This window comes from Electrona antarctica (genome assembly GCF_951216825.1).
Source record: "Electrona antarctica genome assembly, chromosome: 12".
In the NCBI taxonomy this organism is placed as follows: Eukaryota; Metazoa; Chordata; class Actinopteri; order Myctophiformes; family Myctophidae; genus Electrona; species Electrona antarctica.
In genome coordinates this window covers 38,220,619-38,508,976 of record NC_136793.1, presented here as the reverse complement: position 1 = coordinate 38,508,976, position 288,358 = coordinate 38,220,619, and the positions used below count along the sequence as shown (strand labels likewise).

The 288,358-nt window shown below is 42.0% G+C and overlaps 5 protein-coding genes across 15 annotated transcripts in view; 3 read left to right on the top strand and 2 right to left on the bottom strand.

Moving 5' to 3' along the window:
• LOC306934497 (uncharacterized protein) overlaps window positions 1–18,897 on the bottom strand; it is a 35,133-nt gene extending 16,236 nt beyond the window's left edge. The window contains exons 1-4 of one of the 2 annotated variants that reach the window (XM_079517078.1): window positions 18,697–18,897; window positions 8,719–9,713; window positions 6,044–6,095; window positions 4,610–4,742 (exon numbers count right to left, since the gene is read on the bottom strand). In XM_079517078.1, coding sequence (XP_079373204.1) covers window positions 4,610–4,742; window positions 6,044–6,095; window positions 8,719–9,713; window positions 18,697–18,861 — 1,345 coding nt within the window. In that variant the 5' untranslated portion in view covers window positions 18,862–18,897. The remainder of the gene's footprint in view (window positions 1–4,609; window positions 4,743–6,043; window positions 6,096–8,718; window positions 9,714–18,696) is intronic. The other variant, XM_079517077.1, reaches the window with a different exon arrangement.
• A 967-nt stretch (window positions 18,898–19,864) lies between these two features.
• Window positions 19,865–43,869, top strand: golga3 (golgin A3). 4 transcript variants are annotated; one of them, XM_079515568.1, is made up of 24 exons: window positions 19,865–20,014; window positions 20,800–21,054; window positions 23,154–23,318; window positions 26,007–26,113; window positions 26,644–27,374; window positions 27,927–28,035; window positions 28,571–28,877; window positions 31,145–31,347; window positions 31,978–32,115; window positions 33,451–33,612; window positions 33,972–34,340; window positions 34,533–34,610; window positions 34,778–35,041; window positions 35,908–36,002; window positions 36,331–36,547; window positions 36,796–36,939; window positions 37,220–37,417; window positions 37,762–37,878; window positions 38,091–38,230; window positions 38,455–38,587; window positions 39,362–39,484; window positions 40,074–40,238; window positions 40,710–40,864; window positions 41,342–43,869. In XM_079515568.1, exons 2-24 carry the CDS (start codon window positions 20,904–20,906, stop codon window positions 41,544–41,546), a joined length of 4,476 nt encoding a protein of 1,491 aa, XP_079371694.1. In that variant the 5' UTR covers window positions 19,865–20,014; window positions 20,800–20,903; the 3' UTR covers window positions 41,547–43,869. The 4 variants fall into 4 exon arrangements, with proteins under 4 accessions (XP_079371694.1, XP_079371693.1, XP_079371691.1 ...); XM_079515567.1 differs by having other exon boundaries at window positions 23,154–23,444; window positions 40,713–40,864; XM_079515565.1 differs by having other exon boundaries at window positions 23,154–23,444.
• Window positions 43,870–46,183: 2,314 nt separating this feature from the next.
• On the top strand, window positions 46,184–66,060 carry ankle2 (ankyrin repeat and LEM domain containing 2). 3 transcript variants are annotated; one of them, XM_079517320.1, is made up of 13 exons: window positions 46,184–46,331; window positions 47,606–48,109; window positions 49,983–50,174; window positions 52,552–52,736; window positions 56,843–57,031; window positions 58,025–58,147; window positions 58,295–58,358; window positions 59,041–59,289; window positions 60,214–60,316; window positions 61,718–61,908; window positions 62,380–63,343; window positions 63,489–63,620; window positions 65,740–66,060. In XM_079517320.1, the coding sequence occupies exons 2-13, from the start codon at window positions 47,617–47,619 to the stop codon at window positions 65,963–65,965; spliced, it is 3,111 nt and encodes a 1,036-aa protein (XP_079373446.1). In that variant the 5' UTR covers window positions 46,184–46,331; window positions 47,606–47,616; the 3' UTR covers window positions 65,966–66,060. The 3 variants fall into 3 exon arrangements, with proteins under 3 accessions (XP_079373446.1, XP_079373448.1, XP_079373447.1); XM_079517322.1 differs by having other exon boundaries at window positions 46,186–46,331; window positions 47,610–48,109; XM_079517321.1 differs by lacking the exon at window positions 46,184–46,331 and adding an exon at window positions 46,760–46,915.
• Window positions 66,061–68,667: 2,607 nt separating this feature from the next.
• Window positions 68,668–76,266, bottom strand: pgam5 (PGAM family member 5, serine/threonine protein phosphatase, mitochondrial). Of its 5 annotated transcripts, none has more exons than XM_079517080.1 (7): window positions 76,251–76,266; window positions 74,340–74,558; window positions 73,860–74,035; window positions 72,190–72,315; window positions 71,233–71,321; window positions 70,397–70,530; window positions 68,668–69,290 (listed from the first exon to the last, which is right to left on the bottom strand). In XM_079517080.1, the coding sequence occupies exons 2-7, from the start codon at window positions 74,555–74,557 to the stop codon at window positions 69,140–69,142; spliced, it is 894 nt and encodes a 297-aa protein (XP_079373206.1). In that variant the 5' UTR covers window position 74,558; window positions 76,251–76,266; the 3' UTR covers window positions 68,668–69,139. The 5 variants fall into 5 exon arrangements, with proteins under 5 accessions (XP_079373206.1, XP_079373207.1, XP_079373205.1 ...); XM_079517081.1 differs by having other exon boundaries at window positions 70,397–70,527; XM_079517079.1 differs by having other exon boundaries at window positions 70,397–70,527; window positions 71,233–71,328; window positions 72,191–72,315.
• On the top strand, window positions 75,294–167,374 carry zdhhc8b (zDHHC palmitoyltransferase 8b). The gene is made up of 11 exons (XM_079517076.1): window positions 75,294–75,621; window positions 137,348–137,469; window positions 151,392–151,549; window positions 154,236–154,408; window positions 155,850–155,952; window positions 156,199–156,290; window positions 156,892–157,024; window positions 158,478–158,583; window positions 160,917–161,023; window positions 161,375–162,459; window positions 163,091–167,374. Exons 1-11 carry the CDS (start codon window positions 75,518–75,520, stop codon window positions 163,221–163,223), a joined length of 2,316 nt encoding a protein of 771 aa, XP_079373202.1. The 5' UTR covers window positions 75,294–75,517; the 3' UTR covers window positions 163,224–167,374.
• Window positions 167,375–288,358: the final 120,984 nt, after the last annotated feature.

The window sequence follows — 288,358 nt, the reverse complement described above, 5'->3', positions numbered from 1 at the left end:
ATCACAGTGAGTGACAGGTGGGGATATTTCACTTTCAACATATTTTGGGTCATTTTAATGTCTACTCAGGCTTTTGTGAGCACCACAGACAGTTTAAGTTGCTTGATTCAGTATTTAGATATTTGATATTTTATCAGACACACCCCCTTCCAATACTAGCAAGACGCCCGAGGTCGCTTGCACGCATCCGCCTGGGTGACAGCAGACTGCTGGGCGTGCGCTGGCGCTTTGGCATGGGGGTAAGATCTTCATTTCCGGGCCTGTTGAGAACTCTAGTTTACGCCGGCTGCTGGAGCGTGGCTGCACTAATAACTTTAAGGCAGGCCCATCTAGAGTTTAAATGGACAGGTATCAGTCAAAAGGGAGACATCGAAGAGGAAGGATGGATGGGGAAGGATCAACATATGGAATGTCGGCTCCATATATGGAGATCTAAGGGTTTGAGGTCAGATGTAGAGTTGCTGGCCAATATTGATGACATCACGGATTTCCATATATGGGCTTAATATTGATGACATCAGGGATCTCCACCCCTGATGATGTCACGTAATGTCACGTGCTATTGTAAGCTATTGTAACCATTTTAAGCATGTCAGATTAATTGAAAACACTCGTCCTTGGTTCTGGTGACTGATATTGGCCTTGTAATGCGTGAGGGGGCCGTGTTCTTTCAATTACTTTTTTGAGTGGTGTAAACCACTCCTACAACTGGCTTTGTTAGTCTGTGCAGAAAAAATTAGCATGGTTGCTATGTTCACCCGGGTGTGATTTCAAGTCAGACATGATTTCATTACGTCAGACAGGCTATATAAGACCTTACACCACTCAGTTCACATGGGTGTGATTTTTAAATGTATTTTTAGTGGTGCCCACCACTCTACATTTGACTGTGTGTATTTGTCTGTTCCTGTGTATGTATGTTGTATGTAAACACGGTTAATTGGAATGGCATACCTGTGCCAATGCAGGTGCTCTCCAAGTTGGAGGTTTTATTTTGCATGAATTAATATTCAGAAAGTAAGCAATGACGGTGTGCTTCATGTACTAGGTGAAAAATGTTATCCCCTCATGGAAGACCTGGCAACCCCACTGTCAAACCCTGCAACAGAGCAGGAGCGCAGTTTCATGATGGTGAGCTGCAACGGGCTGCTTGGATCTGCAGGGGAAACTCTGTTGTACGCACCAGAAGACATGTGACATTATTCTCGAATGTGGGTTTCTGCAGAACATTGCACAGGATAGCGTCCAGGGAGCCGTTGGATGTTCCGATCCAGCCAGAGAGCTGTGGCCAGCACAGCCCCGTCTGGGGCTCTGAGAGCTGTGGCCAGCACAGCCCCTGGGGCTCTGAGAGCTGTGGCCAGCACAGCCCCGTCTGGGGCTCTGAGAGCTGTGGCCAGCACAGCCCCGTCTGGGGCTCTGAGAGCTGTGGCCAGCACAGCCCCGTCTGGGGCTCTGAGAGCTGTGGCCAGCACAGCCCTGCCTGGGGCTCTGAGAGCTGTGGCCAGCACAGCCCCGTCTGGGGCTCTGAGAGCTGTGGCCAGCACAGCCCTGCCTGGGGCTCTGGGAGCTGTGGCCAGCACAGCCCCGTCTGGGGCTCTGAGAGCTGTGGCCAGCACAGCCCCGCCTGGGGCTCTACGAAGAAGACAGGCTCTCATTCATCGCTTCAAAGATTTGGCAAGTAGGCTACTCAATACTGAAATGTCAGATATTTTTATGTGATGCAAGTTTCAGGTTTTCTTTTATCACTTTTTAAAGTGTTGATGGCAAGAAGTGAGCATTTCTTTTTTGCTTTACTGTATCTACACACCACTGTTGACCGCATCAGTGATTTGTTATCCAAGACCACATTCTTCTGCATTCCTTCCTTCCATTTGTATTAGTTGGTGTGATTGGATTTATTTGCAATGTTAAAATATCTATCCCCACTTTGGAGACATTTCTCTTATTGTTTGTATTCCGCTTCTCCATGTCATAAACTCAAGGGGCGAGGTCTCCTAACCAAAAATATTTTTGGCTGTGATATTTAAATAACGATAATTTCCAGCCACCACATTTATCAATGCCAAACCATTCTTACACTGATTGACGAGATATAACCATTTCATAAATCATGTATGAACACTTGTAGTGAGATGATATCTGTGGTTGGATTTGTGCTGGTTTATGATTAGATTGATAAATGACGGCCAATCCTTGTGTTTGCAGTCTCCTCATTTACCTTTGTTCTAAAATAGGCTAATAATTAATGATTGTTAATGCCAGTAATGTGCATAGAGGAAGTTACAGTAAAGCACTTATGATTTCACACAAACAATGACACTTTGTATGCAACACCAAATGGTTTGGTATGTATAGGCATGTGGAAATGAATCGATACGGATCGGTAAATCGATATAAACATGCGCGATGCAAGTGCATCGGATTATTAAGTGTGCATCGGATACAATTGACGGGTGAGATCACGATGTATCGTTCGGAGTGTCTGCAACGGTAAAATCTATGGTTACATCGATTTTTTTCATGTTGTATTTCACCCTATTCTGTGTTTCCGAGGTGCGTTGAATGCACCATCAATCAATAAAGGGGAAAGAAAGTATCTCTCTGACATTCATCATCTCTGCAGCGCTGCGCAGTCAGGGAACAGAAGATACCGTACATGCAGACAACAGAGTAGTGAGCACCCGCGACTATAACAGAAATGAGCCCCACGGGTTAAACAAGAGAACCACCACCTTTAGCTTTATACAATCCCTGTCCGAGCTTTGTCCGTTATCAGTTGTTGACTTGTGTCACTGTAGCACGCTGAGCAGTAATGTTCCACAGCTGTTGTTCTTGCTGATTCTCCGACAAAATGAATTGCTATAATTTTGTAATTAAAGAAAGCTTCTGCACACATACAGTATAAACAACAACAACACCGCCACAGCTAGGTGTACTACTTGCGTTTAAAACAAAGTCGTTTTCAACTGTTTCACAACTTTTCACTGTCCAATTTATACTCCGCAGCACGATGGTGTCACACTAAAATCACACTAAAATAACAGACCCACAAGTTCATAGCGTGTCATGGATGCAACGTGTTGTGAGCTTGTAGATCTGCTATGTTTTGAAAACATTTGGGCTTTTGGCTAATTGCATAATGCTGGATTATATTCATGTATAATAAATACAGGCCAGGGTCGTCAATGTTTTTCAGGTCAAGGACCCCTTAACTGAGAAAGAGATCAAGCACTACATAGGCTATTATATTATAAAACGGTTATAGATTAATCTAGACATAGACTTGTTTGACAGCACTATCGGTGTGTGACCTGCAAATTAATGTTTTGTTTGTTTCTTTTCTATTTATATGTTAGTAACATTAATCCATGAACGATATTTAATCTCTTAAACCCTCTATACTCAAAACCTCAAATTGACCTTTGGAAAATAAAATAAAAGGTTCTTATCACACAATAGTTGGCGTCCTCAGAATGTTGAAGACCCATGTAATAATATATAATAATTATATACTATATGATTAGTACAATAGAACTACAATAACCAGCAGAGAGCAGACCCTTTGTTTTCTTCCAGAATAGTATAAATTGGGCTGTTAGAGATGCAGAGCCTAGTACTTACAGTACCTACAGTAAAACAATAAATTGCTTTGAATTTAAATGTAATGCATTGTTACATGTTTTGGGAAATTAAACAGGGCTTTAATATAAATCATTTCTATTGTGTTTGAATCGCCATCAAATCACTTCGCATCGGATCGCATTGTCCAGCATTGAATCGCATCATATCGCCAGGGGATTGCACGTATCGCTGGCAGTGCATCGAGATGCATATCATCGATTCAAGATGCATATCATCGATTCGAGATGCATATCATCGATTCAAGATGCATATCATCGATTCAAGATGCATATCATCGATTCGAGATGCATATCATCGATTCAAGATGCATATCATCGATTAAAGATGCATATCATCGATTCGAGATGCATATCATCGATTCAAGATGCATATCATCGATTCAAGATGCATATCGAATTGGCCTCAGTGATGAGATTCACACATGCACTAGTATGTATGTATGTATGTTTGTGAACCCATTAACGTGTTCAGGTGCATGTGTACATACTGAATAGGTGTCTGTGTGAACATGTTATATTCAGTAGATGATAGATGGAGCCTGCACACCATATACTGTAGGTACAAAATACTTTATTGGATTCATCAGGATGACCTGATGAAGATCAAATAGATCGAAACGTTGTCAGAAAGTTCAATAAAGAAAGTCTTTTGTACCTATATGGTGTGCGGACTCCTTCCATCATCTACTGAAGTCTCTTTAGCCCAGAACCCTATGCGTATTCTATGTCTGCAACATGTTATATTCACCCATGCCATGCCTGTGTGTGTACAGTATGTCTGTTTGCATGTGACTTTCCCACCATGTGTGCACTCACTGTAAAATCATTTGTAACTCATTGTTAAAATGTGTGTGTAGGGCTGCCACTCTAGGTTTACTTAGCGATTATTCTATTGATTACTTTTTTGAATAATCAAATAATATTTTTTGCCACAAAACGGTTGAAAATAGCCATGGTTTTCTCCCCACCTGTGTATGCAAGCCTGTGGCGATGGGAGTTGCTGCCGTGTTCTGGGGTCCCCTCCACACCTTGGGCTGGGTTAGCAGCCACTAGCTGCAGCTCACTGGCCTCAGTCCCCCTGGTCTCCACTCTGTCTGCTGGCTGAAACACAGTGATGGAAGAGGCTTTACTTGAGTCAAAGGTTTCAATACCATAATGGAAAAACACTGTTACAAGTAAAAGTTCCGTATTAAAAATGCACTTGAGCAAAAGGTATAAAAGTATTGGCTGTTAGCATACACCCCAGCTCCCAGTGCCACCATACGCGTTCACTTTAAAAGATGGATTTTGCCCGCCCCCCGCCAAGATCCACCAAGGACAGCGATCCTGGAGTCCGACTTATGGAGGTTTGAAAATCCTCCTTTCAATTGCTTTGCACTGTGATTATATTTGCAATCCCATAGTTGGAACCGTGGGGCGTTGCCATAGGAACCGGACCAATGTTAAACTCAACCATTATATAGACAGAGTATACGTTGGGGTACGTATATATACGGACCTGGGATATGACGCCACCTAGCATCGACGTCCGTATATATACATACCTGGGGAAAAAAGAGTTAAGTGCAGTACTTGAGTACATGTACATAGTTATTTTCCACAACTGTGTGTTTGTGTGTGTGTGTGTGTGTGTGTGTGTGTGTGTCATTGGTTGCTGCAGATAGCTTCCCCGTGGTCTGGCAGTAGGTATCAGCAGTGGAGGGTATTGGGTACACAGGCAGAGGATATTGAATAAAATGTCCTGTGATCCCAGGTAGAGCTTTGCCTTGGGAGAATGTCTGGGACACCACAAACAGAGAGCGACTTATCTCTTCATAAAGTACCTCATGTACCACCTCGGTACCCAGGCTTTTATCGCATTCGGCTCACCCCTGAATTAGACCCCTTTTCCTGTTCAATTCCTGTTTCTCCTTAGTTGTTGCCTCCTATTTATTGTCCTGGCATTAGCATTACAGTAGATCAAATTTTTTGCATCTGTACAGCTTCTCTTGTTAATGTCGGCTAGATAACTACAAAGTCACATAGAAAGAACTATACATAGACAGACACACATATATAGATAGACATACATAAACACACAGGCATAGATAGACATATAGACACACACACGCATGTACACACGCACGCATGTATGTATACACACACACACGCACGCACGCACGCACACACGTCAGTAGCAAGATTACATTTTGTGACGTTGCTCTTAATCGTACCAGCATCATGTCAATTAATTTTGGATAGAAACAACCACAGACAGAAAGATGGCTGGATAGTTTACATTATGTTTCCATCAGTTTGGAAAGAGAAAGAGAAGGGAAAACAGAGCATTTTGCATGTACCTCAGAGTTTGTGGAGGAAGAGGAAAGAGAAAGAGAAGGGGAAACAGAGCATTTTGCATGTACCTCAGAGTTTGTGGAGGAAGAGGAGTTGGCTCTTTTCGGACATAGTTTGGGTCTGGAAAACAAAGAAGCACTGCATGTTAAGAATCACTGACATGTCTCAAAACCAACTTTAATCAATGTCCTGGAACGGCATGCGCTCTTTCATTTTAGACAGGGTTTTCTTAAAAGCAGCGGTTTTTCAGTCAAAAGTATGGTGGCCCCCTTCTCCTGTTTGGAAGTGGACCAATCATGTAAAAGTGGACACTGTCCTAGTTACATGTGTACACTTTGAGTTACCGTAAATTAACACTGAAGATAGAAAGTGTAGCTTGGGGTCCCAGAGATAAAGATGGTCTCAAATGAGGGTCCGTGGCCTAACGCGTATCAAACTGGGGTCCTTGAAATGAAACGGGTTGAGAAATCCAGGGCGTTCAGATCTTTGCTGTTGTCAACTTTTCCATTTTGTTAAACTTTAACAGTAAAGATTTGCAGTACTTTGTGGCACGTGATAGGTCGAAACTAATCTTTTACAGTAGCTTACAGTATACGTTCTTAAGGCACAGTGACAGGTCATTTAACTTATTTCCAAAGATTAAAAAATAAAGTTATAGTTTTACACAAAAGATAAATCTAGAATTAGAGTGGTGTTTTTCCACTTTTGTTATTTCTTTTCAGTGTAAATCGCAAACAAAATCAGCAGTTGAAAATGTTAGTTGCACATCTTGTGAGATATCTCTTGGCCCTCAAGGCTAGCTGTTCTATGAACTCATTACTGTAATGGCTAGTAATTTGAAGAGGGGATCTTAACAGCTACTAAAGGACTTTGACATTTTTGGTGCTACATTCCCTGGCTTACAAATGACTTGTGTTGTTGTTCTTGCTAATTGCACTTTAAATTTTATTGAACATGTGTTTCCAATTTCCCCGTCATTAAAAGTGAGAAGCGGAGGAGTTATTGTGCTCGACAGGAGTTTGAGACATTGAATATCAGTTGACTGTGGCGACTGCAGTAGACTGAGATGTTTTAAAATCATATTATGATACATAGAATGAATTATGTAATATGTAATACTAGTCCATACCCGTTTGGGGATATGACATACCCAATCCCTCCCTCTCTCGGCTCCCCTCTCCCGCTTCTGTCTCTCTCCCCCTCTATGTGCCACTCGTAGATAACAAGGGTGTGCCACAGGGGAACACCCGTTGTGTGATGCTCAGTCAATCACAGCGCAGAATGACACACCTTCCAGCCAATCACAGCGTGCAATATCTGCGGACACATTCCATCCTCACATTTTGTGGACGTAACAGCTAAAATTATTAGTTATTATATTAGATGAACAAGTACAAAATATAACCGTGATTTCAAACAAATATAGATCATATACAGTACATGCCACACACACACACACACACACACACACACACACACACACACACACACACACACACACACACACACACACACACACACACACACACACACACACACACACACACACACACACACACACACACACACACACACACACACACACACACACACACCCCCCTTGAACTTAAAATGTGTCAGGAACTGTAAAGTAAAATAGTAATATTGTCAGAACAGATCGTATTACAATTACAACCCCTCTGACTGACTGTGTTAGTTGTCCCCGGGGGGGGACATGGGGAACACCTTTTGATGTGGTGAACTCAATGGTCTAAAACCGAACCGATTAGTATCTTTATAGAGCTCAGAGGACACATTCAGTTTTCCCTTCTCTTTGTCCCCTCCTCATTCATTCTCCTCCCGTTCACTTTTCATGGGGCTTCTCTCTGTTCTTTTGGGCTGGAATTGATGCCAGGTGCTGTACCTCCTACGCCCCGCTGTCCTCACTGAGAGTTCTCCACATCAAGGAAGCCGCGCGGTCGCAGTCAAACCCAATTAACCATCAAGGGACACCACATCAGGACAGAGGCTTCCAGCTGAGTCAACATGACACACTGCTCTGTGTGTGTGTGTGTGTGTGTGTGTGTGTGTGTGTGTGTGTGTGTGTGTGTGTGTGTGTGTGTGTGTTCGTTTGCGCTGCTGGTTGAGTTCATGTGTGTGAGTGACAGAAAGAGAGTGGTAGTAATTGAGTGGTACAAAGCTCTAATTTGTATGTACTGTAGTCGTGGGCGGATGTGTGTGTGTGTGTGTGTGTGTGTGTGTGTGTGTGTGTATATAAGCATATGTCGGAATGTTTTGTATATGTGTATTTTCAAAGAGCATCAGAGTGACTGATTGTGCAGTGTGTGTAGTGTTAAGTGACAGACTTACTGTAAAACTTTCTCATTCATGGGAGTCTCTTGTCATTTCTCTGGGGAAGCTGTTTGTAATGACTCCACTATAAAGGGAGCATTGGATTTCACAAACAGTACAGAGAATCTAGATCTAATCTAGATAATCTTTGAGGAAACCCCATCAAATACTTTAATTAGTGATGTATCACTTTCAATCTTTGTGTGAAACACTAATAGCTGTTGCCTTTTAACCCTATATCCCAATAGCTTTTACCTGGTTTTGCACTGAAGCTTGAATTTCGCATTGAACATGAAGATACAATATGTATCCCAATGCAATAAATAGTTAGTTACTGTACTTGGGCCAAGGGAGAGTGTCATAATATTGGTGAGAATTGTTTTATCAAAAGCGCAGCCCTTCCTGCTCTTACCTGAAGATTATGCAGAGGGCACTGGTGAGTATCATAGCAAAGAAGGCAGCTCCGCTCACAGCAGCGAGGAGAGAATCCACCTTGCTGACCGCGATGACATGGGTACGCCTTTCTTCCCCAGCTGGCTCTGTGCGGTTATGGTAGTGGAAAAGCAGAGCAAAGCCACGGCCCCAATGGGTAGTTGTAATAAGCTCCATGATTACCTCCACCATCTCCTGGCTGGAACCAAACACCAGCTGGCTACTGGGGGGGCGGTTGGAGCCACAGAACCTGGAGGAGAAGGTGATGAGGTCTGAGATGTAGAGGACATCATGAGGGCAGGCATCCAGCACTGACTGCTGGGTTTCAGGGCTTGGGGTCATGACTGGAGTATCTGTGGGTAGTCGCAGAACTGGAGTGGTCTCATCCACAGTTGCACCAGGGTGCTGGTTGGGGTTAGGTTTTGGGTCAGGGTCTGCCCTGGGGGCAGAGGAGGAGACGGAGTTGGAAGCCTTGTCTCCGGGAGGTTGGGCTCTGGGGAGGAGGAGCAGAGGAGGTGGAGGAGCAGAGTTCAGGTCAGAGGAAGCGTCCACAGATCTTTTAGCAGAGTTGGAAACTTTGGCTATCTCCATCTTTGTGGATTGTTCTTGGACCACCACTTGCTTGACTTCGCCACTTTGGGAGGACTGCGGGATCTTTGGAACATCCCCCGCACTCAGAGAGTCTTTAGCCACAGATGAGTTTTCATTCACCGATAAATCACCAGCTGTGAAAGTCCCCTCCTCATCTGCCATGTCTTCTTCAAAGTCTGAGAAGGCAACATATTGAGCAGCAGAAGGGTCGTGGCTCTCAAAAACATCAAAGTCAAAAATCTCCAAGTTGAGCTGGTGATCGACAGGCACAAAGAACTGCCACACACAGTGAGTCCCAGAAGAGTAGTTGTAAGGGAAGCCAGGGGACAGGATAAGACCTTGGCCATCCACTACGTCTACCTTCGCACCACAGTCAAAATAGACCTGCAATAGAAGGTCAGAAATGTATGTGAAAAGTTAGTTGATAAAAAGAAAAACAAAATGTACGGCGTCCTTGAAATTTAAATGTTTGAGAACCACTGATCTAGGAATAAATAAAAAGTACAGCTATACGTTAGTAAAAATAATCCGTGCAATAAGCATTGTTTTGACCAGAAATGTCGCCTGGAAGGGGCATTTGGAGACTAAAGCGACTGAAAACGTGTCATGCCCAATCAAAGATGGTGCAGTCCACTGTCTAAGCCAACAACAGATAGCCATCCGAAGCTAATGTGAGTAGCCTTTCCACTAGATTGAATCAACACATTTATACAACTGAATAAATGTAGGCTACGCATTTTGGCAGCGTCGCTTCCCGACAAATAACAGAGGCTACGTTTTTTGGCGTGGAAACGGTTAAATAGAATTTCTGACAACTTGCATTATATCCTCGGGTGCATATAAGACCCTGAAGCCTTCCTTTTTGAGCAGTACTTAATCCATACAAACGCTGTAATGAAAACATTGTTACTACCCAGAGGTGTTGCCAAGAAGACTACCAAAATGAAAGTTACACAGTATGACTGTAACTTAAAATGATCATAACATATCTGAAAAGATTGCATTTGAAAGCTTTTTTCAAAGTAATTTATTCATAAATTGAGGTGATCTGGCAATAGCCACATGGCCTAACTATGCAGTCCAGAGTCAACTACTACATTATTTTGCCCTTGTTATTTGTATGGCATTTATAGAGCTTGCCTGAAGGGGCAGCTCTAGTGTAGCGCCCAAAAAAGGAAACTCTGTGGTGACTTTCTCTCTCAGTGATGGGATGTTACGCTGCATTTCCAAGCACTGCAGGAGATTTCAGGGGGACTGACTTTGCCAGTGATGGGATGTTTTAATACACTTGAATACAACACACACGTACAGAGTATCGATACGATATAAAGTCAAGCGATACGATAATGTTGCTGTTTGCATATCGATACAGTTTAATCATTGAAATCGTTTTTGGCAGCTCCCATTTCGTTCAAAGGTTCTATTTCTACGCTATGTTCGGTATCACTTTTCCAAAGCAGCTTTCAATCAACCTACAATTTGCTTCAATTCTGACATGAATCATATTATTTGATAATGAACGGCTGTACCCAAACAAGCAAACACCCGAGTTGCATTCCGATTACCTCGACACAAACCAGCTTGGAGCTGAACTATTCAACCTTGCAACCTTGCCAGTATATCAAAGCTAGCGCTTGCCCTGTTGTTCGGCCTGCTTGGGTAACCCTGGGAGGATATTTCTTCAACCATGCTGTCTGTAATTCTTCCCAGGTGTGTGGGGATGCAGAGGGGGACCTGGGGTGCCTAAGCAGAGGCAGATGTGTGGAATCGTGGAAAGGGCCGGCCAACTTGGGACCAGACCTTTGTAGGGGGCCTGTGTTTATGAGCTTTCCTGTTGGCTCCTGGTTCTGGACTGTGGGAATGACCCAGACTGGCAGACTGCACCACCAGACAGGTAACAAACCAACATCCTAAGGCAACAGTAGGACTCTTGGGGCAGACTGGGAACAGGCCATGAAAAAGGCAGTCAGGGTTGGGGAGGGGAGGGGGGAGAGAGAGAGAGAGAGGGCAATGGGGGCACGGCATGGGGGGAAGTCAGGGTCCACAGAGCCAGACAGGCTCTTTGATTGCTCTATACTCTATAGGCCATCTCTCCCCATGTGCATGCATTTATCAAAGGCATTCCTTAGACCAGTTTATTTTAAGTAGCAGAATCGAGATGTACTTTTGAATTGTGACTGGGAGAGGCGACTGCTTGCGTGGGCCCCAAGTCCTCGGAGTCAAACCAATATCCCCCCCCATAGTTGATACAGCTGATGGCCTCACAGCATTGTTATATGGACACATGGAAGGTGAATGAGGTGAATGAGGGCAAAGAGGGCAAAGAGGGCAGTGTGACCTACATACACTATGTGCATTAGTGTGTATGTGCGTGTGTGTATGTTGTATCTTCAATAAGAACTGTGCATACTGCTCTTCCCCTGAATCAGATCTGCACTGCCACAACTCCATCATCTACCTCTTCTTTTCTTTCTTCTTTTGTAGCTCTGAACAGTAATATTGCCCGGTCAGCGCTCGCTAGTATAGGTTCATTGTGTTATTGGTAATAAAGGAAGTGAAGTTTATTCCATGGTTGCAGCTGATTTAAGTTGCTCTAATAGGCCTAAAGGACTGTCAGTTAAATTGACTAACATTAATTAATACAATCTAAAAACTTAGACTCTCTCTATATATAGACATTTAATTATGAGCGCAGACAGTTTTGAAACCTTTAAACTGAATTAGCACATTTGGCAGAAAAAAGCTGGAGTAAAACAGTTTTCTTGATAATTGTGATTGACAATTGTAATCACAATATCGAGCGACATATAATCAGGATTATCATTTCAGACGTAATCCTACAGCCCTGGTGGGAAACCTTTAGTTGGCCTTGTTTTCTTCTGACCGCCATTTGACCTTCAGTTTTAGTTGCATTAGTGTTTAAATTACATCAGCGCTTTTTCCGAAAACAGAAATACGGTTCTACATTTGACACGCTTTCCAAGAAAACAAGTGTTACTGTTAAGCCAATGTATGTTGAGTAACAACTGCTATTGTGCAGTCAGCAACAACACTAATCCGCTTACTAGTACAACGCGGGTGTTTAAATTACACAGAGCAACAGACTTTAAAGCTGATGTTAATGACATAACTTAGAAACATAACTTATATGTAGGGTGCACTAAACTGAGAGTGCTCATTTTTTCTTTCTACTATAGCGTATACCGTATATATATACACCCTACCCTCTAGAACACACATTCGCCATGCGGCATGCGCCAACACTGGACTTTTTTTAAAGTGCGTTAAAGAGACACTTGTTCACACAGGCTATAGTTGTTTTGTTTTTTGTTGATGTAAAGCATCTTTGGGTCTCTTGAAAGGCGCTATATGAATTCAAGTTATTATATACATACATACATACATACATACATACATACATACATACATACATACATACATACATACATACATACATACATACATACATACATACATACATACATACATACATACATACATACATACATACATAATTTTCACTACCTTCATTGTGATTATTCTGAATAAATTGCGCTACTAAAGCAGTCCTTTTTAGAAGTCAAATCAGACTTTAATTAATTCAGGAGACCTTTAACACACTGTGCTTTAGTTTAATGTACCCCCACTATAATTCACTTTAGGATACCTCCCCCCTTGTGTGGCATTTAGTAACAATAACCTTAGCAGGAGAAATCCATGTGTTCCAAAGAATTACACAGATGACATTTGAACTGGGCAAATGCCATTCCTCTTCCCCTAAGCCGATTTTGGGTTTTGCTCTGCGAGTAATTCAGTGGGGTTACGCAACCTGCTAGAAGGGGGAACCACTTCCCAATATGGTGGCATTATAGGGGGGGGGCGGGTGTCTCAGAGAGAGAGACAAGATTTTTTTTCACATTGGAGCTAGGAATAACTCACTTTCTCGGTCCTAAAATAGTGGGTTTAAATTTCAGCGGCTACCATGTTAATACTTTTAATTTGACAATTTAAAAATAAGTTTGGAAGATAAATTAGTTGACTGTGCAGGATAGTTAAGATGATGATTAAGGAATACATACACTCTTGATATGCATCATGTATCGAATCCAAATCTTATGAAAAGACAACTGTGTCATGACAAGGACTTTCATCTTCCGCGCAGCAATAGGATGAAACCTTTCGGCACCCTGTGATGTTGTGCATGCTAGACTACACATGAAAGGGCCTCCAAAGTGCCACAGTGTCGAATGGAAATGGGACATTCTTATAATGCCAAACATCCCAGTTCCGTTACATCACAGCCAGGCCTGCTCCCACTAGACTGTCAGGCTCGCTAATTATTCAAGGATGCTTTTTCTCATGACCAAAACAACGAGGACCATGGTGTCATCTGGTGGTAGACCACTCACTCTGCGCTCTTTTAAGGTCTGATATTTTAATGTAGCGGGTGATGCTAATAAGTTCAAGGCTGAAGCTGTGGGTTTACATGACAGCATGCTGTTCATTACACCCCAGTTGTGACCACCCCATGGGGGTGACGATGGCAGCGTCCTACCCTTGCCCTGTACAGAAGACAGAAGTAGATCAACAAACACACAATTGTCTGGAATGACCACCTGCAGTCATTACTCAGAGGCGCCCCATGACAAATGGTATTGTTCTATCATTTTCACTTTGCGTCACTACCTCTACAGAAAAGCGGCATCCGGTCACATTCCTTAAGGCGGTTTGTATGCCTAATTAACATGGGGTTATGTTTTGTTACCCTCAAATAGCAATGTTCTGGGGAAATGTTGTGATCTGATATATCTATTGGTGCGTCCTGTGTATAAAGGTTCTTTGAAGTATCTTGTCAAAGTTTTCAGGATAGATATGTTATAGCCCAATGTTTTGGTGAAATGGGAACATGGATTAAATGTCCTAAATTACTGTGCTAGAGTTTTGATCTATGAAAACAAAGATTTTGGGTTTTGCTCTGCGAGTAATTCAGTGGGGTTACGCAACCTGCTAGAAGGGGGAACCACTTCCCAATATGGTGGCATTATAGGGGGGGCGGGTGTCTCAGAGAGAGAGACAAGCCCAATGTTTTGGTCAAATGGAACATGGATTAAATGTCCTAAATTACTGTGCTAGAGTTTTGATCTATGAAAACAAATTTCACTATCCAAAGGTTTTGTACTCTTGACAGTTTCAAAACAATTGAGCTGCAAATTAATTTCAACAGCTCTATCCACAAAGGTCATGTCCCTGAGCACCACCCTCTTCCCTGAACCAGTGCTTTTTTTGTTTTTAACCACAGACTGACGACACCATGGCGAAAACTGAGGCAGGCTTTTCCCAAAGTCCTGTTAACACTCTTTTCACACACACACACACACACACACACACACACACACACACACACACACACACACACACACACACACACACACACACACACACACACACACACACACACACACACACACACACACACACACACACACACACACACACACACACACACACACACACACACACAGTCTCTCTCTGTTTCTCTCCCTCACACTCTCTCGCCCTCTCCCTCTCTCCCCTCACATGCACAAACAGCCCCTGACTGGCTCATAAACAGGCAGGCGGGCCCCTCAAAAGGGGGCAGGGATCCTCGCTGGCCCTGTTTACTGAAGAAGAAAAGTGACACTGCTTCACAGCCTAACGCTTCGCTTTCACAACACCAGCCCGCTGATGATGCAGTACAAATTACTCTCGTTCTCCATGGGTCATGTTGGCTCAAGTTCTCCTGGGTCAGTATGAGGACATTGCAGGTTGATAGACCTTGTTGTGTCACTTGTATTGATTTGAACAGCACTATACTGATTTGAGAGACAGAGAGAGGGGAGAGTGGCAAAGAGAAGATCCTTAATGTCTTTCTCCACAGCTGTGAAAGGCACAGATACAGGAGCTTGCGACTTATCACATATCTCCGCTGTGATGTCAGCCCCTGTCACTGTGCCGGGTTTATGTCAGTGCCCACACATTTCACCCTGGATGAGTTTACAAACAACTGGCGCACCAGGACGATTAAGCCCAGGGCATTTCTACAGTCGACCTCATTGGCCATCACTGCTACGCTGACTCGGCACATCCCTGTGCATCATGGCCCCAACTGTTGAAAAGCTCATTGAACCCATGCATGTTCAATCAACATGCTAGTAGTTAACTGCACCTCAAGCACTGGGACAGGACATTCTCTGCAGGCCCAGTTGTGGATAAGCAAAATGTTTAGGATTATTGCGGCAGTCTCCTCCACACTCACAGATATGTGACTGGGTGGGCAAGTGGACGGCTGCAGGGATGGCGTGCTCTCTTTCTCTCTCACTCACTCCCTCTCCCTCTATTCCATGTTTGTGGTACAAACCAATTAACATATTTCCTCGGGAAGAAGGAAAGCTGCTTCTGTGGCCATTAAAGAGCAGGCCTGTGGAGCCCCTGTGGGTGAAATACAGGCTTATCTCCACTGGTGGTTCCAAAGCAGTTTGGAAAAATCATTTCCAGATTGTGGAATGTGATCCAGTGAACGCATCCATGGTAATTATGTCTCTCAGCAACAGCTGAACACCCCCCACCCCCACCTGTGTGGCTGCAATGGATTGACAGAATCATTTTTAATTATTAAGAATTAAGATGAGCATGCAGCTTTCTTTAGCAGGCTGAGCGTAAACACTGTCAAAAATGTTTTTGGAAGGTAAAAGTAGAGTGTTAACTTTTACTCAGACCTGTAAGGGTCCATTTTTATACTCTGCATTAAATGAACACTCCGGATTTTACTGTGCATGTATTGGAATGTGATGTTCTCTAATGAGTAAGTTGATTTGCATGCCAGGGATTTCTTTCTCCAGAATCTGTTTGGTTCCATCTCTTAACTTCCACTTCCACTTCTCTTAACAAACATTGCAGTAGGAAATGTAGCAATTGTACATTTTGGGCAGACCCATTTGTAGGATGACAACAACCCCTTTCTCCCTCACTCTTTCCGTTTGACCATTCATCTCACCCCTTTTAAAGTCACAGTACTGCTTATTGTTGCATGTTTATTTGTTTTATAAGTTCTGTTTAAAGAATACAGAATTATTCAGGGGAGGAATAAGTTAATTCACTGTTCATTGGGGCTCTGCAGCTCTTCAATTAGACATGAATATCCCTCCATACAAAGCAAATAAAAACCATCCATCCTTGGTTTGTAGTTTCACACAGTGTGAAATAACAAACCAAAGGTCAAATTGACAAATTCACTTGTCACTCTCTACACTTCTGATTTGAGGACTGTCAAAAGTAGTAGAGCAGTGTAACAAATTCCAAGCTTGTTTACGCTGTTCCAAAAATCAACTTAATACAAAAGCGGACCAGAGGACAAAGCCATCATTTACCGTGCCCCCTCAGGCAGATAATTGCAAAGATAGTGAGCACCCTATGCACACACAAACTAAAGCTGGGGACGCTGACATTTCAATATACCAAGGGCTTTTGTTGTGTAGTTCTAAGAACTGCGCTGCTGAATCCACCATTCTCCGCTGGTGGACAGAGACGACTTTTGACAGTTGGAAGCCTCCGAGCTTCTCTTGGTTAAAGTTCTGTTCTTGACACCCTGAGGGGAGGTCTGTGACAAGGGTATCCCTTTGATGTTAAGACACAGGGTACTCACACACACAGGGGTAAGATAAGTGAGTAGATCATGGATGTTGTGTAGAAGGCACACTATGATATGATATCCCTGCCCAAATACAATATGTTGAAATATAACAGAGACACTACTCGATTATTAACTTGCATATTTCATTATGGTGGTTATGGTGGTGGCCCAATAAACATTTGTATGGAAAACGCACTAAGTCTAGACCAGCACACTAAAGACTTGCAAAGTCAACATAGAGCCAGTAAAACCTGGTGTTCTTATAATTCGTATTTCTCTAGTTTCTTTATTTGGTAGAAAGCTGTTGGAGCCTGGAGGAGTGACATACTGAACAGGATAGACTAATATAGTCATATTATTTCCTCCATATCTGGAAGGCTGCGGTAGAATGCTAAGGGCTTTCCCTGATACAGCTATAGATCAACATTGCCAAATCACACAACTACTTATGAACTGTGAAACCAAGTTATAGACAAGACATACACAGGAAATGCAGATCGAATCCCATTTCAAGAAGAGCATTATTTCTTAACCATAGTTTTAAATGAAACATGTCTGGTATAATTGATCACAAACAGGGCACTTGGGTACCGGCTGCTATGAATATCATACAAAGTTGATAAGCAATATCATAAGCAATGCATTAAGTAAAAATCGCATCTGTTATATTGTTCATTAGGATATAAACACATGCTTATCAAACTGAATAACAGTGAATTATATATATATATATATATATATATATATATATATATATATATATATATAATTATTTTTTTTAACAAAAAAAACTTGTCAGATTGGTCATTTTATAGTGATGTTCAATTAATTCAATGTGACCCACCCAGGAAGTGTACAAAATGTACACTCTCAGTTACAAATGCATAAATTAACAGTGAGGATTATACTCTGCACAACAGAGCAACATACTAAAATTCTTCATTTGTGCAAATATTGCCATTTTTATGCAGATTCTACACCACGTGAGAGAAAAAAAGTCATCATAATGAATGAAGCATCCTCCAGACATGTGGATTAGGTAGTCTGGGTCACATCAGGAGCAGAACATGGGTGAGCATGTTCGCAATATGGTTTTCATTTCACTAGTTTTGACTGCATACCATTCCCAACTCTGAGAATACATTAACATCAAAACATACGGAAGCATCCGGGGAAATGTTTTATCATTTGTTTTTCCTTTTTTAACGCTGAATGAAAGACTGGTCAACTTCAAGCCAAGTACAATGATGTAATAAATATGAACATAATGTAAGATAATACACGGTGTGAATTACTGTACATTGATACGTGTTTTCCTCAAGTGAATTGCGACACTAGCAGAAATTCGCCCTTTCAAGATGCAAATCGCCTTTCAAAAATAATTGAGTTAATTTACAGTAGTTGACCAAGGGGCGCACAAGTACAAAAACAAGCTTCTGTAATGTTAGAGTATTATTCTACACGAATGTTGTATGGGCATGTTTGCACTTTGCAATGCTTGAAAATCACAGGCACGAGTTACCAAGTTGCAATTTTATTTATTTGTTCCTCAATCATTACTTTCGCCTCCCCAGAAGTTTCGCAATTTCATAAGCTGCTAAAGAAACTGAGCTGACGGCGAAAAGCTTCCAATGCGCGTTTTCAGGAGGTCGTCTGTGAATGATTTAGCCGTGAACAAAGATCAGTCACATTACTTACTTTCTGCGCGACACATCCCGTCCCGACGAGCAGACACACTGTCAACAAAACATGGGCCCCGAGCGATGTAATGCAACGCATTTTGTTTATTTGTTCCTTTTCTGCAACGCTCGCACACTGAACCGTAAACCCGCTCCTCTTCTCTCTCTCTCTCTCTCTCTCCATTCACCTGAAGTCTCGGGAGCGCGCTTCCATCGTTCATGGGCAGAACGGCAGATCCGCGTGCACGAGCAGTCCACTGGAGTTTCAAAGTGTTAACACATCATTTGACAGCCCTTGTTTACAAGTTATTTTACTGATGAAAAAAACACATGTAGCCAGTCTATATAATTTAAAATGCGTCAACAGAAGAGAATAAATAATCCAATCAATAAAAGGTTTATTTGCCACAATCATGCAGTAGGCTACAAGCAGCGAAATGTTGGTGCTGGTGGGACCTGTTCTGCAAAGAATCAGAATGTGCTAACAATGTAATGTTAAAAAGGTCAGAAAATAATAATAATAGAAATGTTGTATTTGCCTACAAGTGTGTTGAAAACCAGGGTTATGTCAATACATCATTCGACTGTCAGCTCTCTCTCACGCACACGCGCGCACACGCACACACGCACACACACACACACACACACACACACACACACACACACACACACACACACACACACACACACACACACACGCACACCAGTTTAAACTAGATGAAGTAGGCCTAATTGAAATTGAATGTTGGTGGGAGGACAGTATGAACAAATTAAATATGCAATTAAGCAAACAAGACACATATGCTCATGCATGTCTCTGTGAACACGATTTATTTTTTATTTTGTAACAATTTCAGCAAAAGTAAATCTAATCTATTATTTAAGAAGATGTAATGTGAGATACAAGTATTCTTAGTTAAACTAAACGTGTCGAATGATAATCCCATTCCCACATAATCAAGTAGATTGCTGCAGGAATAATCATTTTTTTCTCCAGAAAAGTAGGGCGCAGCTTTACAATATATCCACAAGAGTGCAGCACTGGGCCATGTTGATGCTTTGCTATCACAGGTCCACAACACCATTTAAATTACTATTCCATTTCATTTCAGCATCATGTTCAGTTGTTGCATATAGATTTGAAAGAACGAATTGTGTCATGAAATGAACGTGTGTTGCACCACGACTGTCTGGAAAATATACAGTACCAAATAACGTATCCATCTATTCTGGCGGAACTGTCATTATTGGCAGCGCCCGTTCTGTTTCTGGCCGGAGAAGTACACGGACGGACTCAAAATAGCCACGTAGAGAGAAGAAGCCGAAGCGTTTGTAAGGTTAGCGTTTAAAGCTCAATTTACCACTTTAAACAAATTGTCATTTCGTGATTTGCACGTAAGATTTGTAACGTACACACATGCCATGTAACCAAATGTGTTGATTTCGTTAGGATGCTTGCAAAAGGCCACACAAACCTGAGATCACGACTTCACGAGATCAGTGGCGAGTCTTCGAATCATCTATTCTAGCTAGCCTGAGAGCTTAGCTTGGCAGGACGTATAGGTGGTGAACACAGCTCGATAACAACACAGCTAGCTAGCTGTTATGATCTACCAACCAGTCCGTTTTGAAAAGACCACGCTCGGACACAGTGGCAACACGACGACCGTCTTCCACCAGAGCTAACGTCAGGGGAGGGAAGCAAGCTAGTGTTAGCTAGCGCAGCGAATGTTTTATACGAGCTAGCATAACGTACAGCTAATGCTAATAATAAGCTACTTTGCAACTGCAGAGCTGACAACTTGCTAGTTAGCTACTACCCTATAATTGGCTAAACACCGCAATCCACTTATGATTGACTGTTTACTTTGTTGCGTAACGTAAAATACAGGTTAAACACGTTGTTCTTGTGGTTCGGTTGTGTACTGATTTGCCAGGCCTGGGAAGTTGAATTCCCAATGGTTAGTATTAATTCTGCTTAAACTGACACTTGTCTTGTGACTTGTACCCTGTTCACACTTCACACACGTCATGCCTACGTCTGTCATTAATTTGAATCCTGCTGCAAAACGAGCCTTATACTGTAACTGAACTACCATCTTAATGTTTTCTACCTCTTTAGTTAATCCATCTGGTGAGTGGTGACACCACTTGAAGAAGATGCTCTGATACGTTCTTTCCAAACGGACACCGGCTCTACAGCGAGTGTTCATTTTCCCAATTGAAATGGATAACCACACAGGAGCAATTGAAATGCAGCCTCAACAACAAGACATGGTTATAAAATCCAAAGAGGTTGAAGCGGGTATTGTGGACAGTGGAACACCGTTGAAACCCGTGGAGGAATTTACATCTACAGCAGGGGACGTTCATAATGGTTAGTGTTGATTCTGTTTGTTTGACTGGGTTGCTTTGTTTATAATTTAACCCTAACACAGCTGCACAGCTAGAAGATGTATGAGACATATTATAATGGGTGATAAATAATGGTGAGGGTCATAAACATTGCTGTAGAGTTTCTCTGAACAAGTGTAGCTAAGTGTCTCCATAATTAGCACTAACAGAGGTAGATTTCTTTCGCCTTTAACCTTTGTGTTGTGGTAGACTTCTTAGTGAGTCTGAAAATTAAAAACCGACTCAAGTGAGTTGAAGCCAGAGCTCAGTCATCAGTCACATATGATATTGAGACACGTCACCTGACCAACCAAAACCCCCAAAACAAGTCTGTTATTGCCAGAAAAGGCTGCCCAATTTAAGTAGGCGGTGGCTCAATTCACATGGCACAATGGAATGGGGCTGGGAGAGTCACAGAATAGTTGGTGATGCCGTTGCATCATGCTTGTCATCACGTGTTACATTAATCAACTTATCATGCCAGACACCGCTTCTTCTAGAATCTAGCATGTGAGATTATTCGTGATGGAGCATCTGCACAAACTGCAGGCTGCGTGCACACTAGACATTCCCTGCTCAGTTATGTTGATGCCAAGTAGTTAATCAAACTTGCTGTTATTATGCTCTTTCTTTCACAGTTTCAGTAGCACAACCAATGGTGCCCATTTGGTCATTCTATTTCCATTTATGCGTAGATTCACTGACTGGCTTTTGAAATAGAACCCCACAACTTACATTATTAACAGAAAAATGGCAAAGACTGCATACTGTATGTGGCTTGCACTGTACAGGGCTTTTTTGGGTCCTTAAGTGGCTTCTCATGCTTATGGACATATCACATATTGATGTTGGACCTTGTTTGTTTGTCAACTTAAAAAAATCATTCAGTGCTTGCAATTGCATTCATTTTCTTTTTCCCAACCAATTAGCATAAATTGTCGGCCTGATACTGTCCTTAACCTACTGGCTTTTTCGTGCCATTTTATTGGGCTCGATTTTAAACTATAAATTCAACTTCATCTGCCCCACTATTCCAAGGTGTAAAAATAATCATGCAGGATATGCATGATTATTTTAATTATTAATAGTTAACCTTTTGTTTTTGTTAATTTTTAGGATTAGGCTAGGATTATGTCCTGTTAAAGTGGTGGCACTACGCTGTGATCTGTTACATAGTTTTTGCTACATGGCCCTTTGCATTTGAAATTGTCGGAAGTTAGCTCTGGTAATTCAGCACCGTGGTATTGTGAATAGGAGCAACTATAGGGACACGTGGCTACTGAATTGTCGCCAACCACCCTTTCCTGCTTACACAGAATAGCCATTGTAGCTTGACAAAGTTGTTGGACCAGTTTACCAAGAACATCACAAGAGCTTTGCAACCATGCTAACAGGATCCTGAATGTTTTACCTTAATGTTAGGCATATCACTATCCTTTTTTATTGTGCAGTGAAATGTAAACCCAAACAATACTGTTAAACCTCCTAAGAAGCCACAGTCCTTCGTACGTCACAATTTTTTCAATGGTTTAGTTTTTTGAGTGGAAATGTCTTAAAATTCACGTCTTTTTTGTCTCACCTCTGCAAATTATTTAAAAACAATAGAACCAGGTGCTCACATGAGAAACAAGTACTGTAGGTTAAAAGTAGTGAAAAATATCAGAGGTGCTCCTGGATCAAACAGGATAACGGAGGATCCGGGCAGGCAGGCACTCGGTAAAAGGAAGAAGGAACCAGGCAAAAGCCATTAGGGCACGATATATACATATCCAGGTCATATTTGCCCATATGAAGTCCTGTGGTCGAAACATGTTGGTGTTTGCCTTGTTTTAATAAAGGCTGTTTTCCTCCTTTTACAATGAGTACCAGGATCCTCAGATATTTCATGTACAAATGTAATATGTATTTAAGAAGTAAATACTATTTACTTCTTGTCTTTGTGTGTTCTTATAATTTGATCACTGGAATTCTGTCATGTTGCTTCTATATTTTGTCATTGTCCCGAGTATATTATAGAAAAACTTGAATAAAGTGAACAAATTAAATCTCAGAGAACAGAAACTCAAATTCCTCTCCCTTCAGGTCCTGTTCATGGAGATTTGGTGCCAAATGGAGACGGTGCAATGGATTGCCCAGGCGGTGCAGGGGACGGTCACCTGAATGGCCCCTTGCCTCCGTCTCTCCCTCCCCAGAGCACCAGCACCCCTGTCCCTGTCCAGTCTCTGAGCCAAGATCGCTCCCTCCCAGGTGTGGCTGCTTTCCCTCCCATGATGCTAGAGAAGTCTGACGAAGCTAGTGCTGAGGGCACGGTTCACAAGGGTGACGCGTTGCTATCGCTCAGAATAAGTATGCCTATGCAGGAGACTGAATTGTGTAAGCATAAAAAAACAGATTTTTATAATGAGACCCCTTTATTTAACCCTCCTTTTGCTGTTGGATGTCTAATGGCTGATGTGTACAGTATTTTCTTTAAACACCATCGCCTGTGCATTCTCTGACCAGATGGATTTGGCTTTACTTACTTACTGTCCAACTCCCTGAGGTGTTTCATTGCTTGATTAATTAGGCATCGGTGTGGGTGCTTTTTTTGGAATAGTAGCTGGACTAATGGCTGTGTTTTTGTTTTTAGAACTAATCCCTGTGTTATGTTGTGTTCTGGTGGTGTTTGAATATCGTGAATGTAACGTGATGTTTTCAAGCCTGTTCCCGAGAACTGTGGGTGTGGTTTGGTCAATTTGAGTTGTTGTGATAGACTTAATACTATGCTAAGACCACTATTGGCTTAATGGTGTATGCTAATTATTATTACACAAACATTCAGACGGATCCACTTTATGTTTAATGTGTTGCTGTTGTCAAGAAGTTATGATTGTAACTTCTTGTACTGACTGGCACCTGGTTGAGGCCAAGATTGCCAACGACACAAATGTCACAGAATGTAATGGTGGATTCTACTGGTTATAAGGGACATGCCACCATGTTGAAAGAATGACAACATAATGGAAAGAGTAGACTCTAACATAATTTGTAAACAAAAGAAAAGGCTAAGGTTTCATCCACTACAAATCAGATTAGGAAGGAGGAGTCTGTAATGTTTTCTTTTATCGTTACTGTTTCTATGTTGGCGTGTCCTTGCAATCACTCCACTACAAACATTCAGTGACAGGTGTCTTTTGTGTGCAAAATAACCAGATTAGCTGATGCTCCCTATTGAATCTTAACTGGTTAAGGGACCAGGGCTAGAAATTAACACCATGTTGATTTGTACCATAGATTAGGTATTTTACCGACCAGCCTGTTTGGCAGATAATAACCATCATTTGGAGTTTTGTTTCTCTCTATAAACTGAAATTCTTGTCTGGCTGGTAAAATAGTGAAAGTGCAAAATCAAATGTATGGCTTCTTGGCCACTGGCTTAAAATAATAATAATTAAAAAAAAAGTTTCCTGCCCTGGCTCTAACCCACAGAACTTAAAAAGGTGAATGACAAAAAAAAGACTGTTTGAGGGCTGGGTTGCATCATTGCATGCAGCTTCACTCTTGTTGTAAAAACATACATTATACGTTATACATGCGTCCACATTATGGCTTATGGTTGTGCCTGATCTAGGCCTATTCGTAGCAAGATCGTAGGATTTTTCCCTAACCGATTAACCTGTGCCTGGAATGTTTTGGGGGCTGCACAATAATTGGCATATTTCTTTGGATATCAATTTTAGTTGCCACAATGTATTATCATAGAATTCAGACATATGTCATTTAAAATGATTTGAAATGTGTATTTAGATGCAAAAACTACAAAGGTGTTTTGGTCATCAAATTGTAAAGACACTCGTGGCCATTTTATTAGGTACACAATACATACCTCACCTACTGATTACCAGCTGGGTAGGGCCCTGATCTGTCCGTCCGTCCCCCCCGTCCTTTTCAAGGTTTGATGAGTCAGAGATTTCTCGGACTCTTCTGCACCGCACTCTTGTACTGCGTTGCACTCTTGTACTGCGTAGTCCTCTTGAGCTGGTGTCTGCTTACTCGACTAGTCCGCACCTTGACGTCACATCACGGCCCTCCTGTTAGCTTCGAGATTGATGGTTCTCCTCTAACCTCTCATTAATTGAGTGAGTCGATGTTGGTTTATGTATTTAAATCTGTGGAACCCATCTACACTCCACAGTGTTAATTTAACTCTTGAGTGTACAGGTCTGTTTGGTTCCAATTGTACACTCAAGGAGCAAACAGACCCATAAGAGTTAATTTGGATCATAACTATCAATTATTTAGTTGAGGACGCCCTCAAGGGCCCCTGGGGGTTCTCGGACCCCACGTTGAGAACCGGTGCTGTACAGGAGGGTAGTTCTTTCCCAGATGCTGGCCTGGAACCATCCCATCTGATGTCCAATCATAACACTTTCAAAGTCATTGTGACTTTCTCATTCTAGTGGAACTGCAATCCTAGAACCCAACAGCCAATTTTGCCTCTGGGAGCACCGCCCGCTTCCACTTGTAGAGACCCGATATCAGCCGGTCACTCTCTTTTAGCGCTCCACTTCCGGTTGCACGTGTCTTTGTTTACATTGCTAACATTCCTACACGTTGTAACGGGAGTTGCCGACAGAATTAGCTGCGGAGCTCTGAATCTGTCTTGAGAGATTAGTGGAACAGTAATTGAACCTCTTTGCCTTTCTGCATCAAACGTTCTATACTGAGTTGCAGCCACATCACTATTTGGAGGAGTAGGTTGTTTATATTAGTTAAACAATAGGTGTACATAAGTAAAGTAAGTGGCCACTGAGTGTAATTGGATTCACATTAGCATAGCATTTGGCATCATGACCGACTGTCAGCCATCATTGTGCAGCCCTATATCTACGGTCCAAGATGGCAGTGGAGGAAGATTCCTCTGTTTTGTTCTAAAAAAAAATCTTTCCCCTGTAGCCAACAAACCACCTTCGTTGGAAATGGAGAATGAGGAAAAGATTCGCCGGGACGCTCGTCGGCGCCTAGAGGAGCAACTCAAACAGTACAGGGTGCAGAGGCATAAGGTGAGTGGATGCAGTTATTTAACCAGGCACCTTCATCTGGTCATTGCAGCAGCCAAGAAAGTATAGCATGCTTTGGGCCACATGATCACAGGTGCTTGGGTTCACAGCTTCTACATTGTGAAAGATATAAATAGAACTGCTGTCTGGTTGAGTAGAATCCCCAGGATAAAGCATCGTATTACTTGGGTAAAGCAGCTTGGTTTCATTCAGTTCACCAAAAGTAAACCCCCCTGGCTTAATGTTTCAGTCAGTAATGCTAATTGTATTACCAATATGTATAATAAGGACATTATTGTTTGTTAGTGCATTTGAGAGTAAGGATCTCTTCTAATGGAGAGCCGGACAGGACATCAGTACAACATTATATACAGTATAAATTGAAAAGAGCATTGAAAGTCTCCTTTAGTACTAACAATCTCAGAAAAAGTGAGAAAATCCAAATGTCGAAAGGGGAGAAACAAAGGTACAGTATATTGTAATGTATGGTCTTCCTTCACCTGTCATCCGTCTCCATTGTCTCCATTGTCCAGTCTCATCGCACCGTCCCAAGGAGCAGGAAGTTCACCACTCTGGACCCAGAGTTGATGCTGCACCCAGAAGCTCTGCCACGGGCCAGCACCGAGGCCATGACCACAGAGTACTCCTTTATGAGGACCACTGTTCCCCGGGGGCCCAAACTGGGCAGCCTGGGCATCCCCCCTCCCAGGGAGCAGAAAACCCGCTCGCCCCGCTCGAGTAGGATCCACTCCCTAGCTGACTACAAGTCTCCAGAGAACGGTGGAGGAGGTGGAGGCGGGGAAGATGGGAGGATGATAATGGCGTCGGATGGTAGTCGCACCTCTTTCCAGTCCACCATGAGCTCTGTGTCTACCCTGTCCGAGGTCAGCGTGACTTCCGACGTCGGCTCATCTGAGGTCGAGGGTCAGCTTGCTGTCACCCCCCTCCAGATTTCTGGCGATAACACGTCAGAGATTGATGGCAGCGAGTCGGGGGCCAGGCTAGGAAATGATGGCACCGACAGTGACAGCTCGTCATACAGCAGCGTGTCCACGCGTGGGACGTACGGCACTGTTGTGGGCAGGCAGAGGGGGGCGCACTACACGGTGGAGGGCAGAGATATCGCCCCTGAGGCCATGGGCCAGTTCCCCTCCCTACGGCAGGTCCTCCAGGCAGCCAGCGATGAGCAGCACCTCCTGGAGCTGGAACAGGCAAGGGAAGGAACCTCTGAGCCGCGCAGCCGAAGGGACAGCTTCTCTAGCAGGTTTGGATCAACATAGATTAGATAGATATTATTGCATGCTCTTTGTCCCACTGTATTCATGTCTATTCATTCAATCTTTTTAACTATTCAGAATTCATTTAGATCATTGACTTGTCTAATGTTATTTGTGATCGTAAGTGTAACCAATAGTTTATTACACCCTAAAGTAATATTCAGTATGTATTTGATTGCAGTAGGGCTTGATGATATTGGGAAAAGTTTGACTGCAATTTTTATACCTGTAATTTCACCAGATATATATAAAGCGCTTTTACCTGCTGTTGCTCTAGTTGGATAGACTATCGGGCTCTAGCAATAATTAGGATGATTGTAGTGGGGGAAGTACAGCAGTTCTTCAATACTCTGAATCAACATGACATGTACTTTAGCTTCGGTTGATTGCAGAGTAACTGAATATAATGATAAACACAAAAATAGTAATTAGATTGAGTCCTAGGCATTATTATTTATAATGTCTTTGTTGTTCCTAGGAGATGCAATATTGCTAATATAATATTGATGATGTTTGTGACATTGACATTCTGATTCCAGTATTTCTGTGGAGAGTTCAGTGATGGGCCATGATGAAACGCTGCAGGTGTTGAAGGAGAAGATGAGACTGGAGGGCCAGCTGGAGTCACTGTCATCTGAGGCCAATCAGGTTAAAGAGCATGTTGTTTTTAAACAGGCTTTAATAATGAAAAGCCTTGTAATAGTGTACAGAAAAGTACTGTTTAGCCTAATTCAGACTGCGCCACTACGAACTGTCCCATTTTATTATGTTGCAAACCACCGTTTGGGGATTCTGTTGCAACTTGTTATAAGTGGCAACTTGGCTTGTCACACATCTCTAGTCTGCAACTAGACTATACATAAAGAATAAATAATAAAACAGACCGCTTCCATCACTGGTTCTCTCTGTATTTGGAGTTGATTTTCTGTGTTAAGATACGTGACAATTATTATAAATATTGCCAATGACCCAGTGAAGACATACTTGATGTTAACCAAATTAGTTCAGTCCTTGGTTTACAGTTAGCATGTCTCCCTTTTATAAGTACTGGTACTTTTCTACAGACACAGGCCACAATATTTTTCAAAGCTGGGACATGAAGCAGTACTTTCTGCTATTAAAAAATGGACTGTGTGACATTTCCCCTTTTTTAAGTGGTGTTTCTGACCTGCTTTGCGTCCAGGCACTCAAGGAGAAGACAGAGCTGCAGGCTCAGCTGGCCACTGTGAACGCACAGCTGCGGGCTCAGGAGGAGCAGGCCAGGGCCGGCCAGGAGAAGCAGAGCGCCCTCACCACAGAGGTGGGCTCCCTGAGGCAGAACTGCAGCCAGCTGGAGAAGGCCATGGTGGACCTGCAAGGCAGCCTGGAGAGCAAGAACGCCAGCCTGGCCTCCCTCGGCAATGACCTGCAGGTGGCCGAGGAGCAGTACAGTCGGCTGATGGGGAAGGTGGAGGAAATGCAGCAGGCTATGTCCTCCAGGGAGAGCGCTGGTGAGTGATGGAGACGCCACTTAATTCTGACACATGTGGAGGAGTTATGATGTAACATTTAAAGAAACTAACAGGTGGCAGTCTAGCATTAACAACTATTGTTAATAATTGAATACTTCGCAAACACAAAGAAGGTAGCTAGCTTGTCCCAGAGGAATAGGCAATGGCATAACAATAACATTAACGTGTTAATGGTACAATCGGTTCAACATGGTGAGGTACGCCTTCATTACCATTGCTAACTGCTGTCCATTTGCTGAATGCACCCATTGTCTGGATCTGAATCAGTTAGAGTGGCTGACTGGCCGTTAAGAAATCTGTCTTGTGATTGTCATTGATCCATCAACGCATTTGCTAAAATAAGTAAGGTCCAGGCTACTTGATGAACTTATGACATGAGACATTGTGGCATGACTTGAATATTTCAAGGCTATGGGATGTTCTTCAGTATGATGCTAAGTAGAGTGTCATCAACCATGCATAATATACCATTGTGGCAGCGGTGGCCGAACGGATAGCGGCGCGGTCTAGATACCGGAAGGTTCCCAGTTCGAATCAGCCGTCCGACACGTTAAAATTACCACCGCTGAAATGCCCTTGAACAAGGCATCAACCACTACGATGAAATGTGTTCTATGAGCAGGGCCTGGCTGGAAACAAGTTCTTGAGCTTAGCCCAGATACCCTGGGTAAATATAGATTTCATTTCATTTCATTCACTAACTTGATGTCTTGCTAACAGAATCCTAATCTAGACTTAAATATTTGCCTCGGTTCGTCCGTTTGTGCTGCGCCAGGTCACGCCGCACCCGTTCGTGTCGCTCGTTCGTCTTTGCATAGACTTTGTATGTAATCGTGCCGCTCTAACCATCCAAGTCTGGACGCACCTTTACACTATGCACAGATTGTAAAACAATAATACAACAGTATTTATCCTTGAATATATCTGACAACAACGGCATACAGTTGCCCGATTTGCCTATGGCAAGTGAAAACAAATTTCGGTATGGTTATGTGGAATTAGCTTTTTGGTTGCCCGAATGGGCAAGTAGTTTTTGAACTTTCTGGAATGTTTTTTTAGAGACTGGAATCAACCTTTCTTTGTTCACTATACATGCACACCGCATGATTTCTAATATCATTTGGGCAAGTGAGCATGAACTTTCAGCAAGTAGAATATGACCTGTATGTACAGTACATTATCTGTGACTGTAGAATGAGTCCTCAGCCAATCTGCATCAGAAAACACCTTTTATAATGGCACATATAGACAAGAACAACAGTGTAATCTGTGGTCCAACTAGGGATTGGAATTATCGGTAATTGATATGTTTTGATAACCTTATCAATCGATTAACCGGTTAGCTGATGTATATATATTTTTTTATCGTCATTTCCCTCAATGTCTAACACAAAAATCTACATTTTGCTGATATACAGAAAGAATACCAAAGGCATATTACATTCCTTTATCAAATGGCATGGCAATGGCATCTTTGTAAGAGTGTCACATCACATGCAAAAGCAGAGACGTTTCTGTGGTTACCAAGGTGGAGAGAGAGAGCCAGTGCATTTTCCGGCAGCTGCCGCAGAACACCCGCGGTAGTCTGTAGTGTTTCTCGGCGGCAACAGTCCGACACAATACCCCAAACCCTAAACCTAACCATAACCGCAAGCACGACGCAACGCATGGCATCAGCCGCGGAACAGCCGCGGCAGGCGCCAGTATTTCTCGCCGGCATCAGTCCGACACTCTACCCCAAGCCCTTACCGCAAGCACGACGCAACGCATGTTGGACCAAAAGCACTGCCATGGAAGCGAGCAGCAGTCGAGTGTCATAATCCCCCCAGTTTCCCCGGCAGCTGCCGCCCCTTCTCCCGGCTGTTACCGGTAGTTAACGGACAGTTGGCGTGAAGCGGCGGCCACGAGATGGAGCGGCAGTGGAGTGACATAATCCCCCGGCACATGCCGGTTCTGCCCCCGGCAGTGCCACGTCTCATGCCGTTGGATTATGCACTCGCTGCTTCTGACGCCCAATGATGGAACTGCAGAATTGTTTATTAATTGTTAACTGTTATGTTTCAATTGAACAATTTCTTAATGGTGTCATTATTAACATCCCTTCCAACTTTTTGAAAGCCCAACTGATGCCAATCTACTGTAGTAGTATGGTAGTTGTCGTCGTCATTCTAGTAGTAGTTGTGTTCCTTGGTTTTGGACTGTGTGTTTGACCCATGTCTTGTGTTTGTGATCTTCCGCTCTTCCAGTCCAGGAGCTGCGTCAGCAGATGGGTGGGCTCCAGGGCCAACTCCAGCAGGTCCAGTTGGAGCGCAGTACCCTGCAGAGCCGACTGAAGACGGCCCAGGCTGAGATTGACTCACTACAGCAGGTCCGACAGTGGTACCAGCAGCAGTTGGCGCTGGCACAGGAGGCGCGTGTTCGGCTGCAGAGCGAAATGGCTAACATGCAGGTAAGGTTACTGTTGTGAAAGTTAGTTATTTTCAGAATAGTTTTTCATGTCGTCTTGTGTCTTTTTTTTGTTGCTTTTCTTCACTTCTAGATTTTGCATTATAAACTAAATACGTTATTAGTGAGCATTTTGTCTCATTGGGTATTAGGGATGTGTAAATGTGTCCAAAATGGAAATCGATTTGTATAATTCAATATTAACGATTCATCGATTAATCGTTTGGCGGGGGCTAAACGTCCAAACCTGTATCTTGATTGGAATCAATCTCCACTCACACTCAGTCACTCACACTCCTCTCAGTCATGCAGCTACACAGACACATCCCAGGCACACTTTGGTAGGCCTATAGCCCTGTCCTGTTTGGATGACAATATTGCCTTTCCAACAGATTCTCATTTAAAAAAAACTATTATCAGTGAACTGCAGACAGATGGCAGTGCTAAAGACGACACCATTTAGTTACTCAAAAGACAAGCCAAGTGGTTAGAGCAGAGAAGTGGATAACTGGAAGGTTACCAGTTTTAGTCCTACTCACCAGCTGGGAAAATTCATACTCTAGAGATGTAAACAATGACTTCTAATGGTATTTCAATAAAGTTGACATGCATTTTCTATGTTGTTTTTTTGCAGGCTGGACAGATGAACCAGATAGGTACTCTGGAACACCTGAAGTTGGAGAATGTTACTCTTTCCCATCAGCTGAATGACACACAACACCGCTCCATTAAGGAAAAGGAACGCATCGCTGTCCAGCTGCAGAGCATTGAGGTATAAAGTCCTCTTAAAGTGACATTTCACCACTGGAAGAAACTGCAATCACTCAATGTTAATAGTATTGTAGTAGATAACAGTAGCACAATTTGAAATTTGCACCCTATGGCCAGAAAAATAATGAAGTCTGTGTGTTTGACTGGATTGCTGAATTCCTACAATGCCCATAATGCTTTAGAGCACTTCCCCTCCTTGTGGAGAGGGGGAAACTGGTGTGACTTTGTAGTACAGGAAGGAAGTGAGACCACATTTTCATGACAGCTTTTTGGTCATGAACATGGCGTCATGACTAAAAAATATATATATATTATAAAATACTACTCAACCTAGTGCTGGTTCTCGGGGTTAGGACCCGCCGCAGTGGTGTCCGGTGAGAACTTAACCAGGATGCCGAAACTTCTAACACAATGATGTCTGGGTTGTAAGGCCAGGTATCACTGAGCATATCTGGATTGTAAAGCCAAATATCCTGTCTCGTACGGAGAGCGATGAAGTCTCTCACGAGGAGCGTAGCAAATGCTGCTTGCTTCTCACTAAATCTCTTCTTTATAGAGCGTCGCAGTCCCGCCCCCTTTCAGAACGACGAGTGGCCCAGGAAAGAATTCCCCATTCATTTTCCCCATAGGCTTTTCAAAAAGTATAAAAGACGTTTATACCGTTTATACTTTGAGGAGGTTTCACCTGAACAGCAGGAGAGTCTGGTCCAGGAGGAACCAGAGCCTCCACACATTAAAGAGGAACAAGAGGAGCTAATTCAAAGACCAGAGGAGGCTGATAATTACTAGCAGTGAAAATTGAAGCCAACTCGGATCGTGACAAATCATGACAATAAACACAATGTTTGGGGCCGATCAAAAACAACCCGGAAACAATCCGGGAAAAAAACGGATAAATATTTTGCTAGTTTACCTTGGTCTCGATTTTATTATATCGCTAGAAGTTCCAAAAAGCATTCATATTTTGAGGGAGAGGCGGATGAGGAGCAGAAATAAAGCACTAGTATATCCATCAGATCAAAACCACGGAGAGCGCCTGGATTAGGAGAGACAAGGCATTCTTTCTGCCGCGCTAACAGCTAAGTCAACGGTAAACTAATATGACCCTAGAGCGCGAAGGACGGTGGCCGAGAGTCGGACTGAAAAAGGAAAAAAAACAGAATATTCTTCTCTCGCCTGGTATCATTGAGGATGCGCTAGGACGTGTACACACGTCCAATGCATCCCTCGATTGGAATCCCTAGGACGTTTCCAGACGTCCTACGGATGGAATGTGTTAATGGCTTAATGATGCAAGTGTTTGTTCACTCTCTGAATTTCCCTGTCGATGTTGTAGGCTGACATGCTGACCCAGGAGGCAGCTTACCAGCAGATTCAGGATGCAAAGACTATGGTGGAGGACGACCTGCAACATAAACTGGACGAGTTTGAGGAAGAGCGTGATCGTTTACTGAAACTGGCCAACACAGCCAGCTCCCTAGAGAGGGAACTAGAGCAGGTAATCAATCATGCTCATTTCCTTCACCTCTGCCAAAGGTGAAGGACATCTATGTATGTCTGTGTCCCCTCAAAGGAGACCAGGCACAGAAGACGTGTATGATATCATGAAACAGACCCACCTCCAGGCATAAACAAACGTAGCATAAACAGGGTGGAGACTAAGGGACATGCTGGGAGCATCTACTATAAGACATGATGGAAGTGGTTATGTTTAGGCTTGGGTTTTGGTGTGGTTAACGTTCAGTGGTGTTGTCACATTATAGGCAACACCACTACTGGATTTATGTCATACAATACTTCACCATACAATTCCTCGCTTCTACTCTAAATTACACTTCATTGGTCTGCTTCTCCCAGATGAAGTTGACCCTCTCTCAGAAGGACGTGCAGCTGGGGTCCCTGCAGAGGGAACACCTGGAGCTGATGCGCCAGTTGACAAGCACCCAGGAGAGCCTTCAAACCAAAGAGCAGTCCATCAACCAGCTAGAGGCCCGCTACCTGGAGCTGGAAACCCAGCTCAGTGAACTGCAGACAGATGGCAGTGCTAAAGACGACACCATTCAGTTCCTCCAGAATGAGAAGATCGTCCTAGAGGTGGCACTGCAAGCCGCCCGTGCCGATAAAAGTCAGCTGGACGAGGGGGCAGAGCGGCTGAGCGAGGGCGTGCTGCTGGCAGCGGACGTCCTTGACCAACTAAAGCAGGAAGTCCAAGTCAAAGCATCGCAGGTCAGAAACGAGTCGAGTTGCCAAGAGGGTCAATAATTAATCATAATTGTATTATAACAAGGATTCATATTGTTCCTATTGACTTTGTTGTCAATATTGCTGTGTGGACCCAGTATTTATAATTTATTAAGTCAATTACAGGTTGGAATGTTGACAGTAGAAAATGACCACTGGTTTTTGCTTTGTTTTTAGATCGAAACTCTACAAAAGGAAAACAATTCCCTAAAGAGACAAGCTCAGAAATTAAAAGAGCAGTTCCAACAGCAAAAGGTAAGATTGCATGTCTATCAGGAAGATGGTGTTCACATCCCATTCCGTGACAAAAACCCATCTTTGACAATTGTTTGATTTTTTTTTTGATGGAAAATGTTTGTTTTGATCTGTTTCTGTCGCCACAAAGACTGATGTGCCTAATCTAAAATGTTGGTCCACCAAAGGTAATGGTTGAAGCCTACCGGCGAGATGCCAGCTCCAAGGAGCAGTTGATCAGCGAGCTGAAGTGCTCCAAGAAACGTCTGCTGGCAGAGGTGAAAGAACTGAAAGAGGAGGTGCTGAACATCCAGGGAGAGAAGGAGAAAGCTGAGCTAGAGCAAGCACGTCTGCAGAAGGAGGTGGTGAAGGTCCAGGAGCAGATGAACAGCCTGGAGGCTCACCTGCAGGGTGTGCAGAAGGAGAGAGACCAACTGGAGACCCATTTACAGGTATAGAATGTTTTCAATGTTAGGAAATCCTTGCCCTGTCCGCCACTGACATTACCAATAGGAAATGTGATTGATTGATTACTTTATTGAAAAATACATTTCAAAAGGATAGTCACAAGAAAGCCGTTAGGCTTGGTCCTCTTGGGGAAAGGGGAAGGGGAGCAACAATTTTTTCCCCCTTTTTTTCATTTGTGCTATTTATCTATTCTACACCTATCGTATGTTTATTTATCCGTATAAGGCCGTTTCTTCTTTACTGCCCATATCCTTAGTTACAAACAGGAATTTTCCAAATTTAGAATTCCAGGACAGCAGTGTTATTGTTTACAGCCTGTAACCCACATCTATACAGTAAAAGTTATGTGACTGCTGCTCTAATGAGTAGGTGTAGATAACATACAGTGGCAGAAAATACAGCATAAGACAAATTAAATTCAGATAAAAATCACACAAAAAAAAGATTTTGTGTGATTGAAATGTTATCGGTATCCAACCTAAATTCTTGCCCAAATCTCAACACCTGTGTGTATTTAAGCACTGCATTTAGTTTGCAAAGCTTTATTTTTCATCCATTTTGGAAGGTTATTGTTTAATATTTGAAATATTGAGTGTAGCTATGTGTGTTGTTGTTTTCCTCATTGGTGTAGACAAACTCATAATAACATTATGTACTGACAACAGGACCTTTCTGTTACTATAGTAGTACTGTACAGGACATGAACAGACACACCTATCACTGTGCATATATACACTGCAGCCTCTCACTGTGCATATACTGGTATGCACTTTTGCATTGTGTTTAGTTTTCTATCTGCCATTTTGTATGGAGTGTGATGTGGTTTGTTGGATTTGTTTCCCCTCCCTAGACTGTACAGTTTGACCAGAGCCAGCTAGCAGCCGTGACGGAAGAGAACGAGGGATTGAGGAAACAGGTGGCGCAAATGCAAGCTGATGCCAAAAAGTGAGTCACAGGCACCATGGACTTTTTTTTTGGCAACTAGAATTGTTCCCAAACCCAGCCTGACATTTCTGGAGTTTGGTTTGTTTTCATCCCAATAGTGGGATAAAAGCCTAACATAATATCTACTCTTCAGCAATAATATTTGTCATGAAAATATAGCACATCAATGAGCACTATTAACTTTGCATTATGAGACTCTTACTTAATAAGTGGTTATACTTGTAAGAAGATGACTACCAGACCAAGTAACACATGGGGAAAAGAACCACGCAAGATAAGATGACAACATACAGTAAGCACTAATCAGTGCTCTTCTGCTTTGAAACAGGGCCATCTCAGAGCAGAAGGTACGCATGAAGCGTCTGGGGACCGATTTGACCAGCGCGCAGAAGGACGTGAAGGCCAAGCACAAGGCCTATGAGAATGCGGTGGGCATCCTGAGCAGGAGGCTCCAGGAGGCCCTGACAGACAAGGAGACCACAGAGGCAGAGCTTGTCAAACTCAAGGCCCAGGTCTCGGATGGAGGGAACAACAAGGCTCTACAGGTAACGGAGAGGGCACTCCCAGTTTACACATTTCCTGAAAGGCACATTGAGTTTCTCTGTATATAAAATGTGCTGTAACGTATATAGCTTGAAAATAACCTCAAAATTACTATTCACTGACTATAGGATAGTAATATACTATAATACTGAAACGGAAATACTGGAGTAACTCCACTGTACATTGAGGCTGTCTGGAATGTGTTTGAATTAGGCCTTTGAAACCCTGTATGTGTTTGTCTGTGGTCCAGGATAAGATCGAGGCCTTGCAGGCTGAGCTCCAGGCTGTGAGCCGCAATAAGGCCATGCTGGAGAAGGAGCTTCAGGAGGTGATCACCCTCACCTCCACAGAGCTGGAAGAGTTCCAGGAGAAGGTCATGGAGCTGGAGGATGAGGTGTGGAATGAAAAATAATGAGGATTAAGACGTCTGATTGCTTTTCCATTCATTTCTGTCGCTCCGTCCTTATCTTTGACTATCTGGTTGTCTCTTTGTATTTTCTATCTCTTTAGATCTGTCTCTTGTTTGTTTTTTGTGTGTGTTTGTCTACATTTAATTTCTGTTTTATTCCCACTGCTATGTATTACTGATCACAACAATGCAGCAGACTTATTATTTTATCCATTCACATAACATACCTTTTTACAGAATTAACCATTACCAAATTCTTTCACAGCTTCAGGAATCCCGGTGCTTCAAGAGGCGGATTCAGAAGTTAGAGCATGCCAACAAAAAGCTTGTCCTAGAACTGGAGCATGAAAAGGGGAAACTGGCCGGACTGGGGCAATCCCACAATACACTGCGGGAGCACACAAACATTCTGGAGACAGCCTTAGCTAAGCGAGAGGCAGATCTTGTTCAACTCAACTTGCAGGTACATTTTATACGTTGAAAAGTTACAGTTTTGCAAATTGTGATATGACATAAAGTATAAGATAAAACCCTGGTTAAAGATGATATGGAAGTTGAATATTTTGGGTCTAATTTCTAGATTTTGGCCATGGAAACTGGAAACAGCCCTTTTAGGACATTTTCAACCAATTAGTGTACATACTTAAAGCTCTGCATCTGAATCTGGTTTAGGTTTAATCTATTTTTGGAAGGCTTCTGTTTCATCTCTTGTCACAGTACCACCAAATGCATGGAATTGTGATTAGTATGTTGATACATTTTGTAGTACTGAACTCCCTCTGTTACCTTTCTAACCTTTCTCTTCAGGTTCAAGCTGTGTTGAAACGCAAAGAGGAAGAGGATAACCAGATGAAACAGGTGGTTCAGTCTCTGCAGCTTGCCTTGGAAAAGGAGAAAGCCAAAGTTAAGGACCTCAAAGAGCAGGTAAGGGCTCACTGCATCACACAGGATACCCTTTAATTCAATTCAATGTAATGCTAAATGAGTTTTTAGTTACATAATTTTATTATTTATTATGTAGTAAATAATTATTAATACAAATAATTATTTGTTGGGTCCTCTGGGCTCTTATTACAAGATTCCACCAGTGCTCCTTTGAACTCTTGAATGGTATAATGGCGTTTTGTGTCCTCTAGGTGGCAGCAGCAAAGGCTGAAGCCGCCCACAACAGAAGACACTACAGGGCAGCAATGCTGGAACTATGTGAGATCAAGAAAGACCTGCAGACCAAAGAAGAGCTGGTGAAAGCCCTGCGCAATGAAGCAAAACAACTACAGTATGTTCACATTTACAGTTTTCTTACAGGCATGTGGAATGTCAACATGCACAAGCCCTTTTCGTCTGAGAAAGTTTTGCAATATATTGCCGCCAGAGGGGCAAAATGTCAAATTCCTGGGTTATGTTTACGATTATGATGAAGTTTAAGAGAATTTGTCATTGTCATTGAGAATTTGTGATTATAATTTATAATTGCATCTACTGCTGTGTGTCTCCCTGCAGGACTCAGGATGAGCAGCATTCTCAGGAGGTGTCTAGGTTCCAGCAAGAACTGTCTGAGGCTCACTTCCAGCTCCAAGCCCTGCAGAAACAACTTGATGAGGAGCTGTCCAAACAGCCCCTCACCAACCAAGAGGTAGGGACAGTACTTCTGGTAGGGTTTGGTTTTAACTTTTGAGAATCTAAGTCTGGATCCAAATCCATGTATCAAATCTGAATCTGTTTGAGTGACTTATCAAATCTTATGGGTAAAAGCTTGATCTATATGTCTTAGTTGCATGCTGGTGTCGCACACTGAAAATGGCAGCTCTACGCATTGTGAGCTTAAGATCTGCTAATTTCTTTATGTTTAAAATAAATAAGGAATATATATTTGGAAGATTTTATTTTCTCTGTTTAATCCCCCCAAGTATTCAGTAACAGAAACTAAAAAAAGAAAATGGAAGATCCAACATCACACAACAAAGCCTACCCCTACACTTTCTTTTCTTTTTTTTCTTTCTTTTTCTTTGTATGTTTCCCTCATAAAGGACATGTATAGGTCTACAGATAAACGAATTAAATTCATTTATTGTATCCCTTTTTTGTATAGGTGAAGGGTTTTTTATTTAAATACTAGTATGCACTGACTACTTAACTGTCACTGCAAAATTAGAGGCTCAAAGATGCCATGCTTTTTAAATGGATACATGTTCCAGATGAGTATGTGTCATTTTTCCATGCTCTCACAAATGTGTGGCTATTGAATAAGATGTCAATTTCCTGGCCAATTTTTGTTGTTGTTGTTTTTTGTTGTTTTTTAGACCATGCACTTTAAATGTGCTTGACATAGTCTTGAATGTAATCTGAAATGAGTTTCTTGAAATCCTTGCCTGATGTCTACCTCTGTGACCAACAATCTGTCCGGCAGGTGGAAGACTTGAAGTGGGAGGTAGAGCAGAGGCAGAGGGAGATCGAGACCCAGAAACAGCAGCTGGAGATGATGGAGCAGTGTCACCACAGAGAGCTGGACAACACACACACAGCTCTGCAGGTATAATGTGTTATGTATTTCTTTACATATTTTATTATTTTTGTATTCATGGTATATAAATAACCCCCAGCAACATCTAATGGCTGAATGTTGTCTATTGCCCCTTTAATGTTTATGCAGAGTATTAACTATACGCACAGTGCAGTGCATGATTTAAAAGTAGCACGTACACATTAACACAATATATATTCTTCTTCATTGATCAAATATGATTGTTTTAATTGAGATGTTGTTATATCTAATCAATAAAGGTGTGTCCATTTGGCCCTGTGTGCGGGTTGTACTGTGGTATACTGTGTATTTTTACTTCTTACTTGTGTATTTTCCCCTTTTTTAATTAATCTTATCTTTATTGTATTTCATCTTTGGGTCCTTGGTGAGAAGCCAATGAACACACATGGAACTTAACTCACTTAGGTTTACTATTTTGCTGTAACATATATAAAAAATGTTTTTAATTTGAAAAAGATGTAATTGATGTGCCCCCAGTGTAGTGTAGTGGTTAAGGCCCACTAGACTGCCCTAAACAAATATACCATGTAAATTAGTGCAACCTGGGTTCTATATCAGAGATGTGTGTCTGTCTCAGATTATTAAGGTAGAGCTGGAGTCTGTCCAGGAGGAGTTGAACGGCACCAGGAAGGACAAGTTCATGCTGCAGGCCAAGGTGGGCGAGCTGAGGAACAGCATGAAGACAGTACTGCTGCAGAACCAGCAACTGAAACAGGACCTCAAACAGAATCGGCTGAGGAAGGTAAGTCAGCATTTATTTATTATTTGATGATTCAAGTTTCTTTATTAGGAAAACCTTGAGATGTACCATCTCGTTTTCGAGGGGGTCCCAAGTTGTGTATTGTTGTTATGTTATTATTATAACTCAAGACAACAAAGTGTCGGCCGGAACATCTGTCAGATTTATTTCCCCCGGATACGATATTCTTTCGACCAATCACAACACTTGTTTCATACACGGAGAATGTAAACTGATTTGTAAAGCGTCTACGTCATTTCCTTGAGCGGTACTTCTGCCGAAATTCCGCAACTACAGCGTAGGTCTTGCCCAGCAGGTGATAGTGGTTGAGGGATAAGAGAGCTTTTTCATTGACTTTTGGTCCTGACAAAATCAGCAGCCTGGCCTCAGGGACACCTTTTCAGTGCATGCATTTCCACAACTTGAATTGTTCATTATAAGTATAAGTAATGTACTGAATCTATTGTGTTGCAGCAGCGAATGGAGGGGAACCCATCCAACCCTGTGACGCCAGTAAAGATCCCTGACTGCCCTGTGCCTGCGTCCTTGCTGGATGAGCTGCTGAAACCTTCAGCCTCTGTCAACAAGGAGCCCCTCAATAACCTGCACAACTGTCTACGGCAGCTCAAGTAAGACGGCTCCCTGTTAACGAGTCATGCATTTACATTATCTTTTCATTTTCTATACCTGCTTGATCCAAGTCGGGGTCACAGCATGCTGGGTCTTATCCTGGTATAATGAATTGGGCAGAAAACGGACTGGTAGGGCTGGGCAATGTGGGGGGAAAAAAATAAACATCAAGATAACCATAAGACCCATAAGCCTAGCGGTCCAGGCGCATGCCACAAATAAGCTCTGGCCTGACAGCATGTCATGTGTTCGAATCCGGACCTTTGCTGCATGTCGCTCCCTGTCTCTCTTTCCTGTCCTTCACTTGAAAAACTTTCTATAAAGGCAGAAAAGCCTAAAGCAATTCTTAAAAAAGAAAAGAAAAAAAAAACATAACCATAAGACTTTCGATATCCCAATATCACAGTATGGAATAACACAGAAAAATTGTTAATCACAATGGACTGTATTGAATATATTATCGTTTTGTTCTTTAGGGAGGAGATGGACAGCCTTCAAAAGCAGATGGAAGAACATACTGTCACGGTACATGAGTCCATGAGTTCACTGACCAGCGTAGAGGAGGAGCTAGTGCGACTGGGCGAGAGCGATGACGTCCCCAAATCAACACTTCTAAACAACAACGTGGTGGAGAATAACAACTCTGCAGGCACAGAGGAGGAGGAGGCACAGCCATCGTAATGCAAGAAAACATATCTCAGGCCAACGGACAGAGAGTGGAGTTTTATCCACAAGGGAACTTTAAAAAAGAAAATAGAAAGCCACCTTAGCCCTTTATTATTATCATCATTATTTCCTTTATCTTTTCTTAATAATTGCTGCCAACATTTGGCATTCTCTGGTTAGCACAAGAGTGCTCACGCAAAGTAATACTTTATATACCATAGCTTTATTCTTTGTTTTGTTTTTTGTTTTTGTGACGCTGCTCGTTATGTTATAATAATATTTATTTACACTTCAGTTCAGCAATGGAAAATTGTCACTTTTTCATTAAGAAAAAGAAAGGCTAGGACAGCAAATGGTGGCCATTAAGTCCATTTGGAGTGCTAGTCTTTCTTTTTCATCATTATTTATTACTTTAAGGATCCAGCACCCAATTTTCATTGTATGAATTGGTCTACCATTGTTGAGGGAACAATAAAAGCCTACATTGTAAACTCATCGTTGAGCTTTGATCACCAAATTGCACCATACTATGTCGGATATTGACAGATATCCGATAATAGTGACATTTGTCTGATGGATACTGGGATCTAATATAGTATGAAGTTCTATGGCCTTATATTCTAATTTGCGTATTTTCATTGTAAACGGCCTTATTCAAAATTTGTAATTGCTTTGTGGCTCAACTAACAAGGAAGTTGTCCAAATTTTCATCTGTCATATGGCGTTTAAGTTGTACTATTAGAAATTGAAAATAGATGAGAAAAATGTGGGGTGATGACATTTTTATATTTTTGTCACTCAAACATGGTCGCATGTCCCATGGTAACCTAAACCATTGGTAAGTAATCCAAGCAATTAATTGAGGGAACTATGTTAAAACCTCTAATATTAGGTGCCCCAATGCTGATTAAGGCCTGGTTGTGTAAAAAAAAAACATTTACATTGCAGAAATTGGACTGCACTGCAGTTGGATAATGATGTTTTGCTTACTACAAATTCCTAATTGATCTTGCAGATAATATTACATTAATTGCTTCCAGGCTCGTAGAGAATGTCTGGCTTTATTACAAGCAGTATTCCCTCCCCACTGTTCAATTTATTCACTATGTAGGACATATGTCATTAATTCTGTGATTTACCGAAGTGGTCAATTATTCCTCTGCTTCTTTCAAGCAATTTGTAATGAAACATGATTTGTTTATATGCATTTCAATATTGTCATGCTCAGTGGTCTGCTTTTTATTGCCTCTTGTTGAAATGCAGTGTTTGTTTTCTTATGCTTGCTATTAACCATACCATTGTGGGTTGTTTAAACTCTATGGAAACGTTTTCTCAAGTTTGTCTGGCTTGGACTGTAATGTGTGTACATGAATAAGCCTTAAGGAATCTTTGATATGGTGTAAAGGGACAGTTTGAACAATATTTCTACTGACAGAGCGTGTGCAAGATGTAATATATGTCTATTGTAATAATGGTTATGGTTACAAGCTCATATGGAATGGTTTATTGTAATTTATATATATATATATATATTTGGGCTGCATCAACTGACATAAAAGATGCAAAAAGAGTTTGCAGAACTGGGACAGAGTTATAAGAAGCAAAACTGTTACTATAGTTTTGTCATTTGTTTGCTATCAGATGTAATCAAACCTTTAATCTTTTTTTGTTATTACCATTACTTCGTACTTGCAGATTCTTTTTTTCTTTTGCAGTTTTGTCAAAGGGGAAAATTGTACGTTTTGCAGAGCTTAATATATGAACATAATTGTTTTTGCCTTTCTTTCTATGACTGTAAATGCATTGATTGATAGTTTAACTGTATAAAGAAGATAAATTACAACACTGTCAAACCTGTACATGAAAGTAAACTAACTGCTACATAACTGCACTTGCAAATGTAGTTGGTTCAACTGACAACAGCTTGTAGCACATGCAATTGTTCTGCAAGTGCTGTTGTGTACATTTGAATACCTTGCTTGTCTTGACTATTTTTAACACTGTATGCTCGTGTAATTCCAGAGGGACAGCATACACGATAAGGGAGAGGAGTGTGCTCACTGTCGGACTGAATCACACATACCAATATACTGTGTTCAATCTGAACTGTGTTTTGGGGACTTCATTTTGATAAGAAAGATGTATCTTCCAAATTACTTTCACTGTAAACTACCAGTACTTGATGAGTGTGTCGGGGAGCATGAGCTCTATGCATAAACCTTGCTGTATTTGCTGTTCAATCTTTTAATCTGCTATGATTGGAAGTTATTCATTCCAATGTTTAACGTTTATAATGGGAGATGGCGTATGTATCTCATAAAATTGCACTATTCATCAACCAGTGTGTTTTATTATGATAATATTTACACATGCATTTTTGTATGGATTGTGCAGTCCAGGTAAGGTAGGGAATGAGGCATTAGCATTACCCCAGGTGAAGGAGTTTAAGTATATAGGGGTCTTGTTCACAAGTGAGGGGAGGATGGAGAAGGAGATCAGCCGGAGAATCGGAGCGGCAGGGGCGGTATTGTAGTCGTACCGCACTGTTGTGACGAAAAGAGAGTTGAGCCAGAAGGCAAAGCTCTCTGTCTACCGAGCAATCTTCGTTCCTACTCTCACCTATGGTCATGAAGTGTGGGTCATGACCGAAAGAATAAGGTCGCGAATACAAGCGGCCAAAATGAGTTTTCTCCGACGGGCATCTCCCTTAGAGAGGGTGAAAAAAAAAAGAGATAGGGTGAGAAGTTCAGTCACGGGAGTAGCCTACACGGGAGAGACTCGGAGTAGAGCCACTGCTCCTTCGCCTGGAAAGGAGCCAGCTTAGGTGGTTCGGGCATCTGCTTAGGATGCCTCTCGGGTGTCTCCCTAGGGAGGTCCTCGATGCACGTTCCACTGGGAGGAGACCCCGGGGCAGACCAAGGCGCAGATGGAGGGATTGCATCGACTCATTGGCCTTTGAACGTCTCGGGAACGTCTCGGGATCCCCTCTCCAGAGCAACTAATGTTGCTCTGGAGAGGGAAGTCTGGAGCTCTCTGGTGGAGCTGTTGCCCCCGCGACCCGACTACAGATAAGCGGTTGAAGATGGATGGATGGATGGATTTTTTAACCTAATTTGCTGCAATTTTGAACTATTCAAATATAAACAAAGCAAGCAAAACTGACAAAGTGTAACTGTTTTTGAGGGTCAGACGATGTAAGTAAAGTAAGTATTTGTAATGTAAGTAGTGGTAAGCTTACTCCTAAATATGCAAATTAAGGCCACCATTACAGAAAATGGTTTAGTACTCAAAGGGGTCGATACGCATCCCCCTTATTTTCTTTTCTATATTTTTGGCATCTAAAATACACATTTAGAAATCCTGGGCAAAGTAGGCCTGTACTGTACATTTTGCCTATTTATTGGAGTCAATGGAGTGATATTCTATAGTACTATAAGTACATTATGGGGATTTCTGCCTTGTATAATTCACCCCTAGATTGAGTTACAGCCACAGAGCTGGTACTGATAACAACCGGCCTGAGACTTTAAATCAGAACGTTAGTGTATTCAGTTATCCAAACTAATTCAGAGAAACATCCACTGTTAAAAACTACGTGTTATCTGTTGTTGCGACTGCAGGTCGCATTTACTATGAAATCGTGCATTTCCCGCCAGTCAGTTGTTTATTGGTCCCCCGATCGTGACATCACCTGACATCATTGGGGATGGAGATCCCTGAAGTTATCAATATTAAGCCCATAGGCTATATGGAGATCCCTGGTGTCATCAATATTGGCCAGCAACTCTACATCTCACCTCAAACCTCAAACCCTTAAAAGATCTCCATAGCCTATATGGAGCTGACCTGTTCTGACATTCCATATGTTGATCCTTCCCCATCCATCCTTCCTCCTCGATGTCTCCCTTTTGACTGATTGATACCTGTCCATTTAAACTCTAGACGGGCCTGCCCCAAAGTTATTAGTGCAGCCGCGCCTGGCAGCCTGCGAAAACTAGAGTTCTCAACAGGCCTGAAAATTAAGGCCCGGCCCTACCTGGGCCCTCATCAAACCCTGTACACTCAAGACACTGCCCCCACTGCCACCCTTAAGATCTCCATATATGGAGCAGACCTGTTCTGACATTCCATTTGTTGATCTGACCTCATCAAACCCTGTACAATCAAGACACGCTCCATATATGGCCAGTACAGAATTCATTCCGTATGTTGATCTGACCCCCCATGCCAAAGCGCAAGCGCTCGCCCAGCAGTCTACTGTCACCCAGGCGGATGCGTGCACGGGGCGAGGTCGCTCTCGCCCTCAGGCGTCTTACTGGTATGTACAACTATCGTTATCATAGCCAAAGTATTTACTGTTTTTTTTTTTTTACTAGGTTACTAGTTGCTTTTGATTATTATTACACTATGAACATATATCCTACATTAACCACTTCAGCTCAGCCATCTGAAAATGGCAGATCTACACAATGATTCTGGACAATGAGTACTTTCTACATTTGTATTACTTTAAGTACATTTTTATACAAACACTCTTGTACTTTTACTCAAGTACATTTTTAATTCCGGACTTGTACTTAAGTTGTAGCAGAGTATCTCTACTTAAGTAAAAAGTGTAGTTTTTCCCAGGCCCAGCACTGAGTGACAATTTCATTCAGGCATTGTGTTTGGTGTCTTTTGGGTCCCGCTCTGTACATTTTGAAACCGTCGCGGCGAGCAGCGCAAAGCGCAGCCAGGGCCAGGGCAGAGAGCACTGAGCAGAGGCAGCTAGTATCTGCGGTAGCCAGAGGAGTGGATGAGGTGGGCATTATGTGAAATTCACTCAAGCTGGTAATGTAATAAACAAAGCCAGTACGGCTTCACTGCAGTAGACAATGTATATATGACCCGGCCTCCAGTGACGCATTAATGTGTGCTAACGCTAACGGTTAGCTTAGCTTGAGTGACTCACTAGCTTGCCAATTAGCCTAGATGCTAACGCTAGCATGTTCGATAAAGCCCATATTTTATAGTTGGTTGGCGCCGGTGTCGCGCATCGAAAATAGCCGATCTACAAGCTCACTGTGTGAGCGACACCCGCACGCAACTAAGCATGTAAACTAAACACAACTGATGAGATTTGGCACCGGAACAGGGCAAGAAAAAACTAATCCCAATTTCATCGGCATTTTGAGTAAAAAATATTACGAATGTTATGTAGAGAAGATTTGTCCTCGCTCGCACGAGCCCTCCCTTGAAAGTGAGCATGCGCACAGCGTGTTGTAAACAATGAGACTATTCCAGACCGTCTTGAGCATTGTGTCTCACCCAACAGTTTATCTGCTGGCAAAATAAGACGACTTTACACCGCGTTTGGTTATCATAAGACATAAAAATGGTGCTTGGTAAGTAGTGAGACGCATTTGTCAGCCGATGTCATGATCTGTAGTTCGATTAGATCAGCATCATGTCATTGTTGTTATAGCGTGAAAATAGACCATCACTTGGGCGTGACAGCGTGCGATTATATTGTGTGACATGGTTGTTACATTGTTTATTTTCCTATTCCCTGCTACGGTGTTATTATTTAGATATAAATGCTTGCCATTTGGACTGTTAGTTTTCGCTTAGAATACACTACAGTCACATTGTAGATTTTCAACCGCCTGCCACCTATGAGAGCTTCTCACTCCCATCCCGGCTGGCGGTACTACCGTACTTGTTGGTTAGCTACCGTGGCTAGCTCACCAAGATAATCCTCTAGTCTACATTCTAGGCGGCGTGTTTTTAAACGTAAAATGACACGTCGGCTATAGTTTACGGAACAAATCTCTAATGAAACCCAACAGTATGTAATTGGGCGTTGAATAGCAGCTAATAATCAATTCATGTAGCAATGCATGCTAGTTTTGGGAAACCTACTTGGACATGCTTAATGACATGGCTTTACTGGTCTCTAAAACCATTCCATATTGGGCAACGTTGGTTAAGACTTTCCCTGAATGGATAGCATTTATTGGCAAGGTGTGCACAACTGGCACTATTATTAGTCTATTTGTCGTGGTTGTTGAAATGTGATTTGGTTTGTACTGTAGGCAGCTGAAGTATGGAGGCGGTTCTGACCAGGTTGAGGGGGCTGAGTGCTGACGAGCTGCGAGAGGAGTTTGCCAGGGCGGACCTGAAGTGTGGCCCCATCACAGCCACCACCCGTGCCATCTTTGAGAGAAAGCTGGCCAGAGTCCTTGCAAAGTCAGAGGACAGCTGCAGCACAGAAACGGACAGCAGCTCAACTCCAAACGACTCGGGTAGTGCAGCCTCTTCCAGCACTAACCAGAACTCGGCACCATGTGCCACATCAGCAAGTGCACTAACTGTCAACAACACCAGCAGTACCAGCCTTCCCCAGGCTGCCAGTGAAGATGTGGACTTTGGTTATGGCATGGGACTCAACCCTCCTGAGGAAGAGGAAATATCTGTCAAGTCAAGGACCACCTCAAACTTTTCTGCAGAGGGCAGTTGTCCTGACACTCCCTCAAAGCAAGTGTCTCAAACCTTCTTTGGAGTATGTCCGGTGTGGGAGGATGTATTTGCTCGAAATGGTAAGAGACACAGGTTGTTACTTGTCTTGTTGTGCTAGTAATACATTTGTGGGAAAACATTTTAAAGCTGTTCCTCACCCATCAAATGTGTCCCTTTTCTATCTATTACTAGAATTCTTGGAGATTGTTTTGGTCACATTCTTGAAAGAATACAATTCTTAAGTCAATAATTTGATGACCAGCAGTGGTTCTTTATCGAGACACAAAGGGATAGATATATATAGGGGGGAGTCTATCCCTGGCTTTAACAACATCAAGACTATATTAAAAAAAACTCCATAACAACTCTCACATTGTAATCCAGGTGTTGAAGGTTATAAACAGTTTTTTTGTTTCAATATAGGTTTGCTGCTGTTAAACTTGGGCTAGCTCTGGTCAATAGCCTTACTGCTCTTGCTGCCGTCCGTTGCATTAAGCGAAAATACAAATAATGTTATGCCTACTCACAAATACAAAGACGGGTTGTGTAATTAGAAAGCCTACTTTCCTTAGTGGACGCACTTTGAGCCCCCCACCACACGTATAAATGCACTTTTTGGCCAGAAAGGGATTTTGTTTTCACCGGAAAAATACATAATTTTAGTTATTCCACTGCGCCCTCTACCGATATTGCCAAGAGAAAACCCTCATAGAGAATATTTTTCCATCGGGTGAAAAAAAAGTGTCCACTAATTACACAATCCGTCTTTGTATTGGTGAGTAGGTAAAACATTATTTTTATTTTCACTACAGAGGAGAGGCTGGTCTGCATTTATGCGAGCCCAGGAAGTCTACAGTAACACAGCTCTAAATGCGACGCCATTAGAGCTAAGCTTGGGCCCATATTCTTCAATTCATTAAACATTCTCTCATATTAAAGTATTAAAGTATTAAAGTATTCTATTACATACAAAGAAGTAGTCACATGTTTTTGGTGTGAGGAGTTACAAGGGTGGCCATATTGCTTAAAGGACAACTTTAGTTTTTTTCAACCAAGGTTCATGTTTTAGGTTGTTATTAGAGAAAGTAAAAGATGAGCGTTAATTTTTCTTCATTTACTGCTTTCTTTCAATTTAGGGATTTTAGCGGTTTTTGACAGGGGGGCGGGGGCATTCGAGCATGGGGCTAAATATGTATTTCTTTATAAAATATTATGGCGATTTCTTTTTTTATTATTTACTATAGTCCTAATATACCCCAGGAAATTACATCTGGCCACGGAAGACCACAGGATCTACTGAATGTGAAGGTTCAAGGTAGCCTACTGGGGGGAAGCCACACTGTGTGTCATAGGCTCAATATGTCAGTTTGACACATTCAGTAGATCTCGTGATATTTTGTGGCCAGATGTAATTTCTTGGGGTTTAGTAGGACTAGAGTAAATAATACAAAAATAAATCGCTATAACATTTTGTAAAAAAATACATATTTAGCCCCATGCTCGAATGCCCCCGCCCCCTGTCAAAAACCGCTAAAATCCCTAAAACGAAAGAAAGCAGCAAATGAAAAAAAAAAAACACTCAACTTTTACTTTCTCTAATAACAACCTAAAACATGAACCTTGGTTGAAAAAAACTAAAGTTGTCCTTTAACCTCTGAAATAGCACAGACGATGATGGGCATGATGAAGTTTTGAGCTGGAGACATCCCCAAGACTCCGATTGAAAATGTCAACATCGATTCAAATACAATAAGTCTTAATCTAAGGCTATATCAGACCACATGTTTTGCTAGCAAGTAGCAACTGCAATAACAGAAGGTCTCCTAATTACTTTTTTCTACCTAATAAGACAGTTTAAAATGAATGTCAAACATTCACTTTAGCATTCAGTGTCTTTTTGACAGCCACAAACATCAACACAATGAATAATGATATGTTCTTTGTTTTGTGCAGAGAGGGCACATGTATATACAGATAAGAAAGAGGCCCTCCAGGTGGTAAAGATGATGAAGGGAGCCCGCTTCAAAGCCTTCTCTAACCGGGAGGATGCTGAGAAATTTGCAAAGGGAATATGCGACTATTACCCATCTCCCCACAAGTCCATGTCCTGCGTTTCCCCAGTCAAACTAGGACTAGTCTGTAAGGGTAAGTATGGTGAGATGGGTGAGACAATTGTTTTGCAAAGATGGTGGTATAGCAAAGCTAGTTTTGTAATGTATTTAATCCGCATGTAGGTCCTTGAGGAAGAGCAACAAAGAGAAAACATACAGTGTATACTGTATATAGGTTCTGATGCAGCCTGATGGCGATTCCAGGGTTGGTTTATCGTCTGTTTTTTTCATTGGTTTGGTTTTGATTGCTTGAGCTCTTCATTGAAAATGAAATAACTAGATAAAGTGCCCCTCAGGGCACAGGTCTCCACCAGGGCAGGTCAGGTTGTGGCCTCCGGGTGACGCTATAATAGGCCAATGTGAAAAGGGTGCCATTTCTTCTTACGCCTTGGATGGCAATTCGATGATTTGAGGCATTTTGTTCCAAAAATGTGCTTTGCCAAAATCCACCTGTTGGTGGCGCTATAACAGGCCATGTGAAAAGGGTGGGATATATTCCTCAGCCTAGTAGGAAAGTCTGTGAAAGATTTCACGTAAATTGCACGCTGTGTTCATGATTTGAGGCTTTTTGTTCGAAAAGGGGCCAATCCTGCAAACTTTGAAAACCAATGTTAGCAAATTAGGATGGAATATGAAATATCGGACAGATCAGTCTTGAACACATGACTATAGAGATAGTGTGTAACGATTTGCGGGATTTTTGGACAGAATCTGGAGGAGTAATATTAAAAAAATAGTTTTTCAAAAGTCTGCCTCCTGGTGGCGCTATAACAGGCCGTTGTGGAAAATTTGGGGCAGAGGTTCATTGTTGGCATCCAGGGAGTGTGCGTGCAAAATTTGGCACCGACCAGGTTAACCCATTCCCCGCTTTTTACATAGATCTACGTCATTTCAAATAGTCTGGCTGCCCGCCATTGGCGTAGATCTACGCCAAATGGTCTTATAGTGGTGAATATGATCGATCAGGTCGTAATGCTACTTACATTAGCACTGGGTTGCTAGTTGATAGTGTAAACAGCAATGTCACGGGCCATCTTGATCGGCGCACGCATCCGCACCCACTGTATCTGTTTCTTTTGATCGCCTTTATCTACAATTCCTTGTCCCAGGCCCAGTTAAATACAGATTAGCAATAGACTTGTCCAGGATTGTTCAGTCTAAAATACCAATGTGTGATACCAGTTTAAAAGAATGATGGAAACAATGTTTATTCCCTGTTTTTTTTCGTGATGCTCCATTCTATCTCTATAGTGCTGTTTTGTTTTACTAGTGATGGGATTTGTTACTGTACAGCACTAGATGAAACTGCTGTGTGAAAAGTAGGACCTACCTAGCCTGAGCTAATGTGTTAGGTTTCTGGTCTAGAGGGGCGGGTCGCGGCATAGATTTGCACACGCCCTGATTGGATCTCACCGATCTGTCAGTCACCCCCGGCAGCTCCTCTCCCCCCCAGTGCAGCGCTACGGCACATCATTTGGAGCGACGCCCACCCGGAAGGGTTGACTCCCACTTCTAGCCCAGAACGGCCAATGCGTTTCTCCAGGCTTTCATTTTTTGCACCGACGAAAATGAAAGCCTGGTACCGAGGCTAGGACCTACCTGACCAGTGCTAGAGTTTTGGGTCCATTCTATTACTACTAGGCATGTAACGATATATCGATATATATCAATATTAATCCCGACGATATGAATGATTATCCTGTAGTGTGTGGTGCTATCAGATTTCATATTGAAAAAAATCAGCTAGTGTAAGGCCACCTTTAGTCATATTCCATCATATTCAAGTGCTTTTGGAGAGAAATGATAGTCACTTTCAGTAGTAGAGCACTGTAGAGGGGAGCTGTCTGTGTCTGTGCCCAAGTGATGATGGTCGTTGATGCTCATCAAGGAAGGCAATTATGTTTCTGCACTGTCAAAAGTAATGCTACTTCTTTTGCAATGTAGTTAAATAAAAAATCTCAGGGGGAAGATAAATTATATAAAATTAAAACGGTAATTTCTCATTCAAATATGTATATATATCGTGAAAAATCGTATCGTGAACCTCATATCGTGATACGAATCGTATCGTGAGTTGAGTGAATCGTTACATGCCTAATTACTACCATTCTACTATTTTGGATAGTTCTAGACCACCTACACCTACTGTATTAGCGACGTTGCCATTGGCTATTTTTGAGAATTTTAAGACTTTTGAAACCTTTACCTATAATGACATGCCCAAAATTGGGATACCAGGGGCCTGTTTCACGAAACTTGGATTAGGGATTAAGCCAGGTTTAACCTAATCCTGATGTCTTTAGTGTTTATTAAGCAGTCAAAATCGTCCAAACTGATATATCGGTCAGGCTGTAGTTACTTGAAGTTCAACACTCACACCTGTATTGTCATCATGTTCCTTTTGATTACAGACAACATGGAAGTGGACACTATCAATCGAGAGCGAGCCAACAGTTTCAAAAGCCCCCGAACCCAAGACCTGACTGCCAAGCTGAGGAAGGCTGTAGAGAAAGGAGACGAGGCAGCCTTCAGTGAGCTAGTCTGGAGCAACCCTCGCTATCTCATTGGATCTGGAGACAACCCTACAATTGTACAGGTGGGCAGATATGTGGATTATGTACACATCTGATTAATGTTAATCAGAGACACCTAAATGTCTCTACAACACAATGAGATTGGAACCATATAATGGTAACTGCTTATAACTGCATTATTTGTGGAATGGCCTATCACACAGATGTCTAAATTATGCAGAAGGTTGATAATACAAGACGTTCAGAGAAATATTAGATGTTAGCTTTTTAATTTGCAAGTGCAGTAATCTCCTACCACTGATGAGATGGAAGCCTAATAGATGTGTTGGATAATATACAACTAACCCCCACAAAAGTTATTGGTTATCAGTTAACCTTTTAAACCTTGAGGTCATGATGTTGACACAAAGGGAATTATTGTTTGTTATGGAAAATGACAGATTCCAAACTGGAGTATAAAGGTATTAAACACATTTTGACCATTTTAAATAAAACGGTCTTTAGATTTAAAAAAAGCTTTTTAAAATGATGTCTTCCTAGCCTATATAGTGACCAGATATGTCATCTTATTTCTCTGTCATGCAACAAATTGTAAAGTGTGGTGAGTATACAGTCTTTAATGCTATGAAAATACTTGGTGTGTTGTCTGAATGGAGTCAGTGTGGCACTTATCAACTTCTTTCCAGTATCATTCCTGAACTTAATGGCCCTCATTTATCAACTCGGCGTACGCCAAAATATGGGTGCACGCCGAAATTACCGGCATTTACCATTTCCGCAAAACCTTGAACTTGTCCTCACCTGTTTTTCTGTCGTAGAACAGCGGAGCAGCATTGTTTGACCAGCTGAGAGGCTGTCACAGGCATCGAAACATATGTATTCACTCCTAAAATGTTAATATAAAACTATGTATATGGGCTACATGTAAAAAAATAAAAATAAAAGGAATAGGCCTACATCTTTGTGTCATATGAAATTGGTAGGAGATTACCAACTTTACAAGCAATTAAAATCATGCAATTAAAACAATGTTGCAAGTGTAGATGCTTGCCCCCCCCCCCCCACAACAGAAAAGGCGGGCAGCAAGGGGGAAACGTTTTTATTGACTTTTTTCGTCATGTAACTATGGTTTCCAAGGTCGTACTGCAGTTCATGTCGCAAAAACGAGGGCGAGGCTTGATTTCATAGGGCGTGCCAGATAGATTTCAGCCGTCACATTTATTAACGTCGGAACGAAATTAAGGAAGGATCAGCTGTTTGCGATCACTTTATAAATGCTGTGGCGATGTGGGTGTACTACGAAACCTACACTCGAATTTGGGGTAGATTTTACACTCAATTGATAAATGAGGGCCAATGTCTCTATAAAGCCTGCCAGTAAATTTGAACAATCATGTCACGTGACGTCTTCTGTAGACTTGTCTTTGGTTTCCTTATCCTATCCTTCCTTATTGCCAGTGGATTCAAATGTTATTCTTTCTTGTATGCATTTAAATATCACTCTTATCCAGATTGAATTCCAGTAGAAAAATATAAAATTTCTACAAGACTACTACACAGTGAAGTCTCTAACTCTTGAGTGTACAAATCGCTATGGCTACTCTGAAATATTAGGCTACTAAACTACTCATTAGGCTTTTACAGTGTAATCTATTACAATCAGCCAGTAGGGAGGAGTACATGGATAATCCTCATATAAAGGCCAGTTCAGCTCAAACATTCGCAAACAATACAAAAACCCTTTTTAGAACGACTCAGTCGTGTGAACCACCTTGTTGAAAGCCTTTGGCTGACGACTCTTGGCATCTGGAAAGGCAGAACTTGTCAAGTGAGAGGTCAAGAGTTTTAGAATGTAACATGCACTTCCCCATAACACCCATGGTGGGCTCAAAGTTATAATAATAATTTGGTTACATGCTTGAGAACTGGGATATATAACTAATGGGAGTAGTGAGCGATATCAACGGCACTATGGGAGCAGTTTGGGGCCAAGTCTTGTTCAGGGACCCGACCCCAGGATCGGGACGCGAACTGGAGACCTTCCGTTTCCCAGGCGGCCTCTCTACCCATGCTCTACCCACTCAGCTACAGCCGCCCCAAGTTGTTTAAATCTTTGACAAGCCAGCAAACCTTCATCTTTGACAAGCCAGCAAACCACTTGTCACTGCTATCACCCATTTTCCTTCAAAAAAAAAAAAAAAAAAATGTTATACAGTGTGTAACCTTTTTTTTGTTTCTGCTTTCTGCACATCAGAGTGTCTGTCCAGTTAACCCATTTAGGCCTGACCTCAAAATTTAAAAAAAATCTTCTAAATCCTCCAGTTTTCTGAAATAAATATTTTCACGATTTTTTCAAAAATAGCAGACCTACAAGCTCGTAGCGTGCCACTCGGTTGCGCGCTATGAGCTTGTAGATCTGCTATTTTTCAATAGCTAAATTATAACATAATGTTTAAAACACCAAAAGGGGTTCCCGCCCAAAATGGGTTAATACTATTGATAATAATTAATGTCATGATTGAACAGTATTCTTCTTTCTACTGGCATCAAACAGTGTATCCCAAACATGTCATGTACTATACACACAAGCTTAATACAAAAATAACATATGTAGGTTGCGCCATGTCTTTGTAGGAAAGAAATGGCTGCCAGTTAAGTTGTTTTACTGCTAATGTGTTATCCGTTTTAAACCATTTTAAGCTGCAGTGTAAACACACCAACTAAGTAGAAGGAAGGAAGAAAGAAAGGAAAAAAAAGTAGAAGGCACATTTACACTACATGTAAAGTGTCTTGAGACAACTTGTTGTGATTTGATACTTTAATCAAATTTAACTGAAAGAGGTGTAGCATAAAGGTCTTGCTTATGATTAGAGATGCTCCGATACAATTTTTTCAGTACTTTTGAGTATTCGCAGATACAGAGTACCGATACGAGTACTTTTGATTTTTGTTGAGCAACCACTTATTTTACCCCCCTTTTCTCCAATTTAATTTAATTGTTATGCCTTCTTGTACTTACGTAATGATACTGTAATGTTCAATTACACGGTTCAAAATGTACTATTTAAAAAAAGAAACGCACCACAGCAATTAATTGAATGTTTTGGTATCAGGACCTATACCGAGTACATGGGTGGAGTATCTGATCTGGCCCGATACCGATACCAGTATAGGTACAATTCCACTTATGATATTGTTTTGTTGTGACTTGGCCAGTTTTAAAAAGTTTTTTTGCATTATTTTGTATGTTTCGCATTTGATTCTAAATCTTTGATCAGAACTGGCCTTAAGAGAATACTAATACATGAAATGGGAATATGGGTGGGGGTGTAGCCACAATTTGCAACTCTAGATTTTTTTTTATTATGGGATGAATCTAGAGTTGCAATACCCTCCATTGACTCCCTACTCATCCAAATTGCGTTTGTGATCAAGCTTGAATTATCCTCTTTCAATCTGCCGAGCTTGTTTTTCATAAAAATCCACCGTAGACATGAGCTATTTTCTGTCAAGAAATTCTGTGCATGTGATTCTTTTTCTAAGTGTTGCAGTTTGGAAGCACTCGTTTTCTTTAACGGGTCGCGCTGCTGCCTCCTGCATTATGTGCAGATTCGAAACAGGTGGTACGCAGGGCCGTTCAGTGACTTACGATGAGTGCTTCCAAACTCCAGCACTTAGAAAAAGAATCACCTGCACAGAATTTCTTGACAGAAAGTAGCTCATAGCATGTCTACGGTGGATTTTTATGAAAAACAAGCTTGGCAGATTGAAAGAGGATGAAGCTTGGCCTACAGCTGCAATGTTGGTGAGTTTAACGTTGTTTAATACAAGCAGATCGCAAACGCAATTTGGATGAGTAGGGAGTCAATGGAGGGTATTGCAACTCTAGATTCATCCCATTATAAAAAAATCTAGAGTTGCAAATTGCGACTAGGTGGGGGTGGTGACATTTCAGCCCTTTTTATCTGTCTTCCAATATTTAATAACGGTGCATTTTGATACACTCCTTTTGATCACTATATATTTTGATGTTTCACGGATTTGATTATAGATGCAAAAATGATATATTGAACAGACATTTCCTAGACATCTGAAGATTATACTCCTCCTAAGGTCATTAAAAAAAGTAATGACATTAAACGACCGTTTGCTGTTATGCTCTGCTTAGGAGGGTTGCCGCTACAATGTGATGCACGTTGCTGCCAAGGAGAACCAGGCGGGAATTGTCCAGCTGCTACTGGACACTCTGGAGAACCCTGAGTTCATGCGTCTCATGTATCCAGACGACAAGGATGTCATGCTTCAAAAGCGCATCCACTACATTGTCGACTTATACCTCAACACTCCGGATAAGGCTGTGAGTTTACACTTCAATTCACACCACTGATGCCCACACATCAGTATCCATAACCTGTCCCCTGCATTGCAGACCTACAGCAGGGGTGGGCAACTTTGACGATGGAGAGGGCCACTATATTTCCACACTCACTCCCTAGGGCCATATATTACTGTCGTCGCAAAAATAGCCGATCTACAAGCTCAAAACGCGTCGCAGCGCGACTCGTTTTGAGCTTGTAGATAGGCTATTTTTGCTATATTCGAATTGAAATGTTGAATTATTTTTTACTATTTTTGAATTGGAATCCTGAAAATTAACATTTTTATGTAATTTCAAATGCCTTTTAATTATACTTGTGTTGAGCAATGAGCTACTAATTTAGACTGAAGTAATTAAAGCGGGTCATGTTTGCATGTTGTGGAATTGTAAACAACTGAAACCAATATTATATCAGTATCCTGACATTAACCTGAGGGCCACATTAAGTGAAGGTGGGGGCCGCATGTGGCCCCCGGGCCGCCAGTTGCCCACCTCTGACCTACAGTATACCACAACACTCTTGATGAGTGAATTGTTTAGTAAAACTTAACATAATGCATCCACCGAATCACTAACTAAAACTTACCCATATCCCTGTAAACAGTCATTTCATTTTCTGTACTGTATGAATTATGGCTGTCAGTTCTCTCATCATTTAAATCCAAAGATAATAAAGGTAAAGGCATCACTCTTCTCAGATGTCTTTGCAAGTTACAATGTGACAGTCCAGTGATTGGACTAGTTTGGTGAGGCCCATATGAACACAATGTGGAGGTCCTGGAGGATAATAAAACTAACGCTTGCATTTGAGAACCACTGTGCTAATTCCTCCAGCTTTGTATCCTCAGCAGTTGAACACCAACAGTGCCTCGCCCCTTTGCCTTCCCTTCACTGTCATAAATACAGGCTCCAAAAGAAGGATTCAAGAAAATGAATAGCTGTGTTCATATTTTCTGTTCTGCTCTGTCTCAGGGCTTTGAAACGGCTCTCCATTTTGCCTGCAAGTTTGGCTGTCCAGAGGTGGTTAATATTCTCTGCTCACACCCTGACATCGACAAGAACTGCAAGAACAAGTATGACCAAAAGCCCTGTGATGTAAGCTATTTTTTATATATATATATATATATATATATTCTCATCAACACCTCAGTCCTAAATGGGTTAACATTCTCTTATAACAATCTCTAGCTAAACAGACCTATATGCCTTAAAACATTATACATTTTGCCCTCTCCTCCTCAGGTCATTTGTGACAGAAGAAATAAAACTCAAGAAGCGAGGCAGAAGATATGTGAATATTTGGAAGGTAAGCACATTGCTTGAGTTTTTTCATGTAGCACAAATATGTTCCAAATTGGGGGTGGGGGGTGATATCAAACATCCCACGATTCTGGTCAAGAAGTTGAAGGCCGTTTTTAAATAACCGCTACAGTTAATGAGAAATGACTACTGGAGGTTTATTATCATGTTCCAACAATACTAATGTAAATGAAGGGGATCATTTTGCCGTGTCTGGTACGTGAGTATTGTTTCCGTAGGACGTGAGATGGGGCTTGTGATTGGCTGAAGCGGGGGGCCCACTGAAAACAAGCGCTCCCTTACGTCTTGCCTCCTACGGAAACAATAATATCGTCTGGTACTGTACTACTGACTCCCTCCTTTAACTACGACACCATCACCATGGTGCAACCAAATTAACCAAACCAACCAACCAAACCATTCAAAACGGTTGAGGGTTCATAAGCAGGTGTAATGGGGTTAGTGCACAGACTATGTATGTATTACTATTTATATATACTTTGTCTTTGTCTGTGGTGTGGTGCCCCAACGACCCTCCGCGGTTATGGGATTGCGTGAGTGTGTGTTACAAATGAGTGTAGTTCAGTGCCCTTTAGTTTTCAATGTTTGTGATTTTGTGTGTGACTAAAGTTTTAGTTTAATTTACACAATGCATAGTTATTTTAAAAACAATGACTCATGTGTCTCAGACCGCTGCTATATACCATTACTGAGGGCCACAGACAACTCTGCTCAGCCTGTCATTGGTGCACCCTGGTCTCCTGCTCAGCCTGTGATTGGTGCACCCTGGTCTCCTGCTCAGCCTGTAATTGGTGCAAACTGGTCTCCTGATCCATTGGACAGGACTCGTTCATACTCCCCACAAAGTACAAGAAGTCCCAAGGATCCAGTCATGGCAGTCAAAGCCTTTGCTGGCCCGCTGAGCCCTTCTAAGGCAAGTTCCATCTCTCTCTTAATGTGTCAACGTGTAGGATCATAAAATGTGATCTATTAAAGGTCTGTCTTTGGTCAAGAGTCTTCTCAAAGAGTAACACAATTTCAACAAAATTCTAATTATTTGGTGTGTGTTTTTTTAGTTTTGCTGAGATGTTTTGCATTGTTTACTCATTATACATAGCTAAAGCTAACAGCTTCCTAAACAAGAGATTACAATGTTATGGTGGTCCTAGTACAAACAAAATATTCAGCATTATACAAACTGAATACAATTAAGCATTGTCATTGTGCTGAACCATCACAATCACATCATTCAGAAAAATGATTATTGCTTAAAGGTGGCTAATTTTACTTTATATGTTTATTCCATATGTAGTTTTAAAGCCCTATTCAAGTTTTATTTATTTTTGCTGTTAAACGTTTCCCTTTGCCAACCTGTAGTGCTAAACATGGATTCCAGTGGCACTATAGAAATTGTTTTTTACAAGTGGCTTGAAAAGCCAGCTGTCAACAAACACCCAGAGGAATAGTGGCGATTGAGAGGCAAAAGGGTCCGATCTGTGTGTTCAGACTGGCAGATCTAGCCTGAATCAGATCTGTGCCACATCCAGATTGGAATCTGATTTGTTTAAGTCTATACGCAAACAAGTCACATACTGTACAAGTCACATGGAATCTGATTTAGATCAGGTTATTGTTGCATTCAGACTGAGACGGATCTCTTCAAATCATATTTGAATTAGATTTGGAACCACCTCTGAACCTCTGGAGCTTAGCAAAAGGTCTATTATCCTGTTTGCTATGATTTCAAACCACAACAACATATGCAGTTTTCAGAAAAGCAGACGGGTTAAACGCAAGAGAAATTAGCTGGAGGTCTGAAGTCCAACTTGTACTGAAATGGTGACATAATTTCCTCCAGGCAGATGAGTTCCGCCGGGCATGGAAGACGCCGCCCAGAGACAGAGCACGGCATTTCCACCACATCCTCAAGTCAGACCCTGACCGTGGGGCAGAGAGAGTGGGCAGGTAGGGCCATTCACAACCATGTCTTACCAACCATACCAACCATCCAGCTAGGGCCATAATTCATCACAGGCTTTTCTCTTATGTCTGGTTGCTTGGGGCAGTGGTTTCTAAATGATGTGATGAAACGATGCTTTGAAGTCCAGGATTACCATGGGATTTTCTAATTAATTACAATCTGCTCAGTCAATAGAGCACTCGCCTTTCGACTGCAAGGTGTTGCGCTCCACCTCAGCAATCCATCTCCCAGGGGTCTAGCGCATTGAAACGGGGATAGACTTCCACACCCTGGCTGATACCGACAATAAGCCTCTTTGTAATGACCTCACAGATGTACAACTCTAGAAAATGTTATGTAATTGACTTGTATCTAGACCAGTGCCCATTGGGCACTAGCCTAGCCACTAATCCCAGTTGGGAATGCATGCCCCACTCTGTAATGCATTACCCGCTGGCAAGAGTACCCGTCTGTCCTTTTTATGCCCATATACTGTATGGAGGTCCCTGATGTCATCCGTGTATGCCCATTGCCCAATTGCCCATATATGGGCGTATTGATTGGAACTGCGGTTCTGCACAACCGTATACCCGGGCGACTCGATGCTGGGCACCTACATATGAAGACAATATACGTGTGCCTTGATAATGAGATTTTGAATTGACAATAATTGTCCCCAAAACTAATCCCAAAAGTTTGAAATACCTGGCTGGCCATGGGTAATGTGACGTCTCACCAGTCAATTCCTCTACGACTAGGTCACCTTACTGCCCTGTTATCTTTGGAGTACACAAGCTGTCTTGACCAAGGAAAAGCAGTAAAGTACTTCTCTTTGTCCTACATAATAGACAAATTATTATAACACACTTGCCCAAACCAAAATGTTTTTACAATATAGATGCAGTTGTGACAACAAACTTGCTGAACCTGAAACATCAATAACATCAATATAGATGCATACTGCTAAAAACTGCCAGATTACCACAGCTGTCTGTCTCATGTAAATAGGCATCTGCTACTCCAACATTCTGTGCCATGTGTTTTGTTACAACACCCAAACTGTCATCTAACTCTGTAGCCAATGAATAGTCTAAAAACAGTTTCATTAAGACTGCGATGTTAATTAGACGCACAACCATCTGACTGACGAACTAATATGTTTGTTACTATATGTGGGGTGAATCTGATTGACATACTGTAAATCAAAATCACAATTTATCCCCAATCTTTCGCCTCGTTAACAAGAATAGGCACAGCAAGTGCAAGTAGAAGCCTAAATACATTGTTGGATTGTTTAACTAAGGATATTTAGAATAAATGGCACAGTATTAAGACGTATAGGGTCTAACCTTTTGTGTGAAGGAATAAAAAAAAAAAAAACATTTTCTGACCCTGTCTTACCCTAGAGATCTGGCTCGTGAGTTGGGGCACCCTTGGGCAGAGTATTGGGACTTCCTTCAAAGTTTTGTAGACCTTTCATCAGCCGAAGGCCTGCGTAAGCTTGAGGACTACCTCAACAATAAAGACTTCAGCCAGCGTGGTCATGAGGAGGCTGGGGAGAATGAGACCATCAACCGGTTCAGAACCCCCTCTCCAGGTAGGCGAGGTCTTTCTGTACACAGGAGTTTGAAATCCTATGACAATATCTACATTTAGGAATACTTTTTTAAAACATATTTTTTAGATCATTTGGACCACAGGCGAAGGGTGGGTGTAAAAAGTATTGTAATTGGTTTGTTTTTCCTTACATGAAAACTGCAAATGATGGTATCTTGTACAAATAAGGAATTCACCCATTTTTGTTTGACACGTGTAAACCTAACAAAAGTCCTAACAAAAAGGGCCCAGGTTTATTTATTTTTCAACATTTTTTTACATTACATTACATTTGTATACATTACTTGATTTAGTAATTGTGTGAAGCATTTTGTAAATGTTTCTAGGTGAATGCTATGCAAATATTACTACTGTTATTATTGTAGTTATTACTGTACTGTATAGTGAATGTGCTCCTAAACATCAGTACTTCAGTACTTAATACATCCATCAATCTCCCCTGCGGTTACAGGTAAGCCTAAGAAATTCTGCAACTCCATTTCTGTGGGCGCCTTCTTGGACGAAGGGGATGACATCACGCTGGAGGAGATGAAGAACCGGCAGAATGCAGCGCTATCCAGAACCATCACCTCCTCAGCACGCTCCAAGGACAGTGGCTCATTGAAGGGTGCCATGGGCGGCCACGAATTTCACATTTTGCCCATGGCTGCGGGGTTACACCACCACCGTGCCGACCTCATTGAGGCTGCGGCCGAGCAGGATCCGCTGTGCTGCTGCCAAGATGATGACCTCTTGTCTCCCACTGCGGCCTGTAAGAACGGATTATGCCCTTCCACATCCCCCCCATTTTCCTCCTCTTCCCGAGACAGGACTCGCAACGGAGACAAAGTGTCCCCCCGTTCCTCCACCTCATCCTCCTCTGCTTCCTGCCTCCTTTCTCCCATCTCCAACCTCATGGTGGAGTTTGAGCGCATGTCGCTACAGGACTCACTCGATGGCCCTCCCGTCATCCGGGAGAGAAGGAGCAGTGGTGGCAGCAGGCACAGGGAAGCACGGGACGCCTCTCCCTCCCACTACAGCTCCGCTGGCATAGAGTTGAGCTCAGGGCTGGGTCGGCTGTCATTGGCTCACACTTGTCAGGATAGCGTGTTTGTCACAGGCAGCGAGGAGGCCAGTGAGGAGACTGGGTGGAGAACTGAAGGAGGAGGAAGTGAAGGGGAGGATGGGGATGTGAGTAGCATTGGAAGCTCGGAGGAGTACTTTGACACAGAAGACAGTCTGGATGGGCTGGGGGGCCAGAGGACTAGGGGGGCAGTGTCTGGCCGTACTCTCTGTGCCAGGTCCAAGTCGTGGGACCATGGAGGGCGGGATCTAAGCAGCTCTGGATCCTCTGGGTCGTCCTACAAGTCATTGGACAACTCAGAGTTCTTACCCAGGACACCGCCGCGCATTAGGAAAGGGCTTTTCCTAGATGGGTAAGTGACTCCACTTACTATACCCTATTTGAGATTATGAGTTCTGAGTAAGGCTACTCGTCATTAATTCGAGAAAAACGTAGAGATAAGGGCTTTTAAAACAGACTTTCGTGTATGTGTTCATTTGCTTTTCCTGTTTTCACAGAGAGTCGCCTACAAAGTTGGACAGGGATGTCTTGGTTGCAATCGAAGCCATCGACATTGACCTTCAAAAACACCCCTGCATTCATAAGTGGAAGAGCACAATAAAAAAATACTCCACATCAGACATGCAAAGGTTGGTAGCCCTTTTTGTGTTATGTGACGCATTTAGTCTTCATGCAAGTTTTATTAATTAAAATAAGCTTTGAATGGCTCACTATGGGAGAGAGCGCCCTCGGGCGTGATCATAGAAGCATTACATCATGTGCTCAAAGGCAAGGATTGTCTGGGCATATCACGTGGACGGGGCCGGATTTACCCTCCCAAGGGCCCCCGGGCTAGACAACATCCCAGGGCCCCCCTGGGCTGCGCAGTGCGTTAAAAGATTGGGGTATTTTGTTTAAATTTCACTGTAATTTTGGGCTACCCAGCCGGCCAGCCCCCCAAAAGAGAGAGGCAGGCGCACTGCGCAGACAGACAGACTAGTCGCTGAATGAATGCAGCCACTAGTAGCCAGTAGTGCACTAATGCAGTTTTACAGCAAAATATTTCACAATATGCTCTATAAAATCACAGTAAGAGAGATGAGCAATAAAGAAAGAGTAAAGCCACTAATAGTGCACTAATGCAGTTGCCAGTTTTACAGAAAAATATTGGGGGTATTTTGTTTTAATTTTTGTGTGATTTTTGGGGTACCCAGCCCCCCAAAAGAGAGATACAGACAGACCGACAGACAGGTAGGTAGGTAGGTCGCTGTGCATGGCAGGCTTTAGGGCTTTTCACAGCTACCCACAACACAGCATCACAGACAGCAGAGCAGACAGCAGAGCAGACAGCAGAGCAGAAGCTCTCAATGTTTGGCAGTCGGGGGCCCCCGGGCTGCAGCCCACCCTAGCCCAACGGTATGCCTAGGGGCCCCCGGGCTGCAACCCACCCTAGCCCAATGGTATGCCTAGGGGCCCCCGGGCTGCAGCCCACCCTAGCCCAACGGTATGCCTAGGGGCCCCCGGGCTGCAGCCCACCCTAGCCCAACGGTATGCCCGGGCTGCAGCCCACCCTAGCCCAACGGTATGCCTAATCCCCCCCCCCCCCCCCCCCCCCCTCCAAGTGAGGTGATATAAGCGGCAGAACTCAGTGATTGTGCCGGTATTTCAATGCCTTAACTTCTGACAGTCACTTTGAAAAACGTGAATGGATTATAACACTTGTCTTCTACAGTCTTGCATGAGTAAAATTATTTTAATTTATATAATTTAAATTAGTTAATGAATAAAAGAAGAAACGAACCGTTTTGTATTTACTAAATAAACAGTTTAAGGGATATTTTACTTAAAAAATTAGGTAATTTCATCGTCTACTCAGGCTTTTGTGAACACCCCAGACGAAGTTGCTTGATTCAGTATTTAGATATTTGATATTCATTTTAGCTGCCCCTCCCCCTTATACAAACCCATTGTAACTTCAAACTCCATTTTAAACATGTTAAGTTTCATCAAACACCCGTCCTTGGTTCTGGTGACTCATACTGCCCTCCTAATATTAAAAAGAAACCACACCCGTGTGAAGTGAGGGGCGCTCTTATCATTATACATCATCTCATGAACAACTGAATTTATGTGATTGGTTAGCCGATTTGCTCGTCTACATATGGCGTAAATTTTCCCTTCATTGTCAATGGCATTTAATGTTTATGTCATATTTGAGGAACATTATGACGGCTAATTTCTCGCAAACTAAACTGCATTTACTTTCACTACACAAGGAAAAGGGACATAACATTGCAAATGCTGAAAGCCATTTTACAGGATTGTCCAACACTGTCCATACTCATTTTTGAGGGGCGCTAGCACGGGTGTGATCTTTGAGGGGTGCTAGCACCTCCTATATCCAGCTTTTGGTGTGTGTAGACTGTGCACAAACCTTGTCGGCTTGTCCTACACAAACATAACCAGAAATGCACTCTGTCGAGGTGCCAACTTGCGCCTTGCACACAAGTAGGCCATACATGGCAAGTAATAACATTAAAATGCCATTGACAATGAATGGACAATTGTGAGTGTTTGTGTAAACACAAACATTGCGTAACACAAACATTGATGACGAAGTTGAGGACGCAAATTGTGATTGGCCGGAATGAGATGATGTATGATGACGTACGATAAGAACGCCCCTCACTTCACACAGGTGTGATTTTTATATTATATTTCTACTACTGTTACTACTACTCAGTAATATAATCCATACGTTTCCTCCAGCTGGCCCAGCCCTGCAGTGGTGAAGCCTCCCCTCCACAGCCACACCCCTGGGTCTCCCGCGGGCAGCAGCCTGGCATCCCCAGTCAGCCGCTTCAGCCCTGTCCGCCATGCGGCTGCCTCTCCACAATTCAGCCCTAGCCGCTACAGCCCCGCCCATGCCAGCTTCAACCAGTCATGTGTCAACAGTTATGTGTCCCGTTACATGTCCCGCGACCCTTTTAATTAAGTGGTTGCTTCTTTATTTTATACTTTATTTTGGTGCTATTTCTATATGTTGTGTGTATATAGATTCCTTTTGGAAAATAAAGTTGTCAGATTTGGGATTTTGTTTGTTAAATCTTTTCAGGTACATTGTCAACATGCATTAATATAACCATAATTAAGATTAAACACTGCAATTTGTCATTGACTACAACTTTTATTGGGGACCCATACAAAAGACCACCTGTGGGACCCGGGACTCATTACACCGATGCTCCCCTGCAGCCATCTGGCGTCTGTCGCGTCATCGTCAACGCAGGGAATGTTCCCTTTTTAATCAATGAAGTGTGCTCCATTGCCGATGGTTGCGTTTGGACGGCGTCCAAACGGTTCATTCTTTTGACACCGTCCAAATGCAACGCAACGAACTCTGTGGAGCCCCGGCCTTACATTGAGCATCTAGCAACGTTGCGGCGCCTCAAGCACTTCAGTGAGCCATCCCAAATGCTCCTTACCACACCTCTTATGCCAGTAAAGCCCTGTTGAGGCTGGTACGCCCGTCGCCAGAGCCCAGAACCACATACCTAACAGAAATATGCACAGTGTCTGGAAATACTTGTATCAAATGATGTATGGTACTACTCATTCACTATATATTGCATACAGGAGGTCCTCATCACTTCTCAGTTGTGATATACACAATGGTGAGGGGGGGGGGGACAGTTTCCTTGACAATGTACTGTATGGCTGTGAGCCATGTTGATTCAATGGTAATGGTGTTATTTGTGGCAATTGTGAAAGCACCTACCTGTATCATATCTTGATTCTAAACTTTTTGAATATCTGTCAGTCCCCCCCCCCCCCCCCTAAAAAGCTAGTTCTTGACTAAAAGTGTCTTTGTCAAATCCTCTTCAGGATTCAGGCACTGATAATAGCTGTTTTTAAAATGAGCGTTAAAAATATAAATGTCAATATTTTAATGAATTATTTTTTTGTATGTCAGGTCAGTAGCACAAATAATTCAATGTTTCTATTAAAACCGACTGCCAGTTCCTGTTTTCCTCAGTTTGGGAATTGCCTTAATTTCTCTGAAATGATAGACCAGGCTTCATTCAGAGTTTGCCACATGCTCTCCAACCCGTTTGAAACAGAAGAATCCCTAAACTCTCAACTTCTGTTTGTTTCTGTGTTGGTCACTGGTGACAACTGCAAACTTGGGAAAGCAATGGTACACTGAGATCTTCCATATTTCTTTAATTTAGTTTTATTTAATATATGAATTTTACAGATACTTTTGTTCATTTCATTGAAATGTTGTTCATTTCCTTAAGTATATTTTGTACATTAAGGATGTCTTTCATTCTGCTTTTAGGTGGCCTCAGACTGCATGTATTTTCTAAAAGCACATGTGATTTTTATTTGTGTGACACTCAAAGTACTCGGACATGAATGACTAATGGGTGAGTAGTAGTATACGGTAAAGTCCTCCAGTGCACATCTTGCTAAAGGAAAACCATCCAGTCTGAGATCTCAAAGCTAGATATGTTTTGTCCAAATTGGCTGATAGAACTAAATCTGTACATAACGGGTTATTGCAGTGCTTACAAAAGGCAAATTTGGTAACATGTAAACGGTCAAATGTGATGTGCAAAAACATGCTGTAGCCAAACTTGCAGAAGAAATAACATCTTTAGAGGTTAATTCACTGCTGTATAAGAGGTCGTCAACTAATCTGATGTTGGAACCCTAGCATCCCTGTTCTGGGGCCAACATTCAGTGTAATCTGATGTTGGAACCCTAGCATCCTTGTTCTGGGGCCAACATTCAGTGTAATCTGATGTTGGAACCCTAGCATCCCTGTTCTGGGGCCAACATTCAGTGTAATCTGATGTTGGAACCCTAGCATCCCTGTTCTGGGGCCAACATTCAGTGAACACAGCCAATGTTCACACTTGCAGATCGGCTATTCGGCTATTTTCGGCGGAATATTTGGTGTAGAGCGAAAACCAGGTGGTCTAGTATAGAGCCCTTGGGAATCCAGTCAACAAGTCTATACATATTGACCGTATTACCATGGGCCCTATACTTATTTGACTGTATTACCATGGGCTACACTAAATATCTTGTGTGAAAATGGCTAATCTACAAGCTCGCAACACGTAATGCATTGTGTGCTTGTAGATGATGGTGGGGGAGAGGTATTGTCACTGAATGTTTGCTCCATATTAGAGACGGTAGGGTTCCAGTGGTTTGACTTTGCCACAGATTATCAGTGAGGAAACAAGTTGTGAATGTAAAATCCCCTGAGCTATACCTTTACTGGAGAGCACAACCCAACTTCCTGGAGAGGATTGTATTGTACGTGTGCTCTCAGGTGTCAACAGCAGATCTCATTCTGGTCTTCTGAATGTTTATGAATGTGGAACTTTGCAAAAATGCACCTAAATACTTAAAGTCATGCTTATTGTGCTTTGGGCATTCTGTGCTTTTATTAAAAAAAGTGAATTATCTCCTTGCTCTGGATGTCTACTCATTTTTTTCAACTAATCAATAAAAATGTCACTCCTTACTTGGCTGCTGAGGTGTCAATTAGATTTTCCTTACTAATAATTCATGCATTTATAATTGTTCGAACTACACAGTAATTTTGGCAAAATTCATAAGGAACTGAGATGCAAAGAGCAATTAAAAATGGGGGATAAGTAATCAGACCAAGACTAATATGGATGATTTTGATTTTTTTAATTAAATCATTTTCACATGTATTGTGTATTACACAACGGATTTGAAATCCTCATTTACAGGGCACCTCAAACGTTACATAGAAATATTCTTGGTTTAAAAACCATTTAGTCACTTAAGTGTAAAAGTCCTCAGGTTACATTCAGGAGGAATCTCCAAAGTGGTTGTCTGCTGTTGGACAGGACAAGAGTTGGCAGTCAGATCCTTTAGTGAGACACCTGGCCTCTGTGCAGTATTCTCCCTTTGTACTGTAGGTGGTAAACTATGGCACTGGAGTGATCACAAAAATATGCCAAACAGACTTAACTACTTACCATGGCATTATAGTAAGTGGTTAAAGTATACACTATTTTACTATTAACAATTTACTGTCAAGAAGACACTTGAGGAAAACTGAGCCAGCGAAACAAATGACAACCATCTCGAGTACATCCCTTGTGCCGAGTACGTTAGTGAATCAGGTCCGTGTCAGTTTATCTGGGGGCATAAAGCCAGAGTCTCCCAGAGCCCTAAGGGCCACCCTGCCACTGGGGCGGATGGTGAGCCAGGTGATGCTACCATTGTTCAAACCCATGCGTAGCCAACCCTCTGGTGGAAACTGGAGAGCCCTGAGAAACACACAAAACAAATGAAATGACAATGGCGCTGCCACAAATTCTTGGCAAACAAATTATAAGTGTGGTTGACACTTGACACAATCTCTTATCACCAATATAATAAATTATAAGTGTGATATGAACCCCTGTGATTACAGTTAAGTCTGCTAGATTAGAAGATCAATCATTAATTGTACTAGACCGGTGACCGGCTGTAGTGCGCCAAGTCAGTAACAATGGAAGTTGGAGATCCATGCCAGAGTAGCCGTTCCACCCATCTGTCTGCGTCCATTTTATGTATATGAAATGTTCTGTATCTGTCTCTCCATGTCCTTTATTCCTATATATATATATATATATATATATATATATATATATATATCTCCATTCCTATATATGGAGTTGTGTCAGGCATGCCCAAATATGGAGTGTTGTGATGTCAGAACAGGCCAGATCCATATATGGAGCCTGGGGCCCTGGGCAAGGGGCCCTTTACTTTGCAGAGGCCTTTTGTGGCGACACCGGGCACTGCACTCCCTGTGGGGGTGTGGAATGCGTGTGTCGAATATGAAGTCGGTGGGGCGAACGGTTCTCCAGTTGCGTGCATTACAGACATACAGAGACGTGGTGCATTTATATAGATAGATAGGTGTGGCCTATAAAATGAGCCTTTAACATACATGGCAGTAACTCCACTGCAAACAAGTATTTTTAACGGTTTACAAAGCAGGTAAGAACGTTTACATTAAGCATTTAATGTTGACAAAGCACATATGGTGATGGAAGCTAGCACAGATTAAGTCAGAAAACCTTACAACAAACAGCTATGCGAAAGTTCTACTACTGTATTCAAAACAATTAGCAGCAATAAGGTAACATAAAATTCAACATACAAAGGTCAGACAAATTCTCCACCTGAAGCCTTATTTCTAGTATACTTTGTTGTATGACCACCAAAAGCAAATTATGTTCAACTTAAACACGATTCATTGCATTTTTCAGTTGAAAATCTGTTATTTTTGCCATGCAACACTATCATACAACAAAGTATAAATTAGCCATGAGTCAGGGAGAATATTGACCCCACCGGAAACGGAAATTGCCATGACAAAACACACCTGCAGACAAAATAGCGGATGACATTGGCATGACAGACGATGATCTCATAGCTGTCCTCCTTCTGCTTAGGGTCAGCACGATGGATGTAGCGGCGGAAGGCAGCTTCTATCCGAGCCCCGTCTTCATGGTACTGCTGGAGGTTGGTACAGAGGGTTGGACAGCCGTCGTGTCAGGTGAAAATTTGTGACTTAAAAGAATAATACTTCTTTACTAGGCTCCTCATATGAAGAGCCTATAGAGGGTATGTGCCGCATGACATTATCATCATAGCCGGAAGTTATAAACGATGTATCCTGTGGATTTGATTTTGATGTTTTGGGAAATTGTCACTAGTAAATTCACAACTCACAAGTATACTTGTGACACTACTAGTGTCATGGACTAAATATGCCAGACTACCACTATGGCCCTTTAACCCACATCACCTGATGGCTGAGCCTACTATATTTAAATATGTTGTTTATTGTAAGCCTGCATCTGCATGTGTTATGAAGATGCAAGTCTTCTTGAACTTCAACAAAACTAGTTTTCAAACGATAAATGCAAACATTTACAGAGGCTGTATCCTCTGTTATTTGACGGCATTGAATGAGGCAAGTGTGACTTTTTTTGTTCAAAATGGACGTAAACTATCTGTGTTTGTGGGTAGCAAACACAGATAGAGTAACACACACTCTACACTGTACAAGACATTTGCATGTACACAGCTGGAATTTATCTTAGAAACGGCAAAGGAACATGGGAAATCACACCATCTGTCAACATTTAGGGTGCGCTCGGATACACGCTATATCCGAATGCACCCTTAGTCTAGAGTGGGCGTGGTTTCTCTCACCACAGCATCAGGTTTCCAATGAGTGACAGGTGGCACAGGCTCAATAGGTGCTCCCTCTCTCAGCAAATCACAGCTCAGCAGCTCAATTCCTTGACCAGTTAACGAGATGAGATAGGATCAAATGTATTGATTTGAAGGACATTTTCAATTCAGCAACAAATATGTATTTATAGACTATAGAGGAATCAGCATTGAGATAACCTGACTACACCAGATGGTGGCAGTAGTGAGTTCCTCCTGCTTCCATCTGGTCTCTCGGGCAGAGACGATGTACTCCGAACCTGTGCTAATCGGAGTGATATGCTCTAGAGATCAATGCGACTGATGACATATTGAAGCTGTGCCACAGCGCACATGTAAACACAACCTAACAAGACTACAACTCGAAATTATGGAGATATCAGATTTTTGTCCCGCTGCTTCGGGTTCATCGTTTCTGCTTGAGAGACCAGATGCAGGCAGGAGGGAACGTGTGAACTCAATACTGCCGCTATCTGGCGGAGTCAGGTTATCATTGAGTAACATGTGTATTCGAATTCAAATATTTATTTTCCACCTTTTTCCTGTGTCAGTCTAAACTCTTCTAAAGGAATATGTCACCAAATTAACTTTGTTATCACACATTGTTAAAATGTGTATTCAAATGTGTATTCAATGGGTTTTTTTCTCACTTTTCTTAAATTACAATGAATGAAGAATCCAAAAACAAAGAAAGTATTTGATGAATTGAAGAAAAAGGATTATTTAAAAAAATCTATCTAGTTTATTCTTTATTCGCCATATGACAAAAACGTCTTCACAGGGTGAGTGAAATGTCATTTTGGGAGTGAAACATTTATCATGGCCTGTAAATTATTCAGTTATCACTATACTTGATGACATTCCAGACCTGAAGGAGCACTTGATGTTGGTGACAATGAAGATCTACATATTTCTCTGTAGTGGGTGTTGACTGACCTGGGAGGTACTTGCTGATAATGTGTGCAGTCTCAGTGGCCCTGCTCATAGTGGAGTGGATGAGTACATCATACTTTAGTCCTAGGGCTGCCAGTCTCTCGCCGGTCAGCTCAGCCTGCTCCCGACCTAGATGAAAAGGAACACTTTAGCTCTGACATAATACATAGACAGTAAGGTACATTTAGGACAATGTTATGCAATGTCCAATATGTGCTCTCTTGTGTCTCTTTCAAAGTGTGACAGAACTTCATGCTGAAACCACGTAGTTATTAACTAATTTATAGGTAAAAGTACCTCATAACTTAGGGTACACCACATACGTTATTTAAACAAAATTAAGATGTTTTGCACTTGGCAGGTGCTAAATGTCAATCCCTACAATTGTGCTCTCAGGCTGCAGCTGTAAAATAAATAACACTTTGTTCTCTTAGTCCCCAAGCTAGATGGAATATAAAGATCACACACGTGTGAAGTGCGGGGCGCTCTCATCATGCACTGACGTACATCATCAATTCATCATCTCATTCCGGGCAATCACAATTTGCGTCCTCACCTTCGTCAATGTTTTTGTTACGCAATGTTTGCGTTTACACAAACACTCAAAATTGTCTAGTCATTCTCAATGGCATGTAATGTTTGTGTTAGGACACAATTTGGGTTATACACACCAAAAGCTGGACATAGCCCCTCAAAAATATATATACAGTAGTACATACACTTTAAATTATATAATAATACTTATAACATACTGATATGCTGAATAATTATGTTACAATTAGCCCTTCACTAAACCCCACCCCAAAAGCGATTGTCCAGTGCCAGTCCAAATAGTTTAGCAACCGTTGCTAAACTAGAACAAGATGTCAAACTTTCATCACCTCATCGCTGTCAGTGCTATTTTGCATGGCTGTGTTGTTGAACACATACACAGCTTAACTGAGCCACCCTGGTGATGGCAATAATACTAATCACCATAGTCTTACCATGCATTACATGAAAACTCCTATCGGACGGAAGTTGATGGAGTTGGATACCGTTTCTCCCTCTAACATTTCCTCGTATTTCTAGTTTATTGGAATAATGTCATGCATATTTGTCCAGTGCATAGCCTACTGCAGGCCTGGTTGACTAGATTTAGAAGACATTTTGAAGCTCTTGCTACTGGAGAAATCCTGTCATTTAACATGCATCTCAATGGGTGAGAAGGAAAGCTTGCCATCTCTCCTCTCTTAGCAACTGTTGCTAATGTGCTTATTGGACAAGGACGGGTTTGAGAGGGACTTAGCAGAGGGCGACTTCCCATTGCTAATTTGCTCTGTATGATTTAAATAAAGACAGTGTGTATCACAGGCAATGTGCAGGCGGAATTGCAGGCAGGAGATTCTGCCGTGGTGACAGTGAGACCCTTGCTTCTCAACATGCTGCCAATGCATTCAACCTAACAATACAATAGAAAATACCTCATTTATGTTTATGAAAGTATTTGGCCTGCGTGCGGACATACAGTAATGTCATCAATACTACACATCCCCAGTTGGCTTCCAGCTGGAGATGGTGGCATGTCATCCCCCTCTCTTCCTTTTCTGAAATTCCTGTATCTCTACAAACAATGGTCTGTCTGAATAAAAGCAACAACAAAAAAGGAACAATTAGTCAGATGATTATTTAACCTAATGGTGTGAGGACCCTCTCCTTGTCTCCATTTCCACTTAGGTTGTACTGGGAGTGTCTGATGAGGAGAATATTGCGTGTAGCTTTAGGTTTGCCATTGTCCTGCTCTGAACTGGGGTCTTCGGTTGATGTTTCTTTCTTCTTGGTGCCATTTGACAGGGTCGCCTGGTCCCTCCTACATAGAGTGACAAAGAGTTGATGAGATTAGTGGCTTTGCCACAAGATTAAGTGAAAACATGACCTACATGACCTACTGGGTGGGTTCCAGGGTTTACCTTGTATGTTATAAAGTGTTGATATTTAGGATGACAGACGTCAGACGACGAGAGTACACAGCATAGACGGGGGAATATACAGAGATAGTAAAATCACGAGGGTTAATCTGAGAGTGTACAATGGCTGGACCTGTAAAGGTCACAGTTAAAATTAACTGCGTGTATCATATAGCCTATGTGCAGCACACCACACAATACACATACTTATCCCAGTTGAAGTCCCACGCATGTCCAGTGGGTGAAGGAGTGTGGTTGTTGGCCGCTGTCCACGCAGGCAGTGCAGCTTGGACAGTCAGTCTGCTCCACACACCTGCTGGTTCTCCAAAACACCCCCGAGAATCAGCAGCGGCGGCCGCAAAAACCAACACCGCAGATCCTCCGGCGAACCCGCATAAGAGTTTGACAGTTTTCCTGAATGACATGCTGGAGAGATGGATATCTAACTACGTTAATACCTGGATGATGGATCACTAGCCCCTGTCTCCTCTCCTAAATTAATGTAGACTCTTTCTTCTTCCAGCTAGCAAATGATGACGCACAAACACGCCGCTGGGCTTATTAACAATGTACAATCCAAAACAGCGGGTCGTTAGTCAGTGCAATGCGCTTTCTGGGAACATAATGTAAAGGCTACGTGAACTTAAATGACACTGACCATCAGACCGTTAGTGCTGCTGGGGAGGGGACAACTTTAGCTCGCTATGTTCCTGTCTACAGAATGGCCATATGACTGTGTGTCCTACGGTGTCCCATGTCGGTCAAAACAGAGCCTATGATTTTCATACGCCACACAGACTGCCGCTAGAGGGAGCCCGTTACTTATGATGAGATGAGCCGCTGAGTGTGTAATCTATCTAATCCATATTATCCATATTATTACCCCCATGGTCAAATGATTATTATCCCATTCCTACCAAAACCTCAAAAGTCACTACTAGTACTACTAAATGTAATAACTATGAAAGTAAAACTAACTAATTAACACAAATATTTGAAACCAACCCGCAGGGCCCAGTTATAAAAATAAATACATAATAATAAAACAGCATTTGACTGTTACTTTTACGTTGAAGATTTGTATTTATTCATTTAAACTATGCCGAGCCTGTGATTACCCTCTTGTAGGGGTTTGTTAGAGAGGCTCCACCTTTTGAGCGATTGAGTGACCTCACCACCAGTGGGCTGGATTGGATTGTAAGGGTGGGATTTCCAGGCTCGGGGAGCAGCGCTGTGCTTCTGCCCGTCTATCTTTGGATCTATGCGGGTTAACGGTAGCGAACACGGACTGGATGAATCGCTAAATAACCGCTAATATTGCTCACTGGATGTTTACATGCGCTCTCCAATCGGAATAAATAATTGAGGAATGTGGACATTACAGAATGCCCAACAGCGCTGGAAAGAGATTTAAACCCACCAAATACATCCCGGTGTCCACAGCTGCCACACTTCTTGTGGGATCGACCACTTTATTCTTCGTTTTCACGTAAGTTTGTGTTGCTGTTTTTGTTCTGCTCGAGCATATATATTTTTTACCGTTTCCATCAGCCTCGTGTGCGTTACAGAGGCTGGAGTCAAATGCAGTTTGAAGTTTGCATGTGACGGTTTGAGTCCCGTTTAATATAAATGTGTGTTTTGTGATATTAATAGAATTATTCTCCCCCGGCCGGCCTAACATAGCAATAGAACCCGGGCATCTCTGAAGTCTGAACCGTTTGAAGTCATTTTACAAGTCCAAGTCAGATGTCGCCTGGATCGCATTTCTTAATGTAATATCTCATATCTGCAGGCAAACTTCATGCCGTGCAAGTTAAGCGGCGGCACTAACGACCGTGTGTGTACTGTGTAGGACTCGGAGGCGACAGTTTAGGCCGCGGCTATTCACTTTCCATTGAAGAAATGCCTGCAGGCAGTTGCTACAATTAAAATGGTACTACATTGTCCCGACAGTCAGAGTAAGTCTGGGCTCTGTTGTCACGGGTTCAGGATGGTTACAGTAACACAATTATCAGTTATCACACAGACAGTGTCAGTGCAAATAAATCTACTCCTATCTGCTCTTTCATTTAATCATTTTGAGAAGAAATGAATTGATATCTTTCTCTTCCATCTCACCTGTCGCTGGTTCTCAGTAGACTAGACATTGTAGAGTACATAAAGCAGTGTGTCATGGCATAGACATTTAAGTGATGATCATGATAGACCTCCCCTTATTGATCTCATTACCTAGATCGATAGGATAGCTTTATTGCCAAAGCAATGCAATCAATTGGGAAGTTATCACTGATCCATAACCACTAACCAGTGTTGTTCCTGCTTCATGACAGTTCAAGATTCTAGATTATAATGTTAACTTTGTCCTGCGGATACATACAGGTGCTGATTAGTAGTGGAAAGATTCCTGTGGCCCTTTATTGGGACCAAGAACTATTGCTGCTGTTTGAGGCCTTGCATAAACAAATGGTCTGATTTACAAAGGCTGGTATATTCTCCAAAGTGGAGTAAACGTATACATGAATTGATCTAGTGAATGTGATTCAATAGGCCTATTAAGACTTCTTCTGGAAGGTTTTGTCAGAGAGTCAACACTACACTACATAACTTAGTATTGCAAGATATAGTGTTTTGTAAGACATTGTTGCATGATGTATCATAACATCATACATACATTGCTGTGCATGCTGAAAGGTCCAGAAATCCAACAGGGATATGTTGGGGTTTATCCCCGAGCAGATGGGTTGGGGGTGAAGATTAGGACTTTACGCTGCTGCTCTTTGTTTCCCCCAGTAAAAGGCCCAAAGGATTTGAGGCTGATCTATTTGGGACCCCCTAGGGAAATACAGGTCCAGTCTGGGACATCATACTCTAGTAGTCTATTCTGATTCAGCAGATCCACTATTACATTTGCTACTGGGGAATCCACACATGTTCAGTCTTTGACTGTTAGCCTTTGAGCTTTACAACTATTTAAATAAGTTAATTACATTTGACATGATATTTTAGTTTGATGACTTCCAGTGTAACAGTGTAGGAGGCTTATATTCTTATTTCAACAACATTGTATGTGTGCAAAGATGTTGCAGAGATGTGGAGATAAACCAACACTTGGACCTTTACTGGATGCCATGGTGCCAGAGCTCCATGGCAGCAGTTGTTATATGGAATTGAGTCCATTGGGCACCTGGAGGAAGGTATAGTTTCGGCCAACGTGTGCTCACTGTACACTGATTTTACGGTGTCAGTGCCTTGCTTACTGATGCCTGAGAGTATGTGTTCCCCTCTGAGATAGAACACATTAGTGGAGAATTATTTATATCTACACAGCATGACCACAACTCGGCAGTAATAAACAGATGATAAACTCAGCCTTTGGCCGTGGCAACATCTATCTATAATAATATTACCCCACCATATTCTATGTATGCAATGAGATCCTGCCATATCTAGCTTAGATGCCCCACTGTATCTAGCTTTGATGTACTATTTCTAGCATAGAAATCCTACTGTTTATAGCCAGCTCTATGATGACTTGTTACACAGTATAAGTTGAATTTAACTGTCTAAACAAACTAACCAGGGTGGCCAACTGCCACATTTGTTCTCAAGCCCAATAGCCCAATATTTCAAGAGTAGGTATGGATACATGTGTGTAGTGTGGAAACTATCAATCGATCATGCAGAAACGTCTGTTCACCATGTTTTGTTGTATGGCAGTAAATTCACTAAGAGGCGGTAGTGGCATTTAAATTCTGAAAGGAGACCTGGGAACTGGTCCTGACAGGAACCTAATCTTCAACTTCCACATCTGTTTCCTCCTTTTCACTATGGATCCATTGAATTGGACTTAATTCACATATTGGCAGAATCTATTGTTTCATGTTTTTCAAAAATGATGGAGCTTGCGCAAAAATGAATTTCACCCATTACAGCTATTTGTTTTTTCCCGAATTAAAAACAAAATTCAGTGATTTTGTTTTTAGTAATTTAATGCAAAACAAAAGCAAGACTTTTGCACACCTACAGGCGACAGGTGCATAGGAGATGGATAGCCAGGTGCCCGACGTACGGAAAAAGGAAAAGACTCCCGCATAGAAAGATAGCCGAAATGTTGCTGTTCCCTTAAACTTTTCTATTGCATTTGAAGACACTAAAACAGTGTGCAGGAGTTTTCTTTCAGTAATTTCATGCAGAGATTTAAAAAAAAAAAATCTAACAAATTCCATAAATTAGAAATCAAATGTTTTAAGAAGTAGTGAAAATAGCCGATCTATATTCCTGGTGAAACCCCTCTCTGTCAGGTGACTCCAATTGTGTATCACATAGTTGTCTTATACCCTCCTCAGACCAAACAGAGTGATTGGCAATTTGGCAGAGACTGGAACTATTATGCCCATGCAAATTTGCATAACTACTACACTGGGGAGATAAATTAAGGGGACAAAAAGGGATCAACAATATTTTATCAAATGTTTTTCATTTAAGTGTGTGAAATGTGTTTTCCTCCCTGGTTTAACAGTGAGATATTGGTGCTTTCACATGTGGTTATTATCCCTGAGATTATAGCCGTTAAGTGCTGCTCAGCGCCATGCCCTCTTGACTGTGGTGTTTCAAAACATTGTGGTAATCTGCTCATATTAATGGGGTGTTTAAAAGCATAATTTAATGTCTGTTTTCATTCAACCTAATCTGCATCCAGAGAGCGGAGCTTTTGTTCTGGGGATTTCACTAACCACTCAAGCTCCTGTTTGTTAATGATTTCAGTTCAGTGTGAACTGTATAATATTAGAGTCCATTACTCCCTGTACACTCTATTAGGCTAATAGTTGGTAGTTGGTTTAGTGTCTTGCTTGTAGTACTTGGTGTGTTTGGGCTGTCTTAGTTGCCTTATTTTAATATACTATGGGACCTATTTTTGCCAGTGCCTTACCCCTTATCCCTAAACTTCTTTTCTTACTAGCCGATCTACATCGACACGTTGTGAGCTTGTTGATTGGCTATTTGAACAATTCAGAAATGCTTTTCAAAATACATTAAAAGGTAAATGAGTTTAGGTATAAGAGGTAAGGGAACATGAGCAATTTTCTACTTAAACTAAAACACAGTCCCAAAACAAAGCTGTGAATTCATGCTGATGATGTAGCCTACAATGTGAGATAGAGACAGGAAAGATAGGAGGGAGAGGGGAGATGACATGCAGCAAAGAGCCTTGAGTTAAAATCAAAGCCAGGCCATCTGTGGAAAGGGCTAGGCTATAATATTATGTTCTTATGCATTCTTTCTTGCTCATGACTATAGGATATGGGAGAAAATGTTTTGCTCCTCGAGATCCCATTGCTGACCATGAGTTAAATGTAGGGACCATTCCAGCCAGCCTTCCGCAACATGAAGCAATCCAGAACCTCAGAAGAAGATTACACCCGGAAATAACGTCATCACAACATTTCCAAGCCTGTTGAGTGTAATATTAAGGATCTATAAAAATATTTATGTTGCTTGACAGCGTATTTGGGGAAAACAAGCTACATTCAACTGCCAATAACAATGGAACGGAGCATCGCGATGGCACGCTTTGTGTGTATATCGTCGTGGTGCGAAATATTCTGTGGGTCTTGAAAGGTTAGTAAAACGCTTGCAAGGGCTGCAATGGGCGATGTTTGAACTCTGGCAGTTAAATGAGTTAAGGTCCTCAGCTGAGGTGCAGGATAAGGATGGAGCCGTCTTGTGTTCATGTCACATAAGCATAAACAATGATAATCTGACTGAAAACATCTAAGGCCAGAGGTGGTCACTGGTCAGGAATACTTGCTTCAGTGAGAACAGTGAGAAGAGAACAGGACAAGCCATTCACAACATCAAACATGTCTGCTGGCTTGTGTAGATAAATGGAGCATTTTTCCACTGAGGATTAGGCCTGCAGTAGATATGTGGAGACTGTGGAGCTACTTTTGGCAGATTAAATAGTGATATAATTTACTCTATATTTTGATAGCTTTGAGCACCTGGAGGGGACATATACATTGTTCATCGCTTTTTTCCCCTTTTGCTCTTAAAAAGTATGTTACAGAACATATGCCTCAAAACGACAAAGAAATAGATAAAGTTCTCCTCGGGGCACAGGGGAAATGAGGAAACGGCTAGAGGCACAGTGTATTGTTCAAGGATACTTACAGCTGGCCTGGCGATAGAATAGCTGTTCAGAGATGAAACCTGTTACCTTATGGTTATGAGATGGTTTCTCCAGTGACAAGGCCTCCCTGCTACCATGCAGTATCCCCATTTGTACATAATAATGCTCTCATAAACCTTTTCGCTTTTCCTCCTGATTGTGCGCCTATCTTCTTCCTGTTGTGCTCTCAAGGGGTGAAGAAATATGTTAACATTTTATTAAAAGCAATTGGTGCTAGTTTTGGTTCACACAGCAAGCATTGGTAATGAGAAACGTATGCTTGTCTTCCACTTCAATGTTGTCATTGTCTGTTTTTAATCCAGCAGCATTGTCTATTATCCACACCCCACACAAATTTCAATACAATACAAAATGTTAATGCAGCATTGTCCGTAATCCACACTCCACTTTTCAAATTTCAATACGATACGATACAATTAATAGCCTACTATCGAGCAACTGACGGTGAAGGATAATTTATATAAATTCTGTGAATTTCCACTGAAGTGTGAGAATAATAATGATCAAGAAAATGGCACTATTTTGATGATTCTTTTATGTAACTGTATTTAAAACAAAAGAGACCATATATGTCACGCACGTCACGGTTGTTGTTATATGGATTTTGTCAGTTATATGTTTCTAGCCGATGACATTAGCAGTAATGAGCTTCGACATATGGTTCAGACTAGACTGTATCTGTTAAAAAGAGTGTTCTAGGGACTTCAAACCGTGACTGATGGGTTGAGTCAGGGCAAACTAATAGCATGAAGCTAACGTGTGTCACACTTCATTCACTGACCCACATGGTCTTAAGGAATACCAAAACACACTCACACGGCAAAATCTTGAGTGTTAATGTAACTCGGTATGAACCGTAAGGGTCCATTTATATACTCGGCGACCAGGATATTTCAATGTAGGTCTACCATCTAACACTGTTCTTGCTCCTCCCACCCCTAAAACACTCGTACTCGATAGCTAGACCTAGCCAATGCAGCATGGTGGCGAGTTGTCATATATCAACCTTGTCTCCTGCCAAACCAAGGTATTTCCAGCTGTTCCATCTCTTCAGAGTAGTACTCTTGCATTGCAGTGCCACAGCCCCTTTCCTTTCCTCACCTCTCCTTCCCCCGTCACAGCCAAATGTTCTTTTCAAGCTCCAGGACACCCACAGCTCCCATAAAGGGCCAGAATCACATCACTTCCCAAGCACTTTTTTTTTTGGTGACATCAGAACAGAGATATGTTGACAGCTTACACAGGTTCATACCATCACTGACACAGGCTACAAGGACAACTAGACCTCAGAAAAAGAAAGAAAATAAGAAAAAAAACAATCTGAAACACTTTCAGCAGTGCACTTAGTGCATGTTATTCTTATTGCACTTGCAATAAGAATAACATTGAATTCCTCGTGAAAGCTTGTTTATTTGTCTTGGTGAGACTGGTGCAGAGACTTACAACATGTGAGCACTGACTGACAATTAAAGACAGAATAAAACTGACTACAATTAGGCTTTGTGCACAGTAACATTGAGTGTTAATGTTTCCATTTATAGAAAAGAATACCAGCACTCATTTTATATCCAATGGGATTCTCTTGTGTATTAAGGTTTCCCCCAGCAGCAAACAAACAGACGTTTTGGCTCGGAGTCGTAGGCCTTCCTCAGCGTAAAACCCTGTGGTTTTACGCTGAGGAAGGCCTCAATAAACCTTAATAAACAAGAGAATCCTATTGGATATAAACTGAGTGCTGGTATTCTTTTCTATGGATTGTCTCTACCTGAACCGTGCACCCGATATATTGTTTTACGCTGAACTACTCAACTGAGTGCTTGCTTCCTTTCCTTGTTTTTCAATTTATCCATTTGCCCAGGGTGTGTACTGTATTACAAATGTAACAAAAGGACCCTTAGTAACTAACTACCAGTGTAGTTAGTGTTATGGTAGGTACATCTTTTAATTTGTTATGACATTTGTTGGACACACACAAGTCTAGACTTTTAGTGCTGTTATCTCCTCTTCCCACCCGTTACCTCTCCTCCTGCTGTCTGACACAACCTGGTCCAACCAACAGTTTGTTGACATACAGATCTCTCCAGTACAGACAGATGAGCGAACACGGCTCCCAGAATAATGGACCAGGTCATCTACGTAATCTTATTCAGTTCCAGTCCTCCTGTCATTGCCTGACAACTGGGTTAAGGTAATGCTGACAGATCCACTTACCTGGCTCTATCACGCATTCTGAAGCCTTCTGTCCACATAGGACACACGCAAATGTATACACAATAAAAGGAGCTGTTATATCTGCGAGTGCATTGTATTGTGCATTCACAGTCGGATGACAAATTTAATATCCTTCAAAAAACAGGGAGGAATTGTCTTTAATGTGTCAAATCCTGCCATCTGTGTTTTGATTTATTTTAGAATTGGACAAACATTTTATATTTCAGTTTGTACCCCACTGTGGCATTTGGCATAATCTTTTTTTTCTTTTTAAAGAATGACTTTTCTTTTGAAGAACTTTGCTGCCTGCCAAAAATAAAATTGTTCCTTTGTGATGGCAATGGCTAAAATGGATCCATGTGTTCCGTTTCACGCCAGCCATGAGCTACAGTGCACACACAGCAGTGTGTGTGGGGTGCGAAAAGTGCGGGAAAAGTATTGAGTAAGCCCTTCCACAGACACACAGTTTTGCGTTATACTTGTGAGGACACACGATTTTTTACAATTCGCAGCCAAACTGTAGCCTTCAAGACTGACCTTAACCGTAATCTCTGAAAAGCAAAGAAATACAAATATCGAATTTTCCACTTTCTGTCCATGTGAGGACACAGCTAAACAATTGCGCGCACACAGGTTGTTTGAGATGAGGAAAACCCTCCTTGGTAGAACATGTGGGATTGATTTAGACCCTCCAGCCTCTCCCTCTCTCCCTGGGTGTCTCCACTCTGTTTTAACCTCCTGTTGTTTTGTCAGAGGGAGACCGTGACCGGGAATAAGTAGAAACAGAGCTCTGCCGCCTCTCCCTATGTGCATGCACACATACAGAATACCCGCTAGAGGGGTTTTTCGGAGAGGTGTGTGTGTGTGTGTGTGTGTGTGTGTGTGTGTGTGTGTGTGTGTGTGTGTGTGTGTGTGTGTGTGTGTGTGTGTGTGTGTGTGTGTGTGTGTGTGTGTGTGTGTGTGTGTGTGTGTGTGTGTGTGTGTGTGTGTGTGTGTGTGTGTGTGTGTGTGTGTGTGTGTGTGTGTGTGTGTGTGTGTGTGTGTGTGTGTGGAGACTGGACTGACTGAGCGATTATAAGAACATACTAGTCATACCATATCTATGCCCACTTCTCAGAAATTAGCACTTCAGGCAGAAAAGCATCTCTGGACATGACTGTGGCACATCAAATGGAGGTGCCATTCATTCATCTGTACCATAGTAGGCTGAACTTTGAGAGTAGGCAAATCGACCTCCAGTGGATTTTACTGTGCAGGGAGGACCTGACCTCTACACAACCTCTATATAGTTACATCAGTAGCCCGTAAAGATGCCTCACATTTTACTGCAATGCTGCCCTAGGAATTGTTTGGGGGGGACAACAAAGCAGCTTACAACATATTGATTTGGTTGAAGAAGGACATAAATGGCCACCATTACTATACCCCTACACTGTCCACAACAATACCACCATTGTAGTGTACCACTGAGGATCCTTAACCACTTAAACCCTACATAATTGTACTTCATTGACTTCATTGGTCTAGTTGGTCCCCTTCTTTTTTATTTTATCATTATGACATGCCCAGAAACCGGTTCATGTGGGTATTCCTGTGATGTCACCTTTTTTGACAGTTAATAAAGAATATTGTTAGGTGGAAACTGTATGTAAATTGTGTGTGTGTGTGTGTGTGTTGTTTTATGTTAAATTGGTTAAATATTTACAAAACCCACAGACACAACCACTTTCAACCTGGGTGTCCCTATTTTGAGCATGCGATTATAGGTCAACATTTTCAAAGATTCCATACATAAAAGAAAAATCACACCCGTGTGAACTGAGTGGTGCAACCCCCCCCCCCCCCCCCCCCCCTCTTTCTCTCTGTCTCTCATTAGCAGGCAACAGTGCAGCACTATCTCTCTCTCTCCGTTTCTGGCACAACAGCGCCACTTTTGCCCCTACTGGTACTCATAGTCACATAGGTGAACGAACACATAGGTTAACACGGACATTGCTGTTCCTTGGAGTGGTTGCACCACTCAACAAAAATAAAGCATAGCAGATCTACAAGCTCACATGTGGCATCGTAGATCTGTTGAGTGGTTATAGTGGATAGTGGATGTTGAGTGGATCTGACATCCATTTATGAAATATACTTTTCAGTGAGCATGTTATTTTTGGTTCATAGTTCATACACACATGTACATTATGTACACAGACACTTATCTTGACACAAAGTCAGGCATCCCTCCATCCAGAAGCTGTTCAGCATTGATGGATAGTTGCGTTTGCAACGAAACTGCGCACTGGCTGCATTTAATGTCGGTTTCCATGCTCTGTCTTGAAAAGGGACAAAAGTTGTACAGGCATAGACGATGCAAATTGGCTGATTTGACTGTGCAACCTGATTTGGATGTGCAATCCAATGCAGAATATAATTTGGTTTACTTTCCATCTGATTGTGGATGATGGCCAATACCTACATCTGATACAAGCGCTGTGAAAGATGAGTGGGAGGTGTTGTTATTTACAACAAAGACTTGTTTAATAGGATTTGTTTACACACTCACATCTGCTTCTCTTGGCTGTTGCTGTATTTGCCAGCAAAATTAAATCTGCAATTATTATGATATTTTTAGACAATTCAGTGTTTAAAATAGGCCAATATACTCTTAGTTAATTTCTTGTGATGTTAGGGGAATGAAACATGAAAGTTTACAACCCACAACATCTGAGAGCGCACATGAACGTGACGTGGATGTGCTTATTGTGGACTTTTCTTAAAGTCCACATTTACTACTCTGCTGTAGTATTGTGCAGCTATGGTAATGTGCTTGATATTGATGTATAACAATAGCTTGATCCTATTCAGGCTAAGCGCAGCGAGGACTTCTTCAACTCTCCATATTCCATATGTAGATTATGTGGTCACATGGTGCAGTTTGAGTCAAGCTGGGAGCAATGTGATGAATGCGCCGTGCTCTGCGTGCTGGCTAGTGACCAAGTGGCCATTGGCTACACTGGCAGTGGCAGTGCAGCCTGCAGTCTATGCTGTGGGTGTGGGTCTCTTGTGGGGTGTTTTCTATATTTGGGAAACTCACTGGAGTATTCTTAAATGCTGATACAGGGCACATTAATACACTTCAATATGAAGACTTCTGTAGATGTACTGTACATATAACTGTAAATATAATGTAGTTAGTTACTATGTTAATCGTTAATCGATTAATCGCGTTAAGAAATTAGTCGGTTAAACTTAACAACTAATCGTAATTAATAGGACACGAAAATGATTTCGTGTCCTATGGTTCTATCATTGGGTGGTTTTCTGTGAATGTAATAATGTAGTAAATAATGTATGCGAGTGCGCACGCGAGTGGCCAAGGAACGCACATACAAAGATGCCATTGCCTGGCCCTGTATCGTCAATGGTCAAATAAATATTTGATTAACGATTGTAATATGCCTTTTGTATTATTTCTGTATATCAGAAAAGTGTAGATTTGTATGTTAGATGCGTGCGTGCGTGCGTGCGTGCGTGCGTGCATGCGTTAGCCGTGGGCAAGGGGAGACTGGCCTGACTGAGCGATTATAAGAACATACTAGTCATACCCTATGCCCACAGAAATCAGCACTTCAGGCAGAAAAGCATCTCTGGACATGACTGTGGCACATCAAATGGAGGTGCCATTCATTCATCTGTACCATAGTAGGCTGAACTTTGAGAGTAGGCTAATCGACCTCCAGTGGATTTTACTGTGCAGGGAGGACCTGACCTCTACACAACCTCTATATAGCTGTGTGTGTGTGTGTGTGTGTGTGTGTGTGTGTGTGTGTGTGTGTGTGTGTGTGTGTGTGTGTGTGTGTGTGTGTGTGTGTGTGTGTGTGTGTGTGTGTGTGTGTGTGTGTGTGTGTGTGTGTGTGTGTGTGTGTGTGTGTGTGTGTGTGTGTGTGTGTGTGTGCGCGCGCGCGCACGCCCACGTAATTTCTATCCACAAGGCCGTTTTTCATGCACACATTGTCATGATTTAATTCTGGTTATGAGTAGTTTGTTTATAGCATCACAATCCACTCAATCAGAGGTGAAACAAGCTAGTGACCGTTTTTATTGCTCACAAAGTCTGTCCCAAACTTGGCTGTCCTTCTGGCTCCTAACAATGTGAATTATCACTAAATGACTGATTATACTGATCCCATTATTTGGCCTGCCACAGCCATCCCCTCAATAGTGGACTTACGGTCCTATTTTGCGCCACCCCATTATCCATAAACTTATTTGCAATTTCTTACTATTTTGAAAAACATTTTAAAATCAACATGTTGTGAGCTTGTAGATCGACTATTTGAACTATTTTAAAAGGTTTTTCAAAATAGTAAAACAACATGGCAAATAAGTTTAGGGATAAGCGGTAAGGGGTGGCTCTTACTCTCCACCTGGAACCTGCAGATGATGAACTTCCTTTACCGAGTCTGGACTGATCTTGACTGTATAGTCAGGGAAATGACCCTTTAACCACTGAAAGGGATATTTCACTTTGAAACATGTTAACATTTGAACATCCACTCCATTCTGTGAGCACCCCAGACAGTTTTTAAGTTGATTGATTCAGTATTTAGATTTTTTTTTCTTGATGTGACACAGTGATGTGACACAGTGATGTGACACAGTGATGTGACACAGTGATGTGACACAGTGATGTGACGCAGTGATGTGACGCAGTGGTGTGACGCAGTGGTGTGACGCAGTGGTGTGACGCAGTGGTGTGACGCAGTGGTGTGACGCAGTGGTGTGACGCAGTGGTGTGACGCAGTGGTGTGACGCAGTGGTGTGACACAGTGAGTGATGTGACACAGTGAGTGATGTGACACAGTGAGTGATGTGACACAGTGAGTGATGTGACACAGTGGTGTGACGCAGTGGTGTGACACAGTGATGTGACACAGTGAACAGAGTGACAGAGTGACAACGTCAAATCTGATCCATTGATAGACTGGCACAAACTCAACCATCATTGTAGATGACAGCATTTCTTGATTTTTTGGAATATTAAAGCATTTTGATATTTCTACTGAGCAACATTCTTTTTTTTAATCTGAATTCTATCTTTATCTACTAACTGCATGCCAGTTGCAAAACAAATCTTCATTGCAGCTTTCTCCTAAACAGATGAAGTCATTGGTGTCCAGTTCTTGGTATTCCAACGGGGCAAAGAATGACAGCTTGTGCAACATAATCCAAGTTTCTGCAGCCAAATGATGAGTGCAAATATTGAATACAGGCCTCAGCGAGCTCTCTCCGGTTGTGTGACGTAGACCAATGTGTAAGAGTGTAAACATAACATATGGAGAAGATTTTGTTTCTTAAGCATAGCAGAGCATACATGCCGTGCACAATCATTTGGTTTCAGCAGACCTTAACTTATATCAGTACAGCAGACAGCTGCTTCAAATCCAATGACATCTGACCAAAAACATTAACCAAGTAGGCAAGCTATCAAAGGATAACAACTTGGTTAAATTCAGTGACATTGATGCCAGGTTTACATGGATGTGTAGTGATGTCATCTTGCTCCAGACTGTACCACTCAGTATTCTGAGTACCACCCTTTTAACATGAGAGCCACATCTTGCGTGATGTATCACTGCCATTGCTTAATGTGCCTCAAGAGCAAAGCTTACCAGAGCACATGTCTAATATTTACACATCCCTCGATCTGAACATCTTACTTTCTCTTTTTCCTCTCTTTCTATTTCTCTCTCTCTCTCTCTGTCTATACATCTCTTTGTTTCTATCCCCCTCTTAAGGCCGATGGTAACTTCCGAGTGGAACTTATATTCCTACACTGTTCTTATTTGGATAATGTTCCTTTGCACTTCGGCACTTATCCTCACTGAATAATCAGTCAAAATGTTTGTGCATATCATCATCAGTTAGTGTGTTTTACTGAAGTGAACAGTATGCAAGACCATGACAACGCAGCTCTGTGCTTGCTGCCCCGGTACATTTATTTGACGCTTTCCAAACTTATACTCTTGACACTTACAGTATACTACCAGTTACTGTCGGCTCACATTTCTCTCACCACCTACTCCGCTGATGGCTCTGGAATGTAGTTGTTATCTGTCTGAGATCCCAGCCAGTGGTTAAAGGCTAGTGGTTAGAATAAAATGATGCTGTATTCACTTCAGCTTGGAATTGTATTGTTTGAACGCCAAGAGTAAGACCTGAGGTTGATTCTAAAAATGCCTTGTAAATCAGTAGTTCTCACACTTTCAAGATTTTTCTAAATGTTCAACAAATAGCAGATGTACAAGCTTGCAGTCCGGCATGAAGTGACGCTCTGTGTTGGCTATTGTCTAATACACAACACAAAAGGGTTTTAGGGTTAATATTGCCATATGAGTTATTGCACAGGATGACGTGCAACCTGCAAGATTTTATTTTTAAAATTAATTGAATGCCTCATTTTATTTTAAGCAAAGCAGTTGCTGTTCTAGATCCTCAACATGTGAGCCCATAGCATAGTTCCTTTAATTGCACTGACAGAACTGTGTGTGTCTCTTTGTGAAACAAACTTCTGTAGAAAGTTCCATTTACGAAAATTGCTCTTTCTTTGTTCGACAATTCTCTCTGAATGTGGAGTTCATCTTTATCCTGAGCCATATTAAATCCCCTCAGAAACTGTATGTGCCTGTGGGTCTGCCTTATACATGTTTTATTTCCTCTGTGTTAATGAAATTGTTCAGGGTTTGGATGTTTATCTTTGACAAGCTCACAACATTTCCCATCCCTAAGCATATTTCAGCCTGCATTAAAGGACCACTTCACCACTTTTCAACCTATCTTCATATAATAGGTCCTCTCTAATAATCATGATAAAATGGCACGATTCTTTCTGTGTCTCATAAGAGGGCTGTGGGCAGTTTAGAAACCGTCTTCCAGTGACATCATCATTAGGCAGATTTTTACAAAAATGTTTAGATTTTCATTATCGTGAGAACGATGGCTTCCATTTTCGCATTGCAACTTTTCAGGATTAGAAAGCCTGCAGTTTCTATTAGCTTGTATTCCCCATCGATGATGTCACTGGAAGACGGTTTCTGAACTGCCCACAGCCCTCCTATGAGACACAGACAGAGTAGAAAAAAATCGTGCCATTTTTTCATGATTATTAGTGAGGACCTAGTATATGAAGATAGATTGAAAAGTGGTGAAGTGGTCCTTTAACACCCCAGGTATTGCACGTTCAGATTTCACCACTGTCATTGTGTGTAGAATGACTTTAGTAAGGTGTAGCTTATCATAAATTACATTGTGTTGTATAAGCATTTGTAACACAAGTTGATTGTGTAATTTTGTCTTCATTTTTGGTTTGAAGATCTTCTGTTCTGAACATTTGTGGTTTATGGGTGCATTGACGTTTTTTTTTCATGGGTGTCTGTCATAACTTCATTGAAGTAGTCAGTATATTAAAGTATGTAACACTTTCTTCTTTTGCAAATTCATTGCAAATTTTTCGAACAATGGCAACAAATATATTTAGTGGAAAAGAACTTTGAATAAATGTATTATTAATCATTATTTATTGAATCTCTGGCTTTGTATGGCATATCTTAATACTGGTGAGTAAGAAACCTTTAAATATTTGTAGGCTGGTCTTCATTAGTGCTCAATATGTAGGCTTTTCAAAATCCTGAATGTTCCCATTCAGGTTCTGTGATAGGAAGTAACAGTTCAGTTAAGCTTAACTTGGCTATAATTATGTTGCTAGGGTGAGAGCTCGGTGGGGGAGTGCAGGCACTGACCAGTAATGGAACTGCATCTCCCTGCAACAACCTCCTGATGTATTGGATTTTAAATCTAAATCAACCTTTGCCACAAGCTGAGAGGGAGCTGCGCCAGAAATTGCAGAGCAAGCAGAAAGCACACCGGAATCTAAACGTTGAACAAATTGTTGAGAGTGGTACAGTGATCTGGGTTTCTATCAAGTAAATGGTGGTACAGCTGTACCACCATTAGTACAGCTGTCAAATAATTTTGTCACAGAGCAGGTTTAATAATGCAACATCATTTCATCACTCCCGACTTGGTACTTTTGTCAATTATTCTCCAAACATTTTGTGAAATCATGTTTGTATTATTGACAGTTATTGTATAGTTACAGTTATATGTCAACATTTTGTGCTGTGGTCCCAGGAGAGCCCTGATGGCTGTCCATTTGGTAAGGAATTGGGGAAGCCTTTGACCAACACTGTCAGAGATTTATTTTAATTAGTGTATCTCACTTCCCCAAATAGCCACTGCAATTCAGTGTTTAATGCCTTACTTCTCCATAAATGCACAAATTCAAGAAATATAGTGCTATACCGTATAAAGCCAGCATTACCTGACTGTATGGGTCCTTTGTGTACCGTTTATAAGTCTGCATAAAGAGTAAAGTGTTTTAATCTCACCTGAGCTGGAAGTTCTGTATTCCTCAATGGGTATAGTGGTGCTGTTGAAATCCGGTATTACACATGATGGAAACAAGGAAATACATGACATGCAGGCACAGATCACAGAATATTATGTAACACAAACGTTCAGGTAGCATAATAAAAATCACACCCGTGTGAAGTGAGTGGTGCAACTCCGTGTGGAAGTCCCCGGGGTGTTCCCGGAAGTTCCAGGCCCACAGGAACGCGGCCAGGGTGCCGGCCCGGTTCCGGCGAGCCACCCTGCGTCTGAAACGGTGGAGAAGTTACCGTGTGGGGTCCCTGGGGGGTCCCCGGAACATCCAGTCCTAACCCCAGTTCCTAAACTTAAAGTTTACAAATACATTAATTGCATAAACAGTACAGCATTTCATAAAAAGGATGTGCAATAGAGGTGAGTTTTTAGAAGAGATTTAAAAGAGGACACTGAGTTTTCCTGCCTGAGGTCCCCAGGCAGTGAGTTCCACAGCTAAGGGGCCCATACGGCAAAAGCTGTCGTGTCTTTAGTGTTGACATTCTATTCTGTGTAAAAGGTGAGGGAGTTTTACATGCCCATTTTGAAGTGTGTGTGTGTGTGTGTGTGTGTGTGTGTGTGTGTGTGTGTGTGTGTGTGTGTGTGTGTGTGTGTGTGTGTGTGTGTGTGTGTGTGTGTGTGTGTGTGTGTGTGTGTGTGTGTGTGTGTGTGTGTGTGTGTGTGTGTGTGGCGCGTGACTGTGTGTGTGGGGCGCGTGACTGTGTGTGTGTGTGTGTGTGGGGCGCGTGACTGTGTGTGTGTGTGTGTGTCGTCCAAAACAAGGATGCCTGTTTGAAAGAGATTGATTGCTTTTTCTGTCAGTAATCCAGTGTATAGCTCGCCACTCTGGTGTAAGCAGAGCAGACCGTGGTGTCCTGTAATTCCTCTCACTCCTTGAGTCAGCAGCACAAAGACGTGAAGTGTGTGAAAACGTGATGCTACCCAGCAGTTTGGCACGATGGCCAAATGGTTTGAGTGATTGTATTGTAACGGAAATGGCCCACATTCAACTCCCACCGATGTGTCCGGTGGATGTGTGTGTTCTTGAGGAAGACACTAAACCCCTCCCTGCTGCTGACACATTTTTCAAAGTCCTTGTCCAGACGATTGCCTCATAAGCACAGAATGAGCAGTCAGACATTCAGAATAAATGAGGAGACTGATCTTATGGCTTATGCATGAGGCTTGGACTAATTACTTTTTGATTACAGGACGTATAGAATGGGAACAGATCATGAATGCAAAATTATTATTATTTATTTTTTACGTAAGCAATACAATAATTTGGAAGTAATACTGTGTGGTTGTATATTGCCCTGCGAGCAAAGTGTTGAGCTTGTACTATTTGTGTGTGTTACTTACTTGAATTGGCTATGACAATGTGTGTAGTCAGGCAGGCAACCCGGTCAACCCCATCTGTGCTCAGAGGAGCACACTTTTCTAGTTTGTGGTTTGTTCTCCACATTGGCAGGTTAAGTGGTGACTGAGTGAGGCCTATTTTTACACTCCTCTGTAACTGGAGCACAGTGCTCTCTTATTGAAACAGGGAACATGGCTAAGAGGTAGACGGGCATCAATCAGACCTTTCTGTTTCTTCTTTTTTTCTGAATAAATCACAATACAGTAAACAGTATGTGGAGTGTGGACAGGGCATTTCAGAAGAACCATGATTTTTTTTGTGTGTGTGATGAGAGCTGGGAGGCTGGTATGGCCTTGGTTGGCCTCGCCAGACTGTGGGACTCAGGAATCCCAGCAGTGTCTGTGGACATTGCTGTTTTGGCTCCTTGCCAGCGCTTATCTTCAAACCCCATTCAGAGGACATTTTTTATCATCCTGCAGTGTGTATAAACTTAAGAGCCTGAGAAGGCCTGGTCGGCTGAACTGTGTAAACGGCTCAGACAAACTTTATTATCTGTACCTCCACTTCAAGTCTTCCTCCCTCACACACAATGTCAAGTTCAGGAAAAGGGGGGGGGTAAGCCATTCGCAAACATGCATAAATCTCAAGATCTGCAAACAATATAATAAGGCACTTATTTGAAAGTTCACTTCCAACATAGCCTGTATAAAATCTGAGCACCTTCCGATCGTCAGTCGGCTCATCATGCCTGGCTGCTCCCACGGCCCGCGGCCATTGGGAATGAATGGAACAGATGGGCCGGGGCTTAAGTGGGGAAGTGACTCTGCTGGTGACACCTGTGCATCACAGGAGGTCTTCTTGTTCTTGGGGACGTGCACTGTGAGCATACACATACACACCCACACTCCCAAGCGCGTGGACGAAAACGGGCACAAGCACAGAACGCATGCACCTGACACAGAGATCCAAATACAGGTGCCCCTGCCACCACGCACGCACGCACGCACGCACGCACCCACACACAGTCTGGCAGGCTGAGGAGGGATATGGGTCCCAACCAGATGGGCATAATCAGTTGATACAACACTATGAGAATGCAAGTTTTAAACGGAAATCACAGAATATTAGTGGGATGCATTTGATCTGTCTTGGGTTATAACTATACCAAGTAGCTTGTATGAACCACAAACCTCAAATAATGGTTCATTATTTATAATGTGTTTGTGTGCCTGATTTTAATACCAGTGGACTAATGTATTACCTATTGGTAGAAGTTCCGTTGACAGTTTGACAAATTGGGCAATTTGTGCTGAGGAGCTTTGACACAGCATGGTTGGAATCAAGCGGATACTCTTCCACTTCCTCATTAGACGTATAATGGACTCTCGCTCTATAGATCTCTGTTCTCCGGTTTCTCCCGCTTAGTATGAGAGGAAGTGGAATGTCCAAGCTTTATCTTTGTTTTTCTTTTTACAGATGCAAGCGAGAATTTTAATTTCACAAACATGGATAATGGCACACAGCCACACACTTGTACTTACACCAGCCCACACACCGAGATTAATGGACCCACATATTACACACAAACACCATATGCACATACTATGGCATTGGCACTTTTATTTCTCATGTTATGGTACTCCCTGTAACGACCTTTCCCATGATGCATTTTGCAGGCAATCAACGGCCTGACACACCCCAGCATACTGTGGCCTGCTATTACATTAGCCTGAACCTGATTAATATTTTCTGAAGTTAATATCACTATTTTGTCATAAACAAAACACACAAGGACAGTGTCACAGCCACACTACCAAGTATAGCAGCAAAGAACAGTAAGTAAGCAAAGTCTTGTTGTTGTCAGTGACACTTGTCACTAATATGGGAGGTACCCCAGTGATACCTCCCTGGAATCAAATTTCAGAGACACAGAGAAGACTGCTCAGTGTTATGGTTGCTAATTGAACATTTAGACCTACAAAATATAGTATTGAAAATCCTGATGGTGTACGTCTTTTAGCCTTCTTGATATTTTTCTCAAGTCTTCAAGTCAAATTTAATCATATAGTTTTCTGAACGCAGAGTTCTGCGGCTTCTGCCTCTGCCGCTACTGTGATGCTACCACCATCTTCTGTGCCAAAGCCTAACGGATATGTTTTATAGTTTATACCACAGCTGGCACTGACTGAGTACCCAACACTGGAGAGAAGCACTGAGTCAGGAAGTCAGGATGAGCTAATAGGTCTGTCTGAGGTCTGTCTGTCTGTCTGTCTGTCTGTCTGTTGCCTCTGTGGAAAGGTTAATGTGTTTTTATGTTCATGCCTAGACCCATGCAGACAGGCACACCTGTCCCCTGCTCACACATACACATACCCTGTATGTAGGCTACCTAGAGCAGGGGTTCTCAACGTTTTTGGCCGGGGACCCCCGGAAATGCTTTGGCAATGTCTCGGGACCCCCGCCCCACCCCCTCCCGACCCCCAATATAAATTGACTGCTACAATAACCTTAAACCATTTTGGGCGGGAACCCCTTTTGGTGTTTTAAGCATTGTTATAATTTAGCTATTGAAAAATAGCAGATCTACAAGCTCATAGCGCGCCACCGAGTGGCGCACTACGAGCTTGTAGGTCTGCTATTTTTGAAAAATCGTGAAAATAAAATGTATTTATTTTTTTCTTGAAAATAATTTGGGGACCCCCTAAAATAATTTGGCGACCCCCCGAGGGGTCGCGACCCACGGGTTGAGAACCCCTGACCTAGAGTACATTACTACATACACACATTTGCTACAATTATACACACTACACAGACATTAGACAATAAGACATTGTACACAAAGTTACTCAACTTTGCACACATGCACACTCTGTCCATAGTGGTAGACAGGCACACAACTATTCCAGGTCTAACATTACTTACACACACACATACACTCGCACAGATTTATTTTGATGTTTTTAACAAGATTGCAGTGAAATTTATGTGCATTGATAGTGTTCCAATCCTTTTCCGTAGGTCTAGTCTGCCTCTGTTTGTGTCAGCGTCCGTGTGTGTATGGATATACAGTATGTGTGTCAGCACTTTTGAAATACACAGTGGTGCCCAGTAGAACTATACCACTATTTGCTTGCTTGCGTTGGACAGCTGCCTAATGGCATTTTTCCATTATGTCAAAAAAAGGCATTATTATGTATCAACAACAGGCTACAAATACCCAGCCTATCCTTGAATAGTGAGTGGTTAAGAAGGGTGAGGTGGGGTCACATATGCTGCATTTGTTGTAGACCCCCAATAGGGCACAGATGAGCTTTGAGACTGAAAGGAATGCTGAGTCAGCACTATGAAGATACCCCATTTGTCCATTCAGCTGTGCGTCCCCTCCAAATATAGCCATTTCAAACACAAAGATAATGTTGACTTTCCTCTTACTGTGACTCTGAATACGATGTGAATAATACAAGCAGACCAAACAAGCACAGAGTTTACAAAATCAGGCGCCCACACACACAATGTGAGGTCAAGTTGAGGGCAAGGTGCAAAGCGAATGCTATAGCTGAGGGCAAGGTGCTAAGCGAATGCTATAGCTTGCTGTTTAGGCGTGCATACACTGCTGCATGCGTGCGTGTGTGAAAGACGGGGAGCTCTAAAAGAGAATAATGTCATGGCAAAGTAGCTGTGAACTAAAGACCTACTTTACCTGTTTAGTTCTTCTATGATCCTGAAATCTCAGAGAATGAGCCTCTCCATAATCGCAGCAAACTGATTCTATTCTTGTATCACTCTCTGTTGTAGCATGCAGTAGATGTTTGGGACAATGGAACAATGTCCCAACAATGAAATGAGTGCATATGTTTTGAGTAAGGATTTTTGCACTTCAAATATTATTGGTACCTTCTTTCATATGGTTTGGGAATGTCCAAATTGTTTCCTCATTTTGCAATATGGTCGCCACTATACTTTCATTACTATTGCAAGTTAATATTACGCTTTCTCCATCTTTATTTATTTTAAATGCCATCCATCTCCATCTTTATTTATTTTAAACAGCACACGCAAGCGTGTCTTCTTCACTGGTTTAACAGTGGCTAAGAAGATGGTTCCTATGTGGGGGATACCTCCTCATACTTTTAACGTTTTGCCAATGGACTCTAACCTTTTTAGATATAGTACCGGTATATCTAGAAATGTCAACGGCAAGAAAATGTTAACGTATGGTCTAGCATAGCAGATAAACTTAAGGATATGATTTAGGCTGTTACACAGTGGTAAGAACCTTGCACAGGTACAGTATGCCCTCCTTTTCGTGACATCGTTGGTCCTGGGAGGGGTGTGTGTGGGATTGTTTTTTCTTATTTCTTTCTTGATCCTTTGTTGTGTTAGTTTTACGTGGTGATGCAGTGTGCACATGTATCTTGTTTTGGGTTCATTATTTTATTTTGTATTCATTGCAATTAGTGCATTGATGGGCCAACAGGTGGAACACTGGTGTAATTGATACATCCCTTAGCCTGTGTAGGCATGGGCCCTGTTGTGGTCCAGTAAAAAAAGAACCATTGGTGTTGAATTTGGGTAACAACAAGGCCAGTGAAGAGGGCATGCATTCCCTACACAGAGTCATAATGTGGGTTGTAGTCCTAAATGTCCCCATAGTAGTTTGACTGACATAGAAACATGAAATGGAACATGATGTGGAATGCTGCAGAATCCCAAGAGCTTCAGCCCATAGGTCAGCTCTAAATATTTAACAACCGTCGGTGTACTGCTCAATTTGTCTCCCTTGTGCACAGTTGACCTTTTGGGGTGGGGTTTTCCACCCACCTAGTATGACATAAGAGCAAAATGTCTGCATGCGAATATGGTCAAGTAGAAGATGATACGACTCATTACGATGTGATGTGATGGAGGAGTCTTACCAACTGGGCCTGTGTGCCGATAGTATGTATTGGCACACATTCAAGGCTATGATATTTATTTGCAGCACTGTGTATGTATTACATAAACAGTGCTACAAATAAATATCATAGCCTTTTGGCTTGAATCCCAGACACTGTCCTTTTGATCGTGACAATAAGGGACAGAAAAGGTTTCCACAGTCCACACCATGGAACATTAGATTGAAATGTCACTTAAAGGGCCACTTCACCCCTTTTGCAACCAGATCTTATTGTAATGATGTTTGGGAGACAAGAAACACTTTCCTGGGTTTTTTACATGGGTAATATGTGTTTTTAGATATTTTAGTATTTCAAAGTGGCCATGGGCTCCGTGATGTCATGGACACTGGGCTCACTTCCTTCCTGGACTACAATTCCCATAATGCTTTGCTCCACTGCTCCTCCTTGTGGATAGGGGGAGGGCTGTCTTACTGAGACAACATGTAGTCCAGGAAATAAGTGAGCCCAGTGTCCATGACATCATGAAGCCCATGGACACTTTGAAATACTGAAATATCTAAAAACACATATTACCCACACAAAAACCCCCAGGAAAGTGTTTCTTGTCTCCCAAACATCATTAAAATAAGATCTGGTTGCAAAAGGGGTGAAGTGGCCCTTTAAGGGAGTGTACACATACCTTGTTTCATATTTTGATTGCTTGTTTGTGGTTGTCATCTTCACATAGATTTTTTTGTAACTATGGTATGGCATTGGATAAATAAAAGTAAAGAAACTTTGATCATGTCATTCTGAGTGTGACTCTTTGCCCTTCATCATCTGTTATGTTTTGATAGCTGTTCAATATTTGGATGTGTGAGATGAGTGACTATTGTGCGTTGATAGCACTATGCTACGTATGTGATTGGATATTGTGATTGTACAGTAAGTAAGCGTATTCTACAGTTCTACGTCACTTTCTTTAAGAGCAGTGACTCAGGGGTAGAGTAGAACCGCAAAGTTGCCAGTTCGAACCCGGGCTCTCCCAGAGTTAGTGTCGAAGTGTCCTTGAGCAGGACTCTGAACCCCTAATTGCTCCCGGTGAGCAGGTTGGTGCCTTGCATGGTTTCCTCTGCCATTGGTGTGTGAATGTGAATGGGTGAATGTAATGCACAATCTATGTAAATTGTAAAGCGCCTTGGATAATGGCGCTATATAAATGCACCATTTATCATCAATGCAATGTAAAGAGGGTAAGTGTATGTTTTCCTTTGAGTTGTCAACAATCCCAGTGTTTCCCTCCTCTAGTCCTTGTCCTTGAACAGGACTCTCCTCCCGATGTGCAGGTTGTTGCCTGGTTGCCAGGTTGTGTGAATGGGTGTGCACAATCTATGTAAAGTGCTTTGAATAAAAGCGCTATGTAAATGCACCATTTACCATTTAGATGTTATTGCTATGCATTACCTGCAGCTCCTGTCTTCAGCATTAAATCAAATTGATTCTCTAGTTTGTAACGCTGAATTCATCAGCCTAATATGTTTGAGGTGTCTGTTCACCCTGGCCTGGGTATAATTTATTTTATCTACAGTAGAACTTTCTACCATACACAGTCATTCAAAGGAAATAACAGTATTTCCATTATATTGGTAATGTGTAAGGTTATCCACTATTATGGTAATGTGGCTGACCTTACACACCTTGCTGTTGTTGGTTTAATCAATGGCATGGGGATTGAGGCTTATTCTGCATAATCATTTGACTATTCTTCTGTCGCTTTGGTTATAAATCAATTGTGGTGGAAGTGACAGCTAAATGCCTTATGTGAATTAGAAGTTTAATTTAAGATTATTGCTAAATATCTCAATTCTAAATGTGAAATAGAGTGACCCAAACGGCATTTATTAAATGAAATGCCTTTGAGTGGTGCAGCCACTCCCTTACGGAGCTGTGTGTGTGTGTGGGTGTCTGGGTGTCTGGGTGTCAGGGTATGAGCACGAAAACAGCATGGTTGTTTTTCACCACCTGTGCGCAACCTAATGCACACACAAACACACACACACACACACACACACACACACACATATTAACTGTATATATGATGCTTTCGGGTGTGCCAGTACAGTACAGTGACAGTACAGTACAGTACAGTAGAGGGTACAGTAGAGGGACCGCCACACGGTAACTTTGTCATTTCTCAACCGTTTCGGACGCGGGGCGGCACGCTTGAACCGGCCCGGCCCCCTGGGCGCGTTCCTGGGGGTCTGGAACTCCCCCCCCCCACCCCCACCCACCCCTGGGGACCCCCACATGGTAACTCTGTCATTTCTCTACCGTTTCGGACACGGGGCGGCTCGCCAGAACCGGGCCGGCACCCTGGGTGCGTTCCTTTGGGTCTGGAACCCCCCCCGGGAACCCCCACACGGAGTTGCACCACTCACACGGGTGTGATTTTTTTAAATCAAGGACCCCATGTAACTCCTAGTGCCTTGATAGTGATGCCTTTTATGGTGTAACCTCTAACTCAATAATACATGGCTGTGTTTAAAATGGGGGTAAATGGTGCATTTATATAGTGTCTTTATCCAAGGCGCTTTACAGAGATTGTGCATTACATTCACCCATTCACACGCACATTCATACACCGATGGCAGCGGAAACCATGCAAGGCACCAGCACATCGGGAGCAATTAGGGGTTCAGAGTCTTGCTCAAGGACACTTCGACAGTAACTCTGGGGGAGCCCGGGTTCGAACTGTCAACCTTGCGGTTACCATCCAGCCACTCTACCCCTGAGCCACCGCCCCGGGTAAATGGTGGTGTTGCATGCCTCCTACCAGTGTGCTCTCGCAGCAGCCATGTGTCTCCTACCTGCAGGAGGAGTCATATTTTCCACCGTGGGCCACAGCAAAGCCAAGCCAGTCTCAATAGTGCCTCCATTCATTCAGTAGAACCAATGAGCGCAGGGAGGCATGGGCGGACCCTAGTCGACGGCTGCCTCTCTCTTCTCCCAGTGAATAGGTGTGACTGACTCATAAACCGTTCATTTTATTCATTGGTCAGGAGAGATTTAGTTGGGGCTCCGAGCTGGTTTATAATCCAGGCTCTGGGGACTGAATGTGGATTGGATGAAAAGGAGTGTCATTGTTGGGCACGGAGAGAGAGAGACAGGCCTAGGTCTGTCTGTGTGGATGTCTTTTTTTTAAGAGCCTCCTTTGACGTACTGACTGTATGACTGACTGACCTCTCCTTTGACGTACTGACTGTATGACTGACTGATCTCTCCTTTGAAGCCATTGCTGCATGGATGGCAACTTTGTAATTTCTAGCTGTATATACAGTATGTACAAGATATATCAAGATCTAATGGACGGCTTGACAAGTAAATGATATCAAGGGTGTCGTCCAGCATTAACTCTGGGGGGTGCTAGTGGGGCTAGATGTTAGTCTTCTCGTTCTGCCATGAACTGATGAGCATGTTAATGCTCTCCTAAACATTTCCCCACCTTATTTTAAGAATATCCCTTCTTAGTTCATTCACATGTACTTTAGTTTGAAGGTAATCTGGGGGTTTGTTTTACATTTAGTTACAGTATGTGAAGGAGATTGTCTATGATACAGTATAAAGATCACACACCATCACAATCCAGTACTAATACCATCAGAATGGAGTTTTGCCACTGCTATCTTAGTGCAAAATAGATTTTTATCCCTGCACACTTCTGTGTTCTACTGTTATGATTTATGGTTTATATATATATGGTCTTTAGGTGGATGACAGCAGAGCAACATGGAGACTACTCTCCTGCTATAAGCCCCTTGCACACAGAATTAGACACTGTGTGACAAATAAAGAAACCATTAAACACAATAACATGACCAGCTTCAATAAACAGGAAATGTGAATTGTCTCTTCTTTTCCCCTCTCTCCCTTTTTCCTTTTTTCCCTTTTTTCTGTCTGTGGAGAAAAGTGGGACAGTAATCTTATTTAGCCCAAGTTTATTTTTAGTCCAGCATGACCAGGTAGCGGAAACAAGAAAACGAGACAATTTCCATTTCAAAGAGACCGTCAATCTGGACATACACTACAGTAACTCTTGTGGCCACCTCCTTTTCATTCTATTTCTCTCATTTTCGCTTTCCTTTTCCCTCTGTGTATGTATCCCCCCCCCCCCCATCTTTACATTCTGTGCTTCATTTGGCTTTCTGCCACCATAATTGAGAATTAGAAGAATGTCCATGTCATTTGTCAACCCGTGAATAGCTGTGTTACTATACTGTTGCAGATGCAATATATAGATTTATAGATTCTGCAATTCTGAAAAAAGGCTGTTTTCATACCACCTGTGGTTTTCCAAATCTTTCCACAGTGCAAATGTCTCCCACAGGGAAATAATAGTTTACTTCTAGTTGTCTAGTTTCTGAGAGAATAGTCTTAAAATTCTACCAGAACAGAGAGAGTTTTCTTTTCATACTTCTTTTCATGGTGGGTCAGAGACTGAGTATGTGATTATACATGGCAATTACTTTGTTACCACTCATCTAGAGGAACTTAAAATGACTGTGTTGAATACAGTAAGTTTATACAGAAGTACAAGCCTTCATAATGTAAAGGTCGGACTCGGAACACATCAAGCTCGGAACACATCGGTGTTAAAAGTTGTTAGAAGTTGCTCCTGCACACACTGCGCAGACTACAGCTGACAATCAATGAATGGTTCTGTTCTGCACATGCGTGAGAGGAATTAAATCTCCCATATGGGCGAATACATTCATTAATGTTAATACCGTTAATGTTTGATATACCCTTCTCAAAAAGGTAATATGTAATGAATGCAGCTCTTTGGGTTCAACACACTCAAGTTTTACTATAACATTTTGTTTGATCTGCAACATTGACATTGATATAGAGTGTGACATTCTTTTAATAGAAGTTCAATCAATAATCACCACTCGTCACAAATAACCTCACCTCCTAGACTTAGAAGAACACGTGTCTGGCATGAGAAGATGATTAAATGTGATATGCGACCATAAGCATTACGATTATGTGCTCGCTCACTCTCTCTCTCACACACTAGCTCTCTGCCCTACTCTTGTGAGTAAAATGCTCTCCCTTCCCAACACGCCGAATCGGTGGCTGATTCACATACTCATCAGGTGACCGACCCACTCAGATGTCTGATATTACCGTTGATGAATCGGTGGCTGATTCACATACTCATCAGGTGACCGACCCACTCAGATGTCTGATATTACCGTTGATGCTGTCGTACATACAGAACATTAACAACGATTCAATCTGACGTTGGGCTTGGTTTGTTGTTCAGGGCCTTAGGGTTCATTTGAATGCCACTCGGAATAATCCTAAAATAAACAAACCTTGTTCAAAAATATAGATTGTTACTATATTATGCATGCATGCACCAAATGGTAACAAACAGTGGAACACATGTGACTTTGTGTGTTGAGGAAAGGTTTTATAGTATTTGTTGGTGTCTCCTCTAGGTCTGGCTAGACTTGACATTATCCTAGCCTCGTTTGGAACCTCACCCTCCGCTATTAACTCCAAGAAGAGGTTCTGTGTCAGGATATCCCTGCATAGGTCGAAATGGGTCGAGCCCTCCAAGAGCAGTGGAGAAAACCCTTTTTGCAGTATCATATCCAAAAAGTAAAGATATTTCCTGAGTGGAAAGTATTATCTAAGTCCATATGAGTGAGTGGACATTTTGAGCAACTGACTTATTTCTTTGGGAGTGAGATCATAATCTGCCCTGTGTGTCTTGTTTTCTGCATCATTCAGGAACAGGGCCCAGTATGTCTCATCTCAAATAAATTCACAGAGCATGAGGTTCCAGATTGATTGCTCATGTTGATTCTTCACAGCCTGAGCTTGTCTTTATCATGCTGAGGGTTTGAGCAAATGTTATCACTGGTAGTTTCTCAGAAGCAGGATTTGGGAAACTCAAGTGTGAGAACGTCAAACCATCAACACCACGATAATCATTTGTGGTCAGAGAACATTCCTTTGTTCTGTTATAGAGCCATAAATGACCTCCTAGACCTAGCCAGTAAATCTCCTAGATGTGAAACGTTAAAACGCAGCCACCACTGGTGTAGTGTCATGGGATGTACAAACGGTGTCAGGCGATGAAATAGATGTTTTTCTCCTATAATGATTGTGCTGGTCTCTGGACTTGGATGGCAGACAGCTCCATTTGGATCACTGACAGCTTCAGAGTTGGAGGGCTCATGTTTCACATTAGAGAGTAAAACGGTGATTGATTTTTAGAAGCGTTGTCTATGCTGACGGTAATGTTACAGTGGTCAACTGAGCGTTAACTGTTGATATGTAACTCATTTTTAGAAGCGTTGTCTATGCTGACGGTAATGTTACAGTGGTCAACTGAGCGTTAACTGTTGATATGCAACTCACTCAAAAAAAACCTCACTCGACTAGTTTAAAATCTACTCTGTATTGTTGGCTTACTCTGCTGTCACGAGATATGGAGAATTCATATCAACCTGATGGCACTAATACGTAGGGACTTGTAGTTTTTCTAACCAGTTGGCTGATTCCCGCAAGAACTCTGATTGGAGCAAGAGAAGAAAAGGAAAGTTTAGTATAGAGACCTGTACACATTACGAAAATAAAAAGTTGGTAGGCCTACATAATCTTAGAGACACAGATAACACAGAATTAGGTTCAAGAAAATAATGAATACATTGAAATTGGAAGAAAGATGTTACAGTGCTTGAAAAATCTACTGTTATTTATTCTGACAATGATGGCCAGTGTTTATCTCTGTGATGCAGTCCAACACTTGACTGATTCATTATCCCTGGGTCCCTGGATGGAGTGGCTGAGATGTCAGCACCTATCTGAAGTGATGGGCTCTTCTGTCCCCTGGCTCTCGCCCCGCCTGCCACATCACGTCATCCATGTCACTCATCTCTCTGTTTCCCTGTATCTTCTCTGTTTAAGGTCTCTGACTCTATCCTGTCCCTGTGTTTACACTGTCAATTGCTGGGGCTGTGTATTGACGTGATTCAGCACCAGACAGAGAGGTCACAAAGCTCTCAGTGTTTTCCTGCCAAGTCATGAAGGGTGCAGCGCCACACACACTGGCGATGATGAGATGCTGGCTGTGGGTGCGTCGGAGGGCTTATTGTTGGATACTCTAGCAGTGTTTGTAGGCGAGTCAAATGAATCAACCGGGGATTCTTGTTCAAATGTTTTTGGTGTTCATAAAGCTTGACTTCATCCTCTGCAAATGCTCTACAGTTTAGGTCATAGTGACTCAAAGTACTGCATTTAACATTGGTGGACAAAGTGGCTGCCCTCAGAGCAGCAAATTAACATGGTTGTATGTATAGCATTTAAGCTCCCCTGAGAGCAGCATTCAAAAGCTGTCCTCAGAGCAGCAATTTAACATTGGTGTATGTATAGCATTTAAGGTGCCCTGAGAGCAGAATTCAACTCTGCCATCAGAGCAACAAATTAACATGTATGTATGTGTATGTATAGCATTTAAGCTGCCCTGAGAGCAGCATTCAAAAGCTGCCCTCAGAGCAGCAATTTAACACTGGTGTAACCAATATGCATCTGCATGTATAGCATATCTATATAGCCAACAGTAATAATGCAAGTCATGGAATGCAAGTCATGAATGGTGCAGGGAATATGGAACTCCTGAGCCTTGCAGTGTTCGCATCATTTGTTCCACAGTTCAATGGAATTTCACAGTTCAATGGAATTCCTGCCATTTTTGGCTAATTTGTAGCATCTCTGTGTGAACATCATGTGAGAGTAATGTATGTCAGGCGAGGGAAAGAAAAGGACGGCTCTTTTAACCCATTTGGACCTGACGTCGAAATTAAAAAAAAAAAAAGTCTTCTGAAAGAATATATATTCAAAGATTTGTGCCACATTTTCACGATTTTTCAAAAATAGCAGATCTACAAGCTCGTAGCGCGCCACTCGGTGGCGCGCTATGAGCTTGTAGATCTGCTATTTTTCAATAGCTAAAGCTTAACACCAAAAGGGGTTTTACTGCCCAAAATGGGTTAAAAGCCTCAGAACATTGTCCTTTGCCCAGATACTACTGGCCTCTTCTTCCTTTGTGCGAGTTACTGAGCTCATGTGTAATCTCATTGTGCTCTGACAAAAGCCCAAGGTCGTATAAAATTCATATTTGGAAAGGTCATCATTCTAGCAGAGTGAATAGCCAGACTACCCCGACTTGGCCCCAGGGGCCTGTTAAACGTATTCCCCCTTTTAATAACATAACACATTTAGACCACAGCAATACAATTTATGACTATGTATTCCCTGGCCTCGCCTCCTGCGTACAGTAAACAGCAAGCAGAGCAGAGATTACAGTCTTTGCATTTTCTGTACTGCATCGTCAAGACCCATTCATTCTTAGAATAAACTATTTTTTTCAGTAAAGGTTCTCTTTTTTGAGGGGAGCATTCAGCTATTTGTGTAGATTTTCGTCTTACACAAACATTAAATTCCCATTGAAAATGAATGGAGAATTTAGTCATGTGTGTCTGAGCAAATTGATATTTTTGTTCTACACAAAAATCAAATTCCTATTGACAATGAAAGGAGAAACAGAATTACATCATTATGTGTCTGAGCAAATCGGTATTTTTGTCCTACATAAAGATTAAATTCCCATTGACAATGAAAGGAGAATTGACGTCATAGTGTCTGAGCATATTGTCTATTTTATGTCATGATGATGTACAATGATAAGAGCCACTCACTTCACACGGGTGTGATTTTTATTATGTACATATTTTGGAGCCATATACTGATATTCAGCATATGAGAAATGAGAAAGTAATATCCTGAGTGTTAATTATATCCAAGTGTAAACTGGAAGGCTACGGTCCATTTTTACAATATCTCAGGATTTTACTGTGTGGGTGTTAAAAATGGCAGTAGCCGGGGGTGGTTGGTCCTTGTAATTAGTGCAAACTGAGATTCTCAGCTTGGTAGGGCTCCAGGCCTTTTCTTAATCTTCTCCTTAACTGTGCTATTGCCTTGATATTATGGCCCACCACTTGAGTGGGCATGTGTGGCACCAGTTTAAACCAGACTCTACATCATAATGTCCTGTCATTCACTGTTTAACTGTGACAGTGCAGCCATGGCATCTTCTCAGCTGTTCCAAGAGAGTGAAAAAAACGAAACAAAGGAGTACCAAAAGTAAAATTTGTCTCCCCTGCACCTATCCCTCTCTCCCCCTTCCTACGGCCCTTTGTCTCCCCTGCACCTATCCCTCTCTCCCCCTTCCTACGGCCCTTTGTCTCCCCTGCACCTATCCCTCTCTCCCCCTTCCTACGGCCCTGCACCTATCCCTCTCTCCCCCTTCCTACGGCCCTTTGTCTCCCCTGCACCTATCCCTCTCTCCCCCTTCCTACGGCCCCTTGTCTCCCCTGCACCTATCCCTCTCTCCCCCTTCCTACGGCCCCCCTGCACCTATCCCTCTCTCCCCCTTCCTACGGCCCCCCTGCACCTATCCCTCTCTCCCCCTTCCTACGGCCCTTTGTCTCCCCTGCACCTATCCCTCTCTCCCCCTTCCTACGGCTCTGCACCTATCCCTCTCTCCCCCTTCCTACGGCCCTCCCCTGCACCTATCCCTCTCTCCCCCTTCCTACGGCCCTCCCCTGCACCTATCCCTCTCTCCCCCTTCCTACGGCCCTTTGTCTCCCCTGCACCTATCCCTCTCTCCCCCTTCCTACGGCCCTTTGTCTCCCCTGCACCTATCCCTCTCTCCCCCTTCCTACGGCCCTTTGTCTCCCCTGCACCTATCCCTCTCTCCCCCTTCCTAAGGCCCTTTGTCTCCCCTGCACCTATCCCTCTCTCCCCCTTCCTACGGCCCTTTCTGTCGGCGCTCCTTATGAACCTGTCCAGAACATTTCGTCAACCATTGTGCAAGAAGAAATGGAAATCTCCACATTGCCCTGACTTTTTTATTTTAATGACTTGGCACAAACTTGTGCGCGCAATAAAGCGTGTGTGCGGGTGCCTTGTTGGTGGGTTCAAATTGTTAGTAGGACTGGAATCGCAGGCAGACTACAGTTGATACATGTCTCAACTTCTTTAGAAAATGCAGTTTGTGCTCAAGAGCTGTAAACAGAACAAATTGTGTTAATGTTGATCATTAACAAGGTGCATTTCAGATGAAGAGCATAGACCTCTCGATGACAATATAACCGTCACATTTGAACTTTGCCTTTTCACGCATATAGCACCCAACAGGAGCTTGTCCGTGGCAGACGCGTGCACAGGGGTTTAGGCAAGGGGTGCCACCCAGGTAGAGCGTGCTCATGTTGTGGTTCTCCCGACTTAACGATGCGAGGGAGAGGTAGCCTTGCGTTGCGATACTAATACCAATCTGGCTGGGGCAATTTGCATTGCAGTTTGCAAAGGCAGATGAAGACTGGCTGCGCCAGGTTAAGGGAGAGGTGCAAGGGTGAGAAATGATCTCTTAATTTCCTTCCACAGAACATAGTCTCTCAAGTCGACAACCGTTGGCTCACATTGTTTTGAAATGCTTCTGCCACTTCGGAAGCTCTGCAGAAAACGAATAGTAAATAAAGTGGATGTCATGTAATTTCCCCTCTTCCGTTTATCCCCCGTGCAGTCGCGTAAATAATAATCCTAAGGAATCAAAGTTTAGTTTAGTTTAGTTGGCTGCTTAGCAGAAATGTATAAGTATAAAAGGATAGTTATTTTTCATGAGATTGGTCGAATAGTACATGAGTCTGTCTGAACTTACCCTTCCAGTCTGAACTTCCTGTTCTCCTGTTTTACCAGGCAGAATTACAGACTCTAGCTTGAAGATTGTGGAAGAGATAGTCTGGCTAAAGAGACACAGAACATGACTGTCTCCCATAGATCCACCCATGCATAACAAATTGCTAAAGGTTGTAGGTAAGGCCAATTTATTTGTATAGCACATTTCAAAAACAAGGCAATTCAATGTGATTTACACAGAACATCAAGCAAAGGAAGCACAATCATAAAATTACATTAGTATTAGGGGTGCACTATTATGAAATTATGACTATGACGATTATTTGCAGTCATATCTGCCCTTCTGACCGATTCCGATATTATATAGAGGCCCACAATGGAAACAAGCCTAGGCCCTAGTAGGGGCTTGGCCCAAAGCCTGTTAATAAAGTATTCAATCAATCAATAAATAGCCTATACTACAAAGTGTCTGTTTTCACAACTGGATGACTACTGAATGAGATCAGTACACAAATTAAATGTAGAAAAATGTAAAGTTTATTTTTACTTAGATTTTGATTTGGCCTTTCTTCTAGACTAGAGGTACTAGACACTTTTGATTTATATTTTTATTTAAGTTTTTACATTTTTCATTTAATTATTTTTTTTTGCTGGTAAAAACCAATTAAATAATCTGGATTATTTTTAGACCGTTCCGATACAGATATGGCCGATATGGCCATATCGGTTATGCTACCTCTACCGATTATATCGTGCATCACTAATTAGGATGCATAAATCGAATGAAGTAAAAATAACATAACATATGTTGTGCATGAAACAAAATGCTGTAAATAAAGATGGTCAATAAGACCATTGTTGAAATCATAGGTAATTCACATGCTCAGATATTTATGGGGGAGCATTTAATGTACAGTAATGTTTGAATACAGAGGGTGGGAGTAGTAATGTTATATTCATCAAAATAAAGACACGTTTGGCGTTGAAATACACAAAATACACTCCATGATATGGAGTGTATTGCCAGGAAGATCTTTGAGAAACAGTATGTTGGCAAAAGGGGATAAGCTTGGTTTCGCAGGAAAAAAAGTGTTTTCTCTTTAAAGCGATGCCAGCATCCACTTGGGGGGAGGGTGAGAGAGAGAGGGAGGGTAAGACGTGACCATACGGGCGATTTTTGTGTCTAGAGGTGGACATTCCCTACCACTGTCTGTGCCACTACAGGCATACCACTGGTTAATTGTGAAGCATTGTACAGTAGCTGTACTGTGCTTTCATGTCTCAACCATTCCTGCCTTTGCATATCCAATTTTGGTTGGCCACTCTTTAAGCCAGTTCAGGTGTGTTTGCACAGGCAAGAGATCAACAGAAGCTGGACTCAGGCTAATCATCATTGCTGATTGCACTTGATCATGGCACGATCAGTCAAAGGCTTCAGCCCTCTTCACAGACGTGGGATCCTACTGTGAGTGATTTTTCCTGATGTGAAATACCCCAATAACATGAATCAAGGCAGAGAGAGAGAGAGACAGAGAGAACTAGAAAGACAAAGTCAGGAAGGTTCGGGATTCCCAGAGTGGATTGGAGAGGATTTGATCCTTTAGATAGAAGCACCTGTTCATCTGGGATTACAAGGAAGCTGCACTCTATTTTGGTCTGCTGGGGATGCTCACTATATCATACGCTGGTGCCTGTGGCTTTCGTGGGTGTCAAAACAGAGCCTCTCTTCTGACTGGTGGTCACGGTGTGGGAAAGTTCCCTTTTTGGTAGACGACACACACACACACACACACACACACACACAGACACACACACACACACACAGACACACACACACACACACACACACACACACACACACACACACACACACACACAGTCTCACACACACACAAGTAAGTGGTGATCTGATGTCTTTTGGGTATGTTCATTCCTTGTGGCTTTTTGTGCTGCGATTTGCAGTCATTATGTGAGGAGAGCTCATCATTTGGGCAGAAGTACTGCCAAGTGCTGGAACCGTGTGAGAAGTGGGAATATGGCTTCAAAGCTTAGTGTGAATCAGGATTTTAGTAGCAAGGTTCACTACGAGTGATATTTGCTCAAAATAAATCTAATCCCCAGACATGACCCGTGAAGTCCTGTTTAAAACTTTGATTTGCCTTAATTTTAAGAGTAGCTTAAATGTGAATGAAATAAGCCTGTGAGTGGAACATCACGTTTAATCCCTTTCCAGCAGTGAAAATTGGATAACCTCTGTCTTTTCATATACACTGTACTTTTGAGTTGGAACTAGTTATAGTGTGTACTAGTGGCTCTGTTTAGTGACCAATAATTGATCTATTGACCAGCTTCCAATTAGAAATGTTTTATGGATGGACATAAAAGAGGGTTGTGTTTAAATAAAGCTTACCTGTACCTGTTCAGATTCAGAATAATTCTCTATCTCCCCACTGGAAAATAAATTGGTCCGACATTGGTCCTGCCATCACCAAAAATGATCCACCGAAAATTTGGTAGCAATCATAAATTTAAAATTCTGGAAAATCAGACATTAGAGTGAGTTAAGATGGATGTCTGTCCAACTTTAATGGGAATTTGCAAAACAGCAGCAGAAGAATAAAAATAATAAATACGGTAGGGTTTCATCCCTCCGGGCTTGATCCCCTAATAATAGAATTTCACCAGGGATAGGTAGGCAATGGCATAGATATAAGTGAAAGTCTTCACCAACTAAACTTTATACAGTTAAACTCGTTATGAATTGTTTCTTTAAATAACCTTAAAAAGAGAGAGAAAAGAAAGCGAAAAAGTCCCCAGCGTCCCACCTTCATTGTTTTCAGAGTCTTGCCTGCATGGCCACACCCAGTCAGCCCACTCGGGAGGATTTTTGGCTGGCTTAAAAACAATCTAAATCACAGATGACTCTACTCCACCTATAATTAGGTCAGTGTGTGTATTTATAGCCAAACTCTGGCTCTCCTAACACGTTAAACACAGAGCTGAGTTAGCCCGGCCTGGATGGTCCTCCTCCTACTAAACGGCAACATTTGTTTACTCTCATTAAACATCCTTTTTAAAATGTTCAGTTTGTCCAAAATAAAATGCAGAACTGTGGGAGTTCTCATCTTAGGCTAAAACGGCAGCACAATGTTTAAATGGTAAATGGTGCATTTATATAGTGCCTTTATCCAAGGCGCTTTACTGTACATAGATTGTGCATTACATTCACCCATTCACGCACACATTCATACACCGATGGCGGCGGAAACCATGCAAGGCACCAACCTGCTCATCGGGAGCAATTAGGGGTTCAGTGTCGTGCTCAAGGACACTTCGACACTAACTGGGTGAGCCCGGGTTCGAACTGGCAACCTTGCGGTTACCATCCAGACACTCTACCCCTGAGCCACCGCCGCCCCGGTTTAGTACAGTAGTTTACAATCCAATCCAATTTTATTTATAGAGCACATTTAAAACAACAAAGTTGACCAAAGTGCTGTACAATTAGGCAAAGCAGTAATAAAACATAATACAATACAGTAATAAAAACATATACAATAAAATCAAACACTCAGGAGTACACGTTATTCACGGTTTAAAAGCCAGGGAATAGAAATGAAATGAGTTACTCATTAGTACTCGTTAGTACTACCGTGCTAACCTACTGCAGTGAGAGACCTTTATATCCATGTTAGAGTAGATCCACATTTGCATGAACTTAGTTAGTTACCTGATTAATCCTTTTATGACTTTTAGAATCGGTATAGTTTGCCGGTTTTTCCCACTCCCCATAGCTGATATGGGCAGTGGGCTGCTATAGCATAGCATGATGCCCAACTGTCCATTGGCAAGATACCGAAACCAGACTTCTCCCCACGAGCTGGTTGGTGCCTTGCATGGCAAAAAAGCCTTACATGAATAGAAACATAGAAAATCCAGACCACTTTTTCTTGGTATAGGGAGTCACTGGAAGAAAAGTGCTGCTTTAATTTACCAAGCAAGCAAGCTTGTCTGCCTATAGACTTGGCAGGGGGAGGGTGGTTGCTGTGTACACCGATCCTCTGATATGTTGTATTGTGGTGCAGTGTGTGGTATATTTGTTACATGTTTTAGTTTTATGTTTCCTGTTTTTATATTTGCTGCAGTACAAATTGCTCAGCTTGGGACAAATAACCTTGAAAACCTGAAACGCACGCACGCACGCACACACACACACACACTTTTCAATTTCCTATGAATTGAATATGAAGGACCCCAATGGTAACCAGCTATAGGCTTAACCAGCTAGGCTTTTTTGGATTTCAAATCTTAGCAGACCTTGAACTGTGCTTTTTGTGCTGTTAATAAAGTATTCAATCAAAATAAGCATACAGTGCATTCAGAACCATGGATAGTGTTCTTCTGACACATGATAACATACAACAGACGGTCAATCAAATCAACAAGTCAACTGATACAACAAACTATAACTGGAATATTATCTACAATAGGAACTTGTTTTTAATATACATAACTAGCCTAACTAAATATGTGTGTGCGTGCGTGCGTGTCGAGTGAGCGAAGATTGAGATTAGAGAGAGTGATTGAGAGAGTTTGAGAATTTTTAATGATGATCGCCAAAGTAATACATTTTCTAAACCATTTCCTGTGGGGTTTCTTTTGCATTATTCCACACTCCAAGGATAAATAATGACACCGTATTAGAGCTCTTCACGGGGGTCCCCGATTCTGAAAATACCCGAGACCCGCACGGGTCGGAGGCGTGTTTATTCAGAATCACTCTGGCAGGGTTGGAATCAGCTATATCCCCTGCGGTCTTTTTTGGCTGTCATGGTCTGTCATGTGTAATACCCGAGTGGATCCGAGAAAACGGTGCGTTTTCTTCGTGGCATGATGTGTTTTTTGGGGGGTGATGGCAGAGTGTTCCAGTCCACTTGTTGTTGGCGGTGGCAAGCATGAGTCGTTGTTGTTTGTTTCTTGTTGGTGGAGTGGGCGAGTCAGTATAGTGCAATGACTGCAGTCAGAGAGTAGTTCACAGGTCACACACAGGAGCAGTGAAAGGGGGAGGGGCCTTCGGATGGCTGGGTTCTGTGCTGGTGGAGACCTTAGTGGAGACTTTGTGACGATTATGACGTCACAGCAAGCTGGCCCGTGGGATCGTGTGTTGATGTAAAACAATATTTGTACAGTAAATATGACAGTTGCGTGGATGCAATGTAGTGCATTAGTTTTCTGGGAGCGTGCTGATTTTCTTTGGCATGGAGAGATGTGTGCTAACAGTGTGGTTTGGTAGGAGAAGGAGCACGGATAAACGGCCATGTTCTTGTGTACCCTATTAGGGTAGAAGAATAGGGCGGAGACAAGAACAGAACGGAGACAGCGCTTCTTTCACCTGACAAATATTACTATGTAATCATTTCTTGGAGAAAAAAAATCGCATTGAACTGAAGTGCTGTTTAACTTGTGTGATAGTTTAGGCTGACCTAGGATCAGGTTAGTGTAGCAACGACATGAATGGCTGTGTTTAATACCAATGTGTGATGATTATGCTGGTTTAGGATCAGCAGTGCAAGAGCTACGCAATGCGTACCATGCAAGGCAAGCCAGGATGGGCTGATTTGAAAACACCGGCGTGCAATTCTACATTATTATATCATGGATGATAGATCCTGACAACAGTGTTGACCTCAATGACGTGAAAGAGAACTTAGAGAACCTCAAAGCAAATTGATATAAGGTTAAATGCATGCACATTGAGGAGACGAGAAGAGACAAGTCTCCCCCATTTCTCATAGCCCTCCCTCTCACCCTCCACTGCAGAGGTTCCAAATGGGGTGTCTCTCTCTCTCTCTCTCTCTCTCTCACGCTTTAATCATAAAATTGTAATTGGTCAATACGTCCGCTATATTATTTCATAAAGTCCACATTTATGTCTGCCTGGGTCGGGTCTCGGAATGTCGGAAATAATCCAATCTCGGTCGGGCTCGGTGCCGCGGAAGAACGGCTCGAAATTGGACGAAATTGCCACGGATCCATTCGGTTTAGGTTGTCTTATTTGAAAATGGTTTCGGAACGAGTCGGAATCGGAAAAACAAATTCACAGATTAATGTTGGGGGTCGGAACCATTTTTTTGGACCCATGAAGAGCTCTACACCGTATGGTCAGAGGCAATAGCTTTTATCTAGCTTCCTCTTAAATGTCTTTATTGGCTTAAAAGGTTTAGTTATCAGACATATTGGACATGCTGGACCCATTCTCCACCCAGAGACCTCCAACACATTGTTGGAGGTCTCTGTAGACCTCCCCGCACCACAGGCCCAGTTCAACTACACTGCTTTGCACTGTCTATATTTATATCCTGGCAAGCACTGAGTGTGAATTCTCCAGTGGCTGCATTTGCAGTTAAACCATGTCATCTTCTCTGGGACTGCACTCTAGTAGTAATATAGGTTAATATTGTAGGAGTTTATCTTGTTCAAAAAGCATCAGTCTTCATTTCCACACACCGCCAAGTCCGCTTGCTGCTGCTGTCAATGAAGTTCATTCTCACCAGCTGTGCCCAGAAATCATTTAACAATTCCATAATGAAATCCCAGAACCCTCAATGCATGCTTATTGTTAAAGCTTGACATAGCAGTCTAGAGTTTGTGCTTTATTGAATTTGCAGTGAACTGACATCAAGCAGGCACCGTTCTCTAAGTCAATCTGGCCTTTACATTTTGCTCCGCAATTTCATTAGGAATCACAGTTCTCAGGACCCTGTCAGTGGTATAAACTCCCCCCACACATCTTAGAGTAAATGGGGTGATGTGAGTGTCAGGCAAGACTTGCAGGGCTGCCCATTGGGGAAGCAATTGCACTCCATACTTTTACATGGATTAATTATATTTTTAGCATTGCTCTAATGTTGGAATTGTTGGTCTGTTCGTCTTTCCAACACTTTGGTACCAAAATCTCAATGGCTTGATTCCCGCAGAATTTCCCATGCACTTTCAAAACTCTGCTGATTTTGATGAACCCATGGCTCCTCTAGCGCCACCCATAGGTGGTGGTAGTAGAAGTCGTAGTAGTACACTACAATTTTACAATAATTTAGGCATTTAGCAGACGCTCTTAATCCAGAGCGATTTACACTAAGCAAGAACAAAAAGCATGGCAATACATCACATACCTGTATATAAAAAGTATTTATCATGAAACATGCGTAAGCTAAGAACGTAACAGTGGAATATCTATATAATGAAACTATACAAACTATACATATATACTATACTATGATATACATATGTGCTATGAAGTGATATCTATTTGTAGTGCTTCTAGTTTCTACATAACATGCTATAAGTCTGTATCAAATGCTATCTAAGTCTACAAAAAGTGCTATCTAAGGGGGTAGGGTAAGTGCTACGGGCCATGATGGAGTCTGAAAAGGTGGGTTTTCAGACTACGGCGGAAGATTGGGAGTGATGCTGCAGTTCTGACTGCACCGGGAAGTGCATTCCACAGTTTTGGAGCCAGAAGGGAGAAGAGTTTGGGACGTGTGGAGCGTTGTCCCGGCGTTTTTAGTGAGGGTACTTCCAGCTTCCCTGCGTTGGCTGATCTGAGTGCGCGGGAGGGTTTGTAGGGTTCAATCATACTTGCAAGATATGGGGGAGCCATACCTTTGGTTGCTTTGAATGCCAGCATCAGAGTTTTGTATTCTGTGCGGGCAGCGACCGGGAGCCAGTGGAGGGAGCGGAGAAGGGGGATTGAATTTTGATGAGAATTTTGGCTGGTTGAAGACCAAGCAAGCGGCTGCATTTTGGATCAGTTGGAGAGGCTTAAGTGCACATGTCGGTAGGCCAGTAAGGAGGGAGTTACTATAGTCAAGTTTTGACAAGACTGTTGTCTGGATTAGGAGCTGGGCTGACTCCTGGGTGAGGAACGGTCTAATTCGTCGTATGTTATAGAGTGTGAACCTACAGGATCGAGTGACAGCTGTGATGTGTTTTGAACGAGAGCTGACTGTCCAGGACAACACCAAGGTTCCTGGCTGTTGGGACAGACGTTACCAGGACGTTGTCTACACTTTGTCTACACGTTGTCTACACTAGTACTAGTAGTAGTAGTCAAATCTGCCCCCTACACAGATTTGTGTATTTTCAGCTACCATTCTGAGGCCAAAGTCCACTCCGACCTAGATCTACAAGCTCATGAGCTTGTAGATCTGCTATTTTTCAATAGCTAAAGTATAACCTAATGCTTAAAACACCAAAAGGGATTCTTTATTACACCTAAAATTAAGTCAAGACAATTGAAAACAGATCAGCCATGCTGGAGACAGTGTGGCCACATGGGAGCGGGCCACGCTCATATATTCTGGACTTGTCCTAAAATTCAGAAATACTGGCAGGATATCCACTCCACCTTGGAGACCATTCTGTGTTTTGAGATACCTCTGACTTGTTCCTTCTTACTACTGGGAAATATCCCTGAAGAGTTTCTAATGATAAATATTTAATCAAGATCCTCTTAGCGACAAGTAAGAAAGCGATCACACGACGCTGGTACCAACAGGACCCACCAACGAAAGAACATTGGATGGACATTACTGAGGAATTGTATGTTATGGAAAAGCTAACATTCATACTTAGACTTCAAAAGGATAAGTTCTATAAAATGTGGGAAAAGTGGGATCTCTTCTCTCAGCCTAGTGATAATGCAATAGGATTTCAATGAATGTATCTTGTAATATGAAAAATGCAGCCTTGTCTTTTTTTTTCTTTTTTTTGTCTTCCTCTTTTTTTTCTTTTTTTTCCTGTCTTGTCTTTTGGTTTTTTGGTTCTTTGTCTGTTTTGTCTTCAATAAAAATTAAGTGAAAAAAAAAAAAACACCAAAAGGGATTCCCGTCCAGAATGGCTTAAATGTGTTCTACAAACAGTGGATTGGATTGTAATTGAGTCTGTATACAGGTGATAACGACAGTAGTCTTCTATGAATAGTTGTGGAATTGAAAATGTTTTCTTACATTTTCTGGCAGTAGGAAATATTAATTTGGAGCACTCTTCTGTGTTTGTCTCTCCTCATCTGTCATAGTGGTTTTCCTCTGCCGCCCGGCAGAGGAAAACCAATATTGAATACATACAGTACATCGTTAAAGCATTCCGTAACATTCCTATTCTACCCCGGATTTGAACCCGAGTGCTGCATTTCTTTACCATTGTGCTAATAGAGCCGGCCTGCTTGCTCGGGGGATAAATTGAAGTCGTACAAGCTCACAACGTGGTGATTATGTATTAACTGTGACAGGCCTAAGTCCTTGCTGGTTACCGGTAAGTATAATTTGACTGTACTATTGCCTGCCACCTCTCTGTCACCATCACCACTGCCATCCACACAGATTTAGCCGCAGCTCGTCTCTTTCTCTGTGCAATCTATCCCTCTTATGTTTCAGCCAGTAGACACAGCAGGTTCAGCATTGCAACCTTGGAGAAGATAGACGCTCCATGAACACATTAGGACATGCTTTTTTTGGAGAAGGTAGAGGTTGTGGTTGGTTGAGGGGAGGGGGGGGGGGTGGGGGGTTGGCTGGCTATTCCCATAAGGGATTAACATGATAGTGCCCTATATTTATTTACATCCATCCAATAGCAGGCGGTTTCTCAACGAAGCAGGTGTTGGTGGTGCGAGAGGGCACCGTCAATACAACTGGTTTGTAGGCTAGTCTTGATTTGAAAGTGTAGAGAAACATCATCAATGAACATTTCAGCAATCAATGTGTGTGTGTGTGTGTGTGTGTTTCACACACATAATTTAAATAGTTGAAATTTAGATAACTTCAGAATAGATGGTCAGATTCTCATGAAACTCAGTACACTTGGGTCAAAAATTAACCAACATAATCTGTTATATTTCAAGAACGGGTAGTGTAAGGTGTTGAGCGATGTTGGTGTGGACCGGGGTTGCACCCCCACGTGGTAATTGAGGTTGTCATTTTATAGTATAGCAAATATCAGACGATTTGTTCTTTATCACAAAAACAGAAGGCTAAAGCAGCAAGTGTTTCAGTCCTGATTTAGAGCACATACAGTGCAACAGAGCCATATGAATGTTTTTGAGCATTTTAAAGCAATCAATCCATTCAGAGAATTACATATGATGGCAGGCGGCTTATTTTAATCCATCAGACTGCTGGCTGTGTGCAGAGGCACAACGATAATATTTGACCAACTATTATAGCCTACACCCTACAGCACCAGGATGCTGTGGCTGACCATGAAATTAAATTAATTTATTTGACCATGCCCCAAAAAAGGCTAAATAACAACGCAACAAGGCTTTTGTTTCAAAATCAAACACAGCTATTGATCAGACCACTTGAATGTATGATTTAATGACTTTTCGAATCAGCTGCATGCACATATTAACATCCCGAACGCCCGGGGTTATTTAATCCATTAAATCATAGCGCCCAGCGATTTATAGCAGCGGAGCACTTTTACCGACGGACCAGATGTTATCCCGGATGTGGCTGAAGTAGCTTGATGTAGCCAAAACACTCTAGAGGCGATCGACAACAACGGGAGGTATGATTAAATCTACCACGACTAGCAACGGGACCGCGGTGGGCCGTCTAACACATGATCTTTGCTTAGAATTGGACGTTATGATTTAGATCAAGAGTTATTAACGTTTTAAGATTTTCGGTCTCATCGGCTAAACAGTGGGGGAACATTTTCGATGACGTCCCACTGTTGCACAACATCGAGTGTTGAGCAACAGGCGCTCCCAGGCTGTGGAGTGATGTGATCGGTTTTGATATCAATAACCTCCGTTTATTTTATATATTTTATGGAGGGACAGACAGTAGGCTGACAGGAAATGGGGAGAGAGATGGGGGGAAGACATACAGTAAAGGCCGTCGGGATCGGGAGTCGAACCCGTGGCACACTGCCAGACTGGATTACCAGCCAAGGTGCCTGGACCACTGAGCCATGGCCCAGGCCAACCTCCGTCTTTTTGATCAATCTTTGTCCTGGGCGCTGGGCGTTACTAATTGAAAGGATGGTGAACTTCGTCCTGAGCGATCGGGGTGTTAAGAAGCTGCCCGTCTGTGATTGAACGCTTATACACTTTTCACTGTGTGCAGATGTCTTTGCTCTTCACCGTGACATTATTCTTTCTTTTCAAAATCTTTTTATTCAGGTTTTTGTAACCGTAGCGCAGGGGCAAGTATTAAACGGACATATAAAATATAAAAATAAAACTCAATCCCCTATCCCCCCACCCACAATCCCAAGGATAGTCGGAAAAACAGTCTGGAGGAAATAAAATAAATAAATGTATCTATATATACACAAAAATACATGCATACATAATTACAAAAAATACAAAAATAGAAAAAAATGATAATAAAAAGCAGATTTTTCATAGCAGAGCAGATTTTGTTTCTGTTGTGGTTTGGCGTTGGCCGAGGCATAGGCACGGCACACTATGCAGTTTGTGTGTTGTGGTAGAATGTAATAAACGGCCCCAGGTCTTGTAAAACTTTTTCTCAGAGCCGGCAATTGAAAACCTTAACATCTCCAACTCGAGACAGGACATTATATCACGAAGCCACTGACGGAGCACGGGTGGGGCAGCATCCTTCCATTTGAGCAGAATGGCACGCCTAGCGAGCAACAAGGCAAAGTCGACCATACGACACTCTATGCGTGTTAGAGGAAGGTCATCCCTTCCAGCAGTGCCAAGGAGAGCCACTAAGGGATCTGGGTCTAGATTTTGATGTAGAATGTTGGATAGAGTATTGAACACATTCCCCCAAAATGGTTGTAATTTAGGACACATCCAATCACCGTGACATTATTAATCTTTAATCTATCATTCATCCATGTGAGTCTTTTTTTCAGAAGTTTTTTTTTTCTTTTCCTCAAACGTCACAACCCCCCCCCCCCCCCCCCCCCTCCCCCCTTTTTTATAGATGGACAAATCCATGGAGCAGTGCCCTGTAGGCCAGGTGTAGGCAATCAATACTGAGGTGTCGAGCTGCGCTTAATGGTACACCTCAGCTATGGGTCTAGACAACCCTCCGTGGATTGGTCTATAGCAGGTCAACCCAGTTTATTAACCTGCCTACCCTCTTATCGCTCCCGTTCTTTGTACTTCCAATTCCCAGAGTACACTGGCAGGAGCCCTTCCCCAGCGCTTCCATGCTTAATTGCTAAATGCGGTCATTGTCTTGTCAGAGCCTGCTAAATCAAAGGAAATCTTTGTTCCCTCTTTCCCCATCCCTCAATTCAACCTGGGACGTCACAGAATGGGATTTAAGTTCACATGTCATAGTGGTGTTTTCTGTGGAAGCGTACAGTCAGCAGATCATACTGTATCTGTCATGGCTTCTGTGAGGCTGGTGGAGAAGCTCTGTGAGGCTGGTGGAGAAGCTCTGTGAGGCTGGTGGAGGAGCTCTGTGAGGCTGGTGGAGAAGCTCTGTGAGGCTGGTAGAGAAGCTCTGTGAGGCTGGTAGAGAAGCTCTGTGAGGCTGGTGGAGGAGCTCTGTGAGGCTGGTGGAGGAGCTCTGTGAGGCTGGTGGAGGAGCTCTGTGAGGCTGGTGGAGGAGCTCTGTGAGGCTGGTGGAGAAGCTCTGTGAGGCTGGTGGAGGAGCTCTGTGAGGCTGGTGGAGGAGCTCTGTGAGGCTGGTGGAGAAGCTCTGTGAGGCTGGTGGAGAAGCTCTGTGAGGCTGGTGGAGAAGCTCTGTGAGGCTGGTGGAGAAGCTCTGTGAGGCTGGTGGAGAAGCTCTGTGAGGCTGGTGGAGGAGCTCTGTGAGGCTGGTGGAGGAGCTATGTGAGGCTGCTGGAGAAGCTCTGTGAGGCTGCTGGAGAAGCTCTGTGAGGCTGGTGGAGAAGCTCTGTGAGGCTGGTGGAGAAGCTCTGTGAGGCTGGTGGAGAAGCTCTGTGAGGCTGGTGGAGAAGCTCTGTGAGGCTGGTGGAGAAGCTCTGTGAGGCTGGTGGAGAAGCTCTGTGAGGCTGGTAGAGAAGCTCTGTGAGGCTGGTGGAGAAGCTCTGTGAGGCTGGTGGAGAAGCTCTGTGAGGCTGGTGGAGAAGCTCTGTGAGGCTGGTGGAGAAGCCGTAGAGACTCAGAACCAGCAAGCTGTCACTTTTCATTCTTAACTCTACGAAAAACTAAAGAGAGCCGTCAGTCGTGGGGGGGGTGGGGGGGGGCTTACGCAGGGAGCATAATGAGGGTGGATGAATAAGAGAGATGGTGAAGTGAAAGCGTGTGTGCGTACATGCTTCCATGCATGTGTTTGTGTTACTGTGTTCAGTATGTATAAAATACTGTATGCAGATGAACCTTATGAGCGTGTGTGCGTGCGTGCGTGCGTGCGCGTGCGAGCGAGACAGAGTATACATTCATGTCACGCATCCTATACTATGCAGATCTCAACATCACACACAAGCACACACATGCGCCCACTTGGCTGGATAAGAACCCTGTCCCTGTCTGACAATATACAATTAAGATTCCTGCAGATCTGAAAGGGCCACTGATGAGTTTCCTGGAAGAGGGAGAGAGAGGGGGAGAGAGATGGAAAGAGGAATGGTGTACGTGGGGATGTATACTGAATGCACCTGCCTCGGCTACATGCCTCATGATGGATGGAGAGGTGAAACTGAGAAAAAGAGGGAGGGGAGAGGGAGGAGGAGGAGGCGGGTGGGTGGGGGGGTGGGCACACTAGTTAGGTTTTGAGCTTGAGGTGAAGGACATTGTGTCCTTTTATTCATGCTTTGCTTGAATATTGTTCTGTACATTTCAGCGTCCCACATGAAATTAGTCGGGATGGATGAACCAGAATTTATTCCAAATTTATTTATTTATTATTGTCATTATTAAGCGAAATGTTTAATCTACTCGGGAAGATGAATTTTGTATTATGAAATGAAAATACAGAAATATTATAAGTTTTCTATAAAAAAGAGCACTTGTATCACAATTCGTCTTCTCTCTCAATAATCACGCCTACCAGAGCCACTGAGGATATTGTCCCGCGGTGTGTGCGAGCAGCAGAGACATGGTGTGTGCGAGCAGCAGAGACATGGTGATGTGCAGTCAATCGCCTGCACATAGATTCAATCACTGGGCCACATACTGTATGTATGGCCTATCACCTGGGATTATGGTTTTCATATTGCAGGTCTGGCTGTGAATATCTCATAATACTGTCCTCGGAGAATATCCAGTGATGACTTTGACCACAATGTCAAATCCATCAGAGATGAATGAACAGCTGAATCTCTCCAAATGAAATGTCCCAGAGGTGTTAGGCTCGACAACGGGGTTTAGCTGATCGTATAGTAAAGCTCAAAGAGAGGAATTCTAGTCTGATTTGACAGTGTTGCATGTGTTTGTGGTTTGGGGAGGGGTTGGGTGTTTGTGGTTTGGGGAGGGGTTGGGTGTTTGTGGTTTGGGGAGGGGTTGGGTGTTTCTAAGCTGCTGTGAAAAAACATCAGCTACTATATAAGGACATGTAAATTAATGAGATTTTCATTTTGGCCATATCAATCTACCCTGCATTTGATATAAAGGCACGTACACATTGGACGACTTTACAAGTCATTGGTTAGTCATAATCGCTTTGCAGTTCACACTACACAGCTGTCATTATTGAAATCGGCTGTCCTAAACGTTGTGCAAGATTTCATTACGATGCAAAATACGTGAGACGCGATATACTTTTTTATCTGTCTTTTATCTGTCTTTTTAATCATATATTTCTTGTATTCAATGTTTGTTTAACTTGATGAGTGCGACTGTAATTTTCCCCAGGGCTCAATAAAGTAGAAATATTTATTTTATTCTATTCTTTCTGAATCTCCAGTGTCTGTCTGATCCTGAAAACACGCAAGATCTGAAATTATGTGATACCATGCGCACAACGGAACCCATTTTTTCCTTGTAAATAATTCTCTCTCTCACTCTGGCACGCACGCACGCACACACACACACACACACACAGACACAGACACACACACACACACACACACAGAGCATACTGGACATTACTGTATAGATTTCAACCAGTAATCAATAACCAGTAATAAAGGTGAAATATATGAAATGACTTCATAAACTGTATAAACTTACATCATGCACATCACACTGTGAACCTGGAGCATAAACAATATGCTTGGACATTTCCCTTCTGTTATATTACATTCTGTGTGTGCGTGTGTGCGTGCGTGCGTGCGTGCGTGTGTGCGTGCGTGCGCATAAACTGATTGATGATCAGTTCATTAGGCCGATGGGGTCCACATGGACAGGCCTTCCTCTGTAAGACATATGGTGGACTTGACATACGGCAAGAATCTGCCATGCCGTGCTCTTACCTGGTTTTCAGTGCCAGCAATTTAAAATGACTCTGAGGGATGTATGGCAATGAGTTATTAATGTGTCATTAATAGCGGTCGACCAGCAGCTTCGTCTGGTCCCAGGCTGACGCACATCCACATGTCGTTGGCTTTTTCATCTGGTGCTGAATCAGAATAGATAACACTGTAGAGAAGGAGCAGGTCCGCACACCATCTTAATGCTCCCAAAGATATGTATTAATTGAGCTGCAAATTCATAACGTTAACTTTCGGCCTCTTAACTTTAGGCCTCTGAGGCCTCTGAGGCTGATGAGTTAATAATATGCCCATGTTACAGATGACTATGCAGCTGCAGTGCCTAGAATTAAATCACACCATCCTCCCCCAAAAAGTAGTTAACTGCCTACAGTATAATTTTAAAAAGCTCAGCTGGTAGAGCTCTCACCTTTGGACCACAAGGTCATGGGTTCAATCCCAGGCACCGCCAACTCAGTGTAGGAGTAGCACAGCTTGAGTGCAGTAAGTACTGGGAGCGTGTAGCACTCCACCTCAGCAATCCATCTCCTGCGTTCTCTGCTGATAACGACAATAAGCCTCTCCGACCTACTTACTTACTTGTGGGAAGTGATTGCATAGTATCTAACTGTTTAGAGTGCTCGAATTGCACATCAGTATTGCACGATTATGGCTAAAATGACAATTCTATTCGTTTAGCCTGATATTGTAATCTCAGGGCTATATCTTGCACCACCCCTTATCCCAAAATGTATTTGCCATTTTTATGTCAACGTGTCGATGTAGATCGGCTAGTTGACCTATTTTAAAATGTTTTTCAAAATAGTAAAAAATGGCAAATATGTTTAGGGGTATGGGGTAAGGGCCGGGGTGGTGCAAGATAGGGCCATCAATGTTTTGTATAATCTTTGTAATGTCTTTATTGTTTATCCGTACCACATGTTAGGTCAAATTGTATCTACTGTATGTTTGTACTGTGCCTCTGTGAGCTTGACATTGTACAGTGTTCTGCTTAGTAGTATTAATAAATAAATAATAATACTAAGTATTAAATAATATACTACTGAATAAAGTATTAAAATGAATTTCCAAGTTTCAAGTTTCATGATTACATATTGTGAAACACAAAATCAGGATTTCCAACATTTTTTGATTGTGCTGTCATATCGATGTATAATGTACAATCTAGATTTTGAGTTGATTTCATTCGCATATTACCAACATTACAAGCATTATTATTATGGTTAATTCGTTTTCCAACTCTGTCTGGTACAAAGATACAGCTACATACTCGAGTAGAAAGTGTCCATTAGATGCAAGGATACAGTTACTGTACAGAACACATACTAGTGTACACTTTGTAGTTGTCTTCCTGGGTTTGTATTATGTCAAAGTTGGACCGTGGCTTTGTGGCAGGAGATGCTTCAGTGGTGAGAACTGCACCATAGAGCTGTTTAATCTGTGTTTTTGGAAAGCAGGGTATTTGCACTGTAAATATCACCAGAACCAGGCGGCATGGCAAAGATCTGAGCCATCAGCAGCACCTACTGTTGGCTGTTGCTGCCAGCACAGGAACATGTGATTGTACATAGTATTTGTCTGTATATGGATGGCTGAGCATGTACACTATTTTGAGGTATTTTTCAATGCCCTACTTCACATTCACTTCATATAGTCAGTCACGCATGTACATGTGGGCAGTGTCAAACTATGCACCATTGTACCACTGAGCACTTATTTTGGAGCAGCTGGGAGTTAACCACATGAAACCTGGCGTCCCTATTCTGGGGGCGAACATTCAGCCAAAATGGCTGTTCTGCAAGCTCACAACGTGTCACAAGAAGACCCGTTGTGAGCTAGGAGATTAGCTATTTTCGACGAAGATATATAGGGGTTGAGGGGAAGAAGGAGAGGTCCTAATATAGACCCCTAGGGGACTGTATGGGCTACGGTATATACTGTAGGTACTAGGTAGGGTTTAAGTGTACGCACACCTCCTCAACAGTTCAGTACTGTAGATGCTGAGGAACTTCAGCCATGCGCTCCCCCTCCTTCCATCTGTTTAAATCCAGTGTGTTATTTTTGTTTCCCAGTGGACACAGACTAACATCTGGTGTCTGTTTCAGACAGAGGACTGGTCTTGTCACTGGGGAATGGTCAGCGTGCATGTGTGTGTATACAGTATGAGTCTGTGCATCCATTACCTCTGTTCTTGTGACAGAATCACATGCCCTCACAAAGATGAAAAGATATTTTGTGCAGACATATTTCTGGTGTTTAGGGCCAGTGTATAGGTTAAGTTTTGAAGAAAGCGTTTAGCAAGTGGTTTTGAGGTTTTGTAGTTGAATGACTGCAGTCGGTAAGAATTCGATGGAAGGTCCTCACATCAGTAGTATTATTAGTATTATTTGTGTGTGTGTACGTCTGCAATCTGCATGCATTTGCAGGTCCATAGTATACATACATAAATAACATTCATGTATGCTTGCATGCTGGTTGCCCAGTCCAAGTTAAACCCTGCAGGAAGTGAGCATAGAGTTGGACTGACCTCGCTGATGACGCTTGGAGATAAAACAGTCATGAATGTGTCTGGGAGGGAGGGCATGCATCTGGGTCCATAGGGGCTGAATGGAGAGTAGGGGTGGTTGGGACACAGTGGGCCAAGGGGCCCTGAGACACAAGCCATGGGAGTCCAGGACGCAGCGATTCTGCAAGTGATGGACATCTGTCTCACTCCTGTTAAAGTTAAACACTCCTGTGTGTTGTTTGGCTCTACCTCTGAGGACTTTTTCCTATGCTGAGCGTATGTGGGTGTTTTCCCTGAGATTGAACCTACACGGTTTGGCTTTTCACATTTTCCATTTTCTGTTGCAGGTCAGTCTCCCTAATTCGTTTAACCACTTAGTACTTCATTGTACAATCAGTAGTAAAATTAGCCAATATACTGTACTATACAAAAATGTGCCCGGGACACCAAGGTTAATGTAGTTATTTCATCCTGCCTGGTCCTAGATAAGGTGATTGTGCCCACACATGCAGCCTCACAACAACTGCACTCAGGATTTAGAATAAGAGAGACTAGGAATGTAACACAGACAGACTAAGCCAACTTCTGCCACTAAGATATGCATTGCTCAGACTCGCCACATTTCAGCCTAGCAACTGGAAGAGGCCCAAGTGTTTGTCTGGAACAAGGTGACGGCCAAATTAGCCGAGACCCCCTCACCCCTCCCCCCTCCCACCTATTCCACTATAAGCCTGGCCCATATAGGGTTTCATGCAGACACAGATATTTCGGATTGGACAATGCGTTGTTTAGCATGTGCATACGTGTGCATGTACATAGCCTACCATGATTGCAGACACACATTCAGTAATCATGCACGCACAGTCACATTGGACGGACGCATCTCTATTTCTCTCTCACTCAGACACATCCCCACACACACACACACACACACATACACACACACACACACACACACACACACACACACACACACACACACACACACACACACACACACACACACACACACACACACACACACACACAGTGTTGACATTTGTATTTGCAGACTGTGATTGACCTTGCTACGGTGGTCTAAATACTCACAGATACTAGTGTGGTTAAGCCCCAATGTCATTGGCCCCTAAACCCTAACTTATTCTAGTTGACCTGTAGAACTGTAGTGGGTTTCCATTTCCGACGGTTAGCCTGATCACTGACTGGAGGATCAGTCCACAGTATTCTAAGCTCCCAATTCACTTCAAGTCTATTCAAGTCTATTCAAATCTACAAGTCAAAACGAGCTAGTCCACCAGATAACTAATCTATCAGAATGATGGAGTAAATTTGAGTTCTCTGAGTGGCGGACTAGAGGAATTATTCTAATTTAGATTACCAGGTGCAATCTAAATGTAAATGTAATTAAACATGTTAAACATCTAATGCAAAAACCTAGCCAGAGAGACACTGTGTGGGTGTGGTACTGTGGTTCCATTCATAGACGCATGTTAATCTGAGTGGGGGTAGGGGCTCCGTGAGCTGGTATTGCCACGTTGTGGTTTATTGTGGGTTAATTGGAGTGTTTGACAGATTGGCAGATACTTTATTAATGATGAGTAGAGATTATAAAGGTGTGTCTAGTCTGCACTCTCTGCAGATTATCCCTGAGGACAAGAAACGTCACTCAGTTCAGGTAAAAAAATAAAAGTCCCCCAAAAAATAAGCTTTAAAATTGTGTTCCCCTGCATCAGTGGTAACGGAGAATAACACATTTGCATATTTCCCCTAATTTCTTGCGTTTCCAGGACAGTAGTAAGCCAGTTAGGTCCACATCGCTAAAACATGCTGAATCTGTCAAATTTAAATGATCTATGGCAATGCCTAGGCCAGCGTTCCTCCTTTCCTGTCTCTCACGATCTGATGAAAATGGAAAGGGAGTTATGAATATGTAAATGTTGAGTTAAAAGGGCATATCAGAGGGCGAAGGATTTCATTCCGTTTCCAAACGGCCCTCTTATGCATTCATGTAAAAGTGAAACTGAGTTCATCCCTCCGTTGAAATTCACATGCATGAGGTGTAGCATCAGCCAGCTGTGGTTGGATGTTACACCATGAGGTGTAGCATCAGCCAGCTGTGGTTGGATGTTACACCATGAGGTGTAGCATCAGCCAGCTGTGGTTGGATGTTACCCCATGAGGTGTAGCATCAGGCAGCTGTGGTTGGATGTTACACCATTGCCGTCTAGTTACCCTACCAGCTGTAAGTAGAATTCTAGCCTTCGTTCAGACTGCAGTCAAAGCCAATTTGTTTTTCAAATCTGATCTTTAGGATTGACTGCCCACACTGTTATCTGTAAGTGATCAGATCGCTTGCCGAAAAGACGTGATCTACAAGGCGATTTCAATCTGGATAGGCGAAACAACGGATGCCAGTCTGATCAAAAAAATCACAAACGCAATGTCCATCAATTTTAATCACATGTCGAGGGTGGTTGAATCAACAGAGACACAAAAGCATTCCATTTTCATCCATAGGGGGCGCCGCAAATGCAAAAAATGTAAACGTTTGTTGAAAAAACATGATTTTTGGGGAATAAATCCCCTCCTAATTACTTACACATGATCACAGGGGTGACTTGACGTTGTAATTGGCTAGCTAAATCAGTGGGAGGGGCCTATATTTACGTCTGTGTCTTCGAGCCAACCACACTTTGCAATTTCCCCAGAATTTAACCTTTCCGGTTCTACTAGTGCCTCTGAGACCAAATAGATTACACCTCAAAATACATACATCAATAATAATATATCTATTAAATCGCAGGACTAGTTAATAAACCAATTAGATTAACTTGAGCCTCATCATTCTTTTCAAAAGATTTTTTTTATTTTCGTTTTATAACAGTATGGGTGTCAAGTCACAGGTTCATAGAAAAAAATAAAATATCAAATTCTAGTATCAGTGACTGAGGTAAACAAACGTAGCCTACTGTATGAATCACAGAGATCGTGGGCAGACATAATGAAAAGACCCCTTCAATCCTGAACCTATTTTAATGAATACATTTATATTTTAACCAGTCTGTGTGGTAAAGTATAACTATAATAACTAGTACCTCTGCAGTGGTTGGAGGTGGTCTGACTGGTCTCCCTATAATAAGACTGTGTGTGTGTGTGTGTGTGTGTGTGTGTGTGTGTGTGTGTGTGTGTGTGTGTGTGTGTGTGTGTGTGTGTGTGTGTGTGTGTGTGTGTGTGTGTGTGTGTGTGTGTGTGTGTGTGTGTGTGTGTGTGTGTGTGTGTGTGTGTGTGTGTGTGGCGGCCCTGCCTATACTGCAGCATGGAATAGAATCTCTGTACTTGTGCATCATACCCTGGTTCTCAGGGCATTTTGGGATCAGCAGGCATCAGCGGGCAGCCTGGATGAACATATGTTTCCCATCTGTGTCACCATGGGAGGTCACAGCTTTGAATGAATTAACCAATATCAGGACACTCCCAACTCAGACTGATACCATGTTGTTAATGTTGCCAAATGAAAGAGCAAAAACGCCTGCTGTGTTCACAGGTGTCATTCAAGGTAGAAAATAATTCCTCCTTGTAACATTCACAGGCCGGAGTTCGAATCGAATCGAAACTGACTATGAAATTAGATTTTCTTCACTAAAATCGCATTAAGCTTGTCTGACGACCACCTCAGTTAAACTAGTTCAATAGACTTTCAAAGCCAACACTTTACTCAGTGACTTGTGTTTGCGGAATAGAATAGAAGCAAGCATGGAAATGTGTGGGTTTCAGCAGTTTCTATTTGAGAAGCCAATAAGGTCATCCACACAGGGAATGAAAGACATGACATGTAGTATTTGTATTTTGTAATTCTAGGATAGTCTAAAGGACAACTTTAGTTTGACAGGGGGGCGGGGGCAATGTATTTTTGTATTATTTACTATAGTCCTACTATAGACCCCAGGAAATGACATCTGGCCACAAAATATCACAGGATCTACTGAATGTGAAGGGGGTACTGTGCTGTATGGCTCAACAGGTCAGTTTGTCACCCCCTTCACATTCAGTGATCTTTTGTGGCTAGATGTAATTTCTTGGGGTCTAGTAGGACTATAGTAAATAATAAAATAATAAATGGCTATAAAATGTTGTAAAAAAATACATATTTAGCCCCATGCTCGAATGCCCCCGCCCCCTGTCAAAAACAGCTAAAATCCCTAAAATGAAAAAGCAGCAAATGAAAAAAAACACTCATCTTTTTCTTTCTCTAATAACAACCTAAAACATGAACCTTGGTTGAAAAAAACTAAAGTTGTCCTTATTTGAGGAAAGATCCTGAAACAATATAGGCCTACATTATTTTGCTCTCCATTAGTAACAAGACAATCTGGGTACTAGAGACGTCGGCCCTCCTCTTCCAGTGGTGCGTCTTTGTTTTCATTCCTAGACGCGCGCACACACACACACACACACACACACACACACACACACACACACACACACACACACACACACACACACACACACACACACACACACACACACACACACACACACACTTGAAGAGTATCGTCCCATCGGAAAAAAGCATGCTAGACAATGAGCCTTTCCTGAAATTCTTCATTCTTCAGCGTAGGATATAAAGCCTCAAAACACTGCAAGATGTTGTGGAAAAAGGCAACAAATCGAACCTGGTCTGGAAACAATGGCTGTGGGTAAACGTGATTGACACAATGTGAGGTTGCACCAAGTTTTCAAATTTCAGACTTGGTGGACAAGCTCCTTTGGGTGGTAATTTCTTGCAGCGTGAGAGAACACGTGAGAGCATGCAGTTGCCAGTTTCAAAGTCAGGGATGACTTTCTGCCCTGATCCAAAAGCAGGCAAATGAAGGACTGGCAGATTTGAGTAGTAAAATGGCTCCAGGACATTGTGCGTGCGTTCGTGCGTGTTTAGATCCTTTTGATATCATAGCCCCATTTCACCCTGCACTGCAAGCGTAGCATCAAACCATCTCTATACATATAGAGTAACAAGGCCTTTCTCCACCAAAGTCCACAATGCCTTTTTCTTTGCTTTGTATTCTTTCCACAACCACAATATTTGGAATATTCGATTGTTTTTTTTAATATAGTTTCAAAAAGGTTCCCTTCTCATATTTAGTCGAATCAACACATGCCATTAATCTATTATGCCTGAGAATCTGTCTTAGTTGACTGATGCTCAGTGGCGGACCAGGATTTTTGCCTGGCCTTTATAGTCATGCAGATGGCTTCTTGTCACTAGTCAACCAGGGGATGTTTCTCTAATTCACAATACAGTATGCATGTGTGTACAATGCATATTATGCATATGTACTACACGTAATATGTGTACTGTATGTCTTCATTATGTTTGAAGCAGCGTCATGCATAACTCTACTTACCAACTCACCTTGTAGGTGCTTGTTGCTTTGCTGAATAAAGCACTTCTAAATCTAAACAGCATTGTGGTCTCATCGTACTGAAAAATGTAATGGAGTCCAGTAGGGAAACTAAAGAGCCGTGGAGACTTTGATGTGCCGGTTGTAATGCAGGATGTGACTCACACTGCAGTGATCAATAGAAAACTTCTAGCCATAGTGTTCCATAGAACCGTTCGCCCCACTGACTTCAAATTCGACACACGGACTCTGGACTGGGCCCCTTCCCATGGTCCATATATGGATATGCCTGTTCTGACATCACAACATGGGCACCGCTCTAGTTGGAATGAATGAACCATCTTTGACTGAGGAAATTAAATTCCCTTTGAGGCAGCGAAGAAACCGAGTCAGAAGCCAGCCCCAGTCTTGTGACTCTGATATGAGATACTGATACTGCAAGTACAAAGCTGCTGTGTAGAGATCCTGAATGTTGCCTGCAGCCTCACACACTGATCACTGTGTGTGTGTGTGTGTGTGTGTGTGTGTGTGTGTGTGTGTGTGTGTGTGTGTGTGTGCGTGCGCGCAGCTTTCTGTCTATGTGGGGAGCCGTGTGTGTATGTCTGTGTATCTGTTCTGTGTAAATGTTTTGTACGATATGTGTGGTTACACAAGTGCCCACTCTGCCAGCCCTGAGGAGCTCTAGCTGAGTTCTGTTTTGCTTCTATTAATCTATTATAGCGCAACATTCTCTTCTAACTCATCTGGGGGAGAATATAGAACAGCTTAAAATATTTGTGTCATTGTTCTTTTGTTGTAAGATCAAACATGCACACTCTTCAAAGAAGGTGAAAAGTGAAAACTTCACAAATACTGGCTCGTGGGCCTGAAGGATTTCTACAGTACCTAAACTGTAGCTACATACACACACACACACACACACACACGCCTCTTTTTGGCAGTTTTAATTACTACAGAGTTTCCAGGCCTTTTGGTGGCCAGCTTTGGGGCAAGAATCCAACAAAGAACCAAATTCATTACATTACTGCTAGTTTGGCAGCAATAAGAGGCCCTTTGGCTCACTCACTAAGAGTTGTCCAAACTTTTTTTCTTTCTTTTTTTTGTCGAGTTATATGCTTCCCCTCCCTGCCATGGTATCATGGTTACATAAGCTGTAAAAGTGACTTGTAAAACAGCCATGATAAGTGGCCACTGGTTATTTGTTTGTATCCACACAATTAGGTAATATCAACCTAGTCTCCCACGTTTTCCCTCCCATGTTGTCTGGTCCCACGCAGTAAAATCCTGTGTTAATTGAAGTGTGAAAACGGACCCAAATGGACCCTTATAGATCTTGCAAATAGCTGCTGTCACTGCATTTTCTTCTCTCTTTGGCTCAAAGCATAATTTTGCCACTGACTGATGTTAAAATTGCTCTTTTGTTAGATTCGTCCTCTGTTGTTGTATTTCGGAGGGATTTATCTAAAAGAAAATGTATCCAAAATGAATAAATATGAATATGAAATTATGAATAAACTTCTTCAAGCACGTACCAGTCAGTGTGGATGTAGGCCTATCACTCTGATGTAGTGGGAATAAACACAAAACTCATCATTTTTATAGGAGGAACTTTCAAATGGATATGAAACTAGAGGACAATATCTGACTCCATGTCTTAGGAATTAATTATTGGGTGAGTACACACTACGCAGTGCTAAAAGTTTAAATACCAACGAAGTCAGTCTGCTGGATAGGACTGATCTATGGCTGTGTAATACCAACGAGGTCGGTCTGCTGGATAGGACTGATCTATGGCTGTGTAATACCAACGAGGTCGGTCTGCTGGATAGGACTGATCTATGGCTGTGTAATACCAACAAGGTCGGTCTGCTGGATAGGACTGATCTATGGCTGTGTAATACCAACAAGGTCGGTCTGCTGGATAGGACTGATCTATGGCTGTGTAATACCAACGAGGTCGGTCTGCTGGATAGGACTGATCTATGGCTGTGTAATACCAACAAGGTCGGTCTGCTGGATAGGACTGATCTATGGCTGTGTAATACCAACGAGGTCGGTCTGCTGGATAGGACTGATCTATGGCTGTGTATTTATGGATAGGACTGATCTATGGCTGTGTATCAGTCTGCTGGATAGGACTGATATATGGCTGTGTTTCAGTCTGCTGGATAGGACTGATCTATGGCTGTGTATCAGTCTGCTGGATAGGACTGATATATGGCTGTGTATCAGTCTGCTGGATAGGACTGATATATGGCTGTGTATCAGTCTGCTGGATAGGACTGATATATGGCTGTGTATCAGTCTGCTGGATAGGACTGATCTATGGCTGTGTAATACCAACGAGGTCGGTCTGCTGGATAGGACTGATCTATGGCTGTGTAATACCAACGAGGTCGGTCTGCTGGATAGGACTGATCTATGGCTGTGTATCAGTCTGCTGGATAGGACTGATCTATGGCTGTGTATCAGTCTGCTGGATAGGACTGATATATGGCTGTGTATCAGTCTGCTGGATAGGACTGATCTATGGCTGTGTTTCAGTCTGCTGGATAGGACTGATCTATGGCTGTATTTGGAATTCATGAAATGTATGTAAGATCACAGACATTCTAGGGCTATTAACTTGTACACTGAATTGTATGTATTCACCAAAACCAACTTGGAGTCAGTTGATTTAAAATGTATTTGTGTGTGCTCTTGCTCCGGACAAGTGACTGTTGTGCCCAGACAAGTGAATGGGAAATGTACTTTAAAAGTTAATGTCAAGCCCTGTAAGGTTCTATAAAGTAACAATGTAATTCAGGGGTGCCTTGGATGAAAATGTAATTTACAGGGGTGACCTGAGACGACAACAAACAAAGAGAATCACTAGTGTAGCCTGTACTCTGCTGTAGTAGCTGTACCCAGTAGCCTGGTTCAAACGGTACTCTGCTGTAGTAGCTGTACCCAGTAGCCTGGTTCAAACGGTAGAACACTGGTTGGACTGTCTGGGGATCTCCCAGATGTGAGCATGAAGCAGCGTACTGCTGTAGAAGAGCATCAGTCTGGTCAGTTGAGCATGAATCAAATGTGTTGCGGGTAAAACACTCTCCCGCCTCCGCAGAGACCTGGCTTCAACTCCTGGCAGCGGTGCTGCTGGCGTCTTGGCCAGGCAGGCTATACAACAAAGTGACATTAGTGGATGGGAAGCCGGTGAGGGATCTTGTCCTTGTCACTGCAATAGAGACCCCTGCTGGTCGGTTGGCACACGGAGGGGATTAATCGGAGACCCCTAGGGGGTGTCTATACTTAGTTCCCTCAGTTTAACCCCCCCTACACTAAAGCCTATCTACAAGCTCACAATGTGATTCTACTGTAGATCTGCTATTTTCATAGAATGTTTGCCTATTTTTACAAAATCCTGTTGTGACATGATTGTCCAGTATTAGGATGCTAGGGTTCATGTGGTTAACCTCTCCTCTCCTTAATAATGTCTCTCTGGTGCCTTGCTCTACTCACAAACAATGATCCAGATTGTCTCTCTCTCTGCCTCTTTGGCTGTCGGCTACAGTTTGTATCACTTCACCCAGACCAGCATTGCCATTGGCCACCACACGTTTTTCCTCTCACCTGGCTCGGAGATGGGTGAGTTAGGTGACCGCTAAATCATAGTTCAGAGGTTGAGGTATAGTTCAGGATTGTAATCTGTAGAGAGGATTATGGCGTTACAGACAGTCTAGGGATTGCAGTGGAGAGTACATGCTAAAGGATCAAGACTGTTCCTTACCTAAGAGGCACTTAATTACTGTAGTGTCTTGGTATCATGGTTACTACTTGTACACTGTGTGACATTTCAAGGAGTACAAAGTCAGAACCATAGTGCTCAGGTAATATCTTTAAGTTTAATTCTGAGATTTGGAATTTGGAGATTAGAAAAGAGCTAATTTCAGCTAAAATTGCTTCAGTAGATCATTCCACTTCAGTATCATAAGTCATGTTTATTTCCTTATTAGCTTCTGAGAGAATTTAAAATATCTGCACACTGGGTTAAAGCTCCCAAACAAATGTATTTAAAGTGCATTTTGACCATGTCAGCCTTCATCAGGCAAAATCTCAGGGTCAGTGAGATGGTTTGGTGTGATTAAGGCTGAGCTTTGTGCCCAAGTTCAATATCTTAAGGCCTAAACAAGCTCTTTAACGGTAGACCTGTAAGTACAGCAGCCAAATTCTACAGCCACTGCTCTGAATTATTTAACAAAGCACCCATGGCAGAATGGAATGGGGCGACAAAGATTGAAGATCATTTCAGGTTACTGGTACCAGGAAATCGACTGACGTCAGACCGTGTGTGTGTGTGTGTGTGTGTGTGTGTGTGTGTGTGTGTGTGTGTGTGTGTGTGTGTGTGTGTGTGTGTGTGTGTGTGTGTGTGTGTGTGTGTGTGTGTGTGTGTGTGTGTGTGTGTGTGTGTGTGTGTGTGTGTGTGTGTGTGTGTGTGTGTGTGTGTGTGTGTGTGTGTGACTGTGACTGTGACTGTGACTGTGTGTGTGACTGTGTGTGTGACTGTGTGCACACAAATGGTTATTTTAGATTTGGGGGAGTTAGGAAAAGATTAGTGATTTAGATGTTAACTTTAGGGGTTAGAGTAGACAAAACGGTTTCCGAGGCTAGGGTTAGAGTCTGATTTATTAGTTGTCGTTAACAATATGTTGATGTCCGTGTGTGCAGTTTGTGCACACATTCGCTTTTGTGTGAAAAATGTATCCGTCATTATTCCAGGCAGAGTGAGACTCTTTATTAATTCATAAACTCTGTCAGGCTCTCCCCTGGACATCTGCATTGTCTCCAGTTTTAGTCATTAACACAGCTTCATTATATCTTCCTTCTATATTATTATATCTAGAGGGACTGCACGCACGCAAGAATAGTCACTACCCTGGTGTATTTTACACACACACACACACACACACACACACACACACACACACACACACACACACACACACACACACACAACATCCACAGAAAATCCAATTTCCTTCCGTTTCTCCTTGTTTAAAACCACTTTATCCCTCTACACTTTGTTGTATACGACAAATTGCGGAAATAGTCCATTATTGATAATGACATGGCCAAAATGGGAACGCCCGGTTGAAACTGGTTAACAGTACAAGGATGAGTTGGGTCTCATGCTGTGTATTGGTACTTGCAACAAGGGCGTTTGTGTACTGTAGGAAAGGTTGACCCTAGCTCCCTTACACTAAGGGCATGTTCGGAAATACCGCACCAGAGCGCACTCGCCTATTAGTTTGCATTGCGCAGTGCGCTCAGTTTTCCGAACACGCCCTTAGCTACATCAGGCATAGTGCATTCAGTTTCTTTGGTACAATGATTTTTTTTTAAATGTGCTTTTTAAATAAACGTGATTTGATTTGAAACCAAATTGGCAATAAAATACATAAAAACTCACTCTAGAGAGAGAGAGGAAACGGGGCATACATCTATATGTTAATGTTCATTTATCCATTTGTGTTCGACTGAACACTGAGGATTTTACTAATGTATAGCGTCAGAAAAGAGACAGGAGACAGGAGTCTTCCTGAAAGCCTCCAGCTTATTCCAGGAATTGCTTTGGCTAGCATACATTGTAATATGTGTGTGCGCGCAAGGAGGTGTAAAAAGTGGGTACGTGTATTTGTTGTACGCGCTCCAGCAGACAGTTCCCTAGTTGATTGCACAGTATGTGCATTATTACTGTGCTGTACTAGCTCACATGCATTGCACATACTGATGTGTACATGTGGTTATGGCTATAGGCAAGAGAGTGTGTCCAGGACTGTAGAACAAAAGAATAATCACTACAGAATCTTAAATAGATTGTCTCACCTGGGCAAAATAATGTTTTTTTAGGGTAATAGAAATGCTTTAATGTTTCTCTCTCTGTGTCTCTCTCCAGGTGTCCCTGGTTGACCAAGGCCATCTTTAATGTTTCTCTCTCTGTGTGTCTCTCTCCAGGTGTCCCTGGTTGACCAAGGCTTTAATGTTTCTCTCTCTCTGTGTCTCTCTCCAGGTGTCCCTGGTTGACCAAGGCCATCTCCGCTGCAGTGCCTCTCTATAATGGCGTCGTCTTCCTCTTTGTTCTGGCAAACTTCAGCATGGCGACCTTCATGGACCCTGGCGTATTCCCCCGAGGTTTGTGTTGAAATGGCTGTTGGAATGTGTGTGTGTGTGTGTGTGTGTGTGTGTGTGTGTGTGTGTGTGTGTGTGTGTGTGTGTGTGTGGTAGTACTCGAGTCCTTGACTCGTCTCGAGTCCACATTTTCATTGACTCGGTCTCGCCCTTCATTTGACTTGGACTTGACTCGGTCTCGGACCAATTGACTCGGGGGACTTCCCCCTCCGAGTCCACTTGAGCCAGAGTCAGTACTGTGTGTGCGCGCGCACAATACTCCAGGGTCCATGAAGGTAGCCATGCTGAAGTTTGCCAGAACAAAGGAATTGCAGGTCCAGCTCTATTTCCAGTTGTCTCCTAGCAACCTAGTATCATTCATACATTGGCAAAGAGCACCCAATAGCATAATCACTGAAAACACGCAGTTGACGTCCAGGGACGTCCATGGCAGGCAATGTGTTTTAACTTAAGTATTCTCGTTGTCATATGGTTCAAATGTATTATCATTTGCCAACCTGAAAATATGCTCTTATCAGGCTGAAAGGTTGAGAGGGGGACATTTGGTCCCTGTCCGATTGTGTGCGCGCGCGTCTTTCTGTATTTCTGTGTGACTGGGTGCAAATAATCTCAGAAACTGCTGGACCAACGAGCATCTGCTTGCACACTCCCAGTAAAGGAAGACACTCCACCCCATATGGATTCATTTAGTTCCTTTTATACACTCTCAGAATTACTGGATTCTGTGGCCTATTGCATACCACAATGGGGTCTTTGAAATTGAAAGGTTTGAGTGCCACCAATCTGAGAACCCATCGTCCAAAAACGGCGCCCTCTTCTGTCTCGAGAGACTAGAGAGCCACTGCTGTTCATCTACAGTTGCTATTTGGCTTACCTGAGGTGAAATATAGACGTCAGTAAGCAAAACCAGGAGGTTTGACCTTTAACAGTTGGTAACATTCAATGATGGGACGTGAATGTAAGCTACATCTTCCACAGGTTTCTCTTTTAATAGCAGTCCTGTGCAACGGTAAGAAGTCCAATCCATTACAAACTGAAGTCTCTCTGGATTATATGGAAGTTTATTTCAGTTTATAACAGTCATAGAAATTATATCACCTAAATCGTGACATTTCATTAGGGATTCTATTTCATGAATGAATGATTGATTGACAGACACAAATGAAATGTGCACCTTCCGTTCTACAAATCTATGCTTTACACGAAGCACAACCAACAATTATTTTATGGAAATAAATGTGTACTGCTGCTTAATAGAACCTTAATGAGCTTGTGGAGGGGGAAAGTTGTCTGTGAGTGGATTCTCTGTGACAATTACACGGACGTGTGTGTGTGTGTGTGTGTGTGTGTGTGTGTGTGTGTGTGTGTGTGTGTGTGTGTGTGTGTGTGTGTGTGTGTGTGTGTGTGTGTGTGTGTGTGTGTGTGTGTGTGTGTGTGTGTGTGTGTGTGTGTGTGTGTGTGTGTGTGTGTGTGTGCGCGCACAAATGGTTATTTTAGATTTGGGGAGATTTGGGGGAGTTAGGAAAAGATTAAGATTAGTGATTTAGATGTTAACTTTAGGGGTTAGAGTAGACAAAACGCCTGTGGTTTCCGAGGCTAGGGTTAGAGCTATGTCTGCTTTATTAGTTGTCGTTAACAATATGTTGATGTCCGTGTGTGCAGTTTGTGCACACATTCGCTTTTGTGTGAAAAATGTATCCGTCATTATTCCAGGCAGAGTGAGACTCTTTATTAATTCATAAACTCTGTCAGGCTCTCCCCTGGACATCTGCATTGTCTCCAGTTTTAGTCATTAACACAGCTTCATTATATCTTCCTTCTTTATTATTATATCTAGAGGGACTGCACGCATGCAAGAATAGTCGCTACCCTGTTGTATTTGTGTGTGTGTGTGTGTGTGTGTGTGTGCGCGCATGTGCGTGTGCGCGTGCGTGTGTGTGCGCGCACGTGTGTGTGTGTGTGTGTGTGTGTGTGTGTGTGCGCGCACTGTGCAATGCATGTACACATGTGACTATGATTAATGGTTTCTTCTGTGTCTTGTGCACATAGTAGGTTCACTATTCCTACACCACACGCCAAAGCCGTTTCTCAACATCCCATTATCTCCCCTCGTCAGCTTGTTCGAATCCATACCTCCATACATGTAGGCTGGGATTTACCCCCAGGTCTTCCATGGAGCCCTGTTGGAATTAAGCTTTACTGTTTCTGGGCATGTATTCAGGATCGGAACTGTTTGTGCCTCTAAAACGTTATACATTCTGCCATACCACTCTCTTGCAGTGGCTCTCAACAGAGTCTTGCAGTGTTGTTTCAAGGTCCACCATTAATTTGATTTTGGGCATGTCAGGCATGGTAGGTGAACATTTTGAAAAGTTTTCCAAAATAGCTTTTCCTAATTTTTGTTATACCACGATTTTTGCAAGCCATTTGTTCACCCAGTGTGAATAATCGAATGTAGTCCTGGGCGCTACACTCCCTCTGCCAACCTGTTGAGTGCAACGGACTGACCTCATGCTTTATTTTTCTTCTATGCATGAGGAGTCCAAGCCGCTTCTTTTCACCTGACAGATAGGAGTTTCCCTGGTTGGACGTAGCGCCTGGAAGGAACACGTTATTCCAACCAGTTCCTTTCCCCTCTATCAAGCGAGGCTGGCCAGGGGGAGGTACAGGGAGTACATGCAAACTCCACACAGAAAGGCCCTTTTGCCAACCCCACCCAGGGTATGGGCACTGATGACGCGGAGGAGAGAACACACCCCCAACGCCCACAGCGTCCCCAGCGGGAATCGAACCCAGGACCTTCTAGCTGTGAAGCGACATCGCTTCACAGCTAGAATCCATTAATAGTAATCCATTCTACCAGAGTCATAGCTCCATTTCTGGTGATGAAGAATTGAAGATCCAGACAACTGATTTTCTTTTATATCAGGACCCATTTCATTCTAGCCCGGAAAAATGGTAGTCAGGGTCACTCCAGGACCACAAGGGTGATTGTTAAATAACAATCATTGAACCCATTTCCAGGTTAGTGTTTGTATGTATGGTTGTAAATGATAAGCGCCTGTGTTTAGGAAGTGCCTTCCGGCCCTCATAAAGGAGTAATTATCTTTACAGTGCATATGGCCTAGCCAATTACCCTCCATTGAGAGATAATGAAGACCTTCCCGCTGTGGGTTTTATGGAGAAACGAGGGAATTCATAAAGTAGGGAGGGACAGCAGAGCATGAGTTCGCAATACTGGTTACTGTACTGTGACAGTATATAAGCCTTTGGTATTAGTACTTATTGCAAACTGTACAGCAAAATCTGTAAGTGTGAAGAGTTTGATGTTTTTCAACAGTTTTGCTTATTCAAGATTTCAGGGTATACAGCAAATCAAATAATAACTAGAAAAAGTGCCCTTCCGGGCACAGGTCTCCACCAGGAGGATAGGAGTGTGTGTGATGTTTGGCAAAATGTTTAGGAGGATGTTTTTTTTTATTTGTTTTTGCAACAATTTTCTTCATTTTGTTGAGGAAATGCAGAGCCAGATCACTCATAGCATCTCTAAGGATAGAATTCTGGATGAGCAGGACATGTGCAGCATTTTGTACAAAACGGGCCACTCCTGAAAACTTTGGAAGGCAATCTTAGCCAATCAGTGTACAATCTGAGAAATCCAACAGACTCGTCTTGATCACATGACTACAGAGATCATGTGTACCGTTTGCCATTTCTTCATACGCCTTTGATGGCAATTGGATGATTTGAGGCATTTTGTTCCAAAAATGTGTTTTGCAAAAATCAACCTGTTGGTGGCGCTATAACAGGCCAATGTGAAAAGGGTGGGATATATTCCTCAGCCTAGTAAGAAAATGTGTGAAAGATTTCACGTAAATTGCATGCTGCGTTCATGATTTGAGGCTTTTGTTCAAAACGGGGCAATCTTGCAAACTGTGAAAGCCAATTATAACCAATTAGGATGGAATATGAAATATGGGACAGATCCAACTTGAGCACATGACCATAGAGATACTGTGTAACGATTTGTGAGATTTTTGAACAGAATCTGGAGGAGTAATATCAAAAAATGTGTTTTACAAAAGTCGGCCTCCTGGTGGCGCTATAAAAGGCAGATGCGGAAAATGCAGGTCAAAGGTTTGTCCTCGGCCTCTGGGGAGTGTGCATGCAACATTTCACGCAGATGGGTGCAGTTTTAGGTAAAAATGTGAAAAGCTGCCTCATGGTGGCGCTATAACAGGCCGTTCTGGAAAATGTGGGGCAGAGGTTCATCGTTGGCATCCAGGGAGTGTGTGTGCAAAGTTTGGCATCGACCGGGTTAACGGTGCCGGAGATTAGCTGTTCACAGACGGACGGAAGGACGGAAGGACGGAAGGAAGGACGGACACACACACGGACGGAGTGCAAAACATACTCTCTCCCCATGCCTTCGGCCTGGTGGAGACAATTATGTACTTACAATATATGTGACACACCCATACAGGACATATCAAAAGAAAATAATATGCCTACATATACAGTAAATGTTATATAATCACTATAATACAAAAGAATAGGTACGCACTGACAGTTACAAACCACATATCCTGAATCATTTCAGAAACCCGTCGACCAGTGACTTCATCGATGGGGAATCCAAGCTAATAGAAACCGCAGGCTTTCTATTTCTATAACGATATCTTGTTTAAAAAAATATTTCTTAACTAGAAAAAGTGCCCTTCTGGGCACAGGTCTCCACCAGGAGGATAGGACTGTGTGAGATGTTTGGCAAAATGTTTAGGAGTAATATAAACATGTTTGCCTTTGATGGCAATTGGATGATTTGAGGCATTTTGTTCCAAAAATGTGTTTTGCAAAAATCAACCTGTTGGTGGTGCTATAACAGGCCAATGTGAAAAGGGTGCGATATATTCCTCAGCCTAGTAAGAAAATGTGTGAAAGATTTCACGTTTTTCACATTTTTCGACAGAATATGGAGGAGCAATATCAAAAAATGTGTTTTACAAAAGTCGGCCTCCTGGTGGCGCTATAAAAGGCAGATGCGGGAAATGCAGGTCAAAGGTTTGTCCTTGGCCTCTAGGGAGTGTGCAATGTGCATGCAACGTTTCACGCAGATCGGTGCAGTTTTAGGTAAAAAATGTGAAAAGCTGCCTCATGGTGGCGCTATAACAGGCCGTTCTGGAAAATGCGGGGCAGAGGTTCATCGTTGGCATCCAGGGAGTGTGTGTGCGAAGTTTGGCATCGACCGGGTTAACATGAACATTAGTGAGGACCAATTATATGAAGATATAGGTTGAAAAGAGGTGATAACATTTCATCACAGACAGTGAAAGGTGTTTCCAGTGGTAAAACAAGGTATTTGGTGCTGTGCAGAAGCTCTGGCCTTCATTCTGTGTAGCAGGAATGAAATCTGTTAGTACGGTATATATAATCTGTGTGAGCCCTAAGCACATTTACACACACAAGACACAACACACACACACTCTTTTTTCCTGTGTGTGTGTGTGTGTGTGTGTGTGTGTGTGTGTGTGTGTGTGTGTGTGTGTGTGTGTGTGTGTGTGTGTGTGTGTGTGTGTGTGTGTGTGTGTGTGTGTGTGTGTGTGTGTGTGTGTGTGTGTGTGTGTGTGTGTGTGTGTGTGTGTGTGTGCATAACACACATACATAACACGCGCGCGCGTGCGGTAGTACAGTGTGTGGAGGGGCATTTGATGTAGAAAAGAGTTTAGCACGTTATTACAAATCACTTAATATTTCGGAAAACAATCTGTTTATCAGTTTTGTGCTGTGCTTTCTTAATCTTTAAACCCACTTTAAAGCAGGCACACGCTATACGTGTGTGTGTGTGTGTGTGTGCGCGCTGTAGTCTAGTTTATTTCAAACAGTATACCATATTTATTCCCTGCACGACATGTGCACGTATAGGCTATACGCTCACACACGTGGTCAATGGATGACATGATTAGCAGACGCTATACGTTTTTTGTCCCCCCAAAGTGTTGGCACAGCATACTACATATATAGCGTAGATTGTGTGTGTGTGTGTGTGTGTGTGTGTGTGTGTTTTGCGTGCGTGCACACTCATGTATACAGTAAGTACAGTACACACATGCACCACTCACACAATTGGGGCGTGCACACAGTCACACTGATGTATGGGGCTTTGGGAATGAATGCAGTCTAATCCCTCCTTCTAGTAGATATGCCCTCTGGGGGCTCGCTAGATCCGTCTCCGTCAATGCAGTCGTATACTCGTGATCTGCCAGTGAACATGCTGCACATCCAGATTCAGACACGATGAAGGAAGAGATTCATGTCAGAGTTTCGGAGAAAGAGACAGATTTAGGGACTATAGGTCCTTTCAGACTGGAAGTGCCGAATCAACCCCCTGGAGCTACACCAAATCAAAAGGCCCCATGTATGGGATTTGTGTGCGCGTAACACAATCAAGAGCGACACCTTTTGCGTTTGCGTGACCAGTGAATGAACGTGTGTGCCACCACTATCGCCGCGGCTCCCATAGAGTTATGAGGCTGCGCCCCGACGCTGGATCTGCTATTTTCGAGTCCCCTCCCACCGAGTGGTTAAGAAACGACCAAAAACACTAGCTGGGGTTCCTGTGCACGCAGCACAGGAACCCCAGCTAGTGTATTTGGTACATTGAAATCGGAGACTATGAATTCGGTTTTGACGGAAGCAACAGTACTGTACCTATTTGAAATAGTCTCTCGCACAGGGCCCTGCAAGCTGCGGGCCCTGGACCTTAAGCTTCACTAAATTCCATTGCTAATCCGGGCCTGCACTGGGTGTGTTTTGGGGAAAAACAGCAGAAAAACTGCGGAAAATGTACCAGTCTGCAAAATAAATATTTGTCATGGGACAAAATGTCTGGTACATCACACATAATTACCTTAAAGATTTTAATTAAATTACACCTTGGATGTTCATCCGAGAGTCTTATCTGAGAGTGCCATAGTCTTCAGTGCAGGATAAAGTTGCGTCCTGTGGACGCAGTGGTTGTTTAATGCATCCATTATCAATAATATGCGTTTTGGGACGCAAAACGCACCCTATTTTCATCTCTGTGTAATTAAGAATGCGCTTAGGCACTGGTTTGGGTTGTGAATTGCCACTCAAATGTCAGATGTTTTTAAAAAAAATCACACCCGTGTGAACTGAGTGGTGTAAGGTCTTATATAGACTGATCAGCTGTGGTCTGACGTAATGTCTGACGTAATGAAATCACACCTGTGTGAACTGGGTGACCATAGCAACCATGCTCATTTTTTGGTACGAACAGACAGACAGACAAACTAACAAAGCCTGTTGTAGGAGTGGTTTACACCACTCAAAAAGATAGCATACAGAATATTCAGAATAATGACAGAAGAATAAGATTCTATTGATAATAGTAGGAAGTTGTCGTGGAGATGTGATTGACTGTGCTAAGTTTCAATACCCCAGTGGTCTGAGGAGCGTCTCTGTGATGTCACAGAGGATGATCTTATAGCTACTTTTGCTACTCTATGGTATGTGTTCTTATATCGCTGTTATCTGTAGTTCCATCTGTATGCCGGGTTCGGTATGTATAAATAACGATGTAACGTCATGCTATGATGTCACGCTGGCGTTACAGGATAAGAAGGTGATCTCATGCTAGATGGTGTATTCTCTGTAACACAAGGGGATTATATCTTTTGAAATAGTGTTCCTTTACCAGTGAGTCAGGTACTAAAATTGAGCCATGGACTGTAGGAAATATGTCTACATTACCAAGAAATGGTAATTAACACAGCATCCCTATTCTGGGGAGAATATTTGCCACGCGGAACATTTGCAGGCTCTCAAAATACATTTTTGAAACACGAAGATGTATGTATATAATACATTTGTGCACAGTGATCAGCATGTCTATACAGAGTACAGACCTATGCTACATTAACACTTTGATTGCTGGAAGATCTCAACAGGCCTATTTGGATGTTGCTGCCATTTAACATTGCACAAAGGCCTTGTTCGGGGGCCCACAGTAAAATGTTCTCTTATAGCGAGAATCACACGCCTACATCAAAAGAAAGCTGAACTTGTCCACTTCAATTAAAAAAATACATTTTGATTTTACCATGTTCCATTCTGGAGATATTGACCTTTTTGCAACACCTGCATTTGCCTGGAAGTGGTTATCTTGAACAGCGAGCAGAGTTATGGATGGTTTAAAGTCAGAGACATTGACAGGCAGATATAAAATTGAACCCAATAAATATCCTATACATCCTATACACCGAATGAAAGCCCTGAATGTGTACTTTTACGAGGAAAACAGTAAACATTGATCCCATCTACAGTTAGACAGTAATTGGTTATTGAATGCAGCTTGTGCCCACCAGATAACTTCAGAGAAGACATGGACGTGAACTCCTCAATATTCACAAAATAAGGCCTATAGCGACATATAAATACTATATACCGTATGAAACAGAAGACTCTCTGCTTTCATAAGGAAAAAAATTGTACTGTAATAATAAAAAAATCACACCCCTGTGAAGTGAGCAGTGTAACTCTACTTCTCTACTTATTCACTACAGCTCGCTATATACGGACTGAGGCAGAAAGTCATGTAAACCTTTTATTTACAGTTTGGTCTGTAAACTTCTACTGTAATAATAAAAATCACACCCCTGTGAAGTGAGCGTTGCAACTGTTCTGTACTTATTCACTACAGCTCGCTATATACGGACTGAGACAGAAAGTCATGTAAACCTTTTATTTACAGTTTGGTCTGTAAACTTCTACTGTAATAATAAAAATCACACCCCTGTGAAGTGAGCGGTGCAACTGTTCTTTATAGTTGCGCGGTGCAACTGTAGAGAACAGTTGCACCGCTCACTTCACAGGGGTGTGATTTTTATTATTACAGTAGAAGTTTACAGACCAAACTGTAAATAAAAGGTTTACATGACTTTGTCTCAGTCCGTATATAGCGAGCTGTAGTGAATAAGTACAGAACAGTTGCAACGCTCACTTCACAGGGGTGTGATTTTTATTATTACAGTAGAAGTTTACAGACCAAACTGTAAATAAAAGGTTTACATGACTTTCTGCCTCAGTCCGTATATAGCGAGCTGTAGTGAATAAGTAGAGAAGTAGAGTTGCACTGCTCACTTCACAGGGGTGTGATTTTTTTATTATTACAGTACAATTTTTTTCCTTATGAAAGCAGAGAGTCTTCTGTTTCATACGGTATATAGTATTTATATGTCGCTATAGGCCTTATTTTGTGAATATTGAGTTCGGGTCCATGTCTTCTCTGCAGTTATATCTGGTGGGCGCAATGTGCATCCACCCAGTATCCAATTTATGACAAACTGTACATGGGATCAATGTTTACTATTTTCCTCGTAAAAGTACACATTCAGGGCTTTCATTCGATGTATAGGATGTATAGCATATTTATTGTGTTTATTGCTATATCTGCCTGTCAATGTCTGACTATAAACCTTCATAACTATGCTTTCTTTTTGATGATGATTGCCGCCTCGCCTAATCTATCTCACTGCTTTCATTGTTTTGATCGCAGTAACATTGGGGGGGGGGTCATGGGCACATTGGGCAGCAAAAGTCTTGATCCGTACGGCTATAAAAAGTCCCATTCCACCGTTCGGTTCAGAACTATAGTATAACGGCGAGACGCGTTGTCATCAGCTGATTTTGTTTTTCAAGCTAGTGTAGGGGAACATGCCTGGGCATGCTAGCCTGGCACGGCCAGACTCATAGCGAGGGTTCACTGATGTTTCCTCCGGGGAAGAATCTTCAGTGAATCCCCGCTATGAGGCTGGCCAAGCCAGGCTATGGGCATGCAGCTTGGGGGCGATGGAGGGGGAAAAAAGCGTCACCCGGCTGTGATGTCGACGAGAAGGAAAAAATGACTTCCACAGATGACAACACCACGGTTTAGGTCGCGGAAAAGTTCGTTATACATTACACCCGGGTCGATTACGTCCCCGACGCGTTCATTGCGGTCTTATCACTACAATTATAATGAATAAAAAAGCGTTACAATCACACGTCTGAGCGATCTCCGATTATGACGGCTCTGCATGGCGATACGTGATCCACCAACGGAACACTGTCTTGTCGTGGCAGCCCCTCGATACTGTGGTTAGTTCGTAGTATTGTAGGCTCGGGGATCGTTTGGTCGCTACAGTATGAAGAAGGAAACATGCATCTGTCCATGTGTGTTGCAGATGTTATGCATTGCAATGCCGATCTGGTGCATATGTGTTTAGGCAATAGGCAGCGTTCCGTTCAGCGTTCAACTGGCTTCTACACGTAAAGCGGCCAGCCCTCCTGTTTTCAGGAGGGGAGGGGGGTTTTTGTTTTTTGTTTTTTTTTCTGATCACGTGAGCGGGAGTAAGCAGCAATGATAGGGCGATGGTTCTTCATTGTCCGGGTGGGTAAAAAGATGAATGAAAGTATTCTATAAAAAAGTGATTGAAACGTATTGATACGTGATCCGCACCCGACGTTTGATTAATTGATAACGTATTGATACGCGATCCGCGTTGGGAGTGTTAAATCGCACACACCATCCATTAGCCCTCAAAACATAAATACCCCTGGTGTTGAGGGTTTAAGTGTTATAGTAAGTGGTTATAGTGGTATAATAATATCAGTACTCAATAGGTGCTTGGAACACAGACAAGCTAGTGCTATATAATTATTCTAATACAAATTAAATGATGAGGATTGAATCATATAAATGATATCTACTTTAATGCACTGTGTAACAGATGCTCCCTCTCCCTTATCCAGTATGTTGTTGGCCCAGTATCTCAGTTACGTACTATGATCAGTTATAATAACAAAAGGGGATTTATTATTATTAAATTAGTTTTGCCTGTGTATTTGCCCTTAAATAGGGGTCTTGTGGGGCTTAAATTGAATCACAGCTGATCCTTCTCTCCTATGCCTATCATATGCAATCTCCCACTCAGCGTTCCCTCTGCCAATCTCAATAAAAATAATATACTGTAGCAGGGTTCAGTGGACTGCCATCTCTCATTTAGGGAAGAAAAGATTATAGACCCGGAGCTGTCAAACGAGTGCATATGTTTTTTGGCATATTTCAGCTAGTGTACCTTTGAAATCTATTTCTAGAGGTGCCATAATGACAGAGTAATCTCTCAGACTATGGAACTCTGTATTCCTGTGGTCTCTCTTTCTGTTCTCTGCTACTGTCTATATCTCTATTATATTTCTGCCTCTCCTTCATTTTTCTTTCTGCTTTTTCTCTCCACTCATTCGTTCCATTTCTGTCCGATTTTCTGTCCTATTCGCCGCCTTAAATCTCTCTTTCTCTCAAGCTCGTTCTCTCTCTTGATGTGTTTTTTCCCTCTCTCCATCTGCCTCCCTGTGTGTGTGTGTCTCTCCTTGTCTTTCCGTATCTCTCTCTTTCTCCACCTGTGCTTTAGCTGCCTCCGTTTCCCTCCAGGTATTTTACTGTGGGAGTGTGAAATCATTTTTCAAGATGGTACCCTTCACTGATCCTTTCTCAGTTTGAATGAGCTCTTTGATCAGCTGAAAGAAGGTTTTGTCCTTGGTCTCAACAGAACAACACGGCCCTCACTGTGTTGTGGTGCTGCGTGCAAACATCCACAAGAAACTAGTGTAGCGACATGGAAAGGCGTGGGAAAGGCATTATTCTCATCAGTCATACATGAGGATACTTTGCTACGGCAAGATTCTCCACTTATTTATTCTCGTTTAACTTTTAGCCTATGGTAGTGCCTCCTCCGATACACATGGAGTTGTCAGTACCAGTCCTATGGTAGTGCCTCCTCCGATACACATGGAGTTGTCAGTACCAGTCCTATGGTAGTGCCTCCTCCGATACACATGGAGTTGCCAGTACCAGTCCGTCATTTCACAGGGAGAACATTTAGTTTTTACACACTATTTTGTCCAAATTACTGAACGTCAGTCTCCAGATGTTCTTCAGAATATGTATGACACTGATGTATTATGACACTAGTATGGAACATTAGGAGCCCACTAGGACAGCGGTTCTAATAATTTCTTTTTTTAGGGGTGCTGCTAGCCCCTCCTATGCCCAGCTTTGTGTGTTTGTGTGTACCCCATAGCGATGATTTGATTGGCCCCATAGCGATGATTTGATTGGCCCCATAGAGCGTCGCAGTCCCGCCTCCTACCCTGGACCAGGAAATGAAACCCAATGCATTATTCTCATAGACATTTCTTAAAGTATTTATTTAAAGACGGTTACGCCGCGGACAAAGCCAACTCGAGTCGTGACAACTCATGACAACACAAACAATATTTTGGACCAAACAAATAATTACAAAGAAGAAAAACAACAAAAAAAGTGTTGTAACCTGCCGTTTTTTTCTTCTTCGAGTTGGCTTTGTCCGCGGCGTAACCGTCTTTAAATAAATACTTTAAGAAATGTCTATGAGAATAATGCATTGGGTTTCATTTCCTGGTCCAGGGTAGGAGGCGGGACTGCGACGCTCTATAGCGATGATTTGATTGGCTGAGCACCCCATAGCGATGATTTGATTGGCTGAGCAATGTACGTATTGAGGATAAAAAGTGAAGACAGAAAATTGAGGACGCCACAAGTGATTAGCCCGATTGGACTTGAGAATAAAAATCACACCTGTGTGAAGTGAGGGGCGCTCTTATCAGTTCCACTATGTTCATGTGTTTTATTGATGCGTCCAGAGCCTTTGACCCTATTAATCATGAGAAGCTATTCATAAAATTGTCCAAAAGTGGGGTCCCCAGTTATCTGGTTAGAATATTGGTGTATTGGTATGCACATCAGAAAATGAGGGTGAAGTGGGGAAATGTAACCTCTACTCCCTTCCATGTATCTAACTCTGTCCATCAGGGAGGAATACTATCCCCAATTTAATTTAATTTATTTATGAACGATTTATCTTTGTGTTTAAAATAAATGCTTCTGGTACGGGATATAAGGTGGGTGATCTGACCGTCAATCACCTTATGTACACAGATGATTTGGTCATCTTCAACCCATACAGTGCTGGTCTCCAACAGCTCCTGAGAATATGTACGCAGTATGGTGCTGATTTTGATATTATATATAATTCTAAAAAGAGTAAGATTATCATTATCAGAACCAGAGAAGACCTTCCCAGACTTCTATCTTGCTGGTAATATTCTCAGTGTGTGTAATGAGTATGTGTACCGATTATTTCAGATGACCTCTCTGATGACAGGGACATTTTTAGACAATGTAGAAAGCTGTATTCTCAAGCAAATACACTGTGTCGCAAGTTCAGCATGTGTTCTGTACCTAAAACTTCTCCCTGTGAAAAAACGGACTGGTACTGGCAACTCCATGTGTATCGGAGGAGGCACTACCATAGGCTAAAAGTTAAACGAGAATGAATATGAACTAAAAAGTGGAGAATCTTGCCGTAGCAAAATATTCTCATAACCCTGAGGGGTCCATTTGGTTCCAGGGGCCTATGCTGTGGTGGGAGAGTTTCTTGTGACTCAATTGGTTCACCTTCACCATGTCAATAATAGTTTGTATCACACGTTTTTGGATTAAGATATTCACCTTGCTTAATAGTAAGCCCCTGTCAGCCCCATAGTTAAAATTAGACTAGATGATGTATACAATTTCCATTTAACTGAGTGTTGCTCTTTGCACAAACGGCTAACAGTAGGGGCTAGCTTAATATAATGCGGTTCCCCGTTGTTCCTCTCTCATATAGTTATAAATCACAACTCTGTGTGTGTTTGAGTAAGAGATGGAGTGAAAGTGCATGTGCCTCAGCTCACTCACTTGGTTTGCTCATATTCGGGTCTAGTCTTGGTCTAGTCTATCTGTAGGCGTCCACACCTCAACGTTGTCTTTCTGTGTGTCCCCTCTACAGCGGACGAGGACGAGGACAAGGACGATGATTTCCGGGCGCCTCTTTACAAGAACGTGGATATCAAAGGCATCCAGGTCCGGATGAAGTGGTGCGCCACCTGTCACTTCTACAGGCCACCTCGATGCTCACACTGCAGTGTCTGTGACAACTGTGTGGAGGTGAGAATAGGACATTCACACTGTGCCCAATCTGGGAACCCATCGGCGGAAAAAAAGCTAAAACAGCGCCCTCTGCTGTGTGTTTCCTTTGAATTTGGGGGCGGGCCCAAAAAGAGATTCTATATAAAGAGAGGACACTCCCATTAAGTCCTATAGTAACCACCCAGTGCCTCTGCCATATTGGAGTGATGACGCAACTTCCGGTTGCTTTAAAAAACATAAGAAAGTCATGCTGTACAAACGAAAACGTGTTTTCATCCTATTCTACTCTCAAATATTGATTTACTAATTTATTCATCATATTTATGAATGGATCAAAGCAGAAATTAGTAACATATTCATTCAGAATGTCAGGGTGTATGTGTGCGCATGCATGTATGCACGTACGCGCGCGACCATGCATGTTTATGTGTGTGTTTGAGGTGTTACATAGAACAATAATCATAACACATTATAAAGCATTTTATACTTACTTATAAAACAATTGACTTTGTTAGGTTTGGCTTACCCCAATTCATCAGATTTTGGAACGCAGATAATGGTGTTTACCATTTCAATAACCAGTGTATTACCTTACAAGATTGGTGTTTTAACTGTAAACACTCGCAGAGGGATAGTGTTACTAAGGAGTAGTGACTAATTGGTCCTCTGGAGACGGCCATACACCCAATGGCCATATACAAAATACCAGACGCCATGTGGATTTCACTTACAGATGCATGTCTTTAAGACATTATTATTCATCATCACATCACACGTGATCCTTGTTATTGTTACCATGACCACTGATGGTATCTAATTAACACTGCACCAGGTGATTTCATTAATTAACACATCTTAAACCACAGCGGTGGAAACTAATTAATGGGTGTACTGTTTGGCTGGAATGGAAACAAGTGCATACAGTATGCTCCGTGGTCCTCTGTGACACATGGCTGCACACCCCTGAGACTCGATATTAGTTTCCCCTATTTGGTTTGAAGCTGTTCTTTCCAGCTGGGCTGCTGTCCTTGAAGCTGCCTAAGAGCTTTCATGTACAGTGCACAACATCCCAGTATATGAAAGGGGTCATACACTAGTATGGCTTTGAACTAACCATCAGGTAGTGTAGCGGCACTCCGATCTATAGTAAGTTACGTAGAGGTGCAATAACGTCTGCTTATGGTAGGTAGTAGGTAGGTACGGTAAAAAGTAATTAAAGGGAAATTTTGTTTGCCAATATGTATACATAAATGTAACAGCAGAAAGTATACATGTCTCAACAAAAAATAGAAAAGACTAATATTTCAGCCATTATAATTCTACACCCCATCGCTGCACCTCATTATGTCTCCCTCTTCTTCTGTCCTTTTCTACCGCTGTCTTCCCTGTCTTCTTCCAAATGTCACTTCTTCCTTGTCTACCTCTTCTGTCTCCCTGTCCAGCTTGCTCTCTAAGGGCTCCATTTTCGTCACTGCTAAACCCCTTATCCCTAAACTTCTTTGCCTTTTTTTTACTATTTTGCTAAACAGTTTTGAATAGTTAAAATGGCCAGTCTACAAGCTCACAACATGTCAATGTAGATTGGCTAGTTGAACTATTCAAAAATGTTTTTCAAAATAGTAAAAAACGGCAAAGAAGTTTAGGGATAAGGGGTTTAGCGGTGACGAAAATGGAGCCTCCTTCCCTCCCTCCTCTTCCATCCTGCATCATCCCTACCACCTCTTTGCCCTCCGTCCCACCCTAACCTCCTTGTCTGCTTTCCTCCCTCCATTTTTGTTAGTTTAAGTTAACCCATTTTGACCTGAGGACGCATCTGTGTCACCTTGTAGCTTTTAACCACTTTAACCATTATTTTAAACTTTATCTGTTGAAAAATAGCAGATCTACAATATACTGTAGCACTGAATGCCGCGCTACAAGCGTCTAGATCTGCTATTTTGAAAAAGTCGTGAAAACAGGTGCTAATCTTTGAATATATATTATTTTACAGCAAACGTTTTTAACTCAAATCTTTGCTTCTGGGGGGTCCCTGAAACAACATATTTTCAGATGGGGGTCGACCGTCGACGTGATTTACATATAATTTGATTTTGATTGATTGATTGAAATATTTATTAACAGTTTGCAGAATTACAGTACATTTCAAGCACAAACTCAATACAAAGGCTGTTAACTGTGAGTGGACGACCCAATTAAGCATTACACTTGTTTCCAATAGGGTCCACCATGTTCAATTCATCAAAAACATTTAGAGACGTACAAATAGACACTTCTATATAGACAAAGGACAGAACAGGAATTCATCATAAAGGAGGTAAAAAGGGAAAAGAAACATATACAGTGAGGGAAAAGGGGGGGGGGGGGGGGGATTCAGATTTGACGGGGGCCAGTTTCGAATTGCAGCCGTCCGTAGGTGCCCTTTGAGAGCGGTTTTGAAGGAGTCAAGGGATTCGCATGTCTTAATGACTGTTGGTAGGGCATTCCACATTTTGGTGGCATAGGAGTGAAAAGAATTTAGTTCCTTGTTTGTGCCGAATCTGGGTTGTACATGGTTAGTTGCACTCCCTCTGGAAATAGCTTGAGAACCACTGACATAGAAACATACATTTTTCAGAAAGCTGTTGTGTTTTTGTAGAATCTGGTCCTCTCAGGTCTTAATGGGTTGAGTATAATGACCTTGATCTGTCCGTCTGTCCCCGTGCAGGACTTCGACCACCACTGTCCCTGGGTGAACAACTGCATCGGCAGGAGGAACTATCGCTACTTCTTCCTCTTCCTGCTGTCCCTGAGCATCCACATGGTGGGTGTGTTCTCCTTTGGCCTCCTCTTCGTCCTCCACCACCGGGAGCGGCTGGCCGCCTTGCACACCACCGTCACGTATCCTTCCAGCCACTGTTGATTTCGTTGACAAATGTGAAAAATGTTCGTCGACTACCTTTTTTCACTGACGACAACTAAATAAAAACTAAGCCACGATGACTAAAACTATGACTAAAATATACTGACAATTTTGTCAACAAATAAAATCTAGACAACAATGTTAGGGAGGGACTAGTGGAGGCTAATTTAAGCATGCAACCAAGTGTAAAATCAGGCATTACAACGCCATCAAGGCATGGACAAAATACATTTTAGTCGACAAAATCAACTGTAGATTTAGTTGAATAAAATGTTATGATATTAAGTCGACTTGACTAAATACTAAACTAAACTAAACTAAACACTAAAACATATCAGATATCATATCAAATATGACTAAAAATGTGTGGTCAAAATTAACAATACTTCCACCACCCGCAGATCTAGCTGATGCTCGTGATACCTTCTGTTTAAATTGTGTTTCTTGATTCATTTAGGTTGAAGTTAGTCTCTCGAGACAGACTGTGACTAAGGAAAAGATGGCGCTGTTTTTCCTTTGTTTTGCCATGCAATGGGTACCCAGATTGGGTTGAAGTAAACAAGTCGAACTAGACACTTTGCTAGAGGTGGTTGTGTCAGCGTTATATTAATATTAATCAAACTCGATACAATTTTAAGCGTTAACGTGACCTATCACCCAGTAAAGGTGCCTGCTGAGTCTGACTGTATGATATTGGCCGCGTCTACAGCTGTTGCTAACACTCAAAATCACTTAACACCAGGAGGGCAGTGGCAGTCAAGGTTATGTCCTCAAGTACACTTTAACATGTGCAACAATGCATGTCAATTATTTATGGAGGCAAAATAGCAGGAAAGGGGGAGCAATTAAATATTTGACTGACACCATTAGTCAGTAAATCTAAATTGGGCCAAATGAGCGCATTCCAGAGCCCTGTCTCTGCCAAACATATATGCTAATGAGAAACCATGTAGAAGATTACCAAAGTCTGAATAGCAGAGTGCTTCAGCTCTATACAACATGGATATTAACTATTTATTTGCCTAGTCAGACACATGTTCATGTATAGTGTCCGGGTAGCTCAGGCGGTAGAGCTCTCGCCTTTGGACCACAACTTCATGGGTTCGATCCCAGGCATCGCCAACTCAGCGAATGAGTAGCACGGCTTGGTGCAGCAAGTCGTGCGGGAAGTACTGGGAGCTGATGGTAGGTGTGGCACTCCAACTCAGCAATCCAACTCCCAGGGGTCTAAAGCGCATTGTAACGGGGATAGACTTCTGTGTGTTACCGGCTGATACCGACAATAAGCCACTCCCGACCTACTTCATGCTTGATTGAGAAGTGTTTGGTAAATGAACCAGGTTGACTCTGTGATGGGGAGTAAACCAAAGATGTACAATACATGTTGTTCTAGTTTTCCTTAACCCTGCGTGTGTCCAGTCTGGTTGTGATGTGTATAGCAGGGCTGTTTATTATCCCAGTCATGGGCCTGACAGGCTTTCATATGGTGCTGGTGACCAGAGGTCGCACCACAAACGAACAGGTGAGACGTTTGGAAGCTTGGACAGCTGTTAAATCCTGTACTGCTTCAGACGAAGTGCACTGGTTATATTAAGCAACACGCATGGATGCACACAAATGCGGTTGTCTCTATGCACACACACACACACACACACACACACACACACACACACACACACACACACACACACACTATGTTCTGTGTGTGTATGCGATGTCCTTGCGTATCTTTTCCCTACAATGCTAAAGGAGTGTCTGTATTTCTCAGGTGACAGGCAAGTTCCGTGGAGGAGTGAATCCCTTCACCAGGGGTTGCTGTGGCAATGTGGAGTATGTCTTATGTAGTCCGCTGGCTCCCAGGTAAGACATCTCTTTGGAAAGGAGTAGGACGATGTCATTTTTCTATTTCTTCTTCTTTGTAATATGTCAGGTTTTTGCGGAATCCAACTCCAATTGACCATAATTCACACAGTGTTGAGTTCAAGTTGCATGTCTGAAGTGGGTGCATATATGACGCTGGTAGTGACGCTACTACAGGGGGGTTGTCCACATTTTTGTGTGATAGGATAATTTTTTTACTCAACCACTTGAACCCTAGCATCTCTATTCTGAGGAGAAAATATGAGATTTACAAACCCTCTGCAAAGAGGTTTTGTGTAGAGGGGAAAATAGCAGCACGTAGGTCATGGTCAAGTTTACACACATTAACATGAATGAACAAACAAGTCTATGAAGCTGTCTATGAAATCTATGAAAATGTTTCATCTGCAACACCATTTTATACAATATGTAGTGGAAGCCCCTGCTTCATCTCTCCCTCAGCTAGGGGGTTCTTGGGCTGAAAAACATTTAAGAAAGGTGTATATATAGGGTCTTGAAACACAAAGTATAAAGTTGGATTCCCAAGTAAAAATAAACGTAAAGAAATGGACATTGAAGGAAATGAACTCCTCCTGTGCAGGTACACACTGGACCCCAGGAAGAAACCCATAGTGAAAATCCAGCCTCCTTTTATCAGACCTGACCTCTCTGACAGACAGATCACCATCAAAGTCAGTGACAATGGGATCCATGGCACCATCATTCGTTCTATGGTGAGTAGCTCACATGTGGAGGTTTTTACTGTAAGAACACTGTTTCCCAAAGTGGGGTGTGTGGACCCCAAGGGTCAGTGAGGGAATTAGGGCCATCGGTTAATAATAGCATCAAAATAATTGTTATCACTTTAGCCTATTTTAACTTGGGCTAATTGAAAAATAGCTGATCTACAAGCTCACAATCTGCACTGTGAGCTAGCTGCTATTTTTTAATCTTTTGATCTTTTGAGAGTTAAAGTGTGTACACAAGCCCAATAAAATATAACAGGAAGATTTGGAGGAATTAAAATAAAGACCAATGAGGTTTATTGCAAAAAAAACAAAAAAAACAGTTATCATTACATGGATGTAATTTACTATATCTATCCACTCCTGTACACTATTTTTTAAAAGCAGAGAATATATCCACTTTTATCTTATGGGGAAAATGGGGGCATCCCAGTAGTGCCACATACTGTACCATATGTCTTTACTGCAGCTAATACTGGTTTGAATCCAACCAAAGGCAATTTACTGCATACCCCACCCCTCTATCCCACCTTTCCTGTTTCTCTAATTACTGTGTAGCCATCTGGAATAAAGCAATACATAAATGAATAAATATTGGAAAATTGTGAGGGAAGATCAGTGTTCAATATGCTTTTTAGTGCTCTTTTGAAACTCTGCCCGGAATGTATTTTTCACGAGACACTCCCAACATACAGTATATGCCAGTGATTGGCTTTTCAAAATCCACGCTGTATCTAGGATTTGGCGTCCCCTCCAGCAAAATGTGTTTTAATATAGATTTTAGCTTGAAGCACGGTCCCCGTTCCATCTATTCTCTGCCTCGTCCAATCTTATCATTTGCTCTTCCACTTGAGCCCTATTTTATTTTCATGTTGCACAGCAAAAATAATCAGTCTACAAGCGCACAACAATGTGTCACAACGTTTGAAGGTTATTTAATAAGATTTAAAAATGATGCCTATAATGATGCCCAAACTAGGGACTCGGGGGTTAATGTGGTCAAGTTCTTGTTTAATGACAGAGTTGCAACCTGTCTCTTCTGACCTCCTGATATCTTAGAGAAAACGAGGGCAGCAGTCGCTGTAGCCCCTGAGAGGTAGACTCTCTGGGGGTACGGTAAGGGAGGGGGGGGGGGGGCGGGGGGGTGGTGGTGTGTGTGTGTGTGTGTGTGTGTGTGTGTGTGTGTGTGTGTGTGTGTGTGTGTGTGTGTGTGTGTGTGTGTGTGTGTGTGTGTGTGTGTGTGTGTGTGTGTGTGTGTGTGTGTGTGTGTGTGTGTGTGTGTGTGTGTGTGTGAGACAGTCAGTCAGTCATATATGACTGACAGGTGATTACAGCTGAGGCTGGTGTGGGGAGTATGACCTCTGTGCCCTGCATGGACTAACGCAATGCCTAATTTGTAACCTCCCACTGCAACCTCTTCCCATGTCTCTTCCTCTTGCAGTCAAAGAGCAGTTTGGAAGGCCTGGACGATAAAGACACCCAGCCACCGCTGCCTCCCAAGGCTGACAGGTATAACCAGCTGAAAAGCCAGCTGACATCCAGTGAAGGTAAGGAGCAGAAACGGGAATAAGCTAACTAGCCCTCTGCCATCGTGCGTGCAGCCTTCACAGTCCTCCATCCTTCACAGTCCTCCATCCTTCACAGTCCTCCATCCCCCACTCATTCACTCTCACTGTCACCCCCCCCCCCCCCCTTGTACACATGCACGCACACACGGACACACCGTACAAACAGATAAACAGTCTACATACCATCTCCCAGTCTACATTACACACTTCTTTACACACACACGTCACATGCACATTTGCACTCACCCGCATACACAAGGTCCCTCTCATTTCTCCATCTGTCTTTCATCCCTTCTCATCCTATCTTCATCTTTGTCTCTCTCAAACACAGTGGACACATGACCATACGCACGCACGCACACACGCACGCGCGCACACACACACACACACACACACACACACACACACACACACACACACACACACACACACACACACACACACACACACACACACACACGTGCGCGCAACACTCCGTCCCCTACCTCTTTCACCTAACAGGTCTGCACCAAACCGTCTGTCTGTCTCCAAATTCTCTTCTCCATCACTGTGTGTGCCAGTATGCGTGACGGAGCGTTAAATCTGTTGGATTTCCATCCTCCTGTCAGGGGCGATTTTGGCCATAGACCTCAACAATGTGGGCTCTGTACATCGAATCAGCGACAGAGGTTGTGGAGCAACGGAGGAAATTAATTCCAATTGTCATGAATTAATGACTATTGCACTCCGATGTGGACCTTTGGCGCTTTGCCAAATAGGGAGAGGAGAGGCATATGAACTAGGAATGGGTGTTAAATGCAGAATGAATGACTGGCAGGGCTATTGGATATCCCAGGGTTTCACTTGGTTGCTAGTGTGTTGAGTTTGACCACTAGTTCTCAGTTGTGTTTTCTTAGGACCCAATTCATACTTTATTATAATTATTTATCCATGAAATGTCAAGAAAAGACCCACTGGGCCCGGACGGTTAACTCAACCGTCTGGGCACCTGGGCTGCCAAGCCAGCCGGACGGCGTGCCATGGGTTCGACTCCCGAGCCAGACGGCCTTTGTCACTCACAGCCTTTGTGTCACTCCCCATCTCTCTCCCCCTTTCCTGTCTAATTACTGTATCCTATCAATAAAGGCAAAAAACAGCAACAAATATCTTTAAGAAGAAAAGACCCACTGGTTGAGAACGGCTGCAATCGACTGTTGCATTCGGTAGTGTGAAATGTGGATTGTGGATAACATGTCCTATAGAAGTATAGAACCTATGATAGACAGGTCCATCCATAGTCTACTGGCATGGTGCATTATGTCAGGGAGGGAATGCAGTCTTTTCTTCTATGAAATACTACTGCTCTCTGGTGGCAGTGTACAGTACTGCAGTTGTTGAAATGCTAGCTGGGATACTTCACTGCCCAACAAACACCGTTTGCATTTTGTAATACTCTCTCCATATTAGCCACTATGAAACTTTGATTCAGGATTAGTTTATTGCCTTATTAAAACACTATGCACATCAAGTACCTAACATTGATTCATCATGGTGTCCTACATCATCTGGGCTGTGTTATGTGTACAGACATTTTTCCTAAACATTTTTGTGAGCTGGCCTTGGGTAGAAAATGTTTGAGCAGTGTGTTTTGTTCCCTGTCCCAAGATGAGTCTAATCTGCTGCTTGCCTTAGAATTAAATAGTCTACTGGAAATGTCACTTTGTGCACCCAATTGTGCTGACCTCATCGCATTTGTCATGACGGCTATGTCTGTTTTTAGCCCAAGGAGTGTTTTTTGTGCAAAACTAATGCTTGGAATGGATTCAGAATCATGAAAACCCTCTAGTTTGACACATCACATGATACTGAAAGAATGGTGAAATTTAGATTAATTTTTTGTTTTATACAGGATGTTAATGGTATGGTCACTTATTATGCTAATTTCTCAAATTGCTCAACATGCAACTTTTAGCAACCAAGCTTAATCTCATCTGCTAAACCTATAGATGAGATTTGAATCATAAAAGTTTATACTAACCAACATTTCTGGGTCTAACATGGGACCTATAGGGGCTTTGTACTACACAGTCTTATGATTCTTCCCACTTACTGGTCATTTAGCAAGAACAAAAACAAAAATACTTCTATACAATACCTAGAATACCTGTACCAATACCTGAAAACAGCATTTCAAATACAACCAATGATATTCTAGACCTGGAATAAGACTGGAATGGTTACTAATTTCATCCTGTGACTGATCATTAATTATTTGCCTCTCTCTTTCCTCTGTCCCTTCCTTCCTTTGTCCCTCTTTTCTTTGTGTGTTCTAGAGAGTTCTCTATCAGGTAAAACCCACCCGTCCACCCCGGCCATGTACAAGTTCAGACCATCGTTCGGTACCATGCCGAAAGTCCATTACCACGTAACTGGAGAGAAGGTATACACCGTAGAAGAGCATTAGGCTTTTAGTACATCACATCCATCCCCCTCCCCGAGTTTTCTGTCTTAAATGTCTGTAAATCAGTGTAATAATATGTAATAATACGTATACTCAGCTATGTCAGCTTGTCACATCACAGAATAATGGATTAACCAACCAGCCAAATTTGAATGATAAAATAAATTGCAGTGTTGTCAAGCTTGAATCAAAGCTAGTGGATACATGCAGTCTTCTTTCTCTACTTGCTCTAATGTGCCATGGTCTTCAGAAGACATTGTTCTGTACAACACACAGCCATTTGAACGAAACATGTGTGTACAATGTCCTGTTGTGTTGTTTTCCTCTCAGATCGTGATGCCAGATGAGCGGAAGACATCAGCCATTTTGGAAGAGGGCGTCCGTGGTCACGACTATCGCTCAGAACCGAATCTGGACCTTCCTGACTACAGCAACGTTCCACTCCACCGCACCTTCCAGTCCTCGCCTTTCCAGCTTGACTCTTACCCGATCAACTCCCGCTCACTCAGCCTGAAGCAGAGCCACTGCCGGCTAGAGAAGGGTCATCTGTCAGCCTTACAGCCTGAGACAGTCACATCCACCCCCTACAAGAGTGTGTTTGCCCCCAACACACTTTCCAACCGTAACGGTAGCCTGTCCTATGACAGTCTACTGAACCCCACCATCTCTCCAGCCACTGCCGCCGAGTGTATGGCCCACCCCAGCATGCCCTCCATGGGCTTCCACTCACCCTATCTTCCCACCAAAATGTGCCACAGACGGGGGCCCGAACTGCAGAGGCAGCAGCCGGTGCCACCGACCTATAGCCCAGTAATGTCAGCCAGGGCGATGGGCAGGCAGTCGCCCCACCATAGGGACAGGGACCCTTCCCCAGTACGCTACGACAACCTCTCCCAGACCATCATGGCTTCCATCCAGGAGAGGAAGGAGATGGAGGAGAGGGAGAAGATGCAGATGTTGCATGGCCGTTCACATGGTTACACCGGCCAGGACTCAGGTGTAGTGTTTGACAGCCCTGGGAGCTACGGCCTACCCCCCGGTGTCTGTTATGCCGACGGGACCCGTGTTGGAGGTCCCCCCTTCTCCAGGGGCCCCACACCTCCAGCTTATGGAGGATCGAGGGACAATCTGATGGGGACTGGGCTGGTAGGGTATGGCCAACGAACCCCTGTGCTGCGCCATGCGGGCTCCGCTCTGGGCCGAGCCCCCAGGACTTCCTCAAGCTCACTGCACACAGAGCACAGTAGCTCGAACAGCAGCCAGGGCAGGGCCATTCAGGGCCATGAGCCCTCCTACCGCTCCCCAGGCCACCAGCCTCACCACTCCCCCGCCATACCCCGATCCCCATCCTACACCCACCAGAAACTCTCCTACATCCTCGACAGGACAGACGCGCCCCGCCCGGGGGGTCCCAGGTATGAATTGTAACATACCCCTCTATCGGACTGCATGATAAGTATTGGGAAGAAGAGCGACTTGGGGGCATGAAATTCCAGCTCGAAACTCTGTTCCCGGTGGAGTGGAGCCGGGGATTTGTGGGCAACTAGTCTACTTTGGTTTAGTCCACATGTAGCATAGCCGTGTCCACCGTATACTGTAACCTACTTATGTGTACAGTATTTGTCAGACCATCATAACCATTCATTGTTAAGTTCTGTCTGGTATGATTTGTGAACTACTTTGTGTATTATAATTTAAACGTTTGCCTTCATAGAAAAATATTAAAACATTTGTACTGTTTTCTAAATCTGCTGTCAGAAAAATAAAGTTGCTTGACTACACTATTATTTTCCCTTGCATGCTTTTTCAACACACTCATCCAATGCACACCTCCAGACTTCATTAACAAATCAAAGGCTTTTGGCATGTTTGTCTCATTTCATGAGACTTATGTAGCTGTTCTTAACTTACACCTGAATATGCATGTGACACTAACCAACCCACTAATACTTTCTATAGTTTGACAAAATAGATCCTGTGCATGCAATATTATCTACACTTCTGGCTCTTTGTATTAATTCATTTTGTCTTTTCTTTCCCATTCAGAGAGACCATTAAAGTTAATGGGCAAATGGACTGTCACCCCAGTGCCCATGGCACCCCACTCAGCCCTGGTCGCCACAGTAATGTCAAGAAGGTCACTGGGGTAGGAGGCACCACCTACGAAATATCTGTGTGAGCAAGGAGGGGGGTTGGGCAGGAAACGGACACAGCAAAACCATCTTCAATGGCAAAAACAACCACAACCTCTACTGCAAAGAGAGACGAGATTCTCCTCTGTTATGTTTTTGTAAAGACTAGACATCTGCTAATCTGGGGGTACACGGCACTTCCTGCTTCTGAGTTATTCCATTCAGTCGGACCTCTCTGCTTCTTGTGGGTCTGTCTAGCCAGTAGCCTGTGTGTATGTTTGTATTGCATTTGCAGGGGATGGGATATCAATCAGAAGTGCTGAAGGTTGTATTTGTGTGTGGTGTGAGTGCTATTGTTTATACATTTGTGTGTCTTGTCATTTTTCTTCATGGTGGACCATCCGACAGCGCATAAATGTTATTCCTATAGCCTCTTGGTTTCAGTCATCAAACTATCAGAGTTATTATCCCAAGTGTTTATCTGTCTCTCCCACGTGTATGTACACACACACACACACACACACACACACACACACACACACACACACACACACACACACACACACACACACACACACACACACACACACACACACACACCCTTCAGGGGTACAAGTAACAGCGTCTTCGCCATATTTGGAAGAGATTGCACAAAATTGTGCAGGCCGTTTAGCTGTTTTTTTGGCATCCCAAGTTGTTGGAAGCCTTTTACAACCAACCATGCTCATGTCCTAGGCTGCCAAAGATGAACACGAGTAGATTGCACCTATAGCCTAGCTCTGTGACGGTCTGGAGGAGTGACTGGTATTTAATGACTTTGGTCATAAAGGCTTCTTCTAAGCTAGAATTAAAGGTGCAGGACACTTCAAGAATGGAAACTGATCTGTTCCTTTCATTGACAACAACAACATCTGGTGTATTAGCAGAGAGATGTGCAAAAATGTCAGGATTTTCAGTTGAAACATGGGAGGTTTGACAGAAGAATGTTTGTACATTCTCACAGACAGTGTAAAATGTTTAGATCAACTATTCAGTTGTAGTGTGCTATGTAAAGCCCTTTATAGGCATAGCAGCCATTCAGAATGTGTGACATGGTTTCTGTAACATGCCCTGTGGTGTGATGCAAACAATGAGATACATGGGTGGAGGGAAACCAGAGGGAAAGGTTGAGTCTGGTGGGGAGGATCTGTAAAAGGTCATAATGTCCTCATTGAGAGCAGTGTTCCTTAGAAATGAATGGGAAACAGAGTGGTCAGCATGGGGAAGACAAGCAAGTTTCCCTTGGAGTTTAAGTCCAGTGACAGTCCAGTGTGGTTGTTGCCGATGTTGGAACATATCGTTGCTGTCCGGAGGAAACCTCATAACTCAATTTTTTTAGGTTTTTGATTTTTTTTTTCCATACATGTTGTTTAGAAAATATTGAACCAATGGAAAGTAGTAAAAAACACATTGGACAAAACCTCTTAACTCCATTGGACCCTCAAACTGTCTGCTAAAACAGCTAACTCCACCACCTCTCTCCTTCTCATGCAAGCAATTGACAATATCTAATGTCACAACACCAACTTTGATGAGGCAGTATTGCATCGTTTAAAAAATATATGGTTTTATTCATTTCCTTAAAAATGTATATTTTTCATTTCCTGAAAAATTAACATTTTGGAGTTATGAGGTTTCCTCCGGACAGAAGAGATATCCAACCGGGTCCGCCGGTTGGATATCTCTCTCACACACACACACACACACACACACACACACACACACACACACACACACACACACACACACACACACACACACACACACACACACACACACACACACACACACTACAGAAAGCACTGAGGGCTTAACAAGAGACTACAGATGAATGCATTGATCTCCATCAGTGTTGTACGATATCCACAGACTGATGTTCTTTCCACATGTTGACCTTGAGAAGTCGAGGTTCTTCACATGATATTGTGCCCTTCGCTTTTCTGGGCAGTTGTATTGCACAGCTTGCAAGATTTCCAGCTGCATCAGAGACGGTCACCACCAGACTGAACATGCAACAGCAGAATGAAAAGAAGAAATACTAGTTGTTGCTGTAGTGTACATTAAAGGAAACTCCAGGATGTCAACCTTGTGGTTCAGTTCACAATTGACTGAGAAATGCTTGGAGAATTTAACATAACAGAGTATTCTAATAAAACAGGGCTACAATTTTAACAAAACTATGAGTACAGACATTATTTAGTAAGTTTACATTATTTTACTCACATGAACCTTATTAGAAGTTGTAGTTTACAGTATAACTAATCAAAAGGACAATACTGGTTCATATCCATATGGTTAATGACAAGAATGTACTGAGAGTTGTTGGTAAATCAACAATAGAGACACCAGAGTATAGAGTGGATGTCACATGTTATGAGTGAGATGCCTGCATAATGAAAAGATCTAAAAGAATCTCTACATACAAGATAATAGGGGGATGAAATTACGGTATAAAATGTTTAACGCAAACATTAAGGAGGAAAAAGTGATAACTTGACATTGTTTACTAACATGATGGCATGTGCATCAGGGCTGTTGGAAACCACTAGACTCAACAAGGATTTTGAGTCTAGGAGGGTGCTTTTCTAAGAATATTTGTCGTCCCATTGTCTCCCTACGGAAGTTGCAGTGTAATTCAGTTTAATTTAGGTCAGTTCAGTGTTACCCAGACAAGTTATACTCTGAATATGTTATATATTCTGATTAAATATAATCTGAATACCTCATTAAAATGTTTGTCTCCAGAAACACAGAACTGATCCAGCGTTACATACCAAAATATATACACTGTTATGAGATGTGTTGACTTTATGTTCATATCAGAAATGAAAGGATATAGAAAAATAAGTCACTGTCTGTTGTATCATGAAGTAAAATTGCCCATTTGTTCTTTTGTATTTTTTCCTTTTTTATACCCAAACCATGTTTGATACATCTTTTTTTTATATAGATACTCAAGCTTGGAATGGATGTTTTTTTTGTTTTTTGTTTTTCAGTTTGCTTTTGTTAATTTATATCTTTAATGAATAAATGAGTTTAATGGGTAATAGATAAATGCAATCATTTAAAGCTTGTATATTCTCGTGTATAAATGAATAAATGTATACATGTATTATTAAGAATATTGGAAGCAGTATTGGGGTAAAAAGAAAAGAAGCTAAACTTATGCTGCCTTGAGATTTCAGTGCCAAAAAGTGGCTTCTGAAAATCAATCTCTTTCACATAATCCCGGTCTCCTGGCAGAGAGGGACTCTGGAGTGGCCCTTGCTGGGGTCATAATAGGCATTGTGACACCATCACAATGTCATCTAGCATCTCTATTCTGGGGGAGATGATATCCAATCTACAAGTTCAATTGCAATGTATTGTGAACTCGTAGATTAGCTATTTTCGCAGATGATATTTGGTGTAATGGAAAAAGGAGTAGAGCCCATTGGGGACCCTAACGAAGTACCTTTATTCTTTATATGGGTTAGTGGTTATCATTGAAAATTGAATTGGAAACAGGAAACAGCTGTCTGGCACAGCAAATGGATCATATTACACACCACACAGATGGTAGGAGATGGGGCTTTCTTAGGTGTTTACTGAAGAAGTTATAGTTTCATAAGTACATTATATTTGTTCATTAAAAGTCGCTGATTAAATCTAGCTATCTAATGAAAGTTGTTAACGTGTTTTGCCTCTTCCTTTTTTGTTATCGCAGCCAGGCTAGGAAGGCCGGGAGCAGGTATTGTTTTCCACCCTGTCTGTGTTTTTTTGTGAGCAGCTAATTTCCAACACCAATGGACCAATCGGTGTGAAACTTTGCACACTCCAAGTAGGCCAAGGAAGAACCTCTAACCCAAATCATTCAAATCAGCCTCATAATGTGTCCTAGAACTCTTGAACTGTAGGTCGTACAAGCAAAACTTACTTGGATCATTACACTACTCAGTATTCAGTACTCACACGTATGCCTTTACAGTAAATATGAATATTTCTTCTCCATGATTTGACTTTTTTTTATCGTCAATGTTTTTCATGGGTTTCATTATTTCATTTCATCACTAATTTTTTCATTTCACATTGAATACTTCTATCTGCTCATTTCAAAAGGCCTATTCATACTCCAGCTTTAGCTCATAGTGTGCTTCGCTATGAGCATGTAGATCTATTTTTGAGAATTGTGAAAGTGTGCAAATCTTGAATATATTAATGTTTTAAAGCAAACACAACTTTGGTTCAACACTGTTGTGGTAAATGTTCTCTATAAATAAAGTTAATTGGATGAGAAATGTCCCAGTGAGTTTGGGAGACATTTCTACTAGCCTACTAATGATTATCTTGTAGATCAAATTAGGTTGACTGTACTATTTTCTCCTCAATTCTCTGTTGAAGCCATTTATTTGTCAAAATCACAAGGGACTGTCAGAGCCAGGACTTGAACCTCTGACATTGTGCTTACAAGGCAGTCACTCTACCCATTTGCCCTGCAACAATGTCAAAATTGAGATGAATATGGGCCCCGATAATAAAGGTTTGTATTTCAAAAGAAGTATAACCCTAATGTGTCAACATGTTGGCAACATAAAATTATTGTCAGGCTGGGGAATCTGTCATGGATAATGACCGAAAAGCCAGAGGCTTGTTTCCATTGTGGTTCAAATTCAAACATCTAGATAAACAACAGCACAACAAACAGAAATCTCCTGTTATTTTTTAATTATTTGTATCAATGTTGTTACTCAAAGGAAAAGGAACACTGTGTTGTGGCAGGTAGCAAGTAACTCAATGAGTTATAGGGAGCTGGCTACATGATTGGGAGAGCAGTGTGAATTGGCCGGTACGGTACCAGTGGCACAGCGGGCTAGTAGTCATAGGGGACTAGTGGCGCAAAATACCTTGACGGTCGTTGCAACAGTCATCAACCGCTTGGTTCAAATCCTGTGTTGGGTACTGAAAATGAAGCCATTGATGCGTGAGCAGTGGGTTTCCAGACAATATAGTAAGGGGGGTTATAGTAAAACATAGATGGCCAGCTGAAGTCTTAGAGCAAGAGGAAAAGGTGAAAGAGGAAAGGAAGTAGGAACATAAAGATGTCTGTATTACAATGATAGATACAATATTTCTATATATTACAATATTTGATCTAGATTACAATGATATCCAATTTCATTTACAATATTATTAGATTACAATGATATTTATTACTAGATTACAATTTACAACATGTATTACTAGATTACAATTTACAACATGTATTACTAGATTACAATTTACAACATTTATTACTACATTACTATTTACAATGGCATACTGTACTATAGATAACTGTTACTAGATGTATATTTATTACTAGATAGCTATCATTGCAATGTCTATCATTGTAATCTAGTAATAGAAATCTATTTACAATAGTTTGTGCTATTGCCATTGAGAATGCATTGGGCGTTTAAGTTAAATAACTCAGAAACTACAAAACATTTAAAAGTAAAAAGTTCCAGCATGTGTGCCCACAGTAAGCTGAATTATAAAAAGTGTGAATGGAGTTTCTAGGTGAAAGTGCTTTTGCCAATATCTGCCATTGAGCCCCATTATACATTTCTCAAATTTGAAAGCACTATATTTCTAAAACTATGAAACATTTCAAAGATTCCTTTTCAGGCAAACATGGCCACCGTAAGATGAACCTAAATAGGTTTGAATGGGGTTTCTAGGTGAAAGTATGTAGGACTAGTAGCATGCCAAAGTTTGTGCTATTGCTATTGAGAATGCATTGGGCGTTTAAGTTAAATAACTCCGAAACTACAAAACATTTCAAAGTAAAAAGTTCCAGCATGTGTGCCCACAGTAAGCTGAATTATAAAAAGTGTGAATGGAGTTTCTAGGTGAAAGTGCTTTTTTGACATGCCAATATCTGCCATTGAGCCCCATTATACATTTCTCAAATTTGAAAGCACTATATTTCTAAAACTATGAAACATTTCAAAGATTCCTTTTCAGGCAAACATGGCCACCGTTAGATGAACCTAAATAGGTTTGAATGGGGTTTCTAGGTGTAAGTATGTAAGACTACTAGTAGCGTGACGACGAGTATAATAAACTGGAAGAAAAGTAACAAGTGTGTGTTCTAGTCCTGTTGATTGAGCTGAACAGGAGCAGGTTTATAGGTCCTGCTCAGCTCAATCAACAGGACCAGAACACACCTGGGCTGGCTGCCAGGTATCCACCAATGGGGAGGTCAGCTGAATGGATGTATGCAGTGGTGGAAAGTAACTAAGTACTTTTACTTAAGCAATGTACTGAAGTACAATTTTGAGGTATTTGTACTTTACTTGAGTATTTCCAATTTCCATAAAAAAGTGTGAATGGAGTTTCTAGGTGAAAGTGACTTTGACATATCTGAGATTTGAAAAAAGACGAAAATCAATGGGCTATAGCCCATGGTCTCGGAGTGATTTTTGTCTTTTTTTCAAATCCTCAAAAATGATGGAAAACGGCATGCTATAGTATGCCGTTCGAGACCATGGGCTATAGCCCATCGTCTCGGAGTGATTTTCGTCTTTTTTTCAAATCCTCAAAAATGATGAAAAACAGCAAGCTAGCTGCCGTCCGATATGGGCTATAGCCCATGGTCAAAAATGATGAAAACATGTCCACCGTAAGATGAACCTAAATAGGTTTGAATGGGGTTTCTAGGTGTAAGTATGTAGGACTAGTAGCATGCCAAAGTTTGTGCTATTGCCATTGAGAATGCATTGGGCGTTTAAGTTAAATAACTCAGAAACTAAAAAACATTTCAAAGTAAAAAGTTCCAGCATGTGTCTCCACAGTAAGCTGAATTTTAAAAAGTGTGAATGGAGTTTCTAGGTGAAAGTGCTTTTTTGACGTGCCAATATCTGCCATTGAGCCCCATTGTAGATTTCTCAAATTTAAAGCACTATATTTCTAAAACTATGAAACATTTCAAAGCATGTCGTTTTTCGTGATTTTGGACTATTTGAAAAAAATATGAAAATCATGAAAAAACAACATACTATAGTCCATGGTTTGGGACGGCATAATATATTTTGTCATATTTTCATGATTTTGGGACAGTATGTCAGAGCCAGGACTTGAACCTGCAGTCTCCTGATTCCAAGGCAGGCTCTGTACCCAGTGAGCCACTGTGCATGCTGTTCTTAAAAGGCCGAATAGATAATGACAGAAGAGCCAGAGACTTGTTTCCATTGTGGTTCATAAACATTCGAATGTCTAGAGATAAACAACAGCAAAGGAAACAATAGACAAATCTCCTGTTATTTTATTTTTTGTATTTTATTTTTGTATCAATGTTGTACTCAAAGGGAACAGCAGACTGTGTTGTGGCAGGTAGCAAGTAGATCAGTGAATATAAACCTTGAAGGTTTATAGGTCCTTCTCAGCTCAATCAACAGGACCAGAACACACCTGGGTTGGCTGCCAGGATCACATCCACCAATGGGGAGGCTGTCTGTGTCCTGTCATGGTTTCTCCTCTGTATTATCTGATTAACATCCACATAACACTTAAAAGCACTAAAGACACCTTTGATGCACAGCACCATTCAAATGCTCTGTACATGATCCCAAGGCCCCATTTGAAAAGTGACACCAAGAAGAACAACTTACAACCTAATAATCACTGAGAGCTCAGTGGCACCCTTGTTAAGATGACATCCATGTGAGCCAGAGGTTGTGAGTTCAAATCCAGCTGAGTTCCTCCTACTTTCACTCTGCAGCATGTTTTGGAGAATAACATCCAGAAGAGAACTGGAAAGAGATGAAAAGCTGAGGAGATTCTCAGAGAGCATGGTGGCACTCTGTGATAAACTGCTGTCTTTTTTTTTGAAAAAAAGACAAAAATCACTCCGAGACCATGGGCTATAGCCCATCGTCTCGGAGTGATTTTCTATAGTATGCCGTCCAATATGGGCTATAGCCCATGGTCATAAATGATGAAAAACGAGGATTTGAAAAAAAGACGAAAATGACTCCGAGACGATGGGCTATAGCCCATGGTCTCGGAGTGATTTTCGTCTTTTTTTCAAATCCTCAAAAATGATGGAAAACGGCATGCTATATATAGTATGCCGTTCGAGACCATGGGCTATAGCCCATCGTCTCGGAGTGATTTTCGTCTTTTTTTCAAATCATCAAAAATGATGAAAAAGGGCATGCTATAGTATGCCGTCCGATATGGGCTATAGCCCATGGTCATAAATGATGAAAAACGAGGTTTTGAAAAAAGACGAAAATGACTCCGAGACGATGGGCTATAGCCCATGGTCTCGGAGTGATTTTCGTCTTTTTTTCAAATCCTCAAAAATGATGGAAAACGGCATGCTATAGTATTCCGTTCGAGACCATGGGCTATAGCCCATCGTCTCGGAGTGATTTTCGTCTTTTTTTCAAATCCTCAAAAATGATGAAAAACGGCATGCTATAGTATGCCGTCCGATATGGGCTATAGCCCATGGTCATAAATGATGAAAAAAAAGGTTTTGAAAAAAGACGAAAATGACTCCGAGACGATGGGCTATAGCCCATGGTCTCGGAGTGATTTTCGTCTTTTTTTCAAATCCTCAAAAATGATGGAAAACGGCATGCTATAGTATGCCGTTCGAGACCATGGGCTATAGCCCATCGTCTCGGAGTGATTTTCGTCTTTTTTTCAAATCCTCAAAAATGATGAAAAACGGCATGCTATAGTATGCCGTTCGAGACCATGGGCTATAGCCCATCGTCTCGGAGTGATTTTCGTCTTTTTTTCAAATCCTCAAAAATGATGAAGAACGGCATGCTATAGTATGCCGTCCGATATGGGCTATAGCCCATGGTCATAAAAGATGAAAAACGAGGATTTGAAAAAAAGACGAAAATGACTCCGAGACGATGGGCTATAGCCCATGGTCTCAGGGGGAATTTTCGTCTTTTTTTCAAATCCTCAAAAATGATGGAAAACGGCATGCTATAGTATGCCGTTCGAGACCATGGGCTATAGCCCATCGTCTCGGAGTGATTTTCGTCTTTTTTTCAAATCCTCAAAAATGATGAAAAGCGGCATGCTATAGTATGCCGTTCGAGACCATGGGCTATAAACCATCGTCTCGGAGTGATTTTCGTCTTTTTTTCAAATCCTCAAAAATGATGAAGAACGGCATGCTATAGTATGCCGTCCGATATGGGCTATAGCCCATGGTCATAAATGATGAAAAACGAGGATTTGAAAAAAAGACGAAAATGACTCCGAGACGATGGGCTATAGCCCATGGTCTCGGAGTGATTTTCGTCTTTTTTTTAAATCCTCAAAAATGATGCAAATCGGCATGCTAAATATAGTATGCCGTTCGAGACCATGGGCTATAGCCCATCGTCTCGGAGTGATTTTCGTCTTTTTTTTAAATCCTCAAAAATGATGCAAATCGGCATCCTATATATAGTATGCCGTTTGAGACCATGGGCTATAGCCCATCGTCTCGGAGTGATTTTCGTCTTTTTTTCAAATCCTCAAAAATGATGAAAAAGGGCATGCTATAGTATGCCGTCCGATATGGGCTATAGCCCATGGTCATAAATGATGAAAAACGAGGTTTTGAAAAAAGACGAAAATGACTCCGAGACGATGGGCTATAGCCCATGGTCTCGGAGTGATTTTCGTCTTTTTTTCAAATCCTCAAAAATGATGGAAAACGGCATGCTATAGTATTCCGTTCGAGACCATGGGCTATAGCCCATCGTCTCAAAGTGATTTTCGTCTTTTTTTCAAATCCTCAAAAATGATGAAAAACGGCATGCTATAGTATGCCGTCCGATATGGGCTATAGCCCATGGTCATAAATGATGAAAAAAAAGGTTTTGAAAAAAGACGAAAATGACTCCGAGACGATGGGCTATAGCCCATGGTCTCGGAGTGATTTTCGTCTTTTTTTCAAATCCTCAAAAATGATGGAAAACGGCATGCTATAGTATGCCGTTCGAGACCATGGGCTATAGCCCATCGTCTCGGAGTGATTTTCGTCTTTTTTTCAAATCCTCAAAAATGATGAAAAGCGGCATGCTATAGTATGCCGTTCGAGACCATGGGCTATAAACCATCGTCTCGGAGTGATTTTCGTCTTTTTTTCAAATCCTCAAAAATGATGAAGAACGGCATGCTATAGTATGCCGTCCGATATGGGCTATAGCCCATGGTCATAAATGATGAAAAACGAGGATTTGAAAAAAAGACGAAAATGACTCCGAGACGATGGGCTATAGCCCATGGTCTCGGAGTGATTTTCGTCTTTTTTTTAAATCCTCAAAAATGATGCAAATCGGCATGCTAAATATAGTATGCCGTTCGAGACCATGGGCTATAGCCCATCGTCTCGGAGTGATTTTCGTCTTTTTTTTAAATCCTCAAAAATGATGCAAATCGGCATCCTATATATAGTATGCCGTTTGAGACCATGGGCTATAGCCCATCGTCTCGGAGTGATTTTCGTCTTTTTTTCAAATCCTCAAAAATGATGAAAAAGGGCATGCTATAGTATGCCGTCCGATATGGGCTATAGCCCATGGTCATAAATGATGAAAAACGAGGTTTTGAAAAAAGACGAAAATGACTCCGAGACGATGGGCTATAGCCCATGGTCTCGGAGTGATTTTCGTCTTTTTTTCAAATCCTCAAAAATGATGGAAAACGGCATGCTATAGTATTCCGTTCGAGACCATGGGCTATAGCCCATCGTCTCAAAGTGATTTTCGTCTTTTTTTCAAATCCTCAAAAATGATGAAAAACGGCATGCTATAGTATGCCGTCCGATATGGGCTATAGCCCATGGTCATAAATGATGAAAAAAAAGGTTTTGAAAAAAGACGAAAATGACTCCGAGACGATGGGCTATAGCCCATGGTCTCGGAGTGATTTTCGTCTTTTTTTCAAATCCTCAAAAATGATGGAAAACGGCATGCTATAGTATGCCGTTCGAGACCATGGGCTATAGCCCATCGTCTCGGAGTGATTTTCGTCTTTTTTTCAAATCCTCAAAAATGATGAAAAGCGGCATGCTATAGTATGCCGTTCGAGACCATGGGCTATAAACCATCGTCTCGGAGTGATTTTCGTCTTTTTTTCAAATCCTCAAAAATGATGAAGAACGGCATGCTATAGTATGCCGTCCGATATGGGCTATAGCCCATGGTCATAAATGATGAAAAACGAGGATTTGAAAAAAAGACGAAAATGACTCCGAGACGATGGGCTATAGCCCATGGTCTCGGAGTGATTTTCGTCTTTTTTTTAAATCCTCAAAAATGATGCAAATCGGCATGCTATATATAGTATGCCGTTCGAGACCATGGGCTATAGCCCATCGTCTCGGAGTGATTTTCGTCTTTTTTTCAAATCCTCAAAAATGATGAAAAAGGGCATGCTATAGTATGCCGTCCGATATGGGCTATAGCCCATGGTCATAAATGATGAAAAACTAGGTTTTGAAAAAAGACGAAAATGACTCCGAGACGATGGGCTATAGCCCATGGTCTCGGAGTGATTTTCGTCTTTTTTTCAAATCCTCAAAAATGATGGAAAACGGCATGCTATAGTATTCCGTTCGAGACCATGGGCTATAGCCCATCGTCTCGGAGTGATTTTCGTCTTTTTTTCAAATCCTCAAAAATGATGAAAAACGGCATGCTATAGTATGCCGTCCGATATGGGCTATAGCCCATGGTCATAAATGATGAAAAAAAAGGTTTTGAAAAAAGACGAAAATGACTCCGAGACGATGGGCTATAGCCCATGGTCTCGGAGTGATTTTCGTCTTTTTTTCAAATCCTCAAAAATGATGGAAAACGGCATGCTATAGTATGCCGTTCGAGACCATGGGCTATAGCCCATCGTCTCGGAGTGATTTTCGTCTTTTTTTCAAATCCTCAAAAATGATGAAAAACGGCATGCTATATGTATGCCGTCCGATATGGGCTATAGCCCATGGTCATAAATGATGAAAAACAAGGTTTTGAAAAAAGACGAAAATGACTCCGAGACGATGGGCTATAGCCCATGGTCTCGGAGTGATTTTCGTCTTTTTTTCAAATCCTCAAAAATGATGAAGAACGGCATGCTATAGTATGCCGTCCGATATGGGCTATAGCCCATGGTCATAAAAGATGAAAAACGAGGATTTGAAAAAAAGACGAAAATGACTCCGAGACGATGGGCTATAGCCCATGGTCTCAGGGGGATTTTCGTCTTTTTTTCAAATCCTCAAAAATGATGGAAAACGGCATGCTATAGTATGCCGTTCGAGACCATGGGCTATAGCCCATCGTCTCGGAGTGATTTTCGTCTTTTTTTCAAATCCTCAAAAATGATGAAAAACGGCATGCTATAGTATGCCGTTCGAGACCATGGGCTATAGACCATCGTCTCGGAGTGATTTTCGTCTTTTTTTCAAATCCTCAAAAATGATGAAGAACGGCATGCTATAGTATGCCGTCCGATATGGGCTATAGCCCATGGTCATAAATGATGAAAAACGAGGATTTGAAAAAAGACGAAAATGACTCCGAGACGATGGGCTATAGCCCATGGTCTCGGAGTGATTTTCGTCTTTTTTTCAAATCCTCAAAAATGATGGAAAACGGCATGCTATAGTATTCCGTTCGAGACCATGGGCTATAGCCCATCGTCTCGGAGTGATTTTCGTCTTTTTTTCAAATCCTCAAAAATGATGAAAAACGGCATGCTATAGTATGCCGTCCGATATGGGCTATAGCCCATGGTCATAAATGATGAAAAAAAAGGTTTTGAAAAAAGACGAAAATGACTCCGAGACGATGGGCTGTAGCCCATGGTCTCGGAGTGATTTTCGTCTTTTTTTCAAATCCTCAAAAATGATGGAAAACGGCATGCTATAGACTATAGCATGCCGTTTTCCATCATTTTTGAGGATTTGAAAAAAAGACGAAAATCACTCCGAGACCATGGGCTATAGCCCATCGTCTCGGAGTCATTTTCGTCTTTTTTTCAAATCCTCAAAAATGATGAAAAAGGGCATGCTATAGTATGCCGTCCGATATGGGCTATAGCCCATGGTCATAAATGATGAAAAACGAGGTTTTGAAAAAAGACGAAAATGACTCCGAGACGATGGGCTATAGCCCATGGTCTCGGAGTGATTTTCGTCTTTTTTTCAAATCCTCAAAAATGATGAAGAACGGCATGCTATAGTATGCCGTCCGATATGGGCTATAGCCCATGGTCATAAATGATGAAAAACGAGGATTTGAAAAAAAGACGAAAATGACTCCGAGACGATGGGCTATAGCCCATGGTCTCGGAGTGATTTTCGTCTTTTTTTCAAATCCTCAAAAATGATGCAAAACGGCATGCTATATATAGTATGCCGTTCGAGACCATGGGCTATAGCCCATCGTCTCGGAGTGATTTTCGTCTTTTTTTCAAATCCTCAAAAATGATGAAAAAGGGCATGCTATAGTATGCCGTCCGATATGGGCTATAGCCCATGGTCATAAATGATGAAAAACGAGGTTTTGAAAAAAGACGAAAATGACAGAGGGAGTGCAACGAACCATGTACAACCCAGATTCGGCACAAACAAGGGACTAAATTCTTTTCGCTCCTATGCCACCAAAATGTGGAACGCCCTACCAACTGTCATTAAGACATGCGAATCCCTTGACTCCTTCAAAACCGCTCTCAAAGGGCACCTACGGATGGCTGCAATTCGAAACTGGCCCCCGTAAAATCTGAATCCCCCCCCCCCCCGCCCCCCCCTTTTTTCCCCTCACTGTATATATTTCTTTTCCCTTTTTACCTCCTTTTTGATGAATTCTTTTTTGATGAATTCCTGTTCTGTCTATAGAAGTGTCTATTTGTACGTCTCTAAATGTTTTGATGATTTGAACATGGTGGACCCTGTTGGAAACAAGTGTAATGCTTAATTGGGTCGTCCACTCACAGTTAACAGCCTTTGTATTGAGTTTGTGCTTGAAATGTACTGTAATTCTGCAAACTGTTAATAAATTCTTCAATCAATCAATCAAAAAACTCCGAGACGATGGGCTATAGCCCATGGTCTCGGAGTGATTTTCGTCTTTTTTTCAAATCCTCAAAAATGATGAAGAACGGCATGCTATAGTATGCCGTCCGATATGGGCTATAGCCCATGGTCATAAAAGATGAAAAACGAGGATTTGAAAAAAAGACGAAAATGACTCCGAGACGATGGGCTATAGCCCATGGTCTCAGGGGGATTTTCGTCTTTTTTTCAAATCCTCAAAAATGATGGAAAACGGCATGCTATAGTATGCCGTTCGAGACCATGGGCTATAGCCCATCGTCTCGGAGTGATTTTCGTCTTTTTTTCAAATCCTCAAAAATGATGAAAAACGGCATGCTATAGTATGCCGTTCGAGACCATGGGCTATAGACCATCGTCTCGGAGTGATTTTCGTCTTTTTTTCAAATCCTCAAAAATGATGAAGAACGGCATGCTATAGTATGCCGTCCGATATGGGCTATAGCCCATGGTCATAAATGATGAAAAACGAGGATTTGAAAAAAAGACGAAAATGACTCCGAGACGATGGGCTATAGCCCATGGTCTCGGAGTGATTTTCGTCTTTTTTTTAAATCCTCAAAAATGATGCAAATCGGCATGCTATATATAGTATGCCGTTTGAGACCATGGGCTATAGCCCATCGTCTCGGAGTGATTTTCGTCTTTTTTTCAAATCCTCAAAAATGATGAAAAAGGGCATGCTATAGTATGCCGTCCGATATGGGCTATAGCCCATGGTCATAAAAGATGAAAAACGAGGATTTGAAAAAAAGACGAAAATGACTCCGAGACGATGGGCTATAGCCCATGGTCTCAGGGGGAATTTTCGTCTTTTTTTCAAATCCTCAAAAATGATGGAAAACGGCATGCTATAGTATGCCGTTCGAGACCATGGGCTATAGCCCATCGTCTCGGAGTGATTTTCGTCTTTTTTTCAAATCCTCAAAAATGATGAAAAGCGGCATGCTATAGTATGCCGTTCGAGACCATGGGCTATAAACCATCGTCTCGGAGTGATTTTCGTCTTTTTTTCAAATCCTCAAAAATGATGAAGAACGGCATGCTATAGTATGCCGTCCGATATGGGCTATAGCCCATGGTCATAAATGATGAAAAACGAGGATTTGAAAAAAAGACGAAAATGACTCCGAGACGATGGGCTATAGCCCATGGTCTCGGAGTGATTTTCGTCTTTTTTTTAAATCCTCAAAAATGATGCAAATCGGCATGCTAAATATAGTATGCCGTTCGAGACCATGGGCTATAGCCCATCGTCTCGGAGTGATTTTTGTCTTTTTTTCAAATCCTCAAAAATGATGAAAAAGGGCATGCTATAGTATGCCGTCCGATATGGGCTATAGCCCATGGTCATAAATGATGAAAAACGAGGATTTGAAAAAAAGACGAAAATGACTCCGAGACGATGGGCTATAGCCCATGGTCTCGGAGTGATTTTCGTCTTTTTTTTAAATCCTCAAAAATGATGCAAATCGGCATGCTATATATAGTATGCCGTTCGAGACCATGGGCTATAGCCCATCGTCTCGGAGTGATTTTCGTCTTTTTTTCAAATCCTCAAAAATGATGGAAAACGGCATGCTATAGTATTCCGTTCGAGACCATGGGCTATAGCCCATCGTCTCGGAGTGATTTTCGTCTTTTTTTCAAATCCTCAAAAATGATGAAAAACGGCATGCTATAGTATGCCGTCCGATATGGGCTATAGCCCATGGTCATAAAAGATGAAAAACGAGGATTTGAAAAAAAGACGAAAATGACTCCGAGACGATGGGCTATAGCCCATGGTCTCGGAGTGATTTTCGTCTTTTTTTCAAATCCTCAAAAATGATGGAAAACGGCATGCTATAGTATGCCGTTCGAGACCATGGGCTATAGCCCATCGTCTCGGAGTGATTTTCGTCTTTTTTTCAAATCCTCAAAAATGATGAAAAACGGCATGCTATATGTATGCCGTTCGAGACCATGGGCTATAGCCCATCGTCTCGGAGTGATTTTCGTCTTTTTTTCAAATCCTCAAAAATGATGAAGAACGGCATGCTATAGTATGCCGTCCGATATGGGCTATAGCCCATGGTCATAAAAGATGAAAAACGAGGATTTGAAAAAAAGACGAAAATGACTCCGAGACGATGGGCTATAGCCCATGGTCTCAGGGGGATTTTCGTCTTTTTTTCAAATCCTCAAAAATGATGAAAAACGGCATGCTATAGTATGCCGTTCGAGACCATGGGCTATAGACCATCGTCTCGGAGTGATTTTCGTCTTTTTTTCAAATCCTCAAAAATGATGAAGAACGGCATGCTATAGTATGCCGTCCGATATGGGCTATAGCCCATGGTCATAAATGATGAAAAACGAGGATTTGAAAAAAAGACGAAAATGACTCCGAGACGATGGGCTATAGCCCATGGTCTCGGAGTGATTTTCGTCTTTTTTTCAAATCCTCAAAAATGATGGAAAACGGCATGCTATAGTATTCCGTTCGAGACCATGGGCTATAGCCCATCGTCTCAAAGTGATTTTCGTCTTTTTTTCAAATCCTCAAAAATGATGAAAAACGGCATGCTATAGTATGCCGTCCGATATGGGCTATAGCCCATGGTCATAAATGATGAAAAAAAAGGTTTTGAAAAAAGACGAAAATGACTCCGAGACGATGGGCTATAGCCCATGGTCTCGGAGTGATTTTCGTCTTTTTTTCAAATCCTCAAAAATGATGGAAAACGGCATGCTATAGTATGCCGTTCGAGACGATGGGCTATAGCCCATGGTCTCGGAGTGATTTTCGTCTTTTTTTCAAATCCTCAAAAATGATGAAAAACGGCATGCTATAGTATGCCGTTCGAGACCATGGGCTATAGCCCATTGTCTCGGAGTGATTTTCGTCTTTTTTTCAAATCCTCAAAAATAATGAAGAACGGCATGCTATAGTATGCCGTCCGATATGGGCTATAGCCCATGGTCATAAAAGATGAAAAACGAGGATTTGAAAAAAAGACGAAAATGACTCCGAGACGATGGGCTATAGCCCATGGTCTCAGGGGGAATTTTCGTCTTTTTTTCAAATCCTCAAAAATGATGGAAAACGGCATGCTATAGTATGCCGTTCGAGACCATGGGCTATAGCCCATCGTCTCGGAGTGATTTTCGTCTTTTTTTCAAATCCTCAAAAATGATGAAAAGCGGCATGCTATAGTATGCCGTTCGAGACCATGGGCTATAGCCCATGGTCTCGGAGTGATTTTCGTCTTTTTTTTAAATCCTCAAAAATGATGCAAATCGGCATCCTATATATAGTATGCCGTTTGAGACCATGGGCTATAGCCCATCGTCTCGGAGTGATTTTCGTCTTTTTTTCAAATCCTCAAAAATGATGAAAAAGGGCATGCTATAGTATGCCGTCCGATATGGGCTATAGCTCATGGTCATAAATGATGAAAAACGAGGTTTTGAAAAAAGACGAAAATGACTCCGAGACGATGGGCTATAGCCCATGGTCTCGGAGTGATTTTCGTCTTTTTTTCAAATCCTCAAAAATGATGGAAAACGGTATGCTATAGTATTCCGTTCGAGACCATGGGCTATAGCCCATCGTCTCAAAGTGATTTTCGTCTTTTTTTCAAATCCTCAAAAATGATGAAAAACGGCATGCTATAGTATGCCGTCCGATATGGGCTATAGCCCATGGTCATAAATGATGAAAAAAAAGGTTTTGAAAAAAGACGAAAATGACTCCGAGACGATGGGCTATAGCCCATGGTCTCGGAGTGATTTTCGTCTTTTTTTCAAATCCTCAAAAATGATGGAAAACGGCATGCTATAGTATGCCGTTCGAGACGATGGGCTATAGCCCATGGTCTCGGAGTGATTTTCGTCTTTTTTTCAAATCCTCAAAAATGATGAAAAACGGCATGCTATAGTATGCCGTTCGAGACCATGGGCTATAGCCCATTGTCTCGGAGTGATTTTCGTCTTTTTTTCAAATCCTCAAAAATAATGAAGAACGGCATGCTATAGTATGCCGTCCGATATGGGCTATAGCCCATGGTCATAAAAGATGAAAAACGAGGATTTGAAAAAAAGACGAAAATGACTCCGAGACGATGGGCTATAGCCCATGGTCTCAGGGGGAATTTTCGTCTTTTTTTCAAATCCTCAAAAATTATGGAAAACGGCATGCTATAGTATGCCGTTCGAGACCATGGGCTATAGCCCATCGTCTCGGAGTGATTTTCGTCTTTTTTTCAAATCCTCAAAAATGATGAAAAGCGGCATGCTATAGTATGCCGTTCGAGACCATGGGCTATAAACCATCGTCTCGGAGTGATTTTCGTCTTTTTTTCAAATCCTCAAAAATGATGAAGAACGGCATGCTATAGTATGCCGTCCGATATGGGCTATAGCCCATGGTCATAAATGATGAAAAACGAGGATTTGAAAAAAAGACGAAAATGACTCCGAGACGATGGGCTATAGCCCATGGTCTCGGAGTGATTTTCGTCTTTTTTTTAAATCCTCAAAAATGATGCAAATCGGCATGCTATATATAGTATGCCGTTCGAGACCATGGGCTATAGCCCATCGTCTCGGAGTGATTTTCGTCTTTTTTTCAAATCCTCAAAAATGATGAAAAAGGGCATGCTATAGTATGCCGTCCGATATGGGCTATAGCCCATGGTCATAAATGATGAAAAACTAGGTTTTGAAAAAAGACGAAAATGACTCCGAGACGATGGGCTATAGCCCATGGTCTCGGAGTGATTTTCGTCTTTTTTTCAAATCCTCAAAAATGATGGAAAACGGCATGCTATAGTATTCCGTTCGAGACCATGGGCTATAGCCCATCGTCTCGGAGTGATTTTCGTCTTTTTTTCAAATCCTCAAAAATGATGAAAAACGGCATGCTATAGTATGCCGTCCGATATGGGCTATAGCCCATGGTCATAAATGATGAAAAAAAAGGTTTTGAAAAAAGACGAAAATGACTCCGAGACGATGGGCTATAGCCCATGGTCTCGGAGTGATTTTCGTCTTTTTTTCAAATCCTCAAAAATGATGGAAAACGGCATGCTATAGTATGCCGTTCGAGACCATGGGCTATAGCCCATCGTCTCGGAGTGATTTTCGTCTTTTTTCAAATCCTCAAAAATGATGAAAAACGGCATGCTATATGTATGCCGTCCGATATGGGCTATAGCCCATGGTCATAAATGATGAAAAACAAGGTTTTGAAAAAAGACGAAAATGACTCCGAGACGATGGGCTATAGCCCATGGTCTCGGAGTGATTTTCGTCTTTTTTTCAAATCCTCAAAAATGATGAAGAACGGCATGCTATAGTATGCCGTCCGATATGGGCTATAGCCCATGGTCATAAAAGATGAAAAACGAGGATTTGAAAAAAAGACGAAAATGACTCCGAGACGATGGGCTATAGCCCATGGTCTCAGGGGGATTTTCGTCTTTTTTTCAAATCCTCAAAAATGATGGAAAACGGCATGCTATAGTATGCCGTTCGAGACCATGGGCTATAGCCCATCGTCTCGGAGTGATTTTCGTCTTTTTTTCAAATCCTCAAAAATGATGAAAAACGGCATGCTATAGTATGCCGTTCGAGACCATGGGCTATAGACCATCGTCTCGGAGTGATTTTCGTCTTTTTTTCAAATCCTCAAAAATGATGAAGAACGGCATGCTATAGTATGCCGTCCGATATGGGCTATAGCCCATGGTCATAAATGATGAAAAACGAGGATTTGAAAAAAGACGAAAATGACTCCGAGACGATGGGCTATAGCCCATGGTCTCGGAGTGATTTTCGTCTTTTTTTCAAATCCTCAAAAATGATGGAAAACGGCATGCTATAGTATTCCGTTCGAGACCATGGGCTATAGCCCATCGTCTCGGAGTGATTTTCGTCTTTTTTTCAAATCCTCAAAAATGATGAAAAACGGCATGCTATAGTATGCCGTCCGATATGGGCTATAGCCCATGGTCATAAATGATGAAAAAAAAGGTTTTGAAAAAAGACGAAAATGACTCCGAGACGATGGGCTGTAGCCCATGGTCTCGGAGTGATTTTCGTCTTTTTTTCAAATCCTCAAAAATTATGGAAAACGGCATGCTATAGTCTATAGCATGCCGTTTTCCATCATTTTTGAGGATTTGAAAAAAAGACGAAAATCACTCCGAGACCATGGGCTATAGCCCATCGTCTCGGAGTCATTTTCGTCTTTTTTTCAAATCCTCAAAAATGATGAAAAAGGGCATGCTATAGTATGCCGTCCGATATGGGCTATAGCCCATGGTCATAAATGATGAAAAACGAGGTTTTGAAAAAAGACGAAAATTACTCCGAGACGATGGGCTATAGCCCATGGTCTCGGAGTGATTTTCGTCTTTTTTTCAAATCCTCAAAAATGATGAAGAACGGCATGCTATAGTATGCCGTCCGATATGGGCTATAGCCCATGGTCATAAATGATGAAAAACGAGGATTTGAAAAAAAGACGAAAATGACTCCGAGACGATGGGCTATAGCCCATGGTCTCGGAGTGATTTTCGTCTTTTTTTCAAATCCTCAAAAATGATGCAAAACGGCATGCTATATATAGTATGCCGTTCGAGACCATGGGCTATAGCCCATCGTCTCGGAGTGATTTTCGTCTTTTTTTCAAATCCTCAAAAATGATGAAAAAGGGCATGCTATAGTATGCCGTCCGATATGGGCTATAGCCCATGGTCATAAATGATGAAAAACGAGGTTTTGAAAAAAGACGAAAATGACTCCGAGACGATGGGCTATAGCCCATGGTCTCGGAGTGATTTTCGTCTTTTTTTCAAATCCTCAAAAATGATGAAGAACGGCATGCTATAGTATGCCGTCCGATATGGGCTATAGCCCATGGTCATAAAAGATGAAAAACGAGGATTTGAAAAAAAGACGAAAATGACTCCGAGACGATGGGCTATAGCCCATGGTCTCAGGGGGATTTTCGTCTTTTTTTCAAATCCTCAAAAATGATGGAAAACGGCATGCTATAGTATGCCGTTCGAGACCATGGGCTATAGCCCATCGTCTCGGAGTGATTTTCGTCTTTTTTTCAAATCCTCAAAAATGATGAAAAACGGCATGCTATAGTATGCCGTTCGAGACCATGGGCTATAGACCATCGTCTCGGAGTGATTTTCGTCTTTTTTTCAAATCCTCAAAAATGATGAAGAACGGCATGCTATAGTATGCCGTCCGATATGGGCTATAGCCCATGGTCATAAATGATGAAAAACGAGGATTTGAAAAAAAGACGAAAATGACTCCGAGACGATGGGCTATAGCCCATGGTCTCGGAGTGATTTTCGTCTTTTTTTTAAATCCTCAAAAATGATGAAAATCGGCATGCTATATATAGTATGCCGTTTGAGACCATGGGCTATAGCCCATCGTCTCGGAGTGATTTTCGTCTTTTTTTCAAATCCTCAAAAATGATGAAAAAGGGCATGCTATAGTATGCCGTCCGATATGGGCTATAGCCCATGGTCATAAAAGATGAAAAACGAGGATTTGAAAAAAAGACGAAAATGACTCCGAGACGATGGGCTATAGCCCATGGTCTCAGGGGGAATTTTCGTCTTTTTTTCAAATCCTCAAAAATGATGGAAAACGGCATGCTATAGTATGCCGTTCGAGACCATGGGCTATAGCCCATCGTCTCGGAGTGATTTTCGTCTTTTTTTCAAATCCTCAAAAATGATGAAAAGCGGCATGCTATAGTATGCCGTTCGAGACCATGGGCTATAAACCATCGTCTCGGAGTGATTTTCGTCTTTTTTTCAAATCCTCAAAAATGATGAAGAACGGCATGCTATAGTATGCCGTCCGATATGGGCTATAGCCCATGGTCATAAATGATGAAAAACGAGGATTTGAAAAAAAGACGAAAATGACTCCGAGACGATGGGCTATAGCCCATGGTCTCGGAGTGATTTTCGTCTTTTTTTTAAATCCTCAAAAATGATGCAAATCGGCATGCTAAATATAGTATGCCGTTCGAGACCATGGGCTATAGCCCATCGTCTCGGAGTGATTTTTGTCTTTTTTTCAAATCCTCAAAAATGATGAAAAAGGGCATGCTATAGTATGCCGTCCGATATGGGCTATAGCCCATGGTCATAAATGATGAAAAACGAGGATTTGAAAAAAAGACGAAAATGACTCCGAGACGATGGGCTATAGCCCATGGTCTCGGAGTGATTTTCGTCTTTTTTTTAAATCCTCAAAAATGATGCAAATCGGCATGCTATATATAGTATGCCGTTCGAGACCATGGGCTATAGCCCATCGTCTCGGAGTGATTTTCGTCTTTTTTTCAAATCCTCAAAAATGATGGAAAACGGCATGCTATAGTATTCCGTTCGAGACCATGGGCTATAGCCCATCGTCTCGGAGTGATTTTCGTCTTTTTTTCAAATCCTCAAAAATGATGAAAAACGGCATGCTATAGTATGCCGTCCGATATGGGCTATAGCCCATGGTCATAAAAGATGAAAAACGAGGATTTGAAAAAAAGACGAAAATGACTCCGAGACGATGGGCTATAGCCCATGGTCTCGGAGTGATTTTCGTCTTTTTTTCAAATCCTCAAAAATGATGGAAAACGGCATGCTATAGTATGCCGTTCGAGACCATGGGCTATAGCCCATCGTCTCGGAGTGATTTTCGTCTTTTTTTCAAATCCTCAAAAATGATGAAAAACGGCATGCTATATGTATGCCGTTCGAGACCATGGGCTATAGCCCATCGTCTCGGAGTGATTTTCGTCTTTTTTTCAAATCCTCAAAAATGATGAAGAACGGCATGCTATAGTATGCCGTCCGATATGGGCTATAGCCCATGGTCATAAAAGATGAAAAACGAGGATTTGAAAAAAAGACGAAAATGACTCCGAGACGATGGGCTATAGCCCATGGTCTCAGGGGGATTTTCGTCTTTTTTTCAAATCCTCAAAAATGATGAAAAACGGCATGCTATAGTATGCCGTTCGAGACCATGGGCTATAGACCATCGTCTCGGAGTGATTTTCGTCTTTTTTTCAAATCCTCAAAAATGATGAAGAACGGCATGCTATAGTATGCCGTCCGATATGGGCTATAGCCCATGGTCATAAATGATGAAAAACGAGGATTTGAAAAAAAGACGAAAATGACTCCGAGACGATGGGCTATAGCCCATGGTCTCGGAGTGATTTTCGTCTTTTTTTCAAATCCTCAAAAATGATGGAAAACGGCATGCTATAGTATTCCGTTCGAGACCATGGGCTATAGCCCATCGTCTCAAAGTGATTTTCGTCTTTTTTTCAAATCCTCAAAAATGATGAAAAACGGCATGCTATAGTATGCCGTCCGATATGGGCTATAGCCCATGGTCATAAATGATGAAAAAAAAGGTTTTGAAAAAAGACGAAAATGACTCCGAGACGATGGGCTATAGCCCATGGTCTCGGAGTGATTTTCGTCTTTTTTTCAAATCCTCAAAAATGATGGAAAACGGCATGCTATAGTATGCCGTTCGAGACGATGGGCTATAGCCCATGGTCTCGGAGTGATTTTCGTCTTTTTTTCAAATCCTCAAAAATGATGAAAAACGGCATGCTATAGTATGCCGTTCGAGACCATGGGCTATAGCCCATTGTCTCGGAGTGATTTTCGTCTTTTTTTCAAATCCTCAAAAATAATGAAGAACGGCATGCTATAGTATGCCGTCCGATAAGGGCTATAGCCCATGGTCATAAAAGATGAAAAACGAGGATTTGAAAAAAAGACGAAAATGACTCCGAGACGATGGGCTATAGCCCATGGTCTCAGGGGGAATTTTCGTCTTTTTTTCAAATCCTCAAAAATGATGGAAAACGGCATGCTATAGTATGCCGTTCGAGACCATGGGCTATAGCCCATCGTCTCGGAGTGATTTTCGTCTTTTTTTCAAATCCTCAAAAATGATGAAAAAGGGCATGCTATAGTATGCCGTCCGATATGGGCTATAGCCCATGGTCATAAATGATGAAAAACTAGGTTTTGAAAAAAGACGAAAATGACTCCGAGACGATGGGCTATAGCCCATGGTCTCGGAGTGATTTTCGTCTTTTTTTCAAATCCTCAAAAATGATGGAAAACGGCATGCTATAGTATTCCGTTCGAGACCATGGGCTATAGCCCATCGTCTCGGAGTGATTTTCGTCTTTTTTTCAAATCCTCAAAAATGATGAAAAACGGCATGCTATAGTATGCCGTCCGATATGGGCTATAGCCCATGGTCATAAATGATGAAAAAAAAGGTTTTGAAAAAAGACGAAAATGACTCCGAGACGATGGGCTATAGCCCATGGTCTCGGAGTGATTTTCGTCTTTTTTTCAAATCCTCAAAAATGATGGAAAACGGCATGCTATAGTATGCCGTTCGAGACCATGGGCTATAGCCCATCGTCTCGGAGTGATTTTCGTCTTTTTTTCAAATCCTCAAAAATGATGAAAAACGGCATGCTATATGTATGCCGTCCGATATGGGCTATAGCCCATGGTCATAAATGATGAAAAACAAGGTTTTGAAAAAAGACGAAAATCACTCCGAGACGATGGGCTATAGCCCATGGTCTCGGAGTGATTTTCGTCTTTTTTTCAAATCCTCAAAAATGATGAAGAACGGCATGCTATAGTATGCCGTCCGATATGGGCTATAGCCCATGGTCATAAAAGATGAAAAACGAGGATTTGAAAAAAAGACGAAAATGACTCCGAGACGATGGGCTATAGCCCATGGTCTCAGGGGGATTTTCGTCTTTTTTTCAAATCCTCAAAAATGATGGAAAACGGCATGCTATAGTATGCCGTTCGAGACCATGGGCTATAGCCCATCGTCTCGGAGTGATTTTCGTCTTTTTTTCAAATCCTCAAAAATGATGAAAAACGGCATGCTATAGTATGCCGTTCGAGACCATGGGCTATAGACCATCGTCTCGGAGTGATTTTCGTCTTTTTTTCAAATCCTCAAAAATGATGAAGAACGGCATGCTATAGTATGCCGTCCGATATGGGCTATAGCCCATGGTCATAAATGATGAAAAACGAGGATTTGAAAAAAGACGAAAATGACTCCGAGACCATGGGCTATAGCCCATGGTCTCGGAGTGATTTTCGTCTTTTTTTCAAATCCTCAAAAATGATGGAAAACGGCATGCTATAGTATTCCGTTCGAGACCATGGGCTATAGCCCATCGTCTCGGAGTGATTTTCGTCTTTTTTTCAAATCCTCAAAAATGATGAAAAACGGCATGCTATAGTATGCCGTCCGATATGGGCTATAGCCCATGGTCATAAATGATGAAAAAAAAGGTTTTGAAAAAAGACGAAAATGACTCCGAGACGATGGGCTGTAGCCCATGGTCTCGGAGTGATTTTCGTCTTTTTTTCAAATCCTCAAAAATGATGGAAAACGGCATGCTATAGACTATAGCATGCCGTTTTCCATCATTTTTGAGGATTTGAAAAAAAGACGAAAATCACTCCGAGACCATGGGCTATAGCCCATCGTCTCGGAGTCATTTTCGTCTTTTTTTCAAATCCTCAAAAATGATGAAAAAGGGCATGCTATAGTATGCCGTCCGATATGGGCTATAGCCCATGGTCATAAATGATGAAAAACGAGGTTTTGAAAAAAGACGAAAATTACTCCGAGACGATGGGCTATAGCCCATGGTCTCGGGGTGATTTTCGTCTTTTTTTCAAATCCTCAAAAATGATGAAGAACGGCATGCTATAGTATGCCGTCCGATATGGGCTATAGCCCATGGTCATAAATGATGAAAAACGAGGATTTGAAAAAAAGACGAAAATGACTCCGAGACGATGGGCTATAGCCCATGGTCTCGGAGTGATTTTCGTCTTTTTTTCAAATCCTCAAAAATGATGCAAAACGGCATGCTATATATAGTATGCCGTTCGAGACCATGGGCTATAGCCCATCGTCTCGGAGTGATTTTCGTCTTTTTTTCAAATCCTCAAAAATGATGAAAAAGGGCATGCTATAGTATGCCGTCCGATATGGGCTATAGCCCATGGTCATAAATGATGAAAAACGAGGTTTTGAAAAAAGACGAAAATGACTCCGAGACGATGGGCTATAGCCCATGGTCTCGGAGTGATTTTCGTCTTTTTTTCAAATCCTCAAAAATGATGAAGAACGGCATGCTATAGTATGCCGTCCGATATGGGCTATAGCCCATGGTCATAAAAGATGAAAAACGAGGATTTGAAAAAAAGACGAAAATGACTCCGAGACGATGGGCTATAGCCCATGGTCTCAGGGGGATTTTCGTCTTTTTTTCAAATCCTCAAAAATGATGGAAAACGGCATGCTATAGTATGCCGTTCGAGACCATGGGCTATAGCCCATCGTCTCGGAGTGATTTTCGTCTTTTTTTCAAATCCTCAAAAATGATGAAAAACGGCATGCTATAGTATGCCGTTCGAGACCATGGGCTATAGACCATCGTCTCGGAGTGATTTTCGTCTTTTTTTCAAATCCTCAAAAATGATGAAGAACGGCATGCTATAGTATGCCGTCCGATATGGGCTATAGCCCATGGTCATAAATGATGAAAAACGAGGATTTGAAAAAAAGACGAAAATGACTCCGAGACGATGGGCTATAGCCCATGGTCTCGGAGTGATTTTCGTCTTTTTTTTAAATCCTCAAAAATGATGCAAATCGGCATGCTATATATAGTATGCCGTTTGAGACCATGGGCTATAGCCCATCGTCTCGGAGTGATTTTCGTCTTTTTTTCAAATCCTCAAAAATGATGAAAAAGGGCATGCTATAGTATGCCGTCCGATATGGGCTATAGCCCATGGTCATAAAAGATGAAAAACGAGGATTTGAAAAAAAGACGAAAATGACTCCGAGACGATGGGCTATAGCCCATGGTCTCAGGGGGAATTTTCGTCTTTTTTTCAAATCCTCAAAAATGATGGAAAACGGCATGCTATAGTATGCCGTTCGAGACCATGGGCTATAGCCCATCGTCTCGGAGTGATTTTCGTCTTTTTTTCAAATCCTCAAAAATGATGAAAAGCGGCATGCTATAGTATGCCGTTCGAGACCATGGGCTATAAACCATCGTCTCGGAGTGATTTTCGTCTTTTTTTCAAATCCTCAAAAATGATGAAGAACGGCATGCTATAGTATGCCGTCCGATATGGGCTATAGCCCATGGTCATAAATGATGAAAAACGAGGATTTGAAAAAAAGACGAAAATGACTCCGAGACGATGGGCTATAGCCCATGGTCTCGGAGTGATTTTCGTCTTTTTTTTAAATCCTCAAAAATGATGCAAATCGGCATGCTAAATATAGTATGCCGTTCGAGACCATGGGCTATAGCCCATCGTCTCGGAGTGATTTTTGTCTTTTTTTCAAATCCTCAAAAATGATGAAAAAGGGCATGCTATAGTATGCCGTCCGATATGGGCTATAGCCCATGGTCATAAATGATGAAAAACGAGGATTTGAAAAAAAGACGAAAATGACTCCGAGACGATGGGCTATAGCCCATGGTCTCGGAGTGATTTTCGTCTTTTTTTTAAATCCTCAAAAATGATGCAAATCGGCATGCTATATATAGTATGCCGTTCGAGACCATGGGCTATAGCCCATCGTCTCGGAGTGATTTTCGTCTTTTTTTCAAATCCTCAAAAATGATGGAAAACGGCATGCTATAGTATTCCGTTCGAGACCATGGGCTATAGCCCATCGTCTCGGAGTGATTTTCGTCTTTTTTTCAAATCCTCAAAAATGATGAAAAACGGCATGCTATAGTATGCCGTCCGATATGGGCTATAGCCCATGGTCATAAAAGATGAAAAACGAGGATTTGAAAAAAAGACGAAAATGACTCCGAGACGATGGGCTATAGCCCATGGTCTCGGAGTGATTTTCGTCTTTTTTTCAAATCCTCAAAAATGATGGAAAACGGCATGCTATAGTATGCCGTTCGAGACCATGGGCTATAGCCCATCGTCTCGGAGTGATTTTCGTCTTTTTTTCAAATCCTCAAAAATGATGAAAAACGGCATGCTATATGTATGCCGTTCGAGACCATGGGCTATAGCCCATCGTCTCGGAGTGATTTTCGTCTTTTTTTCAAATCCTCAAAAATGATGAAGAACGGCATGCTATAGTATGCCGTCCGATATGGGCTATAGCCCATGGTCATAAAAGATGAAAAACGAGGATTTGAAAAAAAGACGAAAATGACTCCGAGACGATGGGCTATAGCCCATGGTCTCAGGGGGATTTTCGTCTTTTTTTCAAATCCTCAAAAATGATGAAAAACGGCATGCTATAGTATGCCGTTCGAGACCATGGGCTATAGACCATCGTCTCGGAGTGATTTTCGTCTTTTTTTCAAATCCTCAAAAATGATGAAGAACGGCATGCTATAGTATGCCGTCCGATATGGGCTATAGCCCATGGTCATAAATGATGAAAAACGAGGATTTGAAAAAAAGACGAAAATGACTCCGAGACGATGGGCTATAGCCCATGGTCTCGGAGTGATTTTCGTCTTTTTTTCAAATCCTCAAAAATGATGGAAAACGGCATGCTATAGTATGCCGTTCGAGACGATGGGCTATAGCCCATGGTCTCGGAGTGATTTTCGTCTTTTTTTCAAATCCTCAAAAATGATGAAAAACGGCATGCTATAGTATGCCGTTCGAGACCATGGGCTATAGCCCATTGTCTCGGAGTGATTTTCGTCTTTTTTTCAAATCCTCAAAAATAATGAAGAACGGCATGCTATAGTATGCCGTCCGATATGGGCTATAGCCCATGGTCATAAAAGATGAAAAACGAGGATTTGAAAAAAAGACGAAAATGACTCCGAGACGATGGGCTATAGCCCATGGTCTCAGGGGGAATTTTCGTCTTTTTTTCAAATCCTCAAAAATGATGGAAAACGGCATGCTATAGTATGCCGTTCGAGACCATGGGCTATAGCCCATCGTCTCGGAGTGATTTTCGTCTTTTTTTCAAATCCTCAAAAATGATGAAAAGCGGCATGCTATAGTATGCCGTTCGAGACCATGGGCTATAAACCATCGTCTCGGAGTGATTTTCGTCTTTTTTTCAAATCCTCAAAAATGATGAAGAACGGCATGCTATAGTATGCCGTCCGATATGGGCTATAGCCCATGGTCATAAATGATGAAAAACGAGGATTTGAAAAAAAGACGAAAATGACTCCGAGACGATGGGCTATAGCCCATGGTCTCGGAGTGATTTTCGTCTTTTTTTTAAATCCTCAAAAATGATGCAAATCGGCATGCTATATATAGTATGCCGTTCGAGACCATGGGCTATAGCCCATCGTCTCGGAGTGATTTTCGTCTTTTTTTCAAATCCTCAAAAATGATGAAAAAGGGCATGCTATAGTATGCCGTCCGATATGGGCTATAGCCCATGGTCATAAATGATGAAAAACTAGGTTTTGAAAAAAGACGAAAATGACTCCGAGACGATGGGCTATAGCCCATGGTCTCGGAGTGATTTTCGTCTTTTTTTCAAATCCTCAAAAATGATGGAAAACGGCATGCTATAGTATGCCGTTCGAGACGATGGGCTATAGCCCATGGTCTCGGAGTGATTTTCGTCTTTTTTTCAAATCCTCAAAAATGATGAAAAACGGCATGCTATAGTATGCCGTTCGAGACCATGGGCTATAGCCCATTGTCTCGGAGTGATTTTCGTCTTTTTTTCAAATCCTCAAAAATAATGAAGAACGGCATGCTATAGTATGCCGTCCGATATGGGCTATAGCCCATGGTCATAAAAGATGAAAAACGAGGATTTGAAAAAAAGACGAAAATGACTCCGAGACGATGGGCTATAGCCCATGGTCTCAGGGGGAATTTTCGTCTTTTTTTCAAATCCTCAAAAATGATGGAAAACGGCATGCTATAGTATGCCGTTCGAGACCATGGGCTATAGCCCATCGTCTCGGAGTGATTTTCGTCTTTTTTTCAAATCCTCAAAAATGATGAAAAAGGGCATGCTATAGTATGCCGTCCGATATGGGCTATAGCCCATGGTCATAAATGATGAAAAACTAGGTTTTGAAAAAAGACGAAAATGACTCCGAGACGATGGGCTATAGCCCATGGTCTCGGAGTGATTTTCGTCTTTTTTTCAAATCCTCAAAAATGATGGAAAACGGCATGCTATAGTATGCCGTTCGAGACGATGGGCTATAGCCCATGGTCTCGGAGTGATTTTCGTCTTTTTTTCAAATCCTCAAAAATGATGAAAAACGGCATGCTATAGTATGCCGTTCGAGACCATGGGCTATAGCCCATTGTCTCGGAGTGATTTTCGTCTTTTTTTCAAATCCTCAAAAATAATGAAGAACGGCATGCTATAGTATGCCGTCCGATATGGGCTATAGCCCATGGTCATAAAAGATGAAAAACGAGGATTTGAAAAAAAGACGAAAATGACTCCGAGACGATGGGCTATAGCCCATGGTCTCAGGGGGAATTTTCGTCTTTTTTTCAAATCCTCAAAAATGATGGAAAACGGCATGCTATAGTATGCCGTTCGAGACCATGGGCTATAGCCCATCGTCTCGGAGTGATTTTCGTCTTTTTTTCAAATCCTCAAAAATGATGAAAAGCGGCATGCTATAGTATGCCGTTCGAGACCATGGGCTATAAACCATCGTCTCGGAGTGATTTTCGTCTTTTTTTCAAATCCTCAAAAATGATGAAGAACGGCATGCTATAGTATGCCGTCCGATATGGGCTATAGCCCATGGTCATAAATGATGAAAAACGAGGATTTGAAAAAAAGACGAAAATGGCTCCGAGACGATGGGCTATAGCCCATGGTCTCGGAGTGATTTTCGTCTTTTTTTTAAATCCTCAAAAATGATGCAAATCGGCATGCTATATATAGTATGCCGTTCGAGACCATGGGCTATAGCCCATCGTCTCGGAGTGATTTTCGTCTTTTTTTCAAATCCTCAAAAATGATGAAAAAGGGCATGCTATAGTATGCCGTCCGATATGGGCTATAGCCCATGGTCATAAATGATGAAAAACTAGGTTTTGAAAAAAGACGAAAATGACTCCGAGACGATGGGCTATAGCCCATGGTCTCGGAGTGATTTTCGTCTTTTTTTCAAATCCTCAAAAATGATGGAAAACGGCATGCTATAGTATTCCGTTCGAGACCATGGGCTATAGCCCATCGTCTCGGAGTGATTTTCGTCTTTTTTTCAAATCCTCAAAAATGATGAAAAACGGCATGCTATAGTATGCCGTCCGATATGGGCTATAGCCCATGGTCATAAATGATGAAAAAAAAGGTTTTGAAAAAAGACGAAAATGACTCCGAGACGATGGGCTATAGCCCATGGTCTCGGAGTGATTTTCGTCTTTTTTTCAAATCCTCAAAAATGATGGAAAACGGCATGCTATAGTATGCCGTTCGAGACCATGGGCTATAGCCCATCGTCTCGGAGTGATTTTCGTCTTTTTTTCAAATCCTCAAAAATGATGAAAAACGGCATGCTATATGTATGCCGTCCGATATGGGCTATAGCCCATGGTCATAAATGATGAAAAACAAGGTTTTGAAAAAAGACGAAAATGACTCCGAGACGATGGGCTATAGCCCATGGTCTCGGAGAGATTTTCGTCTTTTTTTCAAATCCTCAAAAATGATGAAGAACGGCATGCTATAGTATGCCGTCCGATATGGGCTATAGCCCATGGTCATAAAAGATGAAAAACGAGGATTTGAAAAAAAGACGAAAATGACTCCGAGACGATGGGCTATAGCCCATGGTCTCAGGGGGATTTTCGTCTTTTTTTCAAATCCTCAAAAATGATGGAAAACGGCATGCTATAGTATGCCGTTCGAGACCATGGGCTATAGCCCATCGTCTCGGAGTGATTTTCGTCTTTTTTTCAAATCCTCAAAAATGATGAAAAACGGCATGCTATAGTATGCCGTTCGAGACCATGGGCTATAGACCATCGTCTCGGAGTGATTTTCGTATTTTTTTCAAATCCTCAAAAATGATGAAGAACGGCATGCTATAGTATGCCGTCCGATATGGGCTATAGCCCATGGTCATAAATGATGAAAAACGAGGATTTGAAAAAAGACGAAAATGACTCCGAGACGATGGGCTATAGCCCATGGTCTCGGAGTGATTTTCGTCTTTTTTTCAAATCCTCAAAAATGATGGAAAACGGCATGCTATAGTATTCCGTTCGAGACCATGGGCTATAGCCCATCGTCTCGGAGTGATTTTCGTCTTTTTTTCAAATCCTCAAAAATGATGAAAAACGGCATGCTATAGTATGCCGTCCGATATGGGCTATAGCCCATGGTCATAAATGATGAAAAAAAAGGTTTTGAAAAAAGACGAAAATGACTCCGAGACGATGGGCTGTAGCCCATGGTCTCGGAGTGATTTTCGTCTTTTTTTCAAATCCTCAAAAATGATGGAAAACGGCATGCTATAGACTATAGCATGCCGTTTTCCATCATTTTTGAGGATTTGAAAAAAAGACGAAAATCACTCCGAGACCATGGGCTATAGCCCATCGTCTCGGAGTCATTTTCGTCTTTTTTTCAAATCCTCAAAAATGATGAAAAAGGGCATGCTATAGTATGCCGTCCGATATGGGCTATAGCCCATGGTCATAAATGATGAAAAACGAGGTTTTGAAAAAAGACGAAAATGACTCCGAGACGATGGGCTATAGCCCATGGTCTCGGAGTGATTTTCGTCTTTTTTTCAAATCCTCAAAAATGATGAAGAACGGCATGCTATAGTATGCCGTCCGATATGGGCTATAGCCCATGGTCATAAATGATGAAAAACGAGGATTTGAAAAAAAGACGAAAATGACTCCGAGACGATGGGCTATAGCCCATGGTCTCGGAGTGATTTTCGTCTTTTTTTCAAATCCTCAAAAATGATGCAAAACGGCATGCTATATATAGTATGCCGTTCGAGACCATGGGCTATAGCCCATCGTCTCGGAGTGATTTTCGTCTTTTTTTCAAATCCTCAAAAATGATGAAAAAGGGCATGCTATAGTATGCCGTCCGATATGGGCTATAGCCCATGGTCATAAATGATGAAAAACGAGGTTTTGAAAAAAGACGAAAATGACTCCGAGACCATGGGCTATAGCCCATGGTCTCGGAGTGATTTTCGTCTTTTTTTCAAATCCTCAAAAATGATGAAGAACGGCATGCTATAGTATGCCGTCCGATATGGGCTATAGCCCATGGTCATAAAAGATGAAAAACGAGGATTTGAAAAAAAGACGAAAATGACTCCGAGACGATGGGCTATAGCCCATGGTCTCAGGGGGATTTTCGTCTTTTTTTCAAATCCTCAAAAATGATGGAAAACGGCATGCTATAGTATGCCGTTCGAGACCATGGGCTATAGCCCATCGTCTCGGAGTGATTTTCGTCTTTTTTTCAAATCCTCAAAAATGATGAAAAACGGCATGCTATAGTATGCCGTTCGAGACCATGGGCTATAGACCATCGTCTCGGAGTGATTTTCGTCTTTTTTTCAAATCCTCAAAAATTATGAAGAACGGCATGCTATAGTATGCCGTCCGATATGGGCTATAGCCCATGGTCATAAATGATGAAAAACGAGGATTTGAAAAAAAGACGAAAATGACTCCGAGACGATGGGCTATAGCCCATGGTCTCGGAGTGATTTTCGTCTTTTTTTTAAATCCTCAAAAATGATGCAAATCGGCATGCTATATATAGTATGCCGTTTGAGACCATGGGCTATAGCCCATCGTCTCGGAGTGATTTTCGTCTTTTTTTCAAATCCTCAAAAATGATGAAAAAGGGCATGCTATAGTATGCCGTCCGATATGGGCTATAGCCCATGGTCATAAAAGATGAAAAACGAGGATTTGAAAAAAAGACGAAAATGACTCCGAGACGATGGGCTATAGCCCATGGTCTCAGGGGGAATTTTCGTCTTTTTTTCAAATCCTCAAAAATGATGGAAAACGGCATGCTATAGTATGCCGTTCGAGACCATGGGCTATAGCCCATCGTCTCGGAGTGATTTTCGTCTTTTTTTCAAATCCTCAAAAATGATGAAAAGCGGCATGCTATAGTATGCCGTTCGAGACCATGGGCTATAAACCATCGTCTCGGAGTGATTTTCGTCTTTTTTTCAAATCCTCAAAAATGATGAAGAACGGCATGCTATAGTATGCCGTCCGATATGGGCTATAGCCCATGGTCATAAATGATGAAAAACGAGGATTTGAAAAAAAGACGAAAATGACTCCGAGACGATGGGCTATAGCCCATGGTCTCGGAGTGATTTTCGTCTTTTTTTTAAATCCTCAAAAATGATGCAAATCGGCATGCTAAATATAGTATGCCGTTCGAGACCATGGGCTATAGCCCATCGTCTCGGAGTGATTTTTGTCTTTTTTTCAAATCCTCAAAAATGATGAAAAAGGGCATGCTATAGTATGCCGTCCGATATGGGCTATAGCCCATGGTCATAAATGATGAAAAACGAGGATTTGAAAAAAAGACGAAAATGACTCCGAGACGATGGGCTATAGCCCATGGTCTCGGAGTGATTTTCGTCTTTTTTTTAAATCCTCAAAAATGATGCAAATCGGCATGCTATATATAGTATGCCGTTCGAGACCATGGGCTATAGCCCATCGTCTCGGAGTGATTTTCGACTTTTTTTCAAATCCTCAAAAATGATGGAAAACGGCATGCTATAGTATTCCGTTCGAGACCATGGGCTATAGCCCATCGTCTCGGAGTGATTTTCGTCTTTTTTTCAAATCCTCAAAAATGATGAAAAACGGCATGCTATAGTATGCCGTCCGATATGGGCTATAGCCCATGGTCATAAAAGATGAAAAACGAGGATTTGAAAAAAAGACGAAAATGACTCCGAGACGATGGGCTATAGCCCATGGTCTCGGAGTGATTTTCGTCTTTTTTTCAAATCCTCAAAAATGATGGAAAACGGCATGCTATAGTATGCCGTTCGAGACCATGGGCTATAGCCCATCGTCTCGGAGTGATTTTCGTCTTTTTTTCAAATCCTCAAAAATGATGAAAAACGGCATGCTATATGTATGCCGTTCGAGACCATGGGCTATAGCCCATCGTCTCGGAGTGATTTTCGTCTTTTTTTCAAATCCTCAAAAATGATGAAGAACGGCATGCTATAGTATGCCGTCCGATATGGGCTATAGCCCATGGTCATAAAAGATGAAAAACGAGGATTTGAAAAAAAGACGAAAATGACTCCGAGACGATGGGCTATAGCCCATGGTCTCAGGGGGATTTTCGTCTTTTTTTCAAATCCTCAAAAATGATGAAAAACGGCATGCTATAGTATGCCGTTCGAGACCATGGGCTATAGACCATCGTCTCGGAGTGATTTTCGTCTTTTTTTCAAATCCTCAAAAATGATGAAGAACGGCATGCTATAGTATGCCGTCCGATATGGGCTATAGCCCATGGTCATAAATGATGAAAAACGAGGATTTGAAAAAAAGACGAAAATGACTCCGAGACGATGGGCTATAGCCCATGGTCTCGGAGTGATTTTCGTCTTTTTTTCAAATCCTCAAAAATGATGCAAAACGGCATGCTATATATAGTATGCCGTTCGAGACCATGGGCTATAGCCCATCGTCTCGGAGTGATTTTCGTCTTTTTTTCAAATCCTCAAAAATGATGAAAAAGGGCATGCTATAGTATGCCGTCCGATATGGGCTATAGCCCATGGTCATAAATGATGAAAAACGAGGTTTTGAAAAAAGACGAAAATGACTCCGAGACGATGGGCTATAGCCCATGGTCTCGGAGTGATTTTCGTCTTTTTTTCAAATCCTCAAAAATGATGAAGAACGGCATGCTATAGTATGCCGTCCGATATGGGCTATAGCCCATGGTCATAAAAGATGAAAAACGAGGATTTGAAAAAAAGACGAAAATGACTCCGAGACGATGGGCTATAGCCCATGGTCTCAGGGGGATTTTCGTCTTTTTTTCAAATCCTCAAAAATGATGGAAAACGGCATGCTATAGTATGCCGTTCGAGACCATGGGCTATAGCCCATCGTCTCGGAGTGATTTTCGTCTTTTTTTCAAATCCTCAAAAATGATGAAAAACGGCATGCTATAGTATGCCGTTCGAGACCATGGGCTATAGACCATCGTCTCGGAGTGATTTTCGTCTTTTTTTCAAATCCTCAAAAATGATGAAGAACGGCATGCTATAGTATGCCGTCCGATATGGGCTATAGCCCATGGTCATAAATGATGAAAAACGAGGATTTGAAAAAAGACGAAAATGACTCCGAGACGATGGGCTATAGCCCATGGTCTCGGAGTGATTTTCGTCTTTTTTTCAAATCCTCAAAAATGATGGAAAACGGCATGCTATAGTATTCCGTTCGAGACCATGGGCTATAGCCCATCGTCTCGGAGTGATTTTCGTCTTTTTTTCAAATCCTCAAAAATGATGAAAAACGGCATGCTATAGTATGCCGTCCGATATGGGCTATAGCCCATGGTCATAAATGATGAAAAAAAAGGTTTTGAAAAAAGACGAAAATGACTCCGAGACGATGGGCTATAGCCCATGGTCTCGGAGTGATTTTCGTATTTTTTTCAAATCCTCAAAAATGATGGAAAACGGCATGCTATAGTATTCCGTTCGAGACCATGGGCTATAGCCCATCGTCTCGGAGTGATTTTCGTCTTTTTTTCAAATCCTCAAAAATGATGAAAAAGGGCATGCTATAGTATGCCGTCCGATATGGGCTATAGCCCATGGTCATAAATGATGAAAAACGAGGTTTTGAAAAAAGACGAAAATGACTCCGAGACGATGGGCTATAGCCCATGGTCTCGGAGTGATTTTCGTCTTTTTTTCAAATCCTCAAAAATGATGAAGAACGGCATGCTATAGTATGCCGTCCGATATGGGCTATAGCCCATGGTCATAAATGATGAAAAACGAGGATTTGAAAAAAAGACGAAAATGACTCCGAGACGATGGGCTATAGCCCATGGTCTCGGAGTGATTTTCGTCTTTTTTTCAAATCCTCAAAAATGATGCAAAACGGCATGCTATATATAGTATGCCGTTCGAGACCATGGGCTATAGCCCATCGTCTCGGAGTGATTTTCGTCTTTTTTTCAAATCCTCAAAAATGATGAAAAAGGGCATGCTATAGTATGCCGTCCGATATGGGCTATAGCCCATGGTCATAAATGATGAAAAACGAGGTTTTGAAAAAAGACGAAAATGACTCCGAGACGATGGGCTATAGCCCATGGTCTCGGAGTGATTTTCGTCTTTTTTTCAAATCCTCAAAAATGATGAAGAACGGCATGCTATAGTATGCCGTCCGATATGGGCTATAGCCCATGGTCATAAAAGATGAAAAACGAGGATTTGAAAAAAAGACGAAAATGACTCCGAGACGATGGGCTATAGCCCATGGTCTCAGGGGGATTTTCGTCTTTTTTTCAAATCCTCAAAAATGATGGAAAACGGCATGCTATAGTATGCCGTTCGAGACCATGGGCTATAGCCCATCGTCTCGGAGTGATTTTCGTCTTTTTTTCAAATCCTCAAAAATGATGGAAAACGGCATGCTATAGTATTCCGTTCGAGACCATGGGCTATAGCCCATCGTCTCGGAGTGATTTTCGTCTTTTTTTCAAATCCTCAAAAATGATGAAAAAGGGCATGCTATAGTATGCCGTCCGATATGGGCTATAGCCCATGGTCATAAATGATGAAAAACGAGGTTTTGAAAAAAGACGAAAATGACTCCGAGACGATGGGCTATAGCCCATGGTCTCGGAGTGATTTTCGTCTTTTTTTCAAATCCTCAAAAATGATGAAGAACGGCATGCTATAGTATGCCGTCCGATATGGGCTATAGCCCATGGTCATAAATGATGAAAAACGAGGATTTGAAAAAAAGACGAAAATGACTCCGAGACGATGGGCTATAGCCCATGGTCTCGGAGTGATTTTCGTCTTTTTTTCAAATCCTCAAAAATGATGCAAAACGGCATGCTATATATAGTATGCCGTTCGAGACCATGGGCTATAGCCCATCGTCTCGGAGTGATTTTCGTCTTTTTTTCAAATCCTCAAAAATGATGAAAAAGGGCATGCTATAGTATGCCGTCCGATATGGGCTATAGCCCATGGTCATAAATGATGAAAAACGAGGTTTTGAAAAAAGACGAAAATGACTCCGAGACGATGGGCTATAGCCCATGGTCTCGGAGTGATTTTCGTCTTTTTTTCAAATCCTCAAAAATGATGAAGAACGGCATGCTATAGTATGCCGTCCGATATGGGCTATAGCCCATGGTCATAAAAGATGAAAAACGAGGATTTGAAAAAAAGACGAAAATGACTCCGAGACGATGGGCTATAGCCCATGGTCTCAGGGGGATTTTCGTCTTTTTTTCAAATCCTCAAAAATGATGGAAAACGGCATGCTATAGTATGCCGTTCGAGACCATGGGCTATAGCCCATCGTCTCGGAGTGATTTTCGTCTTTTTTTCAAATCCTCAAAAATGATGAAAAACGGCATGCTATAGTATGCCGTTCGAGACCATGGGCTATAGACCATCGTCTCGGAGTGATTTTCGTCTTTTTTTCAAATCCTCAAAAATGATGAAGAACGGCATGCTATAGTATTCCGTCCGATATGGGCTATAGCCCATGGTCATAAATGATGAAAAACGAGGATTTGAAAAAAAGACGAAAATGACTCCGAGACGATGGGCTATAGCCCATGGTCTCGGAGTGATTTTCGTCTTTTTTTCAAATCCTCAAAAATGATGCAAAACGGCATGCTATATATAGTATGCCGTTCGAGACCATGGGCTATAGCCCATCGTCTCGGAGTGATTTTCGTCTTTTTTTCAAATCCTCAAAAATGATGAAAAAGGGCATGCTATAGTATGCCGTCCGATATGGGCTATAGCCCATGGTCATAAATGATGAAAAACGAGGTTTTGAAAAAAGACGAAAATGACTCCGAGACGATGGGCTATAGGCCATGGTCTCGGAGTGATTTTCGTCTTTTTTTTAAATCCTCAAAAATGATGGAAAACGGCATGCTATAGTATTCCGTTCGAGACCATGGGCTATAGCCCATCGTCTCGGAGTGATTTTCGTCTTTTTTTCAAATCCTCAAAAATGATGAAAAACGGCATGCTATAGTATGCCGTCCGATATGGGCTATAGCCCATGGTCATAAATGATGAAAAAAAAGGTTTTGAAAAAAGACGAAAATGACTCCAAGACGATGGGCTATAGCCCATGGTCTCGGATTGATTTTCGTCTTTTTTTCAAATCCTCAAAAATGATGGAAAACGGCATGCTATAGTATTCCGTTCGAGACCATGGGCTATAGCCCATCGTCTCGGAGTGATTTTCGTCTTTTTTTCAAATCCTCAAAAATGATGAAAAACGGCATGCTATAGTATGCCGTTCGAGACCATGGGCTATAGCCCATCGTCTCGGAGTGATTTTCGTCTTTTTTTCAAATCCTCAAAAATGATGAAGAACGGCATGCTATAGTATGCCGTCCGATATGGGCTATAGCCCATGGTCATAAAAGATGAAAAACGAGGATTTGAAAAAAAGACGAAAATGACTCCGAGACAATGGGCTATAGCCCATGGTCTCGGAGTGATTTTCGTCTTTTTTTCAAATCCTCAAAAATGATGGAAAACGGCATGCTATATTATGCCGTTCGAGACCATGGGCTATAGCCCATCGTCTCGGAGTGATTTTCGTCTTTTTTTCAAATCCTCAAAAATGATGAAAAAGGGCATGCTATAGTATGCCGTCCGATATGGGCTATAGCCCATGGTCATAAATGATGAAAAACGAGGTTTTGAAAAAAGACGAAAATGACTCCGAGACGATGGGCTATAGCCCATGGTCTCGGAGTGATTTTCGTCTTTTTTTCAAATCCTCAAAAATGATGGAAAACGGCATGCTATAGTATTCCGTTCGAGACCATGGGCTATAGCCCATCGTCTCGGAGTGATTTTCGTCTTTTTTTCAAATCCTCAAAAATGATGAAAAACGGCATGCTATATGTATGCCGTTCGAGACCATGGGCTATGGCCCATCGTCTCGGAGTGATTTTCGTCTTTTTTTCAAATCCTCAAAAATGATGAAGAACGGCATGCTATAGTATGCCGTCCGATATGGGCTATAGCCCATGGTCATAAAAGATGAAAAACGAGGATTTGAAAAAAAGACGAAAATGACTCCGAGACGATGGGCTATAGCCCATGGTCTCAGGGGGATTTTCGTCTTTTTTTCAAATCCTCAAAAATGATGAAAAACGGCATGCTATAGTATGCCGTTCGAGACCATGGGCTATAGACCATCGTCTCGGAGTGATTTTCGTCTTTTTTTCAAATCCTCAAAAATGATGAAGAACGGCATGCTATAGTATGCCGTCCGATATGGGCTATAGCCCATGGTCATAAATGATGAAAAAAAAGGTTTTGAAAAAAGACGAAAATGACTCCGAGACGATGGGCTATAGCCCATGGTCTCGGAGTGATTTTCGTCTTTTTTTCAAATCCTCAAAAATGATGGAAAACGGCATGCTATAGTATGCCGTTCGAGACCATGGGCTATAGCCCATCGTCTCGGAGTGATTTTCGTCTTTTTTTCAAATCCTCAAAAATGATGAAAAACGGCATGCTATATGTATGCCGTCCGATATGGGCTATAGCCCATGGTCATAAATGATGAAAAACAAGGTTTTGAAAAAAGACGAAAATGACTCCGAGACGATGGGCTATAGCCCATGGTCTCGGAGTGATTTTCGTCTTTTTTTCAAATCCTCAAAAATGATGAAGAACGGCATGCTATAGTATGCCGTCCGATATGGGCTATAGCCCATGGTCATAAAAGATGAAAAACGAGGATTTGAAAAAAAGACGAAAATGACTCCGAGACGATGGGCTATAGCCCATGGTCTCAGGGGGATTTTCGTCTTTTTTTCAAATCCTCAAAAATGATGGAAAACGGCATGCTATAGTATGCCGTTCGAGACCATGGGCTATAGCCCATCGTCTCGGAGTGATTTTCGTCTTTTTTTCAAATCCTCAAAAATGATGAAAAACGGCATGCTATAGTATGCCGTTCGAGACCATGGGCTATAGACCATCGTCTCGGAGTGATTTTCGTATTTTTTTCAAATCCTCAAAAATGATGAAGAACGGCATGCTATAGTATGCCGTCCGATATGGGCTATAGCCCATGGTCATAAATGATGAAAAACGAGGATTTGAAAAAAGACGAAAATGACTCCGAGACGATGGGCTATAGCCCATGGTCTCGGAGTGATTTTCGTCTTTTTTTCAAATCCTCAAAAATGATGGAAAACGGCATGCTATAGTATTCCGTTCGAGACCATGGGCTATAGCCCATCGTCTCGGAGTGATTTTCGTCTTTTTTTCAAATCCTCAAAAATGATGAAAAACGGCATGCTATAGTATGCCGTCCGATATGGGCTATAGCCCATGGTCATAAATGATGAAAAAAAAGGTTTTGAAAAAAGACGAAAATGACTCCGAGACGATGGGCTGTAGCCCATGGTCTCGGAGTGATTTTCGTCTTTTTTTCAAATCCTCAAAAATGATGGAAAACGGCATGCTATAGACTATAGCATGCCGTTTTCCATCATTTTTGAGGATTTGAAAAAAAGACGAAAATCACTCCGAGACCATGGGCTATAGCCCATCGTCTCGGAGTCATTTTCGTCTTTTTTTCAAATCCTCAAAAATGATGAAAAAGGGCATGCTATAGTATGCCGTCCGATATGGGCTATAGCCCATGGTCATAAATGATGAAAAACGAGGTTTTGAAAAAAGACGAAAATGACTCCGAGACGATGGGCTATAGCCCATGGTCTCGGAGTGATTTTCGTCTTTTTTTCAAATCCTCAAAAATGATGAAGAACGGCATGCTATAGTATGCCGTCCGATATGGGCTATAGCCCATGGTCATAAATGATGAAAAACGAGGATTTGAAAAAAAGACGAAAATGACTCCGAGACGATGGGCTATAGCCCATGGTCTCGGAGTGATTTTCGTCTTTTTTTCAAATCCTCAAAAATGATGCAAAACGGCATGCTATATATAGTATGCCGTTCGAGACCATGGGCTATAGCCCATCGTCTCGGAGTGATTTTCGTCTTTTTTTCAAATCCTCAAAAATGATGAAAAAGGGCATGCTATAGTATGCCGTCCGATATGGGCTATAGCCCATGGTCATAAATGATGAAAAACGAGGTTTTGAAAAAAGACGAAAATGACTCCGAGACCATGGGCTATAGCCCATGGTCTCGGAGTGATTTTCGTCTTTTTTTCAAATCCTCAAAAATGATGAAGAACGGCATGCTATAGTATGCCGTCCGATATGGGCTATAGCCCATGGTCATAAAAGATGAAAAACGAGGATTTGAAAAAAAGACGAAAATGACTCCGAGACGATGGGCTATAGCCCATGGTCTCAGGGGGATTTTCGTCTTTTTTTCAAATCCTCAAAAATGATGGAAAACGGCATGCTATAGTATGCCGTTCGAGACCATGGGCTATAGCCCATCGTCTCGGAGTGATTTTCGTCTTTTTTTCAAATCCTCAAAAATGATGAAAAACGGCATGCTATAGTATGCCGTTCGAGACCATGGGCTATAGACCATCGTCTCGGAGTGATTTTCGTCTTTTTTTCAAATCCTCAAAAATTATGAAGAACGGCATGCTATAGTATGCCGTCCGATATGGGCTATAGCCCATGGTCATAAATGATGAAAAACGAGGATTTGAAAAAAAGACGAAAATGACTCCGAGACGATGGGCTATAGCCCATGGTCTCGGAGTGATTTTCGTCTTTTTTTTAAATCCTCAAAAATGATGCAAATCGGCATGCTATATATAGTATGCCGTTTGAGACCATGGGCTATAGCCCATCGTCTCGGAGTGATTTTCGTCTTTTTTTCAAATCCTCAAAAATGATGAAAAAGGGCATGCTATAGTATGCCGTCCGATATGGGCTATAGCCCATGGTCATAAAAGATGAAAAACGAGGATTTGAAAAAAAGACGAAAATGACTCCGAGACGATGGGCTATAGCCCATGGTCTCAGGGGGAATTTTCGTCTTTTTTTCAAATCCTCAAAAATGATGGAAAACGGCATGCTATAGTATGCCGTTCGAGACCATGGGCTATAGCCCATCGTCTCGGAGTGATTTTCGTCTTTTTTTCAAATCCTCAAAAATGATGAAAAGCGGCATGCTATAGTATGCCGTTCGAGACCATGGGCTATAAACCATCGTCTCGGAGTGATTTTCGTCTTTTTTTCAAATCCTCAAAAATGATGAAGAACGGCATGCTATAGTATGCCGTCCGATATGGGCTATAGCCCATGGTCATAAATGATGAAAAAAAAGGTTTTGAAAAAAGACGAAAATGACTCCGAGACGATGGGCTATAGCCCATGGTCTCGGAGTGATTTTCGTCTTTTTTTCAAATCCTCAAAAATGATGGAAAACGGCATGCTATAGTATTCCGTTCGAGACCATGGGCTATAGCCCATCGTCTCGGAGTGATTTTCGTCTTTTTTTCAAATCCTCAAAAATGATGAAAAAGGGCATGCTATAGTATGCCGTCCGATATGGGCTATAGCCCATGGTCATAAATGATGAAAAACGAGGTTTTGAAAAAAGACGAAAATGACTCCGAGACGATGGGCTATAGCCCATGGTCTCGGAGTGATTTTCGTCTTTTTTTCAAATCCTCAAAAATGATGAAGAACGGCATGCTATAGTATGCCGTCCGATATGGGCTATAGCCCATGGTCATAAATGATGAAAAACGAGGATTTGAAAAAAAGACGAAAATGACTCCGAGACGATGGGCTATAGCCCATGGTCTCGGAGTGATTTTCGTCTTTTTTTCAAATCCTCAAAAATGATGCAAAACGGCATGCTATATATAGTATGCCGTTCGAGACCATGGGCTATAGCCCATCGTCTCGGAGTGATTTTCGTCTTTTTTTCAAATCCTCAAAAATGATGAAAAAGGGCATGCTATAGTATGCCGTCCGATATGGGCTATAGCCCATGGTCATAAATGATGAAAAACGAGGTTTTGAAAAAAGACGAAAATGACTCCGAGACGATGGGCTATAGCCCATGGTCTCGGAGTGATTTTCGTCTTTTTTTCAAATCCTCAAAAATGATGAAGAACGGCATGCTATAGTATGCCGTCCGATATGGGCTATAGCCCATGGTCATAAATGATGAAAAACGAGGATTTGAAAAAAGACGAAAATGACTCCGAGACGATGGGCTATAGCCCATGGTCTCGGAGTGATTTTCGTCTTTTTTTCAAATCCTCAAAAATGATGGAAAACGGCATGCTATAGTATTCCGTTCGAGACCATGGGCTATAGCCCATCGTCTCGGAGTGATTTTCGTCTTTTTTTCAAATCCTCAAAAATGATGAAAAACGGCATGCTATAGTATGCCGTCCGATATGGGCTATAGCCCATGGTCATAAATGATGAAAAAAAAGGTTTTGAAAAAAGACGAAAATGACTCCGAGACGATGGGCTATAGCCCATGGTCTCGGAGTGATTTTCGTCTTTTTTTCAAATCCTCAAAAATGATGGAAAACGGCATGCTATAGTATTCCGTTCGAGACCATGGGCTATAGCCCATCGTCTCGGAGTGATTTTCGTCTTTTTTTCAAATCCTCAAAAATGATGAAAAAGGGCATGCTATAGTATGCCGTCCGATATGGGCTATAGCCCATGGTCATAAATGATGAAAAACGAGGTTTTGAAAAAAGACGAAAATGACTCCGAGACGATGGGCTATAGCCCATGGTCTCGGAGTGATTTTCGTCTTTTTTTCAAATCCTCAAAAATGATGAAGAACGGCATGCTATAGTATGCCGTCCGATATGGGCTATAGCCCATGGTCATAAATGATGAAAAACGAGGATTTGAAAAAAAGACGAAAATGACTCCGAGACGATGGGCTATAGCCCATGGTCTCGGAGTGATTTTCGTCTTTTTTTCAAATCCTCAAAAATGATGCAAAACGGCATGCTATATATAGTATGCCGTTCGAGACCATGGGCTATAGCCCATCGTCTCGGAGTGATTTTCGTCTTTTTTTCAAATCCTCAAAAATGATGAAAAAGGGCATGCTATAGTATGCCGTCCGATATGGGCTATAGCCCATGGTCATAAATGATGAAAAACGAGGTTTTGAAAAAAGACGAAAATGACTCCGAGACGATGGGCTATAGCCCATGGTCTCGGAGTGATTTTCGTCTTTTTTTCAAATCCTCAAAAATGATGAAGAACGGCATGCTATAGTATGCCGTCCGAAATGGGCTATAGCCCATGGTCATAAAAGATGAAAAACGAGGATTTGAAAAAAAGACGAAAATGACTCCGAGACGATGGGCTATAGCCCATGGTCTCAGGGGGATTTTCGTCTTTTTTTCAAATCCTCAAAAATGATGGAAAACGGCATGCTATAGTATGCCGTTCGAGACCATGGGCTATAGCCCATCGTCTCGGAGTGATTTTCGTCTTTTTTTCAAATCCTCAAAAATGATGGAAAACGGCATGCTATAGTATTCCGTTCGAGACCATGGGCTATAGCCCATCGTCTCGGAGTGATTTTCGTCTTTTTTTCAAATCCTCAAAAATGATGAAAAAGGGCATGCTATAGTATGCCGTCCGATATGGGCTATAGCCCATGGTCATAAATGATGAAAAACGAGGTTTTGAAAAATGACGAAAATGACTCCGAGACGATGGGCTATAGCCCATGGTCTCGGAGTGATTTTCGTCTTTTTTTCAAATCCTCAAAAATGATGAAGAACGGCATGCTATAGTATGCCGTCCGATATGGGCTATAGCCCATGGTCATAAATGATGAAAAACGAGGATTTGAAAAAAAGACGAAAATGACTCCGAGACGATGGGCTATAGCCCATGGTCTCGGAGTGATTTTCGTCTTTTTTTCAAATCCTCAAAAATGATGCAAAACGGCATGCTATATATAGTATGCCGTTCGAGACCATGGGCTATAGCCCATCGTCTCGGAGTGATTTTCGTCTTTTTTTCAAATCCTCAAAAATGATGAAAAAGGGCATGCTATAGTATGCCGTCCGATATGGGCTATAGCCCATGGTCATAAATGATGAAAAACGAGGTTTTGAAAAAAGACGAAAATGACTCCGAGACGATGGGCTATAGCCCATGGTCTCGGAGTGATTTTCGTCTTTTTTTCAAATCCTCAAAAATGATGAAGAACGGCATGCTATAGTATGCCGTCCGATATGGGCTATAGCCCATGGTCATAAAAGATGAAAAACGAGGATTTGAAAAAAAGACGAAAATGACTCCGAGACGATGGGCTATAGCCCATGGTCTCAGGGGGATTTTCGTCTTTTTTTCAAATCCTCAAAAATGATGGAAAACGGCATGCTATAGTATGCCGTTCGAGACCATGGGCTATAGCCCATCGTCTCGGAGTGATTTTCGTCTTTTTTTCAAATCCTCAAAAATGATGAAAAACGGCATGCTATAGTATGCCGTTCGAGACCATGGGCTATAGACCATCGTCTCGGAGTGATTTTCGTCTTTTTTTCAAATCCTCAAAAATGATGAAGAACGGCATGCTATAGTATTCCGTCCGATATGGGCTATAGCCCATGGTCATAAATGATGAAAAACGAGGATTTGAAAAAAAGACGAAAATGACTCCGAGACGATGGGCTATAGCCCATGGTCTCGGAGTGATTTTCGTCTTTTTTTCAAATCCTCAAAAATGATGCAAAACGGCATGCTATATATAGTATGCCGTTCGAGACCATGGGCTATAGCCCATCGTCTCGGAGTGATTTTCGTCTTTTTTTCAAATCCTCAAAAATGATGAAAAAGGGCATGCTATAGTATGCCGTCCGATATGGGCTATAGCCCATGGTCATAAATGATGAAAAACGAGGTTTTGAAAAAAGACGAAAATGACTCCGAGACGATGGGCTATAGCCCATGGTCTCGGAGTGATTTTCGTCTTTTTTTCAAATCCTCAAAAATGATGGAAAACGGCATGCTATAGTATTCCGTTCGAGACCATGGGCTATAGCCCATCGTCTCGGAGTGATTTTCGTCTTTTTTTCAAATCCTCAAAAATGATGAAAAACGGCATGCTATAGTATGCCGTCCGATATGGGCTATAGCCCATGGTCATAAATGATGAAAAAAAAGGTTTTGAAAAAAGACGAAAATGACTCCAAGACGATGGGCTATAGCCCATGGTCTCGGATTGATTTTCGTCTTTTTTTCAAATCCTCAAAAATGATGGAAAACGGCATGCTATAGTATTCCGTTCGAGACCATGGGCTATAGCCCATCGTCTCGGAGTGATTTTCGTCTTTTTTTCAAATCCTCAAAAATGATGAAAAACGGCATGCTATAGTATGCCGTTCGAGACCATGGGCTATAGCCCATCGTCTCGGAGTGATTTTCGTCTTTTTTTCAAATCCTCAAAAATGATGAAGAACGGCATGCTATAGTATGCCGTCCGATATGGGCTATAGCCCATGGTCATAAAAGATGAAAAACGAGGATTTGAAAAAAAGACGAAAATGACTCCGAGACAATGGGCTATAGCCCATGGTCTCGGAGTGATTTTCGTCTTTTTTTCAAATCCTCAAAAATGATGGAAAACGGCATGCTATATTATGCCGTTCGAGACCATGGGCTATAGCCCATCGTCTCGGAGTGATTTTCGTCTTTTTTTCAAATCCTCAAAAATGATGAAAAAGGGCATGCTATAGTATGCCGTCCGATATGGGCTATAGCCCAGGGTCATAAATGATGAAAAACGAGGTTTTGAAAAAAGACGAAAATGACTCCGAGACGATGGGCTATAGCCCATGGTCTCGGAGTGATTTTCGTCTTTTTTTCAAATCCTCAAAAATGATGGAAAACGGCATGCTATAGTATTCCGTTCGAGACCATGGGCTATAGCCCATCGTCTCGGAGTGATTTTCGTCTTTTTTTCAAATCCTCAAAAATGATGAAAAACGGCATGCTATAGTATGCCGTCCGATATGGGCTATAGCCCATGGTCATAAATGATGAAAAAAAAGGTTTTGAAAAAAGACGAAAATGACTCCGAGACGATGGGCTATAGCCCATGGTCTCGGAGTGATTTTCGTCTTTTTTTCAAATCCTCAAAAATGATGGAAAACGGCATGCTATAGTATGCCGTTCGAGACCATGGGCTATAGCCCATCGTCTCGGAGTGATTTTCGTCTTTTTTTTAAATCCTCAAAAATGATGAAAAACGGCATGCTATAGTATGCCGTTCGAGACCATGGGCTATAGCCCATCGTCTCGGAGTGATTTTCGTCTTTTTTTCAAATCCTCAAAAATGATGAAGAACGGCATGCTATAGTATGCCGTCCGATATGGGCTATAGCCCATGGTCATAAAAGATGAAAAACGAGGATTTGAAAAAAAGACGAAAATGACTCCGAGACGATGGGCTATAGCCCATGGTCTCAGGGGGAATTTTCGTCTTTTTTTCAAATCCTCAAAAATGATGGAAAACGGCATGCTATAGTATGCCGTTCGAGACCATGGGCTATAGCCCATCGTCTCGGAGTGATTTTCGTCTTTTTTTCAAATCCTCAAAAATGATGAAAAACGGCATGCTATAGTATGCCGTTCGAGACCATGGGCTATAGCCCATCGTCTCGGAGTGATTTTCGTCTTTTTTTCAAATCCTCAAAAATGATGAAAAAGGGCATGCTATAGTATGCCGTCCGATATGGGCTATAGCCCATGGTCATAAATGATGAAAAACGAGGTTTTGAAAAAAGACGAAAATGACTCCGAGACGATGGGCTATAGCCCATGGTCTCGGAGTGATTTTCGTCTTTTTTTCAAATCCTCAAAAATGATGAAGAACGGCATGCTATAGTATGCCGTCCGATATGGGCTATAGCCCATGGTCATAAAAGATGAAAAACGAGGATTTGAAAAAAAGACGAAAATGACTCCGAGACGATGGGCTATAGCCCATGGTCTCAGGGGGATTTTCGTCTTTTTTTCAAATCCTCAAAAATGATGGAAAACGGCATGCTATAGTATGCCGTTCGAGACCATGGGCTATAGCCCATCGTCTCGGAGTGATTTTCGTCTTTTTTTCAAATCCTCAAAAATGATGAAAAACGGCATGCTATAGTATGCCGTTCGAGACCATGGGCTATAGACCATCGTCTCGGAGTGATTTTCGTCTTTTTTTCAAATCCTCAAAAATGATGAAGAACGGCATGCTATAGTATGCCGTCCGATATGGGCTATAGCCCATGGTCATAAATGATGAAAAACGAGGATTTGAAAAAAAGACGAAAATGACTCCGAGACGATGGGCTATAGCCCATGGTCTCGGAGTGATTTTCGTCTTTTTTTTAAATCCTCAAAAATGATGCAAATCGGCATGCTATATATAGTATGCCGTTTGAGACCATGGGCTATAGCCCATCGTCTCGGAGTGATTTTCGTCTTTTTTTCAAATCCTCAAAAATGATGAAAAAGGGCATGCTATAGTATGCCGTCCGATATGGGCTATAGCCCATGGTCATAAAAGATGAAAAACGAGGATTTGAAAAAAAGACGAAAATGACTCCGAGACGATGGGCTATAGCCCATGGTCTCAGGGGGAATTTTCGTCTTTTTTTCAAATCCTCAAAAATGATGGAAAACGGCATGCTATAGTATGCCGTTCGAGACCATGGGCTATAGCCCATCGTCTCGGAGTGATTTTCGTCTTTTTTTCAAATCCTCAAAAATGATGAAAAGCGGCATGCTATAGTATGCCGTTCGAGACCATGGGCTATAAACCATCGTCTCGGAGTGATTTTCGTCTTTTTTTCAAATCCTCAAAAATGATGAAGAACGGCATGCTATAGTATGCCGTCCGATATGGGCTATAGCCCATGGTCATAAATGATGAAAAACGAGGATTTGAAAAAAAGACGAAAATGACTCCGAGACGATGGGCTATAGCCCATGGTCTCGGAGTGATTTTCGTCTTTTTTTTAAATCCTCAAAAATGATGCAAATCGGCATGCTAAATATAGTATGCCGTTCGAGACCATGGGCTATAGCCCATCGTCTCGGAGTGATTTTTGTCTTTTTTTCAAATCCTCAAAAATGATGAAAAAGGGCATGCTATAGTATGCCGTCCGATATGGGCTATAGCCCATGGTCATAAATGATGAAAAACGAGGATTTGAAAAAAAGACGAAAATGACTCCAAGACGATGGGCTATAGCCCATGGTCTCGGAGTGATTTTCGTCTTTTTTTTAAATCCTCAAAAATGATGCAAATCGGCATGCTATATATAGTATGCCGTTCGAGACCATGGGCTATAGCCCATCGTCTCGGAGTGATTTTCGTCTTTTTTTCAAATCCTCAAAAATGATGGAAAACGGCATGCTATAGTATTCCGTTCGAGACCATGGGCTATAGCCCATCGTCTCGGAGTGATTTTCGTCTTTTTTTCAAATCCTCAAAAATGATGAAAAACGGCATGCTATAGTATGCCGTCCGATATGGGCTATAGCCCATGGTCATAAAAGATGAAAAACGAGGATTTGAAAAAAAGACGAAAATGACTCCGAGACGATGGGCTATAGCCCATGGTCTCGGAGTGATTTTCGTCTTTTTTTCAAATCCTCAAAAATGATGGAAAACGGCATGCTATAGTATGCCGTTCGAGACCATGGGCTATAGCCCATCGTCTCGGAGTGATTTTCGTCTTTTTTTCAAATCCTCAAAAATGATGAAAAACGGCATGCTATATGTATGCCGTTCGAGACCATGGGCTATAGCCCATCGTCTCGGAGTGATTTTCGTCTTTTTTTCAAATCCTCAAAAATGATGAAGAACGGCATGCTATAGTATGCCGTCCGATATGGGCTATAGCCCATGGTCATAAAAGATGAAAAACGAGGATTTGAAAAAAAGACGAAAATGACTCCGAGACGATGGGCTATAGCCCATGGTCTCAGGGGGATTTTCGTCTTTTTTTCAAATCCTCAAAAATGATGAAAAACGGCATGCTATAGTATGCCGTTCGAGACCATGGGCTATAGACCATCGTCTCGGAGTGATTTTCGTCTTTTTTTCAAATCCTCAAAAATGATGAAGAACGGCATGCTATAGTATGCCGTCCGATATGGGCTATAGCCCATGGTCATAAATGATGAAAAACGAGGATTTGAAAAAAAGACGAAAATGACTCCGAGACGATGGGCTATAGCCCATGGTCTCGGAGTGATTTTCGTCTTTTTTTCAAATCCTCAAAAATGATGCAAAACGGCATGCTATATATAGTATGCCGTTCGAGACCATGGGCTATAGCCCATCGTCTCGGAGTGATTTTCGTCTTTTTTTCAAATCCTCAAAAATTATGAAAAAGGGCATGCTATAGTATGCCGTCCGATATGGGCTATAGCCCATGGTCATAAATGATGAAAAACGAGGTTTTGAAAAAAGACGAAAATGACTCCGAGACGATGGGCTATAGCCCATGGTCTCGGAGTGATTTTCGTCTTTTTTTCAAATCCTCAAAAATGATGAAGAACGGCATGCTATAGTATGCCGTCCGATATGGGCTATAGCCCATGGTCATAAAAGATGAAAAACGAGGATTTGAAAAAAAGACGAAAATGACTCCGAGACGATGGGCTATAGCCCATGGTCTCAGGGGGATTTTCGTCTTTTTTTCAAATCCTCAAAAATGATGGAAAACGGCATGCTATAGTATGCCGTTCGAGACCATGGGCTATAGCCCATCGTCTCGGAGTGATTTTCGTCTTTTTTTCAAATCCTCAAAAATGATGAAAAACGGCATGCTATAGTATGCCGTTCGAGACCATGGGCTATAGACCATCGTCTCGGAGTGATTTTCGTCTTTTTTTCAAATCCTCAAAAATGATGAAGAACGGCATGCTATAGTATGCCGTCCGATATGGGCTATAGCCCATGGTCATAAATGATGAAAAACGAGGATTTGAAAAAAGACGAAAATGACTCCGAGACGATGGGCTATAGCCCATGGTCTCGGAGTGATTTTCGTCTTTTTTTCAAATCCTCAAAAATGATGGAAAACGGCATGCTATAGTATTCCGTTCGAGACCATGGGCTATAGCCCATCGTCTCGGAGTGATTTTCGTCTTTTTTTCAAATCCTCAAAAATGATGAAAAACGGCATGCTATAGTATGCCGTCCGATATGGGCTATAGCCCATGGTCATAAATGATGAAAAAAAAGGTTTTGAAAAAAGACGAAAATGACTCCGAGACGATGGGCTATAGCCCATGGTCTCGGAGTGATTTTCGTCTTTTTTTCAAATCCTCAAAAATGATGGAAAACGGCATGCTATAGTATTCCGTTCGAGACCATGGGCTATAGCCCATCGTCTCGGAGTGATTTTCGTCTTTTTTTCAAATCCTCAAAAATGATGAAAAAGGGCATGCTATAGTATGCCGTCCGATATGGGCTATAGCCCATGGTCATAAATGATGAAAAACGAGGTTTTGAAAAAAGACGAAAATGACTCCGAGACGATGGGCTATAGCCCATGGTCTCGGAGTGATTTTCGTCTTTTTTTCAAATCCTCAAAAATGATGAAGAACGGCATGCTATAGTATGCCGTCCGATATGGGCTATAGCCCATGGTCATAAATGATGAAAAACGAGGATTTGAAAAAAAGACGAAAATGACTCCGAGACGATGGGCTATAGCCCATGGTCTCGGAGTGATTTTCGTCTTTTTTTCAAATCCTCAAAAATGATGCAAAACGGCATGCTATATATAGTATGCCGTTCGAGACCATGGGCTATAGCCCATCGTCTCGGAGTGATTTTCGTCTTTTTTTCAAATCCTCAAAAATGATGAAAAAGGGCATGCTATAGTATGCCGTCCGATATGGGCTATAGCCCATGGTCATAAATGATGAAAAACGAGGTTTTGAAAAAAGACGAAAATGACTCCGAGACGATGGGCTATAGCCCATGGTCTCGGAGTGATTTTCGTCTTTTTTTCAAATCCTCAAAAATGATGAAGAACGGCATGCTATAGTATGCCGTCCGATATGGGCTATAGCCCATGGTCATAAATGATGAAAAACGAGGATTTGAAAAAAGACGAAAATGACTCCGAGACGATGGGCTATAGCCCATGGTCTCGGAGTGATTTTCGTCTTTTTTTCAAATCCTCAAAAATGATGGAAAACGGCATGCTATAGTATTCCGTTCGAGACCATGGGCTATAGCCCATCGTCTCGGAGTGATTTTCGTCTTTTTTTCAAATCCTCAAAAATGATGAAAAACGGCATGCTATAGTATGCCGTCCGATATGGGCTATAGCCCATGGTCATAAATGATGAAAAAAAAGGTTTTGAAAAAAGACGAAAATGACTCCGAGACGATGGGCTATAGCCCATGGTCTCGGAGTGATTTTCGTCTTTTTTTCAAATCCTCAAAAATGATGGAAAACGGCATGCTATAGTATTCCGTTCGAGACCATGGGCTATAGCCCATCGTCTCGGAGTGATTTTCGTCTTTTTTTCAAATCCTCAAAAATGATGAAAAAGGGCATGCTATAGTATGCCGTCCGATATGGGCTATAGCCCATGGTCATAAATGATGAAAAACGAGGTTTTGAAAAAAGACGAAAATGACTCCGAGACGATGGGCTATAGCCCATGGTCTCGGAGTGATTTTCGTCTTTTTTTCAAATCCTCAAAAATGATGAAGAACGGCATGCTATAGTATGCCGTCCGATATGGGCTATAGCCCATGGTCATAAATGATGAAAAACGAGGATTTGAAAAAAAGACGAAAATGACTCCGAGACGATGGGCTATAGCCCATGGTCTCGGAGTGATTTTCGTCTTTTTTTCAAATCCTCAAAAATGATGCAAAACGGCATGCTATATATAGTATGCCGTTCGAGACCATGGGCTATAGCCCATCGTCTCGGAGTGATTTTCGTCTTTTTTTCAAATCCTCAAAAATGATGAAAAAGGGCATGCTATAGTATGCCGTCCGATATGGGCTATAGCCCATGGTCATAAATGATGAAAAACGAGGTTTTGAAAAAAGACGAAAATGACTCCGAGACGATGGGCTATAGCCCATGGTCTCGGAGTGATTTTCGTCTTTTTTTCAAATCCTCAAAAATGATGAAGAACGGCATGCTATAGTATGCCGTCCGATATGGGCTATAGCCCATGGTCATAAAAGATGAAAAACGAGGATTTGAAAAAAAGACGAAAATGACTCCGAGACGATGGGCTATAGCCCATGGTCTCAGGGGGATTTTCGTCTTTTTTTCAAATCCTCAAAAATGATGGAAAACGGCATGCTATAGTATGCCGTTCGAGACCATGGGCTATAGCCCATCGTCTCGGAGTGATTTTCGTCTTTTTTTCAAATCCTCAAAAATGATGGAAAACGGCATGCTATAGTATTCCGTTCGAGACCATGGGCTATAGCCCATCGTCTCGGAGTGATTTTCGTCTTTTTTTCAAATCCTCAAAAATGATGAAAAAGGGCATGCTATAGTATGCCGTCCGATATGGGCTATAGCCCATGGTCATAAATGATGAAAAACGAGGTTTTGAAAAAAGACGAAAATGACTCCGAGACGATGGGCTATAGCCCATGGTCTCGGAGTGATTTTCGTCTTTTTTTCAAATCCTCAAAAATGATGAAGAACGGCATGCTATAGTATGCCGTCCGATATGGGCTATAGCCCATGGTCATAAATGATGAAAAACGAGGATTTGAAAAAAAGACGAAAATGACTCCGAGACGATGGGCTATAGCCCATGGTCTCGGAGTGATTTTCGTCTTTTTTTCAAATCCTCAAAAATGATGCAAAACGGCATGCTATATATAGTATGCCGTTCGAGACCATGGGCTATAGCCCATCGTCTCGGAGTGATTTTCGTCTTTTTTTCAAATCCTCAAAAATGATGAAAAAGGGCATGCTATAGTATGCCGTCCGATATGGGCTATAGCCCATGGTCATAAATGATGAAAAACGAGGTTTTGAAAAAAGACGAAAATGACTCAGAGACGATGGGCTATAGCCCATGGTCTCGGAGTGATTTTCGTCTTTTTTTCAAATCCTCAAAAATGATGAAGAACGGCATGCTATAGTATGCCGTCCGATATGGGCTATAGCCCATGGTCATAAAAGATGAAAAACGAGGATTTGAAAAAAAGACGAAAATGACTCCGAGACGATGGGCTATAGCCCATGGTCTCAGGGGGATTTTCGTCTTTTTTTCAAATCCTCAAAAATGATGGAAAACGGCATGCTATAGTATGCCGTTCGAGACCATGGGCTATAGCCCATCGTCTCGGAGTGATTTTCGTCTTTTTTTCAAATCCTCAAAAATGATGAAAAACGGCATGCTATAGTATGCCGTTCGAGACCATGGGCTATAGACCATCGTCTCGGAGTGATTTTCGTCTTTTTTTCAAATCCTCAAAAATGATGAAGAACGGCATGCTATAGTATTCCGTCCGATATGGGCTATAGCCCATGGTCATAAATGATGAAAAACGAGGATTTGAAAAAAAGACGAAAATGACTCCGAGACGATGGGCTATAGCCCATGGTCTCGGAGTGATTTTCGTCTTTTTTTCAAATCCTCAAAAATGATGCAAAACGGCATGCTATATATAGTATGCCGTTCGAGACCATGGGCTATAGCCCATCGTCTCGGAGTGATTTTCGTCTTTTTTTCAAATCCTCAAAAATGATGAAAAAGGGCATGCTATAGTATGCCGTCCGATATGGGCTATAGCCCATGGTCATAAATGATGAAAAACGAGGTTTTGAAAAAAGACGAAAATGACTCCGAGACGATGGGCTATAGCCCATGGTCTCGGAGTGATTTTCGTCTTTTTTTCAAATCCTCAAAAATGATGGAAAACGGCATGCTATAGTATTCCGTTCGAGACCATGGGCTATAGCCCATCGTCTCGGAGTGATTTTCGTCTTTTTTTCAAATCCTCAAAAATGATGAAAAACGGCATGCTATAGTATGCCGTCCGATATGGGCTATAGCCCATGGTCATAAATGATGAAAAAAAAGGTTTTGAAAAAAGACGAAAATGACTCCAAGACGATGGGCTATAGCCCATGGTCTCGGATTGATTTTCGTCTTTTTTTCAAATCCTCAAAAATGATGGAAAACGGCATGCTATAGTATTCCGTTCGAGACCATGGGCTATAGCCCATCGTCTCGGAGTGATTTTCGTCTTTTTTTCAAATCCTCAAAAATGATGAAAAACGGCATGCTATAGTATGCCGTTCGAGACCATGGGCTATAGCCCATCGTCTCGGAGTGATTTTCGTCTTTTTTTCAAATCCTCAAAAATGATGAAGAACGGCATGCTATAGTATGCCGTCCGATATGGGCTATAGCCCATGGTCATAAAAGATGAAAAACGAGGATTTGAAAAAAAGACGAAAATGACTCCGAGACAATGGGCTATAGCCCATGGTCTCGGAGTGATTTTCGTCTTTTTTTCAAATCCTCAAAAATGATGGAAAACGGCATGCTATATTATGCCGTTCGAGACCATGGGCTATAGCCCATCGTCTCGGAGTGATTTTCGTCTTTTTTTCAAATCCTCAAAAATGATGAAAAAGGGCATGCTATAGTATGCCGTCCGATATGGGCTATAGCCCAGGGTCATAAATGATGAAAAACGAGGTTTTGAAAAAAGACGAAAATGACTCCGAGACGATGGGCTATAGCCCATGGTCTCGGAGTGATTTTCGTCTTTTTTTCAAATCCTCAAAAATGATGGAAAACGGCATGCTATAGTATTCCGTTCGAGACCATGGGCTATAGCCCATCGTCTCGGAGTGATTTTCGTCTTTTTTTCAAATCCTCAAAAATGATGAAAAACGGCATGCTATAGTATGCCGTCCGATATGGGCTATAGCCCATGGTCATAAATGATGAAAAAAAAGGTTTTGAAAAAAGACGAAAATGACTCCGAGACGATGGGCTATAGCCCATGGTCTCGGAGTGATTTTCGTCTTTTTTTCAAATCCTCAAAAATGATGGAAAACGGCATGCTATAGTATGCCGTTCGAGACCATGGGCTATAGCCCATCGTCTCGGAGTGATTTTCGTCTTTTTTTTAAATCCTCAAAAATGATGAAAAACGGCATGCTATAGTATGCCGTTCGAGACCATGGGCTATAGCCCATCGTCTCGGAGTGATTTTCGTCTTTTTTTCAAATCCTCAAAAATGATGAAGAACGGCATGCTATAGTATGCCGTCCGATATGGGCTATAGCCCATGGTCATAAAAGATGAAAAACGAGGATTTGAAAAAAAGACGAAAATGACTCCGAGACGATGGGCTATAGCCCATGGTCTCAGGGGGAATTTTCGTGTTTTTTTCAAATCCTCAAAAATGATGGAAAACGGCATGCTATAGTATGCCGTTCGAGACCATGGGCTATAGCCCATCGTCTCGGAGTGATTTTCGTCTTTTTTTCAAATCCTCAAAAATGATGAAAAACGGCATGCTATAGTATGCCGTTCGAGACCATGGGCTATAGCCCATCGTCTCGGAGTGATTTTCGTCTTTTTTTCAAATCCTCAAAAATGATGAAAAAGGGCATGCTATAGTATGCCGTCCGATATGGGCTATAGCCCATGGTCATAAATGATGAAAAACGAGGTTTTGAAAAAAGACGAAAATGACTCCGAGACGATGGGCTATAGCCCATGGTCTCGGAGTGATTTTCGTCTTTTTTTCAAATCCTCAAAAATGATGAAGAACGGCATGCTATAGTATGCCGTCCGATATGGGCTATAGCCCATGGTCATAAAAGATGAAAAACGAGGATTTGAAAAAAAGACGAAAATGACTCCGAGACGATGGGCTATAGCCCATGGTCTCAGGGGGATTTTCGTCTTTTTTTCAAATCCTCAAAAATGATGGAAAACGGCATGCTATAGTATGCCGTTCGAGACCATGGGCTATAGCCCATCGTCTCGGAGTGATTTTCGTCTTTTTTTCAAATCCTCAAAAATGATGAAAAACGGCATGCTATAGTATGCCGTTCGAGACCATGGGCTATAGACCATCGTCTCGGAGTGATTTTCGTCTTTTTTTCAAATCCTCAAAAATGATGAAGAACGGCATGCTATAGTATGCCGTCCGATATGGGCTATAGCCCATGGTCATAAATGATGAAAAACGAGGATTTGAAAAAAAGACGAAAATGACTCCGAGACGATGGGCTATAGCCCATGGTCTCGGAGTGATTTTCGTCTTTTTTTTAAATCCTCAAAAATGATGCAAATCGGCATGCTATATATAGTATGCCGTTTGAGACCATGGGCTATAGCCCATCGTCTCGGAGTGATTTTCGTCTTTTTTTCAAATCCTCAAAAATGATGAAAAAGGGCATGCTATAGTATGCCGTCCGATATGGGCTATAGCCCATGGTCATAAAAGATGAAAAACGAGGATTTGAAAAAAAGACGAAAATGACTCCGAGACGATGGGCTATAGCCCATGGTCTCAGGGGGAATTTTCGTCTTTTTTTCAAATCCTCAAAAATGATGGAAAACGGCATGCTATAGTATGCCGTTCGAGACCATGGGCTATAGCCCATCGTCTCGGAGTGATTTTCGTCTTTTTTTCAAATCCTCAAAAATGATGAAAAAGGGCATGCTATAGTATGCCGTCCGATATGGGCTATAGCCCATGGTCATAAATGATGAAAAACGAGGTTTTGAAAAAAGACGAAAATGACTCCGAGACGATGGGCTATAGCCCATGGTCTCGGAGTGATTTTCGTCTTTTTTTCAAATCCTCAAAAATGATGAAGAACGGCATGCTATAGTATGCCGTCCGATATGGGCTATAGCCCATGGTCATAAAAGATGAAAAACGAGGATTTGAAAAAAAGACGAAAATGACTCCGAGACGATGGGCTATAGCCCATGGTCTCAGGGGGATTTTCGTCTTTTTTTCAAATCCTCAAAAATGATGGAAAACGGCATGCTATAGTATGCCGTTCGAGACCATGGGCTATAGCCCATCGTCTCGGAGTGATTTTCGTCTTTTTTTCAAATCCTCAAAAATGATGGAAAACGGCATGCTATAGTATTCCGTTCGAGACCATGGGCTATAGCCCATCGTCTCGGAGTGATTTTCGTCTTTTTTTCAAATCCTCAAAAATGATGAAAAAGGGCATGCTATAGTATGCCGTCCGATATGGGCTATAGCCCATGGTCATAAATGATGAAAAACGAGGTTTTGAAAAAAGACGAAAATGACTCCGAGACGATGGGCTATAGCCCATGGTCTCGGAGTGATTTTCGTCTTTTTTTCAAATCCTCAAAAATGATGAAGAACGGCATGCTATAGTATGCCGTCCGATATGGGCTATAGCCCATGGTCATAAATGATGAAAAACGAGGATTTGAAAAAAAGACGAAAATGACTCCGAGACGATGGGCTATAGCCCATGGTCTCGGAGTGATTTTCGTCTTTTTTTCAAATCCTCAAAAATGATGCAAAACGGCATGCTATATATAGTATGCCGTTCGAGACCATGGGCTATAGCCCATCGTCTCGGAGTGATTTTCGTCTTTTTTTCAAATCCTCAAAAATGATGAAAAAGGGCATGCTATAGTATGCCGTCCGATATGGGCTATAGCCCATGGTCATAAATGATGAAAAACGAGGTTTTGAAAAAAGACGAAAATGACTCCGAGACGATGGGCTATAGCCCATGGTCTCGGAGTGATTTTCGTCTTTTTTTCAAATCCTCAAAAATGATGAAGAACGGCATGCTATAGTATGCCGTCCGATATGGGCTATAGCCCATGGTCATAAAAGATGAAAAACGAGGATTTGAAAAAAAGACGAAAATGACTCCGAGACGATGGGCTATAGCCCATGGTCTCAGGGGGATTTTCGTCTTTTTTTCAAATCCTCAAAAATGATGGAAAACGGCATGCTATAGTATGCCGTTCGAGACCATGGGCTATAGCCCATCGTCTCGGAGTGATTTTCGTCTTTTTTTCAAATCCTCAAAAATGATGAAAAACGGCATGCTATAGTATGCCGTTCGAGACCATGGGCTATAGACCATCGTCTCGGAGTGATTTTCGTCTTTTTTTCAAATCCTCAAAAATGATGAAGAACGGCATGCTATAGTATTCCGTCCGATATGGGCTATAGCCCATGGTCATAAATGATGAAAAACGAGGATTTGAAAAAAAGACGAAAATGACTCCGAGACGATGGGCTATAGCCCATGGTCTCGGAGTGATTTTCGTCTTTTTTTCAAATCCTCAAAAATGATGCAAAACGGCATGCTATATATAGTATGCCGTTCGAGACCATGGGCTATAGCCCATCGTCTCGGAGTGATTTTCGTCTTTTTTTCAAATCCTCAAAAATGATGAAAAAGGGCATGCTATAGTATGCCGTCCGATATGGGCTATAGCCCATGGTCATAAATGATGAAAAACGAGGTTTTGAAAAAAGACGAAAATGACTCCGAGACGATGGGCTATAGCCCATGGTCTCGGAGTGATTTTCGTCTTTTTTTCAAATCCTCAAAAATGATGGAAAACGGCATGCTATAGTATTCCGTTCGAGACCATGGGCTATAGCCCATCGTCTCGGAGTGATTTTCGTCTTTTTTTCAAATCCTCAAAAATGATGAAAAACGGCATGCTATAGTATGCCGTCCGATATGGGCTATAGCCCATGGTCATAAATGATGAAAAAAAAGGTTTTGAAAAAAGACGAAAATGACTCCAAGACGATGGGCTATAGCCCATGGTCTCGGATTGATTTTCGTCTTTTTTTCAAATCCTCAAAAATGATGGAAAACGGCATGCTATAGTATTCCGTTCGAGACCATGGGCTATAGCCCATCGTCTCGGAGTGATTTTCGTCTTTTTTTCAAATCCTCAAAAATGATGAAAAACGGCATGCTATAGTATGCCGTTCGAGACCATGGGCTATAGCCCATCGTCTCGGAGTGATTTTCGTCTTTTTTTCAAATCCTCAAAAATGATGAAGAACGGCATGCTATAGTATGCCGTCCGATATGGGCTATAGCCCATGGTCATAAAAGATGAAAAACGAGGATTTGAAAAAAAGACGAAAATGACTCCGAGACAATGGGCTATAGCCCATGGTCTCGGAGTGATTTTCGTCTTTTTTTCAAATCCTCAAAAATGATGGAAAACGGCATGCTATATTATGCCGTTCGAGACCATGGGCTATAGCCCATCGTCTCGGAGTGATTTTCGTCTTTTTTTCAAATCCTCAAAAATGATGAAAAAGGGCATGCTATAGTATGCCGTCCGATATGGGCTATAGCCCAGGGTCATAAATGATGAAAAACGAGGTTTTGAAAAAAGACGAAAATGACTCCGAGACGATGGGCTATAGCCCATGGTCTCGGAGTGATTTTCGTCTTTTTTTCAAATCCTCAAAAATGATGGAAAACGGCATGCTATAGTATTCCGTTCGAGACCATGGGCTATAGCCCATCGTCTCGGAGTGATTTTCGTCTTTTTTTCAAATCCTCAAAAATGATGAAAAACGGCATGCTATAGTATGCCGTCCGATATGGGCTATAGCCCATGGTCATAAATGATGAAAAAAAAGGTTTTGAAAAAAGACGAAAATGACTCCGAGACGATGGGCTATAGCCCATGGTCTCGGAGTGATTTTCGTCTTTTTTTCAAATCCTCAAAAATGATGGAAAACGGCATGCTATAGTATGCCGTTCGAGACCATGGGCTATAGCCCATCGTCTCGGAGTGATTTTCGTCTTTTTTTTAAATCCTCAAAAATGATGAAAAACGGCATGCTATAGTATGCCGTTCGAGACCATGGGCTATAGCCCATCGTCTCGGAGTGATTTTCGTCTTTTTTTCAAATCCTCAAAAATGATGAAGAACGGCATGCTATAGTATGCCGTCCGATATGGGCTATAGCCCATGGTCATAAAAGATGAAAAACGAGGATTTGAAAAAAAGACGAAAATGACTCCGAGACGATGGGCTATAGCCCATGGTCTCAGGGGGAATTTTCGTCTTTTTTTCAAATCCTCAAAAATGATGGAAAACGGCATGCTATAGTATGCCGTTCGAGACCATGGGCTATAGCCCATCGTCTCGGAGTGATTTTCGTCTTTTTTTCAAATCCTCAAAAATGATGAAAAACGGCATGCTATAGTATGCCGTTCGAGACCATGGGCTATAGCCCATCGTCTCGGAGTGATTTTCGTCTTTTTTTCAAATCCTCAAAAATGATGAAAAAGGGCATGCTATAGTATGCCGTCCGATATGGGCTATAGCCCATGGTCATAAATGATGAAAAACGAGGTTTTGAAAAAAGACGAAAATGACTCCGAGACGATGGGCTATAGCCCATGGTCTCGGAGTGATTTTCGTCTTTTTTTCAAATCCTCAAAAATGATGAAGAACGGCATGCTATAGTATGCCGTCCGATATGGGCTATAGCCCATGGTCATAAAAGATGAAAAACGAGGATTTGAAAAAAAGACGAAAATGACTCCGAGACGATGGGCTATAGCCCATGGTCTCAGGGGGATTTTCGTCTTTTTTTCAAATCCTCAAAAATGATGGAAAACGGCATGCTATAGTATGCCGTTCGAGACCATGGGCTATAGCCCATCGTCTCGGAGTGATTTTCGTCTTTTTTTCAAATCCTCAAAAATGATGAAAAACGGCATGCTATAGTATGCCGTTCGAGACCATGGGCTATAGACCATCGTCTCGGAGTGATTTTCGTCTTTTTTTCAAATCCTCAAAAATGATGAAGAACGGCATGCTATAGTATGCCGTCCGATATGGGCTATAGCCCATGGTCATAAATGATGAAAAACGAGGATTTGAAAAAAAGACGAAAATGACTCCGAGACGATGGGCTATAGCCCATGGTCTCGGAGTGATTTTCGTCTTTTTTTTAAATCCTCAAAAATGATGCAAATCGGCATGCTATATATAGTATGCCGTTTGAGACCATGGGCTATAGCCCATCGTCTCGGAGTGATTTTCGTCTTTTTTTCAAATCCTCAAAAATGATGAAAAAGGGCATGCTATAGTATGCCGTCCGATATGGGCTATAGCCCATGGTCATAAAAGATGAAAAACGAGGATTTGAAAAAAAGACGAAAATGACTCCGAGACGATGGGCTATAGCCCATGGTCTCAGGGGGAATTTTCGTCTTTTTTTCAAATCCTCAAAAATGATGGAAAACGGCATGCTATAGTATGCCGTTCGAGACCATGGGCTATAGCCCATCGTCTCGGAGTGATTTTCGTCTTTTTTTCAAATCCTCAAAAATGATGAAAAGCGGCATGCTATAGTATGCCGTTCGAGACCATGGGCTATAAACCATCGTCTCGGAGTGATTTTCGTCTTTTTTTCAAATCCTCAAAAATGATGAAGAACGGCATGCTATAGTATGCCGTCCGATATGGGCTATAGCCCATGGTCATAAATGATGAAAAACGAGGATTTGAAAAAAAGACGAAAATGACTCCGAGACGATGGGCTATAGCCCATGGTCTCGGAGTGATTTTCGTCTTTTTTTTAAATCCTCAAAAATGATGCAAATCGGCATGCTATATATAGTATGCCGTTCGAGACCATGGGCTATAGCCCATCGTCTCGGAGTGATTTTTGTCTTTTTTTCAAATCCTCAAAAATGATGAAAAAGGGCATGCTATAGTATGCCGTCCGATATGGGCTATAGCCCATGGTCATAAATGATGAAAAACGAGGTTTTGAAAAAAGACGAAAATGACTCCGAGACGATGGGCTATAGCCCATGGTCTCGGAGTGATTTTCGTCTTTTTTTCAAATCCTCAAAAATGATGGAAAACGGCATGCTATAGTATTCCGTTCGAGACCATGGGCTATAGCCCATCGTCTCGGAGTGATTTTCGTCTTTTTTTCAAATCCTCAAAAATGATGAAAAACGGCATGCTATAGTATGCCGTCCGATATGGGCTATAGCCCATGGTCATAAATGATGAAAAAAAAGGTTTTGAAAAAAGACGAAAATGACTCCGAGACGATGGGCTATAGCCCATGGTCTCGGAGTGATTTTCGTCTTTTTTTCAAATCCTCAAAAATGATGGAAAACGGCATGCTATAGTATGCCGTTCGAGACCATGGGCTATAGCCCATCGTCTCGGAGTGATTTTCGTCTTTTTTTCAAATCCTCAAAAATGATGAAAAACGGCATGCTATATGTATGCCGTTCGAGACCATGGGCTATAGCCCATCGTCTCGGAGTGATTTTCGTCTTTTTTTCAAATCCTCAAAAATGATGAAGAACGGCATGCTATAGTATGCCGTCCGATATGGGCTATAGCCCATGGTCATAAAAGATGAAAAACGAGGATTTGAAAAAAAGACGAAAATGACTCCGAGACGATGGGCTATAGCCCATGGTCTCAGGGGGATTTTCGTCTTTTTTTCAAATCCTCAAAAATGATGAAAAACGGCATGCTATAGTATGCCGTTCGAGACCATGGGCTATAGACCATCGTCTCGGAGTGATTTTCGTCTTTTTTTCAAATCCTCAAAAATGATGAAGAACGGCATGCTATAGTATGCCGTCCGATATGGGCTATAGCCCATGGTCATAAATGATGAAAAAAAAGGTTTTGAAAAAAGACGAAAATGACTCCGAGACGATGGGCTATAGCCCATGGTCTCGGAGTGATTTTCGTCTTTTTTTCAAATCCTCAAAAATGATGGAAAACGGCATGCTATAGTATGCCGTTCGAGACCATGGGCTATAGCCCATCGTCTCGGAGTGATTTTCGTCTTTTTTTTAAATCCTCAAAAATGATGAAAAACGGCATGCTATAGTATGCCGTTCGAGACCATGGGCTATAGCCCATCGTCTCAGAGTGATTTTCGTCTTTTTTTCAAATCCTCAAAAATGATGAAGAACGGCATGCTATAGTATGCCGTCCGATATGGGCTATAGCCCATGGTCATAAAAGATGAAAAACGAGGATTTGAAAAAAAGACGAAAATGACTCCGAGACGATGGGCTATAGCCCATGGTCTCAGGGGGAATTTTCGTCTTTTTTTCAAATCCTCAAAAATGATGGAAAACGGCATGCTATAGTATGCCGTTCGAGACCATGGGCTATAGCCCATCGTCTCGGAGTGATTTTCGTCTTTTTTTCAAATCCTCAAAAATGATGAAAAACGGCATGCTATAGTATGCCGTTCGAGACCATGGGCTATAGCCCATCGTCTCGGAGTGATTTTCGTCTTTTTTTCAAATCCTCAAAAATGATGAAAAAGGGCATGCTATAGTATGCCGTCCGATATGGGCTATAGCCCATGGTCATAAATGATGAAAAACGAGGTTTTGAAAAAAGACGAAAATGACTCCGAGACGATGGGCTATAGCCCATGGTCTCGGAGTGATTTTCGTCTTTTTTTCAAATCCTCAAAAATGATGAAGAACGGCATGCTATAGTATGCCGTCCGATATGGGCTATAGCCCATGGTCATAAAAGATGAAAAACGAGGATTTGAAAAAAAGACGAAAATGACTCCGAGACGATGGGCTATAGCCCATGGTCTCAGGGGGATTTTCGTCTTTTTTTCAAATCCTCAAAAATGATGGAAAACGGCATGCTATAGTATGCCGTTCGAGACCATGGGCTATAGCCCATCGTCTCGGAGTGATTTTCGTCTTTTTTTCAAATCCTCAAAAATGATGAAAAACGGCATGCTATAGTATGCCGTTCGAGACCATGGGCTATAGACCATCGTCTCGGAGTGATTTTCGTCTTTTTTTCAAATCCTCAAAAATGATGAAGAACGGCATGCTATAGTATGCCGTCCGATATGGGCTATAGCCCATGGTCATAAATGATGAAAAACGAGGATTTGAAAAAAAGACGAAAATGACTCCGAGACGATGGGCTATAGCCCATGGTCTCGGAGTGATTTTCGTCTTTTTTTTAAATCCTCAAAAATGATGCAAATCGGCATGCTATATATAGTATGCCGTTTGAGACCATGGGCTATAGCCCATCGTCTCGGAGTGATTTTCGTCTTTTTTTCAAATCCTCAAAAATGATGAAAAAGGGCATGCTATAGTATGCCGTCCGATATGGGCTATAGCCCATGGTCATAAAAGATGAAAAACGAGGATTTGAAAAAAAGACGAAAATGACTCCGAGACGATGGGCTATAGCCCATGGTCTCAGGGGGAATTTTCGTCTTTTTTTCAAATCCTCAAAAATGATGAAAAAGGGCATGCTATAGTATGCCGTCCGATATAAGCTATAGCCCATGGTCATAAATGATGAAAAACGAGGTTTTGAAAAAAGACGAAAATGACTCCGAGACGATGGGCTATAGCCCATGGTCTCGGAGTGATTTTCGTCTTTTTTTCAAATCCTCAAAAATGATGAAAAACGGCATGCTATAGTATGCCGTCCGATATGGGCTATAGCCCATGGTCATAAATGATGAAAAACGAGGTTTTGAAAAAAGACGAAAATGACTCCGAGACGATGGGCTATAGCCCATGGTCTCGGAGTGATTTTCGTCTTTTTTTCAAATCCTCAAAAATGATGGAAAACGGCATGCTATAGTATTCCGTTCGAGACCATGGGCTATAGCCCATCGTCTCGGAGTGATTTTCGTCTTTTTTTCAAATCCTCAAAAATGATGAAAAACGGCATGCTATAGTATGCCGTCCGATATGGGCTATAGCCCATGGTCATAAATGATGAAAAAAAAGGTTTTGAAAAAAGACGAAAATGACTCCAAGACGATGGGCTATAGCCCATGGTCTCGGATTGATTTTCGTCTTTTTTTCAAATCCTCAAAAATGATGGAAAACGGCATGCTATAGTATTCCGTTCGAGACCATGGGCTATAGCCCATCGTCTCGGAGTGATTTTCGTCTTTTTTTCAAATCCTCAAAAATGATGAAAAACGGCATGCTATAGTATGCCGTTCGAGACCATGGGCTATAGCCCATCGTCTCGGAGTGATTTTCGTCTTTTTTTCAAATCCTCAAAAATGATGAAGAACGGCATGCTATAGTATGCCGTCCGATATGGGCTATAGCCCATGGTCATAAAAGATGAAAAACGAGGATTTGAAAAAAAGACGAAAATGACTCCGAGACAATGGCCTATAGCCCATGGTCTCGGAGTGATTTTCGTCTTTTTTTCAAATCCTCAAAAATGATGGAAAACGGCATGCTATATTATGCCGTTCGAGACCATGGGCTATAGCCCATCGTCTCGGAGTGATTTTCGTCTTTTTTTCAAATCCTCAAAAATGATGAAAAAGGGCATGCTATAGTATGCCGTCCGATATGGGCTATAGCCCATGGTCATAAATGATGAAAAACGAGGTTTTGAAAAAAGACGAAAATGACTCCGAGACGATGGGCTATAGCCCATGGTCTCGGAGTGATTTTCGTCTTTTTTTCAAATCCTCAAAAATGATGGAAAACGGCATGCTATAGTATTCCGTTCGAGACCATGGGCTATAGCCCATCGTCTCGGAGTGATTTTCGTCTTTTTTTCAAATCCTCAAAAATGATGAAAAACGGCATGCTATAGTATGCCGTCCGATATGGGCTATAGCCCATGGTCATAAATTATGAAAAAAAAGGTTTTGAAAAAAGACGAAAATGACTCCGAGACGATGGGCTATAGCCCATGGTCTCGGAGTGATTTTCGTCTTTTTTTCAAATCCTCAAAAATGATGGAAAACGGCATGCTATAGTATGCCGTTCGAGACCATGGGCTATAGCCCATCGTCTCGGAGTGATTTTCGTCTTTTTTTCAAATCCTCAAAAATGATGAAAAACGGCATGCTATAGTATGCCGTTCGAGACCATGGGCTATAGCCCATCGTCTCGGAGTGATTTTCGTCTTTTTTTCAAATCCTCAAAAATGATGAAGAACGGCATGCTATAGTATGCCGTCCGATATGGGCTATAGCCCATGGTCATAAAAGATGAAAAACGAGGATTTGAAAAAAAGACGAAAATGACTCCGAGACGATGGGCTATAGCCCATGGTCTCAGGGGGAATTTTCGTCTTTTTTTCAAATCCTCAAAAATGATGGAAAACGGCATGCTATAGTATGCCGTTCGAGACCATGGGCTATAGCCCATCGTCTCGGAGTGATTTTCGTCTTTTTTTCAAATCCTCAAAAATGATGAAAAACGGCATGCTATAGTATGCCGTTCGAGACCATGGGCTATAGACCATCGTCTCGGAGTGATTTTCGTCTTTTTTTCAAATCCTCAAAAATGATGAAGAACGGCATGCTATAGTATGCCGTCCGATATGGGCTATAGCCCATGGTCATAAATGATGAAAAACGAGGATTTGAAAAAAAGACGAAAATGACTCCGAGACGATGGGCTATAGCCCATGGTCTCGGAGTGATTTTCGTCTTTTTTTCAAATCCTCAAAAATGATGCAAAACGGCATGCTATATATAGTATGCCGTTCGAGACCATGGGCTATAGCCCATGGTCTCGGAGTGATTTTCGTCTTTTTTTCAAATCCTCAAAAATGATGAAAAAGGGCATGCTATAGTATGCCGTCCGATATGGGCTATAGCCCATGGTCATAAATGATGAAAAACGAGGTTTTGAAAAAAGACGAAAATGACTCCGAGACGATGGGCTATAGCCCATGGTCTCGGAGTGATTTTCGTCTTTTTTTCAAATCCTCAAAAATGATGAAGAACGGCATGCTATAGTATGCCGTCCGATATGGGCTATAGCCCATGGTCATAAAAGATGAAAAACGAGGATTTGAAAAAAAGACGAAAATGACTCCGAGACGATGGGCTATAGCCCATGGTCTCAGGGGGATTTTCGTCTTTTTTTCAAATCCTCAAAAATGATGGAAAACGGCATGCTATAGTATGCCGTTCGAGACCATGGGCTATAGCCCATCGTCTCGGAGTGATTTTCGTCTTTTTTTCAAATCCTCAAAAATGATGGAAAACGGCATGCTATAGTATTCCGTTCGAGACCATGGGCTATAGCCCATCGTCTCGGAGTGATTTTCGTCTTTTTTTCAAATCCTCAAAAATGATGAAAAAGGGCATGCTATAGTATGCCGTCCGATATGGGCTATAGCCCATGGTCATAAATGATGAAAAACGAGGTTTTGAAAAAAGACGAAAATGACTCCGAGACGATGGGCTATAGCCCATGGTCTCGGAGTGATTTTCGTCTTTTTTTCAAATCCTCAAAAATGATGGAAAACGGCATGCTATAGTATTCCGTTCGAGACCATGGGCTATAGCCCATCGTCTCGGAGTGATTTTCGTCTTTTTTTCAAATCCTCAAAAATGATGAAAAACGGCATGCTATAGTATGCCGTCCGATATGGGCTATAGCCCATGGTCATAAATGATGAAAAAAAAGGTTTTGAAAAAAGACGAAAATGACTCCGAGACGATGGGCTATAGCCCATGGTCTCGGAGTGATTTTCGTCTTTTTTTCAAATCCTCAAAAATGATGGAAAACGGCATGCTATAGTATGCCGTTCGAGACCATGGGCTATAGCCCATCGTCTCGGAGTGATTTTCGTCTTTTTTTCAAATCCTCAAAAATGATGAAAAACGGCATGCTATAGTATGCCGTTCGAGACCATGGGCTATAGCCCATTGTCTCGGAGTGATTTTCGTCTTTTTTTCAAATCCTCAAAAATGATGAAGAACGGCATGCTATAGTATGCCGTCCGATATGGGCTATAGCCCATGGTCATAAAAGATGAAAAACGAGGATTTGAAAAAAAGACGAAAATGACTCCGAGACGATGGGCTATAGCCCATGGTCTCAGGGGGAATTTTCGTCTTTTTTTCAAATCCTCAAAAATGATGGAAAACGGCATGCTATAGTATGCCGTTCGAGACCATGGGCTATAGCCCATCGTCTCGGAGTGATTTTCGTCTTTTTTTCAAATCCTCAAAAATGATGGAAAACGGCATGCTATAGTATTCCGTTCGAGACCATGGGCTATAGCCCATCGTCTCGGAGTGATTTTCGTCTTTTTTTCAAATCCTCAAAAATGATGAAAAACGGCATGCTATAGTATGCCGTTCGAGACCATGGGCTATAGCCCATCGTCTCGGAGTGATTTTCGTCTTTTTTTCAAATCCTCAAAAATGATGAAGAACGGCATGCTATAGTATGCCGTCCGATATGGGCTATAGCCCATGGTCATAAAAGATGAAAAACGAGGATTTGAAAAAAAGACGAAAATGACTCCGAGACAATGGGCTATAGCCCATGGTCTCGGAGTGATTTTCGTCTTTTTTTCAAATCCTCAAAAATGATGGAAAACGGCATGCTATAGTATGCCGTCCGATATGGGCTATAGCCCATGGTCATAAATGATGAAAAACGAGGTTTTGAAAAAAGACGAAAATGACTCCGAGACGATGGGCTATAGCCCATGGTCTCGGAGTGATTTTCGTATTTTTTTCAAATCCTCAAAAATGATGGAAAACGGCATGCTATAGTATGCCGTTCGAGACCATGGGCTATAGCCCATCGTCTCGGAGTGATTTTCGTCTTTTTTTCAAATCCTCAAAAATGATGAAAAACGGCATGCTATAGTATGCCGTCCGATATGGGCTATAGCCCATGGTCATAAATGATGAAAAACGAGGATTTGAAAAAAAGACGAAAATGACTCCGAGACGATGGGCTATAGCCCATGGTCTCGGAGTGATTTTCGTCTTTTTTTCAAATCCTCAAAAATGATGGAAAACGGCATGCTATAGTATGCCGTTCGAGACCATGGGCTATAGCCCATGGTCTCGGAGTGATTTTCGTCTTTTTTTCAAATCCTCAAAAATGATGAAAAACGGCATGCTATAGTATGCCGTTCGAGACCATGGGCTATAGCCCATGGTCTCGGAGTGATTTTCGTCTTTTTTTCAAATCCTCAAAAATGATGAAAAACGGCATGCTAAAACTATGAAACATTTCAAAGATTCCTTTTCAGGCAAACATGTCCACCGTAAGATGAACCTAAATACGTTTGAATGGGGTTTCTAGGTCTAAGTATGTAGGACTAGTAGCAAGCCAAATTTTGTGCTATTGCCATTGAGAATGCATTGACGTTTAAGTTAAATAACTCAGAAACTACAAAACATTTCAAAGTAAAATGTTCCAGCATGTGTCTCCACAGAAAGCTGAATTATAAAAAGTGTGAATGGAGTTTCTAGGTGAATGAATTTTTGACGTGCCACTATCTGCCATTATAAATTTCTCAAATTGAAAGCACTATATTTCTAAAACTATGAAACATTTCAAAGATTCCTTTTCAGGCAAACATGTCCACCGTAAGATGAACCTAAATAGGTTTGAATGGGGATTCTAGGTGTAAGTATGTAGGACTAGTAGCATGCCAAAGTTGTAATTTCTTTCGGACGGCATACTATAGCATGTCGTTTTTCGTGATTTTGGACTATTTGAAAAAAAGATGAAAATCATGAAAAAACGACATACTATAGTTCATGGCTTCGGACGGCATACTATAGCATGTCGTTTTTCATGATTTTGGAGGATTTAAAAAAAAGATGAAAATCATGAAAAAACGACATACTATAGTCCATGGTTTGGGACGGCATAATATATTTTGTCATATTTTCATGATTTTGGGACACTATGTCAGAACCAGGACTTGAACCTGCAGCCTCCTGATTCCCAGGCAGGCTCTGTACCCAGTGATCCACTGTGCATGCTGTTCTTAAAAGGCCGAATAGATAATGACAGAAGAGCCAGAGACTTGTTTCCATTGTGGTTCATAAACATTCAAACGTCTAGAGATAAACAACAGCAAAAGAAACAATAGACAAATCTCCTGTTCTTTTATTTTTTGTATTTTATTTTTGTATCAATGTTGTACTCAAAGGGAACAGCAGACTGTGTTGTGGCAGGTAGCAAGTAGATCAGTGAATATAAACCTTGAAGGTTTATAGGTCCTTCTCAGCTCAATCAACAGGACCAGAACACACCTGGGTTGGCTGCCAGGATCACATCCACCAATGGGGAGGCTGTCTGTGTCCTGTCATGGTTTCTCCTCTGTATTATCTGATTAACATCCACGATAACACTTAAAAGCACTAAAGACACATTTGATGCACAGCACCATTCAAATGCTCTGTACATGATCCCAAGGCCCCATTTGAAAAGTGACACCAAGAAGAACAACTTACAACCTAATAATCACTGAGAGCTCAGTGGCACCCTTGTTAAGATGACGTCCATGTGAGCCAGAGGTTGTGAGTTCAAATCCAGCTGAGTTCCTCCTACTTTCACTCTGCAGCATGTTTTAGAGAATAACATCCAGAAGAGAACTGGAAAGAGATGAAAAGCTGAGGAGATTCTCAGAGAGCATGGTGGCACTCTGTGATAAGCTGCTGTCTATGTGAGCCACAGGTCGTGGGTTCAAGTTCAGCCCATGGCCTCAGACGGCATACTATAGCATGCCATTTTTCATCATTTTTGAGGATTTGAAAAAAAGACAAAAATCACTCCGAGACCATGGGCTATAGCCCATGGTGTCGGGGTGATTTTCGTCTTTTTTTCAATGTCGTCCGATATGGGCTATAGCCCATGGTCATAAATGATGAAAAACGAGGTTTTGAAAAAAGACGAAAATGACTCCGAGACGATGGGCTATAGCCCATGGTCTCGGAGTGATTTTCGTCTTTTTTTCAAATCCTCAAAAATGATGGAAAACGGCATGCTATATTATGCCGTTCGAGACCATGGGCTATAGCCCATCGCCTCGGAGTGATTTTCGTCTTTTTTTCAAATCCTCAAAAATGATGAAAAACGGCATGCTATAGTATTCCGTCCGATATGGGCTATAGCCCATGGTCATAAATGATGAAAAACGAGGGTTTAAAAAAAGACGAAAATGACTCCGAGACGATGGGCTATAGCCCATGGTCTCGGAGTGATTTTCGTCTTTTTTTCAAATCCTCAAAAATGATGCAAAACGGCATGCTATAGTATGCCGTTCGAGACCATGGGCTATAGCCCATCGTCTCGGAGTGATTTTCGTCTTTTTTTCAAATCCTCAAAAATGATGAAAAAGGGCATGCTATAGTATGCCGTCCGATATGGGCTATAGCCCATGGTCATAAATGATGAAAAACGTGGTTTTGAAAAAAGACGAAAATGACTCCGAGACGATGGGCTATAGCCCATGGTCTCGGAGTGATTTTCGTCTTTTTTTCAAATCCTCAAAAATGATGAAAAACGGCATGCTATAGTATGACGTCCGATATGGGCTATAGCCCATGGTCATAAATGATGAAAAACGAGGTTTTGAAAAAAGACGAAAATGACTCCGAGACGATGGGCTATAGCCCATGGTCTCGGAGTGATTTTCGTCTTTTTTTCAAATCCTCAAAAATGATGGAAAACGGCATGCTATATTATGCCGTTCGAGACCATGGGCTATAGCCCATCGTCTCGGAGTGATTTTCGTCTTTTTTTCAAATCCTCAAAAATGATGAAAAACGGCATGCTATAGTATGCCGTCCGATATGGGCTATAGCCCATGGTCATAAATGATGAAAAACGAGGATTTGAAAAAAAGACGAAAATGACTCCGAGACGATGGGCTATAGCCCATGGTCTCGGAGTGATTTTCGTCTTTTTTTCAAATCCTCAAAAATGATGCAAAACGGCATGCTATAGTATGCCGTTCGAGACCATGGGCTATAGCCCATCGTCTCGGAGTGATTTTCGTCTTTTTTTCAAATCCTCAAAAATGATGAAAAACGGCATGCTATAGTATGCCGTCCGATATGGGCTATAGCCCATGGTCATAAATGATGAAAAACGAGGATTTGAAAATAAGACGAAAATGACTCCGAGACGATGGGCTATAGCCCATGGTCTCGGAGTGATTTTCGTCTTTTTTTCAAATCCTCAAAAATGATGGAAAACGGCATGCTATATTATGGCGTGCGAGACCATGGGCTATAGCCCATTGTCTCGGAGTGATTTTCGTCTTTTTTTCAAATCCTCAAAAATTATGAAAAACGGCATGCTATAGTATGCCGTTCGAGACCATGGGCTATAGCCCATCGTCTCGGAGTGATTTTCGTCTTTTTTTCAAATCCTCAAAAATGATGAAGAACGGCATGCTATAGTATGCCGTCCGATATGGGCTATAGCCCATGGTCATAAATGATGAAAAACGAGGATTTGAAAATAAGACGAAAATGACTCCGAGACGATGGGCTATAGCCCATGGTCTCGGAGTGATTTTCGTCTTTTTTTCAAATCCTCAAAAATGATGGAAAACGGCATGCTATATTATGGCGTTCGAGACCATGGGCTATAGCCCATCGTCTCGGAGTGATTTTCGTATTTTTTTCAAATCCTCAAAAATGATGGAAAACGGCATGCTATAGTATGCCGTTCGAGACCATGGGCTATAGCCCATCGTCTCGGAGTGATTTTCGTCTTTTTTTCAAATCCTCAAAAATGATGAAAAACGGCATGCTGTAGTATGCCGTCCGATATGGGCTATAGCCCATGGTCATAAATGATGAAAAACGAGGATTTGAAAAAAGACGAAAATGACTCCGAGACGATGGGCTATAGCCCATGGTCTCGGAGTGATTTTCGTCTTTTTTTCAAATCCTCAAAAATGATGCAAAACGGCATGCTATAGTATGCCGTTCGAGACCATGGGCTATAGCCCATCGTCTCGGAGTGATTTTCGTATTTTTTTCAAATCCTCAAAAATGATGAAAAAGGGCATGCTATAGTATGCCGTCCGATATAAGCTATAGCCCATGGTCATAAATGATGAAAAACGAGGATTTGAAAAAAAGACGAAAATGACTCCGAGACGATGGGCTATAGCCCATGGTCTCGGAGTGATTTTCGTCTTTTTTTCAAATCCTCAAAAATGATGGAAAACGGCATGCTATAGTATGCCGTTCGAGACCATGGGCTATAGCCCATCGTCTCGGAGTGATTTTCGTCTTTTTTTCAAATCCTCAAAAATGATGAAAAACGGCATGCTATAGTATGCCGTCCGATATGGGCTATAGCCCATGGTCATAAATGATGAAAAACGAGGATTTGAAAAAAAGACGAAAATGACTCCGAGACGATGGGCTATAGCCCATGGTCTCGGAGTGATTTTCGTCTTTTTTTCAAATCCTCAAAAATGATGCAAAACGGCATGCTATAGTATGCCGTTCGAGACCATGGGCTATAGCCCATCGTCTCGGAGTGATTTTCGTCTTTTTTTCAAATCCTCAAAAATGATGAAAAACGGCATGCTGTAGTATGCCGTCCGATATGGGCTATAGCCCATGGTCATAAATGATGAAAAACGAGGATTTGAAAAAAGACGAAAATGACTCCGAGACGATGGGCTATAGCCCATGGTCTCGGAGTGATTTTCGTCTTTTTTTCAAATCCTCAAAAATGATGCAAAACGGCATGCTATAGTATGCCGTTCGAGACCATGGGTTATAGCCCATCGTCTCGGAGTGATTTTCGTCTTTTTTTCAAATCCTCAAAAATGATGAAAAAGGGCATGCTATAGTATGCCGTCCGATATAAGCTATAGCCCATGGTCATAAATGATGAAAAACGAGGTTTTGAAAAAAGACGAAAATGACTCCGAGACGATGGGCTATAGCCCATGGTCTCGGAGTGATTTTCGTCTTTTTTTCAAATCCTCAAAAATGATGAAAAACGGCATGCTATAGTATGCCGTCCGATATGGGCTATAGCCCATGGTCATAAATGATGAAAAACGAGGTTTTGAAAAAAGACGAAAATGACTCCGAGACGATGGGCTATAGCCCATGGTCTCGGAGTGATTTTCGTCTTTTTTTCAAATCCTCAAAAATGATGGAAAACGGCATGCTATATTATGCCGTTCGAGACCATGGGCTATAGCCCATCGTCTCGGAGTGATTTTCGTCTTTTTTTCAAATCCTCAAAAATGATGAAAAACGGCATGCTATAGTATGCCGTTCGAGACCATGGGCTATAGCCCATGGTCTCGGAGTGATTTTCGTCTTTTTTTCAAATCCTCAAAAATGATGGAAAACGGCATGCTATAGTATTCCGTTCGAGACCATGGGCTATAGCCCATCGTCTCGGAGTGATTTTCGTATTTTTTTCAAATCCTCAAAAATGATGAAAAACGGCATGCTATAGTATGCCGTCCGATATGGGCTATAGCCCATGGTCATAAATGATGAAAAAAAAGGTTTTGAAAAAAGACGAAAATGACTCCGAGACGATGGGCTATAGCCCATGGTCTCGGAGTGATTTTCGTCTTTTTTTCAAATCCTCAAAAATGATGGAAAACGGCATGCTATAGTATGCCGTTCGAGACCATGGGCTATAGCCCATCGTCTCGGAGTCATTTTCGTCTTTTTTTCAAATCCTCAAAAATGATGAAAAACGGCATGCTATAGTATGCCGTTCGAGACCATGGGCTATAGCCCATGGTCTCGGAGTGATTTTCGTCTTTTTTTCAAATCCTCAAAAATGATGGAAAACGGCATGCTATAGTATTCCGTTCGAGACCATGGGCTATAGCCCATCGTCTCGGAGTGATTTTCGTATTTTTTTCAAATCCTCAAAAATGATGAAAAACGGCATGCTATAGTATGCCGTCCGATATGGGCTATAGCCCATGGTCATAAATGATGAAAAAAAAGGTTTTGAAAAAAGACGAAAATGACTCCGAGACGATGGGCTATAGCCCATGGTCTCGGAGTGATTTTCGTCTTTTTTTCAAATCCTCAAAAATGATGGAAAACGGCATGCTATATTATGGCGTTCGAGACCATGGGCTATAGCCCATCGTCTCGGAGTGATTTTCGTATTTTTTTCAAATCCTCAAAAATGATGGAAAACGGCATGCTATAGTATGCCGTTCGAGACCATGGGCTATAGCCCATCGTCTCGGAGTGATTTTCGTCTTTTTTTCAAATCCTCAAAAATGATGAAGAACGGCATGCTATAGTATGCCGTCCGATATGGGCTATAGCCCATGGTCATAAATGATGAAAAACGAGGATTTGAAAAAAAGACGAAAATGACTCCGAGACGATGGGCTATAGCCCATGGTCTCGGAGTGATTTTCGTCTTTTTTTCAAATCCTCAAAAATGATGCAAAACGGCATGCTATAGTATGCCGTTCGAGACCATGGGCTATAGCCCATCGTCTCGGAGTGATTTTCGTCTTTTTTTCAAATCCTCAAAAATGATGAAAAACGGCATGCTGTAGTATGCCGTCCGATATGGGCTATAGCCCATGGTCATAAATGATGAAAAACGAGGATTTGAAAAAAGACGAAAATGACTCCGAGACGATGGGCTATAGCCCATGGTCTCGGAGTGATTTTCGTCTTTTTTTCAAATCCTCAAAAATGATGCAAAACGGCATGCTATAGTATGCCGTTCGAGACCATGGGCTATAGCCCATCGTCTCGGAGTGATTTTCGTCTTTTTTTCAAATCCTCAAAAATGATGAAAAAGGGCATGCTATAGTATGCCGTCCGATATAAGCTATAGCCCATGGTCATAAATGATGAAAAACGAGGATTTGAAAAAAAGACGAAAATGACTCCGAGACGATGGGCTATAGCCCATGGTCTCGGAGTGATTTTCGTCTTTTTTTCAAATCCTCAAAAATGATGGAAAACGGCATGCTATAGTATGCCGTTCGAGACCATGGGCTATAGCCCATCGTCTCGGAGTGATTTTCGTCTTTTTTTCAAATCCTCAAAAATGATGAAAAACGGCATGCTATAGTATGCCGTCCGATATGGGCTATAGCCCATGGTCATAAATGATGAAAAACGAGGATTTGAAAAAAAGACGAAAATGACTCCGAGACGATGGGCTATAGCCCATGGTCTCGGAGTGATTTTCGTCTTTTTTTCAAATCCTCAAAAATGATGCAAAACGGCATGCTATAGTATGCCGTTCGAGACCATGGGCTATAGCCCATCGTCTCGGAGTGATTTTCGTCTTTTTTTCAAATCCTCAAAAATGATGAAAAACGGCATGCTGTAGTATGCCGTCCGATATGGGCTATAGCCCATGGTCATAAATGATGAAAAACGAGGATTTGAAAAAAGACGAAAATGACTCCGAGACGATGGGCTATAGCCCATGGTCTCGGAGTGATTTTCGTCTTTTTTTCAAATCCTCAAAAATGATGCAAAACGGCATGCTATAGTATGCCGTTCGAGACCATGGGTTATAGCCCATCGTCTCGGAGTGATTTTCGTCTTTTTTTCAAATCCTCAAAAATGATGAAAAAGGGCATGCTATAGTATGCCGTCCGATATAAGCTATAGCCCATGGTCATAAATGATGAAAAACGAGGTTTTGAAAAAAGACGAAAATGACTCCGAGACGATGGGCTATAGCCCATGGTCTCGGAGTGATTTTCGTCTTTTTTTCAAATCCTCAAAAATGATGAAAAACGGCATGCTATAGTATGCCGTCCGATATGGGCTATAGCCCATGGTCATAAATGATGAAAAACGAGGTTTTGAAAAAAGACGAAAATGACTCCGAGACGATGGGCTATAGCCCATGGTCTCGGAGTGATTTTCGTCTTTTTTTCAAATCCTCAAAAATGATGGAAAACGGCATGCTATATTATGCCGTTCGAGACCATGGGCTATAGCCCATCGTCTCGGAGTGATTTTCGTCTTTTTTTCAAATCCTCAAAAATGATGAAAAACGGCATGCTATAGTATGCCGTTCGAGACCATGGGCTATAGCCCATGGTCTCGGAGTGATTTTCGTCTTTTTTTCAAATCCTCAAAAATGATGGAAAACGGCATGCTATAGTATTCCGTTCGAGACCATGGGCTATAGCCCATCGTCTCGGAGTGATTTTCGTATTTTTTTCAAATCCTCAAAAATGATGAAAAACGGCATGCTATAGTATGCCGTCCGATATGGGCTATAGCCCATGGTCATAAATGATGAAAAAAAAGGTTTTGAAAAAAGACGAAAATGACTCCGAGACGATGGGCTATAGCCCATGGTCTCGGAGTGATTTTCGTCTTTTTTTCAAATCCTCAAAAATGATGGAAAACGGCATGCTATAGTATGCCGTTCGAGACCATGGGCTATAGCCCATCGTCTCGGAGTCATTTTCGTCTTTTTTTCAAATCCTCAAAAATGATGAAAAACGGCATGCTATAGTATGCCGTTCGAGACCATGGGCTATAGCCCATCGTCTCGGAGTGATTTTCGTCTTTTTTTCAAATCCTCAAAAATGATGAAGAACGGCATGCTATAGTATGCCGTCCGATATGGGCTATAGCCCATGGTCATAAATGATGAAAAACGAGGATTTGAAAAAAAGACGAAAATGACTCCGAGACGATGGGCTATAGCCCATGGTCTCGGAGTGATTTTCGTCTTTTCTTCAAATCCTCAAAAATGATGGAAAACGGCATGCTATAGTATGCCGTTCGAGACCATGGGCTATAGCCCATCGTCTCGGAGTGATTTTCGTCTTTTTTTCAAATCCTCAAAAATGATGAAAAACGGCATGCTATAGTATGCCGTCCGATATGGGCTATAGCCCATGGTCATAAATGATGAAAAACGAGGATTTGAAAATAAGACGAAAATGACTCCGAGACGATGGGCTATAGCCCATGGTCTCGGAGTGATTTTCGTCTTTTTTTCAAATCCTCAAAAATGATGGAAAACGGCATGCTATATTATGGCGTGCGAGACCATGGGCTATAGCCCATTGTCTCGGAGTGATTTTCGTCTTTTTTTCAAATCCTCAAAAATTATGAAAAACGGCATGCTATAGTATGCCGTTCGAGACCATGGGCTATAGCCCATCGTCTCGGAGTGATTTTCGTCTTTTTTTCAAATCCTCAAAAATGATGAAGAACGGCATGCTATAGTATGCCGTCCGATATGGGCTATAGCCCATGGTCATAAATGATGAAAAACGAGGATTTGAAAATAAGACGAAAATGACTCCGAGACGATGGGCTATAGCCCATGGTCTCGGAGTGATTTTCGTCTTTTTTTCAAATCCTCAAAAATGATGGAAAACGGCATGCTATATTATGGCGTTCGAGACCATGGGCTATAGCCCATCGTCTCGGAGTGATTTTCGTATTTTTTTCAAATCCTCAAAAATGATGGAAAACGGCATGCTATAGTATGCCGTTCGAGACCATGGGCTATAGCCCATCGTCTCGGAGTGATTTTCGTCTTTTTTTCAAATCCTCAAAAATGATGAAGAACGGCATGCTATAGTATGCCGTCCGATATGGGCTATAGCCCATGGTCATAAATGATGAAAAACGAGGATTTGAAAAAAAGACGAAAATGACTCCGAGACGATGGGCTATAGCCCATGGTCTCGGAGTGATTTTCGTCTTTTTTTCAAATCCTCAAAAATGATGCAAAACGGCATGCTATAGTATGCCGTTCGAGACCATGGGCTATAGCCCATCGTCTCGGAGTGATTTTCGTCTTTTTTTCAAATCCTCAAAAATGATGAAAAACGGCATGCTGTAGTATGCCGTCCGATATGGGCTATAGCCCATGGTCATAAATGATGAAAAACGAGGATTTGAAAAAAGACGAAAATGACTCCGAGACGATGGGCTATAGCCCATGGTCTCGGAGTGATTTTCGTCTTTTTTTCAAATCCTCAAAAATGATGCAAAACGGCATGCTATAGTATGCCGTTCGAGACCATGGGCTATAGCCCATCGTCTCGGAGTGATTTTCGTCTTTTTTTCAAATCCTCAAAAATGATGAAAAAGGGCATGCTATAGTATGCCGTCCGATATAAGCTATAGCCCATGGTCATAAATGATGAAAAACGAGGATTTGAAAAAAAGACGAAAATGACTCCGAGACGATGGGCTATAGCCCATGGTCTCGGAGTGATTTTCGTCTTTTTTTCAAATCCTCAAAAATGATGGAAAACGGCATGCTATAGTATGCCGTTCGAGACCATGGGCTATAGCCCATCGTCTCGGAGTGATTTTCGTCTTTTTTTCAAATCCTCAAAAATGATGAAAAACGGCATGCTATAGTATGCCGTCCGATATGGGCTATAGCCCATGGTCATAAATGATGAAAAACGAGGATTTGAAAAAAAGACGAAAATGACTCCGAGACGATGGGCTATAGCCCATGGTCTCGGAGTGATTTTCGTCTTTTTTTCAAATCCTCAAAAATGATGCAAAACGGCATGCTATAGTATGCCGTTCGAGACCATGGGCTATAGCCCATCGTCTCGGAGTGATTTTCGTCTTTTTTTCAAATCCTCAAAAATGATGAAAAACGGCATGCTGTAGTATGCCGTCCGATATGGGCTATAGCCCATGGTCATAAATGATGAAAAACGAGGATTTGAAAAAAGACGAAAATGACTCCGAGACGATGGGCTATAGCCCATGGTCTCGGAGTGATTTTCGTCTTTTTTTCAAATCCTCAAAAATGATGAAAAACGGCATGCTATAGTATGCCGTCCGAAATGGGCTATAGCCCATGGTCATAAATGATGAAAAACGAGGTTTTGAAAAAAGACGAAAATGACTCCGAGACGATGGGCTATAGCCCATGGTCTCGGAGTGATTTTCGTCTTTTTTTCAAATCCTCAAAAATGATGGAAAACGGCATGCTATATTATGCCGTTCGAGACCATGGGCTATAGCCCATCGTCTCGGAGTGATTTTCGTCTTTTTTTCAAATCCTCAAAAATGATGAAAAACGGCATGCTATAGTATGCCGTTCGAGACCATGGGCTATAGCCCATGGTCTCGGAGTGATTTTCGTCTTTTTTTCAAATCCTCAAAAATGATGGAAAACGGCATGCTATAGTATTCCGTTCGAGACCATGGGCTATAGCCCATCGTCTTGGAGTGATTTTCGTATTTTTTTCAAATCCTCAAAAATGATGAAAAACGGCATGCTATAGTATGCCGTTCGAGACCATGGGCTATAGCCCATGGTCTCGGAGTGATTTTCGTCTTTTTTTCAAATCCTCAAAAATGATGGAAAACGGCATGCTATAGTATGCCGTTCGAGACCATGGGCTATAGCCCATCGTCTCGGAGTCATTTTCGTCTTTTTTTCAAATCCTCAAAAATGATGAAAAACGGCATGCTATAGTATGCCGTTCGAGACCATGGGCTATAGCCCATCGTCTCGGAGTGATTTTCGTATTTTTTTCAAATCCTCAAAAATGATGAAAAACGGCATGCTATAGTATGCCGTCCGATATGGGCTATAGCCCATGGTCATAAATGATGAAAAAAAAGGTTTTGAAAAAAGACGAAAATGACTCCGAGACGATGGGCTATAGCCCATGGTCTCGGAGTGATTTTCGTCTTTTTTTCAAATCCTCAAAAATGATGGAAAACGGCATGCTATAGTATGCCGTTCGAGACCATGGGCTATAGCCCATCGTCTCGGAGTCATTTTCGTCTTTTTTTCAAATCCTCAAAAATGATGAAGAACGGCATGCTATAGTATGCCGTCCGATATGGGCTATAGCCCATGGTCATAAATGATGAAAAACGAGGATTTGAAAAAAAGACGAAAATGACTCCGAGACGATGGGCTATAGCCCATGGTCTCGGAGTGATTTTCGTCTTTTCTTCAAATCCTCAAAAATGATGGAAAACGGCATGCTATAGTATGCCGTTCGAGACCATGGGCTATAGCCCATCGTCTCGGAGTGATTTTCGTCTTTTTTTTCAAATCCTCAAAAATGATGAAAAACGGCATGCTATAGTATGCCGTCCGATATGGGCTATAGCCCATGGTCATAAATGATGAAAAACGAGGTTTTGAAAAAAGACGAAAATGACTCCGAGACGATGGGCTATAGCCCATGGTCTCGGAGTGATTTTCGTCTTTTTTTCAAATCCTCAAAAATGATGGAAAACGGCATGCTATATTATGCCGTTCGAGACCATGGGCTATAGCCCATCGCCTCGGAGTGATTTTCGTCTTTTTTTCAAATCCTCAAAAATGATGAAAAACGGCATGCTATAGTATTCCGTCCGATATGGGCTATAGCCCATGGTCATAAATGATGAAAAACGAGGGTTTAAAAAAAGACGAAAATGACTCCGAGACGATGGGCTATAGCCCATGGTCTCGGAGTGATTTTCGTCTTTTTTTCAAATCCTCAAAAATGATGCAAAACGGCATGCTATAGTATGCCGTTCGAGACCATGGGCTATAGCCCATCGTCTCGGAGTGATTTTCGTCTTTTTTTCAAATCCTCAAAAATGATGAAAAAGGGCATGCTATAGTATGCCGTCCGATATGGGCTATAGCCCATGGTCATAAATGATGAAAAACGTGGTTTTGAAAAAAGACGAAAATGACTCCGAGACGATGGGCTATAGCCCATGGTCTCGGAGTGATTTTCGTCTTTTTTTCAAATCCTCAAAAATGATGAAAAACGGCATGCTATAGTATGACGTCCGATATGGGCTATAGCCCATGGTCATAAATGATGAAAAACGAGGTTTTGAAAAAAGACGAAAATGACTCCGAGACGATGGGCTATAGCCCATGGTCTCGGAGTGATTTTCGTCTTTTTTTCAAATCCTCAAAAATGATGGAAAACGGCATGCTATATTATGCCGTTCGAGACCATGGGCTATAGCCCATCGTCTCGGAGTGATTTTCGTCTTTTTTTCAAATCCTCAAAAATGATGAAAAACGGCATGCTATAGTATGCCGTTCGAGACCATGGGCTATAGCCCATGGTCTCGGAGTGATTTTCGTCTTTTTTTCAAATCCTCAAAAATGATGGAAAACGGCATGCTATAGTATTCCGTTCGAGACCATGGGCTATAGCCCATCGTCTCGGAGTGATTTTCGTATTTTTTTCAAATCCTCAAAAATGATGAAAAACGGCATGCTATAGTATGCCGTCCGATATGGGCTATAGCCCATGGTCATAAATGATGAAAAAAAAGGTTTTGAAAAAAGACGAAAATGACTCCGAGACGATGGGCTATAGCCCATGGTCTCGGAGTGATTTTCGTCTTTTTTTCAAATCCTCAAAAATGATGGAAAACGGCATGCTATAGTATGCCGTTCGAGACCATGGGCTATAGCCCATCGTCTCGGAGTCATTTTCGTCTTTTTTTCAAATCCTCAAAAATGATGAAAAACGGCATGCTATAGTATGCCGTTCGAGACCATGGGCTATAGCCCATGGTCTCGGAGTGATTTTCGTCTTTTTTTCAAATCCTCAAAAATGATGGAAAACGGCATGCTATAGTATTCCGTTCGAGACCATGGGCTATAGCCCATCGTCTCGGAGTGATTTTCGTATTTTTTTCAAATCCTCAAAAATGATGAAAAACGGCATGCTATAGTATGCCGTCCGATATGGGCTATAGCCCATGGTCATAAATGATGAAAAAAAAGGTTTTGAAAAAAGACGAAAATGACTCCGAGACGATGGGCTATAGCCCATGGTCTCGGAGTGATTTTCGTCTTTTTTTCAAATCCTCAAAAATGATGGAAAACGGCATGCTATATTATGGCGTTCGAGACCATGGGCTATAGCCCATCGTCTCGGAGTGATTTTCGTATTTTTTTCAAATCCTCAAAAATGATGGAAAACGGCATGCTATAGTATGCCGTTCGAGACCATGGGCTATAGCCCATCGTCTCGGAGTGATTTTCGTCTTTTTTTCAAATCCTCAAAAATGATGAAGAACGGCATGCTATAGTATGCCGTCCGATATGGGCTATAGCCCATGGTCATAAATGATGAAAAACGAGGATTTGAAAAAAAGACGAAAATGACTCCGAGACGATGGGCTATAGCCCATGGTCTCGGAGTGATTTTCGTCTTTTTTTCAAATCCTCAAAAATGATGCAAAACGGCATGCTATAGTATGCCGTTCGAGACCATGGGCTATAGCCCATCGTCTCGGAGTGATTTTCGTCTTTTTTTCAAATCCTCAAAAATGATGAAAAACGGCATGCTGTAGTATGCCGTCCGATATGGGCTATAGCCCATGGTCATAAATGATGAAAAACGAGGATTTGAAAAAAGACGAAAATGACTCCGAGACGATGGGCTATAGCCCATGGTCTCGGAGTGATTTTCGTCTTTTTTTCAAATCCTCAAAAATGATGCAAAACGGCATGCTATAGTATGCCGTTCGAGACCATGGGCTATAGCCCATCGTCTCGGAGTGATTTTCGTCTTTTTTTCAAATCCTCAAAAATGATGAAAAAGGGCATGCTATAGTATGCCGTCCGATATAAGCTATAGCCCATGGTCATAAATGATGAAAAACGAGGATTTGAAAAAAAGACGAAAATGACTCCGAGACGATGGGCTATAGCCCATGGTCTCGGAGTGATTTTCGTCTTTTTTTCAAATCCTCAAAAATGATGGAAAACGGCATGCTATAGTATGCCGTTCGAGACCATGGGCTATAGCCCATCGTCTCGGAGTGATTTTCGTCTTTTTTTCAAATCCTCAAAAATGATGAAAAACGGCATGCTATAGTATGCCGTCCGATATGGGCTATAGCCCATGGTCATAAATGATGAAAAACGAGGATTTGAAAAAAAGACGAAAATGACTCCGAGACGATGGGCTATAGCCCATGGTCTCGGAGTGATTTTCGTCTTTTTTTCAAATCCTCAAAAATGATGCAAAACGGCATGCTATAGTATGCCGTTCGAGACCATGGGCTATAGCCCATCGTCTCGGAGTGATTTTCGTCTTTTTTTCAAATCCTCAAAAATGATGAAAAACGGCATGCTGTAGTATGCCGTCCGATATGGGCTATAGCCCATGGTCATAAATGATGAAAAACGAGGATTTGAAAAAAGACGAAAATGACTCCGAGACGATGGGCTATAGCCCATGGTCTCGGAGTGATTTTCGTCTTTTTTTCAAATCCTCAAAAATGATGCAAAACGGCATGCTATAGTATGCCGTTCGAGACCATGGGTTATAGCCCATCGTCTCGGAGTGATTTTCGTCTTTTTTTCAAATCCTCAAAAATGATGAAAAAGGGCATGCTATAGTATGCCGTCCGATATAAGCTATAGCCCATGGTCATAAATGATGAAAAACGAGGTTTTGAAAAAAGACGAAAATGACTCCGAGACGATGGGCTATAGCCCATGGTCTCGGAGTGATTTTCGTCTTTTTTTCAAATCCTCAAAAATGATGAAAAACGGCATGCTATAGTATGCCGTCCGATATGGGCTATAGCCCATGGTCATAAATGATGAAAAACGAGGTTTTGAAAAAAGACGAAAATGACTCCGAGACGATGGGCTATAGCCCATGGTCTCGGAGTGATTTTCGTCTTTTTTTCAAATCCTCAAAAATGATGGAAAACGGCATGCTATATTATGCCGTTCGAGACCATGGGCTATAGCCCATCGTCTCGGAGTGATTTTCGTCTTTTTTTCAAATCCTCAAAAATGATGAAAAACGGCATGCTATAGTATGCCGTTCGAGACCATGGGCTATAGCCCATGGTCTCGGAGTGATTTTCGTCTTTTTTTCAAATCCTCAAAAATGATGGAAAACGGCATGCTATAGTATTCCGTTCGAGACCATGGGCTATAGCCCATCGTCTCGGAGTGATTTTCGTATTTTTTTCAAATCCTCAAAAATGATGAAAAACGGCATGCTATAGTATGCCGTCCGATATGGGCTATAGCCCATGGTCATAAATGATGAAAAAAAAGGTTTTGAAAAAAGACGAAAATGACTCCGAGACGATGGGCTATAGCCCATGGTCTCGGAGTGATTTTCGTCTTTTTTTCAAATCCTCAAAAATGATGGAAAACGGCATGCTATAGTATGCCGTTCGAGACCATGGGCTATAGCCCATCGTCTCGGAGTCATTTTCGTCTTTTTTTCAAATCCTCAAAAATGATGAAAAACGGCATGCTATAGTATGCCGTTCGAGACCATGGGCTATAGCCCATCGTCTCGGAGTGATTTTCGTCTTTTTTTCAAATCCTCAAAAATGATGAAGAACGGCATGCTATAGTATGCCGTCCGATATGGGCTATAGCCCATGGTCATAAATGATGAAAAACGAGGATTTGAAAAAAAGACGAAAATGACTCCGAGACGATGGGCTATAGCCCATGGTCTCGGAGTGATTTTCGTCTTTTCTTCAAATCCTCAAAAATGATGGAAAACGGCATGCTATAGTATGCCGTTCGAGACCATGGGCTATAGCCCATCGTCTCGGAGTGATTTTCGTCTTTTTTTCAAATCCTCAAAAATGATGAAAAACGGCATGCTATAGTATGCCGTCCGATATGGGCTATAGCCCATGGTCATAAATGATGAAAAACGAGGATTTGAAAATAAGACGAAAATGACTCCGAGACGATGGGCTATAGCCCATGGTCTCGGAGTGATTTTCGTCTTTTTTTCAAATCCTCAAAAATGATGGAAAACGGCATGCTATATTATGGCGTGCGAGACCATGGGCTATAGCCCATTGTCTCGGAGTGATTTTCGTCTTTTTTTCAAATCCTCAAAAATTATGAAAAACGGCATGCTATAGTATGCCGTTCGAGACCATGGGCTATAGCCCATCGTCTCGGAGTGATTTTCGTCTTTTTTTCAAATCCTCAAAAATGATGAAGAACGGCATGCTATAGTATGCCGTCCGATATGGGCTATAGCCCATGGTCATAAATGATGAAAAACGAGGATTTGAAAATAAGACGAAAATGACTCCGAGACGATGGGCTATAGCCCATGGTCTCGGAGTGATTTTCGTCTTTTTTTCAAATCCTCAAAAATGATGGAAAACGGCATGCTATATTATGGCGTTCGAGACCATGGGCTATAGCCCATCGTCTCGGAGTGATTTTCGTATTTTTTTCAAATCCTCAAAAATGATGGAAAACGGCATGCTATAGTATGCCGTTCGAGACCATGGGCTATAGCCCATCGTCTCGGAGTGATTTTCGTCTTTTTTTCAAATCCTCAAAAATGATGAAGAACGGCATGCTATAGTATGCCGTCCGATATGGGCTATAGCCCATGGTCATAAATGATGAAAAACGAGGATTTGAAAAAAAGACGAAAATGACTCCGAGACGATGGGCTATAGCCCATGGTCTCGGAGTGATTTTCGTCTTTTTTTCAAATCCTCAAAAATGATGCAAAACGGCATGCTATAGTATGCCGTTCGAGACCATGGGCTATAGCCCATCGTCTCGGAGTGATTTTCGTCTTTTTTTCAAATCCTCAAAAATGATGAAAAACGGCATGCTGTAGTATGCCGTCCGATATGGGCTATAGCCCATGGTCATAAATGATGAAAAACGAGGATTTGAAAAAAGACGAAAATGACTCCGAGACGATGGGCTATAGCCCATGGTCTCGGAGTGATTTTCGTCTTTTTTTCAAATCCTCAAAAATGATGCAAAACGGCATGCTATAGTATGCCGTTCGAGACCATGGGCTATAGCCCATCGTCTCGGAGTGATTTTCGTCTTTTTTTCAAATCCTCAAAAATGATGAAAAAGGGCATGCTATAGTATGCCGTCCGATATAAGCTATAGCCCATGGTCATAAATGATGAAAAACGAGGATTTGAAAAAAAGACGAAAATGACTCCGAGACGATGGGCTATAGCCCATGGTCTCGGAGTGATTTTCGTCTTTTTTTCAAATCCTCAAAAATGATGGAAAACGGCATGCTATAGTATGCCGTTCGAGACCATGGGCTATAGCCCATCGTCTCGGAGTGATTTTCGTCTTTTTTTCAAATCCTCAAAAATGATGAAAAACGGCATGCTATAGTATGCCGTCCGATATGGGCTATAGCCCATGGTCATAAATGATGAAAAACGAGGATTTGAAAAAAAGACGAAAATGACTCCGAGACGATGGGCTATAGCCCATGGTCTCGGAGTGATTTTCGTCTTTTTTTCAAATCCTCAAAAATGATGCAAAACGGCATGCTATAGTATGCCGTTCGAGACCATGGGCTATAGCCCATCGTCTCGGAGTGATTTTCGTCTTTTTTTCAAATCCTCAAAAATGATGAAAAACGGCATGCTGTAGTATGCCGTCCGATATGGGCTATAGCCCATGGTCATAAATGATGAAAAACGAGGATTTGAAAAAAGACGAAAATGACTCCGAGACGATGGGCTATAGCCCATGGTCTCGGAGTGATTTTCGTCTTTTTTTCAAATCCTCAAAAATGATGAAAAACGGCATGCTATAGTATGCCGTCCGAAATGGGCTATAGCCCATGGTCATAAATGATGAAAAACGAGGTTTTGAAAAAAGACGAAAATGACTCCGAGACGATGGGCTATAGCCCATGGTCTCGGAGTGATTTTCGTCTTTTTTTCAAATCCTCAAAAATGATGGAAAACGGCATGCTATATTATGCCGTTCGAGACCATGGGCTATAGCCCATCGTCTCGGAGTGATTTTCGTCTTTTTTTCAAATCCTCAAAAATGATGAAAAACGGCATGCTATAGTATGCCGTTCGAGACCATGGGCTATAGCCCATGGTCTCGGAGTGATTTTCGTCTTTTTTTCAAATCCTCAAAAATGATGGAAAACGGCATGCTATAGTATTCCGTTCGAGACCATGGGCTATAGCCCATCGTCTCGGAGTGATTTTCGTATTTTTTTCAAATCCTCAAAAATGATGAAAAACGGCATGCTATAGTATGCCGTCCGATATGGGCTATAGCCCATGGTCATAAATGATGAAAAAAAAGGTTTTGAAAAAAGACGAAAATGACTCCGAGACGATGGGCTATAGCCCATGGTCTCGGAGTGATTTTCGTCTTTTTTTCAAATCCTCAAAAATGATGGAAAACGGCATGCTATAGTATGCCGTTCGAGACCATGGGCTATAGCCCATCGTCTCGGAGTCATTTTCGTCTTTTTTTCAAATCCTCAAAAATGATGAAAAACGGCATGCTATAGTATGCCGTTCGAGACCATGGGCTATAGCCCATCGTCTCGGAGTGATTTTCGTCTTTTTTTCAAATCCTCAAAAATGATGAAGAACGGCATGCTATAGTATGCCGTCCGATATGGGCTATAGCCCATGGTCATAAATGATGAAAAACGAGGATTTGAAAAAAAGACGAAAATGACTCCGAGACGATGGGCTATAGCCCATGGTCTCGGAGTGATTTTCGTCTTTTCTTCAAATCCTCAAAAATGATGGAAAACGGCATGCTATAGTATGCCGTTCGAGACCATGGGCTATAGCCCATCGTCTCGGAGTGATTTTCGTCTTTTTTTTCAAATCCTCAAAAATGATGAAAAACGGCATGCTATAGTATGCCGTCCGATATGGGCTATAGCCCATGGTCATAAATGATGAAAAACGAGGTTTTGAAAAAAGACGAAAATGACTCCGAGACGATGGGCTATAGCCCATGGTCTCGGAGTGATTTTCGTCTTTTTTTCAAATCCTCAAAAATGATGGAAAACGGCATGCTATATTATGCCGTTCGAGACCATGGGCTATAGCCCATCGCCTCGGAGTGATTTTCGTCTTTTTTTCAAATCCTCAAAAATGATGAAAAACGGCATGCTATAGTATTCCGTCCGATATGGGCTATAGCCCATGGTCATAAATGATGAAAAACGAGGGTTTAAAAAAAGACGAAAATGACTCCGAGACGATGGGCTATAGCCCATGGTCTCGGAGTGATTTTCGTCTTTTTTTCAAATCCTCAAAAATGATGCAAAACGGCATGCTATAGTATGCCGTTCGAGACCATGGGCTATAGCCCATCGTCTCGGAGTGATTTTCGTCTTTTTTTCAAATCCTCAAAAATGATGAAAAAGGGCATGCTATAGTATGCCGTCCGATATGGGCTATAGCCCATGGTCATAAATGATGAAAAACGTGGTTTTGAAAAAAGACGAAAATGACTCCGAGACGATGGGCTATAGCCCATGGTCTCGGAGTGATTTTCGTCTTTTTTTCAAATCCTCAAAAATGATGAAAAACGGCATGCTATAGTATGACGTCCGATATGGGCTATAGCCCATGGTCATAAATGATGAAAAACGAGGTTTTGAAAAAAGACGAAAATGACTCCGAGACGATGGGCTATAGCCCATGGTCTCGGAGTGATTTTCGTCTTTTTTTCAAATCCTCAAAAATGATGCAAAACGGCATGCTATAGTATGCCGTTCGAGACCATGGGCTATAGCCCATCGTCTCGGAGTCATTTTCGTCTTTTTTTCAAATCCTCAAAAATGATGAAAAAGGGCATGCTATAGTATGCCGTCCGATATGGGCTATAGCCCATGGTCATAAATGATGAAAAACGAGGTTTTGAAAAAAGACGAAAATGACTCCGAGACGATGGGCTATAGCCCATGGTCTCGGAGTGATTTTCGTCTTTTTTTCAAATCCTCAAAAATGATGGAAAACGGCATGCTATAGTATTCCGTTCGAGACCATGGGCTATAGCCCATCGTCTCGGAGTGATTTTCGTCTTTTTTTCAAATCCTCAAAAATGATGAAAAACGGCATGCTATAGTATGCCGTCCGATATGGGCTATAGCCCATGGTCATAAATGATGAAAAACGAGGATTTGAAAATAAGACGAAAATGACTCCGAGACGATGGGCTATAGCCCATGGTCTCGGAGTGATTTTCGTCTTTTTTTCAAATCCTCAAAAATGATGGAAAACGGCATGCTATATTATGGCGTGCGAGACCATGGGCTATAGCCCATTGTCTCGGAGTGATTTTCGTCTTTTTTTCAAATCCTCAAAAATGATGAAAAACGGCATGCTATAGTATGCCGTTCGAGACCATGGGCTATAGCCCATCGTCTCGGAGTGATTTTCGTCTTTTTTTCAAATCCTCAAAAATGATGAAAAACGGCATGCTATAGTATGCCGTTCGAGACCATGGGCTATAGCCCATCGTCTCGGAGTGATTTTCGTCTTTTTTTCAAATCCTCAAAAATGATGAAAAACGGCATGCTGTAGTATGCCGTCCGATATGGGCTATAGCCCATGGTCATAAATGATGAAAAACGAGGATTTGAAAAAAGACGAAAATGACTCCGAGACGATGGGCTATAGCCCATGGTCTCGGAGTGATTTTCGTCTTTTTTTCAAATCCTCAAAAATGATGCAAAACGGCATGCTATAGTATGCCGTTCGAGACCATGGGTTATAGCCCATCGTCTCGGAGTGATTTTCGTCTTTTTTTCAAATCCTCAAAAATGATGAAAAAGGGCATGCTATAGTATGCCGTCCGATATAAGCTATAGCCCATGGTCATAAATGATGAAAAACGAGGTTTTGAAAAAAGACGAAAATGACTCCGAGACGATGGGCTATAGCCCATGGTCTCGGAGTGATTTTCGTCTTTTTTTCAAATCCTCAAAAATGATGAAAAACGGCATGCTATAGTATGCCGTCCGATATGGGCTATAGCCCATGGTCATAAATGATGAAAAACGAGGTTTTGAAAAAAGACGAAAATGACTCCGAGACGATGGGCTATAGCCCATGGTCTCGGAGTGATTTTCGTCTTTTTTTCAAATCCTCAAAAATGATGGAAAACGGCATGCTATATTATGCCGTTCGAGACCATGGGCTATAGCCCATCGTCTCGGAGTGATTTTCGTCTTTTTTTCAAATCCTCAAAAATGATGAAAAACGGCATGCTATAGTATGCCGTTCGAGACCATGGGCTATAGCCCATGGTCTCGGAGTGATTTTCGTCTTTTTTTCAAATCCTCAAAAATGATGGAAAACGGCATGCTATAGTATTCCGTTCGAGACCATGGGCTATAGCCCATCGTCTCGGAGTGATTTTCGTATTTTTTTCAAATCCTCAAAAATGATGAAAAACGGCATGCTATAGTATGCCGTCCGATATGGGCTATAGCCCATGGTCATAAATGATGAAAAAAAAGGTTTTGAAAAAAGACGAAAATGACTCCGAGACGATGGGCTATAGCCCATGGTCTCGGAGTGATTTTCGTCTTTTTTTCAAATCCTCAAAAATGATGGAAAACGGCATGCTATAGTATGCCGTTCGAGACCATGGGCTATAGCCCATCGTCTCGGAGTGATTTTCGTCTTTTTTTCAAATCCTCAAAAATGATGAAAAACGGCATGCTATAGTATGCCGTTCGAGACCATGGGCTATAGCCCATCGTCTCGGAGTGATTTTCGTCTTTTTTTCAAATCCTCAAAAATGATGAAGAACGGCATGCTATAGTATGCCGTCCGATATGGGCTATAGCCCATGGTCATAAATGATGAAAAACGAGGATTTGAAAAAAAGACGAAAATGACTCCGAGACGATGGGCTATAGCCCATGGTCTCGGAGTGATTTTCGTCTTTTCTTCAAATCCTCAAAAATGATGGAAAACGGCATGCTATAGTATGCCGTTCGAGACCATGGGCTATAGCCCATCGTCTCGGAGTGATTTTCGTCTTTTTTTTCAAATCCTCAAAAATGATGAAAAACGGCATGCTATAGTATGCCGTCCGATATGGGCTATAGCCCATGGTCATAAATGACGAAAAACGAGGTTTTGAAAAAAGACGAAAATGACTCCGAGACGATGGGCTATAGCCCATGGTCTCGGAGTGATTTTCGTCTTTTTTTCAAATCCTCAAAAATGATGGAAAACGGCATGCTATATTATGCCGTTCGAGACCATGGGCTATAGCCCATCGTCTCGGAGTGATTTTCGTCTTTTTTTCAAATCCTCAAAAATGATGAAAAACGGCATGCTATAGTATGCCGTCCGATATGGGCTATAGCCCATGGTCATAAATGATGAAAAACGAGGATTTGAAAAAAAGACGAAAATGACTCCGAGACGATGGGCTATAGCCCATGGTCTCGGAGTGATTTTCGTCTTTTTTTCAAATCCTCAAAAATGATGGAAAACGGCATGCTATATTATGCCGTTCGAGACCATGGGCTATAGCCCATCGCCTCGGAGTGATTTTCGTCTTTTTTTCAAATCCTCAAAAATGATGAAAAACGGCATGCTATAGTATTCCGTCCGATATGGGCTATAGCCCATGGTCATAAATGATGAAAAACGAGGGTTTAAAAAAAGACGAAAATGACTCCGAGACGATGGGCTATAGCCCATGGTCTCGGAGTGATTTTCGTCTTTTTTTCAAATCCTCAAAAATGATGCAAAACGGCATGCTATAGTATGCCGTTCGAGACCATGGGCTATAGCCCATCGTCTCGGAGTGATTTTCGTCTTTTTTTCAAATCCTCAAAAATGATGAAAAAGGGCATGCTATAGTATGCCGTCCGATATGGGCTATAGCCCATGGTCATAAATGATGAAAAACGTGGTTTTGAAAAAAGACGAAAATGACTCCGAGACGATGGGCTATAGCCCATGGTCTCGGAGTGATTTTCGTCTTTTTTTCAAATCCTCAAAAATGATGAAAAACGGCATGCTATAGTATGACGTCCGATATGGGCTATAGCCCATGGTCATAAATGATGAAAAACGAGGTTTTGAAAAAAGACGAAAATGACTCCGAGACGATGGGCTATAGCCCATGGTCTCGGAGTGATTTTCGTCTTTTTTTCAAATCCTCAAAAATGATGCAAAACGGCATGCTATAGTATGCCGTTCGAGACCATGGGCTATAGCCCATCGTCTCGGAGTGATTTTCGTCTTTTTTTCAAATCCTCAAAAATGATGAAAAAGGGCATGCTATAGTATGCCGTCCGATATGGGCTATAGCCCATGGTCATAAATGATGAAAAACGAGGTTTTGAAAAAAGACGAAAATGACTCCGAGACGATGGGCTATAGCCCATGGTCTCGGAGTGATTTTCGTCTTTTTTTCAAATCCTCAAAAATGATGGAAAACGGCATGCTATAGTATTCCGTTCGAGACCATGGGCTATAGCCCATCGTCTCGGAGTGATTTTCGTCTTTTTTTCAAATCCTCAAAAATGATGAAAAACGGCATGCTATAGTATGCCGTCCGATATGGGCTATAGCCCATGGTCATAAATGATGAAAAACGAGGATTTGAAAATAAGACGAAAATGACTCCGAGACGATGGGCTATAGCCCATGGTCTCGGAGTGATTTTCGTCTTTTTTTCAAATCCTCAAAAATGATGGAAAACGGCATGCTATATTATGGCGTGCGAGACCATGGGCTATAGCCCATTGTCTCGGAGTGATTTTCGTCTTTTTTTCAAATCCTCAAAAATGATGAAAAACGGCATGCTATAGTATGCCGTTCGAGACCATGGGCTATAGCCCATCGTCTCGGAGTGATTTTCGTCTTTTTTTCAAATCCTCAAAAATGATGAAGAACGGCATGCTATAGTATGCCGTCCGATATGGGCTATAGCCCATGGTCATAAATGATGAAAAACGAGGATTTGAAATTAAGACGAAAATGACTCCGAGACGATGGGCTATAGCCCATGGTCTCGGAGTGATTTTCGTCTTTTTTTCAAATCCTCAAAAATGATGGAAAACGGCATGCTATATTATGGCGTTCGAGACCATGGGCTATAGCCCATCGTCTCGGAGTGATTTTCGTATTTTTTTCAAATCCTCAAAAATGATGGAAAACGGCATGCTATAGTATGCCGTTCGAGACCATGGGCTATAGCCCATCGTCTCGGAGTGATTTTCGTCTTTTTTTCAAATCCTCAAAAATGATGAAGAACGGCATGCTATAGTATGCCGTCCGATATGGGCTATAGCCCATGGTCATAAATGATGAAAAACGAGGATTTGAAAAAAAGACGAAAATGACTCCGAGACGATGGGCTATAGCCCATGGTCTCGGAGTGATTTTCGTCTTTTTTTCAAATCCTCAAAAATGATGCAAAACGGCATGCTATAGTATGCCGTTCGAGACCATGGGCTATAGCCCATCGTCTCGGAGTGATTTTCGTCTTTTTTTCAAATCCTCAAAAATGATGAAAAACGGCATGCTGTAGTATGCCGTCCGATATGGGCTATAGCCCATGGTCATAAATGATGAAAAACGAGGATTTGAAAATAAGACGAAAATGACTCCGAGACGATGGGCTATAGCCCATGGTCTCGGAGTGATTTTCGTCTTTTTTTCAAATCCTCAAAAATGATGGAAAACGGCATGCTATATTATGGCGTGCGAGACCATGGGCTATAGCCCATTGTCTCGGAGTGATTTTCGTCTTTTTTTCAAATCCTCAAAAATGATGAAAAACGGCATGCTATAGTATGCCGTTCGAGACCATGGGCTATAGCCCATCGTCTCGGAGTGATTTTCGTCTTTTTTTCAAATCCTCAAAAATGATGAAGAACGGCATGCTATAGTATGCCGTCCGATATGGGCTATAGCCCATGGTCATAAATGATGAAAAACGAGGATTTGAAATTAAGACGAAAATGACTCCGAGACGATGGGCTATAGCCCATGGTCTCGGAGTGATTTTCGTCTTTTTTTCAAATCCTCAAAAATGATGGAAAACGGCATGCTATATTATGGCGTTCGAGACCATGGGCTATAGCCCATCGTCTCGGAGTGATTTTCGTATTTTTTTCAAATCCTCAAAAATGATGGAAAACGGCATGCTATAGTATGCCGTTCGAGACCATGGGCTATAGCCCATCGTCTCGGAGTGATTTTCGTCTTTTTTTCAAATCCTCAAAAATGATGAAGAACGGCATGCTATAGTATGCCGTCCGATATGGGCTATAGCCCATGGTCATAAATGATGAAAAACGAGGATTTGAAAAAAAGACGAAAATGACTCCGAGACGATGGGCTATAGCCCATGGTCTCGGAGTGATTTTCGTCTTTTTTTCAAATCCTCAAAAATGATGCAAAACGGCATGCTATAGTATGCCGTTCGAGACCATGGGCTATAGCCCATCGTCTCGGAGTGATTTTCGTCTTTTTTTCAAATCCTCAAAAATGATGAAAAACGGCATGCTGTAGTATGCCGTCCGATATGGGCTATAGCCCATGGTCATAAATGATGAAAAACGAGGATTTGAAAAAAGACGAAAATGACTCCGAGACGATGGGCTATAGCCCATGGTCTCGGAGTGATTTTCGTCTTTTTTTCAAATCCTCAAAAATGATGGAAAACGGCATGCTATATTATGCCGTTCGAGACCATGGGCTATAGCCCATCGTCTCGGAGTGATTTTCGTCTTTTTTTCAAATCCTCAAAAATGATGAAAAACGGCATGCTATAGTATGCCGTCCGATATGGGCTATAGCCCATGGTCATAAATGATGAAAAACGAGGATTTGAAAATAAGACGAAAATGACTCCGAGACGATGGGCTATAGCCCATGGTCTCGGAGTGATTTTCGTCTTTTTTTCAAATCCTCAAAAATGATGGAAAACGGCATGCTATATTATGGCGTGCGAGACCATGGGCTATAGCCCATTGTCTCGGAGTGATTTTCGTCTTTTTTTCAAATCCTCAAAAATGATGAAAAACGGCATGCTATAGTATGCCGTTCGAGACCATGGGCTATAGCCCATCGTCTCGGAGTGATTTTCGTCTTTTTTTCAAATCCTCAAAAATGATGAAGAACGGCATGCTATAGTATGCCGTCCGATATGGGCTATAGCCCATGGTCATAAATGATGAAAAACGAGGATTTGAAATTAAGACGAAAATGACTCCGAGACGATGGGCTATAGCCCATGGTCTCGGAGTGATTTTCGTCTTTTTTTCAAATCCTCAAAAATGATGGAAAACGGCATGCTATATTATGGCGTTCGAGACCATGGGCTATAGCCCATCGTCTCGGAGTGATTTTCGTATTTTTTTCAAATCCTCAAAAATGATGGAAAACGGCATGCTATAGTATGCCGTTCGAGACCATGGGCTATAGCCCATCGTCTCGGAGTGATTTTCGTCTTTTTTTCAAATCCTCAAAAATGATGAAGAACGGCATGCTATAGTATGCCGTCCGATATGGGCTATAGCCCATGGTCATAAATGATGAAAAACGAGGATTTGAAAAAAAGACGAAAATGACTCCGAGACGATGGGCTATAGCCCATGGTCTCGGAGTGATTTTCGTCTTTTTTTCAAATCCTCAAAAATGATGCAAAACGGCATGCTATAGTATGCCGTTCGAGACCATGGGCTATAGCCCATCGTCTCGGAGTGATTTTCGTCTTTTTTTCAAATCCTCAAAAATGATGAAAAACGGCATGCTGTAGTATGCCGTCCGATATGGGCTATAGCCCATGGTCATAAATGATGAAAAACGAGGATTTGAAAAAAGACGAAAATGACTCCGAGACGATGGGCTATAGCCCATGGTCTCGGAGTGATTTTCGTCTTTTTTTCAAATCCTCAAAAATGATGGAAAACGGCATGCTATATTATGCCGTTCGAGACCATGGGCTATAGCCCATCGTCTCGGAGTGATTTTCGTCTTTTTTTCAAATCCTCAAAAATGATGAAAAACGGCATGCTATAGTATGCCGTCCGATATGGGCTATAGCCCATGGTCATAAATGATGAAAAACGAGGATTTGAAAATAAGACGAAAATGACTCCGAGACGATGGGCTATAGCCCATGGTCTCGGAGTGATTTTCGTCTTTTTTTCAAATCCTCAAAAATGATGGAAAACGGCATGCTATAGTATGCCGTTCGAGACCATGCGCTATAGCCCATCGTCTCGGAGTGATTTTCGTCTTTTTTTCAAATCCTCAAAAATGATGAAGAACGGCATGCTATAGTATGCCGTCCGATATGGGCTATAGCCCATGGTCATAAATGATGAAAAACGAGGATTTGAAAAAAAGACGGAAATGACTCCGAGACGATGGGCTATAGCCCATGGTCTCTGAGTGATTTTCGTCTTTTTTTCAAATCCTCAAAAATGATGAAAAACGGCATGCTATAGTATGCCGTCCGATATGGGCTATAGCCCATGGTCATAAATGATGAAAAACGAGGTTTTGAAAAAAGACGAAAATGACTCCGAGACGATGGGCTATAGCCCATGGTCTCGGAGTGATTTTCGTCTTTTTTTCAAATCCTCAAAAATGATGAAAAACGGCATGCTATATTATGCCGTTCGAGACCATGGGCTATAGCCAAGGGGGCAGGCAGACTTTCCAACGTTGAAGCTCTGGGTCCTAGTGGTAGGAGGAGGGACTACAGGCGGACCCGTGGATTCATGACCGGGAAACCCCGTGCAGCTGGGCTTTAACGTTGAGCGCTCGGTTGCCCTACGTCACTCAGGACCTCAAAGTTGAGGTCCTGGGAGGGACTTCCGGCAGTCTTCCGGGTGCTTCAAAACGCCACTGAGCAACTTCCACTGACATGAATAGCTGGGGGGGCGGAGCTTCGCGCCAGTTCAGTCTCTATTATATATATACTCTATGGCTATAGCCCATGGTCTCGGAGTGATTTTCGTCTTTTTTTCAAATCCTCAAAAATGATGAAAAACGGCATGCTATAGTATGCCGTCCGATATGGGATATAGCCCATGGTCATAAATGATGAAAAACGAGGATTTGAAAATAAGACGAAAATGACTCCGAGACGATGGGCTATAGCCCATGGTCTCGGAGTGATTTTCGTCTTTTTTTCAAATCCTCAAAAATGATGGAAAACGGCATGCTATAGTATGCCGTTCGAGACCATGGGCTATAGCCCATGGTCTCGGAGTGATTTTCGTCTTTTTTTCAAATCCTCAAAAATGATGAAAAACGGCATGCTATAGTATGCCGTCCGATATGGGCTATAGCCCATGGTCATAAATGATGAAAAACGAGGTTTTGAAAAAAGACGAAAATGACTCCGTGACGATGGGCTATAGCCCATGGTCTCGGAGTGATTTTCGTCTTTTTTTCAAATCCTCAAAAATGATGAAAAACGGCATGCTATAGTATGCCGTTCGAGACCATGGGCTATAGCCCATGGTCTCGGAGTGATTTTCGTCTTTTCTTCAAATCCTCAAAAATGATGGAAAACGGCATGCTATTGTATGCCGTTCGAGACCATGGGCTATAGCCCATCGTCTCGGAGTGATTTTCGTATTTTTTTTCAAATCCTCAAAAATTATGAAAAACGGCATGCTATAGTATGCCGTCCGATATGGGCTATAGCCCATGGTCATAAATGATGAAAAACGAGGTTTTGAAAAAAGACGAAAATGACTCCGAGACGATGGGCTATAGCCCATGGTCTCGGAGTGATTTTCGTCTTTTTTTCAAATCCTCAAAAATGATGGAAAACGGCATGCTATATTATGCCGTTCGAGACCATGGGCTATAGCCCATCGTCTCGGAGTGATTTTCGTCTTTTTTTCAAATCCTCAAAAATGATGAAAAACGGCATGCTATAGTATGCCGTCCGATATGGGCTATAGCCCATGGTCATAAATGATGAAAAACGAGGATTTGAAAATAAGACGAAAATGACTCCGAGACGATGGGCTATAGCCCATGGTCTCGGAGTGATTTTCGTCTTTTTTTCAAATCCTCAAAAATGATGGAAAACGGCATGCTATAGTATGCCGTTCGAGACCATGGGCTATAGCCCATCGTCTCGGAGTGATTTTCGTCTTTTTTTCAAATCCTCAAAAATGATGAAGAACGGCATGCTATAGTATGCCGTCCGATATGGGCTATAGCCCATGGTCATAAATGATGAAAAACGAGGATTTGAAAAAAAGACGAAAATGACTCCGAGACGATGGGCTATAGCCCATGGTCTCGGAGTGATTTTCGTCTTTTTTTCAAATCCTCAAAAATGATGAAAAACGGCATGCTATAGTATGCCGTCCGATATGGGCTATAGCCCATGGTCATAAATGATGAAAAACGAGGTTTTGAAAAAAGACGAAAATGACTCCGAGACGATGGGCTATAGCCCATGGTCTCGGAGTGATTTTCGTCTTTTTTTCAAATCCTCAAAAATGATGAAAAACGGCATGCTATATTATGCCGTTCGAGACCATGGGCTATAGCCCATGGTCTCGGAGTGATTTTCGTCTTTTTTTCAAATCCTCAAAAATGATGAAAAACGGCATGCTATAGTATGCCGTCCGATATGGGCTATAGCCCATGGTCATAAATGATGAAAAACGAGGATTTGAAAATAAGACGAAAATGACTCCGAGACGATGGGCTATAGCCCATGGTCTCGGAGTGATTTTCGTCTTTTTTTCAAATCCTCAAAAATGATGGAAAACGGCATGCTATAGTATGCCGTTCGAGACCATGGGCTATAGCCCATGGTCTCGGAGTGATTTTCGTCTTTTTTTCAAATCCTCAAAAATGATGAAAAACGGCATGCTATAGTATGCCGTCCGATATGGGCTATAGCCCATGGTCATAAATGATGAAAAACGAGGTTTTGAAAAAAGACGAAAATGACTCCGAGACGATGGGCTATAGCCCATGGTCTCGGAGTGATTTTCGTCTTTTTTTCAAATCCTCAAAAATGATGAAAAACGGCATGCTATAGTATGCCGTTCGAGACCATGGGCTATAGCCCATGGTCTCGGAGTGATTTTCGTCTTTTTTTCAAATCCTCAAAAATGATGCAAAACGGCATGCTATAGTATGCCGTCCGATATGGGCTATAGCCCATGGTGCTAAATGATCAAAAACGAGGATTTGAAAATAAGACGAAAATGACTCCGAGACGATGGGCTATAGCCCATGGTCTCGGAGTGATTTTCGTCTTTTTTTCAAATCCTCAAAAATGATGCAAAATGGCATGCTATAGTATGCCGTTCGAGACCATGGGCTATAGCCCATCGTCTCGGAGTGATTTTCGTCTTTTTTTCAAATCCTCAAAAATGATGAAAAACGGCATGCTATAGTATGCCGTTCGAGACCATGGGCTATAGCCCATGGTCTCGGAGTGATTTTCGTCTTTTTTTCAAATCCTCAAAAATGATGGAAAACGGCATGCTATAGTATTCCGTTCGAGACCATGGGCTATAGCCCATCGTCTCGGAGTGATTTTCGTCTTTTTTTCAAATCCTCAAAAATGATGAAAAACGGCATGCTATAGTATGCCGTCCGATATGGGCTATAGCCCATGGTCATAAATGATGAAAAACAAGGTTTTGAAAAAAGACGAAAATGACTCCGAGACGATGGGCTATAGCCCATCGTCTCGGAGTGATTTTCGTCTTTTTTTCAAATCCTCAAAAATGATGCAAAATGGCATGCTATAGTATGCCGTTCGAGACCATGGGCTATAGCCTATCGTCTCGGAGTGATTTTCGTCTTTTTTTCAAATCCTCAAAAATGATGAAAAACGGCATGCTATAGTATGCCGTTCGAGACCATGGGCTATAGCCCATGGTCTCGGAGTGATTTTCGTCTTTTTTTCAAATCCTCAAAAATGATGGAAAACGGCATGCTATAGTATGCCGTTCGAGACCATGGGCTATAGCCCATCGTCTCGGAGTCATTTTCATCTTTTTTTCAAATCCTCAAAAATGATGAAAAACGGCATGCTATAGTATGCCGTCCGATATGGGCTATAGCCCATGGTCATAAATGATGAAAAAAAAGGTTTTGAAAAAAGACGAAAATGACTCCGAGACGATGGGCTATAGCCCATGGTCTCGGAGTGATTTTCGTCTTTTTTTCAAATCCTCAAAAATGATGGAAAACGGCATGCTATAGTATGCCGTCCGATATGGGCTATAGCCCATGGTCATAAATGATGAAAAACGAGGATTTGAAAAAAAGACGAAAATGACTCCGAGACGATGGGCTATAGCCCATGGTCTCTGAGTGATTTTCGTCTTTTTTTCAAATCCTCAAAAATGATGGAAAACGGCATGCTATAGTATGCCGTTCGAGACCATGGGCTATAGCCCATCGTCTCGGAGTGATTTTCGTCTTTTTTTCAAATCCTCAAAAATGATGAAAAACGGCATGCTATAGTATGCCGTCCGATATGGGCTATAGCCCATGGTCATAAATGATGAAAAACGAGGATTTGAAAAAAGACGAAAATGACTCCGAGACGATGGGCTATAGCCCATGGTCTCGGAGTGATTTTCGTCTTTTTTTCAAATCCTCAAAAATGATGCAAAACGGCATGCTATAGTATGCCGTTCGAGACTATGGGCTATAGCCCATGGTCATAAATGATGAAAAACGAGGATTTGAAAAAAAGACGAAAATGACTCCGAGACGATGGGCTATAGCCCATGGTCTCGGAGTGATTTTCGTCTTTTTTTCAAATCCTCAAAAATGATGCAAAATGGCATGCTATAGTATGCCGTTCGAGACCATGGGCTATAGCCCATCGTCTCGGAGTGATTTTCGTCTTTTTTTCAAATCCTCAAAAATGATGAAAAACGGCATGCTATAGTATGCCGTTCGATATGGGCTATAGCCCATGGTCATAAATGATGAAAAACGAGGATTTGAAAAAAAGACGAAAATGACTCCGAGACGATGGGCTATAGCCCATGGTCTCGGAGTGATTTTCGTCTTTTTTTCAAATCCTCAAAAATGATGGAAAACGGCATGCTATATTATGCCGTTCGAGACCATGGGCTATAGCCCATCGTCTCGGAGTGATTTTCGTCTTTTTTTCAAATCCTCAAAAATGATGAAAAACGGCATGCTATAGTATGCCGTCCGATATGGGCTATAGCCCATGGTCATAAATGATGAAAAACGAGGATTTGAAAAAAAGACGAAAATGACTCCGAGACGATGGGCTATAGCCCATGGTCTCGGAGTGATTTTCGTCTTTTTTTCAAATCCTCAAAAATGATGCAAAACGGCATGCTATAGTATGCCGTTCGAGACCATGGGCTATAGCCCATCGTCTCGGAGTGATTTTCGTCTTTTTTTCAAATCCTCAAAAATGATGAAAAACGGCATGCTGTAGTATGCCGTCCGATATGGGCTATAGCCCATGGTCATAAATGATGAAAAACGAGGATTTGAAAAAAGACGAAAATGACTCCGAGACGATGGGCTATAGCCCATGGTCTCGGAGTGATTTTCGTCTTTTTTTCAAATCCTCAAAAATGATGAAAAACGGCATGCTATAGTATGCCGTCCGAAATGGGCTATAGCCCATGGTCATAAATGATGAAAAACGAGGTTTTGAAAAAAGACGAAAATGACTCCGAGACGATGGGCTATAGCCCATGGTCTCGGAGTGATTTTCGTCTTTTTTTCAAATCCTCAAAAATGATGGAAAACGGCATGCTATATTATGCCGTTCGAGACCATGGGCTATAGCCCATCGTCTCGGAGTGATTTTCGTCTTTTTTTCAAATCCTCAAAAATGATGAAAAACGGCATGCTATAGTATGCCGTTCGAGACCATGGGCTATAGCCCATGGTCTCGGAGTGATTTTCGTCTTTTTTTCAAATCCTCAAAAATGATGGAAAACGGCATGCTATAGTATTCCGTTCGAGACCATGGGCTATAGCCCATCGTCTCGGAGTGATTTTCGTATTTTTTTCAAATCCTCAAAAATGATGAAAAACGGCATGCTATAGTATGCCGTCCGATATGGGCTATAGCCCATGGTCATAAATGATGAAAAAAAAGGTTTTGAAAAAAGACGAAAATGACTCCGAGACGATGGGCTATAGCCCATGGTCTCGGAGTGATTTTCGTCTTTTTTTCAAATCCTCAAAAATGATGGAAAACGGCATGCTATAGTATGCCGTTCGAGACCATGGGCTATAGCCCATCGTCTCGGAGTCATTTTCGTCTTTTTTTCAAATCCTCAAAAATGATGAAAAACGGCATGCTATAGTATGCCGTTCGAGACCATGGGCTATAGCCCATCGTCTCGGAGTGATTTTCGTCTTTTTTTCAAATCCTCAAAAATGATGAAGAACGGCATGCTATAGTATGCCGTCCGATATGGGCTATAGCCCATGGTCATAAATGATGAAAAACGAGGATTTGAAAAAAAGACGAAAATGACTCCGAGACGATGGGCTATAGCCCATGGTCTCGGAGTGATTTTCGTCTTTTCTTCAAATCCTCAAAAATGATGGAAAACGGCATGCTATAGTATGCCGTTCGAGACCATGGGCTATAGCCCATCGTCTCGGAGTGATTTTCGTCTTTTTTTTCAAATCCTCAAAAATGATGAAAAACGGCATGCTATAGTATGCCGTCCGATATGGGCTATAGCCCATGGTCATAAATGATGAAAAACGAGGTTTTGAAAAAAGACGAAAATGACTCCGAGACGATGGGCTATAGCCCATGGTCTCGGAGTGATTTTCGTCTTTTTTTCAAATCCTCAAAAATGATGGAAAACGGCATGCTATATTATGCCGTTCGAGACCATGGGCTATAGCCCATCGCCTCGGAGTGATTTTCGTCTTTTTTTCAAATCCTCAAAAATGATGAAAAACGGCATGCTATAGTATTCCGTCCGATATGGGCTATAGCCCATGGTCATAAATGATGAAAAACGAGGGTTTAAAAAAAGACGAAAATGACTCCGAGACGATGGGCTATAGCCCATGGTCTCGGAGTGATTTTCGTCTTTTTTTCAAATCCTCAAAAATGATGCAAAACGGCATGCTATAGTATGCCGTTCGAGACCATGGGCTATAGCCCATCGTCTCGGAGTGATTTTCGTCTTTTTTTCAAATCCTCAAAAATGATGAAAAAGGGCATGCTATAGTATGCCGTCCGATATGGGCTATAGCCCATGGTCATAAATGATGAAAAACGTGGTTTTGAAAAAAGACGAAAATGACTCCGAGACGATGGGCTATAGCCCATGGTCTCGGAGTGATTTTCGTCTTTTTTTCAAATCCTCAAAAATGATGAAAAACGGCATGCTATAGTATGACGTCCGATATGGGCTATAGCCCATGGTCATAAATGATGAAAAACGAGGTTTTGAAAAAAGACGAAAATGACTCCGAGACGATGGGCTATAGCCCATGGTCTCGGAGTGATTTTCGTCTTTTTTTCAAATCCTCAAAAATGATGCAAAACGGCATGCTATAGTATGCCGTTCGAGACCATGGGCTATAGCCCATCGTCTCGGAGTCATTTTCGTCTTTTTTTCAAATCCTCAAAAATGATGAAAAAGGGCATGCTATAGTATGCCGTCCGATATGGGCTATAGCCCATGGTCATAAATGATGAAAAACGAGGTTTTGAAAAAAGACGAAAATGACTCCGAGACGATGGGCTATAGCCCATGGTCTCGGAGTGATTTTCGTCTTTTTTTCAAATCCTCAAAAATGATGGAAAACGGCATGCTATAGTATTCCGTTCGAGACCATGGGCTATAGCCCATCGTCTCGGAGTGATTTTCGTCTTTTTTTCAAATCCTCAAAAATGATGAAAAACGGCATGCTATAGTATGCCGTCCGATATGGGCTATAGCCCATGGTCATAAATGATGAAAAACGAGGATTTGAAAATAAGACGAAAATGACTCCGAGACGATGGGCTATAGCCCATGGTCTCGGAGTGATTTTCGTCTTTTTTTCAAATCCTCAAAAATGATGGAAAACGGCATGCTATATTATGGCGTGCGAGACCATGGGCTATAGCCCATTGTCTCGGAGTGATTTTCGTCTTTTTTTCAAATCCTCAAAAATGATGAAAAACGGCATGCTATAGTATGCCGTTCGAGACCATGGGCTATAGCCCATCGTCTCGGAGTGATTTTCGTCTTTTTTTCAAATCCTCAAAAATGATGAAAAACGGCATGCTATAGTATGCCGTTCGAGACCATGGGCTATAGCCCATCGTCTCGGAGTGATTTTCGTCTTTTTTTCAAATCCTCAAAAATGATGAAAAACGGCATGCTGTAGTATGCCGTCCGATATGGGCTATAGCCCATGGTCATAAATGATGAAAAACGAGGATTTGAAAAAAGACGAAAATGACTCCGAGACGATGGGCTATAGCCCATGGTCTCGGAGTGATTTTCGTCTTTTTTTCAAATCCTCAAAAATGATGCAAAACGGCATGCTATAGTATGCCGTTCGAGACCATGGGTTATAGCCCATCGTCTCGGAGTGATTTTCGTCTTTTTTTCAAATCCTCAAAAATGATGAAAAAGGGCATGCTATAGTATGCCGTCCGATATAAGCTATAGCCCATGGTCATAAATGATGAAAAACGAGGTTTTGAAAAAAGACGAAAATGACTCCGAGACGATGGGCTATAGCCCATGGTCTCGGAGTGATTTTCGTCTTTTTTTCAAATCCTCAAAAATGATGAAAAACGGCATGCTATAGTATGCCGTCCGATATGGGCTATAGCCCATGGTCATAAATGATGAAAAACGAGGTTTTGAAAAAAGACGAAAATGACTCCGAGACGATGGGCTATAGCCCATGGTCTCGGAGTGATTTTCGTCTTTTTTTCAAATCCTCAAAAATGATGGAAAACGGCATGCTATATTATGCCGTTCGAGACCATGGGCTATAGCCCATCGTCTCGGAGTGATTTTCGTCTTTTTTTCAAATCCTCAAAAATGATGAAAAACGGCATGCTATAGTATGCCGTTCGAGACCATGGGCTATAGCCCATGGTCTCGGAGTGATTTTCGTCTTTTTTTCAAATCCTCAAAAATGATGGAAAACGGCATGCTATAGTATTCCGTTCGAGACCATGGGCTATAGCCCATCGTCTCGGAGTGATTTTCGTATTTTTTTCAAATCCTCAAAAATGATGAAAAACGGCATGCTATAGTATGCCGTCCGATATGGGCTATAGCCCATGGTCATAAATGATGAAAAAAAAGGTTTTGAAAAAAGACGAAAATGACTCCGAGACGATGGGCTATAGCCCATGGTCTCGGAGTGATTTTCGTCTTTTTTTCAAATCCTCAAAAATGATGGAAAACGGCATGCTATAGTATGCCGTTCGAGACCATGGGCTATAGCCCATCGTCTCGGAGTGATTTTCGTCTTTTTTTCAAATCCTCAAAAATGATGAAAAACGGCATGCTATAGTATGCCGTTCGAGACCATGGGCTATAGCCCATCGTCTCGGAGTGATTTTCGTCTTTTTTTCAAATCCTCAAAAATGATGAAGAACGGCATGCTATAGTATGCCGTCCGATATGGGCTATAGCCCATGGTCATAAATGATGAAAAACGAGGATTTGAAAAAAAGACGAAAATGACTCCGAGACGATGGGCTATAGCCCATGGTCTCGGAGTGATTTTCGTCTTTTCTTCAAATCCTCAAAAATGATGGAAAACGGCATGCTATAGTATGCCGTTCGAGACCATGGGCTATAGCCCATCGTCTCGGAGTGATTTTCGTCTTTTTTTTCAAATCCTCAAAAATGATGAAAAACGGCATGCTATAGTATGCCGTCCGATATGGGCTATAGCCCATGGTCATAAATGACGAAAAACGAGGTTTTGAAAAAAGACGAAAATGACTCCGAGACGATGGGCTATAGCCCATGGTCTCGGAGTGATTTTCGTCTTTTTTTCAAATCCTCAAAAATGATGGAAAACGGCATGCTATATTATGCCGTTCGAGACCATGGGCTATAGCCCATCGTCTCGGAGTGATTTTCGTCTTTTTTTCAAATCCTCAAAAATGATGAAAAACGGCATGCTATAGTATGCCGTCCGATATGGGCTATAGCCCATGGTCATAAATGATGAAAAACGAGGATTTGAAAAAAAGACGAAAATGACTCCGAGACGATGGGCTATAGCCCATGGTCTCGGAGTGATTTTCGTCTTTTTTTCAAATCCTCAAAAATGATGGAAAACGGCATGCTATATTATGCCGTTCGAGACCATGGGCTATAGCCCATCGCCTCGGAGTGATTTTCGTCTTTTTTTCAAATCCTCAAAAATGATGAAAAACGGCATGCTATAGTATTCCGTCCGATATGGGCTATAGCCCATGGTCATAAATGATGAAAAACGAGGGTTTAAAAAAAGACGAAAATGACTCCGAGACGATGGGCTATAGCCCATGGTCTCGGAGTGATTTTCGTCTTTTTTTCAAATCCTCAAAAATGATGCAAAACGGCATGCTATAGTATGCCGTTCGAGACCATGGGCTATAGCCCATCGTCTCGGAGTGATTTTCGTCTTTTTTTCAAATCCTCAAAAATGATGAAAAAGGGCATGCTATAGTATGCCGTCCGATATGGGCTATAGCCCATGGTCATAAATGATGAAAAACGTGGTTTTGAAAAAAGACGAAAATGACTCCGAGACGATGGGCTATAGCCCATGGTCTCGGAGTGATTTTCGTCTTTTTTTCAAATCCTCAAAAATGATGAAAAACGGCATGCTATAGTATGACGTCCGATATGGGCTATAGCCCATGGTCATAAATGATGAAAAACGAGGTTTTGAAAAAAGACGAAAATGACTCCGAGACGATGGGCTATAGCCCATGGTCTCGGAGTGATTTTCGTCTTTTTTTCAAATCCTCAAAAATGATGCAAAACGGCATGCTATAGTATGCCGTTCGAGACCATGGGCTATAGCCCATCGTCTCGGAGTGATTTTCGTCTTTTTTTCAAATCCTCAAAAATGATGAAAAAGGGCATGCTATAGTATGCCGTCCGATATGGGCTATAGCCCATGGTCATAAATGATGAAAAACGAGGTTTTGAAAAAAGACGAAAATGACTCCGAGACGATGGGCTATAGCCCATGGTCTCGGAGTGATTTTCGTCTTTTTTTCAAATCCTCAAAAATGATGGAAAACGGCATGCTATAGTATTCCGTTCGAGACCATGGGCTATAGCCCATCGTCTCGGAGTGATTTTCGTCTTTTTTTCAAATCCTCAAAAATGATGAAAAACGGCATGCTATAGTATGCCGTCCGATATGGGCTATAGCCCATGGTCATAAATGATGAAAAACGAGGATTTGAAAATAAGACGAAAATGACTCCGAGACGATGGGCTATAGCCCATGGTCTCGGAGTGATTTTCGTCTTTTTTTCAAATCCTCAAAAATGATGGAAAACGGCATGCTATATTATGGCGTGCGAGACCATGGGCTATAGCCCATTGTCTCGGAGTGATTTTCGTCTTTTTTTCAAATCCTCAAAAATGATGAAAAACGGCATGCTATAGTATGCCGTTCGAGACCATGGGCTATAGCCCATCGTCTCGGAGTGATTTTCGTCTTTTTTTCAAATCCTCAAAAATGATGAAGAACGGCATGCTATAGTATGCCGTCCGATATGGGCTATAGCCCATGGTCATAAATGATGAAAAACGAGGATTTGAAATTAAGACGAAAATGACTCCGAGACGATGGGCTATAGCCCATGGTCTCGGAGTGATTTTCGTCTTTTTTTCAAATCCTCAAAAATGATGGAAAACGGCATGCTATATTATGGCGTTCGAGACCATGGGCTATAGCCCATCGTCTCGGAGTGATTTTCGTATTTTTTTCAAATCCTCAAAAATGATGGAAAACGGCATGCTATAGTATGCCGTTCGAGACCATGGGCTATAGCCCATCGTCTCGGAGTGATTTTCGTCTTTTTTTCAAATCCTCAAAAATGATGAAGAACGGCATGCTATAGTATGCCGTCCGATATGGGCTATAGCCCATGGTCATAAATGATGAAAAACGAGGATTTGAAAAAAAGACGAAAATGACTCCGAGACGATGGGCTATAGCCCATGGTCTCGGAGTGATTTTCGTCTTTTTTTCAAATCCTCAAAAATGATGCAAAACGGCATGCTATAGTATGCCGTTCGAGACCATGGGCTATAGCCCATCGTCTCGGAGTGATTTTCGTCTTTTTTTCAAATCCTCAAAAATGATGAAAAACGGCATGCTGTAGTATGCCGTCCGATATGGGCTATAGCCCATGGTCATAAATGATGAAAAACGAGGATTTGAAAATAAGACGAAAATGACTCCGAGACGATGGGCTATAGCCCATGGTCTCGGAGTGATTTTCGTCTTTTTTTCAAATCCTCAAAAATGATGGAAAACGGCATGCTATATTATGGCGTGCGAGACCATGGGCTATAGCCCATTGTCTCGGAGTGATTTTCGTCTTTTTTTCAAATCCTCAAAAATGATGAAAAACGGCATGCTATAGTATGCCGTTCGAGACCATGGGCTATAGCCCATCGTCTCGGAGTGATTTTCGTCTTTTTTTCAAATCCTCAAAAATGATGAAGAACGGCATGCTATAGTATGCCGTCCGATATGGGCTATAGCCCATGGTCATAAATGATGAAAAACGAGGATTTGAAATTAAGACGAAAATGACTCCGAGACGATGGGCTATAGCCCATGATTTTCGTCTTTTTTTCAAATCCTCAAAAATGATGGAAAACGGCATGCTATATTATGGCGTTCGAGACCATGGGCTATAGCCCATCGTCTCGGAGTGATTTTCGTATTTTTTTCAAATCCTCAAAAATGATGGAAAACGGCATGCTATAGTATGCCGTTCGAGACCATGGGCTATAGCCCATCGTCTCGGAGTGATTTTCGTCTTTTTTTCAAATCCTCAAAAATGATGAAGAACGGCATGCTATAGTATGCCGTCCGATATGGGCTATAGCCCATGGTCATAAATGATGAAAAACGAGGATTTGAAAAAAAGACGAAAATGACTCCGAGACGATGGGCTATAGCCCATGGTCTCGGAGTGATTTTCGTCTTTTTTTCAAATCCTCAAAAATGATGCAAAACGGCATGCTATAGTATGCCGTTCGAGACCATGGGCTATAGCCCATCGTCTCGGAGTGATTTTCGTCTTTTTTTCAAATCCTCAAAAATGATGAAAAACGGCATGCTGTAGTATGCCGTCCGATATGGGCTATAGCCCATGGTCATAAATGATGAAAAACGAGGATTTGAAAAAAGACGAAAATGACTCCGAGACGATGGGCTATAGCCCATGGTCTCGGAGTGATTTTCGTCTTTTTTTCAAATCCTCAAAAATGATGGAAAACGGCATGCTATATTATGCCGTTCGAGACCATGGGCTATAGCCCATCGTCTCGGAGTGATTTTCGTCTTTTTTTCAAATCCTCAAAAATGATGAAAAACGGCATGCTATAGTATGCCGTCCGATATGGGCTATAGCCCATGGTCATAAATGATGAAAAACGAGGATTTGAAAATAAGACGAAAATGACTCCGAGACGATGGGCTATAGCCCATGGTCTCGGAGTGATTTTCGTCTTTTTTTCAAATCCTCAAAAATGATGGAAAACGGCATGCTATAGTATGCCGTTCGAGACCATGCGCTATAGCCCATCGTCTCGGAGTGATTTTCGTCTTTTTTTCAAATCCTCAAAAATGATGAAGAACGGCATGCTATAGTATGCCGTCCGATATGGGCTATAGCCCATGGTCATAAATGATGAAAAACGAGGATTTGAAAAAAAGACGGAAATGACTCCGAGACGATGGGCTATAGCCCATGGTCTCTGAGTGATTTTCGTCTTTTTTTCAAATCCTCAAAAATGATGAAAAACGGCATGCTATAGTATGCCGTCCGATATGGGCTATAGCCCATGGTCATAAATGATGAAAAACGAGGTTTTGAAAAAAGACGAAAATGACTCCGAGACGATGGGCTATAGCCCATGGTCTCGGAGTGATTTTCGTCTTTTTTTCAAATCCTCAAAAATGATGAAAAACGGCATGCTATATTATGCCGTTCGAGACCATGGGCTATAGCCAAGGGGGCAGGCAGACTTTCCAACGTTGAAGCTCTGGGTCCTAGTGGTAGGAGGAGGGACTACAGGCGGACCCGTGGATTCATGACCGGGAAACCCCGTGCAGCTGGGCTTTAACGTTGAGCGCTCGGTTGCCCTACGTCACTCAGGACCTCAAAGTTGAGGTCCTGGGAGGGACTTCCGGCAGTCTTCCGGGTGCTTCAAAACGCCACTGAGCAACTTCCACTGACATGAATAGCTGGGGGGGCGGAGCTTCGCGCCAGTTCAGTCTCTATTATATATATACTCTATGGCTATAGCCCATGGTCTCGGAGTGATTTTCGTCTTTTTTTCAAATCCTCAAAAATGATGAAAAACGGCATGCTATAGTATGCCGTCCGATATGGGATATAGCCCATGGTCATAAATGATGAAAAACGAGGATTTGAAAATAAGACGAAAATGACTCCGAGACGATGGGCTATAGCCCATGGTCTCGGAGTGATTTTCGTCTTTTTTTCAAATCCTCAAAAATGATGGAAAACGGCATGCTATAGTATGCCGTTCGAGACCATGGGCTATAGCCCATGGTCTCGGAGTGATTTTCGTCTTTTTTTCAAATCCTCAAAAATGATGAAAAACGGCATGCTATAGTATGCCGTCCGATATGGGCTATAGCCCATGGTCATAAATGATGAAAAACGAGGTTTTGAAAAAAGACGAAAATGACTCCGTGACGATGGGCTATAGCCCATGGTCTCGGAGTGATTTTCGTCTTTTTTTCAAATCCTCAAAAATGATGAAAAACGGCATGCTATAGTATGCCGTTCGAGACCATGGGCTATAGCCCATGGTCTCGGAGTGATTTTCGTCTTTTCTTCAAATCCTCAAAAATGATGGAAAACGGCATGCTATTGTATGCCGTTCGAGACCATGGGCTATAGCCCATCGTCTCGGAGTGATTTTCGTATTTTTTTTCAAATCCTCAAAAATTATGAAAAACGGCATGCTATAGTATGCCGTCCGATATGGGCTATAGCCCATGGTCATAAATGATGAAAAACGAGGTTTTGAAAAAAGACGAAAATGACTCCGAGACGATGGGCTATAGCCCATGGTCTCGGAGTGATTTTCGTCTTTTTTTCAAATCCTCAAAAATGATGGAAAACGGCATGCTATATTATGCCGTTCGAGACCATGGGCTATAGCCCATCGTCTCGGAGTGATTTTCGTCTTTTTTTCAAATCCTCAAAAATGATGAAAAACGGCATGCTATAGTATGCCGTCCGATATGGGCTATAGCCCATGGTCATAAATGATGAAAAACGAGGATTTGAAAATAAGACGAAAATGACTCCGAGACGATGGGCTATAGCCCATGGTCTCGGAGTGATTTTCGTCTTTTTTTCAAATCCTCAAAAATGATGGAAAACGGCATGCTATAGTATGCCGTTCGAGACCATGGGCTATAGCCCATCGTCTCGGAGTGATTTTCGTCTTTTTTTCAAATCCTCAAAAATGATGAAGAACGGCATGCTATAGTATGCCGTCCGATATGGGCTATAGCCCATGGTCATAAATGATGAAAAACGAGGATTTGAAAAAAAGACGAAAATGACTCCGAGACGATGGGCTATAGCCCATGGTCTCGGAGTGATTTTCGTCTTTTTTTCAAATCCTCAAAAATGATGAAAAACGGCATGCTATAGTATGCCGTCCGATATGGGCTATAGCCCATGGTCATAAATGATGAAAAACGAGGTTTTGAAAAAAGACGAAAATGACTCCGAGACGATGGGCTATAGCCCATGGTCTCGGAGTGATTTTCGTCTTTTTTTCAAATCCTCAAAAATGATGAAAAACGGCATGCTATATTATGCCGTTCGAGACCATGGGCTATAGCCCATGGTCTCGGAGTGATTTTCGTCTTTTTTTCAAATCCTCAAAAATGATGAAAAACGGCATGCTATAGTATGCCGTCCGATATGGGCTATAGCCCATGGTCATAAATGATGAAAAACGAGGATTTGAAAATAAGACGAAAATGACTCCGAGACGATGGGCTATAGCCCATGGTCTCGGAGTGATTTTCGTCTTTTTTTCAAATCCTCAAAAATGATGGAAAACGGCATGCTATAGTATGCCGTTCGAGACCATGGGCTATAGCCCATGGTCTCGGAGTGATTTTCGTCTTTTTTTCAAATCCTCAAAAATGATGAAAAACGGCATGCTATAGTATGCCGTCCGATATGGGCTATAGCCCATGGTCATAAATGATGAAAAACGAGGTTTTGAAAAAAGACGAAAATGACTCCGAGACGATGGGCTATAGCCCATGGTCTCGGAGTGATTTTCGTCTTTTTTTCAAATCCTCAAAAATGATGAAAAACGGCATGCTATAGTATGCCGTTCGAGACCATGGGCTATAGCCCATGGTCTCGGAGTGATTTTCGTCTTTTTTTCAAATCCTCAAAAATGATGCAAAACGGCATGCTATAGTATGCCGTCCGATATGGGCTATAGCCCATGGTGCTAAATGATCAAAAACGAGGATTTGAAAATAAGACGAAAATGACTCCGAGACGATGGGCTATAGCCCATGGTCTCGGAGTGATTTTCGTCTTTTTTTCAAATCCTCAAAAATGATGCAAAATGGCATGCTATAGTATGCCGTTCGAGACCATGGGCTATAGCCCATCGTCTCGGAGTGATTTTCGTCTTTTTTTCAAATCCTCAAAAATGATGAAAAACGGCATGCTATAGTATGCCGTTCGAGACCATGGGCTATAGCCCATGGTCTCGGAGTGATTTTCGTCTTTTTTTCAAATCCTCAAAAATGATGGAAAACGGCATGCTATAGTATTCCGTTCGAGACCATGGGCTATAGCCCATCGTCTCGGAGTGATTTTCGTCTTTTTTTCAAATCCTCAAAAATGATGAAAAACGGCATGCTATAGTATGCCGTCCGATATGGGCTATAGCCCATGGTCATAAATGATGAAAAACAAGGTTTTGAAAAAAGACGAAAATGACTCCGAGACGATGGGCTATAGCCCATCGTCTCGGAGTGATTTTCGTCTTTTTTTCAAATCCTCAAAAATGATGCAAAATGGCATGCTATAGTATGCCGTTCGAGACCATGGGCTATAGCCTATCGTCTCGGAGTGATTTTCGTCTTTTTTTCAAATCCTCAAAAATGATGAAAAACGGCATGCTATAGTATGCCGTTCGAGACCATGGGCTATAGCCCATGGTCTCGGAGTGATTTTCGTCTTTTTTTCGAATCCTCAAAAATGATGGAAAACGGCATGCTATAGTATGCCGTTCGAGACCATGGGCTATAGCCCATCGTCTCGGAGTCATTTTCATCTTTTTTTCAAATCCTCAAAAATGATGAAAAACGGCATGCTATAGTATGCCGTCCGATATGGGCTATAGCCCATGGTCATAAATGATGAAAAAAAAGGTTTTGAAAAAAGACGAAAATGACTCCGAGACGATGGGCTATAGCCCATGGTCTCGGAGTGATTTTCGTCTTTTTTTCAAATCCTCAAAAATGATGGAAAACGGCATGCTATAGTATGCCGTCCGATATGGGCTATAGCCCATGGTCATAAATGATGAAAAACGAGGATTTGAAAAAAAGACGAAAATGACTCCGAGACGATGGGCTATAGCCCATGGTCTCTGAGTGATTTTCGTCTTTTTTTCAAATCCTCAAAAATGATGGAAAACGGCATGCTATAGTATGCCGTTCGAGACCATGGGCTATAGCCCATCGTCTCGGAGTGATTTTCGTCTTTTTTTCAAATCCTCAAAAATGATGAAAAACGGCATGCTATAGTATGCCGTCCGATATGGGCTATAGCCCATGGTCATAAATGATGAAAAACGAGGTTTTGAAAAAAGACGAAAATGACTCCGAGACGATGGGCTATAGCCCATGGTCTCGGAGTGATTTTCGTCTTTTTTTCAAATCCTCAAAAATGATGGAAAACGGCATGCTATATTATGCCGTTCGAGACCATGGGCTATAGCCCATCGTCTCGGAGTGATTTTCGTCTTTTTTTCAAATCCTCAAAAATGATGAAAAACGGCATGCTATAGTATGCCGTCCGATATGGGCTATAGCCCATGGTCATAAATGATGAAAAACGAGGATTTGAAAATAAGACGAAAATGACTCCGAGACGATGGGCTATAGCCCATGGTCTCGGAGTGATTTTCGTCTTTTTTTCAAATCCTCAAAAATGATGGAAAACGGCATGCTATAGTATGCCGTTCGAGACCATGGGCTATAGCCCATCGTCTCGGAGTGATTTTCGTCTTTTTTTCAAATCCTCAAAAATGATGAAGAACGGCATGCTATAGTATGCCGTCCGATATGGGCTATAGCCCATGGTCATAAATGATGAAAAACGAGGATTTGAAAAAAAGACGAAAATGACTCCGAGACGATGGGCTATAGCCCATGGTCTCGGAGTGATTTTCGTCTTTTTTTCAAATCCTCAAAAATGATGAAAAACGGCATGCTATAGTATGCCGTCCGATATGGGCTATAGCCCATGGTCATAAATGATGAAAAACGAGGTTTTGAAAAAAGACGAAAATGACTCCGAGACGATGGGCTATAGCCCATGGTCTCGGAGTGATTTTCGTCTTTTTTTCAAATCCTCAAAAATGATGAAAAACGGCATGCTATATTATGCCGTTCGAGACCATGGGCTATAGCCCATGGTCTCGGAGTGATTTTCGTCTTTTTTTCAAATCCTCAAAAATGATGAAAAACGGCATGCTATAGTATGCCGTCCGATATGGGCTATAGCCCATGGTCATAAATGATGAAAAACGAGGATTTGAAAATAAGACGAAAATGACTCCGAGACGATGGGCTATAGCCCATGGTCTCGGAGTGATTTTCGTCTTTTTTTCAAATCCTCAAAAATGATGGAAAACGGCATGCTATAGTATGCCGTTCGAGACCATGGGCTATAGCCCATGGTCTCGGAGTGATTTTCGTCTTTTTTTCAAATCCTCAAAAATGATGAAAAACGGCATGCTATAGTATGCCGTCCGATATGGGCTATAGCCCATGGTCATAAATGATGAAAAACGAGGTTTTGAAAAAAGACGAAAATGACTCCGAGACGATGGGCTATAGCCCATGGTCTCGGAGTGATTTTCGTCTTTTTTTCAAATCCTCAAAAATGATGAAAAACGGCATGCTATAGTATGCCGTTCGAGACCATGGGCTATAGCCCATGGTCTCGGAGTGATTTTCGTCTTTTTTTCAAATCCTCAAAAATGATGCAAAACGGCATGCTATAGTATGCCGTCCGATATGGGCTATAGCCCATGGTGCTAAATGATCAAAAACGAGGATTTGAAAATAAGACGAAAATGACTCCGAGACGATGGGCTATAGCCCATGGTCTCGGAGTGATTTTCGTCTTTTTTTCAAATCCTCAAAAATGATGCAAAATGGCATGCTATAGTATGCCGTTCGAGACCATGGGCTATAGCCCATCGTCTCGGAGTGATTTTCGTCTTTTTTTCAAATCCTCAAAAATGATGAAAAACGGCATGCTATAGTATGCCGTTCGAGACCATGGGCTATAGCCCATGGTCTCGGAGTGATTTTCGTCTTTTTTTCAAATCCTCAAAAATGATGGAAAACGGCATGCTATAGTATTCCGTTCGAGACCATGGGCTATAGCCCATCGTCTCGGAGTGATTTTCGTCTTTTTTTCAAATCCTCAAAAATGATGAAAAACGGCATGCTATAGTATGCCGTCCGATATGGGCTATAGCCCATGGTCATAAATGATGAAAAACAAGGTTTTGAAAAAAGACGAAAATGACTCCGAGACGATGGGCTATAGCCCATCGTCTCGGAGTGATTTTCGTCTTTTTTTCAAATCCTCAAAAATGATGCAAAATGGCATGCTATAGTATGCCGTTCGAGACCATGGGCTATAGCCTATCGTCTCGGAGTGATTTTCGTCTTTTTTTCAAATCCTCAAAAATGATGAAAAACGGCATGCTATAGTATGCCGTTCGAGACCATGGGCTATAGCCCATGGTCTCGGAGTGATTTTCGTCTTTTTTTCGAATCCTCAAAAATGATGGAAAACGGCATGCTATAGTATGCCGTTCGAGACCATGGGCTATAGCCCATCGTCTCGGAGTCATTTTCATCTTTTTTTCAAATCCTCAAAAATGATGAAAAACGGCATGCTATAGTATGCCGTCCGATATGGGCTATAGCCCATGGTCATAAATGATGAAAAAAAAGGTTTTGAAAAAAGACGAAAATGACTCCGAGACGATGGGCTATAGCCCATGGTCTCGGAGTGATTTTCGTCTTTTTTTCAAATCCTCAAAAATGATGGAAAACGGCATGCTATAGTATGCCGTCCGATATGGGCTATAGCCCATGGTCATAAATGATGAAAAACGAGGATTTGAAAAAAAGACGAAAATGACTCCGAGACGATGGGCTATAGCCCATGGTCTCTGAGTGATTTTCGTCTTTTTTTCAAATCCTCAAAAATGATGGAAAACGGCATGCTATAGTATGCCGTTCGAGACCATGGGCTATAGCCCATCGTCTCGGAGTGATTTTCGTCTTTTTTTCAAATCCTCAAAAATGATGAAAAACGGCATGCTATAGTATGCCGTCCGATATGGGCTATAGCCCATGGTCATAAATGATGAAAAACGAGGATTTGAAAAAAGACGAAAATGACTCCGAGACGATGGGCTATAGCCCATGGTCTCGGAGTGATTTTCGTCTTTTTTTCAAATCCTCAAAAATGATGCAAAACGGCATGCTATAGTATGCCGTTCGAGACTATGGGCTATAGCCCATGGTCATAAATGATGAAAAACGAGGATTTGAAAAAAAGACGAAAATGACTCCGAGACGATGGGCTATAGCCCATGGTCTCGGAGTGATTTTCGTCTTTTTTTCAAATCCTCAAAAATGATGCAAAATGGCATGCTATAGTATGCCGTTCGAGACCATGGGCTATAGCCCATCGTCTCGGAGTGATTTTCGTCTTTTTTTCAAATCCTCAAAAATGATGAAAAACGGCATGCTATAGTATGCCGTTCGATATGGGCTATAGCCCATGGTCATAAATGATGAAAAACGAGGATTTGAAAAAAAGACGAAAATGACTCCGAGACGATGGGCTATAGCCCATGGTCTCGGAGTGATTTTCGTCTTTTTTTCAAATCCTCAAAAATGATGGAAAACGGCATGCTATATTATGCCGTTCGAGACCATGGGCTATAGCCCATCGTCTCGGAGTGATTTTCGTCTTTTTTTCAAATCCTCAAAAATGATGAAAAACGGCATGCTATAGTATGCCGTCCGATATGGGCTATAGCCCATGGTCATAAATGATGAAAAACGAGGTTTTGAAAAAAGACGAAAATGACTCCGAGACGATGGGCTATAGCCCATGGTCTCGGAGTGATTTTCGTCTTTTTTTCAAATCCTCAAAAATGATGGAAAATGGCATGCTATATTATGCCGTTCGAGACCATGGGCTATAGCCCATCGTCTCGGAGTGATTTTCGTCTTTTTTTCAAATCCTCAACAATGATGAAAAACGGCATGCTATAGTATGCCGTCCGATATGGGCTATAGCCCATGGTCATAAATGATGAAAAACGAGGATTTGAAAATAAGACGAAAATGACTCCGAGACGATGGGTTATAGCCCATGGTCTCGGAGTGATTTTCGTCTTTTTTTCAAATCCTCAAAAATGATGGAAAACGGCATGCTATAGTATGCCGTTCGAGACTATGGGCTATAGCCCATCGTCTCGGAGTGATTTTCGTCTTTTTTTCAAATCCTCAAAAATGATGAAAAACGGCATGCTATAGTATGCCGTCCGATATGGGCTATAGCCCATGGTCATAAATGATGAAAAACGAGGTTTTGAAAAAAGACGAAAATGACTCCGAGACGATGGGCTATAGCCCATGGTCTCGGAGTGATTTTCGTCTTTTTTTCAAATCCTCAAAAATGATGAAAAACGGCATGCTATAGTATGCCGTTCGAGACCATGGGCTATAGCCCATGGTCATAAATGATGAAAAACGAGGATTTGAAAAAAAGACGAAAATGACTCCGAGACGATGGGCTATAGCCCATGGTCTCGGAGTGATTTTCGTATTTTTTTCAAATCCTCAAAAATGATGGAAAACGGCATGCTATAGTATGCCGTTCGAGACCATGGGCTATAGCCCATCGTCTCGGAGTGATTTTCGTCTTTTTTTCAAATCCTCAAAAATGATGAAGAACGGCATGCTATAGTATGCCGTCCGATATGGGCTATAGCCCATGGTCATAAATGATGAAAAACGAGGATTTGAAAAAAAGACGAAAATGACTCCGAGACGATGGGCTAGCCCATGGTCTCGGAGTAATTTTCGTCTTTTCTTCAAATCCTCAAAAATGATGGAAAACGGCATGCTATAGTATGCCGTTCGAGACCATGGGCTATAGCCCATCGTCTCGGAGTGATTTTCGTCTTTTTTTTCAAATCCTCAAAAATGATGAAAAACGGCATGCTATAGTATGCCGTCCGATATGGGCTATAGCCCATGGTCATAAATGATGAAAAACGAGGATTTGAAAAAAAGACGAAAATGACTCCGAGACGATGGGCTATAGCCCATGGTCTCGGAGTGATTTTCGTCTTTTTTTCAAATCCTCAAAAATGATGGAAAACGGCATGCTATAGTATGCCGTTCGAGACTATGGGCTATAGCCCATCGTCTCGGAGTGATTTTCGTCTTTTTTTCAAATCCTCAAAAATGATGAAAAACGGCATGCTATAGTATGCCGTCCGATATGGGCTATAGCCCATGGTCATAAATGATGAAAAACGAGGTTTTGAAAAAAGACGAAAATGACTCCGAGACGATGGGCTATAGCCCATGGTCTCGGAGTGATTTTCGTCTTTTTTTCAAATCCTCAAAAATGATGGAAAACGGCATGCTATATTATGCCGTTCGAGACCATGGGCTATAGCCCATCGTCTCGGAGTGATTTTCGTCTTTTTTTCAAATCCTCAAAAATGATGAAAAACGGCATGCTATAGTATGCCGTCCGATATGGGCTATAGCCCATGGTCATAAATGATGAAAAACGAGGATTTGAAAATAAGACGAAAATGACTCCGAGACGATGGGCTATAGCCCATGGTCTCGGAGTGATTTTCGTCTTTTTTTCAAATCCTCAAAAATGATGGAAAACGGCATGCTATAGTATGCCGTTCGAGACCATGGGCTATAGCCCATGGTCATAAATGATGAAAAACGAGGATTTGAAAATAAGACGAAAATGACTCCGAGACGATGGGCTATAGCCCATGGTCTCGGAGTGATTTTCGTCTTTTTTTCAAATCCTCAAAAATGATGAAGAACGGCATGCTATAGTATGCCGTCCGATATGGGCTATAGCCCATGGTCATAAATGATGAAAAACGAGGATTTGAAAAAAAGACGAAAATGACTACGAGACGATGGGCTATAGCCCATGGTCTCGGAGTGATTTTCGTCTTTTTTTCAAATCCTCAAAAATGATGAAAAACGGCATGCTATAGTATGCCGTCCGATATGGGCTATAGCCCATGGTCATAAATGATGAAAAACGAGGTTTTGAAAAAAGACGAAAATGACTCCGAGACGATGGGCTATAGCCCATGGTCTCGGAGTGATTTTCGTCTTTTTTTCAAATCCTCAAAAATGATGAAAAACGGCATGCTATATTATGCCGTTCGAGACCATGGGCTATAGCCCATGGTCTCGGAGTGATTTTCGTCTTTTTTTCAAATCCTCAAAAATGATGAAAAACGGAATGCTATAGTATGCCGTCCGATATGGGCTATAGCCCATGGTCATAAATGATGAAAAACGAGGATTTGAAAATAAGACGAAAATGACTCCGAGACGATGGGCTATAGCCCATGGTCTCGGAGTGATTTTCGTCTTTTTTTCAAATCCTCAAAAATGATGGAAAACGGCATGCTATAGTATGCCGTTCGAGACCATGGGCTATAGCCCATGGTCTCGGAGTGATTTTCGTCTTTTTTTCAAATCCTCAAAAATGATGAAAAACGGCATGCTATAGTATGCCGTCCGATATGGGCTATAGCCCATGGTCATAAATGATGAAAAACGAGGTTTTGAAAAAAGACGGAAATGACTCCGAGACGATGGGCTATAGCCCATGGTCTCGGAGTGATTTTCGTCTTTTTTTCAAATCCTCAAAAATGATGAAAAACGGCATGCTATAGTATGCCGTTCGAGACCATGGGCTATAGCCCATGGTCTCGGAGTGATTTTCGTCTTTTTTTCAAATCCTCAAAAATGATGCAAAACGGCATGCTATAGTATGCCGTCCGATATGGGCTATAGCCCATGGTGCTAAATGATCAAAAACGAGGATTTGAAAATAAGACGAAAATGACTCCGAGACGATGGGCTATAGCCCATGGTCTCGGAGTGATTTTCGTCTTTTTTTCAAATCCTCAAAAATGATGCAAAATGGCATGCTATAGTATGCCGTTCGAGACCATGGGCTATAGCCCATCGTCTCGGAGTGATTTTCGTCTTTTTTTCAAATCCTCAAAAATGATGAAAAACGGCATGCTATAGTATGCCGTTCGAGACCATGGGCTATAGCCCATGGTCTCGGAGTGATTTTCGTCTTTTTTTCAAATCCTCAAAAATGATGGAAAATGGCATGCTATATTATGCCGTTCGAGACCATGGGCTATAGCCCATCGTCTCGGAGTGATTTTCGTCTTTTTTTCAAATCCTCAAAAATGATGAAAAACGGCATGCTATAGTATGCCGTCCGATATGGGCTATAGCCCATGGTCATAAATGATGAAAAACGAGGATTTGAAAATAAGACGAAAATGACTCCGAGACGATGGGCTATAGCCCATGGTCTCGGAGTGATTTTCGTCTTTTTTTCAAATCCTCAAAAATGATGCAAAATGGCATGCTATAGTATGCCGTTCGAGACCATGGGCTATAGCCTATCGTCTCGGAGTGATTTTCGTCTTTTTTTCAAATCCTCAAAAATGATGAAAAACGGCATGCTATAGTATGCCGTTCGAGACCATGGGCTATAGCCCATGGTCTCGGAGTGATTTTCGTCTTTTTTTCAAATCCTCAAAAATGATGGAAAACGGCATGCTATAGTATGCCGTTCGAGACCATGGGCTATAGCCCATCGTCTCGGAGTCATTTTCGTCTTTTTTTCAAATCCTCAAAAATGATGAAAAACGGCATGCTATAGTATGCCGTCCGATATGGGCTATAGCCCATGGTCATAAATGATGAAAAAAAAGGTTTTGAAAAAAGACGAAAATGACTCCGAGACGATGGGCTATAGCCCATGGTCTCGGAGTGATTTTCGTCTTTTTTTCAAATCCTCAAAAATTATGGAAAACGGCATGCTATAGTATGCCGTCCGATAGGGGCTATAGCCCATGGTCATAAATGATGAAAAACGAGGATTTGAAAAAAAAGACGAAAATGACTCCGAGACGATGGGCTATAGCCCATGGTCTCTGAGTGATTTTCGTCTTTTTTTCAAATCCTCAAAAATGATGGAAAACGGCATGCTATAGTATGCCGTTCGAGACCATGGGCTATAGCCCATCGTCTCGGAGTGATTTTCGTCTTTTTTTCAAATCCTCAAAAATGATGAAAAACGGCATGCTATAGTATGCCGTCCGATATGGGCTATAGCCCATGGTCATAAATGATGAAAAACGAGGATTTGAAAAAAGACGAAAATGACTCCGAGACGATGGGCTATAGCCCATGGTCTCGAACCCTATATTATGCCGTTCGAGACCATGGGCTATAGCCCATCGTCTCGGAGTGATTTTCGTCTTTTTTTCAAATCCTCAAAAATGATGAAAAACGGCATGCTATAGTATGCCGTCCGATATGGGCTATAGCCCATGGTCATAAATGATGAAAAA

Bases quoted from the DNA above. Each gene is read 5' to 3' on its own strand.
- golga3 (XM_079515565.1), top strand. From the start codon at position 20,904: ATGGATAACCACACAGGAGCAATTGAAATGCAGCCTCAACAACAAGAC. The intron at 36,940-37,219 runs GTGTGGAATGAA...ATTCTTTCACAG, and splicing joins TCATGGAGCTGGAGGATGAG to CTTCAGGAATCCCGGTGCTT. The intron at 37,418-37,761 runs GTACATTTTATA...CTTTCTCTTCAG, and splicing joins TTGTTCAACTCAACTTGCAG to GTTCAAGCTGTGTTGAAACG.
- ankle2 (XM_079517320.1), top strand. From the start codon at position 47,617: ATGGAGGCGGTTCTGACCAGGTTGAGGGGGCTGAGTGCTGACGAGCTG. The intron at 48,110-49,982 runs GTAAGAGACACA...TGTTTTGTGCAG, and splicing joins GGATGTATTTGCTCGAAATG to AGAGGGCACATGTATATACA. The intron at 60,317-61,717 runs GTAGGGCCATTC...GTCTTACCCTAG, and splicing joins GGGGCAGAGAGAGTGGGCAG to AGATCTGGCTCGTGAGTTGG.
- pgam5 (XM_079517083.1), bottom strand. From the start codon at position 74,557: ATGTCATTCAGGAAAACTGTCAAACTCTTATGCGGGTTCGCCGGAGGA. The intron at 74,036-74,339 runs GTATGTGTATTG...CACTCTATGTAG, and splicing joins TGGGACTTCAACTGGGATAA to GAGGGACCAGGCGACCCTGT. The intron at 69,291-70,396 runs GTGTGTTTTGTC...TGTGTTTCTCAG, and splicing joins ATCCGCTATTTTGTCTGCAG to GGCTCTCCAGTTTCCACCAG.
- zdhhc8b (XM_079517076.1), top strand. From the start codon at position 75,518: ATGCCCAACAGCGCTGGAAAGAGATTTAAACCCACCAAATACATCCCG. The intron at 137,470-151,391 runs GTTTGTGTTGAA...TCCCCTCTACAG, and splicing joins CCCTGGCGTATTCCCCCGAG to CGGACGAGGACGAGGACAAG. The intron at 156,291-156,891 runs GTAAGACATCTC...CCTCCTGTGCAG, and splicing joins TGTAGTCCGCTGGCTCCCAG to GTACACACTGGACCCCAGGA.